This window comes from Asterias rubens, chromosome 18, assembly GCF_902459465.1.
Source record: "Asterias rubens chromosome 18, eAstRub1.3, whole genome shotgun sequence".
Taxonomy (NCBI): Eukaryota; Metazoa; Echinodermata; class Asteroidea; order Forcipulatida; family Asteriidae; genus Asterias; species Asterias rubens.
In genome coordinates this window covers 11,788,450-12,061,307 of record NC_047079.1, presented here as the reverse complement: position 1 = coordinate 12,061,307, position 272,858 = coordinate 11,788,450, and the positions used below count along the sequence as shown (strand labels likewise).

Here is a 272,858-nt window from a genome sequence, read left to right as displayed (position 1 = left end):
CTAGCCGTGAGCGGTAGTCGTCAGTTCGGAGTGGCAGTTCATGGCGTTTGCCCATGGCGTCATTGCCCGCCATCTTTGATGACAACATAGGGTGTGTTCGATTAGCTTCCCTGGGTCGACTCAGCGGTGCTCACTCGGGTGAGCCCCTGACTAGAGCTATAATTGAACGATCACTCAACCTCTGCTTTGCTCTTAGAAAAGTTAGGTGGGGGAGGGGACGGGAACATCACAAAATTGGGTATTGGATCTGTTAGCTGGATACCCCTTATTGCAGAGGATGTTTCGTTTACCATTGAATCCAGCACAATCCTATTGACCCAATTCACCTGAAATCATCATCGAATAATCTTGGATCCGCCATACTGGTGGGCAATGTCACTGCACGTTATTCAGTGTGCATTTTATTTGATGCGGCGTTTACACAGAAACCTATTGACCACCAAAATGGTGAGCGTGGCACAGTCGTAGCGTGTGACGTGCGTGCAAGGGGTCAATAGGGTTATTTTAGTTCAGTGTTCAAACCTATAGACGATGTCACCTGTGACATCACATGTTTACAAAAGAGCCACCAAGGCTGGACTTTCTGCAGGCACGATTTGTACACAGCCTAATGGAAGAAAACATTAAATCTTACATTTTAAGGAGATTGCACTGTCCAATGCTTATCGACTTTTGATTTGATGAAAGGGGGCACATCTCAAAACTTGTCCAGCTTTTTCTTTCATAACTCTCGGGTTTATGTGGAAATTATGACACAAAATGTCAACTTTCCCATATGGTCAGTGTAGTATCTTGCCTGCCAGACTAGCCAAAGAATGTACACGGTCACACTTAATGTAAACAAAAGTCACAAGGTCTATAAGCTCTCACATACAAAGAATGTCTTGTCATTTTGTCAGGTTTTTTCTGTCATCTCTGAGACGTGTCATGGATGATACGAAGCGATCTACAGAACCAATAAGTATCTTGACTGATGCTACAGCTCAGCTTATTACTCTCAAGAAATGGGCCGCGCAGGAATGTAAAACAGAGGTAAGTAGGATTTGAAACTTTGCATGGTGGAAGTACGATATGGAAAGGTTTGCGGTAACACCATGTAATGACTATCTCTAATGAGTTGGGGTGGTTCTGAAAAGAAAGAACCGTTGGTTTCAACTCGACGTTACGATCAGTATGCTCTGATCGTCTTCTGGAGAAAGCTGGACTCTGATGCTGCATGCTGCGGGAAATAGAGGCGGGAAATTGAGCTTGGTGATGGGTGGTGAAACTGGATCCTGCTGTGGAGCCTGGGGTAGTGTGTGGGGGGGGGGGGGGTGTGCTCACTGAACTGTGCCAGTAGGATCAAGCACAGGGAATAGTGAGGGTGTGGGGCCTAGGGGACTTAGGGTATAGAAGACCCAAAGCAGTCTAAATAAATAAGACAGAGGTAATAGATGTGGGTACAGAACACTATTTGGTTAAACCCTTCTGCCAATGTGTGTTAGCGGTGTATACTCAATACTTTCTGCCTCTAGCTACCCGGCAATCTCAGTGGTTCAGTTGGTAAGACATCTGCTCTAGATTGGCAAAGGTCATGGGTTTGAATTCTACACGAGTAACATGCCGGTAATTTTTACTCACATAACTCTGGAAGATATTGTGCTTACACACATCGGTGTAAGCGTAAAACCAAATTTATATATTGCAGATTGTTCTCTAGGAGCAGGTGCTTAACTTTTCATCTAAGCGGCTAAACCTTTTTTGGTTTTTGTTATCCTAACTTTCTCATTGGACATGAACAATTCAGTCGAAAGTCTTGAAATTTTTCTTATGTTTTGACAAACTGCAGTTGGATGCTGTTTGGTAGTTATCTTGCATTGCTCTCGCTTTGCAAAAAATTTACATCATCTTTAAACGATTCTTTTCTTTGATAGATCCATGACATCAAATTGCATCTCTACTCCCTCATCCACTGGGAAGACCTCGCTGACCTCTCAATGACCCCTGACCTCCAGCTGTATGAACCCCAGGTCAGTCGGAAGGGTTCACTGAAGTACAAGGTAGTCGGTAGCTTCTTGGTGGGGCGTAGCCATTGGAAGAGTGGATGGTTCGTCTTACGAAATGAGATGTTTTGTAGATACAGTCAAAAGGAGGATAGACAACCAGATCTAAGTATACAACTAAGGTGAGATATATAGTCTCCTGACGATGACTAGAGCAAGCTAGTCGAAGCGTTGAGACCAATTTAAGAACTGACTCCGCAGTAGTACAGTTAATCACGATCCTATAAGCTGAAGCCTATTTTCTATACCATCCGCCCGGTAATAGTTAAATAGAAGGACAGTTCTTTGCAGAACTGAGCCGTCCCCTGAACCCTTGAAGATCTACTCTGTGGTAGTAGAATAAAGCAAGAGAGTTCTCTAAGAACAAATTCTACCTGGCAAGTAGATACACACATGGTGTTACAGCAAACCAACTTATATATTGATACCTCACCATGCAATGCGTCAATTCCTATATATTACACACCCCTTACTCACATGTGCCTATCCTGGGTGTCACTTTGGGTGTCAAAATCGTAAGCAATCATGCATAAAAGAGAGTTGACACCCAAAATATGCTCATTTGTTCGGGGGCGCGTTCTGTATTGTGTAAGAAATCAATAGCTCCCCTTGCATAACGCAAAACGCTACAGGTACGCCGAGGTCAAGCGCATGTTTTTACATTTTATGTGAAATCTTATTTGAGAGAACAACATTTATGTTCTGTTAAGAAAGAGAACCTTTTTGATAAAGCTACTGTTGTTTCACAGGGCACCACACTTTGGAGGCTGCAGGCGAGTGCGTAACGGAGACCGCCCTCATAGTTTTGAGTTGATACTATCAGACGGAGCATCACTAGAACTGTCATGTGACACAGAGGAGGAGGTTTCTGATTGGCTACAAACGATTTGTCAGGTGGTTGCGCAAGGGGTGAGTGAATAGATGAATAAACCTTTGTGTCCGCGTTAAAGACACTGGACACCTTTGGTAATTGTCAAGACGAGTCTTCTCACTTGGTGTATCCCAACCTATGCACAAATTAACAAACCTGTGAAAATTTGAACTCAATTGGTCGTCGAAGTTGCAAGATAATAATTGAAGAAAAAACACCCTTGTCACACGAAGTTGTGTGCTTTTAGATGTTTGATTTGGAGACCACGAAATCAAATTCAATTGTTTTAGTGGAAAGTTACATCTTTTTGAAAAACTACGTTACTTCAGAGGGAGCCGTCTCTCACAATGTTTTATACTATCAACAGCTCTCCATTGCTCGTTACCAAGTAAAGTTTTTATGGTAACAATTCTTTTGAGTAATTACCAAAAAGTGTTGAGTGCCTTTTAAGACCGTTTGAGTGATAATTGCAACCAATTGCATCTATATAGTTAGCAAGTTTTGCAAACTCTCTGTTATCAATTACACTGTTGAGAATATTGACTGTGTGATAAAAAACACTGTTCTCCAAGCTGTCTGACTCCTGTTTCGAAATTCCACAGGCATGCTTACTACCCGGGTTGGCTTTGAACCTACAACACCCGCATTCAAGAGCAGAAGTCTTACCACTAGACCACCAAGTATGCTCTGTGAAAAGAGGCCGTTTGAAATCAGGAAGTACTGCAACTGTTCTCTCATCACTTGGCATGCATGGAGTGGTTTTATTGGTTAACACACCTGCTCTAGCATTTGGGGGTAGTTGGTTCGAATCTCATAACTTGTGTCCCATCCCAATGGCAGGACTCAGAAATTACTGAGTATACAGTGCCTATCACACGTCAAAGTAAGAGTAAAACTGTAATAATAAACATACATGTTTGCAAATTGGGAAACCCTTTTGTCATTAATTTGCTGAATGATATTGATTTCACTCTGAACCAACCCCGTTCATCAGACATTCGTTATAAGTAAACAAATATTGTCAATGATTTTGGTTTTCAGCAAATAGCAGCAACGACACCCACACACGCTCCATCACCCTGCCAGCCGTGCTGTGTTGTTACTACATCTCATAAACTGTTGATCTGCCATGAAGATTGCCAGACTAATTTCTATCGTCTCTTGGCCAGTGTGGATGTACATGATGTGACTCAACTAACAACGGATCATGAGGATGGAGCTTATATCATTGTGGTAAGTGTTATACTTACAGACACTGGACACTATTGGTAATTGTCAAAGACCAGTCTTCTCACTCGGTGTATCTCAACATATGCATTAAATAACATACCTGTGAGAATTTGAGCTCAAACGGTCGTCGAAGTTGCGAGATAATAATGAAAGAAAAACACCCTTGTCACAGGAAGTTGTGTACTTTCAGATGCTTGATTTCAAGACCTCAAATTCTAAATCTGAGGTCTCGAAATCAAATTACTTTTTTCTTGAAAACTACGTTACTTCAGAGGGAGCCGTTTCTCACAATGTTTTTTACTATCAACCGCTCCCCATTACTCGTTACCAAGTAAGGTTATATGCTAATAATTATTTTGAGTAATTACCAATAGTGTCCACTGTCTTTAAGGTTCATGTCACACGAGGCAATGTACAGGCCACCAGTTCCAGGCAATACAATAACAATATCGAAGTCGGCCCATGTATCTACCGACAAGGTACTCGAGGCGCTTAGTATAAACATTTTTACAGAAAGATAGGCTATTAAAGTTATGAATTCTGAGACCCAATTATGTAGCACCTTGTAAGGGTTTACAAGGTGCTACGGCGCATTCAGCAGCCACAGCCAGGAACACTGGGGCTAACCCCTTCTCTTTTTGATAAGTGCACTGGGTTCTTTTACGTGCGTTAAACACTACACGAAACCAACGGCTTTACGTCCCATCCGAAAAACGAAGCAATGGTTAAGTGTCTTGCTTAAGGACAAAAATGTCACGACTGGGACTCTAACCCACACCCTGCTGATCAGAAACACCAGAGTTTGAATTTGGTGCTCTTAACCGCTTGGCCATGACACTTCCACAGTACAGTACAATACAATACAGAAATGCATTTTTATACCGCTATTACATTTAGATCACAGCTGTTTGATGAAACACATGACTCTAGAAAAATTAAGGAAAGGGAAAACAAATTGGCACAGCACAAGAGGTATCATTGAGTGTATCAATCTCCACGAAGAAATGGCATTGACATTGAATCTTCAATACATTCTTGGGGATCGTAAAGACATTGTTTGACGAATGGGAGACTTTCCAACGCTAGGTGGCTGCAGACTTACCAGGTAAATTGCCATTGTTTACGTAGTTCTGAACATGCGCATCTGAGAACAATGGCTTTAACCGGTAAGTCTGCTGCCCTCTATCGTCCCAGAAAGTCTCCTATTGTCTAGCACTTTACGATACTCCATCATTGTTTTTTTATCAATCTATTAAATATTTTGTTTTTTCAGGAGTTCTTATCCGAGCACCCTCAGAATCCTTGGGTGTTTTATTTCAATAGCGTCAACGAGAAAGTGAAGTTTGTAACATCTTTAACCGCTGTATGGAAGCAGATCATGCAGGTATTTACGAACAGTTTAAAAACTCATCTACATAGAGAAGCATTTTGTAGAGCAGCGCCATGAGCGTTGCAGTGCGAATACCGGCGCTATAAAAGTGTCCATTATTATTATTATTATTATTGTTTACGATCCTTTCATTCATTCATTCATTTATTATTATTCATCATGATATAAAAACATGAAATTCCATATCCTGTTTGTTAACAAAAATGAAAACACAATAAGTGCATGATGTAAGAATGAAGAAGAAATAGACTAAAAGTAATGATAACGATAATTTGAAACGACGACAACAACTTATTGTTTTTGTGTCAGTGTTAAGTAAAATATCACAGGTTGCCAAACCATTCGACGTAGCAACTATCTCTATTGTCCTAGGAATTCAAACTGAAGCGGTAATTTGTACCAGATATTATTCAAATCTTAACTCGCAAATGGCTCATTGACAACCCATTGTTCAGCTGATATGTTTATATACTGTTACCATGGTAATTTTCTGTTTGTTAGGTTGATCTACCCATCATCCCAATCTCTGACAGCCGAGTACAAAAGAGATGTCAGGAGTGCTCCGCTCTCATCCAATCGTCATGGCAACGCAGTGACAGCCTGATGAGAGGTCGTGTCGGAGGTAACATCTGGTAAGGTCATTCCCTAAGGTCAATCTTTAATTATGTATATGTGTATATTGTATGCCTGCTTAGCTCTTTCGTAAGTAAAGGTCATGTCAGATATATTTAGTAATCACAGGTCATATTAGAGGTCATGAAGTGTTGGATTACTGGTCCTCAGAGTAAAGGTTATATCAGAGGTCGCGCTTAAGCTTAAAATACAACGCCCGTAAAGTAAATAAACTGTCTCCTAGTTGGTTATGACGTGACAGAGAAAGAAAAAAAAAAGTAAGTGCATCAAGGACTGCCTAAAGAGCTTTCAGGTGAAATAGCATCAGATCAACAAAATGAAAATGTAGCTTTTGGTAGTTTAGACATAACATGTACAAAAACAAATGTATCAGAAAAAGTACATACAGCAAAGCATATATCAAGTTTCATATCACTGTGGTTCCATATAGATTAAAGGCAGTGGACACTATTTGTAATTACTCAAAATAATTATCATCATAAAACCTTTCTTGATTACGAGTAATGGTTGATAGTATAAAACATTGTGAGAAACAGCTCCCTCTGAAGTAACGCAGTTTACGAGAAAGAAGTAATTTTAGACGAATTTGATTTCGAGACCTCAAGTTTAGAATTTGAGGTCTCGAAATCAAGCATCAGAAAGCACACAACTTCGTGTGACAAGGGTGTTTTTTCTTTCATTATTATCTTGCAAACTCGACGACCGACTGAGCTCAAATTTTCACAGGTTTGTTATTTTATGCATATGTTGAGATACACCAAGTGAGAAGACAATAGTGTCCACTGTCTTTAAACTGGTGTTGCTACATTTGTGTACATAAAATGCATTGTTAAAGGGAACTGCAGATGACTTGTGCAGATCGTGTCAATGTCTCTAATTGAAATTTATGTTCAAGTCCAATACTAGGCAGTTATAGGTTTAAATCCATACAGACCCAATACACATATAAACATAATATGTATACACCAATGGAAATGTGTCTTGTTGTTCAAAATAATTGAATGGGCATAACAAATATCCACCAGAGAACAATGAAATGTTTTGTTCCTGCACTTGGTAATTTGGAGTCTGAACTGACGAGAAAGCCAAACAGTAGATAACTGTTTATAACAATAGTACCTGTAGTACTGTATGTTAAAGCCCCTGGGGCATCACTGAGTGATATGCGAGCTATAGACCGTATTGAATAACCCCATCAATGCTATGAAATACGCCATCTTTTAGGTCAAACCGTATGCGCGTCTAAATGCGTACGTCAATAAAGCATGCAGCACGCAGCATTCCCTGTTTGATTTCTACATCACATGCACCCACACGCACACGCATACAGACGCCATGTTGTAGGGCAGATATTTGAGCGGTGACATCATATTCAATACGGTCTGTACAGACGATGTGACCTATGTTTACATTCAAACCGCCCTCTGTTGACAAAACACTATATACGTCATGTTTCGCCGGGCACTGAGTTGCGTAGTCATAGTAAGATTGCGTACACTTTCTAGCTGGCTGCCAAAACACAAAGGTTTTGCCCGGCGGTATGCGCGCGAATCATGTTATGGTTTTCGTGTGATGTCAGAGGTCACATCGTCTATAAGAAGCCACTATAATTAATATTATAATTATTAGTGTTGTTAGTGAAGTAGTAAGTATAATACAAGTAGCTTGCCCGAGTGTAATCCATGGCTCAATACATGTCAATGTAGAAGTACATATACCTGACAGTTATAGTCAATTGACCTAATTCACCTGACGTCATCATCGAATAATCTTGGACCACCATACTGGTGGGCAATGTAACTGTAAGTTATTCAGTGAAGTGCGCTTTTTAGGCGACGCAGCGTTTACACGCAAACCTATTGACCACTAAAATGGTGAACGTGGCACAATCCCCGCTTGTGACGTGCGTGCAAGGTGTCAGTAGGGTTTTGTGAGACACCAATCTCAATCTAAAATCACATTCAATCAACCACTTGGTTAATAAAAATAATTCACAAACAAGGCGTCTTGAAAAAAATGTTAATTGTGCCCGAAATCAGACCGACGTTGAAATCTGTTTGCGCGTAGCGCCGTTTGTTCTTAACAAAATCTTGTGGTGTAATTATGAAGTGCTTTATCTGAATTGACTTTAAATAGTAAAAAGTTAAAATAAAATATATTGAACCTAATTTCAGTTTGAGTATAGTGCAATAAAATAGGATGTTACTTTAAGAATAAATTCAATTCTATTGAAAAGTTTTTATTAATTTTCGTTTTAATGTTGTTTTTTGCATGATTTATCACAAATTCTTGTTGAGGGTCTCTTTTACCTTCACTGAAATATTAGCTTTGATTCCATATAGAAATGCAACCAAATACAAGTTAACTGGACTTGTTGTTGAAGCAGTCAATGGTAAAAGGTTTCAAAGTTTAATACTTGATGCACTGGATAAATGGTTTGAGGCTTACATTTAAAACTTCATAGGTGCATAGATTGTGCAAGTCTTGCAGTGCTTTTGACGAGGGAATGAAACAAAAATGGGCATTTGGCAGTCTCACAGGCCAAGCCTGATTTCATAGAGGTGCTTATAAAAGTAGCTTAGCACAACACAATTATGCTTACCAGAATAAGGTTACCAGCCGGTGTACCATGATGCATGTACAATGTGTGACTGGTATCCTGCTTATTTCTGCTTAGCAGAGTTATTAAGCATACATGTAGTTCTCTGCTTAAAGGCAGTGGACACTATTGGTAGATACTCAAAATAATTATTAGCATAAAGCCTTGCTTGGTGACGAGTAATGGGGAGAGGTTGATAGTATAAAACGGTGTGAGAAACGGCTATCTCTGAAGTGACATACATTGTAGTTTTGGAGAAAGAAGTAATTTTCCACGAATTTTATTTCAAAACCTCAGATTTACAAAAACTTGAGGTCTCGAAATCAACCATCTAAAAGCACACAAGTTCGTGTGACAAGAGTGTTTTTTTTTTCTTTCATTATAGACTCGCAGCTTCGACTACCAATTGAGTTCAAATTTTCACAGGATTGTTATTTTATGCATATGTTGAGATACAGCAAGTGAGAAGACTGGTCTTTGACAATTACCAATAGTGTCCGGTGTCTTTAAGCAGCTCTATGAAATGGGGCCATGGATTAACACAGAGTAGGTACTGCCTGCAAGACATGGCCCTTGTTGCCCCAAGGTCCCAGTAAAATTCAAGTCCTAGGCCTCAAATTTTGAATGCGTGTAAGACTTGAACGATCTATTGTTCATGTTGATAGATAATCGTCCATTTTTATTGTTCTTTTTTTGCAATTTGTTATGACTTTATCTGTTTATATTGTGTTATTTTTTATATTTTCCAGTATTAAATATTTATCGAGATGTTTTGTTATTCTGACCTAATGAAATAATATATTTTAAAAGAATATTTGCACTTTCACTGGATGTTTTGTTTTAGTTTAAAATTTGTACTAAATTAACGCGGTTGTGTTATGTCTTCCTGTGATTACAGTATTAATCAATGTCTACAACCCGACTCTGGGTACGTGTGTACCAATACCCGCATTGGGAGATTTAATTGTACCTCAATGAGGAGTGTACCCCCTGTTTGGGGTTGTTTCATTTGATCCCTCATCCTAAACCTTTAAAAGGGGTACAGTAGATTTACAAACTGCTCCAGGGCCCTATTTCCTAGAGCTGCCTAAGCAGACATTTTTGCTTAACAATTCTGTGCTAAGCAAAAGGAAACCAGTCAAAAATTGCATATGTGATATGGTAGTTTGGCTGGTAACTGCAGTCTAGTAAGCATAATTTTGTTGTGCTTAGCTACTTTCTGTGCTTAAGCAGCTCGATGAAATTGGGCCCTATTGTGTTTTCACGAATACATGAAATCAAGAAAACCTAAACCGCAATCACCTTACAAACCGCTCACCCAGAGGGCGCTATCACTCCTCGAACCACTATCTGTGATGGCCACAGACCTAGGCCAAATTTCGTAAAGCTTTTAAGCAGAAACAACTGCTTGGCAAATTTCTATGTTAAGAAAAAAAAAATAATGGGGCACCAGTCACAACAACTTAATGGACTTCTAGCTGGTAACAAGTTTCTACTAAGCACTTCCCGTGCTAAGCAAGTTTTTGTGCTTACAGGCTTAATGGAATAATAGGCCCTGTTTGTGGTGATATAGCGGTTCCTGGGTGGTAGTATTCAAAGGAGTGGTAGCGCCCTCTAGCAGCAAGAAAGTTTTCATGACCGACTGCTTGTATTCATGATTACAGAACGCGAGCGACTTGGAACCAAGACTACATCTATGTTGAGTTATAATTTGAGACTATCAGGGACACTAGGTGGCAGCAGACTTACCAAGTAAATCTTTTCAGAAAAGGGCATAAAAGTTGACCTGGGGCCAATTTCATAGGGCAGCTTAAGCACAAAAAAGCTTAGAACAACAAAATAATGCTTACCAGAATAAGAAAAACAGCCAAATTTCCAGTCCACGAGTACGATTTCTGACTGGATTTGCTGCTCATTATGCTAAGTAGAAAATTGTTAAGCAATATGTGCTGCTTAAAGGCACTGGTCACATTGGTACTTGCTCAAAATAATTAAAAACTTACTTGGTTGTGAGCAATGGAGAGCTCCCTCTGAAGTAACATAGTTTTTGAGACAGAAGTAATTGCTCACTAAAATATTTGAATTGAATTGGAGACCTCAGCTGAGGTCTCGAATGCAATCATCTTAAAGCACACTTACTTGTGCGAAAAGGGCGTTTTGTTTTCTTTCATTATTCTCTCTCAACTTCGACGACCAGTTGAGTTAAAATTTACATATGTTTGTTATTTTATGCATATGTTGAGATACACCAAGTGAGAAGACTGGTCTTTGACAATTACCAAAGGTGTCAATTGCCTTTGAAGCAGCTAGCTCTGTGAAAAATAGCCCTGGTATGTCTGCTGCCACCCTGAGTCCCAAAGTTTCCCATTGTAAATTAAAGGAACATGTTGCCTTGGATCGGTCGAGTTGGTCTTGGAAAAGCGTTTGTAACCGTTTGTTATAAACTGCATAATGGTTGGAAAGATGTTTTTAAAGTAAAATACAATGATCCAGACAAATAAGTTTTGAAATTGCGTGGTTTTCCTTCTACCTCGTCGTCGACTAAAACGGTCGCTCATTTATGGGAGTCAAATTTGTTACTCCCATAAGTGGCCGAGAGTGTTAGTTCGCAATGCAAAAGGAAAACCAAGCAATTTTGATGCAAACTTGTGTGGATCAATGTATTCTACTTTTAAAACATCTTTCCAACCATATGCATTTAATAGCAAGCGGTTACAAATGCTTTTTATACTGCAAACTCGTTCGATCCAAGGCAAAATATCCCTTTCAGTTGTGTGCTCATTCTTTTTGTTAAGAGTGCCTACATGGCTGGAAGTGACTTTGAAGAAATTATTAAACAGTTCAATGCTGGAATGTTTACTATAAGATATTCTTGAAGTGACTTCTTTTTTTTAGTTTGTTACTAAACAAAATTCCGGTTTTTTTTTTAGAGATTACTTTAGTTGTTGAGTTTCTTCTTGTTTGATCCATAATTCCTTCATCTAATCTAAAACCCTCATATTTTCTAGTTGTTAAACTTATTCATACACCCCCCCACTTTCATTACATATTGATTAATTTTGTTATTATTTTTTTGAATTTCTTTGATTTATTTATCACTTTCAACCTGTTGCCATAATTCTTTGACTTATCAATGCATGCCCACCCCCTCTCATTATATATCGAATAATTGTTTGATTAATCAATTCCTACTTGTCAGCAACCAAATGACCAATCTGTTGTTTTTACTACGTTAAAAATGGGACATCGATTAATATATTTTGTGATCGAACAAGCTGCAAAAAAATGAAACGCTCCTTAGTGAGAAATATAGAGGGCGCCCTTCGTATCGACTGTCGATAATCCAAGTAGATTCGTAGCCCAGTCTAGTAGGGTGCGTTTTGGCGGTCGTAACCAATGACTGTTTCGGTTGAACTTGCCATCGATAAACCACTGCATGCACTACCCATAGCCCACCTAGTTGAGCTGTTAATGGCACTCTTTTAACATCGGTTTCATCACAGTCATGTAATGAGACCGATGTTAAAAGAGAGCCATTGACAGCTCACAAGGTGGGCTATCTCAGCACTGGCCAGTGACCGACACAGAGATTGGTTACGACCGCCAAAAGGCATCCCCCCCTGATTCGAAGATCAAAATAAAACGAAGAGGGCGCCCTTCACACTGACCGCGATACTCGTGGTGTTGGATGTTTAATGCGGATTCGGGGTAACAATTATATCTCCACTGGACACCCTGTACCCACCCACCCACACCCACCATACGGACATCCCTCACCCCCACCACACCCCTGACAACCCTCACCCTCTACCCACCCCTCCCCACCCGTATAACCTGGAAATCCATAAAATAATGTCGACGGTGGACAAAAAAGAGAAGATTTTGACTAATAATAATATCACTTACCTGTCTGGGAAATTAATTTTTTTAAAACACCACTTGCTAATAAATCATAAATTAATTTAACACGTCCAAGGGTAGGCGGTGTATGCCGTTGCAGATTCCACCAATCCATGTCTGCCTTCAAGGTCCAAGTCAAGCAAGTGCTCCAGCCCCCCCCCCCCCCCCCCCCCCCCTCACTCGTTTGCCACCCTAGTCCGTTTTGGGTTCATGCATGTTTTCTGTCTGTTGTATTTTTAGGGTTTTACCCTCTTGCCATGTGTGTATTTTTATGTTTTGTTTACTTCCTATAATTAATTGTTCATTTTACTGTTTCATAATGTTAAGTACTTTTATCCATCCTGTAAATGGGCGCCTGCGCTGTTTGGATGTTTAATAATAAAAAAATAATACAAAATTAGTCCCCCCCCCCCCTCCCCCCTCACACCCTCTCAATCTTGTATAATGGTGATGCATGACAAGTCCAATCCTAAAACCTGACAAACACTGTTGTTTGTACGCGAATCACTCAGGTGTATTCCTAGGGGGGGGGGGGGGGGCATGTTAAAAGCAAAATGAACATCACACAGAATGAGCGCCATCGCATTACTGAATAATGGGGCCTGTCGGTAAACAGCGGGTCATTCCCTACATGGTATAATCATTAAAGGGACTAGACATCGTTTGTAATTACTCAAAATAACTGATAGCATAAAAACGTACTTGGTAACGAGCAATGGAGAGATGTTGATAGTATAAAACATTGTGAGAAACGGCGGCCTCTGCAGTAACGTAGTTTTTGAGAAAGAGGTTTATTTCTCACCCAAATAATAAATACTTCAACCATGGAGGAATCAGAACCCTTCAGTTGAAGTAATGCAACAAGTGTGATTTTTTTTTCATTACTCTCTTGCAATTTCAATAAGCCCCAAATTTTCACAGGTTTGTTATTTCATGCATATGTTGGGATACAAGTGAGAATACTGGTTCTTTGACAATTGGGTGTCCAGTGCATTTAAAGGCACTGTACACGTTTGGTAATTGTCAAAAGACCAGTCTTCTCACTTGGTGTATCCTATCATAAGCATAACATAACAAATCTGTGAAAACTTTGGCTCGATCGGTCCTCGAAGTTGCGAGAAAATGATGAAAGAAGAACACCCTTGTTGGACGAATTTGTGTGCTTTCACAGATAGGAATAAAAGACTTCTAGCTAGAAGTCTTTTATCTTTTTAGTGAAAAAATACATCTTTCTCAAAAACCACGTTACTTCAGAGGGAGTCGTGTTATACTTTACTATCAACAGCTCTACAATGCTCGTTACCAGCAAGTCAGTTTTCAAGTTAATATTTGTTTTGAGTAACTACCAAACGTGTACCTTCCCTTTAATGTATAAACGAGCATTTCCCTCCCGGTCTATATCGTCAAGGGATATCACGCTACAAATCCAAAGTGTCGTTTGGTAAGAATTTCACTTCCTACGATGTCGAGTGCAATTATTACTTGTACATCAGTCCCTTGACTCGGATATGAAGATTGCATCTTTCTTCTCTTAATGATTCCACCCAGGTTATCTCGCTGTCAGACACAAACCTTTTAGAGTAAATTAAATTCCACGAACCGGTCTATATTAAAGAGCACGTTTTTTTTTCCCGCAGCACTTTTGTTTTCTTAAACAGCCAAAACAACTTTCGGGTTGGAAACATCGTTTGACATGTCGTGAATGAAATTAGCCACGTCCTCAGTGCTTAATCAGTTTTGTAATTATATATTCAAAGTTATTTTTATTCAACACTTAAAGGCATTGGACACCTTTGGTAATTGTCAAAGATCAGTCTTCTCACTTGGTGGATCTTAACATATGCATAAAATAACAAACCTGTGAAAATTTGAGCTCAATTGGTCATCAAAGCTGCGAGATAATAATGAAAGAAAAAACACCCTTGTCACACCATGACACGAAGTTGTGTGCTTTCAGATGCTTGATTTCGGGGCCTCAAATTCAAATCTGAGGTCTCGAAATCAAATCCATGGAAAATTACTTCTTTCTCGAAAACTACTCCACTTCAGAGGGAGCCGTTTCTCACAACGTTTCATACTATCAACCTATCCCCATTACTCTTTACTAAGTAAGGTTTATGCTATTTGAGTATTTACCAATAGTGTCCACTGCCTTTTAAGTCTTCGATTCAAATAATGTTAGTGAGAAATTCTTTCTCAAAACGTAGTACGTTACTTCAGAGCATAGAGGGAGTCATTTCTCACATTGTTTTATACTGTCAACATCTTCATTGCTAGTAATGATCAGTAAGTTTTGAGTAACTATATCTAACGTGTCTTGTGCCTCTCAGCATAGCAATGTGCATAATACAATGATTGATAGCGAGGCGCTTGAACCATTCAAATGTCACTTACCCTCTCGTTCGATTGTCACCCGATTACAGAGTCTCTTATCGTCTACATATATATCAATCTTGTGTATATAAGAGATGTTAAATTTGCATCGGGGATAAAGAATATTAATTTTTTTTTTACCCATACACCGAATGTGTGTTAGCACTGTATACTCAGTACTTTCCCGACTCCTGTTAAAAAAATATCACAGGCATGTTACTCTTGTTTATCATATAATAACGAAATATTATTATTACATGTTCAGTATAATAATATATGGAGCTATCACCTTTTTATAGCTCCATTAGGCTCTTTTCGAAATCGCGGTTTCGGCTCCAGGCACCCGACTTTGAATATTTGTTGGTGTTCGATGTACTTCATTCTATTGTGTTACCATTGATGTTCTTTGAGTCTTAGAAATTCTTTTTAAAATTTGTTTCCCGGGCAGGGAAAAGCGGCCATGTTGGATTTTATAGTGACTTTGGAAATCGAGTTTAGACGCCGGTGCAAATCAGACATTCTTTAGAATGTTACTATCGGGTGAGGCATTGAGCAATAATCTCAATTTAATGCTCCGTGGGTGGGAGTAGTTCTGTACAACAAAAGTGCTATTCATACGACAGAAGTTAACTGGGGGTCCCTTGCTTTATTTTAGCATGGTTGAAAATTTAGCAATAGAACTTGGACAGTAGAAAAAGTTGTTATACTTTCACACGAGGTACATTTTGTAAAATTGTACAACCATTGCTAAATTGCTCTCGTGTGAAAGGGGTCCAACAGGATAAATGTTAGGGGGGGGGGGAACCCTCTGCCCACTTATTTTCCGACGACCTTGTTGTTACGTAGACCGCCCTGCTTGTTTTTTTTATGGCATCAGGCAGTATTTGGGTCAAACGAAAATGAAAAACTGTTCTGAAAAATCTATAAATGTATTTGATTTCCTGTCAAACGTACAAACGCCTGCGATGCACTCAATAAATACCAAAGTGTGCTTCGCTGACTTGACCACTGTGATTCATAGACACAACGCCTGCATTGTGTTTGATCAATCACTTAATGACCAAACACTAACGGCACCACACTGTCTAACTCAACTCACATTTTTCTACATTTTTTTTTAGCTACGTGACATTTACATACTAGTGGTCCAATTAAAGACACCGGGTCAGCACACACACACATACACCGGCCACCCCACTGTGCATATGTCTCCTAGAGTTGCATTAATAGCAAGGAGTCGGGAGTTCCTAAATGGCACTACCCACCTTGCTTAAACACAGAGTGATGATAAGCCTTATTTCAGTGCAGTCTCATTAACTACGTTCAACGCAGACTCATAAGCTGTGCATTTTCTTCAATAATGAACCACTCAGTGTGAGCACTGCACCCATTCTACTGACATGACTTCATTATATTAAAATATTACCTTGCCAGTCTATGGAAGGTATCATATACAACTTGACCGTATGCTGCGTTCAAAACACGGCCGGGGTATAGTGCAGCAAACACACCTGTCGAAGCAGCTTGCACGGTAAGTGTTTCTACTATCTGACTGCCGTGTACTGTGTTTACTATATTTAGAAACTAATATTTGTGACTATAATATGGATTTAGGCAATTTAGTGGGAGTGATGGACAGTCTGGTTTTGCTCAAGATTATTTGTTTATTTTGGATGTTTTGCTCATCACATTTTAGGCGTATTAAGTATCATTTGACATTATATTTTCAGCCGATTCTCCCTCATATAATTATATTTTTACGACAGTTAATTTTAAATTTATCGTATCGACCAGCGGATGAATTGTGTCATTGGGGGAAAACACCACAGCAACGAGCCTTGTTTAAACAAAATACCGTGTACCGAGATGAATGCATAGCTTAGCAACGTAGGCCTAATGTTAATATATTCACTAAGTAAGAATGTTCGTGTTGCATGTTGGATTTAGTATTATTAAAGTCATACACTCAGTGTGACTGTATAGTCCAATTGGGGCAGATGGTACCCCGTGCCCAAATGTTCCCATACTAATATTTAACAACTGTTTCCCTAGATGGTTGTAAAATTGCATCGGGGAAAAAGAATATTCATTTATTTTTGGTTTTACCCATATACACCGATGTGTGTTAGCACTATACTCTGTACTTTCTCGAATTATTATTTTTTTTTTTTGGGGGGGGGGGGGGGTAAGGAAATCACAGGCATATTACGCACAGGTGGGATTCGGACCCACGACATCTGCATGTAGAGCAGTGTAGACTATTTTACTCTTGTACAGTTAGGTTCCCCCTGATAAATCTTCTAAAGAATTCCTGAGATTTCACGTACACAATGCAGACGATACCATGCCACAAATCGACCAAACGTGAAATCGAGTCTAGGTGGTCAATAATAGCCTGCCGTCGATTTCACCAAACTCTTAGGACTTAGGACGAGTCCCAACCATGCACTGTAGCATGCAGACCTTAAGATAAATCCTAACTCGAGATAAAGACGAGTCCTAACTCTTTGTGAAATCGACCCCTGGTGCCAGTATTACACTGATTCTCAATGATAGGGTTATATGACAAACAGGGAATACGACTATCAGCATAATGTCTTGCATTCCCGCATGCTTCACTGCATCATCACAAATGAAGTATGCTGTTCCTGCAACAACGCGTGGCATAGTTACATACGGTTTTAATATCCCACAGCTTTTAAACCGAAGTAAATTATTGTTAGATCAAATAAATAAATAATTGTCGGTTTGATTCAACGCCTGAGCTGCTTTCGTAAGACGTCGATTGCTTTAATTCAGGCGCTGCTAAGCTTACGAGTAAATGCGCTTACGGAGGCCCACAATAAACCGTGGGGAAATAAGTCCGTAAGCACGATGCCGTGAATTTGGGCCCTGGGCCCAACTTTGAGCTGCTTAAGCAGAAAATATTGCCTAACAATTTTCTGCTGAGCCGAAATAAGCAGGAAACCAGTCACTAACTCAAGCAAATTCTAAATGACATGAGATATCATTAAAGGCACTGGACAGTATTTGGTAATTACTCAAAATAATTGTTGGCATTTAAAACATACTTGGTAACGAGCAATGGATGGAGAGCTATTAATAGTATAACACATTGGGAGAAACGACACCCTCTGATGTGAAGTAACGTAGTTTTTAAGAAAGAGGTAATTTCGCACTCAAATAAAATGCTTACAAAAAACGCACAAAATGTGCACTCAAATATTATAATAACATACTGCAGCTAAAGCCGTATGCATCTGAAAGCACACAACGTAATGCAACAAGGGTGTTTATTCTCTTGCAAATTCGATGACCAATATTGAGTCAAACTTTTACAACTTTGTTATTTTATGCATAATATGTTGGGATAAACCAAGTGAGAATATATGCTGGTCTTTGACAATTACCAAAACATGTCCAGTGCCTTTAAAACAAGTAAGTAAATGGGTGACCATTACTATTAACCGTAAATATAGAGCGCCATTTCCAAAGGATACAAAGCGCTAGTAGGGATAATGCAACCAAAAACCTTTAAGGAAAACGTTGCCTTGGATCGGACGAGGGGTTGGTCTATAAAAAGCGTTTGTAAGCGTTTTTTTTAATATAAAATGCATATGGTTGGAAGGGTGTTTTAAAAGTAGAATACATTATTCACACAAATTTGCTTCGAAATTGCGTGGTTTTCTTATTACTGTCAAAATTTTGACTCCCATCTAGGCCGACCGTGTTAGTCGACGAGGTAAAAGGAAAACCGTGCAATAAAATTAGAGGCATGTTTGTGTGGATCATTGTATTCTACTTTTACAACATCTTTCAACCCATATGCATTTTATATCAAACGGCTACAAACGCTTTTCAAGGACCAACTCGACCGATCCAAGGCAACGTGCTCCTTTAATGATAATAGTAATGCAGTGGTGGTTTGTGCTTTCTACCGTAGATAGCAGTGTATTAGGGATTGGACTGCTTCTTGTGTGTGTGGATCTTTGTATTCCACTCCTACAACATATTCCTACCCATATGCATATAACAAACGGCTACAAACGCGTTTCAAGGACCAACTCGACCGATCCAAGGCAACGTGTTCCTTTAATGATAATAGTAATGCAGTGGTGGTTTGTGCTTTCTACCGTAGATATAGCAGTGTAATAGGGATTGGACTGCTCCTTGTTGAAGCATTGGATCTCGCCAACGTGGGACCGTAACTCATCGATCTACCATAGAGGGTCCTATACCTCTTTGGATCTACTAAAGGTAAGACCCCATTTCATCCATTAGTGTGTTGCGTAACAACCACTTTCTCGTGACTCATGTATTAATGTCACTTTGGTGGGTTTGTGTACGTTGGTAGTAATTGATGTTATTGTTATCATTAGAGGGGATGATTGCTTAACAATCGACGGTCGCGGTGTATAAATAACAAATGAATTATACCAAGTCTTAGCAAGATAGAGGACTACCCTTCCAGTCTTTTAGACAGTCGTTTCGTTCTTAGGGCAAAGAGTGTTGGTCCTTCGCATCAGAGGGCATTTGAATTTGATCATTTCAAGGGCACCAAGGCAATATCGGGGACATGGGGGCAGTTGTGTCAGGGTTTTTTCCTGCAAATTGTTGCGTGTTTATGAGAAAACAAATTGTAATACTATTTTCTGCTTAAGCAGCTCTACATGAAATCAGGGCCCTGTGCTCAAGTTCATAAAACATGTTATAAAGTATTAAAACTTGCTGAGCACACAGACATGCTTAAACAGACACTGGTTACAAGCAAAATTTCCATAAAGTTTATATTGATGCATCTGGTGCCTCACTCACTGTTTTGCTTAGCAAAGAACTTTGCTTTAAACAAATTTGTATAAGCTTTATGAAATGGCCCCTTTCTTTCCACGCAGTGAAAGAGGAGTCGATGATTACAAGAGACCCCAACGTTCGTTTCAGATCTATAAAAAAAAAATGAAAAAAAAAAAATCGTAAAACTAAACAAAACAAGATTTACTTCAAACCCCCTCCTCGTAGTCGAAACTTACATAATCGGGAAATAAATCATGTTAAAGTTAGACAAAAAATCAAATTATGACGCTTACCCAACTTAAAAATGAATGAATACATACAATCAATCAAAACTGTTTACCGCCACTTCATCAAGATCAATTGCTGGTTGGTTGTTGGGTGTTTTTATTGTTTGTAAAGCTTGCTCATTACCTATTGTGTGTTTTAACCTGTTCAACCTTTTAGCTACTTTTTAACGAAACTTGCATACTGTATATGCAACCCATCAGTTATCTTACTGTATACCCTACATACCCTTTCAATGTGTTTTTTTAATGAAATAAACCAATAAATATATAATATAAATACAAGATCGCAGAGGTTTCTGATGATACATAGCAAAAGAAACATGGTATCGATTCTACGAATGCGGATTGAAATTGTCTTTTTATACGGAGTTCTAAGGTATTTTGAAAACGCTCAATCAGCCACATGTCCTTCGTGAGTACCAACCAATATCGACGAGTGGATATATTTTATTCACAAAAAGCAAACTGTTTTAAGAGCCGAACGATGTTGTTGAAGTAGTCTTCACTCGGTCGTTGAACCACTCTGAGAATCGTGTCGTCTCTTTAGCTTCAGCACCACTACTTCAAATCAAATATATTCTTTATTCAAATGATCCGGCAGCAAGCGAGCAGTGTGTACTTGGGTATATGTGAGCCTAACAATGCAGACATACGATTTATCTACACGTATACAACAAACTGATCAAAATGCATAAAATGAGCCAAACATTGTATTGTTTTTTGTTTTTACTGCTCAGTGTAGAATAGATATGTCACACTCTGTTCTTAATATCACAAAGCTGTTTAAGCAGAACAAATTTGCGTCACAATTTTCTGTTAAGCAGAAAAAAGCAGGATACCAGTCACATGTGGTACACGACATCCATTTATGTTGGCTGGTAACCCTTCATAGTGTATATTAATGTCACACCCTCTTCTTAATATCTGGTAACCCTTCACAGTGTTTATTAATGTCACACCTGTTCTTAATATCACAATCTGTCTTGTCTGAGCAGAAACATATTGCCTAACAATTTTCTGTTAAGCAAAAATAAGCAGGATGCCAGTCACATGTGGTAGACGACATCCTTTTATGTTGGCTGGGGTGGATTTCACAAAGGTAGTCCTAACTTAGGACTAGTTCTAGGCAATGCTAAGAGATAGGACCAGTCCTAAGTTAGGATGAGTTACTGGTCCTAACTTAGGACCAGTCATATCTCTTAGCATTGCCTAGGACTAGTCCTAAGTTAGGACTACCTTTGTGAAATCCACCCCTGGTAACCTTGCACAGTGTATAATATGTCACACCCTGTTCCTAATATCACAAAGCTGTTTGAGTAGAAAAAAATTGTTGATTATTTTCTGTTAAGCAGAAATAAGCAGGATACCAGTCACGTGTTTCACGACATCCTTTACATGTACGCTGATAACCTTAGTATGGTAAGCACAGTGTATAATAATACGTATAATAATACGTCACACCCCTGTTCTTAATATCACAAAATATTGCCTAACACTTTTCTGTTGAGCAAAAATAAGATACCGGTCACATGTGTCACATGAAATTCATTACGTGTTGGCTGGTAACCTTAGTATGGTAAGCACTGTATACAAATATGTAATACCCTGTTCTTTATGTCACGTTGCTGCTTGAGTACTTATAAGACAACAATTGCTTAACAATTCTCTGTTGTTAAGCAACATTAGGCAGAAACCAGTCACAATGTGGCACATAGGACATTCTATTTCGGCTGGTAACCTTAGTATGGTAAGCACACTTTTGTTTTGGTTTAGCTGTTTCTAATAAATTGGGGCCCAATGGGCAGTCGTAATGTGGCGCATGTGACATTCTATTTTGGCTGGTAACCTTAGTAGGCCTATGGTAAGCACATTTTGGCGGCGTTGTTTTTGTCATGAACGATAAATTCGCACAAATCACGAGGCGTAATGGCGAGTTTCTGTGCCTGTTGCGGCATGCTGCTGTCGCCAGGTCTTCCCTCTAGAGAAAATCAGCCTGTTTACTAAAGTACCTGATCGACCTACCCACAATGTGTAGGCGGTCTATAAATGTCATCATCAATCTATGTTATAACAAAACGAGGAATGATGCGTTTTGCAAACACTTTGATTATCCCAGTACGCCCCCAACATTTATGGACGTAATTTATTTCAAAATGACATTCGTATCAATAATAAATAAGTTTGAATCAACCCGGAGATATAGTACACCCGATATCTGTGGAAGTAATTTATTTTAAAATGATTTCCTATCGATGAAAATATCAGTTGACATGTCAGTCTTCGACTGAACACTCTCCTTCCCAATATTCTGCTAGATTTTAACGCGATACTTCTGCAGATTCGTAGCCATGACATACATGCATGGTTCATGAATGTCTGCTATACTATAAATATTGATTTAGGAGAAGCACATCTTGTATCGCTGAAGGGGGTGGAGACTTGTCAACTCTCCCTGATTCTGCAGAGAGCTCTAAAAAAAAAAAATCTAACAATATTTCCTTGTTCTGATAAACACATTTTAAAGGAACACGTTGCATTGGATCGGTCGAGTTGTTCTTTGAAAAGCGTTTGAAAACGTTTTTTATCAAATGCATATGGGTAGAAATCTGTTGTAAAAGTAGAATACAATTATCCACACAAACATGCCTCGAAATTGCACGGTTTTTCTTTTACCTCGTCGACTAACACGGTCGGCCATGGCCGACCGTGTTAGTTTGGCACAGTAAAAGGAAAACCAAGCAATTTCGAAGCAAACTTGTGTGGATCATTGTATTTTACTTTTAAAACATCTTTCCAACCATATGCATTTTATAAAAACGGTTACAAACGCTTTTTATAGACCAACTCGTCCGATCCAAGGCAACGTGTTCCTTTAAAATTTCCCTAATAATTGCAACGTTGTCCATGTTGAACGTGATTCTAAATAGCTCCCTGATTGTTGTACAAATCTTGCTGATTATGGAAACTTTGTCTTTGTTGAAGGTGATTCTAAATAGCTCCCTGATTGTTGTACAAATCTTGCTAATTATGGAAACTTTGTCTTTGTTGAATGTAGCTACAAATAGCTCCCTGATTGTTGCACAAATCTTGCTGATTATGAAAACTTTGTCTTTGTTGAATGTAGCTACAAATAACTCCCTGACTGTTGTACAAAAACTTGCTGATTATTGAACCTTGTATTTGTTGAAAGTAGCTACAAAATCTCCCTGGTTATGGAAATGTTCTCCCTGTTGACTGTAGCTACAAATATTCCCCTGATTGTTGCACACAATCTCCCTTATTAATATGGAAACGTCCCTGTCGAATGTAAGTTTAAAAATATCCCTGATTGAAAGATGCAAATTTATGGAGGCTTGTACGTGCGTGAATGACCCATGTTCTTAAAGGCACTGGACACTATTGGTAATTATCAAAGACCAGTCTTCTCTCTCGGTGTATCTCAACATATGTACACTAAAAAAACTGTAAAATTTGAACTTAATTGGTCGCCAAAGTTGTGAGAGAATAATGGAAGAAAAATACACCTGTCGCACAAGTTGTTTATGCTTTCAGATGCCTTGAATTCGAGACCTCAGCTGAATTCAATTCAAATATTTGAGTGAGAAATTACTTCTTTCTGAAAAACTACCTTACTTCAGAGGGAGCCGCTTTTCACAATGTGTTATACTACCAACAGCTCTCCTTTAGTACGTTTTATGCTAACAATCGTTTTGAGTAATAACCAATAGAGTCATGGCGAAAACAGTAATCGCTGAGGTTGACTCAATGAGGTCACTTCAAAATATTTTGGATGTTACTATCCTTTACAAGATAACGTCATCTATGTCATCTAGATTAGCGCCAAAAACTTGCCGATAAATTTGGAACTAAATTGTTAAAAGGACCCGCAAACTAATCTTAAAGTGAGCCCCACGTTCATGCCCAACTCAAAATAATTGAACATTCGATTTCCCAGAATCAACTGGCATGCATCATAAATTTCAAAAACGTATTGACCCAAACCTGACCATTATCTACTCTGTCAATATTAATAACTTATTAATGCTCCATTTTTCTGAGGTAGCAATTTATTGCTGGTACACATCAAAGACTTAAGTGTTTTTTCAATGGATAGCAGAGGTCATGCGAACTCGTTTTGTGACATTGAATAAATAAATAACCAAATGGTGTCACACCTCAGAGATCGAGAGTCAGCGGTACTAATAGTGGCTGCAAAAAAGGGAAATTGCAGCCAGGAAAAAAGGAGATTTAATGTAAAAATAATAAGGGATTGTCATACGTTCTCAATGCATGATTTTATTCTGTTAAGGAGAATAAACGAAGAAAGTGTAGATTCGTATATAATGTACGAGTTGAAGGCGAGTACATTGTAGTCACGAATCTACACTTTAGAGCCTATTGTCTTACTTAAACTATTTTACTTTGTCAAACCATGGAGGAAAACGACGTTTGGTCACATTTGATAACTATTTTGCAAAATGTATAAGCAGCAACACTATCGAGTACAATAATGTTGTCACATAATTTTACCTGAGTAAATTGTTTTACTGAGAAAATGTTTTTGGAAATTGAAATATTGCACGTTTTCAGCTGAGTTTTTCACATCATGTTGTACACTAACTGTAGATTCATTACGAATCTACAGATGAGTGTAGATTCGTAACCAAATCTACATTTAAGTGTAGATTCATAAAAATAATCAACACTTTAATCAATAGAGTGACGCCATAGAAATAGTTGAATAAACGAGAGACGCCGTCTACTATAGTTCAACCATGTCTGTATAAACAAACAAGCTCTGATTTGGTCTATTTTGCTGCACTATCATAGCAAAGCATGATATCTAAACGCATCTCAGACACTCTGTCATCTCACACCACTTGTTACCATCTTAGAAGCTGTCATCTTAAATCTCTCAACCACGTCTGACTCCTCACAGTCGATGTGTTGTTTGACATTTCATAACAAGAACCTCTTCCAAGATGTAAACATATATTTTCTGTTCCTTTCAAATCATCTTGTCTGACAAATTGTGTGAAATCATTTTCCTAGCACCTGACAGTAGACACAGGCAATGAGTCTATTTTGATATCATTCGTTTGCATTTGAGTCTGCATTTCCGCAAGCTGCAAACTTCAACCTTTCCGCGCTCTTTTCTGTGCCAGAAATGACGTCATCTCTGCTCTTCTTATCATCCAGGCGTCCTTGTTAAACCGAGAAAAAAGAATGACTGGTTTTATCGCCAGTTAGGACAAGTTACTCGTCCTAACTTATAGGACTTATAACCATACGTTTTTAATATCTCCTAGGACTAGTCATCGACCTCGGGCTTGGTGTCAACATGAGTGTGCGCATGTGTAGATATTTCAAATCCGCTGTGAGTGACGTGAACATGTTAATAACCTCCGGTATTAGCCTGAACATCTGACGTCACACTTAGATGCTCATGAATTAAGCCAGAGATCTGCTGGTCAGTCCACGTACATAATCACCTTTGACCTCGCATCAATTCACACGGCCTTCATGGTTCGGGAGGTTCGCAGTTAAGTCTGACATACAAGTGTATACTCAAAGCCAACACCCGTCCTTATCCTTGCGGATAAGGACAGGGGACCAGCCTACTCTGATATCTAAACCAGAACCGAGTTGTGCTCTATAGGAGTCTAGCAAAGCAATGTCACTACCAGTTTGGGCTCCAGACTTTCGGAACCTTGTGTCAGTTCATGAAAGATCCGTTGAAGTATTCTATCCTACACAATTATTCAGTATACTAATATCTGAATACCATTGTCTTGATTAGTAAAGAGCTTTAATTAAAACTGAATGGCATTTTGATTAAGTAATTATTAACTGATAAAGTCTTGAATGGTAAAACCACCCACGCAGTCGAGTCAATGTGTCAATGTTCATTATATGAAATCAGAGATAAATGTACGAAGGTGAAACCATTGAGCGCTATACGGTATTACTGGTAATGGTACATAGTCAAATACATATCAAGAATAATTACGTATGATTAGTTTTTGTGAATACGCTGAATATGATAAACACTTAACAGTTTCCAGTAATCGCTAACTGTTATCCTTAAATTGATGAATGAAACGGTCAAGATCTCTCAACACTTAAAAACACTGGACACATTTGGTAATTGTCAAAGACCAGTATTCTCACTTGGTGCATCCCAATATATGCGAAAAATAACAGACCTGTGAAAATTTGGGCTCAATTGGTCATCAAAGTTGCAAGAGAATAATGAAAGAACAAAACACCCTTCCTGCACAAATTTGTGTTCTCTCAGACGACTTAAAACACATGCAAAGACTTCAGGCCTGAAGCCTTTATTATTAGTGAGAAATAACCTCTTTCTCAAAAACTACGTTACTTCAGAGGGAGCCGTTTCTAACAATGTTTTGTACTATCAACAGCTCTCAATTGCTTGTTTTATACCAAGTTTTTATGCAAAAAATTATTTTGAGTAATTACCAACAGTGTGCAGAAGGTCTACAATAACACACAATAAATCCTTTATCATAAAGAGATTTCATACCTCCATAAAAAATAGACGAAACACTCAACTGAAGACAAGATAAACAAAGAGACGTCTAGTTGTTATGATATCGAGCTACGTGCGAAAAAGTCCAAGGTCTTCTTGCTATCCATCTCGTTGGACAAATTATTCACGGGGATGGGAGCCGACAAGAAGAAGAACGACATCATGAGATGCTTAGGCCTCCTTAAAGAAACTGGCCACTATAGAAAATTACTCAAAAATAACATCAAAACTTTGGAAGGAGCAACAGCTGGTGCCCTTTATGCATCTTAAAGCACACAATTAAAAAAAATGCAACAATAGTGTTTTTCCTTTCATTATTTTCTTGCTACGATGGGCCCAAATGTTCACATGTTTGTTATCTTGTGCATATGTTTGGATACACCAAGTGAGAAGAGTGGTCTTTGGCAATCACCAAAAGTGTCCAGTGCCTTTAAGCGATAAAAGAGCGTGAATCATTGGGGACACAGGGAGCTGAACAAGGAAGGAATTCGTAGCTGTGTAATCACTCTGTCCTGTTTGGTGATGACGCCTCAAGAGAAATCTATTGCAGTCTCTTTTAGGCGAACGTCTCTACATCTGTCAACATTTTGCCTTTACATAGGCAATATTTCATTACGCTTGTTTTTAATTAAAAGGGATATGTCAAAAAGTCATTGCCTTATAAGGCGTATAGATAAAGGAGTGATCGTGGTTTCTTTTAAAGACGGGACCTGGGTTTAATGTCATTGGGTGCTACTTAATAGGCAAGATGTTCATCGATTTATTAATTAGCCTGAATATCATCAGAGCGTATTGATCGAAACGTCGAGTTGTTACATGGCCGTTAGTTTTGTGCATGTTTTGTTTGATGTAGGGATCCGAATTATGTAATAATGGGTACTGCTTCATAATCTGTATTATAGTCACCGATTTGTTTCTTTATCCTAAAGAGCATCAGAGCTTACTGATCGAAACGTCGGGTTGTTACATCGCCGTTAGATTGGTGCTTGTGTTGTTTGATAAAGGAACCCTGTTTCTTCAACGAGTACTGTTTCATTATCTAGTTTTTCTTTATTCAGCGATTTGTTTCTTTATCCTGAAGACCATCCGAGCTTACTGATCGAAACGTCGGGTTGTTACATCGCCGTTAGCTTTGTACTTTTTAGGTTTGATGTAAATTTGTACTGCTTCATAATCTCTACTATCTAGTGACCGATTTGTTTCTTTATTCCGAGGTGCATCAGAGCGTACTGGTCGAAACGTCGCGTTGTTGCATAGCCAACAATCTGGTGCTTGTTATGTTTGATGTAGGGATCCGAATTATGTAATAATGGGACTGCCTCATAATCTATATTTATCGAGTGACCAATTTGTTTCTTTGTCCTGAAGATCATCAGAGCTTACTGATCGAAACGTCGGGTTTTTACAGTGTCGTTAGTTTGGTACTTGTGTTGTTTGATAAATGGACCCTGTTTCTTCAACGAGTACTGTTTCGTATCTATATTATCTTTATTCAGCGATTGGTTTCTTTATCCTGAAGACCATCAGAGCTTACTGATCGAAACGTTGGGTTGTTATACATCGCCGTTTGCTTTGTGCTAGTTAGGTATGATGTCCATTGGTACTGCTTCATACTATCTATAGTCACCGATTTGTTTCTTTGTCCTTCTGAAGACCATCAGAGCGTACTGATCGAAACGATGGGTTGTTACATCGCCGTTAGCTTTGTGGTTTGTAAGGTATGATTTCCATTGGTACTGCTTCATAGTCACCGATTTGTTTCTTTATCCTGTATGAAGACATACGAAAAGACCGATCGAAACGTCAATTGTTACATCACTGATTTTTGTTTAGAGCACTTTACTCAGAGTCATAAGGGCTGTTTATATGGTCACCGATTTGTTTCTTTATCCTGTTTGAAGACATACGAAAGTACCGATCGAAACGTCAATTGTTACATCACTGATTTTTGTTTAGAGCACTTTACTCAGAGTCATAAGGGGTGTATGAGTTTTCATCCTCTAAAATGTTGTCACCAGTAGCTTTCACTGCATATACTCCCCAGTGAGCTGAGGTGGTTTAAGGAATGAATTAAATGTCCCAGTGACCAGCCGTCGATTTCACCAAACTCATCCTAACTTAGGATTAACCTTAGATGTTGGGACGAGTTAAGTTCCCTATCTGAAGACGTAGGACGCACTGAACCCATCCTAAGTTAGGACGGGATCGTGCTAACTCGAGATAGGATTAATCCTAGCGTGTCGTGAAATCGGCCGCAGGGGTAATAATGCTGGATGCGCTTTGATAAGTGATGAGACGCCCTTCGGGTGTGCAAAGCGCTTCATAAAAAACGAATATTATTCTTATTATTAATTTACAGTTGTGACCTCAGCCTGAACTACATCTCATCGCACCCTCGGTCTCCTTTGTTCATCCAATCCATAGGTCACACACATAAGTGTGTATACGCCTGCAATCGTCGACCTCCTGTCCCTCTTTTGTTTATACCCTAATTTGTTGTGCATCAGCTCCGATTGGTTTTGTACGCACGTTTTCCAATCGTGAACCTTTCCCGAACCTTTCCCGAACCGTGGACTCTATTGTCCTACATTATTACAGGTCCCCGGTTTGAGTTAGTCTTGAAATCAAGTCGGTAATTGTTAAAGCGCGGTGTAGCTACGGGGACGGTACACTCGTCCTCGATCCCAGTATGTGTGTATGAGTCAATGGCAATAGCTATACATACGACCGTTGCATGTGTATAATCGCACTGTGACTGTTGCATGAATGGCAGAATGTGTGTTAGTAACAAATAGGCAGCGCCTAACGACTTGTCATCTAGTCTAGGTTTGAGTGTGTATTATTACTACTCCATGTTCACGTTATAATAATAATAATAACCGTATTTATAACGCGCTGTTTGCCAAAGGATACTAAGCGCCAGGTATTATTACTGCAAGGAGTGGGCGAATTTTGAGATATAAGTCCTAATCCTTAAGCACAATGTAATGGTTTACAAGGTGCTGTGGCGCAATATGCTGCCAATCCAGCCAGGCACAACGGGGCGGACCCCTTATCTTTTCGATAAGTGCACTGGGTTCTTTTACACAACAAATGGGACCAACGGCTTTCCGTCCCATCCGAAGGACGAAGCAATGGTTGTGTGTCTTGCTTACGGACACAACTGTCACGGCTGGGGATTCGAACCCACACTCTGCTGATCAGAAACACCAGAGTTTGAATTCGGTGCTCTCAACCGCTCGGCCCCGACACTCCGACACTCGATGTCTCCTCACTTTATCTATTGGTTTCGTTGTCATTCCTTCTCATCTCATTCACTAATACACCATTCCAAACCGACCTGGATAACCATTCGGGTTGAATGAATTATATTACACCCAATTCTTTCAACAGCAATATTGATTCACATTTAGGGGGCAGTCTCATCCATGCGTTAATATTTAGAGCAAGGACGCAGCGTTGTGTTTGTGTCTGTGTGTTCGATAAAGACCTCCTTGACGAAAGACTAGGCCATATTCCAACTAAGGCTCAGTGAAACATTGTTTTACCCATTAGTTTGTGAGTTTTGCCGATTCCTCCTTGAATAGAGGCAACTCCATATAGGCTACGCTATATTCAAAGCCATTTCAACGTTATTGTATGCCTTTGATTGTCAGACACTCTTGACGAAAGACTACATTATTAAGGCTCAATCTCTGTAACAATAGTGTACAATTCTCTGAATCTCCTTGATTTAAGACTACACTTACAACAAAATCCAGCGATTTGACCGTCATATCCAGGCAGTCTGTAATGCAAAATTAAAACCATGACAAATAAATGTTCGGATGCCATGGTATTCGACATGTAGACTAATCCGTTATAAAAGCCTGTGATGATTACTGGGTATAGACGATGTGACCTGTGACATCACATGTGACATCACATGTTTACAAAAGAGCCACAGAGCCTGGACTTCCCGCAGGCATGATTTATACACACTCAATGGAAGAAACTTTTGATATGGTGAAAGGTCATACATCTCGAAACTTGACCAGCGTTTAATTTCATAACTTTTGGTTTTATGTGGAAATTATGACACAACATGAAAACTTTCCCATAGGACCAGTGTAGTATCTTGCCCGTCAGAATACTGACAGAATGTAAAAGGTCACACTTTTTGTAAACAAGGTTCACATGGTATAGAAAAAAATGTGTAGCCATGTAAAAGCTTTGTGCAGACGTGACATTGTCGCTCCTTTTGTTAACGAACGAGATGTATTGTTGAAGTTCTTTGAGGTGTGATCTGTGCACAGAAACATAAGGAAATGACAGAACGTACTGTAAGCACGGTTTACCTCTGATATATAAAAGTACAGCACAATTTTGTACCTTTTGCGTCTCGATCGGTATGGTACCATATCTCTTGGTATTTCTGTTTTTAAAAAGGTAACAAATGGATGGAAGAATGTCTATGTATGTGTTGCTGGTGTGTGTTTGGTGTTCACTTGATGCAAGCGGACTCCTGATGGTTGTCACTGCTCAACCAACAGTGTCTGCTGAGATCTTAACACCAGAGGCTGATCGTAAGGAAGGTGGGCAGGTTGACATGAGGTGTGTCGCTACCAACCTCCAGCCGGAGCACATCGTGGAGTGGAGTGCCGACGATCAAACACTTAGATGGGCTGACACTACCGTCGCAATCAACCATCGATTTAGGTTTACATCAACAACAGATCCGGGTATAACAATTCAGTATTTGTCAATCACCGATCTACAAGTAGAAGACATGAATGAGTATGCATGCAATGTTAGAGATCTCAGTCTTAATACTGGAATACCCAATATTGTAGCTACATCAGTGGTTTTACTAACTCTAGAGTTGCGATTTTCTACTAGCGAACCCCAGAATTCACCTTCCAACATCTACCCTCCGTCATCATGTTCACAATTAGCCTTTCAAGTTTCCTTAATTCTGTTCCTGGCTTTTGTCATCGTCACTGTAGTCCTAACCCTAACAGTCATAAAACTTATAAAGTTCAATAATCGTCTTCTTAAACATCTTGCCTTGGCGCGGACTGAAACACCCAAAGCTGATCCCTACATGGAGCTGCAACCAACGGAGGACAAGAACAAAGTCTATATGGAACCTACTACGGCTACAACTACCACACAAGATACCTACTACCAACCAGTTGATGTTGAGACTGACAGCCCAGAGTATGACTACGCTCGGCCAGATGATCCCAAGGAGCAAAGAAGGGACCATGAAGCCAGTGTGCACGTTGACCCAACACCAAGCTCAGAAGCAACTGGCACTCAACACACCTACTACCAACCAGAAACAGACAGCCATGAGTATGACTACGCTCGGCCAGAGGGCAGCACCAACACCGACTATGAAGCGGTCAGCAAGCCACAGAGTTCAGCTGAAGGACAATATCAGAATACATGAAGGACACAACTATTATCAACATACACACTCTAAAAACTTAAGAGTTGAATCCAATACTTGCATGAGTTCGGTGAGTTACTACACTTTGAAAGTGTTGGATCCAGCGTTTTGTTTGTTAAATCTAGCATTTTAAATGAGTTATCCAATGCAAAAAGGGTTAATTCAACAATTTAAGTTTTATTTCAACATTTATATAAACAAAAATTTTTGGTTCAGCTTTTTAAACGTTAATGTGGCATGGCACTTAAATTGTTGACCAAATACTGGATTTAACATATAAAATGCTGGATTCCCACTTTCAAAGTGTTGTCACTCACCGAACTCTTGCAAGTCTTGGAACTTGCTCAAGATCTGGGTGAAACTTAATCTATATTAATGTTAATGTTAACGTATGCCTGTACCTATAGTCGCGATTTCAGGTTTTTTTTTTTTTTTTTTGCAAATAGGCGCATGTTTACCGATTAAGAAACATTGAGAAATTGTTTTTGAAACCTGATGTGTATAGAAAGAATTGAGAGAAACAAACGGTAATATCATTAGATTTATAAATGTTTCCAAAACGTAGCCATTCAACAAGCCCCTTTTATGATTTTGGCCTACTGAGATATACTACTCAATACTCATGGTTTGGGTACGGAAAATGAATATTCATCAACATTTTGCATGTCATGACATTGTTCCCTTCACACAGTATTGCACACGTTCTGTGTGGGCCTACTGGTGGTATGAACTTGACTTGACTCAGTTAGAATAGAAAATCTTTATAGTGTAAATCATGGGATCTTGCTGACTGTGATGTGGCTTTTGTGAATCATTGGATTGTAGTTATTGTTGAAGTTCAATACTGTGTAATTCGAACGGCGTACACCTATACACGGACATGACTACACTGTACATATACTACATGTTGTTAACAGAATACTACGTGTGTGTCACCGATTGAAACTTGATTCACTGATCAGGACTTTGTGAAGTTGTAATCAACGAATAGAAGGATGTCTATGTATGTGTTGCTGGTGTGTGTTTGGTGTTCACTTGATGCAGGCGGACTCCTGATGGTTGTCACTGCTCAACCAACAGTGTATGCTGAGATCTTAACACCAGAGGCTGATCGTAAAGTGGGTGGGCAGGTTGATATGAGGTGTACCGCTATGAACCTCCAGTCGGATCACATCGTGGAGTGGAGGTCTTCACGTCATCTCTTAAGATGGGGTACCACCACATTTTCAACCAATCAAAGATTCACTTTTACTACGGTCATTTCTCCCGAGATTACAGTTCAAAACTTTGCCATTACTGATTTACAACTGAACGACACAGGGGTGTATGTGTGTAACATAAAGAACAGTCAGGTCCACATTATTGACACTTCTTCAGTGACAGTAGTTGTGAACCCAAAATTGGATCCAAATGACCCAGCAGTTTCACCACCCTCTACCGCATGGGTTGTGATTTTGGCAGTTTGCTTAGTACTACTCGCTGTCGTGCTATTAGTTATAACTGTGATAGTTGTATTCAAAGTTATGATAGGAGGACAGAATTCGGATCCAGAACCAACCCAGCCGCAAACTGATGATCCTTTGTACACAGATCTTCAAGTACCAGTGAATATTGATATTGATTACATGATACCAACTCGTCCATCGGATACTAACCATCATAATCACGTTGAAGAAGAGATTGAAAACTCGGACTATGAGACCTATGAAGGCAGTACTCGGTTGTGAAACAGTACAGTATCACATCGTGTTAATATGAGACTAATGTCGAATCAGTAACTAGTAACTCAGACTGTAATATATAATAATATCGAAGTCTTTAAGCAGTTCCTTTTTTGGTTTGAAACCTCCATTGAGTTATATCGTAATCACAGAGAAACGATTTGTCTATAAGGAGATAATCTGCAGTTCCTTTTTGGTTTAAAACCTCCATATATCGTTACCAGAGACTGAACTTCAATGGAATACTGAACTACATAACATTGCACAATACTGTAATTACATTTTCTGGTTTATAATCGAACCGTAGCGTGGTTTGAGCTCATGCTGAGAATATGTTCGCCATTTTGAATCCCAAACGATTCAAACCTTTAATAGTGTATCATAAGTTGTTTTTGAACTGCCTATAGTCGTAATGTACAGTGCGCTCTTGTCTAATCATAATGGAGTTTTTTAATCCAAAGAGATAACTCACGGTGTCTAAAATGGCAGTTGGAATCCGTCTATAGCTTTGTCTCAAACCTTGGCTTTGGCTTAGGCTCTGGCTTAACGTTCCGTCTGCTTGTTTGAAGCTCCGCCTTCAAAATAACTGACGGACCATAATGTCCGGCGTGCTTAGTGCGCATTCACTACATGAATATACACACTGAAGCTAGCAATGTACACTAAGAAATATCAATGCAGGGAATTTATGCGCGTTGTTGGTATTCACTTCCCTTTTTACGCATTGCGCACTGCGCAATTTCATAAAGCTTGATGTCCACTTCTGGCTCAATTAGACGGAGCCAAAGCCGTAGCCGTGGTTATGCAAAGGATCTTAGACTTCACTTTCAACCAATGAGATAACACAAATAGAGTCTTAGAACTATGCTGTTTATAATCAAAATGTAATGAAATAGGCTATACATATATATTTTTTTATGCGCTAAGGTTTATAATAAAGCAATTTAAAAAATGGCTTTCTTCCGATTGTTACTTTTATTCTACGCGAAGTATGCTATTCTTTGTATAAACTTGCTGTGGCGTAATGTTTAAATTTCTGCATTTTGATTGGTCTGCTTCGAAGTAACGTAATTGGTCAGCTACAAACACCAACAGTTACTGCACTTCGATAGTCTGCTGCTGCGTACGTGACGACCCTGATACGACGTCACAATGTACTGCTGGTTTAGTACCCTGATCGATTCAACATACAAGGAAGTTCATGTTCACTGTCAGTCATTCATGAATATGTTTAGTAGAAAGACTATTTTGCATAGCTTTACGAAACTATTGAAATCAAAGTTCACCCATTGCAGTAAACAGGTTTTGAGAAGTGAAAGGCCCATTGTGGTGAACGGCAATGCTATTTACACCGAGGAAAATAGTGTGAGGTTTTCACTAAACACAGTCGAGAAGTAAACCTCCATTTCATAAAGTGTCTTCTCCGTCTTTGCTTTTGATTGCAATTGACTTTCCAACAATCATGGGTCGAGGTCGCTGGTTGATTCATCTGTTGCTGATGTGTTCTCTGGGCACGACACGTACAGCAGTCAATGCACAGATTTTGACAATCAGTAGAGAAACACCACCAGAGGGTCATCCTGTTGTAGAGGGTAACGAAGTAGAACTACAGTGTGAAGTTGTTGGTTTATTGGCAGGTTATTTCATTGAATGGACGAGGTTCGTCTTCGTGGACGGTCAGGTGGTCATTGCCCGGAATGAATTGAGTTTGGATTCGAGATACACGCTTGCTGCAACGTTGACTGTGGGCTCAATTAAGACTGAGCTCATTAAATTTACTGCTATCAAAGAGGACTCTGCAGCGACTTACGGTTGTCGACTGAGTAACTCTTCTGGAATGATAATCACTGCAGCAATAGAAAGAAATAGTCTCTCTTTTACAGTGGTTGATTTCCCATCGGCCATCTGCATCCCTAATGGTCCACAAGAAGGAACGACAGTAAATATAAGCTGCACAACTGAGGTCGGGAACCCATCGGGAACGATGCAGATTCTTACGAGTAGTGTCTTCTATGTATGGGATTACGATAAAGAACAAGTGACATCATTACAACTGAGTGTTACTGCAGTTGATGACGGTGGTTCTTATCAATGTAAAATCAACCCAGACTCCACAGGTACGACACTATTCACAGGAATGAACAGGTCATGTACGATCGGACCAATAGATGGTGGTCAAATGACAACTCCACAACAACCGATGTCATCAGTAGAACCAACTTCAATAGACTCTCACCGCACCATGACCGTTCAACCGTCACGCAAACCAACTACTAACCAAGCTAACTTTGATATGTCTTATTGCCAGCTTTGTCAAACCTATCCCACCACGACCAATACATCTAACGTGGTTGGTACACCGTGGCTCGTAGCCTTCCTCACCAGTCTCATCCTCTTCATTGTCTCTCTCATCATCAACATCTTCCTCCTCATCAATCATCGACATCTTAAGATCACCAAGGAGAAGGAAACCAATGTAGCCAAAGCTGATCCCTACATGGAGCTGCAACCGACAGAGGACAAGAATAAAGTCTATATGGAACCTACTACGGCTACATCAACACAACACAGCTATTACCAACCAGGTAAAGTAGAGACAGACAGCCATGAGTATGACTACGCTCGGCCAGATGATCCCAAGGAGCAAAGAAAGAATCACCAAGTCACTGTACACGTTGACCAAACACCAAGCTCAGAAGCAACTGGCACTCAACACACCTACTACCAACCACAAACAGACAGCCATGAGTATGACTACGCTCGGCCAGAGGGCAGCACTAGCACCGACTATGAAGCGGTCAGCAAGCCACATAATTCAGTTGAGCGACCATATCAGAACATCAAATCCTAAACAACTACTCCGATCTCCACCTACCCTCTATGCGTGAATTGTAATAAAACTCTGCGAATCTAGAGTGTTTGGTGATTATGAGCAAAGTGTATTTTATTTGAATAGTCACGGAGAGGAGGATTGGAGACGCTGTTTTTGAAACTCCTTCTTAAATCCCGACATAAACAGTTTGTTGGTTTTTGTGTATATCTGATTTGTGTAGCATAAGACTGTTTGCTTTTCACATTTTTTCCCCATTATTTGTTTTGTGGAATAAGAAATATGTCCCCTCCCTTTCATTCAATTTAATCCTTCTCATTGTTGTATTATAAAAGATTTTACCATCGTAAGGTATTCCAGTATACGGTATAAGGGGTAATTCAGATATAACTTTAAACAAATGATTTTTTTTTGTTTAAAATCTTGTTTTCGTTTTCGTTTTTTAAATGATGAATGGCTCGTATAATACAATCTTTAAAGGCAGTGGACACCATGGTTATTACTCAAAATAATTATTATCATGAAACCTTACTTGATTACAAGTAATGGGGAGAGGTTGATAGTATAAAACGTTGTGAGAGACGGCTCTCTCTGAAGTAATGTAGTCTTCCAGAAAGAAGTAATTTTCAGCGATTTCGATTTCGAGACCTCAGTTTTAGAATTTGAGGTCTCAAAATCAGGCATCTGAAAGCACACAACTTCGTGTGACAAGGGTGTTTTTCTGTCATTTTTGTCAAGCAACTTCGACGACCGATTGAGCTCAAATTTTCGCAGCTTTGTTATTTTATGCATATGATGCGATACACTAACTGTGAAGAGTAGTCTTGACAATACAATAGTGTGTCTTTAAACGTAGAACAAAGACATGTTTCACATGAATAAAGGCCTAGACAGCATACCTTACATCAAAGGTCTCAAATATCTGTATAGTTTTCTATGGATTTTTCTGACTCAAACAAACAAATTCTTTTTGGGAGTTTTAAGAATGACATTCACCATCTTTGCTAGCTGGGTACTTGGTCTTCTTTTGCGTTTGTTAATAAATCTATATATCCTTGCCGAAAAGAGCTTGTTAAGTTGGAGTTTTCCTCACACATCATAAAACTGAAATTCGATTTTATTTTTCTTTTCACCAACCTACCCACAACTTGAATGAAAATTTGAAAACCTTTCAACATTGACACTTTATGTATTGTTTAAAGCTGTATAGTAAAGTTTGAGTGCATTAACTTGATTATGAATAATAATACAATAGCGTGTATAGACAAATAATAGTAAATAATATTATAATAATTATAAATTTGTAACGCGCATATATTATATGTCTCAATATAGAGACACCCAACGCACAAAAAAAACAATGTAACATTTAACACAACTCTTGAAACTTATTTAGTAAGAACGCTTGAATAAGTATGTCTTTAGTCCGGTCTTGAAGCATTGAAGGGAGGTAGCAGTAGAAATATATCTTAGAAGAGTGTTCCAAACTCGTGGAGCAGCCACACAGAATGAGCGGTCTTCCCGCGAGCGTTTTGCTCTGGTCTCAGAGAGCCTGATGAGAGAGCCTGACACAGAAATTAATTTGTTTGAAACCTTTATTTAAACGGAAATACTAAGAACAATCTTAGTTTATTTTATTGACCATTAAAAAGGTAACAAAAAATAAAACGACTAATATAAAACCATGATGATTCCTGATTCATAGAGTAGTTCCAGAAATAAGTACAAGGACATTCCTTGTATGAATTTCATAGCCAGAGCTTTTCCAGTACTTTGCATATCTATGTAGCTATTTCAATCACAGCTTGTTTAAATCTAAACCTGGCTACATTTCCCGTATTGTTTAATCGGTATCGACAGGACATGATTGATAGGCATTTGAGGAAGTCCATTTCAATAATCAGGTACTGTATTATACTGGCACGTTTATACTTGCACGTTATTGGGACTTTATACTGGCACGTTTTCACGCCTTGTGTACAAACTCATATTGGGTTTAGTTTTTTCATTATAAAGTAAGGTCAACAATATAAATATTAAAAATTTGATTTGAATTTTATTCCACCTCCACTAGGTGACAATCTGTTCGTCATTTTGAATCCCAAACGCTTAACAGTTTAGTGTATAACATAAAAGTTGTATTTGAATTGCTTATAGTAGTAGTGTACAGTGCGCTCATTTTGCCGTTTTATATCTTGTCTTGTCATAATTATGGAGTTTTTGTCCAAATGGCGGCCAGATGGCTGTGGCTGCTGCTGAGGGTGGTGCTAGGGCCAGCCTGTGCAACAATTTAAGCAAACGTGGTGATCTAGCCACAGCCGCATGTAGCTGCTTTTTGGAAACTGTATGTAGCTTTGTCTGAAAACCACGGCTTTGGTTTAGGCTCTGGCTTAAGTTTCCGTCTGCTTGTTTGAAACTCCGCCGAAAACACACGTTTTAAAAATAAATGGCGGACAATGTACATTACGCTATCAGAATACATGGAATTTACGCGCGTTATTGTACCTTTCTTTTTAACGCATTACCAAGTCAGAAAGTCAGAAAGAATCATCAAGTCAGTGTTCACGTTGACCCAACACCAAGCTCAGAAGCAACTGACACTCAACACACCTACTGCCGACCAGTTGACGTACAGACAGGCAGGCAGCCCAGAGTATGACTACGCTCGGCCAGAGGGCAGCACAAGCACCGACTATGAAGCGGTCAGCAAGCCACAGAGTTCATTTGAGAGACCATAACCAGATCATCATATCCTAAAACAACTACACTCATTTCCACCTGTTTTGCAAACGAACACTGACATACCCTCTTTGCGTGAACTCTGGGAATCTAGAGTGTTTGGTAATATGAGCAGAGTGTATTTGAGTTGAATAGCCACCGAGAGTAGGATTGGAGACGCTGTTTATGAAGTTCAATCTTCTTTATTCCCGACATTAACAGTTTGTTTGTTATTGTATACATCTGTTTTGTGTATAGCATACGGCTGTCGGGGTTTCACATTTGTTTAATATGGTATAACATGCAAATCTGTTCCCTTCCCTCTCATTCGATTCAATCATATTCATTATTGTATAATACAAGATTTTACCATCGTAAGATATGCCACTGGTTATGTAATTCTCTCTGATTAAATCATACCTGGTTCATTCCGACAAACTCAATGCATTGTTGATTATCATGTCCATATCAAGGCATGTTTCAATGATCCCAATCAGAAACAAAAAGAAAAACATTATCCGGACAAACTGTATGCTAGAAATCTGCATTTATTCAAACTACGTAGCCCACAAGATTCGACATCGAGCGTAATAAACTGCAGAATTAAATAATCGCAAAAACTGTAATCAAGAACTTAATGTTACTAATACATAAACAATTTGTTGTTCGTGTGTAGTAGATGATGTTTTGTGTAGCATACGGCCGTTGGTTTGTTTACATTTTTTCCCCGTTCATATTATTTGTTTGGTGGGATTGATATATCTTCCTTCTTTTAACCAGATTTTATTCAGTTTAATAAATGTCCATTATTGTAGAGTACAATAGTATACTTTCCTGGGATAATACCAGTTTATGGTATTATTAAAAGGGGCCATTCAAATATCAATCGTTCTCCGAAACAGTTGAATTAGAGACATAAAAACTTCACGAATAGGCAGAACCAACGTCAGCTACCAGGTTGCCAGAAGCAACTTTGTAGAGTTTAAGTATTGACATTCAATACAAATGTGGCAGAGATTTTACAGTGACTTTTAAACAGCAATGTTTTTCTCTGGGCGGGGCTTAGGCACACAGGGAGAAAGGACCATGGATGGTCACAGTTAATGTCAGTTACGCCAACACTTAATTTTCTTTAGTGCTGATGGTTTCATTCCCGTTGGATTAACATTTCAACTTGCAGACAATATGAACTGTTTTCAACTATTTCCATTTTGTTTCATTATTCGGATCAGCTGTTTTGTTACTCTGCGGTTACCCTAAAAATTCACCCACAATAAGCCGTTGTTGATCAAATTGTGTCCAATTTCTTCAAACAATTCTACGATCTGTCCTCTCTGTAACAAACCCAGGATATGGCAATCACTGTAAGCAACCATCGAATGGCGCTGTGTTGAAGTTTATTCTGCTACCGGTGTTATTGTTGTTGTAACATTTGTTTATTCGAGTGTAGCACGAAACAAACAAACAAACAAACAAACAACAGTGTTCTTGTTGTACATAAAAGTATGTTATAGGGCTTACATGCATATCTGTTCTATAACTTTTATATAGTATCTTATTGATAAAAGTGTCCAGCAGTTCTTGTATATAGAATTCAAACAAAGTACCATTCACCAGCCTAGAGCATAGTCAATGCGTTTCCCATTCAAAGCAACGTATACCAAACCGAGGCTGTGTGGAATAAAATGTGTTTATTATTAATTCTTGGTTTAAATTTTAGAACAAAAGTTTCACAGCCTTGTAAGGAGGCTAATTGAGTTTCATTTTTACATCATCAAGCGTTTTAACAATATAAATTACAAATACGGTCTGGTCCTTTATAGAGGTCTTGAAAATCTGTGTACTTTTACTTTTAACGTTATTCTTGGAATTTTAGCTGCATCGCGTGATAGATAAATTGCTGTGTAATCGACCTTTTAACACAGCACTGAGAGGGTTCCCATTGTTTGTGGATTGGTTTTTCTACAAGGTCTTATTATGAAAAACAATGTGGACTTGAATTGAAAGTTTGTTTTAAAGAGCGGATATTATAATAAAGCCCGTTTCAAATGACGTCATGTGCATAAAATACCTAAAATGGATACATGAAAATCACCCGTTTCGATTTATCCGGTGGTGTGTGTGTTTTGACACAGGGACGCACAACCAAAGTACCTTGTCAGTCAGGTAGATGTGTACAAATCACACTAACATTCCTACAACAAGCTGTGTGTCAGTTCATGCTATTTCATTCATCCTTACCCTCATCCAACTTTATATCAAACTGCACCTCTTCGCCTTTGCTTTGATTGCAAGTAACTTTTCAACAACAATCATGGGTCGAGGTTGTTGGTTAATTCATATGTTGCTGATGTGTTCTCTGGATACGACACTCGTATCAGTCAATGCACAGCTTGTGACGATCACTAAGGTATCACCAATGGGTGATCCTGTAGAGGGTGAAGTAGTGGAGCTAAGATGTCAAGCTTCTGGCTTAATGGTGGGTTATATCAGTGAGTGGACGAGGATGGAGGAGGCCCAGGAGTCAATAGCCCGGAATGGAATGAGTGTGGATTCGAGATACACGCTTTCTATACTGACGTCTGGGGCTCAAGATAAGTTTGAGACACTTACTTTTGATGCTACCAGGGAGGACACAGGAGTGGTTTACGGTTGTCAAGTGAGGAACTCAAACGTAAAGAATAACCCTGTAGTGGTAACAGCGCAACCTCTCTCTTTGACAGTGCGTTACTTCCCATCTGCCATGTACCCCATCTGCATCCCTAATGGTCCTTCCACTGTACAAGAAGGAGCGACAGTAAACACGAGCTGCACTACTGAGATAGGGAACCCACCGGTATGGCTTGAGATTCTTACGAGTAGTGTCGTCTATGAATGGGTTTACGATAGTGATACTAAAGAACAAATGAGATCATTACAGCTGAGTGTAACTGCAGCTAATAACGGTGGTTCTTATCATTGTAAAATCAGTCCAGACTACACAGGCCCGACACCATTCACAGGAATGGAAAGGTCATGTACGATCGGACCAATAACTGTTGGTCAAATGACAACTCCTCAACACCCAATGACATCACTAGAACCAACTTCAACAGACTCTCACCGCACCATGATCTTTGAAACGTCACTCAAACCAACTACTGACCAATCTAACTTTGATATGTCTTGCCAGCCATGTCAAACCTTTCCCACCACGACCAAGGAATCTAACACGGTTGGTACACCGTGGCTCGTAGCCTTCCTCACCAGTCTCATCCTCTTCATTGTCTCTCTCATCATCAACATCTTCCTCCTCATAAAAAATCGACATCTTAAGATCACCAAGGAGAAGGAAACCAATGTAGCCAAAGCTGATCCCTACATGGACCTGCAACCAACGGAGGACAAGAACGAAGTATACATGGTACCTACTACGGCTACAGCTACCACACAAGATACCTTCTACCAACCAGTTGATGTTGAGACAGACAGCCCAGAGGATGGCTACCTTCGACCAGATGATCCCAAGGAGCAAAGAAGGAATCACCCAACACCAAACTCAGGAGCAACTGGCACTCAACACACCTACTACCAACCAGGAAACGTAGAGACAGACAGCCCTGAGTATGACTACGCTCGTCCAGATGATCACAAGGAGCAAAGAAAGAATCACCAAGTCCGTGTACACGTTGACCCAACACCAAGTTCAGGAACAACTGGCGTTAAACACACCTACTACCAACCAGGTAAAGTGGACAAGGAAAGTCCAGAGTGTAACTAAGCTCAGCCAACAGAGGGCAGCGCCGACACTGGCTACGAAGTACCCAGAAAACCACATAGTTTAGCTAAGAGACAGTATCAGAATATCAAGTCCTAAAGATAAGGAGAGTTCCCCATGCCTTCGTTGCGATCACTGACCACGCAAGTATAGAGAAACATTAGACTGGCCCTGTCCTTATCTGAATGGATCAGGACAGGTTTGTTTTACGTAACCAGTTATATCATTGGATACAACGTTCATGTATTATCGTGAACGAAGTTCATCAGGCTGGTAAAATATCAACTTAATAAATAAATTTTCTGTAAATTTTCACAATCGGCCAAATCACTATATCTAGTGGCCGTAGCAGGAAACAGCGCCACCAACCGACTGGTGGTGCCTCGTTCTGAGGATTACTAGTGAAACTAGTCGAAACGTAAACGGAAATTACGTGAGTATTGGTTGTGTTTTATAGAAAATTCATTTATTAAGTTGATGTATTACATGTACATTCATAAAATAATGTTTATATTTGTATACGTACATTTTGCCTGTGAAATGGACGCGAGAACCATGGTACATCCATACGACGTGTGACCGTCACAATATTGACGTGCGGTTTCTGGCGTAATTCAGGAGCCTCGAAGTGTGACGTCAGATGTTCAGGCTATTTTATAGAAGAATAATGGCCTGAACATCTGACACTTTGAGGCTCGTGAATTACACTAGAAACATGTCTAGACCTGACGTATGTATCCCGATAAATGTACATTTGACCCTCACGTTCATTTTACATGAAAAATAGCAGCCATATCCTATGAAGAATAAAAAAAATTGTACACAAGACAGCATTGCATGAAAGTACATAATATTTTAAAATAATACAAACTTTAGTGCACTCGCATGCAGACGACTGATTAAACTCAGACTGTTTTGTTGTGACACATATTGCTGGCCAATCTGATACTATTGAGCGTCATATGTGAACCTTGTTTACAATAAGTGTGACCTAATACATTCTTTCAGTATTCTGGCAGGCAATATACGACACTGGTCCTATGGGAAAGTTGACATTTTGTGTCATAATTTCCACATAAAACCAAGAGCTATGAAAGTAAAAGCTGGTCAAGATGTGGAATGCGCCCCCTTTCATCATATCAAAAGTTGATAAGAATTAGACAGCGCAATCTCCATGAAATATAAGATTTTTATGTTTTCTTCCACGCGGCTGTGTACAAATCATGCCTGCAGAAAGTACGGGCTCTGTGGTTCTTTTGTAAACATGTGACGTCACAGGTCACATCGTCTATATGCTAAATTGAGATTGAAATGCACATTGTACTGATAGCTTTTTGTGTAGCATTCAGCTGTTTGGGTTTCCAATTTATCTTATGTTTGCTGGTTTGGGGAGTGGTACGCTGCTGTTTATTCTCATTGTAGTCAGCTCTACTTTATAGGCATTTAAGATTACACTTTGACACTTCTTCTGCCAGTGGAATTTCTACTACGCATTACACTTGATGAAACTGAATGGTTGATCAGATCTTGCTGCTGGTTTTTACAAAATTGATTGAGTCTTAAGGCCTAAATGAAATAGAATGATATTAATTGCCCAGTTGATTCTGAAGTTGTGAACTAGTTGAATTACTCCTTTTGACCGTTGAATGCTAATTCAACGGAGCATTCATTTCAAACGAAATCGAATACTGTTAAAAAGAATGGAATTTTGTTGACATTGGCCGGAAAAACCTGAAGTAAACTAATCAATCGAAGAAGTTAGTGATGTTTCACATACTCAGCTTGTTGGTTTATTGTATATAAAATGTGTATTATTTTTTTATGCACGCATGTTTGTCTGTTTTATTGTTTAGTTTTGCAGAGCGTCGTTTTTATACATTTTTATATCGTATTATAAAACTGTAGCCAACTCGAAAGTTTTAGTGAGTTCATAGGGATTCGAAACAAAGTAGTTAACTTAGCACAATTAGTTTAGTCAAATTAAATACTCGTTTAAAGGCTTAAAACTTGAATTTGTCTCATTTGTGGTAAATTTAAAATATTGACTTTGTAACGCCTCCGGTGCACACAAAATGAAGAGTTATGAATAGGAGACTTTCCAACGCTAGGTGGCAGCAGACATACCGGGTAAATTTCCATTGTTTACGTAGTTCTGAACATGCGCATAATTCTGAGAACAATGGATTTACCCGGTAAGTCTGCTGCCCTCTATCGTCCCAGAAAGTCTCCCATTGTAGACCATTTGCAGTAACAGTTTGTAAAAGTTTACAAGACGTCAATAGGAGACTTTTGGGACGCTTGGTGGCAGCAGACTTACCAGGTATATTCCATTGTTCTCGGTAATGTGCGCATTCTCAGAGCTACGTAAACAATGGAAATTTACCTGTAGGTATGCTGCCACCTAGCGTTCCAAAGTCTCCCATTGCTCATCACTAACAGAGTGGATGATAGTCTTCTCACTCGGTGTACCCCAATGTATGCATTGAATAACAAGCCTGTGAAACAGATCTACAAATAACTTAAAGGGTTTACAGACGGTAATGGTGAAAGACTTCCCTTGAAATATTATTCCATGAAAAGCTTTACTTTTTGAGAAAACATTAAAACAACTGCTCGATATCGAGAATAACGGATTTATTTTAAACACATATCATGACACAGCGAAACGTGCGGAAACAAGGGTGGGTTTTCCCGTTATTTTCTCCCGACTCCGTTGACTAATTGAGCCTAAATTTTCACGAAGTGTGGGCCTTTGGACAATACTGTTTACCAATGTTGTGCGATTGCTATAAACATATAACCAAGTTTCAAACAAATTTATTTATATTTTACACGTCGTCAATGTATTATTTTGTTTTATCTGTACAACAACATTTTGTAACGCCACATACAAATCCAGTACCACATGTACATACCAGGGTCAATGCCGACCTATACTTGCACCAGCACCGTTGATGTAATTATATAACAGCCATCAACCATTTTGGAGCCGGTATCCACGGCAAAATAGCCAGATCAACCGGCGTCAAAATGTCATCTAGAAAAATCGAAGAAGAACAAAAATCGATTTTAAATTCCGAGCCCTTTACCCTGGTCATGTACAAGAGTTGCATTTCAATCCCTGGAGTTCGTCGGACGGCTCTTTCGAATTCGGTTTGGACTTTGTCTGTTCCGGTTGAACGTTTTAGTTATAGAATGGAGGCAGTTTGCAAAGAGTCGTCGGGTTTTTTAGTGCGACTATTGCCTGCAGCACGGATGCTGGCGTCTGGGGTGCAAGCGTAATTGACAAATCTTGGTGTAGATTTCAACAATTCCATATTGGGTCATAGTGACGTAAGATTCTGAAAAATGACACCGGCAATTCCTGTAACAACGGGGGAAACAAATAACACTAAAAATAACCAGTGGGTTATTATGCAACCGCTTTATTTTATTCCCACTCATAATAAATGCATTTCGCAGCCTTTTATCCGACTGTCTCTAAAAACTGCTCACAACACATGTCATTCTGCTGCTGGCAGCTAATTGAATAGATTTTTTGAAAGAATGAAACTAGTGTATATCTAGACTGGGCCCCTGTACCAGCTATTCAGATCCAGTGATTTCATTGGGTATAATGATACCATAGGACAAATGCAGTGACTGAAAGCTACCGTAGGTAGGTGGCGGCAAACATCCAGATAAAATAAGTTTCACTGAATTGTGCGCATGCTCACTACGTGAACAATGGCAAACTCTATGTTGATCTACCGCCGCCTACATGTGTCCTTCCGAAGTCTGTTTTTTACGACAACGTTCTATAGTGAAGGAAACCTCACCCGGATATGATCATTCTGTGAAAACACACACTATAAGCTTATTTTGACAATGCCACATCAAATGCTGTTCTCACCCATAGAGTATAAAACACGTCCTTGTTAAAATTAAATGTGGCAATTTAAAATGGTCTCTATAGGCCACCATACTCCCACAGTGACCGGCGTCTACTGTGAATAATTATTGACTAGTGTCTGAGTGTAGGCAGGTGCTTCGTGACGTCATCACGCTGTCTGCCAGTGGGTACTAGAGATGCAATTACGGGAACTCAAGCTACGGTACAATAAGTTTAGTGTCGATAGGGAGCTCTTCAAAAGGCAGAGAATCTAGGGGAAAATGCGCCCTTCAACCGTCTTCTACTTTCCTTACATACAGTAGTACTCGGTGTGCGGGTGTTTTCTGCACGCTATGGTCGCCAGAAGTTTCACAACTATTATAAAAGCTCGAAGGGTGTATCATCGTAACGTTTACTTTTGGTAATCACTCTGATATTTAAATGTTATTATTTTTTTTTTCTAACCTCACTTATTCGAATACGTTCATGTGTTGGTTTAATGTGATGTTATTTGACATGATGTAGTTTATGGCTAATCCAACCCCATTATTAGGTTCCTGACAATAATGGCAATAAAATTTACTTGGTTATGAGTACAGCAGCTTTCGACAAAATATACCATTTTGAAAATAATTACACTTTGAAGTAATGTTACGGGAAAATTATATCAATTTTAACCCCACCCCCAACATTTTAATGAGAGAAGCGTTTACTGACATTAACGTCTCTCAGATTGGGTATTCCCATCATGAATTAAACTTCCTGTGTGGAAATCCCTCGCTCCGGATTTTTGGCGGTATTTCAATAATCTTTATCTACGACATCAATGATAAGCATGTGTACAAAATAATAATAACCGCAACAACCAACATGGCAACAAGAAAACCAAACCACGTGTTGTCATTGACTTGTTAATTACTCACCGGTACTTGAATTGCATATCCGCGAACTTGTTCCCAGGAGGGTTGATGGGAGTCAGCCTGGGGTCGAGGAATCCAACACCTCTTGCTCTGATAACCTGATTGTATATAGAGTATCTCTATATATGTAATGACTCATCTGGCTGTTTGTTGAAGGCAGTGGACACTATTAGTAATTGTCAAAGACTATAGCCTTCATAGTTAGTGTATCTCAACATATGCATAAAATAATCAACCTGTGAAATATTGAGCTCAATCGGTCATCGAACTTGCGAGATAACAGTGAAAGAAAAAACACCTTTGTCACACGAAGTTGTGTGCGTTTAGACGGTTGATTTCGAGACCTCAAATTCTAAATCTGAGGTCTCGAAATCAAGTTCATGGAAAATTACTTCTTTCTCGAAAACTATGGCACTATAGAGGAAGCCGCTTCTCACAATTGTATACCATCAACTTTTCACCATTACTCGTCACCAAGAAAGGTTTTATGCTATTTATTTTGAGTAACTACCAATAGTGTGCACTGCCTTTAAAGACAATTCCGTCAATTTCACCAAACAGATTTAAGACGAGTTAATTTCCGTATACGTAGACGTAAGGACGCATTGAACCCATCCTAAGTTACTCGTCATAACTCGAGACAGGATTAATCCAATCGTTTAGTGAAATCGGCTGCTGAACACGTTTGATTTTTAAAGACCAGTATTCTCACTTGGTGTATTCTATTCCCAACATAAAACAACAAACCTGTGAAAATTTTGATTCAATTGGTCACCGAAGTTACTTGAGAATAATTAAAGAAAAAACAGCTGGTCGCATTACCTTATGTGATTCAGAAAAGGCTTCAGCTGAAGTCGTTGTTACAGTGAGAAACTACCCCTTCTTCAAAACGTGTTACTTCAGAGGGAGCCGTTTCTCACAATGCTTTATACTATCAACAGCTCTCCATTGATCGCTAACAAGTAAGTTTGTATGCTAACAATTATTTTGAGAAATTACCAATAGTAGTGCCTTTAACTCAAGACAAAATGAGATAAAGTCAAGTGCTACTTGACTTTCCTTAGCGAAGAGGTCATTACACTTTGTTCTCTTCTCTTCTCTGTACTGTCGGCAACTCATCAATTCATTTATAACAAATCAGTCTTCCCGGAAGGGACTCCGTGACATTTTGACATTTGAAGTTTGGATTAAGCCACCCGAGAGACAGTTGTTATAATATGATTTCATCTAGGAATGATACTGCGGCCATGCATGGTGCTTTATTAATAATGTTGTTTTATGTGTGTTGATCCTTGGTTGTAGAGGGATGGGCCTTCCAACCCCGAACCCACCATCTTGACACCCCCCCCCCCCCTCCCTTCCCAAAATACAATGCAAGACTACAAAGTATCTGACCAAAAAACACAAGACAATTTTTTTCCCCCCATTATATACCAAGAGGAAGAGATATAAATAGTACAGTTCGTTTCCTGAAGACGAGCATACTGATCGAAACGTCGAGACCACACTGGCTCTTTCCAGAGCCAACACTCCCACAAAAGAGATTTGCACATGGTTGTACCCGCAAGTTTACTATTTATTTTATAGTTTATTCCTATTTATCCGTACCATGCAAATCTTCAAACAAAACTTATTATTTACCAACAACGGATGATTCAACCAGTTTAGATGAGACAGCAATATGGATTGCTGATAATAATGTCCTTGATCATGCTGGGTCATGGTGTTTCCCGTATCCTTAGTTAACAACAGAATACACACGGCACTTTCCATTTGAGTTTCCGTTCCTCGGAATTGAACCGCGTACTTTTGAGGTTATGTTTTTTTACATCACAATCTAGGGTTGGCTAGCCGCAGAAAAAAAAAGTATATCCTTGAGAGCTTTTCAAATGAATAATGTCTATATATAAACATTACCATACTGCAAAAGAGACTGGGTTTAATTTCATAAAGCTGTTTGGCAGAAAATACTGCTTGACAAATTTATTTGCTAAGCAGAAATTGAGTGGGGCACCAGTCACGATGTAAACTGAAAGAATTTTTTGCTGGTTACCTGTTTATGTTATTAAGCAATACTTGTCTGTGCTTAGCAATACGCAACTAGCTGACCATGCGATTCGGTAACTCAATGTAACGTTGTTCGTGTTCTCTTGTAAACAGTCATTGATTATCAAAAATGCAGCGAGTATTAATATACACATATTGACTGACAATGAGGTAACCTCTTCAATAGGAGACTTTCCAACGCTAGGCGGCAGCAGACATACCGGGTAAATTTCCATTGTTGACGTAGTTCTGAACATGCGCATAATTCTGAGAACAATGGATTTACCCGGTAAGTCTGCTGCCCTCTATCGTCCCAGAAAGTCTCCCATTCAATTCAATTCAATTCAATTTTATTTGTCCCACCATGTAGGAAACTCTATTTGAATACATGCAATACAGAAAATAAAAAAAAATAAAAAAAAATAACACACAATCATAAATAAACTACTGGAAATATTAATTAATCAGAAAACTACATTACTAATAAACCACAATTTAATTATACTGAAAACTACATCTAAGCAGAAAGTAAACAAAGAAGTTAAACACGGTTGAGGATACGGACGGAGTATGGGATGAAGGAGTTGAGGTACCTGTTTGTTTTGCACCTAAGTGACTGCCATCTCCTACCACTTCTAAGTTTGATGAAGAATTTGTTTAATGGATGGTTGGTGTTACATACAACTGCCTCTGCTTTAGATAGAACCTTATCTTTGCAAGTTTCATCAAGATCGATGTCTATCCCTAGGATTGTCGATGCTTGTTTCACAACCCGTTTCATTAGCTGTTCCGATCCAGTCGGAACAGCTATTGTTTTCGTCGAGATTTTTATTATTTTTATTATTATTATTATTATTATTATTCTTTGTTTCTCCCTAAATCCCATAGTGTTTGTACACGTTTTTGCGGCAGCCTAATCTCCTAAACCATAATACGAAAGAGTAAGTTTATTATACCAAATTGAAGCTTAGAACATAAGCTTAATTCTTATCGTAAAAAATGTAAAAAAAATTAATTAATAAGCCTTAATTAAGCTTGTGAATATTTAATTAGCAAACCTAGTTAACACCATATCTCAAAAATTAGAAGACCGCCGATCCTGAAACTTTTTTCAGCTATACACTAGTCAGGTCCTGTTGATGTGATTTCCGACATAAAATTCTGGACGACGTCACCATGACGTCATGTAATGCACGTTTTGTGTCTGTGCACAAACACAATGGCTCTTCAAATCTATACTTTAAACTGGTCAAAAACACAATAACTTCTAAATAATTTATTTGTTAGTTTCCTAAATATCATATTATGTGTAGAAAAACACACTGATTCTAATAAGATTTGTTTCAGTCCATAAAAGCAATCAATGTTCGTCTATTAATTAATTAATCAATTAGAATCTTGGCATCATGGGTACAACGTAGTACTTCATAAATTGGGTGCAGTCACTTTCATTGCAATGTGTAAACATCTCTATGATGGGTTGAGGACTCTTGGGGAGAGTCTGAGAAGACGATGTCGTGATGTTTGCATCTTTAATTTGTTTTTGAAAAATGGCAACTAGTAACTAATTAACCACATGACCCTCATTTGCATATTCAATCAGAAAATCTTTGCAGCACCATATCTCAAGAAGTATACAGCCGATTTTAAGACTGTTTGTTGCTAAAGACTCTTTGGGGATTGGAGATTAATTTTGAAAAATCGTGTCCTCAAGTTGACCTCTACTTCCGGGTCAACCGGAAGTGGGACCATATCTCAAGAACTATACAACAGATTATAAAACTTTTTTCAGTTATAAACTCCTTAGGCATAAAATATAACTTTTGACAAACCGTGACCTCAAGTTGACCTCTACTTCCGGGTCAACCGGAAGTGGGACCATATCTCATGAAATATACAACCGATTTTCAAACTTTTTTCAGTTATAGACTCCTTGGACATTCAAGATTAGTTTGAAACACATTTGACCCCATATTGACCTTTACTTCCGGGTCGACCGGAAGTGGGCCAATATCTCAAGAAGTACAAAGCCAATGTTCAAACTTCAGTTATAGACTCTAAGGCAATAAATATTAACTTTGAAAAACTGTGACCCTATGTTGACCTCTACTTCTGGGCAACCGGAAGTGGGACTATATATCAAGATCTTCACAACCGATTGCTTAAACTTTTTCAGTTATAGACTCCTTGGCATTGCAGATTAGTCTTTGGTAGCTGTGGGCCCATTTTGACCTTTACTTGTGGGTCAACCGGGAAGTGTGACCTAATACCAAGAGCTACACAACTTTTTTGAAACTTTTTTTCCAGTTATATATTCCTTGGGCAATGAAGCACATAATCAAAGCAAAACATCACGGAACAGCTTCGTGTTTGTTCACAAACACTTAATGTCTAGTTTTACTAGTATCTTGTTTTCTTGCTCCATTGTACCAAACCACACAATCATGAGTAATAGCACTTTTAATAACAGATGAGTAAAACAGAATCATAATTTCCTCGTCTACATGAAAACAATTCAATTTACGCAAAAAGTACATTATCCGACAGCCCTTTGTGATGAGCGCTGAGCAATGGTTACTCCAATTCAATTAATTGTTGATTATTGTACCCAGGTATTTGTAATTTTGCACAATGTCAATATCCTGTCCAATGAGGGTAATACTATTTGCTGAAGGTTCACCTCTCTTAATATGCCTGAAATCAAACACAATCTCTTTTGTTTTTTGAGGATTCAGTATGAGATAGTTATCATTACACCACTGGCTAAAGTTTTGTATCGCTTTCCTATATTCCCCCTCCTGCTGGTTGTTTATGAGTCCAAGAATCACTGTGTCATCGGCATATTTGAAAATTTTCACTGAACTGAGGTTGGAAGTACATTCATTTGTGTAAATGATAAACAATATGGGTGAAATGACACAGCCCTGAGGTGAACCATTGTTACAAACTATAGGGTCTGAAAGAATGTTGTTGACTTTAACCTTTTGGACTCTTGCTGAGAGAAAGTCCCTTATCCAGAGAATTAAAGATGGTTTTGGTTTTACGCCTTGCTTGTTCTGTACTATGGTTGGCTGAAACATGGTCACGTGGGATGAACTAACAGACATACATACATACATATAGGGCATTTATATAGCGCCACTACGTCATAGTCTAGCGATCGCGCGCGCGTTTTGCGGGAATAGTACCCGGGCGGGCACTATAAGTCTTTGAAAATAGTGCCTGGTTAAAGCGCCCTCTCTTGACTTGAACCGTGAACAGCAAGTACAAAACTTACTTTCTTTTCCAGATTTATGTTTCTTATTTCACATTTAAGACAAAGTTGTGTTATAAAACACATGTTGACTGGCATAATTCGGCGGCCTCGGGAAATAGGTCCCTCTTCTAGTCACTCAACGTCCCTCGGGGGAGTAGACGTACACTAGTGACCTCATTGCCAGTCAATATGTGTATACTATTCTACTTTCTACCAGCCTGCAATATGTATGGGTTCTTTTTCTTGTTGTCCTTGAAATAATCATGGATTTAAAAGCAAAAAATGAAACGAGTATGTACATGTTATAGAGTTTTTTTATAAGGTACTTTATCTTCCACTTGTTTTATAACCAGCTTGAAATTTATATGGGTTCTTTTACATTTTCAAGGGTGTTTTTCTCAAACCGAATCTAGTTCAATTTAGTCAGCTCATATGACGTGTTAAAATGCAGCTTGGGTACTTGGCAGTGAATTTTACATATTCTTGTCAGATTTGTCAAAGACCCTCAAGTGTCTATGTGGGTCATGTTACACTTCGGGTTAAATACCATGGGAATAATATAGTACACTTTTGTGTTATATTATGCCATCAACAAAAACGCCAGCGGTTGTATCTTGTTGAAATGGTTAAAAGGGAACTCACACAACCTTTGACACGTAACCGCAACTAGGGAGATCTAGCTGCACGTTACGCGAGAACTTAAACGTCAGAAATCTGTGTCATTAAAATCTCACGTTGTAAACATACGTGAAGTTGCAAATTTTCACTTCAGGTATGTACGTGTGCGTAGACGTCATACGCGAGCAGGCAATGAGCCCAAAGTGGTGACGTCAGAAACAACACAATATTATTTTGACGTTCACGTTCACGTTCGCGGAACGTGCAGCTAAACCTCACTGATGTTATTTTCGTAAGCGTCTTGCTTACTAAAACAAAATGGAGGAGTTAGGTAGACTTCATGTCTCGCTTTGGTTGCATCACAGTTTGAACGGTGGACAATTTAAGATAACTTATTTAAAATGTCTAATATAATAAAGGGGAAACTTGAAACAGTTATTCGACGCCTAAATGCATATGCAGCAGCAGACGATCGTAAGTGCAGTGACTGTAGGTGTTTGTAGCTGACAAACAACGCCACTTAGAAGAAGTACAATCATAATGCAGAAGTTGAAAAATTACGCCACTGCAAGCTTATAAATATAATATATATTTCACCTGACACCTGAATAACAATCGCATGAAAATCATGTTTAAGTACATAGTTTTGATTTTTTTTTTAATTATACAACAGCTTATAAGAGGCCTATAGTTCGTTTCATGTCACATATTATGATTATAAGCAGCATACTTCCCAAGACTCTATGTTACACGTGATCTCAATGGTTGAAAGTGACGTCCCATATACGGCCCTTTTCATTTTTACAACGGATTCTGCTTTGGCTCCGTCTTACTAACTTATCAAGCCGGAAGTACGTGTCTACCATGAGTTGTGTTCCGTTGCGCAATGCGTAGCAATGGAAGTAAATACCAATAACGCGCATAAATTCCATGCATCCATAATCTTCATGTTAGTGATTGCGCACTACACGCGACGGACTGTGTTTTCGGCGGAGTTTCAAACATGCAGACGGAACCCCAAGCCAGAGCCTAAGCCAAAGCCGTGGTTTCAGTCAAAGCTATAGACAATTTTCAATTAGCAGCTGTATGCGGCTGCGGCTAGGTCATCGTGTATAAGCTTGAGGTTTTACACAGGCTGGCCTTAGCAATACCATCAGCAGCAGCCACAGCCATATAGCCACCGTTTTGGACATATACCTACATTGAGTTTAAACTCTTACTGGACAGAGCCAACTTAAAAACTCCATTATAAAGACATGATGACACGGTAAAATGAGCGCACTGTACACTACGACTAAAAGCAACTTCAACTTATGATACACTAAGAAGGTTAAACGTTTGTGATTCAAAATGGCGAACAGATTACCAGCCGGAGCTGGAATCAAATTCGGGATTTCAAAACCACGCTCGATTCTTACTTGATTATATTACTCGGTTATACTACTTGATTATATTACTCGAATATTAACTCGGATATATTACTTGATTATATTACTTGTCTTATATTACTCGGTTATACTATCGATGATATTACTTGATTATTTACTCGGTTATACGCCTACTACTTGATTATTGGTTATATCAATACATGTAGTTGATTAAACTACTTGATTATTTTACTCGGTTATACTACTTGATTATATAACTCGATTATATTTCTCGGTGATATTACTCAGTTATATAACTCGGTTATAATACTCTGCAATGCTACATTTATAGTTTAGTATTCCATTTAAGTTCAGTCTCAGATTACGATTTAAGATTGCCTACTCTGAACTGCCCCTACACCATAAACTGACACACCCTAGGCCGCTATTATTGTAATATAACACATACGATAAGGAAATGAATGAAAGCTGGTTAGGACGGGAACAAAATATTATGAAAGAAATATGAAAACCCAACAGCCGTATGCTACACAAAACAGATATATACAATAACCAACAAACTGTTTTTTTTTTGGTCGGGATTTAAAAAGAAGGAATTTCATAAACAGCGTCTCCAACCCTCCTCTCGGTTACTATTCATGTACACTCTGCTCATCATAACCAATCACTATAAATGTGCAGACTTGTTTTATTGCAATTTACGCAAAGAGGGTGTGTCAGTGTTCGTAGAAACCGTGGTACTCGTTGGTTTAGGATTTGATGTTTTGATATGGTCTCTCAGCTGAACTCGGTGGCTTGCTGACCACTTCATAGGCGGTGCTACTGCTGCCCTCTGGCCGAGCGTAGTCATACTCATGGCTGTCTGTCTCTACTTCAACTGGTTGGTAGTAGGTATCTTGTGTGGTAGTTGTAGCCATCGTTGGTTCCATATAGACTTTGTTCTTATCATCCGTTGGTTGCAGCTCCATGTAGGGATCAGCTTTGGCTATAACATTGGTTTCCTTCTCCTTGGTGATCTTAAGATGTCGATGTTTGATGAGGAGGAAGATGTTGATGAAGAGAGAGACAATAAAGAGGATGAGAATGATGATGAAGGCTACGAGCCACGGTGTACCAACCACGTTAGATTCATTGGTCGTGGTGGGAATGGTTTGACATGGCTGGCAATAAGACATATTGAAGTTAGATTGGTCAGTAGTTGGTTTGAGTGAGGGTTCAACGGTCATAGTACGATTAGAGTCTATTGAAGTTGGTTCTAGTGATGACATCGGGTGTTGTGAAGTTGCCATTTTACTAACAGTTATTGGTCCGATCGTACATGACCTGTTCATTCCTGTAAATGGTGTCCAGACTGTGGAGTCCGGGTGAATTTGACATTGATACGAACCACCGTCATTAGCTGCAGTAACACTCAGCTGTAATGATCTCATTTTTTCTTTAATAACTCTATCGTAATCCCATACATAGACGACACTACTCGTAAGAATCTCAATCCATACCGGTGGGTTACCTATCTCAGTAGTGCAGCTCATGTTTACTGTCCCCCCTTCTTGTAGAGTGAAAGGACCATTAGGAATGCAGATGGGGTACATGGCAGATGGGGAGTAACGCACTGTAAAAGAGAGAGGTTGCGCTTCAGCCAATACAGTGCTATTCAGTCCAACAGAGTCCCTCACTCGGCAACCGTAAATCACTGCTGTGTTCTGCTTGGTAGCGTTAAAAACAAGTGTCTCAAACTTATTTTGAGCCGCAGACGCCAGTATAGAAAGCGTGTATCTCGAATCCACACTCATTCCATTCTGGGCTATTGATACCTCCTGGGCCTCCTCCATCCTCGTCCACTCAATGATATAACCCACCATTAAGCCAGAAGCTTGACATCGTAGCTCCACTACGTTACCCTCTACAGGATCACCCACAGGTGATACCTTAGTGATTGTCACGCCCAGTGCATTGACTGCTATGGGTGTCGTATCCAGAGAACACATCAGCAACATATGAACTAACCAGCAACCTCGACCCATGATTGTTGGAAAGTTACTTGCAATCAAAAGTAAAGAGGAAGAAGACACTTTAATAAAATGGAGGTTTATTTCCCCACTGTGTTTATTGAAAACCTCAGAACATTTCCCACTCTATGTAAATGGCATTGCCGTTCACCACAATGGGCCTTTCATTTCTCATAACCTGTTTACTGCAATAGGAGTTACTCATGGGTGAAGTTTGTTTTCAATAGTTCCAAAGTTATGCAAATTTAGTCTTTCAACAAAACATATTCTTCAAAGACTAACAGTGCACATGAACTTCCTTGTAGTTGAATTGATCCGGGTACTAAACCAGCAGCTCATTGTGACGTGGTATCAGGCTCGTTAAATACATCAACATTGATTCGTAATTCATGGAGACACTGACAGAACCAAAAATACATAAAAACTTGAAACTTATGCAGAAGTCAACGCAGGCAGTTAAAGAAAACCCACAAACTAATGTAATCCTGTATCTAATTGAGATATACGTTTGTCTCTCCATTGCTCTTAATACTGTGCGGAGATTCTGCTCCATAAAAAGTTATTGTTTGTATAGCAGACCCTTAAAGCCATTATACACTTTCGGTACAGACAAAAACAAAAAAGTTCACAGATTTACAAATAATTTACAGGGTTTACAGAAGGTAATGGTGAAAGACTTCTCTTGAAATATTACTCCATGAAATGCTTTACTTTATAAGAAGAAGTAATTTCATAAACAGCGTCTCTAACCCTCCTCTCGGTGACTATTCATGTACACTCTGCTCATAATTACCAACACTATAAATGTGCAGACTTGTTTTATTGCAATTTACGCAAAGAGGGTGTGTCAGTGTTCGTAGAAACCGTGGTACTCGTTGGTTTAGGATTTGATGTTTTGATATGGTCTCTCAGCTGAACTCGGTGGCTTGCTGACCACTTCATAGGCGGTGCTAGTGCTGCCCTCTGGCCGAGCGTAGTCATACTCATGGCTGTCAGTCTCAACTTCAACTGGTTGGTAGTAGGTATCTTGTGTGGTAGTTGTAGCCGTCGTTGGTTCCATATAGACTTTGTTCTTGTCCTCCGTTGGTTGCAGCTCCATGTAGGGATCAGCTTTGGCTACATTGGTTTCCTTCTCATTGGTGATCTTAAGATGTCGATGTTTGATGAGGAAGAAGATGTTGATGATGAGAGAGACAATGAAGAGGATGAGACTGGTGAGGAAGGCTACGAGCCACGGTGTACCAACCACGTTAGATTCATTGGTCGTGGTGGGAGTGGTTTGACAAAGCTGGCAATAAGACATATTGAAGTTAGATTGGTCAGTAGTTGGTTTGAGTGAGGGTTCAACGGTCATAGTACGATTAGAGTATATTGAAGTTGGTTCTAGTGATGACATCGGGTGTTGTGAAGTTGCCATTTTACTAACAGTTATTGGTCCGATCGTACATGACCTGTTCATTCCTGTAAATGGTGTCCAGACTGTGGAGTCCGGGTGAATTTGACATTGATACGAACCACCGTCATTAGCTGCAGTAACACTCAGCTGTAGTGATCTTATGTGTTCTTCAACAACTCTATCGTAATCCCATACATAGATGAGACCACTAGTAAGAATCTGCATCGTTACCGGTGGGTTTCCTATCTCAGTAGTGCAGCTCATGTTTACTGTCGCTCCTTCTTGTACAGTGAAAGGACCATTAGGGAAGCAGATGGGGTAAATGGCAGATGGGAAGTAAAGCACGGTGAAAGAGAGAGGTTGCGCTTCAACCAATACAGTGCTATTCAGTCCAAGAGAGTCCCTCACTCGGCAACCGAAATCCACTGCTGTGTCCTGCTTAGTAGCGTTAAAAGCAAGCGTCTCAAACCGAAATTGAGCACCAGATGACGTCAAATGAAGCTTGAATCTCGAATCCACAATCATTCCATTCCGGGCTATTGATACCTCCTGGGCCTCCTCCATCCTCGTCCACTCAATGATATAACCCACCATTAAGCCAGAAGCTTGACATCGTAGCTCCACTACGTTACCCTCTACAGGATCACCCACAGGTGATACCTTAGTGATTGTCACGCCCAGTGCATTGACTGCTATGGGTGTCGTATCCAGAGAACACATCAGCAACATATGAACTAACCAACAACCTCGACCCATGATTGTTGGAAAGTTACTTGCAATCAAAAGTAAAGACGAAGAAGACACTTTAATAAAATGGAGGTTTATTTCCCCACTGTATTTATTGAAAACCTCAGAACATTTCCCACTCTATGTAAATGGCATTGCCGTTCACCACAATGGGCTTTTCGTTTCTCATAACCTGTTTACTGCAATAGGAGGTACTCATGGGGGAATTTTGATTTCAATAGTTCCACATTGTTATGCAAATTTAGTCTTTATACAATACATATTCATGAAAGACTGACAGTGAACATGAACTTCCTTGTAGTTGAATTGATCCGGGTACTAAACCAGCAGCTCATTGTGACGTGGTGTCAGGCTCGTTAAATACATCAACATTGATTCGTAACTCCTGGAGACACTGAACCAAAAGTACATAAAAACTTGAAACTCATGCCGAAGTCAACGCAGGCAGTTAAAGGAACCCACAAACTAATTTAATCCTGTATCTAATTGAGATATACGTTTGTCTCTCCATTGCTCTTAATACTGTGCGGAGTTTCCGCTCCATAAAAAGTTATTGTTTGTAGCAGACCCTTTAAGGCACTGTACACGTTTGATAATTGTCAAAGACCAGTTCTCACTTGGTGTATCTCAACATATTAAGCATAAAATAACAAACCTGTGAAAATTTGAGCTCAAATTGGTCGTCGAAGTTGCGAGATAATAATGAGAGAAAAAACACCCTTGTCACACAAAGTTGTGTGCTTTCAGATGCTTGATTTTGAGACTTCAAATTCTAATTCTGAGGTCTCGAAATCAAACTGGTGGAAAATTACTTCCTTCTCAAAAACGTCTTTACTTCAGAGGGAGCCGTTTCTCACAATGTTTTATACTATCAACCTCTCACCATTACTCATTACCAAGTAAGGTTTTATGCTGATCATTATTTTAAATAATTACCAACAGTGTCCACATGCCTTTAAGTTTCCACGTGTACTATATCTCTTTCTCATATAGGGTTGTTAATACATGATATTGGAATATTATGTATTTTTATATCAGATGCAATAAGTCTATACACTGTAGGATACCTCCAAATGGAATATTTTTAACGTACACCCAAATATATCTGTATGCCAAATGATATATCATTCCCAAATAACTGTTGATAGGGGATTTTCTACAGAATGAGATATTTTGAAACAGAAGATGGAATGTGCCAACAGATGTTAGATATAAACAAAAATACACTCGCACCCTATTGCTTAAATGCATACAAAGCCCTACCAATTTTGTATACGTCTATTTAGGTATAAGATTGTCTATACTTTCACCTTTTATAAATACTAATAGACATCAGTTAGGTACAAAATCCCTGGAGATAAGGACGATGATGGTAGCCTCAAAAGGAATCCATTTGTGCTCTTAAAGGCACTGTACACCTTTGGTAATTGTCATAGAATACTAAGGAGGTTGGTTAGGGACTCAAGGATTAAAGACAGTGGACACTATTGGTAATTGTCAAAGACTAGTCTTCACAGTTTGTGTATCTCAGCATATGCACAAAACAACAAACCTGTGTGAACATTTGAACTCAATCGGTCGGCGAAGTTGCAAGATAATAATGGATTAAGAAAAAACACCCTTGACACACGAAGTTGTGTGCTGTTAGATGCTTGATTTCGAAACTTTAAAATCAAACTCTGAGGTCTCGAAATCAAATTCAAATATTTTAATGAGAAATAACTTCTTCCTCGAAAACGACGTTACTTCAGGGGGAGCCGTTTCTCACAATGTTTTATACTATCTACCGCTCTCCGTTGCTCGTTACCAAGAAGTAAGTTTTATGCTAACAATTATTTTAAGCAATTACCAAAAGTATCTATATGCCTTTAAGCTTGTAGATCAAGACAAGGATGGTGTTCTAGAGTGAATGGCGTGCCCGTGCATACACGATCACACCGTTTACCCCGCACACGCTCCAACGGAAACAGGCGATATGAGAAAGTAAACGATGAAAGGTCACTCTGTAGCTATGGTAACGCCATTTTAGTTTTATAGATCATTGTGTTAAGGAGGAAGGCCAATACTGGTGGGGGGGGGGGGGGGTCGGGGTGTAATGGGGCGTTGTGCGCATTAAACTCCTTGCCATTCATCAGCGCAGAGTGACGATGGATTCTTGCTGATAAAGAATGGTACCAGACTACTACATTAATAATCTTGCCGGATTTCAGTATGACAAAATAATATTCAATAATCTGTAACCTTTCAAATGTCTTCAATAATGTCTATTTCGCCCTCCTAATTTTAGATTATACGTTTCAAACTTCATTCGTATCCCAATTCTTATCATTGACTCTTAATTTTGTTTACCATTGGACCATTTAAAGGCAGTGGGCACTATAGGTAATTGTCAAAGACTAGCTTTCACAGTTGGTGTATCTCAACACATGCATAAAATAACAAACCTGTGAAAATTTGAGCTCAATCGGTCATCAAACTTGCGAGACAATAATGAAAGAAAATAAACACGATTGTCACACGAAGTTGTGTGCGTGTAGATGGTTGATTTCGAGACCTCAAGTTCTAAATCCGAGGTCTCGAAATCAAATTTTTTGAAAACTACTTCTTTCATGAAAATTATATGGCACTTCAGAGGGAGCCATTTCTCACAATGTTTTATACCATCAACCTCTCCCCACTTACTTGTCACAAAGAAAGGTTTTATGCTAATAATTATTTTGAGTAATTACCAACAGTGTCCACTGCCTTTAAGTCACCATGGTCTAGTGGTTAGACTGCAGGAATTACAACCATACGATTGTGGGTTCGAATCCTACCAAGGTAACCGATGATTTCACAATGACCAGAACAAGTATTGTCGTGATAGATATTTACTGGGAATTAAACCACAATATCTTGATTTTTGGCAATTCATAATCTTTGACGTTAAACCAATGTTTCCAGGAGAGAAAATGGCTGTTGGCAGTGTGGTGTTTGGGAGTTTGCCGAGTAAAGTTTTTTATTTTTTCCTGTATATAGAATTGCCATCTTCGAAAATTGTCCTTGTTTTTTTTTTGAAGGATTCCCTTTTTTTAATTGACTTTGAAAAAAAAAAACCTTTTACAAAGCACTACGATAGTGGCAATTTTGATGTAATAGACAAACAATTGCTGACGTAAAGATCATCTAAACAAACAAACAAACAAACAAACAAACAAACAAACAAACAAACAAACAAACAAACAAACAAACAAACAAACAAACAAACAAACAAACAAACAAACAAACCAACACTACAATATTAACAAACAAACAGCACAATATTAACAAACAAGCAAATTTGCAAACAAGCACCATGTATGGCTTCCTTCCTCATTCCCGCGTCCTTCACTCCTTCCGCCCACTCCCATCCTCAACACCCATTGAGTTTCATATTAAGCCCCTTTCACACAAGAGCAGTTTAGCAAAGGTCCCTTGCTAAATTGTTTCGAGGTTTTTTAAATTTGACAAAATGTGTGAAAAGACAACAAGTTGGTTGAGAAGATTTCACTTGGGATCCTGGAAGCAAGGGTCCCCTGCTAAAATTGCTCTCGTGTGAAAAGGGTTTTACTAAAGTCGTATCTCAATCATCCTTCTCTTTATTCTAATCTTAAAGTCTCTCAATTGTGTCTGTCACAGTTCCTTATCTAGCACTACCCTAAATTAATATATAAAACCAATTCACAGACGATGTTATTTAACACCCTGTTGAAGTTGGGAATTAGATAGAGCTTTTAGAATTAATGCATAAATCACAACCCCAAATCTTTCCTTTCATTTTTAACACAATTTCAGAAAACAGCATGATTTTTGTTTTGTAACTAAACACCAACAATTGTTATCCATTCGTGTAATCCGAGACTAGATTCATGCACTCTGAGCGAAAAATACTCGACGAGAAACAAAGAACTAAAAGATGAAGTGTTTAGAAGTGTCTTGATGAGAGATCGTGCACATCCTGTCTGTTGAAAACCTGCCTCGAACAGAACTCCCGGCGTTAAAGGCACTGGACACCTTTGGTAGTTGCTCAAAACAATAATTGTTAGCACAACAACTTACTTTGCAATGAGCAATGGAAAGCTGTTGATGGTATAAAACATTGTGAGAAACGGCTCGCTCTGAAGTAGCGTGTTTTTTAAGGTAATTTCTCAGTCAAATAATAAATTAAAGGCTTCAGCTAAAGCCTTTTATTGTGCATCTTAAAGTAAACAAAGTTGTGCAACTAAGATGATTTTTCGTTCATTATTCTCTTGCAACTTCGAAGACCAATTGAACCCAAATTTTCACCGGCTTTTTATGCATAGGCTATGTTGGGAGACACCAGGTGAGGGTTTTGGCCTTTGGCAATTACCAAACAGTTCCAGTGTCTTTAAGATACTAATGTTTAAAGAAACGGTTTAAAAATTGTCAACAACAGCCAATACTAAACCAGACTTATGTTACATAAACGCTATATAATACAATGGTTAAAATTGTATTGAAAACGAGTTTAACAAATCTTAATATTAGGCCTTCTCTCGTTTCATTTCCTCTTTGACGGGTCAAAGTGAAAAGAACGATACATGAAATAGCAGTATATATAATTTCAACAGCAGTCTGAAAGAGCGAAGAGTTGACTTAACCTCTTTTTGTTATGAAGATGTGCAGTGCCCGCCACGAGAGACACAAATATGATCGTCATAAAATTGCTTTTAAGTGCTCAATTTCTAACAAACCGGACGAACTAATAACAGCAGAGCGGCGGGATCACTTATCCCTTGGGGAGTTACGATATGAAACAGTCGTTCATTATCATAATCTACATGCAACAGTCGTCTCATCCAAAATAGTATTTATTGAAAATGACGTAAGACTGATTTAGATTTGGCGAACTACAAGATAATGGCAACATTTTTTGACTGAACTTTTTTTCTAATTTCAAATATCGTATATTTCACATGATGTCACGTAATGTGGCTCATAAGAAGGAGTTTATTTTTGTTACTTTTGAAGGCAGTGGACACTATTGGTAATTACTAAAAAATTCTTATTATATACAAACTTACTTGGTAAAGAGTAATGGGGAGCTGTTGATAGTATATAACCTTGTGAGAAACGGCTCCTTCTAAAGTCACGTAGTTTTTGAGAAAGAAGTAATTTTCAACGAATTTGATTTCGAGACCTCAGAATTTGATTTTGAGTTGTTGAAATCAAGCATCTGAAAGCACACAACTTCGTGTGACAGGGGTGTTTTACTGTCATAGTTGTCTCGCAACTTCGACGGCCGGTTGAGCTGAAATTTTTAAGGTTTGTTAATTTATGCATAATGTTGAGATACACTAAGTGAGAAGACTTGTCTTTGACAGTTACCATTAGTGTCCAGTATCTTTAATGAATAATTGATGATAAGTATAGGTTGCCTTGAAAATGGGTTGTGATGGGAGAGCAGAGAATCTAAAAATGTCACACACAATGCACCGACTGCTGCCCAGCAAAACAACTTAACGACGTACGTAAGAAAAAACCTAATGGATAAATTGTTGCCCACTAGTGCTGTTAATAAAAAACGCACTATATACAACTCAGTGACAGTCGTTTATAGCATATTCAATTGTACCACGCATCCTCCGAGACTAAAAGTGAAAATATAAAAGTCCAGTTTAATTACGTGAAGTTGAACACTATATTTGTTGGTAATGACGAAAGCAATTGCCTCCATATCCCTTGCCATTGTCTTGGCTCCTATGCATGATTGAAAAAAAGTACAATTTCAAAAACCTCCCGTAGAAGAGATATACGGTATACCCTAAGGCAAAAACTACCCTGCCCCAACGAACTATCCAGCCTGTGAGCTACAAACATTATCTATATAAAAAAAATCCTTTCTACAAGAATTATGAAAACATGTACTACCTTAAAATCTAACTCTCAGGTCTTGAAATCAAATTCGTGGAAAATTACTTTTTGATCGAAAACTATCAACAGCTCTCCATTGCTCGTTAAACAAAAGGTTTTATGCTAATAATTTTTTTTTAAGAATTTACCAATAGTGTCCAGTGCTTTTAAAACCATGAAGCAGGAGCTGAAAAGTTTATTTTCATTGAGTCTAAAAAATATCATTGATATCTATAACCCACATCGAGCATCTAGCATTGTTCAATGCGCTGTAGATATGCATACAGATCAAGCATACGTGCAACTAGTGTCAAATATAAGCTTTCATGAAAACACTCAAAATGAACGAGTTTGTTGTGACATTTCGTCCCGATAGGGTTTCATGTTAGACGTTTACAGGTTGCGATAAGTTTCACCTATAGTCGTAAATTAAAAAGAACACACCGCACGATTTGTATGTTATTAGCCTCGTTTTTAGGTTTAGGGGGTACTGACATGAAAGCGAGGCTTGTTTGATCCACTCACGACTATTCAATCCTTTTTAGCCAATCACAGTTTTTGACTGACACACTATTGATTTTAATAATAATTGTGGCTTCTTATATAGCGCACATGTCCGTCACTCAGTGACACTCCTGGCGCTGTAACATACAGTATTTCCAGCAAGGTGTGGGACTACGTTTGAATTATGAGACCTAATCCCTTTTAGCACCAAGCAATGTTTTACAAGGTGCTGTGTTACAATTTACTGCCAATTTTCAACTGTAGGTCTCTGCGATTTTATACTGGATTTTAATTTGTGCTATCTGATGTGTTTTTTGCAGGGATTGGTCTATCCCCCGCCTCCTCTATCCGTTGACATTAGATACAGACTATACTATAGAAGCCACTCATGTGTACCCACCCGATATGACAGAATTCAGTGCTATGACGTCATCATCAGTACCGTGATGTCGACTGCATCCAACGAGACGTGTGGTACGTCTCTCGAGCGAGGTAATGATGGGACGGGAGGTGTATACGAGCATTATGTTTTATTTGAGATGAATCTAAACCACGCTCAAGATGCTGTCTAACATGGGACCTCTTACATCTTATCAAACGTCTTGAGGAGATTGTATACGTGCTATGCTGAGCAGTCAGGTACGTGTGTTTGTTGGAATTTACACTTGAATCACAGCAATTTACACTTGAATCACAGCAAGTATAGATACGAAAGTCTCAAAGTCATGCTCCAAATATATTTAGTGAGAAGAGTACATGTGTTAACATTGGCTTCGGTGAGTAAAACATCAAAATGTTCTCGTTTAAAATTTAAATGTGATTTGCTTGAATATGTTGCACGACGACTGTTTCCGGTGTATAACATGATGTTGGGTTTATAGTTGTTTTACATTGTATTATTAAAGGAACATTACAATGTTGGTAAGAAAGCAACTCGTCTGATAACATAGATTTACATAAAACTTACACGGTTCAAAGATGATGATAGTATAAATATTTCCTTTAAATAGTTCTGTCTGAAACGTCATATTTGATGAGAAATAAGTAAAATTAATTTCCCATTTGGAGTTTATCGCTCAGTGAGAGTTTTATTCATTTTTTTTAATCGATGTCAGGCAAAATGTGTGATCTGTTCTTTACTATTTATCAGATGGCCGATTGAACTTAAACAGTTTTGGCAGTTAATTTCTATAGTGGATTACATCGAAGTGCTTACACTGCCACCAGCTGTTTTCATAAACCTATTCTGTAATGTCCCTTTAAAGCCATTGGACCCTTTCGGTACACAAACAAAAATTAAATTCACAGATTTACAAATAACTTACAGGGTTTGCCGAAGGTAGTGGTGAAAGACTTCTCTTGAAATATCATTCCATGATTTGCTTTACTTTTTGAGAAAACATTAAAGCAATTATCATAATTCTCGATATCTATAATTACGGGTTTATTTTAAACACATGTCATGACACGGCAAAACGTGCGGATACAGGGGTGGGTTTTCCGGTTATTTTCTCCCGACTCCGATGACCGATTGAGCCTAAATTTTCACAGGTTTGTTATTTTATGTATAAGAAGTGATACACGAAGTGTGGGCCTTTGGACAGTATTGTTTACCGAAAGGGTCCAATGGCTTTAATGTTTCTGAGAGACTTACATGCATTGTTTTAATTATGACTTATTAGATCGTGTATTTGAGAGCAAATTAAATGTTTCGTCGTGATATATTACAATGCCCTATAGCTTCAACTACAACATGATATCCCTTAGTTTAACATGACGCCTCTGTAGGCAATTGTTTCGGAGAGACATTCACATTATGAGTATACAAATCTTCATTTTAGTTTTACCCGTGCACCGATTTGTGTCAGCACTTTCTACTCAGTACTTTCCCAAGTTCCGTGGAAAAAAAAAATCACAGACATATTACTCGAGTTGGATTCGAACCCATGACCTTTGCGATCTCAGAGCTGTGTCATACCGACTCCAGAGCCGTGTTGTTGCAGTACCCGCTGCATAGGATTCGAACTGCCTCTAGCTACCGGGCAACCTCGGTAGTCTAGTTGGTAAGACACTGCTCTAGAATTGCAAAGGTCGTGGGTTCGAATCCCACCCGAGTAACATGTCTGTGATTTTTGTTTTCCCACAAACGCGGGAAAGTACTGGTTGTACAATGCTAACACACACTTATCGGTATATACGGGTAAAACCAAAATGAAACCCCGATTCGATCCCCGAAAACATCTATTTCAATCTTCATCTGTAGAGTCGTTTCTCATTATATTCCTACATGTTATTACTTAGGATTAATTATTCAACATCAGTGAATCTTCAGGAAATTGTGTTGTCGAGTGTGATCCATTGATGTGGCTCAACAGCTTTTCTTGGTGGGCGAACAAATTTTGATCTGAGATAATGGTTATGAAAATTATAATTTACAGACCAAATTTAACATGATTTCCTTTTTAAAAACAACGTGTCTGGTGTCGCTTCGAGGGAAAAAAAACTTTTTCAAATATTGTTATCTTTTCTAAATGATGTAAAAAATCAAACTCAATTCAGCCTCCTTAAAGGCACTGGAAATTATTGGGAATTACTCAAAATAATTGTTAGCATAAAAACTTATTTGGCAACTAGCAATGGAGAGCTGTTGATATCAAGCATTGTGAGAAACGGCTCCCTTTGAAGTAACGTAGTTTTTGAGAAAGAAGTAATTTTCCACTAAAATAATAGATTTAGATTTCCAGACCTCAGAATTAGATGTTGAGGTCCTGAAATCAAACATCTGAAAGCACACAACTTCGTGTGACAAGGGTGTTCTTTCTTCCATTATTCTCTCTTAACTTCGTCGACCAATTGAGTTCAAATTTTCACAGGTTTGTTATTTTGTGCATACTATGTTGAGGTACAGCAAGTGAGAAGACTGGTCGTTGACAATTACCAATAGTGTCCACTGTCTTTAAGGGTACACCAAGTAAGAAGACTGGTCTTTGACAATTACCGAAGGTGTCCAGTGCCTTTAAGGCTGTGAAGCTTCTATTTTAAAAATAAACCAATCATTAATAAATAATTATAAATAGTCCCAGCCCTCTATATACATCCATAAACAACCACCATGTTTCACACCATGCTGTAAATCTTGCAGAAATTTAATCATTTTATCCGTCAGAAGCGAAGAGGGTGTCAACCGTCAACCTGAAATTAAAAAACAATTTTTATTTTAATGGATGATTGATGTGGGTTATGAGAAATAAATTAAGAATCCTGATCGGATGAGTGGACTGTCGTCATGCCCTTCACTCTTACCCTTCACCCTTTGAGCATTACTCATCCGTTAGTAGGACTAGAAAAACATTCCATATCACTGCATGGACGACTTGTGTTAAAGGCACTGGACACTATTGGTAATTACTCAAAATAATTATAAACAGAAATCCCTACTTGGTAACGTTTAATGGGGAGCAGTTGGTTGAATAAAAACATTGTGAGAAACGGCCCCCTTTGAAGTAACGTAGTTTTCGAGAAAGAAGTAATTTTTCACGAATTTGATTTCGAGAACTCAGAATTAGAATTTGAAGTCTCGAAATCAAGCATCTGAAAGCACACAACTTGTTCGACAAGGGTGTTTTTCTTCCATTATTTTCACGCAACTTCGACGACCAATTGAGTTCAAATGTTCACAGGTTTGTTATTTTATGCATATTATGTTGAGATACACCGAGTGAAAAGACTTTGAAAAAATACCAATAGTGTCCAGTGCCTTTATGCAACCACATCCCAACCAGATTCGATCTGCAATATTCATCATGTGAAATAAACAATAACATTATTATATGCCCCCAAAAAAGAAATTCCAACTCAAAAATTCCCCGAAGTGAGCGTGTCCACCCCTTTCTTCAGTGACCAAGATTTGCGTCAACGAGCATTATTGACCAATCATTGCTTATGCATTCGACTAAAAGCCACACCTTCAAAAACAACCCAATGGGAGACTTTCTGGGACGATAGAGGGCAGCAAACTTACCGGGTAAATCCATTGTTCTCAGAATTATGCGCATGTTCAGAACTACGTAAACAATGGAAATTTACCCGGTATGTCTGCTGCCGCCTAGCGTTGGAAAGTCTCCTATTGATTTGTGATAGACAGATAATGTTATCCAGAACATGGGACACACAGGGGTCGATTTCACAAAGAGTTAGGACTAGTCCTAACTTAGGACTAGTCCTAAGAGATATACACATTGCATGGATAGTCCTAAGTTAGGACGAGTTTAAACTGGTCCTAACTCGAGATAAGACTAGTCCTAACTCTTTGTTAAATCCACCCCCTGTAGTTCTTTCTGTAATGCTCCACCCTCCATTGCAATCGAATGGCCAGGCTCACAATCGTTGATTCAACTAGGTCACTAGTGGAGTTGGTTGTCCTTTTTGTAATTTGCTGAAATTATTGTATGAATTGCACTGTGTACTAAATTGACTTTTAGTGTTTACTGATTCTGTTAAATTGGCATCGCAATCGGAAGTCACTTATTCAATTGAATTATATGCGCTGCTTTTGTTTATTTTAGGGAACTGTATACAATAGAATGACTGTTTATTTTTCTCTCATAACGAAAATCTATGGTAAAATGTAAAGCACTTATTTATACAGAATGTCCGGTTTGCCTTATTTGGTATCCGGCACAATTTGTTTAATCTTCATTTTCAATTGTATGTTTTCTTGTTGTATGGGCGCCTTGATTAGTTTTTGGAATCGCACTATAAACCCATATTTAAAAAAAAAATACACATGAAGTATTCAAATAGATAATCCTACATAGTATAGTTATAGTATAGAATAGTTATAGTATTATAATAGCACTGTATAAATAACTGCTTTACATTTTGCGTACAATATAGAATAGCAGACAGTTGGTGATTTCCCATGGGTATTGTGAAGAGCACAATGTCATCAGTTGATATTCAAAATTAGCATTCGGTTTGCACAAAACGTAAGGATGAGTGGCTAGATGCAAAATCGCTGGACGAAATCGGATTGAAAAACATCAAAAAGCAGGTCACAATTAATTTCGTTTATTGATTTATTAATTTATTTATTTATTGTTTACCCTGAGGGACCTGTCAGTGAAACACAATTATTATTATTATTTTTTTCAGAGGTACCCAGCCGCTGAAAATGAACATTTACAAAAAAATTCATTTGCTGACCTTTAAAGGAACTGGGCACGTTTGGTAATATTGTCAAATACATTCTCACTTGGTGTACCGCAACATGCATAGAATGGCAAACCTGTGAAATTGTGTACTCAATTGGTCATCGAATTTGCAAGAGAATAATGAAAAAAAAATAAAAAATTAAAAACCGTTGAACTACTTTGTGTGCTTTCAAATTCATAATAAAAGGCTGTGAGAAATAACCTCTTTCTCAAAAACTATTAATTTACAGAGGGAGCCGTTTATCACAATGTTTTAAACTAATCAACAGCTCTCCATTGCTAACAATTAATAGTTTGAGTAATCACCAATAGTGTCCAATGCCTTTAACAACTGGGTTAGATCATTTCTAAATCTGCCCAAGACGACTTTTTTCCTGATTACGATTCATAGCATACTTTAGAATATCGATCGAACGCACTTGGCGTCCTATGACATGGGAGTGGAGAACTCTCTAGCTTACCCCGCACAGATTTCACAACACCTTTAAAGGCACTGGACGCTATTTTTAATTGCTCAAAATTGTTGTAAGCATAACAACATTACCTGGTTGACCTAGGCCTCCCTGAAACATTTTAATAGGCATCTAAAGCGCACTAATATGTGAAACAATTTATATTTTTATTATTTTTTTTTCATTATTCTCTTGTGCAACTTCGATGACCAATTTGGGTCCACTTTTTCACACATTTTTGTATGCATATGTTGGGACACAACAAGTGAGAATACTGGTCGTTGACAATTACCAAAAGGTGTCCATGCCTTTAAATGTACTGCCCACAGCATAATACATGTATTACAATCACGGTGCGAGGTAATTGTCTGTCTTCTTCAATGGTCTTTATTATGGATTGTGTCATAATCACCAGACTAACCCGGGGGATTTAAACCTGTAAATCTGTCAGCTGTCTCAAATACTTGTATTTGAGGCCCATGGGCAAGGCATCTTTGTTCAGTTAGAGAGAAATGGGGACAGTGTTGAGCATGAATTATTAGGCAGTATTAAGGTACGATTGAACTGTGCTGGAGGGTTCTGCATGAGGAATACGGTTGAGTGGTGAGTCTGTAAGGTTGTTCATGTTGGAAACTGTGTGGTTTCATGATTGGTTTGTTTGAAGGCCTACGTGCCTCATTACACATTATTGTGCTTGCATTACCACTGTGTCGTTGTATCACTAATATGTTTCGTATGTCCGTCTGATGTCTATTACGTTTTTAAGAGATGTTAAATTTGCATCGGGGATAAAGAATATTAATTTGTTTTTTTACCCATACACCAAAACAATTAATAATAATAATAACAATAATAATAATATTCTTTATCCCCGATGCAAATTTAACATCTCTTATTATCGTTGCGGTACCCGTCGCAAAACATAGGATTCGAACTGCCTCCAGCTACTGGGCAACCTCGGTAGTCTAGTTGGTGAAAGACACTGCTCTAGAATTGCAAGGGTCGTAGGTTCGAATCCCACCCGAGTAACATGCCTGTGATATTTTTTTTCACAGGACTCAGGAAAGTACTGAGTATACAGTGCTAACACACATCGGTGTATGGGTAAAAAACCATTAATATTATTAAGTTTTTGTCCACTCCGTTTGTTTGTCTGTTTTTGTTTCATTGTTGGTTTGTTTTGTCTTCCTTTTTCAGTATTGTTTATTTAAATGTATTTTTTGTTGTGTTTAAAAATGCTGTGTCAGATTTTTTGCCCCAAACATTAAAAAATCGATTTTTTGAGTGAATGGTATTTCAAAGAGTATCAAACGCTCTAACGAAAAAAGTTTAACTTTTACTTGTAATGGTCAGGAACCATGACAACAATTTAAAACGTTTCTTATAAAACACATAAGAATTGGTCACGTGATATATTGTCGGGACCCCGACAAAAACTAATTTTGAGCACTTTATTTCACTGCTACTAATAATTGGCGGACTTTTTCGAGCAATGGCTCAAATGAAAGCTTGTAATTTTCTCGACCCCCATCTAAGTACCTATTGAATTTTAAATCAAAATTTTGGGGTCAAGTCGGCCAAAAATCTGACATAGCATCTTCAAGGCATTCCGTTGATAAGCCTTGGCTTCTTGTGTAATGCTTCCACAGTAGTTTTCTTGTAAAGTGCTTATCCATGTGGAAATAAATGTTTATGAATAGTAATTCGTTGTACAGCGAAACAGTGAAGGGTATGTGACTATGTAAAATAATAAGCATTTATATTGGAAATGTGTGTGGTACATACGTGTATAATGTCATGTATTGGAAAGTGTTTGGTACATGGATACGACATGACTGCCATGTGTTGGAAAGTATTTTGGAAAATGGATATGTACGGCATGTATTGGAAAACGTTTGGTACATGGATATAACAATAGATATCCATGTACCAAATTCTTTCAATTGCATCGGATACAAATTGATATTTATTTATGTCACGTACTTGCGTAGGATCACTGTCTCGTGTTTATACAAAATTGTGATCGATTCGGACAATCTGTCGCGTTCCTTGTTCACAACTATACAATAGAGTTAAACAAATATAATATGCGCCGTACTATTTGTTGTCACTGCATACTCTGAGTTGTTTTTAATCCCAGCGCTTCACCACAGCCGAAGGTCTTTTAATTGCTTAGTTTCAACCATTCTAAATAAATACTACAGATTGTCAATTAACCTTTCAGGAAATGTTTATTTTGAACTTTCAATACAACAATTTCGTCATGTAAATTGTTTTAATTTGAAAAATAAACATTTTGCTTGCCACCAACATAAGAATACTTTCAGACATCGAAAAGCAAAACACACCCCTAAAAAGCGAATTAATAAACAATAGCTATTTTTTAAATACATCAATTATTTAAGAAATAAGCAAAATGAAAATAATAAAAACGTCTAGTTCTCATGTTATGCCACTGATTTAAACAATACAAAACTAAGTTTCAGTATTTTGATATTAAGAAAACTGAATGAAACTAATCGAAAGAGGTTATTTTTAAGAAACAATTATTAACGAATAAGCTTCTCCTAAATTATTTGAACTTTGTACAAAGAGTCGTATATTCTAGTTAAGATCTACGTCATCAACACGTCATTGGGTCACGTGAATGATTTCTCAGAAGATGTACCGACCTATATATCAAAGTTGGATGCATTTTGTGACGTCCTTGGTCTGCGATTGCAAGAGCTCTCCATGGTTAAAAAAAAAACGTAGCATGTCTGAACCTGCCCACGCGTTCTGCCAAGGATGGTTTAGCCATATTCAATGATTGGGCATGCAGTAAAATGCGACTCGCGATTGTAAATGCTTGACATGATGCACTCGTTCAGTTCTGATCATCGCCGGTAGGCTTTAGTTCAAGCGTGCACTGACTCGCCAATACAGTACTGGATCTTTAATCGTGTCAGCACGTAGACAGTTTCTAAACAAAGTTTAAAGGTGCCAAAACGGGCCACAGTTACTGATACAAGATTACAAAGTGACTCGCCAATACAGCACTAGATCTTTATTCATGCCAGCCCGTAGACAGTTCCTAAACATTACTGGTGCCAAGACGGGCCTCAGTTACTGATACAAGATTACAAAGTGATGATGTATTTTCTGTTTTGTTTTCAGTGATTCGCAAAGAGACCGTGCCTTTCAGCTTGTTGGATCGGATAAAGAGAGTGCCTCAATATGCCTGGTTTAGTAGACCGTCACACCCGGGCACCTCTGCCTCTTCAAGCAACGCGGGTGTCGACCTGCCTCAACGGACTCTCCCTCGGTCTAACCTCCTCCATCACCTACTTCAATGACGAAGATCACGTCGTAGAGGGCGTTTTCTGTCTCGCCTTAGACGAGAACACGTCCGTGACGGGATTTGAGGCGCGTATGTCACAGGGGAGGAATATCAGCGTGCACGTGAAGGATCGGAGCGAGGTAGAACATTACGATGAAATATTAACTGGTTCTCCGTCTACATCCCGCCATAATGGCAGTCAACATACCTACATACCACCGGGGAAGTTTGCCCTTACAGAGTACGACAGCACCCGTGTTTTCTGCGCAAACCTCGGCACCATCAGACCTCATGGTACGGTCACTATCCTAATGTGTATATCCTCACTTCTTCAAACCGGCAAATCAGGAGAGGTTATTGTTAAGCTGCCTAACATATTCACCCCACGTTATGTTAAGGAACTCGTGCCTTCAGAAGGGAAAGATTCCAACTCTTCACGTCAGAAACAGGCTAAGCCTTGCCTAGCCGTAGCCCAACATCAATTCCTGCTTAAATCATTGATATTACTGGCTGAGGAAGTCAGTGAAACCTCCAAAGAATATGACTTTGAATTTCAGCTTGAGGTCAAAGCACCCGCTCTCCTCGCTGGTGTTTCATCATGTACGCATTCTATCCGAGTCGATGCCGATCCGTACGCCGACAATGCTTCGGATGTCTTCGTGACCCTAGCCGAACCCCACCTGATGGATCGTGACCTCGAGGTCATAGTTCACCCACCGAAACCCCACGTCCCCGTCGTTATCCTGGAACATGGCGACATGAGTCCGGCTGAGTACGAAAACTTCGTGAAAGTGGAGCAGGAATACTTCCGGACTGGGGAGTGCACAGAGAGTGATCAACGTCGAGACTTGTTGAATAGAATGCATAAAGATATCATGCATAATGCGGTATCAATGTTGAACTACTGCCCTGATTATGAAAGCCTAACCCGTCAGATGTTACACTATCGTTACGACATCCAAGGTGAATATATCTTCATGATAGATCGTAGCGGTAGCATGAGTGGGGAGTACATCGCTAACGCCAGGGAGACCCTCATGATGTTCTTAAAGAGCCTACCGGTCTGCTGCCATTTCAACATCGTGGGTTTTGGTTCCTCCTTCAAACCGCTATTTGAATGCAGTCGAGCCTACACACAGTCCAATATCCGAGAAGCAAGTGGTTATATTAAGAAGATGCGAGCTGATATGGGTGGTACCAGTCTACTGGCCCCTCTTCTTTGGATCTATCAGCAACCAGTTACACGTGGCTGGCCAAGGCAGTTGTTTGTTCTGACCGATGGGGGCGTTAATAACACCGGGGATATACTGGATCTGGTGAGAAGCCACAACAGACAAACCAGGTATTCAGTCATAGTCTTAAATATGATAAAAACAAATAATCTTCAAGGAAAAGATAGGAAAACACAGTGAGAGGTTTTGGAACGCTAGGTGGCAGCAGACTTACCAGGTATTCCTCATGACTACAATGAGAAATAATGTTTAAGAAGTGAAGGAAATCAAGGAAAAGATAGGAAAACCAAATGAGAGGTTTCGGAACGCTAAGTGGCTTGGCTAACCAGGTATTCCTCACGACTATAATAAGAAATAATGTTTAAGAAGTGAAGGAAATCAAGGCAAAGATGGGGGAAAAAAACCAATAGGAGACTTTTGAACGCTAGGTGGCAGCAGACTTACTAGGTATTCTCTCATTAGTCTTGATCATAATAAGAGCAAAGAAAGGTTAAGAAGTGAAAGAAATAAAATACAGTAAAGCCACAGGCCTACGCGATTATTTTTTTTAATGCAAATTGCCAGACACACAAGGCCTGAAGGCCTTCAAGGTGTGGGCTACAATCTATTTTTTTTTTTTTTTCATGTACTGTTGCAACCCACTCCTAGGGCAAACAAGGTTACCCCCTTTGCAGTCCATACGGATGTAGGTTTAGGTATCATCCATCAGAAGCCTGGCCGTTAGAGCAGAGACCTCTACCTACCCAATTTGGGTTTACCTAAAGATAAAGTTCTTTTTTTTATGGGGAAACATGCTTTCATGGTCTACAAGTTCAAATTGTTGTAACATCATGTTTTGTCCACAGAGTGCATACATTTGGCGTCGGTGAGAATGTCTCTAAACGTTTAGTGAAAGGAATGGCACGTGCCGGTAGAGGGCGGGCTGAATTCATTGCCATAGGGGACCGTATGCAAACAAAGGTAAGTACTGGAGATACCAAATACATATAACACGTAAAGCACTAAACATGTTGTAGGCCTATGGCAGGCATACAAAATTTGTATTATTTAATTTCTGAATTACAGTCACAACATTTTTAAATATATTTAAAACAAAGATGTTTTATCCCCAATGCAATTGTTACGTGCGGTAATATCTGCTAATAACAGGATTCGCACTTGCCTATGTCATAGGGAAATCTGTTCACCAGAGATTATATGTCCCCAATATGAGAAATGTACATGGGCTAGTAGAGGAGGAGGATTCAAAAGAGGGCGCTATCAGAAGAAGTTTGTACACGGTTTGCCATAAGGGGAACAGAATCTCCGGGAAACAGAATCTCCTGCCACTGTGCTCATTTGATGGTCTAGGCATCTGGGCCCAATTTCATGGAGCTAGCTGCTAAACACAACACTTTGCTTTGCATGAAATTTCTTCCTTGATGAAAACATGATTACCAACCAAATTTCCACGTGATTTTCTGGATATGCAAACAACAGCTGAATACCAGTAACACGCAATATGCAACAAATGGAAATTTGGTTGGTAATCCTGTTTTTATCAAGGAAGACATTCCATGCTAAGCAAATTTACGTGCTTAGCAGCTCTATGAAATTGGGCCCATCTCTAACGTGGGTTCGAATCCCACCCAAGTAGCATGCCTGTGGATTTTTTTTATCATAGAGGAATCGGAAAATACAGCGTTTACAGCGAGTATACAGCGTTTATGGCTCGACGGTGTAAGCTAGGCTAAATAAGAAGTATAAATACTATTAGTATACTTGCTGGTACAACCATGTACACTATCTGTTTTGGCTCTGAAAAGAACTGGTCTGGTCTCGACGTTTCGAACAGTATACTCTGTTCGTCTTCAGGAGAAGACAGAGTATATAACTGTTCGAAACACCATGCAAAGCTTCAAGCACAATTTAGGCATAATATTTCAATATTATTTCGTGTACGGTTCAGATGGCTGGGAATGATTGACAGACAAAAAGGTTATATTTTGCTCTTGAGTTGAAATTCATTCCTGTCTCTTATTTATCATGAAAGAATCTGACATTGAGTGATGTTTGGCCGTTTGACATTAATGTCTTTACCAGAGAGTTTTTATATACGTCGATAACTACTGATCGGTGATTGATAACGACACCACACTGGAAACAGTCGTAGATCATTTTAGGGAAACTATCGGCTACCATCGTGACGGCAGTCTCTCAACGACTGTTCGCACTGTCAATCAAAGCTGACATCTGAGCTAGAGAGCGGGTTCATAATTATGATTATCATTTCAGGGATGCATTGTGTACATCAGGGATTCAAGTCATACATAGATTAGAAAATAGACCAATCAGAAGACTAGATTGATTAGGGCGATGCATCGCATTGTCGTCTCATGTTTCATTTTGCAAAACTGAGACTTGGAGCTAAGAGACAATGAGTCGTTGTCGATTGATGTCAAACCTGGGTACATAATCAGCCACCTTTAAAGACACTGGACACTATTGGTAATTGCCAAAGACCAGTCTTGTCTTCTCACTTGGTGTAGCTCAACATATGCATAAAATAACACACCTTTGAAAACTTGAGCTCAATTGGTTGTCGAAGTTGCGAGATAACTATGAAAGAAAAAATACCCTTGTCACACGAAGTTACGTGCTTTGGAGATGCTTGATTTCGAGTTCTCAAAATCTAATTCTGAGGTCTCGAAATCAAATTCGTGGAAAATTACTTCTTTCTCGAAAACTACGTTACTTCAGATGGAGCCATTTCTCACAATGTTTTATACTATCAACCTCTCCCCATTACTCGTTACCAAGTAAGGTTTTCTGCAAATAATTATTTTGAGTAATTACCAATAGTGTCCACTGCCTTTAAGAGAGCAAAACTAACAATATCATTCCCGTGCTTAATAATAACTCCTTGGTCATTCGAGAAAGATTGCCCATGGCTACAGTATTCAATTTTGAATCAAATAAACTATTCTAGATAATTTTTATTTATTTTTTTTGTTTTTTCATTTTTCCTCTGGCTACAACTCTTTTCAGATTGTGCTCTCACGTGCGTCACCGCTAAACAAATATCATATTTTTTATTATCTTTTCTTGTTCTATTAAATAAAGATGTGGCCTATAGTCATGGCTAGGTTATTGTATAAACATAAACCCGAAGAAAAAAAACATCAATGAACACACAACAAAGAAAATATAACTAAGCGTCGCTCAAACAATGTTCTTGACTGTGAGAAGTCTGCACTAAAAAAATACATCCGTACTTCAAGTACAAAGTAAACACTTAACAACAAAACATCATCCCTACAAATAACCTTGGCATTTCAAAGACATCGCCGTGACCTCATACTGACGTCATATATGCTTTACTTCCTTTGTTTTTTTTACGTTGAATTGTTTAAAATGTGCACTTATTTGAATGAAAGGGCGAGATGTTTTAACAGTGAAGTCAGGCGTGGTAACTGAATTGACGATCGCAATTCGGATATAAAAGCTAATTGACTCAACTGCAGAGCTCTTTCTGGCATATACGATAGTGCTTTATTGGGAGGACACAAGCAATTTGTATTAAAGGCACTGCTGTCGATTTCACCAAACTCTTTCTAACTTAAGTATAATCTTAGGACTTAGGACGAGTCCCAACCCTGCACTGTAACATGCAGACCTTAAGATTAATCCTAAGTTAGGATGAGCTACTCGTCCTAACTCGAGATAGGATTAATCCTAGCGTTTCGTGAAATCGGCGCTGGACACGTTTGGTAACTGTGAACGACCAGTATTCTCACTTAGTGCATTCCAACATGCACCAAAAACAAATTTTGTGAAAATGTTGACACAATTGGTTATTGAATTTACAAGTGAAGAACGAAGTAAAAGAAAAACACCCTTGTCGCATCACTTTGTGTGCTTTCAGATGCATAACAAAATGATTCGGCTGAAGTCTTTTATTATTTGAGTGAGAAATTCCCCCTTTCTCAAAAACTAAACGTTACTCATCAGAGGGAGCCGTTTCTCACAATGTTTTATATTATATCAACGGTTCCCCATTGCTCGTCCACCAAGTATGTTTGTGTTGCTTACAGCTATTTTGAATAATTACTAATAGTGTCGAGTGCCTTTAAAGCGACGGACACTATTGGTAATTACTCAAAATAATTGTTAGCAAAAACTTACTTGTTAACGATCAATTGAGAGCTTTTTATAGTAATACAAATAAAAAAAATAAAAAAAATAAAATTAAAAAACATTGTGAGAAACGGCTCCCTCTAAAGTAACATAGTTTTCGAGAGAGAAGTAATTTTCCACTAAAATATTTGAGTTTGATTTCGAGAGCTCAAAATTAAATGTTGAGGTCTCGAAACCAAGCATCTGAAAGCACACAACTTCGTGTGACAAGGGTGTTTTTTTCTTTCATTATTATCTCGCAACTTCGAAGACCAATTGAGTTCAAATTTTCTCAGGTTTGTTAATTGCATAATGTTGAGATACACCAAGTGAGAAGACTGGTCTTTGACAATTACCAAAGGTGTCAAGTCACCATTTCATCCTACCTGCCTGTGATTTGTTTTTTCACAGAGCTCGGGAAAGTAACTTATTAATAATTAATAATTAGCATATATATAGCACCATCTAAAACTAATCCGATGCGATAAAGAGGAAAAGAAACCAAATCAAAAAAGTAGATAACGTTTGACTAATTTATTTGTTCATTTATTTATTTATTTATTTATGTATTATATAATTCAAGACCTCATGAAAATTTAGCAGGGAAGTATAAATCAAAGTCACAAATCGTTTTATACAAATCATTGTCAACCCTCCTACCGCCTCAAGACACGAGGATGAAGCAACGACGTCTTCAATCAGGCGTTGCTTTCTTAGCCTTGTCTCTCTATATATTTCATATATCATTTCAGATCTTATACATGATACAAATATCAGTACAACGGCTGTTTTATAGTTCTTAAAAATGGGAATAAGGACAAAACATTACTTAAAATATATACTTGCAAAAATTTACTAATTTAATCATTATAGGTTGTCCTATGGGTATCACACCTTCTTTGAAACCCAGCACCCGACATCCGCCAAGTAAGTTCTTCAAATCAGCTAAGACATATACAGCGGTCCTGTTTGAAATTATTTTAATAAGATGTTAATTATTGAGATGTTAGAATGGCTCAGAATCCCTGAGAGATTAAGGTGTATTCTATCGAGGGATGTTTCCTCATGAAAATTTAGCAGGGAAGTATAAATCAAAAGTCACAAATCGTTTTATACAAATCATTGTCAACCCTCCTACCGCCTCAGGACACGAGGATGAAGCAAACGACGTCTCCAATCAGGTGTTGCTTTCTTAGCCTTGTCTGTCTAAGGAGGGAAACATCTCCATTAAAGACACTGGATACCTTTGGTAATTTGTCAAAGACCGGTCTACTGACTTGGTTTCTCTCAACTATGCACAAAATAACAAACCTGTGAACATTTGAGCTCAAATGGTGGTCGCAGTTGCGAGATAATGATGGCAGAAAAAAACGCCCTTGTCACACGAAGTGGAAAATTACTTCTTTCTCGAAAACTACAGAGGGAGCCGTTTCTCACATTGTTTTATACTACCAACAGCGCTCTATTGCTTGTTAAGGTTTTATGCTAAAGTAAATATTTTGAGTAATTACCAATAGTGTCCACAGTGCCTTTAAGTTGCCTGGCTAGATAAATGAGGAGGTAAAATGAACTTTCTTTTATTAGGTAGCTATTCTAGATGATAACGTGTGTTTGGATGAACCCATGGGATGTAATGGCAAAGTATGGCGGCTGATTGCTGTCAGATGAAAGCTGGGTTCGGAGTTGATCAGCCCGGATATCCGACCCACAGTCATGTACAGGCCTGTTACCCGGCACCGCACTGTGGTTTTACTTTCTGAAGGCCCTTTTCGAAACCACGGCTACGGCTTTGGATTCAGCTTCAGGCCCCATAGACCTTTATCACGGTGTGGCCATCATGATGTTACTCCATCCTAACTCATTGTAACCAAACTGAGGCTGGACACAATAATAGTCTGGTGTCGTATTAGCGCAATGAATGTTAGCATTCATTACTGTTATTGAAACAGGGGACATGACCAAGATGGTAACAACGTGATAAAGGTCTATACTCGTCTGGGAAGCCCTGAGCATTGTGAATCGTTTTACTTGACATTTTTATTTTATTTCTCAAAGATTGAAGATTAAGATTCACGACTTCTGATCAAATACAACAAAATAAGATGGTTCACTCCGAGAGGCGCATTCATTGAGGTAGATTTGACGAATTCTGTTTTAGAAAAGGATGTAAACAGATAACACAGTAAGTAGGGCTTCACACTTTTAACGTATCTTTTGCACTCACTGTAACATCACATCCAGTTGAAACTCAACAATTATTACTGGAAGGCCAGTCTATAAAAAACATATAACTGTATACATAATAATATGATAATAGTATAAAAAATAATATGCAAATAAAATATATCTGAATACACACAAAAAAAATAAAAAAATTGTTGTTTGCCAACCTGTGCTCAAAAAATAACCTGGAATGCATCCAGAGTGGCAGCGCCAAACTCGTTCATTTATTATACATTGCAATCAGTCTGGCGGTCCCAATGGATTTTCCCTCATGTAACAACATAACCACTTCGTAGTCCGTGTTGAGTGTGATCGAGCTGTACTAGCAATTTAATATCGATAAATCATGCAGAAGTTATCGATATACGGTTGAGTAGATCACTGCTAAATTTTATAGAGCTGCTTTGAACACATAAAGTAGCTAAGCACAACAAATTTACGCTTACCAGAATGAGGTTGTACCAGCTTAACTACCATGTCACATGTACAATTTGTGACTGGTATCCTGCTCACTTCTGCTGAGCATCAATGTTTCAAGCAATATTTTCTGCTTAAAGGCAGTGGACACTATTGGTAATTACTCAACAAAATTATTAGCATAAAACCTTACTTTGTAACGAGTAATGGGAGAGTTTGATATTATAAAACATTGTGACAAACGGCTCCCTCTGAAATGGACTACTTTTCGGGAAAGAAGTATTTTCCACGAATTTGATTTCAAGACTTCAGATTTAGAATTTGAGGTCTCCAAATCAAGCATCAGAAAGCACACAACTTCGCGTGACAAGGGTGTTTCTTCTTTCATTATTATCTCGCAACTTCAACAACCAATTGAGCTCAACTTTCATAGGTTTGTTATTTTACATATATGTTGAAATACACCAAGTGAGAAGACTGGTCTTTGACATTTACCAAACGTGTCCAGTGTCTTAAAGCAGCTCTATGAAATCGGACCCTGATGCGTGATGAATAATTTATAAGTCTGTTTACTTAAGCAGATAATTTTTCATTTTTATGAATTATTTATTTCTCATTTTGTAGACAGGGGACTGGATAAAGATTAAATCCCCCTTTTCGCAGAAATATGAATCAGTTAGAATTTAAATATTTAAATTAGAATCTAAACCTTTTGTGGTTAGGTTTTCTGACAAAAAAAAAATCCAGTTTTAAGTTGGAACGTTGGGGGAAATGTGACTTCTTTTTCCACAAATGAATTGAAAGTGTATCATGTTTATATTGCTTACGTGTAATTATTATTTAAGGTTATGCTTATTATTATTATGAATCATCTTTCTTACAAACAACAAATTAATGTATTCAAATAAATATTCCGGATGCTTGCTGTAGTGTTAAAGACACTGGACACCTTTGGTAATTATCAAAGACCAGTCTTCTCAAATTTAATTAAATTATGCATAAAATAACAAACCTGTGTTAAATTTGCACTCAGTTGGTCGTCAAAGTTGCGAGATATTAATGAAAGAAAAAACACCCTTGTCACACGAAGTAAGTGTGCTTTCAGATTCGAAATCAAATTTGTGTAAAACTACTCCTTTCTCAAAAACTACGATATTTCAGAGGGAGCCGTTTCAGATGCTTTAATAAAAGGCTTCTACTGGAGTCATATTTTTTGAGTGAGAAATTACCCCCTTTTTCATTAACTGCGTTACTTCAGAGGGAGTGGTTTTCTCACAACATCTCTCCATTGTTAGCAAGTAAGATTTTATGCTTGTAATTATTTTGAGTAATTAACAATAGTGTCCACTGCCTTTAAAGGTAGTTTTACCTGCATGAGTTGTGTTGTCCTGGTGTTATAAACTCGACTGAGAAAAACATCAGAAAATAAAATTAGCTGTTGCACTTATAAAAACACTTATACCTGTTCATATCATGTCATTTAGCCTTCGAAAAAGACTCTGCTATGGGTTGGGTCGAAACGTCATACCATTAGCTATGTTTTGTGATAAAAGTGTCGTATGACTCTGTTTATTCTTTACCATGAAACGTGATTACACTGATGTGAGGCGAAAAGGCTTGTGGATTTTAAAGGCAGTGGATACTATTGGTAATTACTTATAATAATGATTAGCATAAAACCTTTCTTGGTGACAATTAATGGGGAGAGGTTGATGGTATAAAACATTGTGAGAAACAGCTCCCTCTGAAGTGACACAGTTTTCGAGAAAGAACTAATTTTCAACGAATTCGATTTCGAGACCTCAGATTTAGAACTTGAGGTCTCGAAATCAACCATCTAAACACACACAACTTCGTGTGACAAGGGTTATTTTTCTTTCATTATTATCTCACAACTTCGATGACCGATTAAGCTAAAATTTTCACAGGTTTGTTATTTTATGCATATGTTGAGATACACCAACTTTGAAGGCTAGTCTTTGACAATTACCAATAGTGTCCACTGCCTTTAAATGAACATTACAGAATTGGTAATAAGAAAAACGTCTAAGATCACAAATTTACATAAAAACTTACACGGTCTAATGATAATGACAGTAGACAACATACCTTTAAATATTTCTGTCTGAATTGTCATATTTGATGAGGAATAAAACTGATTTCCCGTTTGCAGTTTATCTCAGTGTGCGTTTTATTCATTGTTTTTCATCGATGTCACGCAAAATGTGAATCGATTTTTCACTATTTTCTTGTGACCCCGATGGCCGATCAATCTCAAACTTCTACAGGTTTGTCAGTTTATGTATATGGTGGTTTAAATAAAATGCTTACACTGCCAGCAACTGTTTTGTTAGCAAAAACCAAATCTGTAATGTTCCTTTAAGCAAACAGTATTTTTGTATCTTCGGTTGTTTTTCCTTGTAGCCCAGGGTCCCTTGACGGAGCTCTTGCCAGGGTAGCCTTTAGCCTCTGAGGCCGGCTCCACGGTAGAAAAGAGTAGACTCCGTTTAAATTGACATTTTCAAGCTAACGAGATTTTGCTTGAAAGGTCTCCGTAGGAAATGAAGCATGAGTTTGTTTTCAGGATATCTGATGTTTTATATTAATATTTTTTTTCATTGTTGCCTGGACATTTCTTTTATGAATCTTTTATTCGACTCGACTTCTTGTTCAATCGTTTTGATTTGATTTCTAAATGCCTTGGTGGTTTTCATGAAATCTCTGTAGTTCATTGAAAGTAGTTGCTATGGTTACGCCAAGATGTGCAAAATTCCATCCATTAATATTTAATTTCTTATATTTCATGCTGGAATATTTAATGTTCTTTCCCCTTCACAAACTGTTCATAATATCAGATTCAGTGACGTGCCCGCAAGGAGGGGGTTGGGTGCAAGGGACGGACGCCCCTCCCCTTCCGCGCGGATGAGATTGACAAAATGAAGGGTTTTATTTATCAAAAGCCCCTGACCACTCCCTGCTCCCCTCCAAAAAGGGTGTAGTTAAAGTCACCTGGAAATGTAATTTTTTTTTCTTCCAAACATAAGAGTATATGCTTACGAACAATAAAACAATTTTTTTAGTAATTGTTTGTCACGATTTATATGTTTAAAAAATATATAAAGTTGTTTGGGGGGCTGACTCCGCCTACCCCTTTTGTGACGTCAATCGAAGCAGACTTTGCCTGCAATGCGTATAGTAAACACACGTGCAAAGTACATGTACGTCCAAGTCGTGAGTTGATACATTTCAAAAAGTGTTTTTCTGCATTCAGCAGCAATACACCTGGTCGGCACTCTACGCATTACATGCAAAGTCTGCCTCGATTGACGTCACGAACAGCGCCCTCTCGGGTCGGGGTCTACTCTTAAATTTGTAAATAACATAAGAACTGATTTTTAAAAACCTTAGTTAACTGTTTAGTCACATTCCACTCATCAAAACACATATATTAGTGACAAAAGCTTTATTTTAAAAAGAAATACCACTTCCAGTTGACTTTATTTATTTTTGACATTGTAGGTATATCATTAGTACAAACACTTGTCTGTTTTTGGAACAACATTTGTACATCTTTTTCATCTATTGCCGAAGCGCCATAATAATATGATTTAATAATAATTGTTTTTTTTTTTAACTGTCAATGTTTTTTTTTATGAGTGCCACATTTAGAATGAATGCGCCATATTTTAGAAAGTGCGCTTTATAGTTCCGCATACTGTATTATTAATAACAACAATGTATTTCATGGCCTCTAGGTTCTGAACACTCTTAAGTTCGCCCTTCAGCCTTGCATCAGTGACATCCGTCTAGAATGGTGTCTCCCCTTTGGTGTAGAAGTACTTCAAACCCCCTCCGTACATCCTCCGATGTTCCAGGGCGAACCTCTAGTAGTCTACGGTCTACTGTGTGATACGGTCCGTATGCACAGCACCCTGGCCTCAGTGCTCCTTAAGACGGCTCGTCGTAATCCCTTCACGGAGAAGGCTCTATCAAGAGGCTCGAGTAATGAGAAAGCCGAGGAGGATGCATCTTCCCCTACAAGACCCAAGTCACCTGTCAAGATTAATAGTCAAGACACAGGTATTGCAACTTCTTGTCTTAACATAACAAACATGACTGCACCCTTGCCCTGAACAGACCTGTATCACGCTGCCTTCATCTTGGTCATGTTCCTAAGATAACAAACCTGTGAAAATTGAGCTCGATTGGTCGTCGGAATTGCGAGATAACTATGAAGAAAAAAACACCCTTGTCACACGAAGTTGTTTGCTTTCAGATGCTTGATTTAGAGACCTCAAACTCTAAATCTGAGGTCTCGAAATCAAATTCGTGGAAAATAACTTCTTTCTCGAAAACTACGTCACATCAGAAGGAGCTGTTTCTCAAACTATTGTATACCATCAACCTCTCCCTATTGCTCTTTACCAAGTAAGGTTTTATGCTAGTAATTATTTTGAGTAGTTACCAATAGTGTCCAGTGTCTTTAAAGCGGTAGTGAATGTAATACTTTGTTTCAACTGAACCTCTGTACCTCTTAAACACTGTGTAAAATGTTGTTGTATCATTGATTTAGATGACACCATACAGGACACTCATGATTTCCTTCCACCGAAGAGTCAGTCTAACGGATTGACACATTCCACGCCCCCAATGGTTGATGATATTGAGTTACCACCTCCATCTTCAGTTGAGAACAGCCCAAGAAGAAGGAAACTCTCTAATGTTGGTCAAACGGTGAGCACGCCCTCCCCTCGCCCCTCACGCCGCCCCGCCCGCGTATTTTTTCCCAGGACAGATGAGGCCACTTACTATAGATGGGCGTGTTTTACCTACTTTCGGGTCCGTTTCCCACTAAATGGGGCCACTTAGCATGCGCCCCAAGTGGCCTCATCTGTCCTGGGAAAAAAAATACGCTCGCCCTCAACCCGCCCCTCACTCTCACCCTCAACCCTAATGGGACACGTTGCTTTGCATCGGGCGAGTTGGTCTATGAAAAGCGTTTGAAACTTTTTGTTATAAAATGCATGTGGTTAGAATGAAGTTTTAAAAGTAGAATACAATGATGAACACATATCTGCCTCGAAATCGCTTTAGCTCTCCTTTTACTTTGTGAACTAACACGGTCGGGCATTTTGTGGACTCAAAAATTTGAACAAAGAATGGCCCATAAAGCCTTGGGTTTCTTCTAAACTATTCATTGGCGTTAAAGCCCCAAAACGTCTTGCTACTTGACAATACTCTGAAAGTAGGATTTGAGTGTACGCATGGTGGAAATACCATTCAGTAAGGTTTGCGTAAACACCATGTAATGATAATCTCTAAATGAGTTGGGCGATTCAATACTTTGAACGTAAGTTCTCCTTTTTCCCCCTAAAAGGCACAAAAACGGTACCTTGAGCTCGCCGCCAAGCGGAACCGGGCTGTATCAGTCCCTGATAATCGCTTTGGAGGAGTCTCGGACCCAGTTGCTGTTCATACAATCCTAACACGACTTGAAGCAACAACTGAACGTCGACAGTCCGAATCCCAACTTCACCCCTTGTCTGCCAGATCTCGTAAATTCACGCCAGTTTTGAGATCCGAAGGCGGGAGTACAACGAGTTTTGATTTCGAACCGTCTAGCCCGGCGTGGGATAACTTTATGGAGTCTGGCGACAGTGAGGAATTGTTCGATCGAGAGGTTCAAATGTCGTTGAATGACGCTGGGGTACTAGACGATGGTAAACTGGTAAGTTTAATTTTTATTGTGCCAAATGATATTTGTTTTCCGTTTACACGTGTTCAATTTACCCATATCATCCAGTACAATTTGTTTTTCCTAAGATCCGTTGTTAGAAATAAATTTTACTTTTAACTATTGTTAACGAACGATTCAAATTTTGGGGCATAAAATCTGTTTACGTTAACTCATGACTTCGAAGTGCTTTATACTATCGGAAGCTGTTGTAGGCTTAATTTCTCACCAAAGGTTTTGGAATACACTATAGATAAATGTGCAGGAACAACCATGTACGTATAATCTCGTTTGTGGGAGTGTTGGCTCTGAAAAGAGCCGGTGTGGTCACGGTAACTTCTCACTACAATATTTTAATTGAATTCGAGACCTGAATTCAAGCATCTGAAAGCACACAACTTGTGCGCGGCCACAAGGGTGTTTTTTCCTCTCATTGATCTCTCTTGAGGTTTGTTTATGCATATTGCGATACACGAAGTGAGAAGACAGAGGTGTTCAGTGTCTTTACGAAATATGTTAAATGGAGTTGACTTTCTCCCAGGTTGACATGTCGACTCGAACCAGCCAATGTAGCGTCATCGTATCTGGTCTCTTCTGCGGTCGTCCAATAAGTTGCGAGGTTCCATTTGATATCTCAACCTTAGTACGTGGTGAATGGGTCGGACCATGCGGTGAAGAAGACGTCTGGGAAGAGACTATTCACCAAATTGCCGCCAAGAGACTTCTTCAAGACTTTGACTCATATTCAAGACGTCTCAGCTACGAAAATTGTAAGTTTTTCAATCGTAATACGTTTATCCAATAGGGGACTTTCGATATGTTTGGTTGCAGCAGACTTACCAGGTGTAAACTCCATTGTTCTCGGTAATGTGCGCGTGCTCAGAACTATACGTACTAAACAATGGAAATTTACCTGGTAAGTCTGCTGCCACCTAGCGTTCCAAAGTCTCCCGTTGTAGAAATTAAAGTTATTCAAAATGAAGAATACCGAATTATTGTAATTTTTTCAATCATAATACGTGTATTCAATTGTAGAAATTACAGTAATTCAAAACAAATCATCCAAAATACTATACTATAGTCAAGATGATAGTATATCTACTTTTTTATTTATAAAAGTGTTAAAATGAACTTCAAACAAATGGCAACATCTAGGTCCGGGGTAAAGCAACAGCTTTTGTTCCCCAGCCTATGGACGGAGAGATAAAATGACAGACATACATAAAGACAGGACAAAACGGGTGTAAGACATAAATAAGGCCGTTGTTACTCCCATAATACAAAATAACAAGTTTTTTTAGTGAAAAAAGTAAGAGTTTGACAAACACAAAAAACCGAGGCCTCCCCCGCTCTCAGAACTCATCGCCCCACCCCCAAACACAATTGGAAATGTATAGTTCTGTCACTTTTAAAGTTTAAAGTGCATACAGCTTTGTTTAAAGGCAGTGGACACTATTGGTAATTACTCAAAATAATTATTAGCATAAAACCGCCATAAAAGTGCCATAGTTTTTGAGAAAAAAGTAATTTTCCACGAATTTGATTTCGAGACCACAAGTTTAGAACTTGAGGTCTCGAAATCAACCATCTAAACGCACACAACTTCGTGTGACAACGGTGTTTTCTTCTTTCATTATTATCTCGCAACTGTGATGACCGATTGAGCTCAAATTTTCACAGGTTTGTTATTTTATGCATATGTTGAGATACACTAACTGTGAAGGCTAGTCTTTGACAATTACTAATAGTGTCCACTGCCTTTAAGGCACTGGACACTATTGGTAATTACTCAAATCAATTTTTAGCATAAAAAAACTTACTTGGTAACGAGCAACGGAAAGCTGCAACGGACCCCTCTGTAGTAATGTACTCCTTGAGAAAGAGGTAAATTCTCACTCAATTAATAAGCGACTTCAGCTGAAGCCTTCTTCTATGCATCTGAAAGCCCACAACAAGGGTGTTTTGTTTTTTCCATTATTCTCTGGCAAATTCGATGACCAATTGAGCCCAAATTGTCACAGGTTTGTTATTGTATGCTTATGTTTGGATACACCAAGTGAGAATGCTGGTCTTTGGCAATTACCAAAGGTGTCCAATGCCTTTAAGATCAACAATTAAATTAGTTCACCCTTGACTAATAAACGTACAGAGTAATGTCCTTGTATGAAACAGCAATATCCAACTATGATAAATGCACATCGAACGATTGCACCTCGCTGTTATAACAACTCGTCTGATCGGACGTGAATTGTCAATTGCATTTACTTCTTGTAATATAATTTAGAATAACCCCAGAGTACTCTGCACTGCGAATTATTCTTTGAAATTGCATTTTCTCGTCTGAATAAAGACTCATCCAATCCTCGTGCGAGTAGAGGGTATTAATTTGATTTGCTTGGTGAAAGGGTGGTATGACTTCGTCAAAATATTTGTCTGATCTGTTGTGAAGACTCATCGACCAGGGGTCTAAATAAAAACGCCTTTAAAGGCACTGGACACTATTGGTAATTAATCGAAATACTAAGTTAGCATAGAAACTGACTTGGTAACACGCAATGATGGAGAGCTGTTGATAGTATACAACATTGTGAGAAACGGCTCCCTCTGAAGTAACGTATAGTTTTTTAGAAGCGGGTAAAGTCTCACTTAAATAAAAAAAATACCTCATTATATATTAGGCATCTAAAGCACACAAAGTAATGCAGCAAGGGTGTTTTTCTTTCATTGTTCTCTTGCAAAATCGATGACCAATCGAGCCAAATTTTTTACAGATTTGTTATTTTGTGCATATGTTGGGATACACCAAGTGAGAATACTGGTCTTTGACAATAATTACCAAAGGTGTCGAGAACCTTTAGGAGCAGGTCTTTGTTAGTTCTCCATCAATCATTCTCTCTGTTAATCATGAACAAACTTGAAGGCTAGTTCCGGATATTAACAATAGAGGTTCATATAAAGATAACGACTGATCATCGCTTATTATTAACCCATAATCATCATCACATTGTCGTTCTTAATGCTTATGTTGGTTATGCTGTTATGTACTTGAAACTACTCCAATAAATCGCAAAGTCTGATCTTAACTTTAAAGGAACATAACATAGAATTGGTTTTGCTAGCAAAAAAGTTGCTGGCAGTGTAAGCACTTTATGTAATCCACTATATACATAAACTGACAAACCTGTAGAAGTTTGAGATTGATCTCCCATCTGGGTCACGCGAGAACAGTGAAAAAAAAAACGATTACAAATTTTGCATAGCATTGATGCCAAAACAAAAATGAATAAAACGCTCCCTGATCGATAAACTCTAAACGCGAAATTATATTATTTATTTCTCATCAAATATGAAATTTCAGACAGAAATATTTCAAGGGATGTTTTCTACCATTATCATCATTAGACTGTGTAAGTTTTATGTAAATCTATTATCTTCACTATTTTTGTTTCTTACCAATTCTGTAACGTTCCTTTAAAAGGCAGTGGACACTTTTGATAATTACTCAAAATAATTGTAAGCATACAAATTTACTTGGTAACGAGCAATTGAGAGCTGTTGATAGTATAAATCATTGTGAGAAACAGCTCCCTCTGAAGTAATGACGTTTTTGAGAAAGAGGTAACGTGTACCTTCCCTTCAAATCAAAAGTTTGTCAAATATAATTCATAATTTGCTTAATATTTGAGTTCGACACGTACAAATTGAGCGCCGTCTGTATTAATTTATTTCAGCTGACAAGCGGAGTTTTTCTGAGGCAACTTCTGAAGAACTGTTGAAGATTCGTACCCGAATGTTGGAGGTATCCCAGGCAGCTAATGTTATATGTCGACACACAGCCTTTGTATCTGTCGATCAAGAAACTCTGGAACCGCTACCGTCACCAATACAGGTAGATCAAATATTAAGCAGGAAGAGATATATCTTTATTTAAAGGCACTGGGCACTAACAAAAACAAAAAAACATCGGTGTATGGGTAAAAAAAAAAAAAATAATAATAATAATAATAATAATAATAATATGCGCTGGGCACTATTGGTAATTACTCAAAGTGTAAGCATAAAAATGTACTTGGTTACGAGCAATGGAGAGCTTTTGAAAGTGTACAACATTGTGAGAAAAGCTAGCCTGAGCCGAATACATACCAAGCCGTAGTTTCGAAAAGGCCCTAATGTTCACATTTTTAAAGGCAGTGGACACTATTGGTAATTACTAAAAATAGTTATCATCATAAAACCTTTCTTGATTACGAGTAATGGGGAGAGATGGATGGTATAAAACATTGTGGGAAACAGCTCCCTCTGAAGTGACATAGTTTTTGAGAAAGAAGTAATTTTTTCACGAATTTGATTTCGAGACCTCAAGTTTAGAATTTGAGGTCTCGAAATCAAGCATCAGAACGAAAGCACACAACTTCGTGTGACAAGGGTGTTTTATTCTTTCATGATTATCTCGCAAATTCGACGACCGATTGAGCTCAAATTTTCACAGGTTGGTTATTTTGTGCATATGACGAGATACACCAACTGTGAAGACTAAATCTTTGACAATTACCAATAGTGTCCATTGTCTTTAATAGCTACCAATGATTTCTCTATTTCCTTGTGTGTTAAAGGTGATTCAACCAACCCCTCGTATATCCAAGCCTGTTGGTCGACGATCAATTCGCTTTGGTTACAGTAAAGGACTAGGACGAAGAATCTCATCATCATTCACCGACTCTGAAGAAGATGGCTTCTCATCAGGACTTGGTAAGGCCGTGTCCAAAACGGCGACTTCGGCTACAGCTACGGCTAGATCGCCCGCGTCTGCCTATTCTTCAACACTGGAAGACGCGCTGATCTAGACGTAGCTGTAGCCGAAGCCGTCATTTCGGACACGGCCTAAAACTTTCATGAAAATTACTCGCACATTTTTAACTATCTTGAAGTGAGTTGTGTCCCTTTTTTATCAGCTGTAGCTACAGATCCTTTGGTATTTTGTAACGGTTACAATTTGTTGAAAGGGGTTTTGTCAATATTTTAAGTGTGATTAATAGAATTGCATCGGGATAAAGAATTGTTGTTGGTGACAGTGGTGTTTACCTGAAAGGCACTTGACACTATTGGTAATTACTCAAAATTAATTGTTAGCATACAAAATTACTTGGTAACGAGCAATGGAGAACTGTTGGTAGTATAAAACATTATGAAAAACGGCTCCCTCGGAAGTAACATAGTTTTTGTGAAAGAGGTAATTTCTCATTCAAATATTAAAATACTTCAGGCCTGAAGCATTCTATTAGACATCTGAAAGCACACAAATTTGTACAACAAGGGTTTTTTTTCTTTATAGGAACACGTTGCCTTGGATCGGTCGAGTTGGTCTTTAAAAAGCGTATGTAACCGTTTGTTATAAAATGCATATGATTAGAAAGATATTTTAAAAGTAGAATATAATGATCCACACAAGTATCACACGAAATTGCGGGGTTTTCCTTTTTACCTCGTCGACAAACACGGTCGGACATTTAAAGGAGACAAATTTTTGACTCGCATAAATGGCCAAAGGAAAACCACGCAATTTCGAGGCAAATGTGTTTGGATCATTGTATTCTACTTTTAAAACATCTTTCTAACCATTGTGTATTTTATAACAAACGATTACAAACGCTTATTTAAAGACCAACTCGACCGATCCAAGGCAACGTGTTCCGTTAATCCTCTCTTGCAACTTCGATGACCAATTGAGTCCAGATTTTCACAGATGTGTTATGTATATGAAATAATTTACAATAACCAACACATTATTTTATACAATGGAAACAACTGATGAGAAATATTCTACTTACGAGCTTGGCGACGAAAAATACCCTGGGTTGACTGCAGAAAATAAGGTGAACTGAACCAAACGAAACCAGAAACAGAAGTGACTTAATACAAATTCCTGCACCCAGGTACCTAGCGTAATGGTACGTATAGGGGTATAGGTCTGCCACACCCTAAACAAGATTCCTTAAATGCCAGGAGGAGATTGGTCGACGGTAGTGAACTCTGACATTATGCAAATAGATTAACCAATAAACGTAAGAGAAACGTTCAAATAATAATTAGCAACATACATACCATCGGTGGTAAATGGCAGTTGGGATATACCAATTGAGAACTCGGCAATTGAAATTCACGAAACGCTAAGATTCATCCTATTTCGAGTTAGGAAGAGCAACTCGTCCTAGTTTAGGATGGGTTAAATGCGTCCTAGTGTCTATGGATACGGATTTAAACTCGCCCTAAGTCCTAAGATTAATCCTTATTTGGAAGAGTTTTGTGAAATCGACGGTTGGGTCTTACCAAAGATTATAGAGCGCCGCAAGGCGCAACATGTCAGCCCGAGTTCCGCATCTTGCGCCTTGCGGCGCTCTATAATCTTTAGGTCTACAGTTACCAAACGTGTCCAGTGCCTTTTAACCGGCATGTGATCATCGGAACGGTTCCCGAGTGTGGGCAGGGGAAAGTGAGATACCATGTACTAAGCTAGGATTCGATCACACAGTTCTGTAAAAAGCAGATGTCTGCCACTGGGCCACCGAACATGACCGGTGACTAGAGGCAAGCTCAAAACTTGTTAATGGGAACGGGTTCTTCAATCATTTAATTAAAAAATTAAAAAAACTTAAAGGCACTGGACAAGTTTAGTAATCGTCACAAAGACCAGTATTCTCACTTTGGTGTATGCCAACATTATGCATAACATAACACACCTGTTTTTACTCAATTGGTCATCGAAGTTCTAAGAGAATAATGACAGAAAAAACACCCTTGTTGCATTACTTTGTGTGCTTTCAGATACATAAGACAGGCTTCAGCTGAAGTCTTTTTATTTGAGTGAGAAATTACCTCTTTCTCAAAAACTATATTACTTCAGAGGGAGCGGTTTCTCACACTGTGTTATAATATCAACAGCTCTCCATTGCTCTTTACCAAGGAAGGTTTTATGCTAATAATTATTTTAAGTAATGACCATTAGTGTCCAGTGCCTTTAAGTACATCTTGCTATTGTCTTTCAACCAATTTCAAATCCTGTAAAACTTTTCTTTCCTCTGCCCAAATAATGTTCACTTTATTTCTCCTCTATTTAAATCAGGTCGATCAGACTCAATGAGTTCCAGCCAATCACAATCGCAGCCTTACTCAGCCTCGCATTCATTGGATCTTCCACATGCTAATAGCCCTACGTGGACGTCACATGATACACCAGAATGTAAGTCAACTACTATTTCATGTTTGTAATTTAGATATACGGCTGTTTAAGTACCAAAGGTAAAGTGTGCAGGGGTGGATTTCACAAAGGTAGTCCTAACTTAGGACCAGTCCTAGGCAATGCTAAGAGATAGGACCAGTCCTAAGTTAGGATGAGTTACTGGTCCTAACTTAGGACTGGTCCTATCTCTTAGCATTGCCTAGAACTAGTCCTAAGTTAGGACTACCTTTGTGAAATCCACCCCAGTTGACACATAGACAAGTTTATAAAGTCACCCTACTGCTATTTCATTATTGATAGTGCTTTTGAGATACCAAACGGAAATATACTTTACAGAACAAAAATGTAGGTGTTACATTGGCAATTGTTGCCTTTGATCTGTGATAGTTGTTTACAAAGGTATACCTCGATTTGGCAGGATCCATATGGCAGAATATAACCCCAGGGAGTCAATTATAGTTTAAATTTCTTGTTCAGTGACACAGGGTGGAGGAACAAAGATTCAAACCCATGACACGCTAAAGCATGTCTAAGGTCCTGGCAACTTCATAGAGCTGCTTAAGATTTAAATAGCTAAGCACAACATTAAGCTTACCGAGAATGAGGTTACTTTAGCTAGCCCAAACACCATGCCACATGTAACATTTGTGACTGGTATCCTGCTTATTTTTGCTAAGCATATAACGGTTGGGAAAAAAATTCTGCTTAATAAAAACAGCTCTAGGAAATTAGGCTCATAGGTCATTGATTTTACCACCATGATTTATATAATACTTTGATTGCAGACAATTGTCGTATTCACATAAACAGCAATATCACTACCAAAAGAATATTCTCCAAAAGATCTAAGACTTTGTTACAAAACTTGTATTTTATATTTACTTCATCAGGGTCAGTTGCTGGGTCTTTTACCAACCTCAACATCAGTAAGCCGAAACCATGGCAACTAGCTACTCGTCTCATCAAGCTTAGCAACCGTCTAAGCACCATGCCCTCTAAGAAACCACTCTTCAGAGCTATTGATATGATGGAAGGAGGAGGTAGAACCTTGAGTATGGAGACGGTTGAGCTCCACGCTCTAGTGAATGTCCAGCTCTCTAATGGTTCCTGGGAGCTGGATCAGGAACTAGCAGAAGCTCTTGATATCCCGTTAGAGAGACTGAAGAGAGCTTCTCCTCTCTGCATTGCAGTCTGTGATGAAGAAAGTGTCTTCGAAGGCGACACGGATACCAATCCGAAATTATCAAGTCCAAGTAACATTGACACTGATGAAACGTATACCAGTCAGGAGAAGGATAAAGATGAGGATGAGGTGAAAGCAGTCGGGAGCCCACTTGATGGTATTAAAGTCCCTACGACTTTACCACAGTCTGATAGTGGATACCAGACGGTGAGGTCATGTTTTTCATCCCCTGATGAATGTGTTCTAGGTGCTCTGACTATGACTTACTCGACACATGTCGAGTCATCTCAGACTGAGAGTATCGCGGCTAAAAGTGAGGCGTGTAGCAGTCCGGGAAGTAAGCGTCTAGGCTCAGATGATTCTGTTGGGGAGGTCCTGGAGAACAGAATGTGGGCTACAGTGCTTTCCTTGACTTGGTTGGAGCATAATTGTGCCTCTTTCTTCAATGAGTGGGAGTTACTCGCTGCTAAGGCTGATCGTTGGCTTAATGATCAACGCTTACCTCGTGGCTATGATCTGCCTGGTCTGAAAGCTGCATCCTATCAAGTCATTGTCTTATCAAGAAAGTATAGCTCTTAATAAAAATTATAAAAATGAAATATTGAATTCAGCGCTTTTGTCCACCATAAGGTGCTCAATGCGCATGCAAATTATCCCTGGACCCATGTTCGTAAAGCTGCTTCATTCAATGAGAGACTTTGGGACGCTAGGTGGCAGCAGACTTACCAGGTAAATTGTCATTGTTTACGGGGTAGTTCTGAGCGTGCCAGAACATGACAGAGAACAATGGATTTTACCTGGTAAGTCCGCTGCTACCAAGCATCATAAAAGTCTCCCATTCAATTCAATAATGGTTTATTAAAATCAAAACTGGGCAATTAAAAACTGAATTGCACTTGTGAACAGTAGTTCAGCAGGGAACAGTGTTTAAGCAGGAAAGATTGCTTAACAATTTTCTGCTTACAAAAAGAAATGGGATACCAGTTATAAATGGTGTCAAGACATTTTTGGCTGAGCCTTGCTCTAGTAAGCAAAAATATGTTGGTATTGGTTACTTTTTGTGCTTGTAAGCAGCTCTATGAAACTGGGCCCAGATTGTCATTGATAAACTTATAATAACTCAACTCTCTGAGGAGTATACAACATTGCCAGAACCTGTAAGCACTTGGGGGTTAATCAAACACTTCAGCCTTCTCACGTTCCTTTTACTACTCCTGGGTGAAGAGAAGCAAATGATGGTTAAGAGTCTTCAGTAACACAAGTATGGTTAAGAGTCTTCAGGAACACAAGTTTGACAGGTCTGGGATGCGAGCCCATATTCTGATGACTCGGCCTATGCCACCAAAACTTGAGCTAAACAGTACTAGTTTGCCTGTTGAGTTTCTCACAAAATTCCACAAATATCACACTGTATCTTAAAAAGTAAATTAAAATATCAACAAATCTTTCTTGACAGCACTGCTTTTAAAAAAGAGCTGCCCGTTTATGTCCTTTCATTATCTTCACTCTTGTCATTATGGTGCATTACAAGTAATTTTACCAAAGTATTATGTGTATTATCTCCTTTAAGTCTGTTAAATTTAAAATGTATAAAATCCAGATTACAAAAGTTTAAAGCAGCAGACTGGTTATGATAAAAAGTTACTAAGTACTTAATTAAGATTTTAAAGTAGAATGTACATCAAAGGCTTGTGCCTTGTCTACTGTGGGACTTCCTGGACGCTAGGTGGTAGCAAACTTACCAGGGCCTAATTTCATAGAACTGCCTAAGCTGAAAATATTGCTTAACAGTTGTCTGCTAAGCAGAAAAGAGCAGGATACCATTCAGAATTTAAACATGCGACATGGTAGTTTAGCTGGTAGCCTTAGTCTGGTAAGCATAATTTTGAGCTTAAGCAGCTCTATTAAATTGAGCCAAGGTAAATCCGTCTTCTGCCACCTAGCGTTCCAAAGTTTCCCATTGTCTTTCTATACAGGGTGTCAAACAAAAACTATTAACTTTTGAAATGGCTGCCAAATAAAAAGTATATGATTCTGGGGGAAAAGTTTTAGATGTATGGATAGCTTATGAACTCGACTGTCATAATTTCACCCAAAAAAAATCGTAAGTAATTCATGCTTGGGTGAGCACTGCTCACTTTTGTATGACAGTAAGGTCGCACAGGAATTAGCCTTCCAATTTTGTGAGAGGTATTATAAGTCTTTTGAAGCTTACAAAATTCAATCAAAGATGTAGGCTACATATTTTTCAGTGAGCAGTGCTCACTCAAGCATTTGTTTTGGTGTCATATGAAAGTTGAGTCTATAAGCTATCCACACATCTAAACCTTTTCCCCCAGAATCATATATTTTTTACTTGGCAGCCATTTCATTTTTATTTTTTAGACACACGGTATCACTTTATTTTGGTAAGCGACATGTCAATGACATGGAAGGAGAAGATGTATAACCATATTGTTGACTGTCAGCTAAGTTTGAGATTTGGGAACACGTTGCCTTTGATCAGTCGAGTTGGTCTTTGAAAAGCGTTTGAAACCGTTTTTTATGAAATGCAAATGGTTAGATAGATAATTTACATGCCTCGGAATTGCATGGTTTTCCTTTTACGTTGCGAAAAAATACGGTCGGCCATTTTGTGGAGTCAAAATTGTCAAAGACCAACTCGTCCAATCCAAGGCAACGTGTCCCTTTAAGCATTTAGATGTCGTGGAAATAATATACAGAGGCCTTGATTGTTTTCGACTCTTTGGAATGTGCCTACCGGAACGCTTTCCTTGTTTCTTTATTTCGCTAAGTTAAAATTAAAACCAACCCATTTAAAGTTCAGTTTTCAAAATGGTGCAATTTTAAAGCAGAAGAAATTGAATTTATTTTGTTTCATATAAATGTTGTTTAGTCGTCTATTAAGGCATATTTTCAAATGATTTATTTTGTTTTATATCTACTTCCTTTGATTTGCAGCAAATACAATTAATAAAAGCTTTAATTTATCTCATAACGACAGTCTATCTTTGCACTCAAAAATTAAAAATGTGAGGTATTGTAAATAATTATAATCCAAAGTATTTATTGAACAATATATTTATGTATTAATAAATAATAATATGCCTAATTTATATAATATTCCACCATTCTAATTCAATACAAGTAACAGTACGCAGTTTAAATATGGAAGTAAAGTCACTGTGTCAGTCTTTTCCAAACATTAAGTGATTGCCTTTTTATTGATTTGTATGTTTAGATTCTAGTCTCCGTGTTTAGAGATTAAAGTTGTATGTGAAGTAACTTTGTTGAACACTATTTAATCGAAAGGCCTTAACGTTCAGACGTTTATTAAGGCGGTTCCGCCCAGTACTAAAGCCTCAAGTAGAGTTGAATATATTTGGTGGCCACAAATATTAATAACTGTAGAATATAAACTAGATGTAAGACTTATAATAGTATAATGTTTATATTTGTTCTTATCGGAGTTGTTTGTGTGTACTCGTTACAATTTCTCTCTTCGGTAAGCCTACATATAGAATTGATTGTTATGTGTGTTATAACTGTGATAGCTGCATCGAAATTTGTTACACATTAAATTTATTGCGTATACATTTTTTATTTATTTTATTTTTATGATAATCGTCAATAAGACAAATCGGTTAATAAATAAATAAATATGAAAAAACAGAAAACTTACTCTGTTAAAACCGCACTAAGTTTGTTCTAAGTTATATTCGATTCCCCCTTTAAAATTTGTGGTGCTTACTGCATGCATTAGCAGTGTTGTATAATGTCCTTTTGGATTTTTTTTTATAAATTATGTAGGGTACACCACTGGAACACAAACAAATTGGCAGGGGAACCCGGGTGGACATTAATTTTGCCAGTTTGCCTTTTGCGCCCTCAATAGTTTATAATGCGCCAGTCAACAATCTATGGCGGAATATTTAATGTCAACAAAATCTCCTAAACTTCTTCTCGCAATATCTCCTTCAAGAGCCTCATTAAATGGCCCATGAACTGGTCATCAATAGCGGAAGTATCACTCCATGTTTTAAAGGTATGTTTTGTAGATGTCTCGTCCGAAATCATACATTTTAGGGTGGTTTCTTTTCCTTCAACTTTGTTATGACACTTGTCTTCATTGATTGTGTGTGCTACACTTTTAACCATGGAAACCCAGAACGCGAACACAGTCCTGTCAAAAAGTCAGTCCCTATGTCAGTGTCATTTCAACAGGGATAACTTGGTATGCAGAGTTGTTGTATTGTAGATTTGTACATACACTCACTCTCACTAGTCTCAGCCAAGAACTTGCAGAGCTGAGATTGGAGTCCCACATTGATCATATGGTTTGATTCGTGATGAGTTTTGTCTGAGATTGACATTTTGACAAGCCTGACATATTATGTGTTTTACTCCTCCATGAGTAAACACTGCTTATAACTTAGTGAGTGGGTGAAACACAAACAAATTTTTCTTAACCACGGGACCAAATTTAACATCAGGTTTGTTCATTTATAAATTTTGAATTGATCATTAAAACAATTTTCAGCTTTGGGCAGTTTTTTTTTTTTTTTTTTTTAATAAATGTTTTTGGGGGGTTTACAACCAACTCATGAACATTATTTTCCAGAAAATATTGCTGTTGAACACAAGAATATTTGGGAGAGTTACCTCCAAGATGTTCACTGTCCACCCATTTTTCTCAAAGAATGCATTTTTCAGGCATTTGTTAATTTCGTGTTATTTGTGTAATTATAGGTTTTGGTATACCTGGCAATTAAAGGCCATTCATCTTCAGAATATCTTTCATCAATAAATCCTGATACCATGGTAAGTTAAGCACCAATTGTAATAATTAATTAGTTGGTCCAAAACCATAACAAAAAATTACAGATTTGTTTCCTTGGTCCAAGTTTTTGGGTGCAATATGTCACTGTCTTGCAAAGTTTTCTTTCAGTAATTGTGTGTTGATCGATGGTATAATTTTTTTCAGATTGGTTGAATTCTAGGGGAAAGACAAGTTTTGGTGTGCAAATGTTTTATCTTTCAAAGTTTTCTTGTAGAAATATTTTTTTAAAGATGGTGTAAATTCTTTCAGATTGGTTAAATTTATAGGGGAGAAACACGTTTTGTAGTGCAATGTCACTGTCTTGCAAAGTTTTCTTTCAGACATTTCTTTTTGGTCGGTGGTGTCAATTTTTTCAGATTGGTTGAATTCTAGGGGAAAGACAAGTTTTTGCGTGCGAAGTCACTATCATGGCAAGTTTTCTATAGAAATTCTTTTTTAACCGATGATGTAAATTTTTTCAGACTTGATGAGTTTTAGGGGGAAAATAAGTTAAGAGCTGCATCCTACTGTCTTTCAAAACTATCTTTCAGAAATATTTTTTTATCAATGTATTTTTTTTTTCGGATTCTTTGAATTTTAGAGGAAATACAAGTTTTTGGTGCCATGTCACTGTCTTGCAAAGTTTTCTTTCAGAAATATTTTTGTTTTTAATGTTCTCATTTTTTTCCAGATTTGTTGAACTTTAGAGGAGAAACAATTTTTTCTTGATGATGACACATTTTTCTCAGACTGGTTGAATTTTAGGGGAGAAACAAGTTTTTTTTGGGGTGCATTATCACTTTCATGCAAAGTTGTAATTCAGAAAGAAGAAAAATTCTCAGTGGTAAAGTTGGTGTAATTTGTTTCATATTAGTTTACTTTTTTGGGTGCACCTTCTTTATCTTGCAAGGCTGTCTTTCAGTATAAAAACTGTTTCTCAGTGGTGTCAATTTTTTCCAGATTAGTGGAAATTTAAGGGAGAAACAAGTTTTGGGGTGCATTTTTTTTCTAAGCGGTATCAATTTTGTTCAGATGAAGAGGAGTTAGATTTCTGCAATGTTTTTTCTTGGTGTGGTGTCAATATTACCAGTGTGGTTAAATTCAGCAACAGAAACATTTGCCAGGGGGGGGTGCAATGGTCAGAAAAACATAAACTTCTTTTGTCAATTTAATGCTAAGTAAAATTTGATTAATGTTTTGATATCATTTTTGTTGTAGCTATGCTCTCATGATAAAAGATTGGAGTCATCCCAATTGTGGCTCTCTTGAATCCAACAAAGAAAGGAACACTTTGTGGACCCTCAACCATTGGAGCCTACCTCACCTGACATTGTGTACAAGTCTTTGCTGATTTGAGGTTGTAGATTATTGTACAAGAGACACTGCTACAGTTTGTCATCCCTCTTAACTCTTGTGGAGTAGTCTTGGCTCAAGACGCTCATGTTGTTGATTATATTTAAAGATCTCTTGAGTGGTCGATAGGTAAGGGCACCGCTATCAACCACAAATCATGGGATGGAGTATGGGAAGATATTTATAAAGTGAGTCTTGAGCCAAGACTAATGTTGACTCTGAATACTAAAGGATCTTGGCAATCCAGCTTTGAGGGAGTACTCTTTGAATTAGACCTGATTCCTACTGTGACAGTAATATTCTGATTCCTACATGGACAGCGACTTTTGGATTCTTACATGGACAGCAAGATTTGGATTCCCACATGGACAGCAACTGTTGGATTCTGTATACTTTGACATAGCAACATTTGGATTCCTATATGGACAGCAACATCTCATTCCTACGTGGACAGCAACATTTGGATTCATGGGCAGCAAAGTCTGATTCCTAGCAACATCTGATTCTGACATGGACAGCACAACTTGTGTCCCACATGGACAATTTTTAACACATATCTGTGTAAACTAGTAAAGGGAATCTTAGTCGAAAAAAAACCAAAAACAATTTGAGACCAATATGATTCAATTAAAGGCGCTGCAGCTCATTTCACAAACTTAGGATTTCATCCAACTAAAGATGGGTTTAATCCGTCCTACGTCTTTAGATACAAAACTGAACTCATCCCAACTCCTGGGATTAATCCTAAGTTAGATAGAGTTTGGTGAAATTGACCACTGGATGCATAAAATAACAAATCTGTAAAAATTTGGCCTTAATTGGTCGTCAAAGTTTCAAGAAAATAATGACAGAAAAAAACAAATGCCCCTTATTGCATGCTTTAATTTTGTGTGCTTGTGAATGCATAAAAGGCTGCAGTCCTGCTGAAGCCTTTTATTACTTGAGAGAGAAATTACCTCATTTGCAATAACTACTCCATTGCTCGTTCGTAAATACCGAGTCAGTTTTTATGCTATCAATTATTTCCGTTATGTCCAGTGCCCTAAAAAAGCCAGAATGATAATCATACATATCCATTATCCAGGAATGACTGTTATCATGATCAGCTTAATGGATAATTTTAAAGGCAGTGGACACTATTGGTAATTACTCAAAATATTTATCATCATAAAACCTTTCTTGATTACGAGTAATGGGGAGAGGTTGATAGTATAAAACATTGTGAGAAATAGCTCCGTCTGAAGTTACGTAGTTTTCAGGAAAGAAGTAATTTTCCACGAATTTGATTTCGAGACCTCAAGTTTAGAATTTGAGGTCTCGAAATCAAGCATCAGAAAGCACACAACTTCGTGTGACAAGGGTGTTTTTTCTTTCATTATTATCTCGAAACTTCGACCACCAATTGAGCTCAAATTTTCCAGGTTTGTTATTTTATGCATATGTTTAGATACACCAACTGTCTTTGACAATTACCAATAGTGTCCATTGTCTTTAACGAAATATTTTACTCCGCTTTTTAAATAGATAAGTTTTACTTCATCATGTTTTTAAAAGTAAAAAATCAAACTGTTCTTATTTAGTTATCCTTATCAAACTTGCATTTAAAATCAAACTAAATTTTATAGGACTTTGAAATGGTCATCCGAGCAATTTAAATAGTTCAGTGACAGTTTACTTTACATGTATTCATGATCCATGTCATTAGTGTTGGCACAATTATCTCCATATCAGTGTTAATATTATTTTGATGTCAAAATTTACTGGTAAAAGCTGATTACAGATATTCTAGATTTTTGTTAAATGAATAAAAATGGTACACTATGAAGAATCTAAACCTTTTTTGTGTGATTGTCATCATTTGTTAAAACCTGTTTCATTTGTTTAAAAAGATTTATTTGATTCATAAAACGAAACAAACATTTTATGCGCTTAAAAACAATCTAAGCTTTTTCACATTTTATCATATAAAAAAAGAGAAACAAGTTTATTTTTCCTTTTGGCCGAGTATTTCGTTAAATTAATATAAATAGTTACCAACTGAGGGGGCCCTTTTTGGGTTAGTCTTGATTCAAGAATATAATAGTAGTATCGTCACAAGAGGGCGCGCTCCCACGCTCGATTGCTACACCGTATGTTAATACGTACATCACATTTCAGTCTAATATTTACCACATCGAAAATTTTTTCACCAACCCGGAAGACGCCATAGCCTAGCGGATAAGGGGATGGCTTCAGAGGACAACACTAGAGACATCGCGCGGGTTCGAGCCCCGGCAAGGACACCACCAGCATGGACACCAACTCTGGAGATCAACACGGACACCCCAGGACCCACGGCGAGGAGACAACATGGCGGAGATGCACAAGAGGGAGGCGTGGACACGAGGAGAGAGAGAGAGAGAGAGAGAGAGGCGGACCGGGCAGGAAAGTGGAGACGAGATTTTTTTTTTAATAAAATTTTATTTATTTTTAATTAAAAAAAAAAAAAAATTAAAAATTAACGGTGAATGGATTTCCTAAAATCGCCTGAAACGCACGCTCGTTAATTTTTTTCATTTTCCATAAAAAAAAAATTAAAATTGTAAAAATTTACAAAAATCACCACTAATTTTTTCTTTTTTTCATTTCATTTTCTTAAAATCGCCCGAAACGCATGCTCGTTAATTTTTTTGGTAATCAAATTTTTTTCCCCTAAAAAAACACTGAAAATGACTGAAATTGACAGTTAAAACCTTCATAACACCTCCTTAAACAGTGCGGAATACACTCCAGAGTGTCCTATTAACATTCTACATGAAATATGCATTCAGGGGACAATTTTATTCACAGGAAAGTGTCTGATTTTAATATTTAATTGCTCATAATGACTCTAAAACGGCACTTAGCGCAAATAGTTGTGCTAAAAAAATTGAGTTGCACAGATCACACGTTCGTGTAATGACTTCTAACCTTCAAACTTCTTATTTTTAAGTGTTACAGATAGTATGATCTACTTAACTGTGAATTACACAGCTGTTGTATTAAATAAGCTTGTTTAAAAAGGGCCATTTTGCAAATAAAACCTTAATAACTTATCGGCTCAGTAGTGTAAACAAACAAGTGTGTGAAGAAATTAGTCTGGTACCGACATTGAGAATACTATTGTATAATTAATAAGAGACAGGATGCCAGACATCAAAAGTTGTGGCCAAAACTTGTATGGAAGCTTAGAAAGACCATCTGCATTGCCAAGTTTCCAAGTTAAATACATCAAAGAAATATACAAAATTAGACAACTCTGTATTTTGGAGTTCTCATGGATAAGTGGAATCTACTTTTCAAGATAAAATGGTGGAAAGATACAATACTGTGTTTTCAGTACTAAGCATAAAACTTTATAGAAATGCAGATGTTCACTCTAAGTTTCCATATATACGCACTCTGTTTAAAACTAAAGGCCCTGCTTGGTTTGTACAATGTTTTGCAGATAAATATCATCATGTGTCATACAAACACATCAAATTTACACATATAAAAACCAAACTAAGTATTGAAAACGTGTTTTGACTCTGTCTGACCTGTGTTTAATTTTGCATAAACGAGGTTGCATGACTTTTTACTTCATTGCTTTGTATTCATTAAAAAGTGTTTAGTCAAAGCTAGTAGCCCTATGATTTCTGAATTTCATAAACCATGATTCAGGCCTGATGCTTTTAAGGGCAAGGCAGCTTTTCCTCAGTAAAACGCAAGAGTATGAGGGAAATTTGAACTAGAACTGACACAGCATTTTGGGCACTGAGGCAATGACGAAGACCGTGTGCATGGAGGCAATTGCTGCATAATTTGTCTCCGCAAAGTATCAGGCCTGATGATTCAAAGGAATTACAAAAAGTAAACAACAATATTCAGCAAAATTTTTGCTTCTTAACAAAAACAGCCACATAGGGCTGTACATGGTAAAGATCTGTTTACGCAGTACACCTTTGCTTTGAACTCAATTCATAGCTTTTGACATAAACAACAGCTTTGTTTATCAAGTTTTAAACAGTAAAGACTGATGTCTGAGTGGGTTTTTTAAAAGTCAAAGTAAACAGATCTTTTTACAATAACTAAAACTCACTACGTGAGACGTACCTGAACATAGTATTGAATGAATCACAAAGTTGAACTGAATTAGCTTGAGACGCTGAGAAGATGACGTACTTGAGATCATGATGAGGCAGCATCTCACAGGCTCTCGTCTGTCAAGCTGGCTCATATTTCATACCAAGGCTTGTCATCATGTTGAGTGTTCTATAAACAGAAATTAAAAGGACTGCATGAATTACATGTCAAGAGGAAAACAGTTGCATATTGTATACAGATGTTATTCAATTTGTAAAACAGGGGTTGATGATTAGTAGTGGATCCAGATTGGCAGAACAGTGTTGTACATCTCAAAGGGGTGATCATTTTGTGGACAGATCAAGAACATGTCAGGGTGCATAATTGGCATTGATACAGTTTTGAAGTACATGTACAAGGGATTATTACATTGGTGACGGGTCTAACAAAAAAACGTGTTCTACACTCTTGGCATTACCACTTCAAACAAATCTGTTTCCATTTGTCTACTGTTCTTAACCCGTCCAATACTATTACATCTTGCACTCCAAATACAAGGGATGATCATTTTGTGGGGTGTCGTGGCTGTCTGGATAAAAGCACCAAACTCAAGCTCTGATGCCTCTGTTCAGCAGAGTGTGGGTTCGAATCCCGGTCATGACACTTGTGTCCCTCAGCAAGACATTTAACTACAATTTCTTCTCTCCACCCAGGGGAAAATGGGTACCTGTGAGGGCAGAGATGGTTCTGTGATTGATTAAGCCGAGTAGCGAATATAATTGTCGCACAGGCTGTATACTCCCCAGGGAGTTGAGATGGTTTAAGAAATGATATTAGGCCCAGTGACTAGAGGTAATAATGTCGGAAGCACTTTGAGATGCCATTGGGTGTGAAAAGTGCTATATGAAAACTGGTTATTAGTATTATTTTGGGGACAGGTCCAAGAACAGCAGACAATTGGTGTGCATCTCTTCTCGGGTATGGCAGAACATGGTCAGAACAAAACTTTTTAGATATCCAAAGTACTGTGAAGCAGCCGCTCATGACTAGAGGCCTCATCCACTTCCATGAGACCAGGGATAGCCTACCATTTGGTGGTTTAAACAGGGGGCAGGTTGTGATGATCTGTTGTTTGCACCATAATTGCAATGGTACAGATTTAATGTACAGATTTGAAGTATTTGGTGACGGGTCTAGAAAAACAGAGTAAGTGTTTTGCAAGTTGGCATTGACACAGATTTGAAGTACAGTAACAAGATGTAATAATATTGAGAACGGGTATTAAGAACATGGAAAAAAGGGTGCATATCTTTGGCATTGATACATATTTGAAGTTGAACCACAGCCACCCCCCCTATACCCCAGTCAGTGAGAATATAGCCCTGCCCCCTCTTACCACAGTCGATGAGATCATAGCACCCCCCCCACCTCTTACCCCAGTCAATGAGATCATAGCCCCCTAATTGAATAATTCCATAATGTACAGTTTCACTTTGGCAGAGTATGGAGCGTCAGCACAGCAACCCCCATCTGGCTGCAGACTCTTCTCGGGTATGGCAGAACATGGTCAGAACAAAACTTTTTAGATATCCAAAGTACTGTGAAGCAGCCGCTCATGACTAGAGGCCTCATCCACTTCCATGAGACCAAGGATAGCCTACCATTTGGTGGTTTAAACAGGGGGCAGGTTGTGATGATCTGTTGTTTGCACCATAATTGCAATGGTACAGATTTAATGTACAGATTTGAAGTATTTGGTGACGGGTCTAGAAAAACAGAGTAAGTGTTTTGCAAGTTGGCATTGACACAGATTTGAAGTACAGTAACAAGATGTAATAATATTGAGAACGGGTATTAAGAACATGGAAAAAAGGGTGCATATCTTTGGCATTGATACATATTTGAAGTTGACCCACAGCCACCCCCCCTATACCCCAGTCAGTGAGAATATAGCCCTGCCCCCTCTTACCACAGTCGATGAGATCATAGCACCCCCCCCCCACCTCTTACCCCAGTCAATGAGATCATAGCCCCCTAATTGAATAATTCCATAATGTACAGTTTCACTTTGGCAGAGTATGGAGCATCAGCACAGCAACCCCCATCTGGCTGCAGACCCCCCTCCCCCCCCAGCTAACCAATTAGGGGTAACATGTTGGGGTGGGTCCTGATGGCAAAACAAGGGATTAAGTGAGAAGGGTAACATTTTGTAGGTTGGTCTTGAAAGGCAGGAAAGTGGGGTGTAGTACATTTGGGATTGATAGAGGTCTAAATTAAAGGGGCCAATTGTTGAAGTTGTTTAGGAAGTAGAAGGTGTAACAAGGGGTGATGTTTCGGATTGATACAGATTTAAAGTAGATCAATTGTGCTCAATTTTGTGTGCTTTTAGATGCCTGAGAACTGAGAAAGGCTTTCTCAGATTAAAATAATCTAGTGAGAAATTACCTTTCTCAAAAACTACTTCAGAGGGAGTCTTCTCTCACAATGTTTTATACTATACCCTATTAACAGCTCTCTGTTACTCATTGCCTAGTAAGTTGTTATGCCTTATATTTTGAGTAATTACCAGATGTGTCCAGTACCTTCAATAGACACAAGGGCCACATTACAAATAAGTTAAAAAGTTAAAGATGTATAGCTATTGAAAACTTACCAGCATTATTTAGGAGGTTGACTTTCAGGTAAAAGCTGATAATCCTTTATGGAGAACGGTTGATTATGAGTAGCCATACAGTCCCCAGTGTTCATTCCAAGAACTTTTTGTACGAGAACCAAAAGGCATCTGTAGTGAACAAAAAATCAGAATCAGAAACAAAATAAGATAACAAGTAACTTACTAGGTATTACAATGTGCATAAGTTGAACATTTTTTTACAAGTGTACAAAAAACGACCCACTCAAAGAATTGTTATTATATCACACAATTTTTGGGAAAAAAATGCTGGCAACAGTTTGACATTCAAAATTGAGTTTGAGAAGTGGAAGTGGTTTACAAATGACAGACTTGATATAGAAAAGAGGAGAGCATATAGTTATGGGCGGATCTAAAAAAGTGAAAAGTGGGGTGTTTGGTTGATATGGATACAATCAAATGTAGGTTGAAAAGCTAGAGGCGAGCATAAAGGGGTGGATCTAAAAAGTGAAAAGAGGGGTGTTTGGTTAATATGGATTCAAATAAATGAAGGTAGAAAAGAGGAGAGCCATAAAGGAATTGAAATAAATTTTCAGATGATTACATTCTGAACCAAATAAACTTTCTATTGTCAAACTAGACTTGGTTCCAAGTCTGTGATCGTGGCTTTTGGCTTTATAGTCTACCTAATAGCAAATAAATTAATTGTCTGAAATATCGCCCTCTTGTGGATTGTTAAACCTCTGAGTTAGGGCGTTTCATAGCTAAATCTGTGGGAGAGTTTTGCGTGGCTGATGCTGATAAAATAGCTGCTATCTCAGACTTGAAATCAAGTCTAGTACAGTACTGATAAAAACAAAATGGTCTGAGCTGTCATTGTTGATGTTTCAGTAATGAATTCACTTGCGACATGTGATTTAATATTAGTGGTTGTCGTTGGGTCCGTATTAAAGGACATCTCCAAGTACAACTGGATGTGTACTTTGCTGCCTGTGCTAGAGACGATGAATTGTGAACGAAGCTTGGAACTAAGGTCAAGAATTTCTACAGCCGGGGAAAGAGGATGAGCCTGTTCCAGTCAGTCTGACTTCTCATTGCGTACATTTATAAAGTTTATAACATTTTCAGTCAGCCACTGAACTGACTGAATGTCACTGTCAGTCATTGCAGTATATATCCAGAACATACTTCAACAATTGTTGTTTAGTTTTTGTTAGGCTTGTCGTTGAATCATTGTACAGTTCCAGTTTAGTGACAGTGTGACTGTCAGTGACAGTGAAACAAAAAAGGGAAAGCTTAGCTTTTTTTAAATTCAAGTTCATGATCTTTTTTTAGGACTGTGGCACTGTGCAAAAATACTCTAACTTAAGCCTAATCTCTGACCCTGGCTGGACTGGAATTTGGGTTTTTATGTATTCATTACGACATGGACTGTCAAAGTACCAGGGCTAATTTCCAGTAAGACAAAGACATGTTTGACCCGAGTGTTAACCCTTTTTGTAATAGGAAGTCAGTCTCTGTTCCATTCGTCCAGAGTCACAGGGCAGTGGCGGCAGAACAACGGCCCGGGCGAAGCAACTGCCCGGCCCAACAGCCACAGGGCCGCCATCATGGACTCGAGTCGGAGTCAAGAAACAACAAAACTAGTTGCCCCCAAAAACTTCCTTTGAATCATTTTTAAACAACTTGATACTCACCGAAAGATACATTAACTTATTCTATATTGAACGATTTATAAAATGGATGACTAAATGTCTACTTACAAGGATTCTGAGACCATAGAGCAAGGAACAGACGAAGAAACGTTGATACTCCTTAGCAGACGACAATTCACTTTTGTTCACTTTTGTACTTTTGACAGCTACATGACGAGTGCGCATGCGCGGACGGTTAAACCCTGGGGCGCCCTCTGTTGTCAACAGTGTTGAGATTATTTAAGTTGAGGTTAGAGGGGGCGGGGATAACTTATAATAGCCATAAACTATTGGGGGAGATTTATCAGCAAAATACAGCAAATCGAACATTTTGTCTACTTGAATTGGGCCTCTTCTATAAGTGTTCATTCGTAGTGAAAAATCGGCACCCTGGGTTGTGGGGGTATTCTTATAGAATGGGGGGGGGGGCGGGGGGACAAAGAGGCAATTTCTCACCCCTATTTTATTACAATGATAATGAAGCAATGTCATTATATTTATTTGAAAAAACATTCTGCCAAACTGCCTCCCTCTTTACACAAACAACCTCCTGAGTCCTGCCATACCAGAATAGAGGAAATTAACAACAATAAACTTTGAGGCAAAAAAACACACAAAAAAGGTCCTTTTTTCTTCTTCTTCTTTAAATAGCTAAAAGAAAATGTCTAAAGACGCATCACACAAGCTTGTGTGCATTGTGTGGATTGTATGGCTTAATTTTTGAAGTGTTATTGAGAGTGTATTTGAAGATATGTTATGAGTAAATTGTTGGAAATAACACTACAGGGCAAGGCATTCCAGTCCTTGATAGTGGCCGGAAAAAAATGCTGCAATAGATTTTAGTCTGGTAAAATGCTTCCTTTTTTTGTAAAAAGATAAAAAGAAAAAAATAGCCTACCTCTAAAAGGGAAGTGGGCGGGGACAATAAGCATGTTTTTATACTTATCTGGCCTAAAACAAACTCACAATCTTATAACGAATACCAGGGTAGATTGAAGAAGTGGGGTGTTCATTTAAAATATAATTATTCTACAAAACACAACAGTAGATCTCGAAGTGTATTTCCAGGTTATTTTATTATATTTTTCAAAAGCACAAAATAAGCCAATTAAAATGCCCTTTGCATTATACCATGATCCAAAAGAGATGTTTCTATTTAGCCAAGTCACACAGATGTGTATGATTTTTTATGTGGTACAAAGTCAGACTGCTATATATTTTTTTAATCAATTAGCACAAAGATTAATAACATCCACAATTATACAAAAACAATAGTTTTTTTAATATTATTTGTTCGCTTGCATTATCTTTTTAAATGATCATACAAAGCAACACAGTACTAGACTTACAGGGCCCGATTGCAAAAAGCATGTAAGCACAAAGCTTACTAAGCACAGAAAACTCTTGCTTAGCAAAAATAGGTTACCAGCAAAAATAATGTACGTTTACTACTGCTGTCACTGGTACCCCACTAATTTATTGCTTTTGCAGAATTGTATTGCTAAGCAACTTTATGAAAATTTGGCTTGTTTGTCGCAATGATACCAAAATGGCTTTCCCGCAAATCTCAAGATACTGAGCTTACTGCTCTTGAAAAACTGCAGGATCCCACACTACTACATGTAACTTAGTATTTGGGAGCAATTTCATGGCTCTGCTTACCATAGCAAATAATCAGCGCTTACAAAAGCAGGGAATTCCCCGCCTTCGCCAAGCGAACTTCACACTCGCAGGTTAGCAGGGAATGTTTTGCTTGTGCCCCTACATACTCCACTGGCATTCTTCGCTTACACAGCGAGAGCAGAAATTAGGTGCTTGCATAGTAAACAGATAATCGTGATCATAATAAGCGCAGAATTGGACCCAGTTTAATTGCAAATAAAATCATTGTACATACTTTTTTAATAATAACACAAATTTCTGGATCATCCATGCGTGGGACACAAAATTTAATACACTTGATTACAGAAAAAAAAATTGAAGTAAACAAGATATTACATGGACTGTGTTTTATTTAAGTAAAATAGTACTTCGTTTAGTGGAAAGGTTATACAAGATTTTTGTTAAAAGAAAAACTTTGTTTACTGTTTTTTAATAGCACTTGATTTCACTATAAAGTTTATATTAGCATAAGTTTGCACTAGAAATCTTGTAAAAGTAGGTGGTTTGAGTTACCCTTTAAAACAATGCTATTGACCCCTTACACCGAGGTCACACATGGCAAATACCTCCCAATTGTCTGCCATTTTGAGAATTAAATATTTCCCAAAAGATATGTGACATGTACATTAAAATGCCTTCATAAAGCTCCTTAAGTCCCCAAAATTGCTTGAAAAATGTCTTTGCTAAGCAAAAATTGAGTGGGCCACCAGTCACAACAATATAAAGTAATTTGAGCTGGTAACCTGTTTCTGTTAAGCAATACTTTTCTGTGCTTAGCACGTTTTTTGTGCTTACAGGCTTGATGAGATTGGGCCGTGTGCAGTAACACACAGGAAATCCGACTCCAAACATTGCGTTATTACAAAGATGTATCAAAACAGTGTGTCGTTAACCACCGATTCTTTTTAGAACCAACACTACTTAAAAAGAGATATTCACATAGTGTTACCGCAAACCTCTCTTAGTTATATACTTCCAACATGCAAAGTTTCAAATCCTTCAACTAATGGTTGGTGAATAGACCTGATGTGTTGGACGTACCCTTGCTGTCTCTGCGGTTGATTGATTAATTGATTGATCGAGTTGGTCCTTGAAAAGCATTTGTAACCGTTGTTATAAAATGCATACGAGTAGAAATATGTTGTAACTAGAATACAATGATCCACACAAACATCCCTCCTAATTGCATGGTTTTCCTTTTACCTCGTCGACTAACACGCTCGGCCATTTATGGGAGTCAAAAAATTGACTCCCATAAATGGCCGACGGTGTTAGTTCGCAAAGTAAAAGAAAAACCGTGCAGTTTGGAGACAAATTTGTGTGGATCATTGTATTCTACTATTAAACCATCTTTACAACCATATGCATTTTATAACAAACGGTTACAAACGACATTCTATAGACCAACTCGTCCGATCCAAGGCAACGTGTCCCTTTAAAGGAGGCATCGAGCTAAGGACAGTTCGTAAGTCAGACCAAAAAGGTGGGAAGAAAAATAATCTCAAATCTTGTTCATAGTCGATTTTCATTACTGTTAAAATCTTTTTAGAAATCCATGCAACTTTTAACAAATAAAGCCTAGAGCACCAGTTTGTTTACCTGGCAGTTAAAGTTATTTTGTTTTCCAACTATCCTGAGCTAAATCTTCTTTGGTGATTGGACGTTTAAACCACAGAGCTAGGAGAATAAGGGCGTGGCAGACATGGAGGGAGGCGGAGCTTAGAGATGTAGATGGGTAGGTGTTCCAACACAGCTCGATCACGCCCAAAATCAAAATCCTAACATGAAAAAAATATAAAGAACAAAAACATAAATATATAAACATTTGTGGACAAAATTTGAGTAATATTAACACAGTCTAAGGAATATCAATTATTTATACATAAATCAAAGATCTGGTAGTTGTTCAGTGCTCAATATGTGAGAAAAATTTATACCGAAAACTGGGATACAAAAACGATGCATAATAGTTTTGACAGTGAAACATTCTTTTGGAAGCTCCTATCTATTTTGGAAAAAAAAACCACCAATTCCTATACCAATGTCATTTTGTGAAAATGTTGATTATGTTTGAACCAGAAATAGTATGCACCACGCCACTACAAAAATATGCGACAATTGTCTGAGTGAAATTGTGAGAAGGAATAATAATAATAATAAAAACCAATACTGGCTTCATCCTGGCGCATGTCCATCACTCAATGACACTCCTGGGGCTGAACAATTTATACAAATTTGTTGGTTATCTTACCTGAAGACAGATGGCAAGTTCGTCGTCCAGAGAAGGTAAGGTAACGTGTGGAAATACCAGACGTAGAATTGGTAGTGAAGTGATCTACTGAATGCCATGCCAATAAAGTTAGCTGCAAAAAGACTTCCAACAATATGTGTTGAAGGGTTAAGGAAATCATAGTTAAACAATGAAATTAAAACAGAGCAAAGCTACAGTCGAATGAATGATTGGAGTGTTGTAGCCGAGCGGATAAAACCACCAAACTCAAGCTCTGGTGTTCCTGTTGTGACACTTGCGTCCCTGAGCAAGACATGTAACCATAATTGCTTCTCTCCATCCAGGGTGAGGGCAGTGATGGTTCTTTGACTGATTTATAGTAGTGCATATTTGTAGCATAGGCTGTATACTCCCCAGGGAACTGAGACGGTTTAAGAAACTAATTAAATGGCCCAGTGACCAGGGGTCATAATGTTTGAAGTGCCTTGAGAGGCCCTTCTTGTGTGTAAGCGCTATATAAAAACAAGTTATTCTATGCAGGGGTGAGAGTCAATGGTGATGGAAAGGTCTGCAACTATTTAGGATCTAAATTATAAGGCATATTAAATCCAACTCAGTCCAAAGTTGGGTTGGCGTAGTATTATCTTTCCTCACCTTCCACCTCTAGGACCCTGGTTCGAATCCCACTGATTTTCAGTCCCCACCTGATTGTGTGGGTTTTCCTCCCACATCTAGAATTGAAACTAGAATTGAATTGTAACTTCCTTGGTTTTTTTTTAAAACAGGCAGACACAACAAAAATAAATTTCAGATCAAAGTCTCAACGTCAAAGATTGTAAAAGCAATGCAACCTCTCTGTCAAACCATAAGTAAGTATCAAAGGATATAATTATCTCCTATGACGATTGTCCGTTCCTCTTCTTTTGGTTTTGGTAAGAGGGCGAAAATACCTCCTCGCCTCCTGAAGAAAAAGAATAAAGAAAGAATGGATTAAAGGAACATTACAAAATTGGTAAGAAAAAAACTTGTCTGAGATCCAGATTTTCACTAACTTACACTGTCTTATGATGATTGTAGAAAACACCCCTTTGAAATATTTTTGTCTGAAATGTCATATTTGATAAGAAACTATCATGTTTGAAGTTTATAGCTCGGTGAGTGTTTTATTCCTCTTTTTTTTTTGGGGGGGGGATCAATGTCGTGAAATACGTGTAATCGGTTTTTGACTATTTTCTAGTGACCAAAATGGCCGATCAATCTCAAACTTCTACAGGTTTGTCAGTTTATGTATATATGGTGGATAACTTAAAGTGCTTAAACTGCCAGCAACTTCTTTGTTAGCAAGAACCAATTCTGTAATATTCCTTCCACTGGACAAGAATTAAAACGAGCAAAATCAAAATCAAATATAAGTACCTGTTCCAGCGATGTATGACAAATAAAGCTATAAGAATGATGTGTAAAGCAAGCAGCGACAACTGGAAATATCGATTCAAGAAAAATTCTTCCGATACAAATCTCCAGTTGACTGTCCATTTGAAGTAGAATTGTCGGCCAAGGTCAAAAGATCTGATAATGTATCCAGATGGATTAACTTGAAGGAACGGGACAGCAACAACAACCTGTTGAGATCAAGGTTCAAGGTTCAAGGTTCGAGGTTCAATATTAACAATAATATTGAATTCTTATATAGCACACGCATCCACCAAACAAGGTACTCAAGGTGCTGATTATATACAAACTTCCAGAAAGATAGGTTATTACAGTGATGAATTCTGAGATCCAATTATTTAGCACCTTATAAGGGTTTATAAGGTGCTACGGCGCATATAGCAGTGTACTGGGTTCTTTTACATGCGTTACACAACACATGGGACCAACGGTTTTACATCCCATCCGAAGGACGGAGCAATGGTAAGTGTCTTGCTTAAGGACACAAGGTTCAAGGTTCAATCATTTAGATCATAACTAATATTATGGTAATCAGATTAGGGATGATTATTCTCTCTTACAGAAAGAATAAAGAAATGGTTGAAACTTTGCATGATGCGGATAACAAGAAGTTGCAGTTAAACCATGTAAAGAACTTTTGGCTCTGGAATGAGCCATTGGTCTGGACCCAAGTCAAGCACAACAAGGGCATCCCTCCAACAGATTTGAAGCCTAAGCAGCTGCAGCAGTAGCAGCAGCAACAGTAGTAGCTGCAGCAGCAGCAGTAGCAGTAGCAGTAGCAGCAGAAACAGCAGCAAGATACACAGCAGCAACAGGAGCAGCAGCAGTATTACCAACAGCAGCAGCAGTAGTAGTAGTAGCAGCAGCAACAGCAACAACTGTAGCAGAAACAGCAGCAAGATACACAGCAGCAACAGGAGCAGCAGCAGTATTACCAACAGCAGCAGCAGTAGTAGTAGTAGCAGCAGCAACATCAACAACTGTAGCAGCAGCAATATTGGCAACAGCAGCAGCAGCAGTAGTAGTAGTAGTAGTAGCAGCAGCAACAGCAACAACTGTAGCAGCAGCAATATTGGCAACAGCAGCAGCAGCAGTATTAACAACTGCGGCAGCAGCAGTGTTAGCAACAGCAGCAGCAGCAGAATTAGCAACAGCAACAGCAGCAGTAGTAGCAATGGCAGCAGTAGTAGCAATGGCAGCAGTATTAACAATAGCAGTAGTAGTAGCAGCAGCAGTGACAACTGTAGTAGCAGCAGCAGTATTAACAGCAACAGCAGTATTAGCAACAGCAGTATTAGCAACAGCAGTAGTAGTAGCAATAGCAGCAGCAGTAGTAGTAGCAGCAGCAACAACTGTAGCATCAGCAATATTAGCAACAGCAACAGAAGCAGTAGCAGCAGCAACAACTGTAGCAGCAGCAGCATCAGCAACAGCAGCATCAGCAACAGCAGCATCAGCAACAGCAGTCTCAATCATTCAGAATGTTGAAACAATACCGACAGCTCAACAGGTTGCTGATTAGCTTTAGATTTTGCTGAAGTGTTTCACAAAGGGATTTGTACCTGTATGACTGCACAAATGAGTAGCCTTGGAATAGTTGCCCAGAAACCAAACTCAGTCAGTAGCAAGAGGAGTAAAGCAGGAGAGAAGAGCAGAATGTTCATTTTCACTGACACAGCAATACTGAAACAAAAACATGAATGGTATTAAAAAAAGAGTTATCGAAGTAACAAGGCCCAATTTCATAAAGCTGTTAAAGGCACTGGACACTATTTGTAATTTACTCAAAATAATTGTTAGCATAAAAACCTTCTTGGTAACAAGCAATGAAGAGCTGTTGATAGTATAAAACATTATGAGAAACGAAGTAATGTAGTTTTTGAGAAAAAAAGTAATTTCTCACTAAAATATTTAATTGAATTCGAGACCTCAGCTGAGGTCTCGAATTCAAGCATCTGATGAAAGCACACAACTTGTGCGACACGGTTGTTTTTTCTTCCATTATTCTCTCGCAATTTCGACGACCAATTGAGTTCAAATTTTCACAGGTTTGTTATTTTATGCATATGTTAAGATACAGTGACAAGACTGGTCTTTGACAATTACTTAAGGTGTCCAGTGCCTTTAAACAAAAAAATAAAAAATTGCTTAGCAAAAAGTGAGTAGGGAACCAGTCGCAACAATGTCAGCCTCATGAAATTTTGGCTGGTTTAAGCAAGATTTTTCTATGCTTAACAAGTCTTTATGCTTACAAGCTTTATGAAATAATGGCCCAGGTTGGTGCAGGGTGCCGAAAAGTCCTTTACCCAACTTAAATAACTCAGATCCTCCCACAGATACACATTCATTGATGCCTCAAAAGCTTCTCACCGTAACCAATTACCACACTTTCCTATCATTATATTTGTCCGATAGTTGATCCGTGCCACATTGCTGATATTGACCTGGGCCAATTTCATAAGCCTGTTAGCACACAAAATTGCTTAGCACAAACAAATTTTGCTTAGCAAAAATAAATTACCAGCCAAAATACCATACAGTTACCATTGATGTGACTGGTACCCCACTCATTTCTTGCCTAGCACGGTTCTGCGACTTACTATGAGAGCAAACTCACATATTTTCACAACAAATACTGGTGCTCATTATGAGCCTTTGTTGTATTTCCTTTGTCAAGTCAACAAGCTCCAAAAAGTGCAGCACGAATGATACCATGCATGGGCATGAAACATGTTTTTTTAATACCGACCCTAAATGGATAAAGACACTGGACACTATTGGTAATTGTCAAAGACCTGTCTTCTCACTTGGTGTATCTCAGTGTATCTCAACATATGCATAATATAACAAACATGTGAAAGCTTAAAGACACTGGACACTATTGGTAATTGTCAAAGACCTGTCTTCTCACTTGGTGTATCTGAGCTTGATTGGTCGTTGAAGTTGCGTGATAATAATGAAAGAAAAACACCCATGTCACACGAAGTTGTGTGCTTTCAGATGCTTGATTTCGAGACCTCAATCAAATTCAAATCAAATTCAAACTCAAATCAAATTCGTGGGAAATTACTTCTTTCTCGAAAACTACGTTACTTCAGAGGGAGCCGTTTCTCACAATGTTTATACTATCAACAGCTCCCCATTATTTGTTACCAAGTAAGGTTTTCTGCAAATAATTATTTTGAGTAAATACCAATAGTGTCCACTGCCTTTAAAGGCACTGGGTTGGGATTCACAAAGATTTATGACTAGTCTTAACTTAACTCGTCCTAACTGCCATACGTTTTAAATTCCTCCTAGGTTAGGACTAGTCCTAACTCTTTGTGAAATCGACCCCTGGACCCAATTGGTAATTGTCAAAGACCAGTACTCCCACTTGGTGTATCCCAACAAATGCATAAAATAACAAAAAAACAAAAAATTTGGCTCAATTGGTGATCGAAGCTGCTAGAAAATAATCAAAGAAAAGACACCCTTGTTGCACAACTTTGTTGAGTGAGAATTTACCTCATTCTCAAAACTATATGTTACTTCAGAGTGAGTTGTTTCTCACAATGTTTTATACTATCAACAGCTCTCAATTGCACGTTACCATGTCAGTTTTTATGCCAACAATATTTTGAGTAACTACCAAGTGTCCAGTGCTTTTAAGCTACTTTCTTATATTTAAACCAACCATTCTATTTGCCTCACCTGAACCAAAAGCAGCCCCAGTTCCATCTACCATCCATAAAAAGATTTATTGCCAGATAAAGGAAAAGCATCGCCACGGGATCATTGAACAGCCGTAAGATGTAGATGGAGTGGATACGATAAGACGCACAGCACATAAAGAATAAGACGTACGGCGGAACCTACACAACAGGGTATTGAAAAATAAAAAGTAGGTAGTTGTAAACGACAATAAAAAAAAACCTGAGACAATTGGTGGCAGGGTCTTGGCCATGCAATATAGTGCACCAATGACAATGACCAGGAGCACCAAGGCAATGGCCAGGAGCACCATGGCAATGACCAGGAGCACCATGGCAATGACCAGGAGCACCATGGCAATGACCAGGGGCATTATACACAATGACCAGGGTGCCAAGGCAATGGCCAGGAGCACCATGGCAATGACCAGTGGGCATTATACACAATGACCAGGGCACCAAGGCAATGACCAGGGGCACCAAGGGAATGGCCTTGGCCACCAAGGTGACGGCCAGGGGTATGTACGCAATGACTAGGGGCACCAAGGCAATTGCCTTGGCCACCAACTTATGGCCAGGGGTAATGACCAGAGCGCCAAGGAAATGGCCGGAGCATTAAGGCAATAACCAGGGGCACCAAGGCAATGTCCTTGGCCTCCAAGGTGATTGCCAGGGTTATGTACGCAATGACCAGGGGCACCAAGGCAATGGCCAGGGGCACCAAGGCAATTTCCTTGGCCACCAAGGTGATGGCCAGGGGTATATGACACAATGACCAGGGCACCAAGGCAATGACCAGGGGCATTATACGCCATGGCTGGGAGCACCAAGGTAATGGCCAAGGGCACCAAGGCAATCCTCAGAAACACAAAGGCAATGGGCCAGGGGTATGAAGGTCATAACCTCTGACGCTGTACAATGTTTGTTATATTAAACAGATAAATTTGGGACAAGACGGCTGAGATTAGCAGGTCACTGCCTTAGACATTTCAGACATACATGTACTGAGCTGGAAGTGAACAACAGGCTGAAACTATGGGCCCCTACTCAGGGACACTGTTCCCGTGGAAGACCACAATTCACCTATGTGGACACCTTGTGCCAGGACTCTGGCCTGCAGCGGGAGGAGCTGCATACAGCAATGGAAGACCAATGTGTTTGGAGGTCCATCTTTACGCATTGACTGAATGAACCCATGACACCTCCATGAAACACAGACCTCAACATTTTGCACATCACTGAAAATTTTAACCAGAGTAAACCTACCCTTTTTGTTCTGTTGTAGATTCTGAAGACAAGTGGAAGAGTTAACAAATAGAGACCAGCAAAGATGAACTGAGCTAGTCTTACATTCCGCCCTTTGTCCGTCACGTAGTACAACCCCATAAAGATGTACACAAACCCTGCAGGATAACTACAAGGGAAAGAAAATAACAATAAAACAGTAATTATTAGACAAAACTATTGAAAGCTATCATTTAGTTACAAGACTCGTATTATAAAGGGCAAGCCTTGAAATGACCCATGGCAGCCACAGCAATTGGTGGGTGCCATGTGCTTAAATGCCCACATGTAGGTATCCTTTGCAAAGTTCCACAATAAATTTACATAAATTCCTCTTAGAAGTGCCTCTGCCCCATCAAGAGCAAAGTTCAAGGCCCGAATGAGTGATACGAATATATCATTCTATAAACTGGTACCGTTTGCTGTGACCCGCTATGCATAAAACCCGAGTTACAAAGTGCTTTGTTCTAAGCTAAAGCCTGGTTCATACTTCCTGCAAAAGCGAATATGAAGCGAATGTTGACGTCACAAGTTGGCAACAAATAATTTGCAGCAGTTCAACTCTGCTCAACTCACTTACGCATATCGCTGCAAGGGGAGAGTTGTGACGTCAAGTTCACATCAAATTTGAATTGCACTCGCATTCACAGGAGGTATGAACCGGGCTTGAGGCTTAGTGGGTTAATGGCTGGGCGGTCCAGTGACTGATACTGCGAGTCATTGTTTTTGAGAATCAACGAGACCATTTCTTCTTACACTAATGGACCAGTTTCTCCTTTGAGCTTCATGTAGTCAAACGTTCCATTGATAACGCCTTCTACTTCATCCATGTATGCTACCCAATCAATCTCTGTATCTGTAAAATCAAAAATAACGAATACAAAATCAAAAATCCAAAATCTAAAATCAAAATCAAAAATCAAATATCAAAAATCAAAAATCAAAAATCAAAAATCAAATCAAATCAACTAGTTTTGACTAGTAGTGGTTCGGTCAATTACCATCCTGTGGTTTCGAAAATAATTTAAATATTAGTGAACTTATATCGTCAAGTTTAAGAATAAGAACTCAGCTTGGGCTCCATGTAGGCGTGGCTAAATTGACTGGAAACACTATAATGTGACTGACCGTAATGCAATTGACCATGGTTTTGCCATGTATACCTAGAAATTCAAGCGGCTGACCATTTATAAGTATCCTGTAGACTCATGTATAAGAGTTGTGTGTTACATGTAGTTAAACTTTCGCAAGTTTTTTAGTTAGAGGAAACTTTTGGATTGTGACTAGTGTTTTTTTTTACCATGTCCTCTTTTTGAAATGCAACTATTAACTGCTTTTAACAATGTTATAACATCCAGAGGACAAAGCCCACAAAATGTATAATACTAACACTTCAAAAACTTGGGTGTCAAGTACAAACCAGTCTGTAACCTCAGTGGAAAGAATATCTCATATAGAACTACTCGTAAAGAGGGAACAATGGAATGGGATAAAAAAACTACCAAAAAATTAACAAGTAATTTACAAACCTGTGAAGAGAAAAAAAAAGAATTGGTTCATAAAATAGTTATTTACAAACCTGTAGAGAAAACAAAAATCAATAAGTTATTTACAAACTTGTACAGAAAACAAAAATGAATAAGTTATTTACAAACCTGTAGAGAAAACAAAAATAAATAAGTTACTTACAAACCTGTAGAGAAAACAAAAATAAATAAATTATTTACAAACCTGTGAAGAGAAAAAATCAATAAGTTATTTACAAACCTGTAGAGAAAACAAAAATAAATAAGTTATTTACAAACCTGTAGAGAAAACATAAAATCAGAAAGTTACTTACAAACCTGTAAAGAATACAAAATTAAAAAGTTATTAACAGACTTGTGAAGAGAAAAAATCAATAAGTTATTTACAAACCTGTAGAGAAAACAAAAATAAATAAGTTATTTACAAACCTGTAGAGAAACCAAAAATCAATAAATTATTTACAAACCTGTGGAGAAAAAATCAATAAGTTATTTACAAACCTGTAGAGAAAACACAAATTAATAAATTATTTACAAACCTGTAGAGAAAACAAAAATCAGAAAGTTACTTACAACCCTGTAAAGAAAACAAAAATTAAAAAGTTATTAACAAACCTGTAGAGAAAACAAAAACCAATAAGTTATTACAAACCTGTATAGAAAACAAAAACCAATAAGTTATTTACAAACCTATAGAGAAAACAAAAACCAACAAGTTATTTACAAACCTGTGGAGAGTACAAAAATCAATAAGTTATTTACAAACCTGTAGAGAAAACAAAAATCAGAAAGTTATTTACAAACCTGTAGAGAAAACAAAAATTTAAAAGTTATTTACAAACCTGTAGAGAAAACAAAAATCAGAAAGTTACTTACAAACCTGTAAAGAAAATAAAAGTCAATAAGTTATTTACAAACCTGTGAAGAGAAAAGAAATCAAAAAATTATTTACAAACCTGTAGAGAAAAGAAAAATTAATAAATTATTTACAAACCTGTAGAGATAACAAAAGTCAATAAGTTATTTACAAACCTGTAGAAAAAACAAAAATCAATAAGTTATTTACAAACCTTAAGAGAAAACAAAAAATAATAAGTTATTTACAAACCTGAAGAGAAAACAAAAATCAGAAAGTTACTTACAAACCTGTAGAGAAAACAAATGTCAATCAGTTATTGACAAACCTATAGAAAAAACAAAAACTAACAAGTTATTTACAAACCTGTAGACAAAACAAAAGTCAATACGTTATTTACAAACCTGTAGAGAAAACAAAAATCATGGGTTATTTACAAACCTGTATAGGAAACAAAAATTAATAAGTTATTTATAAACCTGTAGAGAAAACAAAACTTAATAAGTTATTTACAAACCTGAAGAGAAAACAAAAATCAGAAAGTTACTTACAAACCTGTAGAGAAAATAAAAGTCAATAAGTTACTTACAAACCTGTAGAGAAAACAAAAGTCAATAAGTTATTTACCAGTTATTTACAAACCTGTAGAGAAAACAAAAGTCAATCAGTTATTTACAAACCTATAGAAAAAAACAAAAATTAACAAGTTATTTACAAACCTGTAGAGAAAACAAAAGTCAATAAGTTATTTACAAACCTGAAGAGAAAAAAAAATCAGAAAGTTACTTACAAACCTGTAGAGAAAACAAAAGTCAATAAGTTATTTACCAGTTATTTACAAACCTGTAGAGAAAACAAAAGTCAATCAGTTATTTACAAACCTATAGAAAAAAACAAAAATTAACAAGTTATTTACAAACCTGTAGAGAAAACAAAAGTCAATACGTTATTTACAAACCTGTAGAGAAAACAAAAATCAGAAAGTTACTTACAAACCTGTAGAGAAAATAAAAGTCAGTAAGTTATTTACAAACCTGTGAAGAGAAAACAAAAATCAGAAAGTTACTTACAAACCTGTAGAGAAAACAAAAGTCAATAACTTATTTACAAGTTATTTACAAACCTGTAGAGAAAACAAATGTCAATCAGTTATTTACAAACCTATAGAAAAAACAAAAACTAACAAGTTATTTACAAACCTGTAGACAAAACAAAAGTCAATACGTTATTTACAAACCTGTAGAGAAAACAAAAATCATGGGTTATTTACAAACCTGTATAGGAAACAAAAATTAATAAGTTATTTACAAAGCTGTAGAGAAAACAAAAATTAATAAGTTATTTACAAACCTGTAGAGAAAACAAAAATTAAAAAGGTATTTACAAACCTGTAGAGAAAACAAAAATCAGAAAGTTACTTACAAACCTGTAGAGAAAATAAAAGTCAGTAAGTTATTTACAAACCTGTGAAGAGAAAAGAAATCAAAAAACTATTTACAAACCTGTAGAGAAAAGAAAAATTTATAAATTATTTACAAACCTGTAGAGATAACAAAAGTCAATAAGTTATTTACAAACCTGTAGAAAAAACAAAAATCATTAAGTTATTTACAAACCTGTAGAGAAAACAAAAATTAATAAGTTATTTACAACCCTGAAGAGAAAACAAAAATCAGAAAGTTACTTACAAACCTGTAGAGAAAACAAAAGTCAATAAGTTATTTACAAGTTATTTACAAACCTGTAGAGAAAACAAAAGTTAATCAGTTATTTACAAACCTATAGAAAAAACAAAACTAACAAGTTATTTACAAACCTGTAGAGAAAACAAAAGTCAATACTTTATTTACAAACCTATAGAGAAAACAAAAACCAACAAGTTATTTACAAACCTGTGGAGAGTACAAAAATCAATAAGTTATTTACAAAGCTGTAGAGAAAACAAAAATTAATAAGTTATTTACAAACCTGTAGAGAAAACAAAATTAATAAGTTATTTACAAACCTGTAGAAAAAAACCAAAAATTAATAAGTTATTTATAAACCTGTAGAGAAAACAAAAATTAATAAGTTATTTACAAACCTGTAGAGAAAACAAAAATTCATAAATTATTTACAAACCTGTAGAGAAAACAAAATTAAAAAGTAATTTACAAACCTGTAGAGAAAACAAAAACCATAAGTTATTTACAAACCTGTAGAGAAAACTAAAACAAGTTATTTACAAACCTGTAGAAAAAACAAAAATCATTAAGTTATTTACAAACCTGTAGAGAAAACAAAAATTAATAAGTTATTTACAACCCTGAAGAGAAAACAAAAATCAGAAAGTTACTTACAAACCTGTAGAGAAAACAAAAGTCAATAAGTTATTTACAAGTTATTTACAAACCTGTAGAGAAAACAAAAGTTAATCAGTTATTTACAAACCTATAGAAAAAACAAAACTAACAAGTTATTTACAAACCTGTAGAGAAAACAAAAGTCAATACTTTATTTACAAACCTATAGAGAAAACAAAAACCAACAAGTTATTTACAAACCTGTGGAGAGTACAAAAATCAATAAGTTATTTACAAAGCTGTAGAGAAAACAAAAATTAATAAGTTATTTACAAACCTGTAGAGAAAACAAAATTAATAAGTTATTTACAAACCTGTAGAGAAAACAAAAACCATAAGTTATTTACAAACCTGTAGAGAAAACTAAAACAAGTTATTTACAAACCTGTAAAGAAAACAAAAACCAATAAGTTATTGACAAACTTGTAGAGAAAACAAAAACCAACAAGTTGTTTACAAACCTGTAGAGAAAACAAAAATCAAAAAGTTATTTACAAACCTGTAGAGAAAACAAAAATAATTAAGTTATTTACAAACCTGTAGAGAAAACAAAAATCAGAAAGTTACTTACAAACCTGTAGAGAAAACAAAAGTCAATAAGTTATTTACAAACCTGTGGAGAGAAAAAAAATCAATAAATTATTTACAAACCTGTAGAGAAAAGAAAAATTTAGAAATTATTTACAAAAGAACACAAACTTGATCCTCAATGTCTAAAGACGCCTTTCATAATGCTTTAAACAAAACGGAGGAAATATTTTGAAAAAAGGACAAAAACTTACCAGAGCCCAGAGCGAAAGAGTCACAAAAGTTGAGATTTTGAACCAAAGTGGAGGGAGCTACGGTAGACTGTGTAGCCCAAATAACGTATTGCCGGATGTCTTATCATCAATCAGACGTAAACACACGTACATGTATGTATTTGGTGCATACTACCTCACAAATGTGCATGTACATGTACATGTGTTTACGGCCGATTGCTAATAAGACATGCGACCTCTCGTTCGGTGAAGTGAGTCCATCCTACAGTGCCTTTCGGCCATTCAGCAAAATTAGTCAGGCGGTAATTGCGATAAACCTAGCCCCATCAATAGTGCCAAACCCTGGACTCCCTTCACTTCTTGGCCCTACCCCATGCCACCTCAGAGAGTTAAACAAAAATTGAATAGAATCCAACAATTTTATGCCTAGATTTTTTCATCAGTTGTCACTTACCTCAGTACATTACTTCATGCACAATATTACGCTAATGTGCGTCCTCCTTTTTTAGATGCAATTTATTAAGAAAATCAGGAGGGGAACAAATAAGAATTTGTACCGACCTGTAGCCTTGATGTTAGCTGTTGCGCATGCGCACTGACATGAGAGACAGTGCTGTGACCTTTGTGGGCGTACTGCTGTAATGACGTCATAGTTCTATCATGCAGTCATGTTTGCTGTCCTGTGTGTGCAACTTAAATACGATAAATATATTGGTGGAGACAAATCCCAGCAAATGCGTCCCTTAATAAAGTACGTCATAAAGTTTATCACAGGCAAATAATATCAAGAGAGGGGGCTGTTGAACCCACACAAAGTACTGTCTATATAGGCCATGCATGCGCAAGTCATGCATGCGCAAGTCGTGCATGGCAACATTCATACACCGTGGTAGTATGCCCCATCCGCCTACCCATAACGCATTGCAGTTCTAAATCACGATAAACCTTATTGTCTGATGAATCTGCTGAGTGAGCCTCAGCATGGAGGTAGAAATATATTTCTAAATTCTACCTCCATGATCTGAGCACAGCTTTACGAGTTGACACTCAGATCAATGCCCAGAGAGACACTGACACTGACAGACACTGACGACAGAGTGAGGAGAGTCGAAACTGAATTAGTTAGGAAGTGTGCAAGTTCTAACTTCTGTGACCATTCACTGAATGAATGTGATCATTTGTGGGGGGAGTCACAAACGACACGTAACTTACATTTGACATTCTGTATAACGAGGATATTTACGACTATTTCAGCCAGCCACAGCAGTCCGGCTGTCATCCAAAGGTAGCTGGGATCAAACAGAATGCCATGCACTAAATTCTTGCATCTTTGCACCAAACTTTCTCGTGCCATTTCGCCAAACAAATTCTCCACCAAATTTCGTGAATAAAGTGTTGACAGACTAGACGTAGACCACCTACAGTAGAAATCACTACGCAGGTTTGAAATTTGCCTGCGCGCAATTTGATAGTTCTTGTGTGTGCAACATCAAGTTTGCGCGAATTCCTACTTTGCGCTCATTAAAACCAACCAATGTACACGGTCTTGCTGGTACTTTGCTCCATAATAGTATAGTCAGTACTATCACTTACGTTTGGAACCAGCGTAATTTCAGCAACAGCTGATAACCCCTGACCTTTGTCCTCAAGAGGTAAACAAAATGGCCGAGTTAAATTGCCGGTGGCTGTCAAAATTGTGCGTGTTTTTCCTTCTATTTGTATCGTACGTGGAGGGGCAAGTCTGCACATATTATGGTAAGGACAGTTTTGTAAACATGTCATGATTGTATATAGGCACAGGTTTTTATGGAAAATATTATGTTCTTCGTGTTTAATTCGTTGAAAAGGGAAAGGGAAGATGAGATGTACATACATATAATATGTTTGTATAAAAATGATGGATAACTTTCCGTATGGCGCCACCACTTTTTCACTCATTTTTACAAAAAGGGATATATCAATCAGGTAAATTAGATACTATATTATTTTATTTCGAATGAAAAAGTGGTGGCGCCATACGGAAACTTTTCCAAAATGATAGTTGCGATAACGTAACCCTCCTCCCGACGGCCGATAGGCCGGAGGGTTACGAAGCTTCCGCAATCTGTGCAGGGCGAAATGGTTAAAAACGTACAATTTCGACAGCTAGTCAGCAGATTTGCTCCATTTTTACCACTTCTGAAAATCATGACACAAATTCTAGGAACACGAAATTGATCCTCCAAATGAATCCTACCATCCTATCACTCAAAACACCATTGAGGAAATAATTTGAAGAAAAAGGACAAAAAACTTACCAGATCCCCGAGCGAAAGAGTAAAAAATTTCCCAGGTTGAGGACCGATTGAGCTAGCCCCACTTTTGTGGCCAAGGATCCTTGGCCACACAAGTGGGGCTACGATTGAGCCTAAATTTTCACAGGTTTGTTATTTTATATATAAGTTGTGATACACCAAGTGTGGGCCTTGGACAATACTGTTTACCGGATTGGCTGAATATATTATTCTAATTCTATTCCAGGTAACTACAGGTACGCAGCTCCAGAATACAACCTGTCCAACTGCACTTGGTATCGTGATATGTCATGCTGCAAGAGAACAGAAGTCTCCTCAGTATTTGGGAGTATGTTCAAGATTTATGACTACACAGAGAGATGTCATTCTCGCCTCAACTACATGATGTGTTATTTCTGCAGTCCTAATCAGATTGATTGGTATGACTCGTAAGTATTAATAAAATAATAATAAAAGTGGCTTCTTATTTAGCGCTCAGGTCCATCACGCAGTGGTGCTCATGGCCATTCAACGATATTACCCCTCTCCACTGGGCGTTAAACCATCTCAGCTACCTGGGGAGTACACAGCCTATGCCGACAAATATGTAGCGCACTTAGCTAATCAATCACAAGAACCAACTCTGCCCTCACAGGTACCCATTTACTCCCGGATGGGGAGAAGCTTATGGTTAAGTGTCTTGCTCAAGGACACAAAGAAAGGCCAAAGACTGGATTATGCTTGTCGAGTAAACCCTTACAAGGACAGGTGCTACCTAGAGTGTGTTTTGGCGACTACAACAAGAAACACTGGTCATCGGTTGAGCGTTTTTGCGTGTTTGGTTAAAGTGCGGTGACAATAATGTTCAGACCAACCGGTAACCGTCTTGTTGAGTCGGTTGGGCTTTGGTTGGGTCGCCAAAACGCACTCATAATAGGGTCTCAGAATTTCATTACTTCAATAACCTATCTTTCTGAAAATTTGTATATACTCGGCGCCTTAAGTACCTTGTTTGGTAGATACATGTGCTATATTTTTTATATGAGACTTCAATATTATTCCCTTTATAGAAAGATCAACTAAAAAAAAAAAAAATGATGTAACATTTCCCATGGGACTAGTGTTCAGTAGTATCTTGCCTGCCAGAAATGACCTGGAATGTACAAGAACACTCCGTAGGTGTACAGTGCTTTAGCCTACATGGTTAAAACCAAGTAAACCTTTTTATCACTTTGGTTCATTTCCCTCCAGAAAAGTTGTGATTTGCTCCGAGTTCTGTGATGAAACCTTTGAAGAATGTAAGGACGCTCAACTCGGAGGTTCCTCGATCGGAGAGAAATACGAATCAGGACGAAACTTCTGTATGGCCAATAATTTTGAGGTAGTCCAAGGAAGAGAGAGATGCTTCAACTTTGACCCGACTGCTTTTGATACGGCTGCCATCAATCGTCATGGCTATTTTGTCACCATATCTGCATTGTTTCTGGCCATTGCACTGGTCAGTTTTTAAATCTGTGACAAGAAACTTACTGTAGTATTTTATCATTTGTAGTTCAAAAAACTTCCTTGACAGGTTGGCCTAATCCATACCGAAAAATAGGGGTGGCATAATTCCAATCAACCTGTCTTATTCTTTCAAGGTAAATAGTAGAACCCAACATGAACACCCCTCTGCTTCACAATGTCTTTACAGTACTTATTTGAAGGAAATAAGCGTTCATTTCAGTATTTCTTAGTTAATTGAAGCCACTTTTTTTATTTCTTGCCAGTTTTGTTTTGTAAAAAAAAGTATAAAATGCACGTTGGGTTATTGCAATGTTTTGTCTATCAAGTATTCAAAAGAAAATTAAAAATAAATCTATTCGGCCAATTCCAAATTTGTAATAAACAGTCAGTTAGAAACAGAAACCTTTCTTTAGTATTTTAATAACTATACAAACACTGCAATATTTGTATCATTAACATTTTGTGTGAGTAAACAATTTTAAAAAGTATTTTTAAGAAATCCATAGTGTATTCAAATGTTGTACTAACAGCTTGTCACTAAAACAGGGTTAAAGCTAACAGTAATTTATTTGTATGTTTGAATAATGTGTAGATATGTTCAACGTATTTATATTTAGGAAAATATTTATCAAAAATTTGCTTAAGTTATTGTGTTTTAATTCAGCCAAACTGAACTACAAATTAAAATATTTAGTTGTAATCGGTGAAGTTTTGATACAGTTTGTGATGACTTTTTACAATGGGCAAGTGACTTATTAGTAATGTGATTAATTAAAATTATTGTAGAGTGTGATGTGATGTAAAGATGTCAGGGCCGAATTTTTTAAAGCATGTAAGCATTCAAACATGCTAAGCAAACTAATATATTGCTTAGCAGAATACCAGCCGAAATACCATACAGTTAGCATTACTCCGACTGGTATCCTCTCCTCACTCAATTCTTGCAAAAAAATATTTTGCCAAGCAATATTTCCTGCTTAACAGTTTTATGAAATTTAGCCCTTTTTACTCTCTTTCTGTATTGTAGGGGCAAGTCAGTTTTACATTGTTTAAAGGCATTGGACACTATTGGTAATTACTCAAAATAATTATTAGCATAAAACCTTACTTGGTGACGAGTAATGGGGAGAGGTTGATAGTATAAAACAATGTGAGACCCCAGATTTGAGACCCCAGATTTAGAATTTGAGGTCTCGAAATCAAGCATCTTGAAGCACACAACTTATTGTGACCATGGTGCGACAATAGTGTTTTTTCTTTCATTAATAGCTCGCAACTTCGACGACCGATTGAGCTCAAATTTTCACAGGTTTGTTATTTCATGCGTATGTTGAGATACACCAACTGTGAAGGCTAGTCTTTGACAATTACCAATAGTGTGCGGTGTCTTTAATCCTCATATCAATGAGGGTAATGTCAAATTGTATTGTATTGGAAGGGGCACCATGTGAACAATGATGGGGCAAGGAGGAAATTGCCTCTGTTAACTATCAGGGATGTGTAGACAGGTGAATCTCGAAGTAAATAACGGCATTGTTTTTTATAGAAGGGCATTATACAAACTTCACACAAAAGTAGATTTTTTGTTGTTGTATTTTTTGTGTGTGTGTGATGCCTGTAGAATTGTGCAATATTATTAATAAACTTTATAAACTAGCTTTGTGGAAGTAGCAAGCAATATGCAAATGACATACAATAACCTTAATGTTAGGAACAAGTTATGAAAACATTTGATAATAAAAATATACGGTATGCTAAGCTTGAAATAGATGTGTGCATGTAAAGTTGAACAGGAGTACACATTCAATTCAAACTTTGAAATCAATGGTATTATAAATATCACAACATTTAATTACCAGTAAAATGTTGTTTTGTCACATGAAGCTCGGCGATTCATATTGTGGAATAACCTTTGAGTGGATTTTCAACTGTATGTTTCAATTTTTGTTTCCGAAGCTTAAAGTAACCCTGAAATATTGATACTTTAAAAAAAAATGTGTTTGACCATGTTTGACATAGTATTTATAAATCTCTTTTTTATGTTCGATGTTTATTACAAATCATGGCCATATAAAAAGCATACTCTCTTTGTACATTAATAATCAATTGTCTCGTGTATTCACACCGCCAAATAATCGTATGTCTCAATGGAGGTGTGAGATTATATTTTAAAAGCTCATATCGGTTCCGTCGTGTAAAACTTGTTGAAGTATGAACTTTTAACCACTCGATAGCTAACAAAATGTACATAACGCCCTCTCGTGAATCAAAATAGGGGAAAACCATAACAAAAGTAATTGGTAATCAAGGTCATTGGCGATAACATACTTTGTGTGTGCAAATAAATGTATGGTCAATCCCTTCAAGGTGATACAATGAAGCAAAAAAGAGAGCGTAACAAAACAAAAGGTATAATTAGTTTTTCTTTGTTAAGCCCTAATCACATGAGTGTGGTGTAAATTTATTAATTTACCCATCCATCGGGAGAAGAAAAAAAAACAATTAACGCTCTATAATATAGAACATCCCTTGTAATTACTCAAAATAATTGTTGGTAACGAGCAATGGAGAGCTGTGGTAGTATAAACATTGTGAGAAACGGCTCCCTCTAGCTGAAAACGTAGGCAACGTAAGTAATTTCTCACTCAAATAATAAAATACTCTAGGTGAAGCCTTTTATTAGGCATCTGAAAGAAAGTACACTAAGTAATGCAACAAGGAACGGTGTTTTTTCTTTTGTTGTTCTCTTGCAAATTCGATGACCAATCGAGCCTCAATTTTCACATGTTTTTTATTTAAAATTTATGCATACACAAGAATACTGGTCGTTATCAAAACGTGTCCAGTGCTTTTAAGAAGCCAATACACAACTGTTACCTCGTTCAATGAAGAGCTACTATTGGCTGGGAGTCGAGCACCAGTGCGTGCACGTTTCCATAATATTAATATCAAACATGGCGGCCATGCCAATGCACGTGGTCTCTAGCCTTTTTCGAATCCACCCCGGCTCCAGATTCGGCTCAAGCTAGCTTGGCCCCGCGGTTGTTTGTACAAAACTGCGCATGCTTTGCGCATGTGTGGCTTAGGACGAGAGAACAGACCTGAAGCCGAATCCAAAGCCGAAGCCGTTGGTTCGAAAAGGCCTTATTAATGATGAATTGCAACCTCCATCCATTATGAATAAGGAGATGCTTTTTTAGCTGCATGGTCGACCGTCAAATAGAGTGATGACTAACATTTTTGCCAGTAACGTGTAAAACAAGCAAGCTATTTTCGTGCTTAACCGCATTTTTTGCTTAAGCAGCTCTATCAAACTGGCCCCTGTTTTCAAGAAAATCCTTCAGAGCATAACTTAAAATATGAAGAAACTAAAAAACAAACTAAAGCATACAGCGGCATGAAAAAGGATTTCCAGCAATATTTTTAATTACAAAATGTTTGAATCCAGCGAAAAAGCATAAACTGCGGCAAATATTGTTGTTTTTGACTTGAGCGAAGCATGGTTGAAGTGTCTACAGATTGATTCGAGACACTTGAGCGTATCTAGGCGCAGTTGCTTGAGATTCAATTTCAAACATACAAAAATGCCCGATAAAAACAATTGCAAAGGTTCATTCCGAACGCATTAGCTTGACTATATAATGTCCCTTTAATAGCGTTCCGAGAAAATTTACCGGTCTTTTTAGGCCGATAAAATAACAAATATTCACAGAATAATAATAATAATAATAATAATGGAGTCTTATATAGCGCCTGTATCCGCCACAAAAAGGCGCTCATGGCGCTCGCTCAGGATACAAAATAAACAGTTCAAAAGAAAGGAGCAGAAAAAGTTTGTAGAGAGTCGCTGGTCATTGTTTAACTGCAAAGAGGTGGGTTTTGAGGACAGTTTTGAAAGAAGATGTTGTATTTGCAGTCCTGATGTGGTAGGGAAGACCTTCCCCGCAGTAATAGTCTAGGTTCCTAGACCATTGGTGTTGCGTGGTTACACACACAACGAACGTTCCGATTATGCACGGCAAAAACTGTACACGCTTGTAATGAACGAACGCTAGCGGGCGCTCTGTTTCTCTGATTTCCGGTGCTCACCAAGGTGAGCACAGGACATGGGGAGATCCGGAAATCAGAGAAACAGAGCGCCCGCTAGCGTTCGTTCATTACAAGCGTGTACAGTTTTTGCCGTGCATAATCGGAACGTTCGTTGTGTGTGACCACGCAACACCAATGGTCTAGGAACCTAGACTACCGCAGTATAACCAAGAAAGAACGTGCTCCCCATGAGTAGCTTCAATAAATAAATTGCTTAATATTTATTCATGAAATAATTATTTATGATGCACGAGGGGAAGGATCTGCGGACAACTCAGCCGCAACATCATTGACCGAGGACACCACTCGAAAAAGAAGAAGCTTCAGGCTACGTTCATAATTCTACCTTAAAGGATTCGGATACTTTTTCAAAATGTCCACAGATTTACATTAAACTTACAGGGTTTAAAGATAATGATAGTGGAAAGCTTCCCTTCAAATATTACTAACTAAGGTTGTGTAGTTTTTGAGAAATGAGTAAAACAAGTCACAAAATAGTTTTGGTCTCATGAGACCAAAACTATTTTAGCATGTAAAATCCCCTTAACCAGTTATGATATTATACCTAAACCATACATAACTGGTTAATACGTTTTTACATGCTAAAACTGAGACGAAAATGATTACTTTTACTCATTTCTCAAAAACTACAGCACCTCAGTAAGTAAAATTTCAGGGGAAGCTTTCTACTATCATAATCTTCCAATTGTGTAAGTTTAATGTTAATCTGTTGACATTGTGTTTTTTGTTAGGAAAAAATACATATACCCTTTAAATGGTGGAAATTTGTATTATACTAATTTTAGCTTTCCTTGTGGTATTTTTCAGTATATAGCTTCAGACAGGAAATACTGGTTTATCATGCATCTTTCCTGTACGTCTTCAGTCTGCCTTTATACATAGTCTGTAGATTAACGGATATGAAAACAATTCGGACAAAAATAACACTGTAATCATTTCGGGTTCACTAAATTAGAGACAAAGGATCACTGAGACAATATGATAATAAAACTCAAGCCCCCACCACCCGGGCCCACCCGTACTTACTCGTGTGTGTGTTAAAGGCACTGGCCACTTGGTAATTGTCAAAGACCAGTATCTTCACTTGATGATACAAAAAAATAAACCTACGAAAATTTGGGCTCAACATTCGTCATCGAGTGTGCAAGAGAAAAAATACACTTGTTGCATTACTTTGTGTGCTTTCAGATGCATAATAAAATGTTTCCGCTGAAGCCCTTTATTAATTTATTTGCGTGAGAATTTATACCTCTTTCTCAAAAACTACGTAACGTCAGAGGGAGCCATTTATCACAATGTTTTATACATCAACAGCACCCCATTGCACGTTACAAAGTAAGTTTTTATGCTGACAATTTTCTTTGAGTAATTACCAATAGTGTCCATAAGTACTGGTACTATTTGGTCTAGCTTTTTCCAGAACAAACTCAATGCTGGTAATCATGGGTATAACTTCATAAAGTAGAAAAATAATGCTGAGCAAGTATCTTTGCTAAGCAAAATGATGATCGGGGCACCAATCACATCAGTTCAAACTTCAGGGTTTTTTAGCTGGTTATTTTTATTTATTTAATTTTTTTTTTTTTTTGGGGGGTGGGTTACGGGCTTTATTGAGCCCGTGTTTGACAAGTTTATACTTTAACATTGATATTATAATATATACAAGTCATCGTCAATAACAATGAGTGCAATTGTTATTTTGTAACGCATCATTTTTTTCTCATCGAATCTCCAGTATACTCGTATGTAATTTTAGTCATAGGCAATTGTGCAATTAACCTATTTAGACAACTGTCGTTCTAGGTCACCCTTCTAATTTGGTGTGCTCTCTGTGAGACTTGTTTCATCCACTGCTATACAGCCAGTTTTTCTGACTGTTTTCTTTTGTGTTTTCTTTAGGGGGTTTTTCCAAAGCAAAATTTAATTGTTATTTTCATTTCATAGACATGGACACAAATAAAAGCGGTTGCCGAGCACTGTTGTCTTTTGTGAATTGAAAAACAACATGGCTGCTATCATTTCGAAGAAGGCAAGCAAGTTTTCCCCAAACAATGCAATATAATTATACAGATTTCTGAAGATTGTACTTTACTTTATATTTTGGTAAAAACATGTTTTATATGCCAAGTACGAGACGCCCGTGGTGAACGCCAAAGGTAACTTTTTTAAGAACATGGGGTGCGTCCTTTTTTAGGGAATAATATTATTATCTGAATAGAATAATATTATTATCTGGCCTTTGAGTAAAATATGTATGTTTTATGTGCCAAGAACGAAGAGCCTTTGGTGAACGTCAAGATAATTTGTTTAGCGGCACGGGGAAGCGTCATTTTTTAAAGGAATAGTTCTGGCAAACAAAAATAAGTTCTCGTTTGCCTTTTTGTCGTGAACAAGATCTTAATCTACATGCAATTACAGGTAGAGACCCATCAGCGGTTTTGTTTTTTAACAAGATTATGTATCAACAAAATGATGAGTGTTAATGTTTAGAGCTTTCCAAGACCCAATTTCAAAGAGCTGCTTATATTAATCAGAAAATATTGCTTATAAATATTTGTATGCTGTAAACGGAAATGAGCAGGATGCAGTTACAATTCTTGTAAGCATAATTTTTCTGCTTCGCTACCGTTTATGCGCAAGCGACTATGTGAAATTGGGTAATGACCGGGTTGCCATGTGAAGATGCAATGACGAATAATGTGAGGCAAGATAATCCACGTATAGGCCCTAACATTTTGTTCTGATAGTCCATAATTATTTAAAAGGTTGGGGACATGCCCCCCCCCCATAAAGAAGCACCTCCCATCACTGCGGCGAGTTAACCATGATAAAATCATAAATCAAAAACCTTCCGTGCCTACAGTGCAGAATCCTAAACACAAAAATTGCAAACAGTTTTGATAATGGAGTTATATATAACAAACAAATTTCTATTATTCATGTTCCATACACTAGTATTGACTGCTTCGGGGTGTTATGGTTCAAACTAGGACTCCCGAGGTGATCTCCGGAGCGTTCTATTTTGGAACGTGGAACGTACCGGGGATCACCGAGGGAGTCGGAGTTTTAACCATAGCATGCGTAAAAGCAGTCACACCCCAACAGACTATTTATCATCCTCGTACACGTAACGTTCGGGGTTGGCAAAAAAGACGTCTGGGTACTGCTCGTGCCATATAATAGTCGACTATTACATGGCCAACGACTATCACACGGCCGCCGGGTTTCGAGTAAAACTAAGACATATCATTTTGACGCGCTCTAAATCAATGAAAAGGCAGGGGTGTTATAATAAAGCAAAATTCACCATGATTTGAGTGCAAACTATAAGCCGACATACTGAGCTGCTGTATAGGAAACGTGTCCACGAAGGCCGCAATTTAATATTAAACATTATCGCGAGGCCCGAGTCAAAGCCCAATGTTCTCTGAAAGTGATTCTGTCTTTCACAAAATGAAAAGAACGCATTTAAAAAATCGATAAACATCTTTTGAACGTTCGTGTGCGGAGAGCGACTGAATGTGTGGTTTAGAGATGCATTTCAGTATTATATCGACTTTTCTTATTGGTTTCCGTTTTTTGCCTGCTGTCCAAGTTCCTCGACGTGTAAATATATTTATTTATAATTTATATTTTTGAATAAATTTTTATAAAATGTTAATATCGTAAATTTATCTAGAGCTAACATTGTTAGAAAGACCCTTGTATAATGAATCACTGGAATATCTGATAACTATATCCATTCACAAATTATATCTATTAGAGAAATAGATACAATACAATATAACACTTTATTTTACCTGCATGGGAAATTCCCTTTACCTTTTTAGATTGATTACTTTAAAACACACCTATAAAGAAAACTAACGTTACGAAGGGATTCTGTGGGTTCTGTGGGTACAATGGTAATTTTGTAATTATCTTTTTTGTTTGCAATACCAATTAAGTTTTAATGCATTTTGAGTAATTACCAATAAGGTCCAGGGCCTAGTGATTATGTATTGTATTATGGAGGAAGTTGCTTGTATCTGGCTTATTGTGGGGAAACAGAGTTAGTAACACATCCGTCGGGCACCAAACATAATATTCATCTTATCTCCCACCTGGAATATTTACCACTGTGCACAGAGGTTAGGGTGACTTGTTACCATGGAAACATGGGTTTAGATTTCCAACGGAAACAGGTAGTCTTGGACAGATTCAAGGTTTGACATGTCCACCTGTTTAATTTTGTTTAATGGACAGAGTAAACTTCGGGATATCTATAGCCCACGTCCTGTACAGGGAGAGAAAGTTGACCCGTGGCAACCCCGGGTGGTAAGCGCCTCATCTTCGCAAACGAATTTTCTCTTCAGAAAATTCTTTCGTGGATTTTTTTTGTTTTTTTTTGTTTTAACCATTTAAACAAAAAATCAGCAGAATAAATCTCGTGTTTTTGTGACGAGTGAAGTTGCCAAAAAAGACACTTTGTGGGATTCAACCATACAACAGTCGTTCACATTTCTGCGATCTCAACAGCATCTCATAAAACAGCCGTTACACGGATGCAGAATAATGTTGAAGAGTGTGGAACGATGGGGATGCAGTATCATCGAAAATGTTTCGAGGTTCCAACCGCGGAAATATAGCAAGACACTTTCCGTTGGTAACAACCCCCCCCCCCCCCCCCCCCCGGGTTCCTTGCTTCTATTTCTTAACATGACTTTGTTCAGTAGACTGAGTCTAGGAAAAGTGGTTCAGCACCGAGTGGTCCTGTTATCTTCTCAACGGAATTGCGCTCAGACGTCACGGCACCAACAACGGTGTGCATCGGTTGCGAAGTCAACGGATATTATGCGCTGATGAGATATTTTGTTAGAGAACTTTAAAACCATCACAGACTTCACTGTGTTCAGATGTTAACTAAGCTTCGTGAAAGTTGTGAATGCAATCTTCAGAGATGATCATCACAGGATTTGAGTGAATTGTATATTGACAAACGAGAACAATGACGACTATAAATGTCTTTGAGGCTGTGCCTTTTTCTACCGCATCGACGGAGAATGTGACTGATCTCTACCCCACACTGGTGACAAACACTGTCACAGAACCCCATATACAACCAATCTCGCAAACAGAGCAAGTCTTCGAAGCTTTGATACTATGTATGATCAATCTTATCGCCTTCGTGGGGAATGTTCTTCTTTGGTGTGTGGTTGTCAGGAATAAAGCATTGAGAACGACTTCAAATGCATTAGTTTTGTGTCTGAGCAGTGCGGATATTCTCGTGTCTGTGGTAAACATGCCGATGACAATTATCGCCATAATCAAAGGTGATAAATTCTTCACTGATAGTATATGTGTTTTTCTTGGATTTGCCAACATGACTTTTTTCATTGGATCTGTCATGTCACTTGCAGCCATAAGTCTTAATCGATATGTACTTATCGTGCATCCTAACAAATTCAAGACGATTTACACAGTTCGAAACACCGTAAAAGTCATTATACGTAAGTATTATAACCTCACAATCTTTATTTATATATTATCATTATAGATTCACGAGCTTTTTCTTTTAAAATCATTAAATATTTCGAGTTCGTACTTTCGAGTGAAAACGCGTTTACGCAAACCAAGAGTGTCAAAACACCATCATCAAAAGTCATCAAAATTTATACTCAATTGTTAACGAAATAGATTGTCGATGTGGTTTTTTTTTTCTTTGAGACATACTATCATAATGTTTATGACTCCAATTTTCGGGGAAAATTAGCTTGTTTATAAAGTACTCTGAAACTGCTAAATACCGGGGTTTTCTTCTTTTAGAAATGTACGGTCCTATTTCAGGAAATATCACATGCAATTAAACAAATCGTTTATCAATGTATTCTGAATATAATGCAACAATGTATCTGCTAACTAAATGTAGGGTTTTTTCTTCCCGGAAACATATACGGTCCTATTTGCATGAAACAAAACTCGTGTTTTTTTTTTTACAAGTATAGATCTTCCAATGAATCCTATACTGTTATGTTAAAGCCATTGGACCCTTTCGGTAAACAGTGTTGTCCAAGGCCCACACTTTGTGTACCACAACTTCTATATCAAATAACAAACCTGTGAAAATTTAGGCTCAATCGGTCATCGGAGTCGGGTGAAAACAACGGAAAAACCCACCCTTGTGTCCGCGCGTTTCGCCGTGTCATGACATGTGTTTCAAATAATTAATCCGTAATTCTCGTTAACGAGAATTTATATTGTTTTGCTGTTTTCTCAAAAAGTAAAGCATTTCATGGAATAATATTTCAAGAGAAGTACAACAGACAGTACAACGGAAGAATGTGTAATAACCAATTAACTAAAAGGAAAACTGGCTGTGTAAATAATTTACCCAGTCGGTTACCTTGTGGTTATAGCTTGATATTTGAAACGAAAAGACCCACGTCCCTCCCCTTTAAGATGGCCTTCGCTTCCTAGCAGGTTGTACCGTAAACTTGGGTGTGCTTCAATGTTATTGACTGCATATAAGACCCCTGATCAATGATATTGACTGATAGGGAGACCACCATTGGAAGCAAGCTAGCTCATTTGTTAAAGCTGGCACGTAATTCCAAACCCAAGTTTTCTTTATTCAACCACACGTTAAATGACAATATAAAAACAATGTTGCTGAATTTTTCCCTTGTAAATTGCGGTATGGGTTATTATCAAAGATGCCTTTAAAGGCACATGGGGTCTGTTTCACAAAGAGATAGGACATAGTCCTAACATAGGACTAGTCCTAGGATGTATTAAAACGTTAGTATTAAATGGTTAGTCCCACGTTAGGACTATTAACCCGTCCTTACTCGAGATAAGACTACTCTTAACTCTTTGTGAAATCCACCCCTGGACACCTTTGGTAAGTGTCAAAGTCCAATCTTCTCACTTGGTGTATCTCAACTGCAAACAATAACAAACCTGTGAAAATTTGAACTCAACTGGTCGTCGAAGTTGCGGGAGAATAATGGAAGAAGAAACACCCTTGTCGCACAAGTTGTGTGCTTTCAGATGACTTAAATTCGAGACCTCAGCTGAGGCCTCGAATTCAAGTAAAATATTTAAGTGAGAAATTACAGGTTTTTCAAAAACTACGTTACTTAAATGGGATCCGTTTCTCACAATGTTTTATAATATCGACAGCTCTCCATTTCTCATAAGGTTTTATGCTAATTTATTTTCAGTAATTATTACCAATAGTGTCCAGTGCCTTTAATGATTTTTTTAAAGGTTATGGCAATTGACAATTATCCAGCAATGCCTATGTTCTTGATTTTTAATTAAACACAATGAACAAATTAATGCTTTGCAGATCAGAATCAGTATACCAGCCAAAATACCACGAAATGGATATCGTTTATGACTGGTTACCTGCTACATTTTCTCAGTACCCGGATTTATGGCTAATTGGTTGCATTACCTTGAGCCCCGGCTAACAATATAAATTCCGCTTAACCTCCACTTTGGCAATGTTTTTAATTGACTAATAACGTTTACAGAAAGGTAATTGTTGCCAAGCACGACTATAGTTGTATTAGTTGGAGGTCAACAATGTAAACACAGATCAAAAGGTCTATAAAGGCACTGGACACGTTTGGTTATTTTCAAAGACCAGTATTCTCACTTGGTGTATCTCAACATAATTTATGCATACAATAACAAACCTGTGAACATTGGGCCCATCATCAATTGGTTATCGAAGTTGCAAGAGAATAATGAAAGAAAAAAAACACCATTGCTGCACAATGTTGTGCTCTCAGATGGCAAATGAAAGGTTTCGGCTCTTTAATAACAATCAACAGATCTCCACTGCTCGTTACCAAGTAAGTTTATTTAACAATTATTTTGAGTAATTACCAATAGTGTTCAGTGCTGATACAACAATTGGATTCATAACATAATAAATAGATTTGAAATTCCATCAGAGATCCTCTGAAAAGTTGTCCACCCCAACCTTCCCGCCACCACATCCACCTAATAAAAATGAAAAATAATATCCAATGTCTGAGTTCTTGGTTTCTGACTGCGTTTTACATGAGTAGCCCACACATTAGTGAACGGCCTTCTTTGCCAAATGTGATTTGCTTCAACACAAAATGACGAGCTTCAAAAGAATTTTTTTTTAACAGAGCGAGTAAAGATGAAGGATTTCCGGGGATGAATCCCGGTTCTTGATTGAGTTGGGGAATTACATGCGAATTGTGTTTACAGAGAGAAGGCTTGCGCTCATGTCTTTAAAGGAAATTAAATTTGAAGGAACTCTGATTCCTGTGTTTTAGAGGCAAAGGGGTATTTCCGGTCAACAAGCAGAGCTTGGAATCAAATTAAGCATTAAAGGAACATTACAGAATTTGTTTTTGCCAACATCAGTTGCTGGCAATTCACTATTTTACATAAACTGACAATAGGAGTTTCAAATCGATCGGCCATCTGGCTTACGAGAAAATAGTGAAAACCGATATATCGATTTAAAAAAATAATGCTTAAAACGATCACTGAGCGATAACATCCAAACGGGAAATTAGTTTTATTTATTTCTCATCGAAGATGACGTTTCATACAGAAATATTTCAAGGGATGTTTTCTATACTATCATCATCATAAGACCGTGTAAGATCTTAGACGAGTGTGTTTTTGCCAAAATGTTCCTTTAAAGGCAGTGGACACTATTGGTAATTGTCAAAGACTAGTCTTCACAGTTGGTGTATCTCAACATAAGCATAAAATAACACACCTGTGAAAATTAATTTTGAGCTCAATCGGTCGTCGAATTTGTGAGACAATAATGAACGAAAAAAACACCATTGTCACACGAATTTGTGTGCTTTCTGATGCTTGATTTCAAGACCTCAAATTCTAAAACGGAGGTCTCGAAATCAAATTCGTGGAAAATTACTTCTTTCTCGAAAACTACGTCACTTCAGAGGGAGCTGTTTCTCACAATGTTTTATACCATCAACCTCTCCCCATTACTCGATAATCAGGAACGGTTTTATGATGATAATTATTTTGAGTAATTACCAATAGTGTCCACTACCTTTAACAGACTTCCATTTTGATAATTCCCTTCGATGTCATTGCTGAACTGACTTCCCGTCGTCTTCATAATGCTAATCTTGAGATGCTGACACGTCAACCCTGAATTAAAAAGTTCCTTTCAATTCCTGATTAAAGCAGTTCACACTATATAAGTGGAACTCAATACCAGTCTGACCGTACAATAGCGTCATTCCGATTTTAATAAATAGCCTGGAAATGGAGTCTATATTTCCTCCTGCATCCTTTAAAAAATGGGGTCAACCTCGGGTAAAATTAATCAAATCTATAGTCATCTCTTTTTCCAGACATTCGTGAATTCACTCGCTCAAGGGTATATCTTTATTGCGTTATTCTATAAGTGACAGCAGTTCTTGCCTTATTTCAAAGGTTTTCTCGGTCAATTTTGGCAAAAGAGCAGCCAATAATAGCTTATTTGACGACCATTAATACAATAATAAAAGACTTCTAGCTAGAAGTCTTTTATTACTATCTGAAAGCACAACAAATCGTCCAAAAGGGGTGTTTTTTCTTTCATCATTTTCTCGCAACTACGATGACCGATTGAGCCCATTTAATGCTTATGTTGGGATACACCAAATGAGAAGACTGGTCTTTGACAACTACCAAACTTGTACCTTCCCTTTAAAGCCATTGGACCCTTTCGGTTCAGAAAAAAAAAAAAATTCACAGATTTACAAATTACTTACAGGGTTTACAGAAGGTAGTGGTGAAAGACTTCTCTTGAAATATTATTCCATGAAATGCTTTACTTTTTGAGAAAACAGTAAAACAATATCAATTCTCGATAGCGAGAATTACAGATTTATTTTAAACACATGTCTTGACACGGCCAAACGCGTGGATACAAGGGTGGGTTTTCCCGTTATTTTCTCCCGACTCCGACGACCGATTGAGCCTAAATTTTCACAGGTTTGTTATTTGATATAGAAGTTGTGATACACGAAGTGTGGACCTTGGACAATACTGTTTACCGAAAGGGTCCAATGGCTTTAAAGGTAAAGTAAAGATTTTGGTTTTTTAACCGTTCGATTGTTTTAATCAAAATGTAGATTATTGTATACAAAAAACTAATATAGCCTGTGATGTGAACATATCATTCCAAAAGGTGGGCGCGTATTTTAGATATCGTCGAATATCCGGAGTGAATTACAATTTGAAAAGAATTTACTAAAACATACTTTATAATAATAATAATAATAGTAACCCGTTTTTATATAGCGCTTTTCGCACCCTGAGGGCGTCCCGAAGCGCTTTACATTATTACCCCTGGTCACTGGGCCTTAAGTGACCTTAAATCACTCCTTAAACCATCTCAACTCCCTGGTGGGGAGTATGCAGCCTGTGCAACATTAATATGCGCTACTCGGCTAAATCAATCACAAGAACCATCTCTGCCCTCACAGGTACCCATTTACCCCTGGGTGGAGAGAAGCAATTATAGTTAAGTGTCTTGCTGAGGGACACAAGTGTCACGACCGGGATTCGAACCCACACTCTGCTGAACAGAAGCACCAGAGCTTGAGTTCGGTGCTCTTATCCGCTCGGCCACGACACCCTTTTATGCAACCACAAGCTGCTCTACAGGCTTCCCCAACCAAAGGGTTTTTATATGTTCCCATTCATATTAAAGACAGTGGACCCTATTGGTATTTGTCAAATACCAGTCTTCTCACTTGGTGTATCTCAACATATGCATAAAATAACAAACCTGTGAAAATTTGAGCTCAATTGGTCGTCGAAGTTGCGAGATAATAATTAAAGAAAAAACACCCTTGTCACACGAAGTTGTCTGCGTTTAGATGGTTGATTTCGAGACCTCAAGTTCTAAACTTGAGGTCTCGAAATCAAATTCGTGGAAAAATTACTTCTTTCTCGAAAACTCCATTTCAGAGGGAGCCGTTTCTCACAATGTTTTATACTACCAACCTCTCCCCATTACTCGTTACCAAGTAAGGTTTCGTGCTAACAATTATTTTGAGTAATTACCAATTATAGTGTCCACTGCCTTTAAGAGTGATTACCAAATGTATACCTTCCCTTCAAAGACACTGGACACCTTTGGTAATTATTGTCAAAGATCACGCGTGAGGTCTCGAAATCAATTCAAATACCTTACGGAGAGAAATTACTTCTTTCTCAAAAACTACGTTACTTCAGAGGGAGCCATTTCTCACACTGTTTTATACTATCAATAGCTCTCCATTGCTCGTTACGAAGGAATTTATGCTAACAAGTATTTTGAGTAATTACTAATAGTCTCCAGTGCCTTTAAAGGATTCGGATACTTTTTCAAAATGTCCACAGATTTACATTAAACTTACAGGGTTTGAAGATAATGATAGTGGAAAGCTTCCCTTCAAATATTACTAGGGTTGTGTAGTTTTTGAGAAATGAGTAAAAAAACAAGTCACAAAATAGTTTTGGTCTCATGAGACCAAAACTATTTTAGCATGTAAAATCCCTTAACCAGTTATGATATTATACCAAAACCATAGCATAACTGGTTAATACGTTTTTACATGCTAAAACTGAGACGAAAATTATTACTTTTACTAATTTCTCAAAAACTACAGCACCTCAGTAAGTAAAATTTCAAGGGAAGCTTTCTACTATCATAATCTTCAAACTGTGTAAGTTTAATGTAAATCTGTTGACATTGTGTTTTTTTGTTAGGAAAAAGTACATATACCCTTTAACAACAACCAGAGCCCTATGGCATTGAATTGAATGGAAGGAATTGCAAAACATCTGGGATATGTTACGCTTTGGCATTCATACATGACTTTTTTAGCCAATGGTGTTAATAAGAAAAACCTCGCGGGTGAACATTCTTGAATTTCAGGTAAGGTAAATCTGAATAATGCAAACATTCCTGATTTAATGCGTTATGGCAAGATACATGTCTGAACATATTGGGTTCAACAAAGAATACTATTCAACATTAAAGACACTGAATTCTATTGGTAATTGTCAAAGACCAGCCTTCACAGTTGGTGTATCTCAACATATGCATACAATAACAAACCTGTGAAAATTTGAGCTCAATCGGTCATCGAACTTGCGAGATAATAATGAAAGAAAAAAACACCCTTGACACACGCAGTTGAGTGCGTTTAGATGGTTGATTTCGAGACCTTAAGTTTTAAATCTTAAGGTCTCGAAATCAAATTCGTGGGAAATTACTTCTTTCTCGAAAACTATGGCACTTCAGAGGAAGCCGTTTCTCACAATGTTTTATACCATCAACCTCTCCCCATTACTCGTCACCAAGAAAGGTTTTATGCTATTTTGAGTAATTACCAATAGTGTCCACTGCCTTTAACACCCACAGTTTGTTTTTGTTTTTGATCTGTTTTATGCTTTGCTTGCTTATCTTTACGGCAAAGGAGAAGTTGCTTTATAGTTAAACTCATTCCAACTAATCAACAAAACATTATGTTGTTTATCAAGTGCGGTGTTTGTTGCTTTCGAGTCGAGGAAGTATTTGTTGTGAATTCACCACGTAGTGGGAGTATATGAGTGGGAGACTGACGGTACCATACCACTTCCCGCCTTCCAGACTGACTCAAATTACACCCACAACACATGACCGTTTATGGTGGTTATTTTAAACACCTGCCTTAAAGGCACTGGACACGATGGCAATTAAACATAATTGTTTGCATAAAAACTTGCTTGGTAACGAGCAATGGAGAGCTTTTGATAGTATAAAACACTGTGGGAAACGCCTCCCTCTGAAGTAAAATAGTTTTTGAGAAGGGGATAATTTTTCACTCAAATAAAGACTTCAGCTGAAGCCTTATATTATGTCTGAAAGCACAACAAGGGTGTTTTTTTCTTTCATTTTTCTCTTGCAAATTGAATGACCAATTGAGCCCAAATTAGCACAGGTTTGTTTAATGCATTTTATGTTGGGATACACCAGGTGGGAAGACTGGTCTTTTACAGTAACCGAGGGTGTACATTGGTCACTGTTTTTGTTTTGGAAACAAACAACTGCCACCACTCATGCAGTTTCATCGTTTCGGTAAAAAACACGCCACTTTCAATATATTTCACCTTTAACTTAATCAAGGTAATGTTCATTTTAAATTAGACTATTGTGTGGATATGACAAGCTCAAAGTTATCGACCCAAATTTCCATAAATGAGTTATTTTCTGTACCCACTGCATCTATTGCGTTGCGAGGTTGCATGCACGGCATCAAAAAGAAGGAAAATAGATACCAAGGCTATGTGTCAAGTCGTTGCAAGGCACGATTACAACCTAATTTCTTCTTCCACGTGCTGATGGTGCGTGCTAAATCGCTGAGTTTGGGTGAACTGGTGTTTTGCGCGCCCTTTCCTCAAAACGTCGGTTACATAAATTGAGATTGCTTAAATTATAGAGGGTCTGTATACGTTTGGTTATGACTCTCAAAATTAATGTCGATAAAAAGTTACGTAGTAGTAAGAAGTACATGTTCATCAGCTTGGGATCGTATGATGAATATTGCAAAATATAAACTTCGAAGTACTGCGGTTATGGATTTTTTTTTTTTTTTTTTTTTTCACTTTTTATAAAAGAAATGTGAAATTACGCTTCTAATAATATTCTAGGCCTATTTTATTATTGTTCCTGCTTAGACATTAAATTCACTTCAGAGTGTTACTTATACATAAACAGGGAGTGGTTGCAACTAACTTGTCAATACAAAATGGCGGGATGTCTTTTTATGCACCGTAAACCTTTCTGGTGTTCATCAACCCACAGCTCGTGGACGTAATGACAGGCACCAGACTACTTTATAACATTTCTACTTCACCGCAATATAAACATCGAGTTGTTTTTTCCATCGTGCTAATTGGTTTCATGTCTACTGTTTACTGAATATCAGCAAACTCTTTCTTGCAAGAACGTTCTCTATTACACTCAAAATAAACACTCCTTCCAATGTAATTGTTTTTCTGTAGTATTCTGTTAAATATAAACAGTAGCGCAGCTCTCTCGACAGACAATTACTTTAATGTGGAGCAAACACCATTACTTTTGAGGAATGACAGGCTATGTTTCCCTGACCATAAATAATTGACCGACTGAATGTTTAGCCACTCCAATATGGAATCATTTTCCCTTTTTGTTTTGTTTACTCTTTTTATGTAAATGTAAACAATTTGGTGTCATGCAGGAAATGGCTGTCAGACTGGATACGTCAAGACAAGTAACATGAATCCACACGAGAATTAATCAATTATCGCGAGTATTCAATATGGCCTGGGCGCAGATCATAGAGCTATATGCGCAGATCAAAACAATGTTATCTGAGGATAATCAGTTTCAATCATATCAATAAATTTAAGTATAGTCTTATCCTGAAGGTATAAAGGCAATGGATTGTTGTTTGTCGACATGATCCTGATTTATTGGCAAAATCATCAAGACAGTCACAATAAATGTCAAGTGTGAAAGTATCAACTGATTATTGTTTTTACTTTTTGAGAAAACAAAGTTGTCTTATAAAGGTGGGATTATACATTGTTGCTTATCAAGATGGTGCTGATTTATGGGACAACCTATCAAGATAGATACAATAAAAGCCACAGTGTACAAGTTTCAGCCGATAAATTGCCTATTAATTTTGTTGAGACAACAGCACATCGAACTGTCAAAGTTTGTTTATTTTCTGCAACTTCAAAAACATCCAAGTTTTGAGCGAGGGGGGGGGGGGCGTGTATACCGCATCTCTGGCCACATCATTCACATACGTATACGGACAGCACGGGACGAGTTTTGAAGAATTAAAATATGTCGACATACTTTTGTTGATTTCTGATCAACGGGGGTGTTTCAGACAAAAAGAATTGGCGGAATGCTTACCACCAGTTTTATGGGTAACAATGATGGATAACGGAGCTTCCAATCTCTCTCATGAAAAACTGAAAATACCACCATCTGTGCACAATCTTGCAACCCACCCTCTTATCTCTCCAGGACGGCAGCAACACTAACATAGGCTAGAACAAGGCTCTCGTCCTTCGGATGGGTGGTAAAGCCGTTGGTCCCGTGCGTTATGAAATACTTAAAAAGATCCAAGTAACACTATAATCGCTAAGAGGAGGGGTTCGCCCTGGTATTCCTGGCAGTGGCTGCTGAATGCGCCGCAGCAACTTTGTAAACCATCATAAGGTGCTACATAATGTCTCAGAATTCATAACTTCAATAACCCATCTTTCTGGGGGGAAAACATGTGCCTTGAGGTATATTGTTGGTAGATACGTGTGCCATACTTATTATTTTTGATAATGCAAGATGCATAGACTTTCTGGTACAAGTTTCAGGGCTATTACCCGCAAAGTATGGCCCTATGAATGGAGCATAAATCGCCATCACATCCCAATGAATTGATTGAAATCAGACAAATTGACTCACTGTCTCAAGGGAAGACGTTGCTCAAAGTTGAAGATAGTTTCAAATTAAATAAGGATCAAACCTAGTTTCGCGTTTTGAGTGCTTGATTTGTATTAATTGTAAACCAATCATAGAGCAATTATCAAAGACCAGGGATGGTAGATAACATCAGATACTTAAATAAATTGATATCGGCAGTTTACATTCAGAGGAATTGGCTAAGGGATTAGGGAGACATTGATCAGCCGTTTTATTGTGAGGCTTTCAATCCTGGAATTGGGAAAAAAAATAAACAGAAAAAATACTGCTTTTATATATTTTTATACAAATAATATAATTACTAATATCGAAGTCTTGTATCGTCCGTATCTACCACACAAGCTCAAGGCGCTGCGGTTACACAAACTTTCAAAAAGATAGGTAATTGCAGTGATGAATTTTGAGACCCAGTTATACAATTTGTAGCCTTGAGTTCGAGTAGAGTCTAGGGCCTAATGTTATCTGCTTACCGACGAATAATTATTCGATCAACGAGCATTCTGCGCTTGCCTGTGAGCGCCGAATTTCAGCGCAAGAATGCCTATTATAACGTGAAGACGCAAGAGCGGAAGCCTAAATTCTCCGCTAACCCTTGATAAAAGCTTGATGTAAGCACACACAATATGATTCCGTAAGCACCGATTTTCTGCTTACGGCAAGCAGAGCCATGAAATTTGGCCTATTAGTTTGGGCTCCAGCTAAGTCTTTCTCTCCGTCTATAGATATATATATATATATATATATATAATATATCAAATAATAAACCACAAGGGAAACTGACTGGGAACATTTGTTTTAAATGATTTTGGATTGAACAAAGAATATATATATATATATATATATTTTTTTTTTTAGCTAAACAGAGTAAGGACTTTTATAACAATGATGAATTTTCATGGTTTAATTCATTCAAGGAACCAAAACACCATGATGACATGTTCATGGTCTTTCATGCTTACAACAACAACGTCAATTGTTAGTAAAAAATATAGTCTGCAATTCTTGGGCATGCCGAAATTGAAAACAACTCAAGGGGATTGGACTATTGTTTATATGAGAAAAAGTCGTCTTTTAAAGTTCTATTTATACCAAACTCATGAAAGATTAAATCCCAATAGCATTTTAGTATAAACACATTTCAAGATTGATTTTTATAAAAAATTTAGTTTATTGATTTTAACATAAATAAACGTATAAACCGTCCGAATGTCGGGACTTGCCGATGTAAACGGGTGGGGATCTTTTAGAGGGGAATAGGATGGAGAGAAACAATGGGGGGGGGGAAGTATCGTTTAATATTTCTAAGCTGGATACCAGATGAAGCTGAAGTTATCTCAAACGTAATCAATAATTCATATCGAATTAATAACTCATAAGTACCGTTTGCAAAACAGAGTGAAAAGGATTACACGGACAGCGGAATGGTTGTTGGGAAGGACACCGAATTATAAGTTCTTTATGAAGCGTTATTTTCATATCTTGTTGAGTAAATAAAAAATGTAGTATTCTTTAAAGGCAGTGGACACTATTGGTAATTACTCAAAATATTTATTAGCATAAAACCTTTCTTTGTGACAAGTAATGGGGAGAGGTTGATGGTATAAAACATTGTGAGAAACGGCTCCCTCTGAAGTGTCATAGTTTTCGAGAAAGAATACATTTTCCACGAATTTGATTTCGAGACCTCAGGTTTAGAACTTGGTCTCTAAACGCACACAACTTCGTGTGACAAGGGTGTTTATTTTTTCATTTCATTTCATTTTATTTGCCAGCAAACAAGAAAAAACACAAACATGTATTAAAAAATTGCACATCAAAGATTTACAAGAAAAAGCAATACAATGGTCATAAAAAGAGAACAGCAAAAAATATGCAAAAACACTAGCAAATTACTGAGAAACCGATAGTCATTATTAAGCTAATGAAGCTAATGATGGTGAAATAATTTAGCTTACCCCAACAAAACGCTCATTAGTAAACACAAAGGAAACTGTACTTATTCATCATTCATGATAATATTGTCGAAAACTCACGCCTTCGCGTTTAATTAGTATAATCATTGAGTCAGATAAAAGCCTTGAAAAGCTATTGTGTCCATTTTATCCTTATACAAACAAATATTCGCCATAAAAATTACCGTAGCCGTTTAACGAGAGACATTTATTGTTCTCATGCGAACTTGAACTTTTATACAAATATCAAGGTTCAAATTTGCATAAAAATTAAGCTTACTAGGATTCCAGTAATTAACTGCAAGAATCTTGAAGTAAACTCGGGCGGTGCAGGGACTAGAGGGTTAAATTTTCACATGTTTGTTATGTTATGCATATGTTGAGATACACCAACTGTGAAGACTAGTCTTTGACAATTACCAATAGTGTCCACTGCCTTAAACCGAAGTATTTTTGACTATGTAAAATGTTTAAAAAGACTGGGTTTTCATAGTGTAAAATAAAAAGCAAAAATATACCATGGCTTTAACGACACTGTACACTATTGGTAATTGTCAAAGACTAGTCTTCTCACTTGGTGTATCCCAACATGCATCAAATAACAAGCCTGTAAAAATTTGTGGCTCCATTTGTCATTGAAGTTGCAAGAAAATGATGAAAGAAAAAACACCCTTTTTGTACAAAATAGTGTGCTTTCAGATAGGAATAAAAGGCTTCTGGCCAGAAGTCTTTTGTTACTTTAGTGAGAAGTTGCCTCTTTCTCAAAAACTATACAGAGGGAGCGGTTTCTCACAATGTGTTATAACAGCTCTTCATTGTTTGTTACTAAGTAAAGATGCTTATATATATATTGAGTATTTACAAAACGTGTACAGTGCCTTTAAATTGAGCGATCTATACTTGCACTAATTACATTGAATCTGAACTATAAAGCATTTTGGTATCTAATCTAACCTTGAAGGTTCGATCGACCAGCAGCTTAGCTTATTGCTGAGACTTCAACCCCCCCCCCCCCCCCCCACTTAAACCCTCCCCCTTAATCCTCTTGTAAATGCACAAAGATTGCGGCAATATATCTTGGGCATGGAGCCACATATTAACCTGGCCAATACTGGTGGGAGCAAAACAAAAGGTAAACAAACTATTGGAAAATTGACGGGGATTTCTTTTGTTTAAAGACTGGTCCGAAATTTACCAACAAACAGGCAAACAAACGAAACAAACAGACAAATACCCCCATCACGACAAAAAAACATACAAAACAAAACACCACAAACGAACAAACCAACCCTGTTAATCGAAAACCGGTCGTATTATGTTGTCGAAAAAGTGGCTTTAAATATTACTTACTGGATAATAATTTGTTATTTCTAGTTTTTCCGAATTTTTAATTTATACCGCCGTTTTGTAAATATTGTATGATATCTACCCCCTTCCTTTGCAATAAAACTACCGGTAACTTGACATTTAAAACCTCCATAAAATATAAATACATATTATTGTGAAAACCCCCATCGAAACAACATTCGCATACTAATTTTATATTTTATCCGGCGTCCTAGTTGATCCAATTATTTATGAATCAGATTGTATTTATAAATTCAATTTTAGTCGAAAACGTGACCTCGGAAAAAAATAGTTGTTTACGAGGCACAATACTCAGTATACCCTCGATCTCTGCTTCATGCACGGGAGCTAAACTAATTTTGTCTTTACAGACTGTATTGCCGTTGGAATATCGTTCACAATCAGTGATTTGGATTGGGCTTTTTATACAGAAGTTACCCGACAATTTGTCCTCTGTACAATTTAGAATCTCTCAGACCTGGAATTACACGGCGACCATTTAATTGTTGTTCTTTGTGTATAAAATTGCTTAACTACATTAACATTGATCACAGAAACCCAAAATTTATTTGATTTATGATTTTTTTTATCTCGATTGTTTTGTCTGCATGGCATTACATAGCCTAGTTTTGTTTTTACTTAATAATAATAATATATATTTGGTATTGCCTTTACAGCAGCATGTACATTGACTTAATTCATTCTCGAATATTTGCTCGTATTTTATTACCCTAATCTGTAATTTTCAACAAAACAAATTGTGTGGTACGGGCGCCTTGAAACATAATTTTATATTCAAGTTTAAATAAATAAATAAACAAATGGATGGCGTTCCTTCCAAACACCTGCCCATGAGGATGTGGTTTAGGAACTCACTCCATGGTTGTAATTGGTTACTCTATGAGGCTTCAATGCCAAATTATTTCATCTTTGCGTTACAATCCCATTAACTCATTAACTCAATTAACTGAACTAATTAAGACAGTGTCACTTTAATTTACTTTAAAACTATACAGAGTGCACAATAGCATTTTGTCCACTCATTTTCAAGGACTTTCCGCACTGTTTAATTGTCAAAAGGATTCCAAATTATACGTTTGTGTGTTTGTGTTGTGTTTGTGTGTTTTTAGCGACATCCCTATAATAAAATACCCCTATATGTATAAACCGGAAACGCTATAGGGACAATGCTTACCAAAACAGGGTTACCAGCGAAGATACCTCGTCACCATGCACACTTTGTGACTGGTTCCCGCTAAATTATACTATAAGCAGAACATTTTAAAGCAATATTTCCTGCTTATAGGCAGCTCTATATAGGAAATTGGACAAGCCCTGGACAAGGATTTGCCTCCTTTTTGGCCTCAATAAGGGTGCTTTTTGGCCTGTGAGGACACTAAGTGTGACGTCATACTGCAAGGGGTGTATAGGGTTTGAAGGCAAAACAATGACATCCTCACTCTATCAAAACCCATTACCTTTGAACAAAAAAATGTTAAAGTACTCGGTTTCAATAGATAGACAGTACAGCCGCCCCCACTATATCCCCCAATACGTAAATTGTTAATTGACTATAAACATGATAAAAATCACAACCTTTCGACTGACGATTGATCGCAGAGGGTTGTTATCAGCAGCAAGAAAACTCAGGACAAACATCTTCAAGCAAGCCCTCTAAATGCAATGACCTATTTTTAATCAGATAAGTATCGATGATGCTCCCAGAGGGGGATCTCGCGTTCCGTCCATATTCCTGGTGGATGGAGAATTATTCTAAATTTAATGACTTGGTAAAACCACCTGCCACTCTCTGCGTATTGAGAGACAAATTATGATGAGTAATTCAAACATGAGTGACAGTTGACCAAAACGCGCTGTCGAGGGGCATTCAAAATATATTGAGGCCTCTACCGAAAGCTTTTTTTAATATTTTCTGGGGAAATACGAAAACAGAAAATGTTCTTGATGACAATCCATTAAACAACAATCCATTTGAAAATTACATCCCAACAAATTTCAGTTATAGACAATTATATCTCTAAAGTGCTGTTTTCAGTTGAAAAACGGCAGCTGCACTCGCAAACTAAGCCGAGCCATCGTGACGTACCGGATTATCCAAAGATAACCAAGCCACTTTGGATTATTAACATGTGATATGATCGCAAAGACCAACTTGAGAGCAGACTATACGTTCTTGATAACAATCCATTTGAATAATGGCAATCCAGTAGAAACGTATACCCAACAATTTCCAATTATTATGTAAAACGGCAGCTGTGCACTCGCATCTAAGCCGAGCCGTCGTGACGTAACATATAACCAAGTCACTTGGATTATTAACAGGTGATGATCGCAAAGAACGACTTGAGAAAAGACTAATAATATTACAATTCTGAACAAGTTGAATGTCCTGCATAGTCTAGAGTTTTAAAAACAATTGCTTTATTTAAGGGTAGAGACACAGGCAGATGAAATAAATCCCGATGAGACTTATACTGTCAGTCAACATAAAACCACAGGATTTGTTTTCATCAATTTAAAATGAAACTTTAACAACTCCAAGTGCAAATGGACATCAGAGTTGCATGCATTGCAAGTGGATTGTAGCCTACATCAGTGTGTAGCCAGGTACCTGAGGGAATCTACAATGATTCTTGTTGAGTTGAGATGGTTTATAGCACTACTGAAATAATGGACCATTTTAATGATTAAGATGGGTACTCCTGGGTACTGTACTTGGCAGCAGGGACTGGGTTTATATGGTTTTTATAGCACTACTGAAATAATGGACCAGTGTCCGGGGTAGTGGTCACTCGCCGTGAGCGTCAAAGTAGGAGACTCTGAAACGCTAGGTGGCAGCAGACTAACCGGTAAATTTTAATTCTAAGAAGAATGGATTTGAGTTGCGTGGCCATAATATCCCAAAAGGTTCCCCATTGGCAGATATTATATACGATCATATTTCCGTTATGATACAATACATATCTGTTTTTACTCAGTTTATCCACTCAGAAATTATCCCGAAAAAAAATTTCCTGCAGGAGAGGGTTTCTTCAACTATAAAATACAAAACCAGTCATCCCTTCTTCAGACATGCACCTTCAAAACATATAACACTCACACACTCACTTGTATTTCTCGGAAAGTCAACAAAGTCCTTCAAAAACTTTCTCAACACTGACCTTTGCATAACGAGTTGGCATTTTGTAACGTGTAAGAGTTTGAGTCTCCATTGTCAAGTCACTTGCATAATATATTATTTAAACTAAACTTGTTTATAAGACTAATCAAACTTTATTGTTGTTATGTCTATTGCAGTTGTGTGGTTACTGTCAATGGCTTTGGCAAGTCCTCCTCTCATAGGCTGGGCGAAGTACGACTTTCTCTCCGGTCAGTCTTTCTGCTTCTGCGATTGGAAGGAAAGCATCAGCTACACGTTCTTTATGGTGATCGTCTGCTTCGGCGGTCCATGCTCCGTCATGTCATTCTGCTACTATAAGATTTTACGCGAAGTACGCAGAAGTAGAAAACGTATAGCAGCCGCTAACAACGCGTCCGGCATTAACAGTGAAAATAGTTCAATTAGTACTATAAGTAATAATAACTCGACTTTAAGGCGGGGAAATGGACACGTAAACGGTGCGTTTATCAGAGGAGAGTCTTTGGAAACAGAGAAGAAAAGCAGATTTTCGTCAATACATGAAGCACTTACGAGACAACTATCAAAAAGACTTGCACGTGTCGAGCCAATTGATCCACCCACGACCAACCCATCAGAGACAGTGAAACAAGGGGTGTCTGGGGCTGGTAACTCATCACCGACTGGTAGCCTGGCTAGCAAGCAAGGCGTGTCTGGTTCCCCGACGCTAAATGGCTCACCAAAACGTGATAGTAAATATCAACAGGCAGTTGGTACCAACAAGGCACCAAGGATACGCATTCAAGAGGCTTGTCTTCGTCGTACCATCTCGTCCGACTCCCGAGGAGGGAGTATCAAGTCATTAATCGGCGGGGAGAAGCAACAGAATGAAAACCCATCTGGGAAATCCTCGCCCAAACGCGGACCTACAGTTCGTAAGCTTTCAAGCTCAATGCTTGCTGTACCTGGGCTGAAATCAGCACTAGGATCCCGCAAGAGGCGTGCCAAGACCGCCAGCGAAAGGCGACGCAAGCAAGAAGAACTCAAACTCACCAAATCATTTTTAGTGGTGATTCTTGTTTTCATTAGCTGTTGGTTTCCATTCTGCATAACAATGTTTTGGAGTGTGTTTTCACCACACCCTGTCATGAGGGCAGTAGACATGACATCCTTACTCCTAGGTTTCTTCAACAGTTGTTGTAACCCTGTCATCTATGGCGTGATGAACACAAGATTCCGCGCCGGATACAAACAGATTTTCTTCACCATCTTCTCGTGTTGTCGATGTGGAAAGCCTGATGACAAGACGAGGCCGCAGAGAAGTCTGGGTTCTATCACTGGAACAATTGGAGCAGGGTACCAGGATGATGCTAGTTTCACCGCATAGCCCTTTTATTTTGTTAAAAGAATGTGTGCAGGGAATTAGACTGGTGCCTAACACAATCAAACATAGCCCAAGTCTACAACAGCGTCTCAATCAAGCGTCTCTGGCTTACTACGGCTACATTGGGTGCAGTCACAATGCCGAAAGACTTGATCGATCTAGTCTTAGCCTCTACCGAAGCCGTTAATGCAGACATGGCCTGAGAATATTAACGGTAAAAAAAGGTCTTCCAAACAATATTGTGTAGAGTTTCACCTCAAACCAAACTCTTAATAATTAAGTTTCCAAAAGTGCCAAGGTTTAAAAACTCCATCAATCAATGTTCATTATAGCGTTACTTTCAAGTAAAGAAGAACAAATTAGACTCCGTTCTCATCAGTCGCTAAATTTCTACGAGACACAGAGAAGGAAACGGCCAACCATTTTGTCGTCACATTCTAAATAAGATGACCAGGTTGTTATGATTATTTTACACAATTCTTAAAGTGTTTCAAGGGGCATGCACAACATTGGTAAGAATGTACCAATTTAAATGTTTACAGACTCAGAAACATTTCTGCCAAAAGTGCCACAAAATAATTATCACGAAATGGGAGTAAAACGATTAATTTGATCCCACGCACTCAAGGTTTATTTTTATGGGTCACAAAAACTGCCGGCGCTGGTCGTTGGCAATTATTAACAATGTGCATTAAAAAACTCTATGTTGTTTTTTTTTATTATATAATTAATTACTAATTCGAACCATTGACTTAAAAAATATGTAACGAAACACATTCATATTCGGATATACTCGGATAAACAAGCATCAACGCCAAAGATAAATATAGCAAAAGAGTGTCCTATAGGAGACTTTGGAACGCTAGGTGGCAGCAGAATTATCATGTAAATTTCAATTGTTTACGTAGTTCTGAGCATGCGCACATTACGAGAACAATGGTTAGTCTGCTGCCATAGTGTCCCGAATGTGATATAAAGTATACTCTAATTTTTTTAAGCCAAAGGAACAACTTGTATAAAGTCTGAATGATCCATTGAAAACACGTCTTGATCATGCATGAAGGAGCTTGTAAACAAGCTAGATATTTGCCTGTCACAAACTATTTATCAAAAGCCAAATCTGGCAAATATTTCCGATCAGTAAAACGCTGTTTGTTTTCTTGTAGGAGTGTGTACTCTTAGATCAAATAGCAGCTATGGAATTACGTACAACCTGATATGTAAATCGCGATGGTTTCAATAACTGGTCGCTAGACACTGCATGTATTATGTTACAGTCTCAAATCAGACTGAGTGCTTGGTTGCATGTTGTTGCCACTTGACTTGACTAGATTGATCTAAACATTCAGAGTGCATGGGTTGCAATGTTAAAGTACGAACATCGAGTCTGTTTGTGAGCGTGTTTGACAACTTACAACTAGATCGCCCTTCATTCCATTACGTGTGCAAAACCAATGGAGAAGTCCATTATCATAAATACAAAGTCTAAATAAGGGAACACCGAAGAGAAATCCCAGGATTTATATGATTATCCGATATGCACAATTTTCCCTGACTTATTTTATAATTAAGCTGAGTATATGCTCTTGTTCGATTCTTTTCAAATTGTGTAAAATGGTATGGGGTTTTGTGACGTCACAGCCGTGAGTTTTTTCAACCCGCTCGTTGGTAAAACTATACTGGCGGTCTTTCTTGCAAACAATACAACCATTTACCAATACAATGCTTTCACATTACCCATATTGGGCCTATAAAATAAAGGAATCAATAGTATACTGCCAGAAATTAATAAAAACATACACCGCACACTTTTGTCCCGCCTCGCATGTTGCCACATACATGAAAAACGCCACTAGCTTTAAAACCGGTCTGGTCAATGGTGCGAGAATGTCCCTAAGCTTAGTTTGCAGTTTGCAGTCATTGTCCCAAATTGGTAATTGTGTTACGGGCCTACTCAAAATTAAATTATTTTTTCTCAAAGGTGTGTTTTTTAACCTTTCGTTTCATCTGGTCTTTTTTTTATTGAGTAAGCTGTCCCTTTCAACCCTTAGCCCCGGTAGCTCAAGCTATTGGATTTAAGTAACAAGCAAACACTATAATTTAATTGTTTATTTACTACTTATTATTGTTTAATCCTCGCTCTGCACACATGCTTCTGAATAATTATAGAATCTTTGTCCATACTGTCTTGTATGCTTCATAAACCAAACAGGGTTTTAGAACACGAATAAAATCCACCTGGTATACACAAAACGCCATCGATTACCATGACAGTTTCTTTTATACATGCGGATGTGCTACCGGTGCTATACCTTTAAAGGCAGTGGACACTATTGGTAATTACTCAAAATAATTATTAGCATAAAACCTTTCTTGGTGACAAGTAATGGGGAGAGGTTGATGGTATAAAACATTGTGAGAAACGGCTCCCTCTGAAGTGCCATAGTTTTCGAGAAAGAAGTAATTTTCCACGAATTTGATTTCGGGACCTCAGATTTAGAACTTGAGGTCTCAAAATCAACCATCTAAACGCACACACCTTCGTGTGACAAGTGTGTTTTTTCTTTCAATAATATCTCGCAAGTTCGAGGACCGTTTGAGCTCAAATTTTCACAGGTTTGTTATTTTATGCTTATGTTGGCGGCTAGTCTTTGACAATTACCAACAGTGTCCACTGCCTTTGGACACTATTGGTAATTGTCAAAGACTAGCCTTCATAGTTGGTGTATATCAACATAAAAATAAAAACAACTGTGAAAATTTGATTTTGTGTGTGATTGTGAATAACTTTAATAACTGTAATATTGAAACAATACGAAACAAAAATGCATTTGCATGCCGCAATTTCATGAAGAAGACAAATACGAAAGAAAAAAAACGTCGGTCGCATCTCAACATGCTACCGTAGTTGAACCACCTTTTATACAGCAATATGCTGTCAAAACTATTATTTATTTTTTTGTAATTTAATAAATCACTTCAAACTAAACCTTGTGTGTGCTCGATTGTAACTATTTTCATTGTAAAATCGCAATTGCATTATCGATTTTCTAGTTTATTTAACGAGCCAATTGTTAAAAATATAGGTCATTCAAACTTAATTGATCATTGCCATGGCAACCAGCCACCGCGGTTCTGTAATTAGCAATAAAGGGTGATATTTTCAAAAAGAAAAGTGAAAATACAACTGGCGGTCGCAAACTAAAGGTTTGATTTTATTCAAAACACTTACAGATTGCTCCAAGAGAACTTCAAAAAAACTTAAATTGGTTCGTAATAAGTAAACATTGGTGACAAATTGGGTTGGAACTAATGTATTGATTTATAGACCCATTGTAGTATGATGTCACAAGCTCAAAAGGGCCACTCACTGAGGCCAACATCAGAGGGGACAAACCATTGCATGGTAGCTATTATTTGTGCCTAAAAACGTGTGCGTGGCTTTAGCGTCATTAGCGTTTCACAGTCTGTGGCTTCGGTTATGATTTGGCTTCATGCTCCGTCCGTTCTCTCGTCTGAAGCCATGAGCACACGCAAAACATGCGTAGTTTTCAACATAACCGCGGGCCAAGCTAGTCTGAGCCGTTTTAGCTCCAAACTTCCACACGTCATTTTGATGGTTGAATATACGGAATAACATGGGATTTCAAAGCAACTGGATCTGACCCATGTTATCCTCTAATAAAAAGAGTATTTTAGATAAAAACCAAGTACACCAACAATTGCCCACAAAAAAATTCTTTACAGGGTGTCATCGACACAAAACATGGCTCTCACGTCATAGGTTACATAAATTGTAAGTTCCTTTAACAATGTTAAAACCGCACTTCTCTCTCTTGATAGAGCCGAAGCCAAGGTTGTTTTGAACAGGGCCGAAGTTTTGGTGATCGTCGAGCGCGTGGTGCGAGAGAGCGTATACCGCGCCTTTGATTGTGACGTCAGTATCCGTTTTGTAATGTTGTCAATGGGGCGGTCGTTTGCTCAAGTCATGACGCAACAAACGCAACGCGCACGCGTCATATCAACAAGACGCTTTAGGAACACAGTGTTTTTGTTACAGGATACATTCTTCATAAAACTAGCGAACTACCCAGTAAAGAGGCTTGTTAATCCTTCTGCAGAGATTCTTTTTGTGAGTATCTAAACGTCCCTTTTTTCAACATGGCTGATAACGAGCTAGCATCACGTCTTCAGAAGAGAGTGGAAGTAGAAGAAGGGAAAGAGGTTCAAAAAAACATGCGCGAATACGTTGATCCACACGAAGAATTCGCACATCCGTACCCAGAGTTCAGCGAATTCACCCGGGAACAATGCGCCATGTATGAAGACATGTTTGCCGAGTAAGTGCTTTTCGTGCTGTTGCACTTTTTTTAGATGATTTATCTCTTTATGGCGTGAGATAATTGATGCCTTCTGCGCCTTACTAACAAACAAGTTTGTTCAGATGAATGCAGTCATTTATTAATAAGGTTAAGGGTATTGTCAAGAGGTGACGGGGAAATTTCATATAAAAGAATACATCAAATTTGTCAACTTTGGAGTGTTCGGTTCAGCCAAAGTGCAAGCATATCTTGTATACTTAAGGATGATTGGTCGCTTTTTATGAATAGTTTTTTGCAAATTAATGAACACCAGCCTCATTTTTACTCATATGTGCCCATGGAAACTGTATATCATTTTTGTATGTGGACAAAAACAAATAATAATACAAAAGTAATTTTTTTCTAAACAAATTCTTAATTTTAAGGGGATTGAATCAACACAGTTAACAAGTTTACTGTACGTGTTCCTATAGTATAACCGTACCTCATAGAGGTAAAATAATTACCTAAATCGACTGCCATGGTATTTTATCAAATATAAAAAGAAACACACACAATATTAAATCACGGCTTCAACGGGGTATACAACATGCCAAAACATCGACCGGAAATTTACAATCAATAATCGTGCGAGGCAGATTTTACTAGATTCGGGATGCAATTTGAAACAATTTAAAGCCATCATACACTTTCGGACAGAAAGGAAAAAAAACACAGATTTACAAATAATTTACAGGGTAATGGTGAAAGACTTATCTTGAAATATTATTCCATGAAATGCTTTACTTTTTAAGAAATTATTAAAACAATATCAATTCTCGATAGCGAAATTACGAATTTATTTTAAACACATGTCATGACACGGCGAAACGTGCGGAAACAAGGGTGGTTTTTCCCGTTATTTTCTCCCGACTCCGATGACCGATTGAGCCTAAATTTTCACAGGTTTGTTATTTTATATATAAGTTGTGGTACGCGAAGTGTGAGCCTTGGACAATAATATTGTTTACCGAAAGTGTCCAATGGCTTTAAAGCCATTGGACCCTTTCGGTACAGAAAAATAAATAAAAGTTCACAGATTTACAAATAACTTACAGGGTTTACAGAAGGTAGTGGTGAAAGATTTCTCTTGAAATATTATTCCATGAAATGCTTAACTTTTTGAGAAAACAGTAAAACAATATAAATTCTCGTTAGCGAGAATTACGGATTTATTTTAAACAAATGTCATGACACGGCGAAAGGGTGGGTTTTCCCGTTATTTTCTCCCGACTCCGATGACCGATTGAGCCTAAATGTTCACAGGTTTGTTATTTGATATAGAAGTTGTGATACACGAAGTGTGGGCCCTGGACAATACTGTTTACCGAAAGGGTCCAATGGCTTTAAGCCTTTTATTTAGAGGACAAAACAAACAAACAGCATCTGCTCAGTTTTGTTAATGCCTTTGCCAACGCCAGATTTGTCAGGTTTTATAATTGTCACGTGTTTTGGACAAAACAAATAAACGACATCTGGTAATAAGTAATGCCGGTTTGTCTACTTCGCTAGACTTGCTCTCAAGTCACGGTTATTTATCAGAATCAGCCACGCAAAACTCTCACACAGATCGGAGGCTAATGACAGAGGTTAGCCCACAAGAGGTCGCTATTTCAGACTATGAACGAAGCACTACGGTTTCGCCTGCCCACTGTCAGGCCATGCGCCAATACGCAAAGCTCACTGAACTAGCCATCCGTCAACAAATTCACATGGATGCTATAAGAATCATGAGGAGATGTGGATGGATTTATTTAATTTTTGAATATTTTTTTTAATAGCAGGTCTAGTGGATTTGTTTTTCTTCCAGATGTGCACATGTGGCAGATGAAAAACCAGTTGGTCAGTGACAGCTGTCACTGTGGTGACCTGTTCGAGGGTTAATACCTACTAGTCATTCGGACCATTTCAAGCCCAGGGCACAATTATATAATAATAATAATAATAATAATAATAATAATAATAATAATAATAATAATAATAATAATATAATAATATAATATAATATATAATAATAATAATAATAATATAATAATAATATAATAATAATAATAATAATAATAATAATAATAATAATATAATAATAATAATAATAATAATAATAATAATAATAAGAATTACTTAATAATCCTACATAATAATAATAATAATCATTAATAATAATAATTAATATAATCATAATCATAATATAATAATAAATAATAATAATAATAATACATAATAATCATAATAATAATACATAATAATAACTACATGAATAATAATAATAATAATAATAATATAATAATTAATAATAATAATAATAATAATAATAATCTCATAATAATAATAATTAATAATAAGTAATAATAATAAGAATATAATTAATAATAATAATAATAATAATAATAATAATAATAATAATAATATCGAAGTCTTATTCAGCGCACGTATCTACCAAACAAGGTACTCAAAGCGCTGAGTATATACAAATTTTCAGAAAGATAGGTTATTGCAGTGATGAATTCTGAGACCCAATTATTTAGCACCTTATAAGGGTTTACAAGGTGCTACGGCGCATTAAGCAGCCACAACCAGGAACACCGCGGCGAACCCCTTCTCTTTTCGATAAGTGCACTGGGTTCTTTTACATGCGTTACACAACACATGGGACCAACGGCTTTACGTCCCATCCGAAAGACGAAGCAATGGTTAAGTGTCTTGCTCAAGGACACAGTGTCACGGCTGGGGATTCGAACCCACACTTAAGCTTCTTAGCAGAAAATTCTTAACAGAAAATGCTGCGTAGCAAATTTATTTGCTGAGCAACAAATAGATGAGGCATCGGTGGAAATTCATGGGTTGTTTGCTGGGGACCCGTTGCCGTAAGCAAGATACTTCTGTGCTCAGCAAGATTAGATTGTATGCTTAGTGCAGGATCAATTAAACTTTTAAGCCCATGTGTTTTTTACCAACAGTGTTTGGCTAGCGGATAATAAATAAAAGGTCAAACTTTGACACATTGACCCAGAAATTGTGTTTTCAATATTCAAATTATATTAAAACTTGAAGGACATTGAAATTTTCACACCACACACCGATCTTCGATGACTTCAACTGGCCCCATTTGTTTTGAGTTTTTCCTGTTTTCACGGCAAACGAGAAAGTATGGTTTCCCGGTGGAGCCATACATGGAAGAAACATCTGTAGTGACTACAAGTGTTCTTTGAGACTCTGTGTATGACTTTATAGCCAGCAGTTGTCTTCATTTTATTCAAAATATTTTTTTATTAAATTTTAAAAATTACCATGGTAATTTGCAAAAAATAATAAAAAATAATAAAAATAATAAAAAGTGTGAATAATTACTGACTTTCAAATCTGATTTTTTTCTTAATTTTTTTCTTCATTTTTTTCTTAATATTTATAATAAAGCGTATAAATAAACAGTGATAATTGAATCAACAAGCTGATGTTTAAATTTTAATATTAATAATAATATTGATATGAGGGTTAAAAAATAAAAATCTCAAAAAATATTAGAAAATGATATAAGGCACATGGCTTCTTTAAACCTCTGTAGTTTTTTTCCAGAATGCTCAGCAATATTTAGTAACATGATTTGATCATCATGAATTGTGAATAGAAATAGTGTTTGATGAAACTTTTTCGGTGGGCAAATATTTTTATATGGCCTCAATATTATGACATATTTTTGTACCTTTTAGAAATGCCTAAACTACCAAACTTTTTGAATTTACAAGTGCAAATAACCAGAGGAGCCATACGTGTTTCCAAGTTTTGGTCAAGGGAGAGGAGACTCTTTGCTTGTCAAATAAAACCACACAATTTGTATCTATGACTGTTAACATCGCGCACAGAGAGGTAAAAGATTTGCCACGATTTTAGGGACACCTCGAAAACAGGACCTCCTACGATACACAAATTTGTTTTTACAATAAAAACAATTTTAAAACAAATTCAGATTCGTATGTATCTCGATAGACCGTTAGCCTTTTATTAAGGTGGTTGTCACCACACATTGTAAAATAGCGCATCAAAACAGATGTTGACAGGAACACGGTTATGCGTGTTTGACATTCCGAAGTTGATTATCAGTCACTCATCAACATCATCATGCTCACTTTCATTGATTGATTGACGTTTTTATGGGGGAAAGAAAATAAGAGAATGGAACAGACGACGACTGTAAAGAAAATGAAAACAAATTCCAAGCATACCATACTTGGCAATTGGTTCACCAAAGAATGCCTAATTCGTTAAATACAATGACAATTTTAACCCCAGACAAAAACAAACAAATATTTTCACGAAATAGATGCAGCATTACGACTACGTTTCGTCAGTCACGTACCGACTTTGTGAAACTACAAACAGAAAACTTAGTTTGTGTCCTAACTTACCGAAATATCATCAAAGCGTGTTGTCCACCATCTTCACTAGTACTACGAGGGCACTGTTGACTGGGTGAGGTCCAGCAAAGAGACATAAATGTGTCCAGTTTTGGTCGTAAACCGACGTTTTTTAAGCACCAAACCGCGAGCTCGAGCAGACGAAAAAAGTTTTGTCATTATGAATGTGACGTCATGTTTCGGCGGCGCGCGCAACTAGTTTCGGCCGCTGAGCTCGAAGCCGATGGGGGCGTTTTGTATTGGGTTTGAAAAGTGGCGATTGGATAGGAACGAAGTCGGTCTTTTCGAAATGAATAAAAAGTAGCAGACACTGCATAATTCTAAATCCTTTTTTTAAATGTCACTGCTCAATACGAACACTACATTATTTTCTGTTGTTGTTGTTGATTTTCTTAAACAGACAGCCAACAGTTTCTAGTCACAACCAAAAAGGACTCGGCGCTATTACAGCAATCTCAATAATAACAAACGAGTTTCGTATTGGGCCTAATTTATCGAAATTTATTTGGAGAGACATTCTTTACCGCTCTTCATAAACAAAAAACATATAACAGGCTAGTTAAAGTTCAATCATCAACATAATAATGAGGTATTTTAGTATTGTCACATGACTAATAACCACCAATGGTAAATTTAAAGTGTCACTGTCACTTAATAATCGTCCAATTAATCGGATTAGATTATTACTGATAGTAGTGAATAGAGTCAATCAATCAAGGGATGCTCTGTACGATGTCACATGTCAACCCATCAACCAATCATTTTCTTTGTATGCAGATACGACGAGAACAAGGATGATTTTATTTGTTATGATGATTTGAAGAACATGATGGAGAAACGAGGGGAGCCTATGACTCACCTCGAGCTCAAAAGTATCATAAGCCACATAGACGAGGACAAGGATGGCAAATTCAATTTCAGAGAGGTAGTTAAGCACGAGAGGGCGCTTTAATGAATTTACTCTGGTAAAAATAAAACAAGTAAGAGAGTAGCATGAAAACAGCACTTTCTTGTTCGAAGCCAAATTCATACTGATTAGCAAAACATTTTGCACTCACAAAATAATAATTTTAAGAAAGAAATGTTTGCATCTGCCGAACAGTAAAAGTCATTTCGCCTAAAACTAGTAGTTATTGTTTTTCTAAATCGATTTTTAAAAAAAACAATAGGAAATCAGGATTTTTTTACGATGGCAATTATTGTGTAATACAAAAAAATGCCGCCCTATGAGAGCTAATTACCATAACGAACTCTCAAATATTTTGATCTGTTTCAGTTTATGTTACTGTGGAGCAAGTGTTTGAAAGGAGAAATGCCAGAGGGGTCAGGATACACGAAGATTGTCAAGAACAATGAGATCGTCTTAGCAGCAACACCTGCAGAGGTCAAAAAGGCAGGAGTGGGTGGAGCTAAGAACTTCTTCGAGACGTCTGTAGGGAACCCATTTTTGTTTCTTCCAAATTTTGTGAATTTTGTCATGATTGTTTTATGAGCACAATGTTTAGAAATGTCTACCGATAGATTAACAAGCTCCAGTGTCGATTCCACAAAGATGGTCCTAACTTAGGACTTGACCTATAACCATGAGGAAGTCCTCCATCTCCAAACTTAGTACTAGTCCTACTGAGTTATTAAAGACTAAACGCTAGTCCTATTTAAGTAAAAGCTAGGACGGAAACTCGTCTTAACTTGAGATAAGACAAGTCTTAAGCTTGTGAAATCGACCACATGGACCCACCCACATCGCGATTTCATTTTACCAATCAAGGTTGTCAAAAAGGATGGAACTCGTAAACGTGTGATGACAACTAACCTCAAATCTCATATTTGGATGACTGAACACTGAACACGAAAAAGAGCCATTTTAATGGTCTTGGCGTTTCGAAAGAACCGTTACATACATCAATAATTAAAGTGAACAAATTGCCACTGAAAACTTCCGCTGATGTTACTGTGCTGTTTCATTCCTATATTAATAATTATTATTTGTTTTTATCTTACAGGGCCGGGCTGATGAAGACACCCAGAATTTGAAAGACGAAATTGTTGCTGAGAAACGGAAGGCTACCGAAGCCAAAAAACAGGCCAAGAGAGATAAGGAGGCTGCTGCAGCCAAGAAGGCAGCCTTTGCAAACCGAGCAAACAAGTTTGTCTAAACTCAACATCCGTTTTGGCTTATTATACTGTTGTAAATAATTATAATCAGATTCTGGACTAATTTAAGCCAAAGCCGAGCGTTATCTCAAAAACAAAATATTATACCCTGCAATGAAATTTCACATTTTTTTTAAAGGCTAAACATTACAAGAAAATCATGTTATAAGCAAAGAAATGCAATACTATACTACTGTTTTATTCAATGTTGATAATGCATTTATAAGTCATGGATTCTAAACAAACTAGAAGAGCATCTTAAATGTTATCAAACATTGCGGCTACTGCATGCATTAACATATCAATAAGCACATCCTAACACATGTTTTTAGCAAAAGCCGCAGATAGTCGATGTCTGATTTCGACACATGGTCTTGGTGGATACATGTGAAGAACCCAAAACCTCCAATTTTCATTAGTTAATTTCATACTGCAATATTGATTAACATGATACTTTGTTTAGCAATCTCCATTTTTTTTTGTATATTAGAAATAAATGTCATCACTCCACCTACGTTTTTAAAGTAAAATTATGAATGAATTCAAATTGTAAATCTCTCGGTTCGATTTTTATGTGGCTTTTTTCTGTGCTTCAAATAATCAAACATTGCGACTTGGTGCTCTATATTTCATTTAAAGCTGTGTTATTTTCTAATCAGACACTATTAGAGGAATAAAATATAAAGAAACCCCATTTAAATTCTAATCTAATAATATGTTCATTTCAACATCTAAAAACTACTTGAAAGCTAATTATAGCTCCAATGGCATCCTTTTACTGTCGACAGTTGCCGATCAAAGTCGATGTTTACCGATTCTTACTTGGGCAGTTTCTTCAAACCGACAACGACTTCCTCATCCAAAGCTGACATGACAGTAACCTGTTTGATGTATCAAACAATAAAATACAAATTATTTATAGCGTTTAGACTTCAAATAATATTTATTAAATAAAGTATCAATATCCACCCGTATCTGTGGGAAGTTGGGCTCAACTGGTCATCAAAGTTCAAAGAAAATAATGGGGGAAAAACACCCTTGTTCCACAAAATTTTGTGTGAGTAAGCCCGATTCAAATAATTCAGTGAGAAATTACCTCTTACTCAAAAACGACGTTACTTCAGAAGGAGTTGTTTCTCAGAATGTTTTAAAATATCAACAGCTAGCTCTCCGTTGCTCGTTACAAGTTTCTTGCTAATTATGTTTTGAGTAATTACCAAGCGTCTCAAGTGCCTTTAAAAGGGACTTCGATTAAGATTGTATTTGCAGGGACAGTGACAGGACTGGTTGAGGGTAAACAAAAACTTTTAGAAAGGAGACACAAACATTGAAAACTTACCATTATACCTTCCTCTGCCTCGAAGCGTGCTTGAATCTCAATCCCGAGCTCCCCTTCTGGCAAAGAGACAAAGTTTTTGACCACGCCCTTGTTGTCCAAAAGATTCATGCTCCCATCCCAAACGCCAATCACCTTTTAGAAAAGGAAAAACAAATACAAATTTAGTCAAAAAAATGCATTAGCAATTATTTGAACGTTGTGTGGACTAAACTTGTATACAGTACACTGGTGTGGTATTAGCACACAGGGCCCATTATTTAATTTAGCAGACAATGTTGCTCGGCAACATTCTTTGCTAAGCAATAAGGTGGGGCACCAGAGTTATAATAATAAACTTAATTGAATTTTGGTTGGTAACCAGTTTCTGTAAAGCAATAATTTTCTGTAACAAGTTTTTACGCTTAAGTGCTGTTCACATGCGACAGCTTAATTTTAGCAAGATAAGTGTTTAAAATGATTTCGCAAGAGAATTTGGACAGTAGTCTTTCACACGAGGTACATTTTAAAAGGTTTTACAGCCATGCTACAATTTAGCAGGGGACCCATGCTAAATGAGATCTAGTGTGCAAGGGGCTTTCCAGGCTTTATGAAACTGGGTGGGGCCAGTGTGTGTGGTAGTCCTGCTGGTAACAATCCACAGAATACTCATGATGGATTCACAAACCCGCATATAGAGGCGACAGAAAACAAGATCCAGCGTGCACTTTTGGACGAATGTCATTCATTGGAAGCACAGCCGCACCAACGCGAACCCAATGCAGCAAAGAGGGACACCGTAAGCCGAAGCTTCAAGCCTCAATTAAAGTAAACCGAAAGTAATCAGTTATAAAGTATTTACTTGGATTGTCCGTTATTTCTTTACCTGATAATCTTCGCGTTTGACATGTGGCACCATCATTGAGTGGCTGGACGGACAGATCACCTCCTGTTTCTTCCCGGAGAAAATACCAATCCCAACCAGGTGAATCTAAAATATCAAAGTGAACAAAATTGTTTGTATTTTGTTTCAAGAAAACACTTAATTTGACGCAAAAAAGTGTGTTAGGATATAGGTCCAGAGTCAAGGGGTTATAACATTATCTCATCTTAAAGGAAGTGATTTGTTACGTTCTGAATTGATTGTGGAAAACATACCCGACATTTCGGGACGCATTATTGTGTGTCTTCCTGAAAGAAAGCTTCTTCTGAATAATTCGCAGCAGTTCAACTCTAGACTACTCACTTGCGAAAGTCGCTGCGAAAGGAAGGTTGTGACGTCAAGTTTGCATCGCATTCGCATGTCGCAGGCAGGAAGTATGAACCGGGCTTTAAAATTATTGACGTACATTTACAAGCCGGTGTCCCGGGGAATTCTGTCCGCCAGAGAATTGGAAAATGGGAAATTAACGTGGGCTCTAGGAGGATGATTCGAAAGAGGGCGCTATCAGAAGAAGTTTGTTTACAGGTTGCCAACTGGGGGACCGAATCTCCGGGGGGGGGGGGCATAATCTCCTGCCACACCGCCATGTTAAAGGTGAACAAAAAGTTGTACGCGCGGCGCACATGACTGGCTAATGAACAACCTTTCTTTTGACATCTAGGAGAGGGCGCCCTTCTCAAATGACGTTATGTGATGTGCATAATTAATTAACATCAATAATGTGTTAAAACTGACTAATAATTATTATAAGTGAATAAGTGATTCAATACATGCATTATTATTTTGACAACTTGTTCGAAATTTGTTTACGCAAATTAATATGAATTTCTCTTCGGTTTTAGGCCTTAGGGCGTCTGTTTACAAGTAAACGTAAAAGAAACCGAACAAAACAATCCCGGGCCCTCAACTATAAATAAATTTCCTCAATAAATTGAATCCATCATCACATTACCGATAATTAAGAACTTAAGGGTTAAGTTGTTTACAAACCTTTGCGTGTCCATGTTTTCCTGGTGCAGACGTGGCCATTTCTACGATCTTACATGGCTGGTCTTTCATCATCACGTACCCCCCTTTACGAAGTGCGGAACACTGCAGAGGGTACGTCTTGGAGGCGCCAGCATTCCCAACTTCAAAATCTTCCGAGATTTGGATCTTCTTCTCCAAACTCATATCCGTCTTGCGACTAGCTTTAGTCTTCCTTGGCATCTTGGAGTAGATTTCTTTATTTATGGGTCAAATTTTTATGAAGTTGTATCCTAGATTGTTTTCAGCCAATTCCACTTGCAGTAACCCTACTCGACATGTACCCGGTTAAGGCATCACACGATGTACAGACTTTTTGAGATATTTTACAACTCGCTGGCATGTAGTTTTTTATTACAATACTTCAAATTTAGAACAAAATCTAGAACATGATGGTGCAGCGATACGAATGCAGGAACTGTTGTGTCGAACAGGTTTTTGAAGTCTTAATTTATAGCTACGCAAATGTATTGCACCACACAGTTATCACTATGCGTAACTGTACAAAGCATTGCACTTGATTGTGCAATGTCCTTGGTGGTGGGATGGTCTGCCTTCGTTTTATGCTGTATGTGTACTGCAGGGGTTTTCCACGCCCATCGGCTGAACTTTGTCTTAGTATAAAGCTTTGCTAATGGGAACGGATGGAGGGTATAATAGGGGGGAGTGCGAGGGTGCATAGGGGCAGAGTTGGTGGTGGTGGGGGGGGGGGGGGGGCAATTTTAGAAGGGAATTTTGAAAAGAAAATGTAGTTCTCAGAACATTATTCAAAATAGGCTACGCAGTCAAACTATTCAGGGAACCATTGAAAACTACTTTCGTTTTATGATGACGTACAAGTGGGCCTGCTTGTCTTCCCTCATTCTTCTTGGGCACTATTGTTTGTTAATTTTAGTTATCCTTTTCGTTTGTTTTTTTTGTTGATTTAGGGGGTCTGGACACGTACTATGACAAGCATGTGCAGTACACTTGTATACTGAGTGTGTAAGGATACAACTTACAAGTGATCTGTATTTAACTTTAACCAAACAAGTTATATATGAGATGTTCAAAATAAGTATTACTAACATTACTAAACCATTTACTGGTATGGCCAGTATACTCTTTCGTTTTAATGCATACAATATTATTTAAAGAACACAATTTGTTTTGTTTTTGGCATTGCATGATCAAGTCAAAAGGTTTTTTTAACATACCATGTAGTTAAAATTCGGAGAGAACTAGCAATCGAACGCGTAATCAGTTTGGAATCATAAAATTGAGGTCATAGTGACGTGGTACGTTTAACATGACGTCATGCATAATTATGGCCATAACAGCACTTCAAGTACGCTCTCATGTGCCCAAACTATTCACTTGTTGAAAACATGTACAATGTACATGTAGTTAGTTTAATGTCTAGTGGAGAACCGACCATAGTATTATATTTGCTGACATGCTTCTTCTCCCATAAACAAGCCTCCAATGACCGGGTAAAGCCAGGCTAGATGGCACTTGAGGGAAATGTATTGCACAGCCAACCACAGAGACACTGAAGTTCCTGGACTGGTCTATCCTGGACGCAATTTTACTACTCTTAATGATGTCATCAATTGGACAATTCCAACCACAAGATTGCAGAAACCATACATACTAGAGGGTGCGTTTTCGCGGCTGTGACCAACAACCGTTTCGGTCATTGGCAAGTGATAACCCATGGCCAACTCAACCGAAACAGTTATTGGTTACGACCGCGAAAACGCATGACATGTAAATCCCCGTTGTTATAACGTAGTTATACAGGCATGAGTTATGGACATGCGCATAATTATTTTTAAGAACATTGGTTTTACATTATCTAGCGAGTCTGCTGCCACCTAGTGTCCCCAAAAGTGTATTTTCCCCATATCTGTATTGCCTTCCGTGATGTTGAGAGTGGTAAAATGGTCCACAAGTGTTTGTTTGTTGTTTTCATTTTACCAACTCTCGACCATTCAATAACAAAGTTTCTCTTAACATTACAATTGTTGGTTATGAAACTATGAACAGCCAGTATAAAAACTGAATCAATTTAACTGTGAAACAACACAAGGCAATCAAATATGTTGCCAACCACTCTTTTAACGGTTTGTTTACTTCGCTATATTTACCAGTGGCCGTCCATACAGAAGATTAATAGTAAATATAAAACTGATCTGATCTTTGTAACTGTGGACTTGACAAACGACCACATGGCAGACTCTGCAATGACGTCATCGCTACCGAACTTTGGTAAATGTTGCATCAAAGACTATTCAAGGTACTATTTGTATATTGTGGCAATGTACAGTATACATTTACAAAAATGTACATGTACCGTTAAAATATGCTACAGCCATTTAGTCTAGTTCCTTTTTTGCAATAATTTCATTTAATACTTTCTGTATCATACAAAAAAGGAACCAGACTCTTATCCCACCAGCCTCCGTTTGGGAACATTAACATGGATGAAAAACAAAATGGCTGCCGCAAGATAGTAGTTTTTACAATGAATAGAGACGCCATACTTCAGCTGTGCAGTGATGCCAATTTAAAACTCGTTGACCCAAAGTGACCACGTATTATTAGTTGATATTAAACTTTTGTAAATAATCTCATGATTTTAGACAGACTACGAAGAAATTAAAAGAGAGTATTCTAGAGTAAATCTATATCGTTTTAAACATGTAAATGACCTACACGTCTCTAAATGCTATGAACAAAATTTGTCGTGAAAATAAATTGAACATTGTCACAATATGAGCAACGAAATATTTTGATGAGAAAAAGAAAATAAAAAAGTATTAGACAAAATAAAAATCCACCACGAGAAAAAATATTGCTTCAAAACTTTGAATTGAGTAATAATTAAATCCAACAGACCATATCCATCTACTTGAATAATAGCAACGACACATGGGCAAGCAACTACACATGGGCAATAAATTCCAGGGCCCCTCTCAAAACTAGACTGGACCTCGCACAACTGTTGCTAGAGATTTTAACTGGTAGTCGGGGAACCAGATAATGGACGAACTATGCAATGGTCTATTGTACAAAAATTATCACACCCTGCTATCATTTTCAAAAACCTGCACATGTCAATAAAATTTATGGTCAACCTTTTTACAAAGGAGTGCTACACCAAGAAACTTGCAAGAGATTCAATTTTTCATTGAAACACTCGCAAATTTTGAAGCATTTAGAAGCATTAACTAATTAGTTCTGAACAAATCTGATTGTTACAGACTTCAAAATTGTACTACAAGTTGGTATAGCGCTCTCTTGTACTCTGACCGAGGCCGTACACATTATTAATTATCGTCAAGAAAGTGGAAATTAAGTTTGGCACAAATTACAATTTTGCCAATATGCTAGTCATTTTTAAAAAGAAAAATCATGAGGTATGATTTATGTCCAGAAATGTGTTCACTCTGGTCAGAACAGATTCATCACTACGACAAAAATATATTTAAAATATCATCATAAAAGCAAAGAATATCATAAGGCAGATAATGTTTTTTTATGCTGTACATAAGTTATGTTCATTTAGCAAACAGCACAGCCAGAACTGATAGCATCTTTTAGGGCAAGATATATCACTCAACCCTAACTGATCAGTTTTATAAGCCGACAGTAAAGTCATCATGTATGAAAAAGTTACTCGCAACAAACACATAGCAAATGAGATCTTAATCCAGATTTTGAGCTGACCGACCAAGCTTTGTACACACAGAATTAAGAAGAACAAAAACTGGTTACCCCAATGTGGGCAAAATTTACACTAATCATTCTACATACATTGCTGAGGCTGGTAAATTCCACACGGCTCACAAGCAATGATGTTACTGGAACTATGGTTGTCGACTTTTTTAAAACCAAGTTGAATTGAAGCAGAGTACACAGGACACATGAGTAGGCCAACATACATGAAACAAGTACATTAGTCCAAAATGTTGAACTATCCTTTTCATACAAAGTGACTTTTTATAGTATGTCCTATAAGAAACCATATAGTACATGCATATCCTATACAAGAAACCATATTCATGTACACAGTTGTGTGTCCTTACAAGAAACCACCATAATAGACAACTACAGAGCTTCGATGTAAAAGTGTATCAAATTAAACAGTTTGAGCTTTCAGCAGTTCTTGATTTATGAATTACAAATACACAAGAAGTCAATAAAACGACAAAAATGTTAGTTGTTAGCCCAAATCCATGCCATTGACAACACAACAGTGCGATGCATAAGTTTTTACTTTTTGCAACATGGGTTTATTTTTTGTTTTAAATCTGCAAACAGATTGATTAGTGTGAAGGGAGTCATTTATTGTGAAGTTAGAAAAAACTCCACAGGGAAAGCACAAAAGAAGTTTTTGTATCCATTTTGAATGATACAAGCCAGGAATTACGCGCGTACCACAATCTCCATTGCCCCTTGCCTTGGTGCCCCTTTAAGGTTTTCAATAGAAAGTGCCCAAAGATGAAATTCCAGGGCTGATGAGATTGAAATGAAATTCCAGGTTGAGAGGCACTTATACTGTACCTTTCTTTAAGGGCTTCTACCCTAATCTTTGCCCCATGCTCAGAGACAGGCAAGTTACACATGTTAGTCAATATTTGCTATCAACAGAGTCAGCACAATAAACAAAAGTTCACCTTTAACTCTGAAAAAAGATTGATAAGTGTGAACATGGGAGTCACTTTCTGTAAAGTAGAAAAACTTCACAGGGAAAGCAGAAAAGAAGTTTTTGTATCCACGTTTCATTTGGGAACTTGCTGAAAAGTCAGCAATTCTTTCAAAACGGAAATGCATGTTGTGAAGCAGTGCTTACATAATACAGAATTAAATTGGTAATAGAAAACTTTGTGGACATGCACCGGCTTGTTTAATACTACATGCATGCTCCTTGTTTCAGATTCTGAATTAACTCCATCTATCGCCAACTTGCACTATACCCTCTGGTAAATCCAAAGCCCCTTCCCTACCCAACCCCACCCTTCCACCCCACTGAAACAGATCCCCAAACAAAAGAAATACAGTACCCCGGCATACCAATGTAAAACCTTATCCCAATTTCACCCAAATTTGTGTTCCCTCCCCCCCCCCCCCACCCGAAAAAGAGAAAAACTAATTGCATGTTAGCTTCAACACTTAAAGACAGACACCCATTTAGTTTAGAGCGTTATTTGCCTATAAAACTAAATGGGTGGCTCCCTGCCCCGCCCCCCCCCCAAAGATAACCCTTATCATATTATAAACACACATCAGTTCACTTTTTAAAAAAAGTTCAGTTTCCAGACGTTTTAATAGCATTTTGTAGTATACATTGTAAAGAACCAACATACAACTTTATTAGGGTCCGATTGATGGTGCAGTCATCATCGTGTAGTGACAATCAAAGATGGGCACAAACCAAAATTAGTCTGGCTTCTCTTTAAACAGTTGGTGACTTCAAAGAGAGCATCACCACATCTCTTGGGTCCCAGACAATCATGGCTGCAGCATGAACAGAACAATGTAATTATACAATGGAAAACCGCAGAGTAGCGCCCTCTATATAAATCCACATAATACACACTAAGTAAGTTTTGAATTTATTTGGAAGTAAGCATTGGGTGAAATAATTACACTTCTTGGTTCAGTAAAGTGTGATGTAAATTGAGTTTTGTTGGAGGGCAAATATCACATGAAACTTGCAAAATCTGGGTTTTAGTCTCGGATGGAAAAACACCATATCATAACCAAAGCTGGCTTTACATGGCAGCATTCTAGTCATATAATTGACACATTCTACGTCTTAAGGTCAAACAATATTCTGTTTAAATGGTCTTTCAATAAAGGGGGAAAAACCTGTGATTGATTATGTTACAACGCTAAGGTTCTTTAGAAGCAGATTCTGAAACGGGCCCTCGGATGTGGCCTTTGTGTGAAGGCGAGAGCGTAACAAAGACTCTTCAAGATCTATAGAGTCATAAAACAATACTAAGGATCTGTTACGGTCAATACATGATTCTGTGATTTATACTTTCACCTTTAAGAGTTTGATATAAAATGCAACTTGGGTAAAATTGACAAAAAAGTTTGTAAGTGATCCCTCCGCATGGCATAGCACTAGGATATTAAAATGGAGTATCACAGTAAGGCAACACAATGTAGGCGCCTACAACGGCATCAACAAATATTGATTAAAAAAAAAAAAAAGTAGAATGATTTTCTGATATTTGTAACCTGCAAGAGGTAACTTAGAGAATCTGCAAATCTAACAACCTTCGCTTTTCATCCGGATACTTTTGAAAGCCAAAATATAAAAGTCACATAGATGTGCAATTTCCTTCAGCTTTGAAAAACCCACAAGACCCTTGACAGAAACCAATAGTCAAACAGATCTCATCTGCTCCACACACTGGTTAAAGAATTCAATACCACAATGACTTTATCTACTTCGACTTGTTTGTTATTACGAATGTGGTTGATGTTTGTTACCACTGTGTAAGTTTCAGGTTGTTAGATTCCCAGATCCTCGACAAGAATGTATATAAATTAAAACCTCCTGCTCATACACAATCAGTGGTCACGTGTAACTGACTGTTCTGCATATGTACCATCTTACCATCATAAAACCAATCAATTAACAAGTGGATGTGCTAAATGACAAGTAGCTATCCATATTGATTTAGAATTGTGATGATACTAACCCACTCGTCCAGCTCATTCCTTTAAACAGTTACGTTCTTGATAGCTATAACAGACTCTTCACCACACGCCTTTAGAACGGTTACCTACATAAAAGACACAGAAATAATAATTAGTGGCTTCTCGTAAAGTGCCAATACAAGACTATTATTATAATATTAACAGTAATAATACTACTGTAACGCGCACATATCCACCCTGCTGGGTGTTCCAAGGCGCAGAAAAATCCTGGCAGCGGTGAAATTAAAACTCAGGCCATCGAAATGACTGGTGCTGTGCCTTAAACCAGCACCTTAGACCGCTCGTTCCTGCTACCCTTAGTCATTGGACTATTAACTAATAACTAAAACAATGACTAATTTTGTTGTGTCTGTTTTTCTTTGTGTTGTGTTTTGTTTTTGTTTTGTTTTTGGTTTTACTGCGCCTTGAACACCCAGCAGGGTGGATATGTGCGCATTACAAGTCTTATTATTATTATTTATTATTAACTTCATTCCTTAAACCATTTCAGCTCCATGGAGAGTAAAAAGCCTGTGCTGCTGAGCAGGGCTCAATTTCGGGAAAGGGGGGGGGGGGAATTCTACAAGACTGCATGGTTTGTAGCCAGTGTTGAAGCCACGGTGGGCCGGGTTACAATTCAGCAATGATGCCCCCATATACAGTCGACTCCCGTTAGTACGAGCTCGCATGTTACGAGGTTCCGGTTGATACGAGGTTTTTTGCCGGTCCCGAACGGCCCCACGCGTGTTTCAATGCATTAAAATACTGATTATACGAGCACGGTAGTAGCGAGAACACGGTTATAACGAGGTAATTTGGGAGACCCATTTCGAGCAAAACATTGTTTAAAACCCTTCTATAGCGAGAACAATTCAAAAACCAACAAAGGAAATACCTGTACAGCTGGTAAAGTCGATATTTGTGGCTTTTAAGACATACAATAGTGGTGTTAAGTGGACGCTACCGCTAGCAACACTAATCCGAAATCGGGAGTCACGAGTCAGCAAGCAAGGTTGTGAATTCCAAACTCCGGACAATGGTGGGATTAGGAGGTTTGCATGGTTCAAACATTAGGAAATCTTAAGAAAAGATACTGATCCACTGAGTTTATAAGCGCATTATAAATTTTCAGAAGAAAAAAACACCCGCAACTTACAATCAAAACTAGTTGCGTGATCAATATTATTGAATGCAAAAGCAAGATTTTACCTGGTGTCCCACATTGGCAATGAACCATCTAACATGACACAGTGTTTACCAATGAAAATCAAGATTCTATTTTGTGTTGCTGCGACGAGTGTATTGCACATGCACACACATGCACAGAACATCTTCCCTGGTATCTCGCGTTAGCAATGAACCTTCTATTGTTACACTAGTGGTTACCAATGAAAATCCAGCTTTTATTTTATTGACTGAAAATTCTCACAGCGTGTGCAGTATGCATTGCAGCAGTAAGATTTCCCCTGGTGTCTCGCAGCAGCAATGAACCATCCAGCGTTAAACAGGTGGTTACCAATGAAAACCAAGACTCTATTTATTGCATTGGCAATAAACTGCCGGCGACCAAAGTTTTGTAAGAGAAACTTCCCAAAACATGAACGCAAGTTAAAATCTTACACTTGTTATCAATCTTGTAAAATGTAAATTGATTTTAAAATTGAATTTAAAACTAAACCAACTTAGTTAAAACAGTTTTATAATCCCCGCGTTGTGCTTGTTTGTGCAGTACATCGCACATACTACTCTATGCACACAGTAGTATAGTCAATTGCAGCTCTGCCATGCATCTGTGTGTACACACGTGCGGCCATTATGTCATGTATATGCAAGTACACGTGTTGTGTGCATGCACAATGATGACGTATGTATCTATATTTAGCGCGCTGCGTTTAAGACGAGATTCGGATAATACGAGGAAAAATGGGCCAGTCCGGCGGACCTCGTTATAACGGGAGTCGACTGTATATAATTATGAAAAATGTTGTTCAACCACTCGCCCTTGGTGGACTATATTGGATTTACAGCCCACCACTAAAGTTGGTCTAGCTACAACACTGCACGTAGCTCAACATTCTTACTGGACCAGCAGTGATCTTACAAGACCACAATTAAAATAAGTCAAACAACACTCAGAGAAGATCTATTTCATTTGTGTTGATGTGCAAGTGTACTTCAAAACTCTTGAGAGAGAATTGGAAGGTAATTATCCCACAAATAAGATTCTCCAAAAAAAACCAGAAGTATTTCAGAAATTTGAAAAAATAAATTCTGGCACCACCAGCTTATTCTGAACTGTGCTGCATTTTGTAAGAAGCCAGCAAAAACACCAGGGGTGGATTTAACAAAGAACTTCGGAACTTAGGACTAGTTCCTAACTTAGGACTAGTCCTGGGAGATATAAAAAACTTAAGGCTAGTCCTAACTTAGGACGAGAAACTCGCCCAAACTCGAGATAAGACTAGTCTAACTCTTTGTGAGTTCTACCCCAAATGAGCTATGTTACTTACATTAAATGTTTCATCCTTCTCCACCTTTGCGATTATCTCTTTTCCAATATCACCTTCTGGAATCTTCAGATCGTCGCGTGTTTCTCCGCTATCAGTCATAAGTGAGAGGAATCCATCTTCTAAACCAATGCACTGGGGCAAGAAAATCAACCACAAGTTTAACTTTCTAGAAATTTAACAGTTTTTCCCAAGAACCAAAAGGGTAAATTTTACCATATTTACAAAATTGTATAACATTGAAAAGTTGTTAACTAGAACAGGGCGGAATTCCATGGCTCTGCTTACCGTAAGCAAAGAATTGGCACTTATGGAAGCAGGGAATTCCGCTCTTACGGCAAGCATATTAACATAACATGAAAATTAAATTTCATAAGGCGCTTCTCCATCAAGATCAAAGCGCACTAGAAAGATATTAACACGAGATATGCAGATTCCCTAATTCCCATAGAACTTTGTTTGCTCAGGGAACATTCAAGCGAGTGGTGTCAAGTGTGGACCAGGAAATCATGGAGGAGTGTAATGCGATAGTTAAGTGGAAACATAACGAGGGTGTAGTTTTGTTCAAGCAATGAAGTTCCCCAAGTGATGGGGTAATATGTTCTCTCAATGGATAGGAACGAGCAGCACTATTTTGTAATCTTTGAGCTCTGTCCAATTCAAATGACGTGGCACTTAATGGCAGTGGAAACTATTGGTAATTAGTCAAAGTAATTATTATCTCGCAACTCCGACGACCAATCGAGCTCAAATTTTCACAGGTTTGTTATTTTATGCATATGTTAATATACACCAAGTGAGAAGACGGGTCTTTGACAATTACCAATAGTGTCCACTGTCTTTAATAAGGGAGATTACCATAGTCAATATGAGAGGACTAAAGCTCTGACAACACAACATGATGAAGAGTATCCTTATCCAGGTACAGTTATCCAAATACCATATTTCATGTGTTAGCTGGGGATATTTACCTGTCTGCGTGCATACTACACGTAACTAGGCATTCTACGCTAACAGAACTAGAAATGTGGTGCTTGCCAGGTAAGCAAAGAATGGTGACTGAAGCGCAGACAATTTTTAAATGCTGACAGACTAGTGAAAATGACAAGTAAACTGCTCCTGCTTGAAGATTCTGTCAACGTTAGTAAGATTGAAAACAACGATTTATTACCTGCAAATCTGTTCGCTTTACATGGGGTACATTCATATTATGGGTTGAAGGGCAGATATCCTCGTACTTCTTCTGATTGAAAATATCTATACCGATCAAATGCACCTGAAACAAGAAGACAGTTATATGTGTTAACATGAAAAACTGCATACCATGAATGGACATTAATACATAGTGCTGCTTAAAGGCACTGGACACGTTTGGTCATAGTCAAAGACCAGTATCCTCTTTTGGTGCATCACAGCAACCAAAATCCCAATACATGTATGCATAAAATGTTCACAGGTTTGTTATTTTATGCATATGTTGAGATACAGCAAGTGTGAAGACTGGTCTGTTACAATTACCAATATTGTCCTGTGTCTTTAAGAAGGGTTCAGTTCCTTTGAGCTTATAAGACTTTACTACTGTATGATCTAAAGGAGAATTGACATTATGTGGGTTTGGGAGCTAAGCTTGGGCGATATCACGATATTATCGAATATCGCGATATTAATTTGGAAACGATTTCGATATCAAATGGATTTGGTTTTAATCGAAATATCGATATATCGCGATAATCGCGATATCGATTAAATATCGCGATGTATTTGCTAGCTGAGACATATCGCACCCCATAGGTTTGGAGTAAAATCAGAAGAATAGGTCATTAGAACACCTCTCTTATGCTATGACAGTCTCTTCTACAACTTTCACTTGGAGTTTGAAGACTGATGATGTCAAATTTAATTAATCGCGATTATATCGAATATCGCGATATATTGTCGGCATTATATATCGTGAATAAAATAAATCGATATCGCCCAAGCTTATTGGGAGCTAGGGTAAACATTAGGCATGTATGCTATGGTTTTGAGATGGCAAGGGCACCATGGCATTTTTCCTTGGTAAAGGGCACCGTATGAGGAAATTGAAATTTCTACTGGAGCATTTCAAGGGCACCAAGGCAATGACCAGGAGGCATGGAACAATCGCCTCCATGAAGTATCAGGCCTGAAACATCCAGCTAAAGAGAACAAAAATTTGCCCAGAACACCCACCTTGGCGTGACCGTGTTTCCCTGTCTTGGATGTGGACATTTCTACCACTTTGCACGGACGTTTTTTCAGCATCACGTAACCATTTTTGCGAAGAGTTGAACACTGAGCGGGATATGTTTCGGAGGCACCAGACTCGCCAGTTGTAAAATCATCATTGTCTTCCATGGTTGATCAAAGCTGTTGACGATTTTGAATACTGGATGCTACGACAACATACAAAAAAAAGCAAAAACTATAGAATTGCAATGATAGAAAGATTATCAAGAAAATGTCAGTGTTTTAGAGCAGAAACAGATTTTAGTAAAGGCTTTACTTTTTACTCAAATGATACCAATTAGGACACCTAGCTAGGGAAGAACCAAAATAGAAGTTTACAACACAATGTAAGATTCTTCTTGACGTGGTTTTGTTTTTAAAATATGTTTTATTGTTTTAGTTGATGTTAATTATGTGAAGTAAAAATACTGTGTTGAAGATATCAGGATCCAGTCACGTGAAAAAGATTGTCATCAAAATTCAAGTGTGTGTTTTCACACCAAAGACATTAAAATGCCAAACGAAGTAAACAAATCAACAATTGTATTCATCTGCTGGCAATGCTGGGTAGGCCTGGGCAAATTATTCGAATATCCGGTTAATGGCGAATAGGTTTTCCTATCCGTAACCGCGAATGCCTTTTTTTTCTTAACCGGATATCCGCATAGGGCGCGAATACCTATTTACAAACCGGATAATTCTGTAATTACAACCGAGTAACCGGATATTCTTTAATATCCGAATATCCGCGGACGTCGGGCGACAACTGATTATGAATGTTTTGTCTGAATCCTTAAGAAACTTCTGTTAAGACAGCATAAAACAGCATAAATTAAGTATTTAACTATGCTCACCTCCGTGAAGAGTTAAAACAATGACATTTCTGACGTAATTTGTTCAAAGATTACAAAAGTTTTCCTTCACGTAGAGTCAATCACGATCAAAAGAAAAAGCAAATCGCCATCTTTAAATTAGATTTGGTCATTTTTATGAATGAACCGAGTGACACCGTCTAAAACTAATATCAATCCGCCCATATGATCTCATTCACAAATGAACAGCGCCCTCTAGCGGCAAAAACAATTTAAAAATTATTTTTTATTTTTTTATTTATTTTTTAAATAGCGCCCTCTAGAGGCGAAAAAACTATTGGCCAGCGGTATCCGAATAACAAAATTTCACTATTCGCCCAGCACTAATGCTGTGAAGACTAATGCTGTAAATCGTTCATTAATCCTGTAAGTACTGTAAGGTAAAGCATTTTAAAGTTGTCTTTGGACTGAGCTTGAGACTTTGTTTTGTAGACGAATTAAATCATCTAAATTCAATTATTGATTTTAGACAAATTTTGTACATTTGTGATGGCAAAGTGGAAAGTATTTTATTAAGTCATAAACATAACAGGACATTCTTTATTAATCATGATGGGATGTCTGTATTGGGAAAGGTTACTGGGAATACTCTATCCTACAGCCACTTCTTCGGATAACTTTCCGTATGGCGCCACCACTTTATCACCCATTTTTACAAAAAGGGATATCTCATTGAGGTAAATTAGATACTATATTATTTCATATCGAATGAAAACACGGCTGTGTGCAAAAAGTGTACATACTGGTACCCTGTGCGAGCGTCGTGGTTATGTGTACACGTTTTGTACACAAATCACGGATCGTACCCGCCCTCTCGTGACGCACTCTCGCAAAACGAGGTCGGGTAATTTTCAAAATTGTTGGCAACGGAGTAACACGTACAGTAGATGGGGAATCCGAAATTACGTTAAGAATTTATCATTTTAAACATATTTTGAGATTGCGGAGTGTATTCTCTGGTCGCCCCCCTCGCACATTGATATATCGAAGGACACATAGAGCTTATTTTGGCGAGATTAAAATAATAAAAAAAAGAGAGATTACTGATTCCCAAATTCATTGAACCATGGGTCGTTAAACACGTGAGAGATGTTCGTCTATGAGGTTACGGGAGACGATAGCCGGACGAAACCGAAATAGTTCTAGGAGTAGTCCATACCATGCCAACTAGGATAATTCTGTAGTGTATGGCGCCACCACTTGGATAACTTTCCGTATGGCGCCACCACTTTTTCACTCATTTTTACAAAAAGGGATATATCAATCAGGTAAATTAGATACTAACTATATTATTTTATTTCGAATGAAAAAGTGGTGGCGCCATACGGAAACTTTTCCCACCACTTTTTCACTCATTTTTACAAAAAGGGTTATCTCATTGAAGGGTTGACGTAAATTAGATACTATATTATTTCATATCAAATGAAAAAGTGGTGGCGCCACACGCATACGGAAACTTTCCCCCCAAACTCATCTGCCAACTTTTTTAGGAACTTTAAAAAAAAGAATTTTTTTTTAACGAGACACATGGATGGTCCACTCCATAATAGACTTGGTTTACTTACAAAACAAATGGGGAAAATGGGCATAGATCGCAAATGCAACAAGGAAAAAAAGGTAAACATAAGAAAAGCAGTTATTAAAATGTTCGTGTGTATTGCGCAATCTCCAGTAAATCCCTATTTTTTTTACCGACAAATTGCCAACAGCAGCGCGCAGGGGCAAGCACGAGGGCCACAAAACGACATCCACACAACACACACACATACACATGACTCAACGAGAACGTTAACTAAAACACGTTGCTTTTGTAAGTCCACGTACTGCGGTGTACGTACACACAAGCACACGAACAAAATATTGAGTTAAGTTGTGAATTTCACTTCAAGAAAAAATAGACCTACATAAAGCTTGTTACAAACTTTTAAAATAAATTGGTACAAACACAGATTGAGTATAACAAGTATTGTAAAATGATATATAAAAATGTAATGTTCTTCGTCAATATCGGGGAATTTTATGATCAAAAGTTGGTGTTTTACTCACATGTGGCGCCTGCGAACGGAAAAGAGAGTCGACGATGCAGGTACAACGCATGCGCATTCCCAGGCCAACTAAGGTTTGTCTCGGGAGGGGCTACTCAAAATGGTTCAATTGCGATACCCCATGAATTGGAATGATCCGAATAAAAGGGGTGTTCTACTGTCTTAACTTTTTTCACTGTAGCAATAGGCGTTGTCTGCGAGTGCAATGTATTTATGATAATATATTTTATGATAATCGCACACTTGCAGAACATTGACATCGCTTAGTGGTCAGATACTCATGAAAGTACAAACTCAATAATATTAATTGTTATTCTCTGTCGAAACAAAAACACGTCGAAATTAGGGACCATAGCAAGCTCTGCTTCTAAAATGGATCCCTACCTATTCATGCAGTGTCATCGTTTGTTTTAGTTCTTCCCTTTTGTCTATGCTGTATCTGTATACTTTACTGACGTACTGCTATGACGTCTTTTTAGTGATTATTTTCATTTAATTTAATTTAATTTGACTATGTCTCTTTTTTGTTTGATATTGTGAAAAATATCTTAACATTGAACCTTGACAAAAAAAAACCTGAACCATTGCACCTTCCTGGCGGGAAGTTTTAGGACAGTTATATACAAACGACAGTTATATTTAATTGTGTTGTTGAGCATCTCTCAAAAGCCATCGGTTTTGCAGTGTTCTCACTCAAAAACCAAGCGCCCTATAACACAGGTTTTTTTTATGAGAAAATATAATTGGCTGTTGCAAACAACTTACCAAAAGGACCAATGGTAAAATTGCAAAACAAAATCGTTAATGGTCTGTCTGACGTTTCGACCTGGCCCTAAGACTAGAGTCTTTCTCGAAGACTTCAAAGAGAATGGCACATGCTATATATAGACCCTATGAAACGTCATTTTTGGAAATGTTTTTTTTCTTAGAAACAATGGATGGGAGATGTTTTTAACATTGTTTCACTTTTTTAAAGGATAATTATGATTGTTAGAGCAATCAAATCAGTAAGAAAACGAAATTTTGATTGAAAGTAAAAGTTTATCGTCACTACTTTAAAACACCCCTGTGAACATTCTTCTTTAACTCAGCCCAAAACGTCACCTTGTTCCCACAATTCATAGCGCGTGTGCCGACATTTTGTCAGCACAAAGAAAGATCGTTGTGCGAAGGGGAGTAAGATCAGCGCCCGGTAAGAACATCTGCCTAAAAAGATGACTGAGGACTCTGAACAACAGCCTGAGGTTGACGAGCAATCGAAAGGGGTATTGCTGGGTAAGATGGTGTAAAAATAAAGATTTCAGGTGCTGGCGTTGCTGAGAAAATGGTAAAAAATGACAACTATTTCATCGTGAAATTGCCTTCAAAAACATGGCAGGTGCGAAGTTGATGTGTGTGTGGTGGGTAGTGGAATGGCGAATTGGTACCCGCCCATAAATTTGGAGCCATGCTTCTTGTTGGTTTACGCATGGTTTACCAGCGTAAATTAATTGTAATGAGCGCACACTCCCATCTTTGGTTAGGATTGATTGCTTACAACATTTGCCTATCTACACATGGCCATGGACTGCCAAATTGCGATTCATTTTTGTAACAAAATATGTTTACAATTATCTTCCTGTCAAGAATTCCCAACTCTGCTCGTAGGTAGAGGACTAGTAGTAAGTAGAGTCCCTACTCGATCTCGTGGTCGACATTTAAATTTGTTACAAATTTAGAAATTTAATTTCAAAGTGCCTTTAATTATTCTGGTTAGGTTCGAAATACCTCATAAAATAGTTATTAAATTTATTTTATTTTTAAACTGTTCGTTGTTAAGGCTATTGTGTATTTGTAAAGAAAGTCCTATTATCTGGTCATGTCATGTGTTTGAAAAACTTGCACGATATTCAAGCTTTTCAACAAATAATTAACTTATTTAGTTGTCAATATTTCGTTACCTATACAATTTTGGAGCGTCAATCGTGGCTCGGGCAGGCCAACCTGTGCTTGCAGTACAGGCAGGGCAACTGTAGAACCACGGATGGTAGAAATCACTAGAAGTGCGGCCTAGCTAGCTAGACTGGCTTGCGCCGAGTATGCTGAGCCAAGCAAATGGGACAGTTTATATTTATTGCTACTGGTCGTCAACTGTCAGACTTAGTGTCCATCACTATCAGTATGATGTGCATTTCACACATGTCATAAGTAACTCAAGATTTCCTAAAAATACCCTTCTTTGCAACTAAAAATGGCCTTGCCCTCTCAAATCAAAGCTGAAACTTCAGGGTTGGTTGGGCAGTTGCCTGCTTTGTTGCTAATCTGAGTGCAAGCATGTTTCCAGAAGCGGTACAGGCACCTACAGAAGCTGATGATGTTTTGTACTGACTAATTGGATAAGCATGGGATGTAACCTCCCTCTAGACCTAATTGAAAGGATGTTTTCAAACAACCCTTTTTTTTAATGAACTTATTTTAAAATTAAGTAAAGAATTTTATTTCTTTTCAATGTTTTTACAGCCAGTGGCGTCACGGGCACAGTCAAGTGGTTTAATGTAAGAAGTGGCTACGGTTTCATCAACCGGTAGGTTTTATTATTTCTTTCTTTTTAAAGTTGTAGATAAAGAATGCAACACAAAATGTCATAACAAGACATACAACTTTCATCTGATCAGCTGACTTCCTCTTTATTAGTAGAAAACTCAAGAACAGTGTGCTTCATAAAGTTGAAGTAGTTTCAGTAATTCAGGCTTGATATTTTTCTAATCGGTGGAAATTGACATTTCGCCGTCTGGTGTTTTTTGGTGCTTTGGGGGGGGGGGGATCAGAAAAACTGTAGGTAAATAGCCTGAAGTCTGCATAAGCCTACACCATAAGTCAGCTATTGTACTCAAAAACATTGTCCTACTTTTCTCCCAAGGACCAAAGATCCTGGTAAAAATCATGTTAAATACTAATGATAATAACCTTACCTATGTACCGCTTTTTACAAAGCGATACAAAGCGCTTACGAAATACAATAGCAACCAAACAAAAAGGTAAACTACATGTCATAGAGCGATAGTAGAAACAAATACATCAATAGTTTTTTTGATATTTTATTTCAAATTCTCTTTTCATTTCATTTGCAGGGACGATACGCAGGACGACATCTTCGTCCATCAGGTAAACATTTTTTTAAATTTCTGACATGTTTTGAAAGCGGTAGAGATCATGAAACTCAAGTTCTGATCTGATGCCTGAGTCATCAGAGTGGGGGTACAAATTCGGGTCCAGACACTTGTGTTCCTGGGCAACAAAGACGCTATAAATGCTTCTCACCACCCAGTGTAAAGGGGTACCAATGAGGGTATAGGTTTATTGATGTGAATTATAAGCAACCTGCACTTGTTTGGCTGTTGGTGCTGCATACTCCTAAGGAGTTGGGATGGTTTCAGAAATACTTGAGGCCCAATAAACAGGGATGGAAACAACATCATGTTATTTTATGCATATGTTGAGATACCCCAGGTGGGAATACTGGTGTTTGACAATTACCAAAAGTGTCCAATACCTTTTAAAATTGTTTACAAAATTCTTATTACTAGTAGAACTAAACCTTTTGCATCTCTGTATTCCTTCTTCATAATAGACCGATCCACTAAGCTCCGCCCCATTGCGTATTGACCAATGTCCGACAAATAAGGTCCGACATGCGTGCGCGTATCTTGGCGCGCGCGGCAGAGTTGTGCAGAAAGGCATTGGAGAGCTCCACGTGTTCTTGCTCACACGTGCATCGTAGGCGGAGCCTACTGGATCGGTGTATTCTTGGTGAACCAGAAACCCTTGGATAGAATGTTTACTGTCAACCATTGATAATACTCGAAGTTCTCCACAATTTTGTGAAGACAAAAAAGAGGGGGGATCACAAACTGGAGATTTTAAAATTTAAAGTGACCAATGCTGATTTGAGTGGATGTTTGTTCTTGTTTTCTAGACTGCCATTTCTAAGAACAATCCCAAGAAGTACCTGCGCAGTCTTGGGGATGGTGAGACAGTTGAATTTGATGTGCTTGCTGGAAGAAAGGTAAATCATTAATCATAGAAAGGGCTAGTTAAGCCATTTTCGATTTGTAGAGAGGGCACTTCCATTAGTAAACTTTTGAAGGGGCACCAAGGCCAAGACCTTGGTATCAGAAGCCAAGACCCCTGTGTAATTCCAGGGCTGCAATTTTAAGAAAGGGATATTTATTATAACTGGCAGGCACCTTTTTGGGGAAGTTCATCTTTTAGAGACAAGGACATTTTCATTTTGCAAAGGGCATTCCTTTGGAAAATCATAAAGTCTATGGGAAACTTTCGAAGGGGCACCAATGCCAAGACCAGGGCAACCGAGGCCGTGGCCTCTGCCGTGAAATTCCAGGCCCCCTCAATCTTGGTTTCTCAGCTTTGCAACTGAACATTGACAACCTGGAAGAATTTTTGTGTGTGTTTGCCACTTTCTTAAAAAAAAAAAATTCTAACTGTAGTTGCATGCATGGTTAAAGAAGTGTTTTACATCTGCATTTGGGTACTGTTTGTTTTAGGGCCAAGAAGCCAGTAATGTGACTGGTCCTGACGGTTCCGCAGTGCAGGGAAGCAAGTATGCCCCAGACAGACGTCGATTCCGTACTCGCCGTAATTACTACAGTCGCCGTAAGGATGGAGAGGACGGTGAGGAGCAGGAAGAGGGTGGTACCTCAGAGGGCGGGGAGAACACAGAGGGGCGTCGCCCTCCGAGATCAGGAAGAGGAAGAGGAGGCGGAAGAGGGAGATACCGTAATCGTGGTTACCGTCGTCCAGCAGGGGACTCTGATGAAGCTGGTGTAAAGGTAAGCTACATTTAATTTAGAATAAGCACTTATGTTATTCAGTGAAGTGCGCATTTTAGGCGACACGGCGTTCACACGTAAACCTAATAACCACCAACATGCTGAGCGTGGCATCAGTTGCGGTGTGTGACGCGCGCGTATCACGTCCACCATACCTCAAAAAGGCTTATGGAGAGCTGTTGTTAATATAAAACATTTTGAGAAACGGCTCCCTCTGAAGTAAAATAGTTTTTGAGAAAGAAGTAATTTTCCACTAAAACATTTGAATTTGATTTCGAGACCTCAGAATTTGATTTTGAGATCTCAAAATCAGGCATCTGAAAGCACACAACTTTGTGTGACAAGGGTGTTTTTTCTTCCATTATTATCTTGCAACTTTGACGACCAGTTGAGTTCAAATTTACACAGGTTTCTTATTTTGTGCATACAAGTAGGTTGAGATACACCAAGTGAGAAGACTGGTCATTTACAATATTACTAATAGTGTCCATGCCTTTAAACTCTTAGAGACAATAGTGGCTGCAAGGGGCTTGTACCAAAATGCCCAGAGTGGCCACAATATTTGAACATCTTTTGCTCAAACAATGGAGGGCAAAGAAAACGTTTGGGATTGATTTGACATTTTTCAAGTTTCTCATGTAAACATAGTGTGTACAACTCAAAAACAAAACCTTGTCTTTCTGTTTCTCATTATTTTTCCAGACATTTACCTGAAAATAGCGATGCAAAACATTAACAAAATTAGCAATGAATGGGCATATGGAGATGATTGTACATAAATGAATGGTCTCTTAAGGCTTTAAGGAGCATAAAATGATTTATGTGGGTTGAGCAAAGATTTGTTATGAGACAATGCAGAAATAGTTAAAATCTAATGTGAACTTTTTGTGAAACTTGTCGCTTTATAACCAATGAATAATCTTTTTAAAACTATTTTTTGCATAATTGTCTATTTTATTCACAGAAAGAGAACGGTGACAAAGAAGATGGCGTGGATTCGGAGAAACCCCGTCGTCGTTACCGTCCACGTTATCGTAACTACAGACAGCAACGTCGCCAGGAAGGAGACGAGGAAGGAGGTGGTGGTGATGAGAATAAGGAGAACGAGGGAGAACAGCGCCCTCAACGAAGACGTTACCGCAGACGCAGACCTCCAGGTGCACGCAACGAAAAGCAAGGCTCTGCTGGAGAGGTAAGTTGTATTTTATTAAAGTCAGCCCTGGATGAGATTTTTCAGACTTTTATCTGAATTCAGACTTTTTATGTCGGCCTGGCGAAGAAAATCAAAGGTTATTTCTTTTTCACTTCTCTTTGGTCTACTTCTCTAGCGCTACTCTTTGGTCTACTTCTCTAATGCTGCAGACACTGTTCCCAAAAGCTCCTTAGAATCTACAACTCCAGGGTTTTCCAAAAATGTGGAAATGCCATCATTTCAATGTACCTATAGAATTGATATACCCGTTTCAGACTTTGTTTGTTAGCAATGACTCTCACCCTGTTAACGTGAACTATATAAACTGTATAAAATCCTCTTCAAGTTGTGTGGTTGTGGAGGATTGAGAACTGTCAGCCCTCACAGTTTATCGCAGGGCAAGCTAAATCAATTTTTATCCAAGTGCAAATATAAAGTGGAGTTATACTGAGATGAAGATAGTGGAGGGATGAGAGTTGACCTGTGGGCTAGTGAACCCAGTGAGAGTAATGGACCCTTTTAGATGTAAATTGCACAAAACCGTGCGCACTAACATTTTGGTTGGCAAAAATGAGGTAACATCGCGCTGTTTAGTACCCTGGAAATGGGTGCTTGACGCAGACGCAATTGTGCGTCTGCTTAGTGCACAACTCTATAGCTTGGTTCACCAAACAGGTACGCGACTGTTTTTGTAGTAATCCTGGCTGCACAATTAATTGAGTAATTGAACACAGTAGTCTCGGCTGGACACAGTAGTGTTGGCTGGTCTAAGCAATAAAAAGTCGCTGCTACGACACTCGTCGCCCAGGCCTAATGACTTGCATGTTTTTTTTGTTTACCTTATAGGGAAGCCCATCTGGTCCTAAAGAGGAGCACGCTGCACCAGAAGCTACCGAAGTCAATGAGTGAATAACACCAAGTTAGGCCAGGCAGACAGACACCCACAAACACGCCCACATAGAACCCAGGACATAGCAACATCATGTGGGATCAAACATCCTGCAAATATTATTTTCAGACACGAGAGATATGGAAGGCAAATGATAACAAACACACTCCCTGTCTGTGGAGACGATTGGTGAAATTAAGGTAGTTGGCATTTGTGATCCATAGTTGCGAAGTTGTACACTTAAGGCCTGTTTTTATATCAGCCGTATGTAGTATTTGGAATGTATTAATACCAGAAACTCAGCACAATCTTTTCAAACCGGTAAAAAAAAAAAAATAGTTAAGAGACTTCCAAGAAACTCCAACCTGTAGAGGATTACAAACTCTGCCTACAATGTGTATGTATACCATGACGTTACATTTAGCTCTGGTATCAATGTACCTACCAATAATTTTGCAGGTGTTTTATGCACCTGTCATGAGACGCCTGGTGTATACTGGCCGTCTGCGGCATGCTAACTAAAAACAGTACTTTATGGCGGATAATTTACCACGAAGGATACAAAAAACCTTTTGCAATATTTGGCAATTTGCAATGATTTTTTATAAAGAAACCAAAGTCATAGATATAAGAACTACTTAATAAATTGAGGCCAAACAATTGGACAGTATTACAAAAAAACGGTTACAGACACTTCCAATAGCTGATATCGTCAAGACCTTGATGCCATGGAAACAATATTGAATACTTTTTGGGGAATAACTTTTACGATCGTAAGTCCTGGCACTTCGTAGAGCAGACGTTAATGTATTTGTAGTTGAGGTATATGTGTCATTTTGGATCGGACCGATTTGGCTGTGGTTTTGTAGTACAAAACCCAGGTATCTGCCAACAAGTTGTATTTCATTTTGTAGGACATTTTTGTACCAAATTTGACGAATTTGACTAAAAAGTTAATTTTGAAAAGTTTCATTTGTATCTGAAATCCGTCTTGAAAAAAAAAAAGAGAGAAGACAAATTGCATTTGCTGCATTAAAAGTTTTGTTTTGGGGATAGTATTTTTTGAATTTTGGGGGATTAGAAATTCTAATCTATAAACAAAAAAATGAAATTATTTAAAGAAAAAAATGAAAACTTAAATAAGTTTGAAAGATTCAAATTTTGTTTTGGCAGGTGCCAGGCCAAAGGTCAATTTTCTTATTTAATTCCCTGCGGCTTTGAGGACTATAGTTCCTAATTTTTGGCACTTTTGTTGTTATTCCTGCATAATTTCTTTCCATTTCATTTTCTACCATCTATAGCAGGAGATCTCATTTGTGATAAATATAAAAAGACTTCTTTGTAAAGACCTTAGAAGCTACAACACAAATCCGAATGAGGCTCAAAAAAATAAACACCATGTTTGAGCAAAGAAACATTTTGTGTGTGTTTTAGTAACATTCTTATTGTGTCCGAATATTTTCTTCTATAAGTATCAATGATCTTAAAGGCAGTGGAAACTATTGGTAATTACTCAAAATAATTATCATCATAAAACCTTTCTTGATTACGAGTAATGGGGAGAGGTTGATGGTATAAAACATTGTGAGAAACAGCTCCCTCTGAAGTGACGTAGTTTTCGAGAAAGAAGTAATTTTCCACGAATTTGATTTCGAGACCTCAAGTTTAGAATTTGAGGTCTCGAAATCAAGCATCAAAAAGCACACAACTTCGTGTGACAAGGTTGTTTTTTCTTTTATTAGTGTCTTGCAACTTCGACGACCGATTGATCTCAAATTTTCACAGGTTTGTTATGCATATGTTGAGATACACCAACTGTGAAGACTAGTCTTTGACAATTACTAATAGTGTCCACTGTCTTTAACTGAAAAAAAAAAGGAAGGTTATAGTAGCACTTAAAAACTAATTACATAATAATACAGAAACACCATGTTTGAGCAAAAAACTGAACTGATTTATTACAAAATAATGTACAAAACATATCCCAGTTAAAAAAACATTAGTTTCATCAGGTTGGCTTAGTGGTTTCCTTGCTTGCCTTTCGACCCCAGTTTGAATCTCACCTTGGACGGGAGGTCGTACATATAGACATTTCTTTTGCAGCTTCACAAACCAAGTTTTTGCCAACCCAAGTTGGGAAAAGTATGGAAAGCCATAATTGCAAAAAAAAAAACAGATCGCTACTGTTAGTAACAATGTTACAAAAATATTCAAACATTGTGTTGATTTTGTTGAAAACAAAACAACTTATGCAGAAATCTTAAATTTGGTTTAAAACATATTTTAATACAATTGAGTGTTTTACAAACATTTGGCTGTCCATGCCAACCAAGGGGGTTTGTTACAACAAAAGAAAGGTCTATAATATGTGATTTGGGTTTTCAGTCCCTACCCGATTGCGAGTGGATTCCCCATTGAGATGTTTCTCCCACATCTAAAACTGAACATTTCTTCCCTGTTATTGGCACTGATTGTTATTTGGTATGTGTAATAAAATAGATAAAGCAGTCTCCACAGAGATGGTTTATTTGTAGAAGCAATAGGGCCTCAGGGTTGCATTTTTAAGAAAATTTAAATGCAGTATTTTTTTCTTTTTTCTTATTTTAGTATGGGTTTGTGGAAAAAACAAAAATCGAAAAAAAACCGTCACCATTGGGCAGATTTAAATACATGTACAGTGTGGATGGAAATATTGGTTGAGAACTTAACACAGGGCACACTCTAGAAGAAATCTGACAAAATAAAGAAACTCAAGAAGTAGGAGACTTTTGCGGCTCTGAGTGTGCGCGCACATGCTCAGTACTGCGCGTAGGTATGAGCATGTGCAATACTGTGAAAGCGGACTGTCTAAAAGTCTCCGTCCCATTGGAAGCAAGATCACATTGTGCCACCATTGTTTGGTTTCCCGGCTACGTAGGTACTATCATAGAACCTAATTTGTTATCAAGAATGGGGCCAGCCTATTTCCTTTTCAGCCTCAGTATGAACCAGCCTCATGAAGGAGCGTCATTTTGAGGAAACGTTCATGGCACGGGCGGTCAAACATTGCCGATAGCGTTAAACAGTGCCCTCTATAGTCCATCACTGACAATACATCTTGTCCGTCCGTCATGGCAATGTAATTGTTACACCACTGAGTTAGTTTAATGTTCACATTTCTCCACACTGTGATATTACAACAGGTAGCTTGGGTTTGTTGTTTGGTCCTGTCGGTACACTCTGAAAAAGAGGGAGAGGTTTAGAGAATGATTAATTATAAAGCTAATTGTCTTTGCCAATTTACATGAAATTATATTGAAATACTTGTATTTGAAACGAGCAAAGCTGTACAAAAGTCCTAATAACACTTAAAAACTATTTCAGTTTCATTTTGTTTATTTTATTACAGGCACTGGAAACCTTCGGTTTATTGTGAAAGACTAGTTTTCTCACTTGATGTATCTCAACATGCATAAAATAACAAACCTGGAATTCTTTTTAGCTCTATTGGTCGTTGAAGTTGCAAGATAATAATGGAAGAAAAAACACCCTTGTTACACGAGCTGTGTGCTTTCAGATGCTTAGTTCGAGACCTCAGCTGAGGTCTTGAAATGAATACAAATATTTTAGTGAGAAACTACTTCTTTCTCAAAAACTACGTTACTTCAGAGGAAGCAGTTTCTCACAATGTTTTATACTATCAACAGCTCTCCATTGCTCGCTACCAAGTAAAATTTTATGCTAACAATTATTTTGAGTAATAACCAACAATGTCCAGTGCCTTTAATATTAAACATAAGCAGGAGTCCTGAAACACACAGTTATCCTTAGTAGTAAATTCAGCAAAATATAAATTTTCTGCATAAAATAAACAAATAAAGTAAAAACTAACCTCAATCTTCCTCAATACAAGAAGTCCATCCGTAACTTTCCCAAACACAACATGTTTTCCATCTAAGAAATCACACTTGGCACATGTGATGAAGAACTGGCATCCATTTGTGCTCGGCCCTGAGTTTGCCTGGATATTCATACAAGTTAAGGAATTATTAAAACAAAATCATTGTTTGCGCATAAACCGATTATTTATCAGATAAACCATTATTTATTTAGCCCATAGCTAAGATTGATCACTACTGCAAATCACTCTCCACGTGATGTCCCAATACACAATATTTGGTTACATGCCTTGAAATCCATTCTTGAAGGGATACAGCTAAGGTAAATCTGGATATGCGAAGGGTATGGTCAAGTTTTAGAGGACGTAGACCACTCAACTACATCAACGTGATCGGTAGAGATACAGAGTCTGAAATTGTGGACCTTCCAAACATGATGATGGATAAACACCTCTGGGCTCAATTTCATAAAACAAAATCCTTGCTTAGTAAAATCAGATTCCCGGCCAAGGCTCCACTCAATTATTATGCAACGTAAACAACAGCTAAATACCACAAGCAATGTATATGGCATGACATTTTGGAGAGTATACATGTGTAAAATAAGCGAGCTATTTTCAGGCTTAAGCAATTTTTGTTGCTTCAGCGGCTCTATGAAATTGGCCCCTGGGGGTGTGCATTGTGAATGGAATCTCGGTTGTGACCGCTAAAGGACGATGATGATCGAGTTCCAGGCCTTGAACTTCACTCTCTTGAAGGGGCGCGGCAATTTTCCTCTGGTAAGGGGCACTTCAATGAGGAACGTCTAAAATTGTTTTGGAACTTTGCAAAGGGCACCACTATAGGGCACCATGGCAATTGCTGTGGGTGCCGTGGGTTATTCCGAGGCCTTTGGTTATTGACAACTCATCTCGTCCTTCGGATGGGACATAAAGCCGTTGGTCCCATGTGTTGTGTAACGCATGTAAAAGAACCCAGTGCACTGGAAGTGTCGTGGCCGAACGGTTAAGAGCACCGAATTCAAACTCTGGTGTTTCTGATCAGCAGAGTGTGGGTTCAAATCCCCAGCCCTGACACCTGTGTCCTTAAGCAAGACACTTAACCATTGCTTCGTCCTTCGGATGGGACGTAAAGCCGTTGGCCCCATGTGTTGCGTAACGGTAACGCATGTAAAAGAACCCAGTGCACTTATCGAAAAGAGAAGCGGTCCCCCCCCGGTGTTCCTGGTTGTGGCTGCTTAATGCGCCGAAGCACCTTGTAAACCCTTATAAGTGCTACATAATTGGGTCTCAGAATCCATCACTGCAATAACCTATCTTTCTGAAAGTTTGTATACATACTCAGCGCCTTGAGTACCTTGTTTGGTAGATACGTGCGCTATATAAGACTTCGATATTTATATATTTATTTATTTTATCTCAAGATGAATCTTAGTGCTTTGGAATTATTGCCCTGGCCTTCAAAATTGGCCTTCAGAAAAAAAATTGTAGAATGATTTACCATAGATAGAAGGCCTGGGGAGTCATGTTTTAACTTAAAATTTTCATCTGGAAAACAGGAACCATTGTATATGCATGCTGATCCCGTACCATCGCCCTAAAAAAATAAAAATAATTACAATAAATGCAGCAAATTAAAAGGGAACTTCAAAAAAAGGAAGGTACTGAATGAAGCACTGGTACTCCAATGGTGATTTGGCGTTGCATTATTATGGCTCTTTGCTGGGAACCAGGACCTAATTTCATAGAGGTGCTGAGCACAAAAATTTGCTTAACATGAAATTTCTTCCTTGATAAAAACAGGATTACAAACCAAATTTCCATTTGATGCATATTGCCTGTTACTGGTATTCAGCTGTTGTTTGCTTATCCTGAAAATCACGTGGAAATTTGGTTTGAAATCCTGTTTTTATGAAGGCCAAAATTTCATGCTAAGCAAATTTTTGTGCTTAGCAGCTCTATGAAATTGGGCCCTGGCCGAGTGCTGCCAAAAACCAAACCAGAAGAGGTTTAAAAACTTAAGGGTGGGCTAGTTTTTCCAATCAAGTTTCAACTAAAAATACTAGGAGGAAACTTAACACGAAATAAACAAGAATAAACAGTCAAATTAATATGAGTGATTTCCTTCAAGTTGATCTTTAAAAATATTTTTAGCCTGGGCTTCAAAAAGACAAAGTATCAGAGCGGAAACTTTGCTCACATCAATGTTAAAATGTCAATGTTGATGTACCTTGATAAAATCACCGCCTTGGATCATGAAATCTTTAATGACACGATGAAAAAGAGCTCCTTTATATCCTATCGGAGTTGACTTCTCATCTCTGCAAAGTAACATCAATAAAATTGATTGGTAAATAAAATGTATAGTTAGTTGAATATAATACAAACAATTTGGTTTGCGGTAACACCATGTGTGTATCTACTTGCCAGGTAGAGTTTGTTCTTTATAGAGAACTGTCTTTCGTATTCTACTACCGCGGAGTAGATTTATTGGATGTTCGGGGGACTTCTCAATTCTCTGAAAAGAACTGCCCTGCTTTTTAACTACTACCCCAGCACAAGGTATAGAAAATTGGCTGGAACTACTACTTTAGCTAATAGGATCGTAATTAACTGCATTACCGCAGAGTCAGTTCTTGAATTGGTCTCAACGTTTCGACTAGCTTTCTCTAGTCATCGTCAGGTATAGTTAGTTGCCTTGAACAAGTCGTAACCCAAATCCTTCCGATGATTGAAACCACTTTCCAAAATGAAAACACCTGTCAAAATTGACACAGATATAATCTCAAGCTATAAATCATCAAGGAGGCTCAAGATATGATTATTTCAACTTGATATTTTAATCTTAACTAGAGTTTTTTATGTTCTCTTCTAAAGTTGGACCAACTTAATAATAGACTTCATTATTCAACCAGATCATCAGATGGGATTTTACCTGTACTCTCCTGTGCAAAACTGCCTAAAATTCTCAGCAGTTTTAGGAACAACGTGGGCAAAAAGTTCCATCTTCATCCTTCCAATGTCCTTTATAAGAAACAAAACATCATAAAAAGCTTTTAAAAAGTGGATATTGGACTACATACATACTTTCAACAATTTTCAAGAATAGTCAAATCATTTTTGACACAATTAAAAATTTTTATAAATTATTAATTGAAAGCCATTGACCCTTTCGGTACAGAACAAAAAAAAAAGTTCACAGATTTACAAATAACTTACAGGGTTACAGAAGGTAGTGGTGAAAGACTTCTCTTGAAATATTATTCCATGAAATGCTTTACTTTTTGAGAAAACAGTAAAACAATATCAATTCTCGTTAACGAGAATTACGGATTTATTTTAAACACATGTCATGACACGGCGAAACGCGCGGATACAAGGGTGGGTTTTCCCGTTATTTTCTCCCGACTCCGCTGACCGATTAAGCCCAAATTTTCACAGGTTTGTTATTTGGTATAGAAGTTGTGATACACGAAGTGTGGGCCTTGGACAATACTGTCTACAGAAAGTGTCCAATGGCTTTAAAACTTTTATTTTATATTTTATACAAATCTAGTTTTATCACCACTACTAGTACTAGTGGCACTAGGCCTACTTACTCAGTACTCTAGTACCCGAGTACTACAAGTACTAGCATAACTTATTTTAATGCGAGTGTGTGGATAAATCAATTGAAATTCTACACTTACTTACTTTAATATTATTACTAATTAGTTTTTATCTGAATATTGAAAGAAGAAATAAATAACCATCAAACATGTCGAAAGAGGGCGCCCTAATGCTTTACTGGTGGTGCTAGTGCGGGGCGCAAGCATGTAAAGCACTACACATAATATCGATTTTCGGTTAAAATCATCAATCAGAAAAAATTATCACACAGACAGTTCGGTCCCCTACGTTGTAATTTACATTTAACATGCCATTGATTGTAATTCCATACCTGTCCTCCGACAGAAACATCGAAGAAAACTGTGGGGTTTTCAGGAGACGACACGTTACCCGCCATCTTTGATATTAAAACTGGTATCCGAACCACAGCTTTTATCTACATTCCATTTTCGTGCATTATTAAGGCCGGATACCATCTAACTTCCTCGTACCCAGAAACATGTTCGTAAACCTCAACGTGTTTAAACCGCTCCACACATTTATGGGTACGAAGTTGAATCAAAATACCGAAACCATTTCTTGGAAGCTAGCTGACAGAAAAAGTAAGTCAAAAATGTATGAATAAATGACCTTAATGTTTGTCGCCAATTGAATTAAATTGGATGCAGTTAAAGAAAACATTTCTATGAGGTAACTGTCGTGCTTTTGTTTAGAAATATTGTATGAATTCAGCTGTAACAGTAATTTAGTGTCACGTCTGTCTGCTGTTTTGCACACGAAACTGCCAATACCAAAACACACACGAATAAAAGAGCATTAAAAAACCAATGACTAGATCGTAGATCAGAAAATTTGCACGCATGATTGGTTTTTAGTAACGATGGACGCGTTATGGTTGTGCAGCGCTGAAGATGATATGGTGGTTCCATGGAGGTAGACATCCATGGTGGTTCTAACTTCTAGATTAAACATTTAACTTTATATGCTAGCTGATGTCATGAGATGATATATTTTGTTTATTTTAAATGATAAATTAAGTTGTTCATCACAACTTGTGACAGTGACGACACAAGTCTGATATTGATAAGCAAGTGTACCAAACAAAGATTTATGTATCTTCATCATTCATCCTGCCAGCACCTTTTCAACCTAGCTAGCTAGCTAGATAAGACAATTAAATTAGTTGGTTACTAATTTTTTTTTTCAGCATTAATTTTGTTTTCTTCTTACCAACAGCAACATACCAGAATTTAGAATCAGATCTGTTCAATTTCAATTAAATTAAATTTACCATTCGAAAGGGCCCGTGCATTTTTTTTAAAATTACCTTCAATTTATTTTTAAAGTAAACCCCTGAAGTGACATTTTGAAAATCAGGGTTAATTACATGTGTCAAAAGCATTCAGAAAACATGCTAAATTGCCAAATGCAATGGTGTATAATTATTTTCAAGAAATACACAGATTTTTGCATTAAATTCCTGAATTAATGTTTCCATATTCCATTTAGTTTTACTTCTCGCTGGGAAAAGAGAAGTATTAGTAGTTTAAATGTTAACTGTCTTGCTCAGGACAAAAGTAGTCAGAGCTGTTTTTAGGTTAAATCTGCTAACTGTCATTTCAAATTTATGTTCTCTTACTCTTTACAGAAAAGGTAACTCAATAAAACCCTTTACAGGAATACAGTACAGGTTTTCAATTAGTTGGAGTCGCAGATTAAGTATGGCGTCTTCTTGAAATGAAGCAGTAATTAGAATTCAGTTGTGAATAAGTTACATGTAGTCAAGAACATCAGTGACTGCACTATGGGATCAAAACGCCAGACTGGGAGCTCCCTCGTTGGATTTGAAGATGATATCAATTCTATTGTTAAAGAGGTGAGTTTTTTAAATCAATTCTTTATTAGAGCACTGGTGATGGCTAGTGAGGGACCTTTTGTATAATTAATAATGAATAATGAGTATTTATAAAGTGCCTTTAACAAGATCAAAGTGCTTCACAATAAACCTAGATTCTAGAACCACACCTAAACCATGTTTTAAGGTTAAAACTCTGATGATTGATTTCCTTACAAATTTTTTGGTTTTACCCATGCAGCGATGTGTGTTAGCACTGTATACTCAGTACTTTCCAGAGCCCTGTGAACAAATATCACAGGCATATGACTCGAGTGGGATTCGAACCCACGACCCTTGCAATTCTAGAGCAGTGTCTTACCAACTAGACTACCGAGGTTGCCCCGTAGCTAGAGGCAGTTTGAATCCTATGTTTTGGCAGCGGGTACCGCAATGATGTAGATGTTAAATTTACATCGGGGATAAAGAATATTAATTTTTACGTTTTACCAATAGACCAATGTGTTTTAGCACTGTATACTCCATGTTAACACACTGTATACGCAGTGCTAAATTCTTACGGTTTTTTTGGTCAATATTTTCTTCTGTCTGATTTTGTGATTCATAGTGTTAATCAGTGCCCTGTATTTAATTCTAGGTGTGATTTGTTACAGCATGCTTAACCTGTTGACTTTGGTTTTCTTTTGTAGTATTTGGAGTTTTGTACCTTCAGAACAACATTGAAGTCTTTCGAGTTAGAAGCAAGAGAAAGAGGTAAACCATTGAAACCGTTGCCACAGCGACCATGGGACATGAAGAAGAAGGATCTTCAGGTATGAAATCTTTTTCGTTGAAAATGTAAAAGTACAACTTGTATGGCTAAACATTTTTTTTAGTTTAAAGATAGACCCCTTTGGTAAATGTCAAAGACCAGTCTTCTCACTTGGTGTATCTCAACATGCATAAAATAACAAACCTGTGAAAATTTGAACTCGATTGGTTGTCAAAGTTGTGAGAAAAAAATGGAAGAAAAACACCCTCGTTGCTGAAGTTGTGTGGTTTCAGATGCTTGAATTCGAGACCTCAGCTGAGGTCTCTATTTCAATTCAAATATTTTAGTGAGAAATTACTTCTTTCTCAAAAGCTACATTACTTCAGAGGGAGCCATTTCTCACAATGTTTTATACCATCAACAGCTCTCGTTTCCAAGTAAGTGTTTATGCTAGCAATTAGTTTGAGTATAAATTACCAATGTGGCCATACTGCCTTTAACCCAGGCAAAATATTATAATTGTTTCATTTTCTTTGACAGTCCGATCTACTCTCCATGTTCAAAGTGGGTTCTCGGAAAGAGTTTTTTCTTCTATGGGACTCAAACATCCCAGAGAGTGTCAAGAGCAACGATCCTGTTTGCAAGAAACTTGAATTCTATCTGAGCATCTACTTTGCCATCTACCCGATCAAGTACCAACTGATGACTGGAAAGAAGGTACGTTCAACCAGGGCCCAATTTCATGACTCTGCTTACCATAAGCAAATATTCGGTGCTTACTGAAGCAGGGAATTCCACGCATATGTCAAGCGTATTCACAGGTTAGCAGGTTCTGCTTGTGTGTGTGCATATACTTCACATAATACTAGGCATTCTACGCTTGCACAGCTAGCGCAGAAATTCGGAGATCAAGAGATTAGTAATCACATTGTCAATTTGCTGGTTTATTTGTTATAGCATTCTTCTATTTTCCTTGATTTAACAGAGTAAAATCAAAGTTGAAGAGTCCATGCTTTCCTTCAAGACATTCCTGGAATCCCGAGGAGCAGTCTTGAGTCAAACGACAGAGTTTCTCCCCTTCTATGCACTTCCTTTTGTTCCAGACCCGACTAAACATCCATCCTATAAAGAACTTTTTCAAGACTCCTGGGTACCAGACCTTCAAGTCAGATTGGAGAAGTTTCTGATGTTAACGTTACCAGCTCATCCACAGCCGAGACTCTTCGAAATTTACGTATCCTTTGAATCACTAAAAAATATATCAAAAAATTGCATCAAATTATGCTTTCCAACTAAACTGACCTGGCCCAACGTCACAGAGAGCTGCTAATAAAGCACACAATATTGCTAAACAAATTTTTGCAGCAGGATACCAGTCAGAATAACTGGTAAAAACAGGCTAACAGCCTGGTCACACAGGCCTCGATAACGAGAACGAAAACAAGAATGTTAACAATGCACGCCCTCGATTGGTTGAAGGAGCGTGGGCGTATTCTGCGGGGAGCAATTCAACCAATAGAATGCGTTCTTTGTGCGTCGTGATCGTTATAGTTTTCACTATCGCTGCTTTGTGACTCGGCCTTAAAGGCAGTGGACACTATTGGTAATTGTCAAAGAATAGCCTTCACAGTTGGTGTATCTCAACATATGCATAAAACAACTAACCTGTGAAAATTTGAGCTCAATCGGTCATCAAAGTTGCGAGATAATAATGAAAGAAGAAAACACCCTTGTCACACGAAGTTGTGTACGTTTAGATGGTTGATTTCGAGCCCTCAAGTTCTAAAACTCGAAAACCACTCCACTTCAGAGGGAGCCATTTCTCACAATGTTTTATACTGCCAACCTCTCCCCATTACTCTTTACCAAGTGAGGTTTAATGCTAATAATTATTTTAAGTAATTACCAATAGTGTCCACTGCCTTTAACTAATAATCCTAGGAAATTTGAGAATCCCTTTCTTGCATAATCACAGAGATACATAGTAATATTTATTCCTTAACTTTAAAAAAAAAACCAAAAAAACAGCAAGACTTAAATGACAGTAAGTATCTTAAATCCTTTCCTTACTGTGAGCAGTTGAATACTATCAGTCCCATTAATCAATGCCATGTATATTTGTTTCCCTCATGTATAAAAACAGTGTATGTGGGACCAACGGAATGCTCCCAACAACTTTCAGTGTGCAAGAGACTTATAATGTCATAAATTCATAACAGCAAAGATCTCAGATGTGTGGATATGATATCATTGTAAATATACACTGTTAATGCTACTTGTTGTTATTTGTGTATATGCTATTAAAAGCTGCTGTTTTGTTTTGTAGGCTGTTCCTTGACAAGCCCCGCTTTTTGGAACGTGCTTCCACATACATATATATTGACTGTACTTTTTTCTTGATGATAATACGTGGAAATAAACGATGCTTTGAGTTTAGTTAATTGAATTGTTAATTTTACATTTATAGAAAACTTGGAGCAGATGAATCAGATACAGCAGAATGTCGTGGAAGCTGAGAGACGCTGTATGACGTACATCAAACGTTATAACAAACTACAATCAGACTATCATAATCTAATCGGAATAACTGCTGAGCTTGTGGACTCCTTAGAAAGCTGTATCAATGGAAGTCCGGTAAGTTATGATGTGGATTCGTCTGCACAATGTCAACTAAGTTTGTTATTAGTTGACTCAACTCAATTCAACTAACCGGCTAGTGGAAGTTGTCTGTTCAATGTCAACTTATTTTCTTCTTAGATGACACAACTAAACAGCTAGCGAATGTTGTCTGCTCAATGTCAACTAAGTTTGTATTAGTTGACTCAACTAACTCAGCTAAGCAGCTAGCGGATGTTGTCTGCTCAATGTCAACTAAGTTTGTATTAGTTGACTCAACTAACTCAGCTAAGCAGATAGCGGATGTTGTCTGCTCAATGTCAACTAAGTTTGTATTAGTTAGTTGACTCACCTCAACTTACCAGCGAGTGGATTTTTTCTGTTCAATGTCAACTTGGTCTCTTATTTATTAAATCAAAACACACTAGCTCGCTAGTGGATGTTTTCTGTTCAATGTCAAGTTAGTCCATTAGTTGACTCACGAGCTACTGGATGTTGTCTATTTGATAGCAATTTAGTTTGACATTAGTTGACTCAACACGACTCAACTCAACTCAACTGACAAACTAGTGGATGCTGTCTGCTGAATAGCAACACTCAAAACAAAATCAGGAAAAAAACTGTTTTACAGTAACCATGGTATTACCTGCCCAACATATCCAAGCCTGGTTTGATAGCAATTTAGTTCTCCATTAGTTGACTCAACACAACTCAACTCAACTCAACTGACAAACTAGTGGATGTTGTCTTCTGAATAGCAACCCACAAAATAAAATCAGGAAAACATCTTTTTTACAGTAACCATGGCATATCCAAGTCTGGTTCACAAAGATGCCTTAATGGCCATGGCTCCATTGCCCTGGTCTTGGCCTTGGTGCTGCTACAAAAGTTTCAAATAGACCAACAAATTTTCCAAAGGAAGTATCCTTTTCAAAATAAAAGTGGTCTTGCCCTCCCAAAGATGAAATTCCAGACCTGTATATCCACTACTAGATTAGTTTTATTTCCTGTGCCAAATTTGTAGATGTTAGTTTTTGTTTTTTTAACTTGACCTAGTGATTTGTTCTCTGCAGGTAACGCCAGAGTACTTACAAACTGTTTGCCAGAGATTGTTTTCAAATCAACTCCGAGAGTCTGTGGATGTCAACAGACCTTCAACTGTAAGTAGATAATTTGTTAAATTCTTGATGATGTAAGAATCATTAAAAAGTAGTTTATAATTTTGATACGTAGACTCTGTGGAATGTCCTTGCAAAATACTCTCACGCTCTAGTTTGCATTTTTGGTGTGTTTGGGTCATACGAAGCATTGATATAGCGCTATACTCCCAGCTCTACGCTGCCCTACCAAGAGTAACTGTTAAGATCAGGGAACGAAGGATGAGGCTTGCTGGCCACTGTGTCCGCCATCCAGAGCTAGCTGTGAGCCCCCTAGTTCTCTGGGAACCCATCAATGGAAACAGGAGCAAGGGCAGGAGGGAGCAAGGGCAGGAGGAGACTAACATTCGTAGATCAGCTGAAGAAGGACTCAACACAACAGGAAACAACTGAGCTTAGGACGCTGATTAGGAGGGGTGCATTTTTTTTCTTTTCTTTAGACATCCTCTCGCTCAACTGATACTTAGAACAGAGCGCTGTACAGGAGACCTGGACAAAAAGAAAAACAAACGAATCAGGGTTGTTTGGGGAACAGAAATGTCTTCAGGAGGCTTTCAAATACAGGCAACGAGATCACCTCTCTCAGACCATGGTCAAGACTTGTCCTTTTCAGATGGATCAACTTGTAATGTTTGCTGAAATAATTTTGATTTATGGAAGAAAGTTATTGTTGTGTTCCTTTTTTTTCTTGAAAGGCTGGAGAGATAATCAGAGCTTCGTTTGCACATCCAAGGTAAGAAGAGTCTGCTTTTCAAACAAATTTAGAACATTTTCTTGTTTCAATTTGAATTTTTTTTTCAGTACTTTTTGTTTCTGTTCTGGTTATGACGACTATGAAAAATCAAATAATAAACTATAAGGAAAATGTGACTGGTTATATTGAGATTGATTTTGAGGTGGCCAATGTAGAATTGACGAGAGCAGGATTTGAACCTACGTCTCCGGATTAAAGACGCTGGACACTATTGGTAATTGTTAAAGACTAGTCTTCACAGTTGGTGTATCTCAACCTATGCGTAAAATAACAAACCTGTGAAAATTTGAGCTCAATCGGTCATCGAAGTTGCGAGATATTAATGAAAGAAGAAAACACCCTTGTCGCACCATGGTCAGATGCTTGATTTCGAGACCTCATAATCTGAGGTCTCGAAATTAAATTTATAGAAAATTACTTCTTTCTCAAAAACTACGTCACTTCAGAGAGAGCTGTTTCTCACAATAAATACTATCAACCTCTCCCCATTACTCACAATCAAGAAAGGTTTTCTGATAACAATTATTTTAAGTAATTACATGTACCAATAATGTCCACTGCCTTTAACTTGCCGGTGATTTCCCAACTTAGCTATTTAGCTCTAATGTTGGCAGTCTCCCTGCATGTAGTTAGCGAATCTTTATTTTGTGAATGCTATAACATCCCTATACTGCACAATCATACTCTAGCCATGGATCACAAAGGGCAATTGAAAAGGATCACCCAGGCATGAAGCTTCTTCTTTTCAATATCAAAAGATAAACCAATGGGGAAAAGATACAAGATTGTTTATTTCAATACTATTTATTGTCATTTGTTTGAATAAGGACTCTTTATTGCAATATTGCACTCGCCTTTATTCATGCAAGCTGTAATTACTGTGATTTTGCACCCGCTGAGGCAACGGTATAATCCAGATGAATGAATGAATGGGTGTATGATTTTGACTTGGTGTTAATTTCTGGAATGGGTGTATGATTTTGACTTTTTGTTAATTTTCTGTTTTTATGTTTATTTGCATGATGATGCTCGATGCATGATGATTATCCCTAATGTGTTTCCCTCACCCATAGTCCAATCCCAGAAGAGAGATTCAGGTAATTTTTATATTTACCTATTTGTGTATTCTGTCTCTTCTTTGTGACCTCAGTTTACTAAGCCTGGAATTCCTTCTTCGGTTTCGAACCAAGACCCTTTTTTCTTCTTCTTTTTATTCTACATTTCATTCATTTAACTCACTAGACACCTTTGGTAGTTGTCAAAGACCAGCTGTCGATTTCACAGAACTCTTCCTAACTTAAGACTCATCTTTCTTAGGACGAGTCCCAACCCTGCACTGTAGCATGCAGACCTTAAGATTAATCCTAAGTTAGGACGAGTTACTCGTCCTAACTCACGATAAGACGAGTCCTAACTCTTTGTGAAATCGACCCCTGTATTCTCACTTGGTGTATCCAAACATATGCATAAAATAATAAACCTGCAGTAAAATTTGGGCTCAATTTGTCATTGAATTTGCAAGAGAATAATGAAGAAGAAAAAAAAAACAATTGTTGCAAAAATGTATGTGCTTTGAGAAAGGCTTCAGGCTGTGTACTGAGGAGTAAAATCTTTAAAAACTACGTCACTTCAGAGGGAGCCATCTCTTACAATGTTTCATACATGTACTATCAACAGCTCTCCGTTGCTAGTTACCGTGTAAGTTTATTATATGATATGTTGTGTAATACAAATTGTGTCCAACTGTTGAGTGCCTTTAAATAATAATGTTATGCTCATGTGCTTTCCAAGTCCTGGGGACGATTTCCCAAGTTGTTCTAAACTGCAAATCAATCGTAGTTGCTTAGTAAAGTGTGATGTCTTAATGCAAATCACTATGGTAATACTGACAATTTGTCTTGCGAGGAACTTTTTTGCTTTGTGAAGTTGTGCCCTGAGCATATATTTTATAAACATCTCAAGAGAATTCACACCAACGACCTTTCTTCCCTCTATTCATTCTAATACTCAATCCTCATTTAATAATATCTGGACCCCAGTTTCATGGCTCTGCTTCCCGCCAAGCTCTGCGCTTACAATCACCATTCTGCACTGAATTTCTGCGCTAGCTGTGTTTACAAGCGAAGAACGCCCATTTAACATCTATTAACTGGAAGTGTCGTGGCCGAGCGGTTAAGAGCAACGAATTCAAACTCTGGTGTTTCTGATCAGCAGAGTGTTTGAATCCCCCAGCCCTGACACCTGTGTCCTTAAGCAAGACACTTAACCATTGCTTCGTCCTTCGGATGGGACGTAAAGCCGTTGGCCCCATGTGTTGCGTAACGCATGTAAAAGAACCCAGTGCACTTATCGAAAAGAGAAGGGGTCCCCCCCGGTGTTCCTGGCTGTGGCTGCTGTATGTACCGTAGCACCTTGGAAACCCTTACAAGGTGCTAAATAATTGGGTCTCAGAATTCATCACTTCAATAACCTATCTTTCTGAAAGTTTGTATATACTCAGCGCCTTGAGTACCTTGTTTGGTAGATACATGCGCTATATAAGACTTCGATATTATTATTACTATTATTAATTAATGTTTGATTGAATTGAATTGAATTACAGTAAAGATGAGGTTCCATTACTTCCATCTCTTGATTATGATCAAGTGAAGTTTGATATGATCAACGCTCCAAAACGAAGACGAGAATTACTCCTACAAGCTCTGAGATGGGTAAGAGATTCAGGATTGTATATTTGATTCTAGTGAACTCTGTATAAACTCTGTGTCTGCAACTGCTTGAATTTTGAATACAGAATTTTGAATTGTTATACTGTCCTAAAAAAAACACATTGCTGCTGTTCTGAAGAGGGTGGGTTTCCGCTAAATCCATTTTTGCTGTCAATATTGTGCTAATCAGTTTCTGCTGAGAGAGATTGGAAGCTCCATCCCTCTTAATGCTGGTAGTGCTTCTCTCTGACAGTCAATTAGGAGTTGTTTTATTGTTTCTTTGTTGGTTTTTGTTTGCAGCGCTTGACTCGCAGTGAACCAGGTGAACAGCGAGATACTGTACTATCGGCCTATATACAACATGACCTACTAGGATGTGCAGAAATGAATGAACACAGGGTGAGTTGGTTCTATCCCCCACCCTTTTACCACTAGTAGCCCATTAACCACCCATCCCCAACCCTCTAGCCTACAAGTAACCCATCAACTACCCGACCCTTGCCCCTCTATCATATAATTAACCCATCAACCACCCAGCCCCACCCCTCTATCATACAAGTAGCCCATCAACCACCAGCCCCACCCCTCTATCCTACAAGTAGCCCATCAACCACCAGCCCCACCCCTCTATCCTACAAGTAGCCCATCAACCATCCAGGCCTCACTCCTCTATCCTACAAGTAGCCCATCAACCACCCAGCCCCACCCCTCTATCCTACAAGTAGCCCATCAACCACCCAGCCCCACCCCTCTATCCTACAAGTAGCCCATCAACCATCCAGGCCTCACTCCTCTATCCTACAAGTAGCCCATCAACCACCAGCCCCACCCCTCTATCCTACAAGTAGCCCATCAACCATCCAGGCCTCACTCCTCTATCCTACAAGTAGCCCATCAACCACCAGCCCCACCCCTCTATCCTACAAGTAGCCCATCAACCATCCAGGCCTCACTCCTCTATCCTACAAGTAGCCCATCAACCACCAGCCCCACCCCTCTATCCTACAATTAACCCATCAACCACCAGCCCCACCCCTCTATCCTACAAGTAGCCCATCAACCACCAGCCCCACCCCTCTATCCTACAAGTAGCCCATCAACCACCAGCCCCAACCCTCTAGCCTACAGGTAACCCACCAACCACCCAACCTTCTAGCCTACAAGTAACCCATCAACCACCAGCCCCACCCCTCTATCCTACAAGTAGCCCATCAACCACCCAGCCCCACCCCTCTATCCTACAAGTAGCCCATCAACTACCCGACCCTCGGCCCTCTATCCTACAAGTAGCCCATCAACCACCAGCCCCACCCCTCTATCATACAAGTAACCCATCAACCACCCAGCCCCACCCCTCTATCCTACAAGTAGCCCATCAACTACCCGACCCTCGGCCCTCTATCCTACAAGTAGCCCATCAACCACCAGCCCCACCCCTCTATCATACAAGTAACCCATCAACCACCCATCCCTTGCCCCTCTATCCTACAAGTAACCCATCAACCACCCGACCCTTGCCCCTCTATCCTACAAGTAGCCCATCAACCACCAGCCCCACCCCTCTATCCTACAAGTAGCCCATCAACCACCAGCCCCACCCCTCTATCCTACAGTTAACCCATCAACCACCCAACCCTCTAGCCTACAGGTAACCCACCAACCACCCAACCCTCTAGCCTACAAGTAACCCATCAACCACCCTTCCCCAACCCTCTAGTCTACAAGTTACTCATCAACCACCCAACCCTCTAGCCTACAAGTAACCCCTCAACCACCCAGCCCTTGCCCCTCTATCCTACCAATAACCCATCAACCACCCGACCCTTGCCCCTCTATCATACAAGTAACCCATCAACCACCCATCCCTTGCCCCTCTATCATACAAGTAACCCATCAACCACCCGACCCTTGCCCCTCTATCATACAAGTAACCCATCAACCACCCGACCCTTGCCCCTCTATCCTACCAGTAACCCATCAACCACCCGACCCTTGCCCCTCTATCCTACCAGTAACCCATCAACCACCCGACCCTTGCCCCTCTATCCTACCAGTAACCCATCAACCACCCATCCCTTGCCCCTCTATCATACAAGTAACCCATCATCCACCCGACCCTTGCCCCTCTATCCTACCAGTAACCCATCAACCACCCGACCCTTGCCCCTCTATCCTACCAGTAACCCATCAACCACCCGACCCTTGCCCCTCTATCATACAAGTAACCCATCAACCACCCGACCCTTGCCCCTCTATCATACAAGTAACCCATCAACCACCCGACCCTTGCCCCTCTATCATACAAGTAACCCATCAACCACCCGACCCTTGCCCCTCTATCCTACCAGTAACCCATCAACCACCCGACCCTCGCCCCTCTATCATACAAGTGACCCATCAACCACCCAATCAATCAAAGTCTTTATTATATACTGATACAGAAAGCAGTAATGGATGCCCTCATAGCTGGAGATGACGTAACTCAACAATACATGGCCAGGTTATTCAATGCATTTGCATCTCTTGCTGCAGGTACAGTAATCCTTTATAAAGAATCCATCCCAGATCAGTAGAAAAGAACACTGTATCACAGGCCTGGGGTTCATTTTTGAGAGGGCAAGGCCATTTTTATTTTGCAAAGGGCACTTCCATTACCCTTTTTGAGGTATGGGAGACGCAATAGGAGTGGACAGTGTTAAGTTTGGGTGTATACACACAAATTTACCCAAACCCAATAGTGTTGTAGCATTGCGTCCACCATATCTCAAAAAGTCTTATTGGAATCTCTTAAAGTCAATGGGAAACTTTTGAAGGGGCACCAAAGCCAAGACTAGGGGCAACAGAGGCCATGGCTTGCATGTAATACTATAAATATAAAAATAATAGATTGTATCGAGTATGACGTTACCACTCAAACACCTGCTAACAATTTGGCGTCTGTGAATGTGTGCGTGCTTGTGCCCTACAAATCAAACCGGGAACGCTGCGTGCTTCATTGATGTATGCTTTTAGACCCGCATACGGCCTGCCCTACAATATGGCTGCTTTCATAGCAACAAAAGGGGTTATTCAATACCGTCTATTGATTAATGAATTCCATCTTCATCTTTGTTGCTTTCAGGGAGGACATATCTTGGTAAGAATGAGAAGATAATTGAGGTACTTGAAGCAACTCTGCAATCTGAGGAGAAAGATCCCATCACAAGAGAAAATGTCCTCGGAGCATTACAGAAACTCAGCCTCAAGTAAGTCAACAAAAACTCCACCTTCCAACCCCCCCCCCCCTCAAAAAACGATCCCATACTTCAAAAACGTAGTCCCACATAACTTGGAGGAAAATACTGAATGTTGAAGGGCCTTCAGCTTCACTGAATGAAGGATAAGTAACTAAAGGGATATTATTGGCCCAAGGGGGGGGGGGATTTCACAAAGAATTAAGACTATCTCGAGTTTAACTTAGGACTTGCTTTAATTTGTTATTTTTGTGAAATCCATCCCAGGGCACTACTGTAAAGTGCATTGAGACGAATATTCTGGAATGCGCTATATAATAATTTGTTAATAGAATTATTGTGATTATGACCGCTAGATAAGAAGCCACAATTATTACTACTATTATGTGATCAGTGAGAACACATTACAAAGGTGTCACAAAATATAATGCAAATATTGCTTTATTTGTCCACAGACGTCATCTGCAGACTTCAATGATAAACACTGGGATCATCAGCTGGCTCATTGGAGTGCTAGAGGATAGCGATTCCTTGTCCGATTATACATTAGAATACTCCGTTGCTTTGTTGATGAACTTGTGTCTTCGAACAGCAGGTACAAACAAAAAAACATCCATAGTTTTAAAACTGTCAATATCTTATCACTGAGCTTTATTACATTACCTTGCTGAAGTAGAAATGAAGTGCCAGCCTAAACCCTATGGCCTGTGCCCGATTTCATAAAGCACTTAGCTGTCTCTTCTGTCAGACACAATCTATCTCGTGTGCATGATAACAATTATGAACTGTTTTCCTCTGTATAGACAAATAGCAAAAAATTGTTAATAGCCTGAAGTTTTGACCATAGCAGAGTCTTTCTCGAAGGTAAAGGATTATAAAATCCTTTTTCCTTAAAAGGAAAAAAGATTTATTATTCAGAAGTTTAGTGAATTTTTGAAGTCTTATGTGCATTTTGACAAAGATTTTCTTCTTTTTCTTCTTGACAGGGAAGACAAAATGTATCAAAGACAAAACCAAGATGCTGAAGGTGTTGAGCGATCTCCTGGGTCATGAAGACCAAGAGGTAGGAATAATATATCCAGGGTTCTCTCCAGAATGACAATGTTTTATGTGGTCACCTTAAAGGCAGTGGACACTATTGGTAATTACTCAAAATAATTTTTAGCATAAAAACTGACTTGGTTACAAGTAATGGAGAGCTGTTGATAGTATAAAACTTTGTGAGAAACGGCTCCCTCTGAAGTAATGTAGTTTTTGAGAAAGAAGTAGTTTTCCACTTAAATATTTGAATTTGATTTCGAGACCTCAGAATTAGATTTTGAGGTCTCAAAATCAAGCATCTGAAAGCACACAACTTTGTGTGACAGGAGTGTTTTTACACCAAGTGAGAAGACTGGTCTTTGACAATTACCAGTAGTGTTCAGTGTCTTTAAACTGTAAAAAATAGAATGAAAGGGCTTCCTTTGCGGACTACAATATTTAACTGTGTGTGTAGATTGGATCAACCACATGCCTAATTAAACTTTGCCATATATTTACACATTTTAACACATTTCCATTCATTTTCTTAACTCAAGTAAAATTCACATGGCGAGATCATACACCAATGGGAATGAGGTTGCACCAACATGACCAACCCGCCTTCCATGAACTGGAAGATATACAATTTATGCTAATTTATTCATGTATTTATTTCGCAGATCCGCCCATATGTAAATGGCACCCTGTACAGCATCCTTTGTGTTCCAGAGATAAGAGAAGAAGCTAAAGCTATGGTAAGTCACACCCAAAATTTTAAAGTTTTACTTAAATCTAAATTTGATGCCTCTCGGTGAATTTCCATTTTTGAAGATTGCAACAGCTGACGATGACTAGAGCAAGCTAATCGAAACGTTGAGACCAATTCAAGAACTGACTCCGCGGTAGTGCAGTTAGTTCTGATACTATAAGCTAAAGTAATAGTCCCAGCCAATTTGTCTATACCTTCCACCCAGTGTAGTAGTTAAAAAGCAGGACAAATCTTTTCAGAACTGAGAAGTCTCCTGAACATCCGGTAAATCTTCTCCAGAAAGACAGTTCTCTAAGAACAAACTCTACCTAGTATTAGTAGGTACACACATGGTGTTACTGCAAACCAAATAAATATAGCATTTTTCAATGAAAGGAATTTTTATTTTGACTTGCAGGGAATGGAAGAGATTCTTAAATGTTTCATCAAAGATGACAGCCCAGAAATGAATCGGCAAATTCATTTCATAATCAAACAACTTAATACAGGTATGTTTGGGGTGGCTCCTGGGTCATTAGGGGTAAGGGTAAGAGGGTTAACCCAACACTTGGTCTTTTAGAATGTAGAATACTGGTGTCTAGTTGACCCAGCGGGGGTCCAGTGCTGTCCAGTGGCAGATAATGAATGTTCATCACGAATCACTTGTTTCTCATTAAGAAAACCAGAGTCCTACTTAAGAACACGCAGAGGAATTAAGAAATGACACAACTCATATTTTGAAGCAGTTACCATAAGTCATGAATTATTCATATTCTGCTGCCAATCCATGACCCAGGTTCACTTAACTCCAATCACATCCACATTCCTTTTATGAATGATTCATGAGCTGTGTACTGCTGTTGACCAATCAGCTGCTGAGGTTTAAATGGCCACACCCACTTTCCCACTTAATATTAATTTATGCATTATTCATAATACGGTAAATTTTTGGTGTACTTGTTCAGATGTTGTGACTGATGATGTGGAGTCTGATGATGAAGAAGATGAAGAGCCAGAGGTAAGGAATTTGAGTAAATGGAAGAAATAAAAAATACTTAACCATAATTGCTTTTTCCATCTGATGGGTGAGTCGTAGTCCCATGTAGTAAGATAGGTAAAAGAACCCAGAACACGTACTGTGGAAGAGTCGGGGGTTAAGGCCGCGTGACACTGCAGCAGCGGAAACGATAACGATCACGACGCAAAGAGAACGCTCTCTATTGGTTGAATGTGCGTGTGCGTATTTTTTGTGGAGCAATCGACCAATAGCATGCATTCTCTTTGCGTCGTGATCGTTATCGTTTTCATTATCGCTGCAGTGTGACTTGGCCTTTAACCTTGGTGTTTCTGGTTCAATGCTAGCACCCTTGTCTGCAGGTTCTTATGGGCTTCTAAATTACAGTCTTTAAGTTGGCTGTTGAGGCATCCTTGGGTTTTATTACCAGAAATTCATTATAATAATTTTGCATGAATAGTGTTTTTATCAAGATTTCTGTGAATGAATCTTCTGTGTTTATAGGAGGACCAAGACCAAGACGCCATGGAGGCTGACTTGGACAAAGCTGAAGCTGTTAAAGCTAAGCCAGGAGAACTAGCTGGAGAGAAGCTTCTCAGTACAGAGTACCTAGGGGTAAGGATACAAACAACATATCCCACTCCTGCCCCCATTCCCTAACTGTAACCCTAACCGAGCTGACTTAGACAAAGCTGAAGCTGTTAAAGCTAAGCCAGGAGAACTAGCTGGAGAGAAGCTTCTCAGTACAGAGTACCTAGGGGTAAGGATACAAACAACATATCCCACTCCTGCCCCCATTCCCTAACTGTAACCCTAACCGAGCTGACTTAGACAAAGCTGAAGCTGTTGAAGCTAAGCCAGGAGAACTAGCTGGAGAGAAGCTTCTCAGTACAGAGTACCTAGGGGTAAGGTCAACCAATCCCACTCCTGCCCCCATTCCCAAGCCAGGGATTGAGGTTTCCCATATGAATCAACTTCCAAGATGCCATTATCATCTTGGATCAATATGAAACTGGGAGTGTGGCCCTTCTGATTCAGACACATAAATCTTGAGAAAGGTCGTGGGTTCGAATCCCACCCAAGTAATATGCCTGTGATTATGTTCACAGAGCTCAAGAAAGTACTGAGTATACAGTGCTAACACACACTGTTGTATGTAAAAAGTAAAAGCAAAATTAATATTCTTTATTCCCGATGCAAATGTCCATCTATTGAATCTTGAGAAGATTATCTCATGTAATCTGTTTAAAACCAGTTGGATGATCCATCCAACTTAACTAATGTTAATCTGTTTAATTTCATTAGTATTTCTTTAATTTTTATAATTGTGCTTATTTTAAAGATTCAGATTTTTTACAAATAGATTTTTACAAAAGACACGTCCATGTTTACTGCACGACCAAGGAAGTGGTCATTTTAAAGATAACTGTTCTGATGGAATCCTGTCTTATTATTGATAAATGATTTATTCCCAGATGCTGACAAACACACCATTCCCAAATCTTTCTGATGATAAGGTAGCAATTACCATAAGTCATGAATTATTCATATCCTGCCTGCCAATTCAAGACACAGGTTCACTCAACCGCCAATCACACCCCTATCCTTTTATGAATGATTCATAAGTCATGTACTGCTGTTAACCAATCAGCTGCTGAGGTTTAATTTGCCACACCCACTTTCTCACTTAATATTAATTTATGCATTATTCATATCCTGCATCTCCAATGGCTGAAGTGGATTGTTTAACCCCTCACATCCAATCTTATTATGCATGTATTATAATGTATTCGTTCCTTGCATTAACATATAATGCTACCAATCAGCTTCCCTTCCCAACACCTTTCATTAATAGGTTATTCATAACATCAGAAAATGTCTGCACTTGTCAAATATTGTTATGTATTGCATGAATAATTCATTTTAGTTTATCCAATCAGTGGTCCTTTGGTTGTCAGGTTTGCATAATTTCATATAAGGTCATTAGCATAAAATTTAAAAATTGTATTAAGCAATTTAAGCTGTTATAAAGTGATGCCTCCCCAATGCTCTACCCCCACCCACTAACCCCTCTTCCATTTGATGTTCCTTTCTCTATTTATAACCTGTATGATAAATCTTGTTTGTATAATTTTGGGAGTCGAATCTCCCAGTGTTAATGTGCAATTCTCATTTTAGGTGATAACTGGGCCCAATTTCATAGCCCTGTCTATAGCTTTTAGCGCAAGGCAAATGTTCGCGCTAAGCGTAAGCATTTCTTAAGCATAAGCATATTTCACAAGTTAGCAACGACATTAGACATTAGACGCGTACACCATGGATTTGCATTGTAACATCATTCATTTTCATACAGTAAGCACCGGAAGGTTAGCATGCCTTTTTCGTGTGCTTACCGTTAGCATCACTATGAAATAGAAACTCGCGCAGTAAGCACAAAATCGGCCATTAAGTAGATCTACGAAATTAGGCCCTGTGCTGTTAGACTCGCACCATATCTTTGCATGAAATCTGCTTCCCAAAATGGCAGACCATGAGCAGACAGTGGTGACATTGGTGCAGGGTGGCTCCCTCTGAAGTAACATAGTTTTCAAGAAAGAAGTAATTTTGAGTTCAAATTTCCACAGGTTTGTTGTTTTGTGCATATGTTGAGATGCACCAAGTGAGAAGACTAGTATTTGACAATTACCAAAGGTGTCCAGTGTCTTTAAACAAAGATTGATATGGGAAAAGTGCTCTACCAAGAAATGATCTTATATAGAAAAAAAATCAAAATGAGCTTGGCTGTTTTGCCATGGAATAGAAGGGTTGTTGGGGTCTATACAGGTTTCCTCAGAGCTAGGGATGTTTGTGCGTTGAAGTTAAACATAAAATTGTTGGATAGATTGTCAGCCCAGTGTTCTTATTTCTTGTCAGGGATCTGCAATGAATGAGAAGCCGTTCTCAAGACCTGATACTGGGAGCAGTGCCATGGTGGACATCTCTCAAGAGTAAGGATTTACAACGACTTGTGTTTTATTTAGTTATTTTATTTTCCACAAACACAAAACAATCGCAAAAGACATCAACAACAGAGAAGCATTGCCTCACTGCTTAACAAAAAAGCAAGCTAAACAGGTTGACCAAAGCTCTACAAGGTCAGCTTTACAAATTGTTAACAGTTCATCATTTTTCACACTGCAAACCAGGCAATTCTGGCCTACCTGTAGAGGGCGCTCTATCATGTTGTGGACCAGAGCCGTATATTGGGAGGGTTTTGACTAAGGGACAGTTACAAAGCCTTTTTGTGACCCCCCAAAAAATGCAAGGGCAAACACAGGGTGCCAGACTAAGTGACCAAAGAAAACGTGTCCCTCTGGTCCACTCTCTCAATACACATCTTTGTTGTGGATAATGCAGTGTTTTTTTGTTTCTGTTTTTACATGGATCTTTACAAAGTTGAATCAAGTCATTCTTACTGATTTTTCCCTTCCCCCTTTCTTTTCAGTGTGTCGTTGGCGGGCAATGCACCACCAGTTAATGGACAGGTAAGACCATTCGCATTCTTTAAAGGCAGTGGACACTATTGGTAATTGTCAAAGACTAGCCTTCACAGTTGGTGTATATCAACATATGCATAAAATAACAAACCTGTGAAAATTTGAGCTCAATCAGTCATCGAACTTGCAAGATAATAATGAAAGAAAAAAACACCCTTGTCACACGAAGTTGTGCGCGTTTAGATGGTTGATTTCGAGACCTCAAGTTCTAAATCTGAGGTCTCAAAATCAAATTCGTGGAAAATTACTTCTTTCTTGAAAACTATGGCACTTCAGAGGGAGCCGTTTCTCACAATGTTATATACCATGAACCTCTCCCCATTACTCGTCACCAAGAAAGGTTTTATGTTAATAATTATTTTGAGTAATTACCAATAGTGTCCACTGCCTTTAACAATAAAAAACATTTGTGGGACTGGTTTTTCAGTTTGTAAATTAAGGTACAAACTGGGAGACATTTAGGAACACTCAGTGGTAGCAGACTTACCGGGTAAATCCATAGTTCTAGGTAATGTGTGCATGCTCAGAACAATATAAAAAAATGAAATTTAATAATAGTATCACAGACAGTGAAACATTCACAGACGCCGGTCTGAGAGGAAAGAAAAACCCAAGTTCATGGAGTTCATTTACATGGTACATGTAAGTCTGCTGTCACATAGCCCTGGCGGCTTTACACTTTCGTATTAATCTGTGTACAGCACAGAGACAGAGTGCTATATAGGGCTAGCTGTCACCTACAATTAGTGTTCAAAAGTCTCCCAATAATCTAACTGTGGATGCGTTTGTTGATATTTGCAGGTGTATCGACCTCCTACAAGAAGTGGTAGTCGTAGTAGTCATCATTCTGAAGCAGCTGCCGCTGAAGGTGACTCGTATGAGAAACCCCCGAGTGGTGAGTAGTTTCATAGACAAGTCCCATTTTGGAGTAGTTGAAGTTGAGTGTGAGATAGACTATATAGACCTTTCTTTTGCAACGTCTCAGCCCAAATTTTTGACAACCCAGGTTGGAAAACTATGGACAGTCATAAATACAAATAAAAAACAGATCGCTACTGTTTGTGACAATGTTAATAAAATATTCAACCATTGTGTTGATTTGGTTGAAAACAAAACAACTAATTATGGGAGGTAATTTAATTAATTGTAAGTTTGCAGCAATCTTGAATTTGTTTGAAACGCCTGTTAATACGATTGAGTGTTTTACAAATATTCGGCCTTCCATGCCAACCAAGGCGGTTTGTTTATCAACAAAAGAAAGGTCTATTGATCCATTTCACGTGACGTCATCATCAGAAAAATCTTGAATGCGCCATACTGGTGGGCAATTTCACTGTGCGTTTTTATATATAACTCTATGCTGTGCGTTATGCAGTGAAGTGCGCATTTTAGGCGACGCGGCGTTTATACACGTTAACCTAACTTGCCCACCAACATGGTGAGCGTGGCATCAGTCGTGACGCACGTGAAAGGGGTCAATTGGTGTTTTTGACATCACAGTAGACTCTAATCAGTCATTCAGAGATTTACATTCCTTCACTTCAACCCTTACCATCAGGGCCCAATTTTATAAATCCTGTAAGCGCAAACACTTGCTTATTCAACAAACCTTTTGCTAAGCAAAAAAAAGATTATCAGCCAGAACACCAGACAGATACCATTGGTGTGAATGGTACCCCGGTTCATTTCATGCTTAGCAAAGAAATTTGCCAAGCAGAATGTTTTGCTCAACAGGTTCATGAAGTTTGGCCCTGCACTTCCTTATCATGGTGTGGCCATCTTGATACTTCTTGAATCTAAACCAAACTGGAGCTGGAAGAAAAAAAACAGTCTGGTTTCTTTTCTGTGCAATGAATATTAGCTATTATCTCTGCTATTGGATACAGGGGAAAGACCAAGATGTACTAGCTGCATAATAAAAGTCTACATGAAAAGATCATTAATAGTTTTTTTCGCAAATGAATCTTCATTCATAAATACCTCAGACAATTTCGCTATTCCTATTGGTGGAGAGCGCGTCACGTGGGTGTGCATAAACCTTTGTTTATGACCGGTAAAAAGTGTTGAAACATGGGAGTGACACGCGAGCTTGCACCTGTGCTTATAAGACAGTTTCTTCATTACTATTGGTCGAGAATAACGGCCGGGACAGTTGTGCCACATCACGCGATACGCGCGACGCCCACAGCATTCCCTTATAAGGAGTTGTTTACCCGAGGGCGGCGGAGGGCCTTACCATTTCATAGCTGGAGGGGTGTTGTGTTGAAAGAAATCATTGAACAATTATAATTTCTGCATTTATTTTACTTTTTGACCAAAAGTGTTGATGTTTTTCGTACTTATGAATGGTACTTATGAATGGGAATCAAAGTGTGTTGAATGGGTTTTCAACTAGTGGTTTAAACCCGCCGAGGCCTGGTTTTCTTCTTGGTAAAATTATCAAGAACCAGGCCTCGGCAGGTTTAAACCACTAGTTAAAAACCTCTTCACCACACATTTATTCCCTTATTTATTTTTCTTCTTTTGATAGAATTTGACATAGAAAGAAGCAAGACATTTTCTCGATCTGCAGGGGTGAGTTAACCTTTAAATTTCTCAAAAGGAAAAAATGTATTTCAACTTTATTTGTTATTCCTGGTAAGTGACAGCTTTATAAATCAGTTCTTTTTCATATCAATTTTTCTGTGAATCAACAGGATCCCAAGCCTGAAGTGACGTCTGCTTCCAAACCTACAAATGAAGCCAAAAACCCTTTCCCAAAGTAAGTGCCAAATCTTTATTTTGTTGATTCAATCTAGATGGATAAGAATTTTGTTTCCTCTTTTAAAAACTTTGTTTGAAGACACCAAAACAAAGTTGCAGACGGTTTATCTCAGTTAAAATGTTATTTATTGTATTTGAATAAAAAATCACTCAACACAAGGCCAGAGGGCCACTGGAACTTAGGTGCTTCTTTAGAGCTAATTTAAAGTCAGGGAAGATTGTTGTTGACGATTCTCTTGAACTGGAACAGATTGTAAGATGTTAGAAAGCAGGATACAGAGTTCCAAAGTGCAACAGTACTATCAGAAAAAGCTTGAAGAATATCTCACACTACTGGCCTTTGGAATAGATACAGTGAATGGAGGAAGGATGCAGTAAAGCATGTGTTGCAAGTGAATGTGCGCGTAACAGAAGGATACGCAAGGGCCCTTCTGAGAACATACCATGAAATATTTGACAATATCTTTTCATAATTTTTGCTTGCAGGAGTGTGGACTATGATAAAGCATTCAGTAGCAGACCTCGACTCACTCGGACACCTGACTCCACAAAAGGGCGACCTTTGACCCGGGGTATGACCCCACCACCTGCTCCAAAGGTCTCCGGGTCACCCCCTCGGATCAGGCCAAGTACAGGAGGCAGTAGACAAAGTAAGAAAACCTTTACTAATTTTTACTAATTTTTTTCAGCTGATTCTGTGATGGCGATTTTTTCTTGCAGATCTGAATCAGTTTGAAGATGACTGAAAAAGTAGGACCTCCCTCTTCTCAGGAATGGCAGACCTTGCTGTATTTGAATTTACATTGAAACTGCATCAAGCTTTCATATAAATTGGACACTTTGTGACACTAGGTGGCAGCAGACACTGTGTAAAATCTGAGTATGGTTTAATCTCACTGAGTGTAATCTCCAAGAATGATGGATTGATGTGGTTATGAGTCTGCTGCCACCTAGTGTCCTGAAAGTCTCCCAATCTGTTTAATTTTTTCGTCATATCTTTCATCAATTAACACTTTGGAAATGTTCTGTTTCAGAGGGACTCTCGGTGCTGCATAAACCATGACATGGTTGTCAGTTGATGGGGATCTTGTTTAGACATTATGGCTGGGCTTATTGAGTCACACAAGCCAATTTATAGGCAACCAATTCCAGGCAATGTCCATTGATAAAATGCATTAACATTTTAGTTTATTATTTTTTAGGGTACAGTGAGTTACCACCACAGAGGGTATGTTTCTTGTGCTGCCGAAGTGTTCCTTGTGCATGCAGTGCAAGTGATTGCTTCCAAGTTGCCTGAAAAATTGCTCTGTGTGACCTGGGCCCAATTCCATAGAACTGCTCTAGCAGAAAATATTGCTTAACAATTTTCTGCTTTATAGCAGAAATGAGCAGGATACAAGTCATACATTTTACATGTGACATGGTAGTTTAACTGGTAACCCTGGTTTGGTAAGCATAATTTTGTTGTGCTTAGCTATTTTTTGTGCTTAAGCAGTTCTATGAAACAGGGCCATGGTCTGTAGGCCAAATGGAAATTAGCCAATTCAGCTCCGGCTCCCACTGTTGCTTAGCATGCCTATACTTCAATGCATTATGATGGAGCCATTCTAGCAACAGCCATAGCCGTAGCCGCCATTTTAGGGCCCTTTTCGAAACCACAGCTTCAGCTCCAGATTTGGCTCAGGCTAGCTTTGCCCCGCGTTTGTTTTGACTCTTGCGCAGTGCTTTGCGTACGTGCTCAGGGGTTCAGACAAGAGGACGGAGCCTAAAGCCGATTTCAAAGCCAAAGCCATGGATTCGAAATGGGCCTGTAACAAATCTGCCACACTCCCAGTAGTCCGGTGCTTTGCTCCATCCATCATTTCTCTCACCTGTATATTTTTATTATCCTCTTACTAAAGTGAAACAGGTTACCAGAGCCGGTGCATCAAACGGCACCCTTCCACCAGTAGAGAATGTAGAACTAGATGATCGGGTCATAGGTCGACCTGGTAGCTCCTCTAGTAAGTGTTTTCATCTGTTGATCGGGGTGTGGAAATCTAACCAACTCCAGACCCACGTTGCTTTGCATTGCTTATTCAGTTTGTTCTTGTTGATTAAACGTTAAACCATTTTTAAGCGCATAACTCATCCCCCAAATCAAAAAAAATAAAATTGGGGGGGGGGGGGGCAGTCTGTCAGAGAGGCAAATCCCTAAGTAATTCAAGTTTCGTTATTGAAAGGGCATATAAGTTAAGGGGCACTTCTATAAGGGCAAAATTAAAATTTGTTTTGGAACTTTGTGGGCATCTCCGTGAAGTATCAGTCCTGTATTTCAATTTAATTTCCGCGTCACAACAGACTTGTTATGAATCCCCAACTCAGTATTCACACTCTGTGATTCAAAACTTTTATTGCAATGGTTCCTTCATTTGAATCTAAAAGTAACAAAGAATGATCTTGAAGAAGTCACTTGCTTATTTATTTGCAGAGCACATGTTGAATTTGTAGGATTATTTTTGATTCATGATTCTGGTTTTTTTTTTTTTTTTGCTTAGCTAGTTTTTGAAATTGGGCCCTGGAGAGTTTTTATCAGCCATCTTAGGAATCAGTTCAAATACTTTTTTAGACGCTCTCTGACACGAATACAGAACTTATTGTCTAGAGAGAGGTTGGGATAAAAAATTCAAACAGAAAATAAATGACTCTGGGTTTTTGTTAAAAAAATGTTATAGAAATGTTTGTTTTGTTGGTGGTTTTGGTTTGGATGACTAATGCTACTGTTATGACCTCATTAATTACATCATTACTTTTTATAGCACAGGGTTGTGGGCAAGCAAGGTTGTGTTTGAAATAATGCCACTAACCCAAACAATCTTAGATTTATTTGGAACTTTCTTCGCTTTCATTCCTAAATCTTTTTGGGTTTTAATTTGTTGTTGACGGTGGAAATTTGGGCTATGACACTATCCTAAACCATAAGCTGAAAACCCGGTATATGTTTTCCCATGAAATAGTTATCATCCACTTCAGAATACTAACCATATAACGGATAAATTTTTTCGCTGTTCCATAGCTCTTTGATACTTAACCCAGACATTAATTTCCAACAGGCAAAGTTTCCGCTATGAGTTCTGTCTCGCTTCCATTTGCCAGCGATTCCTACGATCATCCATCCAGGCAGCATAGTGGATTGAAATCGGTTAAAAGTAGGCTGTGTTCTCAACTCGACATCCTTCTGCCCTGCACCTCGGTCCCTTCGCTCCCCCTTCGACCTTCCCCACCTGTCACCCCTGCCCCCCCCCCCCCACAAAAAACTTCCCTCCTAACTCTGCACAATCTCCACCCTCCAATGCACACCCACCTTTCACCTTCAATCCCCGTCACCCATCCCACCCCTTCACCTTCTGCACCTTTCCCCACCTGTCCCACCAAATTTTCCCTCCTAACACTGCGCCTTCTGTACCCCATTAATTCATCTACATTTCAACTTATTTCCTCGTCACCCATCCCACCCATTTCACCTTCGCCACCTTCCCCACCTGTCATCTTCCCAAATTCTTCCCTCCTAACCCTGCTCCTTTTCCACCCATTCAATTCCCCACCTTTCACACCTTCTAAACCCTCTTTACTCCTAACCCTGCTCCTTTTCCACCCATTCAATTCCCCACCTTTCACACCTTCTAAACCCTCTTCCCCACCCTTTCCCCACCCTTTCCCTTCAAGCAAGCTTCACCAGTCACCTCTTCAATTATACCCTTTTATACCTCCTTCACCCCACCTCCCCCTACCTTCATGACCTTCTCACCCCTTTACCTATCCCACCCCTACACCCCTTTACCTATCCCACCCCTAGACTTCCCCCCATCCTTCTCACCGTTTTTACCCCGCCAACCCCTGTACCCCTGTACCCCACCCCTGTAGCTTCAAAACTTTCTAAACTCTTCACATTTCCATCCTTTTATCTCCCCACCCTTCTCACCTCTTCACTGCACCCCACAAGTTGTTTTTTGGTTTGCAACTCATTGAATTACTGTAATGTTAATGAAATTGCGATTCATTCATTCTGTTAATTTAAAGTAATGGATATATTATGCCCTATTAAAAACTAGATCAAAATAGAGACATTACCAGAAAAAAATGTTGCAATTCTTTCAGCTTGGAATCTGTTCAGTTGTCATTTATTTGCTTATTGTGGTTTTAATATAGCAATTCATCATTAACACAGGAAATGACCTGGTTGTAAACTACTGGAAAAACCACAGGTTTCTGTAAAAATGTGTTGCTTTCACTTTGAAGGTGGATGTAACAAAGGAAACGCGTAGCAGGATGCTGGTGTCAATTTACACTATTGATGCTGGTGTCAATTTGCACTATTTGCATGAACAAGTGACTAACCTGGGATCTAAGTGTTTTAAATAGGTTAACCATAAATACTGATTTGGTTGTTCATCTTTCCAAAACAGTTGGGGATTGTTTTAATACAAGGTAGACCTTATGCTTGTGACCTCTGACCTCACTGGAAAAGGGCGCCCTCAGGGATGGTGTGTCGTGGCTAAACAGTCTGACCACAAATACTGATTTGGTTGTTCATCTTTCCAAAACGGTTGGGGATTTGTTAATACAAGGTAGACCTTATGCTGGTGACCTCTGACCTCACTGGAAAAGGGCGCCCTCATGGATGGCGTGTCGTGGCTAAACAGTCAATGGCACCAGACTCAAGTTCTAGTGGCTAAGTCATTTGCGGTGGGTTCAAAACCCAGTCTTGACACCTGTGTCCTCGAGCAAGATACTTACCTATAATGGCTTCTCTTCACCCAGGGGGTAAATGGTTACCTTTGAGGGTAGATGTTGTTCTTGTGGTAGAGTTGGCTTGGTGGTCAACAAATTTGGCTGCCCTAACTATATACTCCTGAGGGAGCTGAGATAGTTTTAGCAATGGACAAAAATGGCCGAGTGACTGATCAGAATGCAAATACCGACTTGATATAAAAGTCCATTGTTTGATATTGCTCATTGACCCATCCTTTGCTTCTGAACTGCCATTTTTGCCGTCATGGTTTTACCTCAAAGATGCAGCCGGATGATGAGGTCACTGCACAAGGTCTATTCCAAGAAATTTAATTTCTTAACTTTCTAATCAAGTTATTTATTTACTGCAGAATTTAGCCCCTTTACACTACTTTTTTTCCATTGACATTCATCAATAATCACTGATTGACTTTATTTATCTTAGGTGATCGCTCCGTGATTAGTGCTGGCTCGGTTGACGCAAACCTTAAGTAGTTACCATGGCAATGTAAACATCAAACCTTTCATGATCTTATCGTGACTACAAACCTTGCACCGATTGAAGTGACACACACTTTGTAATAACTTTTTTGTGTGTTATAGTATGACTGAGTCATTATAGAATGTGTGTTCGAATCCCGGTTGGAAATTTTTTATATGACTGAGTCATCAGAATGGGGTTTAAACCCTGGTTGTGACACTTGTTGTTTTGGGCAGGGCACTTAACTATAATTGCTTCTCATCACCCATAAGTAAGTGGGTACATGCGAGGGTAGAGATTGTTGATGTGAATGAATAGCAGCCTGCGTGTAAATTTGTCAGTTGGTGCCGTATTTTCCAAAGGAGTTGAGGATATTGTAGGAACGCTTAATGCTCAAACAGGAGCAGCACCGGTGTAAAGGTGCTTTGGTACAATGTTTAAAAGCACCCGACAACGCCTATAGACCTTTATCACCCTGTCACCATCTTGGTCATGTTCCCTGTTTCCATAACAGTAATGAATGCTAACATTCATTGCGCAAACATGGCACCTGACTATTATTTCGTCCAGCCTTAGTTTGGTCTATTGTTTTGGAAAAGTCATTTTGACATTTGTACTTGATATGTTGCCATCCATTCACTGCATTCCACAGGAGTCATTGAATATTATTTATGTGTCGTAGTTCAATTTTGTTTTCCTTTATCTTGACCCTAACTGATTGAAGTGTTGAAGTTTTTTTATGTGGTGAACATTTTAACCATGATATTTTATTAACAGCGTTTAAGTGAATCACTGGTTTTTGAACTGCACTTGAGAGTTGATGTGGTTTCACCTTTAATATCTTTAACATTTGAGTGAGTTTTTACTGCAGGAGTTCGTTTTCTTGGATGCCTGTGTGCCAGGAGATTCTGTCCCTCTGGAGAATCTGTCCCCCCATATGGCAAACTGTGTCTAAACTTCTTCTGATAGCGCCCTCTTTTGAATAATCCTTAAAGACACTGGACACTTTTGGAAATTGTCAAAGACCAGTCTTCTCACTTGGTATATCTCAACATATGCATACAATTATAAACCTGTGAAAATTTGAGCTCAATTGGTCGTTGAAGTTGTGAGATAATAATGGAACAAAAAAACACCCTTGTCACACAAAGTTGTGTGCTTTCAGATGCTTGATTTCGAGACCTCAAAATCTAACTCTGAGGTCTCAAAATCAAATTCATGGAAAATTACTTCTTTCTCAAAAACGTTGTCACTTCAGAGGGAGCCGTTTCTCACAATGTATACTATCAACCTCTCCCCATTACTCGTTACCAAGTAAGGTTTTATGCTAATAATTATTTTGAGTAATTACCAATAGTGTCCACTGCCTATAAAGGGTCTATGTAACTTTTGTAGGACAAAAAAACACAATGTCCACAGATTTACACTAAACTTACACAGTTTGAAGATAATTATAGTAGAAAGCTTCCCTGAAAATACTACGTGCTGAGGTCATGAAAATTATTTTAATAATTTACACACGGATTTTCATGACATTGTCTTACTCATTTCTCAAAAACTACAGCACCTCAGTAAGTAAGATTTGAAGGGAAACTTTCCACTATCATTATCTTCAAACCCTGTAAGTTTCATGTAAATCTCCCTGGTACAAATGATGTGAAATGAAATCATTTATAGAGAAATAGATTTTCTATGAAGGCGAATTTAATAAACAAAATGGTTGTTTTTGTTCCAGGCGTGTCTTCGTGGAAACAATCCGGTTCTGGTCGCAACTGAGTCGAGTCAACAGAATACCAGATAAAAAGAACCAAAGGTGATGAGGGTGGAGACACAACATTTTCCCAGGGAAATGTTTTTCCGGAGAAATTTTCCCAGGCTGTTAAAATGACATGATGGCGACGCAAAACATTTCCTTTTAACCTAGTTCTTGGAAGTCATTCACCTCAGAAGGAACACAATGTATACAGGTACCTTTAATTTTGCTGGGGTGTAAAAATACTAGCTTCAGAATTGTTTCACCTGTTAATACAGACTTGAATTTTTTTATTTTTTTGGGGGGTGGGGGGGGGCGGGGGGAGTTGTACAACAAGTTATGCAAACGTATTCCCACATACCTTGCAGGAAAATATATGTTAAAGTGATTGAGCGTCACTGAGTGACGGATATGCACGCTATATAAGAAGCCACTGTTATTATTATTTGTTTTTCTGAGGGTTACTGATTGCAGAAAACAAAGCGCAAACAAAATCAAAAAATTTGCAAATAAAAATTATTATGAAATAATGTAGCGTTTATCAAAGTATGTATTTATGTAAATGATATTTATATTTGGAAGAAATGTGCTTCTTTCACTGATTGTTGTATAGGTGTGTAAAAAGATTTAGTTTTCGTTGAACAAAATTGAAAATTTATGAAAAAGAAATGTGACTTTCAGTACCAAAACCAGGCACTTCCTTCAAAAACTCATAACTTGGTTTATTGGCTCATCAAATAGATGAGAACAGGTTTCAAATAACACCTATTGAATATTTCTCAATATTTAAGACTTCACATCACGTTGGTATTAAGCCTGATATTTAACACCCGTTTCAGACAGGTGCTCCAGAGTCGCACCGAACCAAATTCTGATTTCAGGACGTGGAAAGTTTGACTTCTGGAAGATCGACTGTTGCAGACGTTCGGACGGACTCTGGAGCGACTTGGTTTCAGACGTCGATCTTGTCATGAGCCGAACCTAATGTTGTATTAATATCACCTGTCTGAAACCAACATATATTTCGGTCAAACTGGAGTCGCTTCAAATCTATTTGGTTCGGCGCGACTCTGGTGGACTTGTCTGAAACAGTTAGTTGTCCTTACCTTTTATTACACTTAACTTATCCTGAGACTAGTGCCTGGTTTTGGTGCATGGGCCTCACAAATAGTTTGTACATGTTTTTACTTTGTGACCACCTTGATCAACAAATGGCTCTAATTTTGAAGTCGGCCATTTTAGTATTCAGTTTTTAATGTTACTCATAGTGAGGCTTGGTTCTTAGAAATAACTGACTTTCACAAACTGGATTCACCTTGTACTTAAAACTTTGTCTCACCAAGCTTCACCTGCAGACATTGGTTTTTTTTTAACCTTTGACCTGTATATGTGTAAACAATGAAGCAAGAAGCTGGACAAGTACGTACAGTACTTATTTATTTCTCTTTTACCGAGCTATGCAGATAGTTTGTTGGGTTTAAGGAAGAATTTGGCGCAGTGAATTACTCTGTTAAAGCCTTATGAGATTTGAATTACTCATGTCTTTCTACAGTATACAAGTACTATTTAAGTGTGAATATAAACTAGATATGTACTAATATAGAGTCCATTAAGTAGTCTTTAGTACTCCCTGCTAAAGCACAGCTTTAAAGCCACTAGACACCTTTGGTAATTGTCAAAGGTCAGTCTTCTCACTTGGTGTATCTCAACATATGCATAAAATAACAAACCTTTGAAAATTTGAACTCAATTGTTAGTTTAAGTTGAGAAAGAATATGGAAGAAAAAACACCCTTGTCGCACAAGTTAAAACACCCTTGTCGCATAAGTTGTGTGCTTTCAGATGCTTGAATTTGAGACCTCAGCTGAGGTCTCGAATTCAATTCAAATATTTTAGTGAGAAATTACTTCTTTCTCAAAGACTATAACACTTTAGAGGAAGCCGTTTCTCAAAATGTTTTATACTATCAACAGCTCTCCATTGCTCGTTACCAAGTAAGTTTTTATGCTAACAATTATTTTGAGTAATTACCAATAATGTCCGGTGCCTTTAAAACAAAGAACTGCTGTTCAGTATACCTTTTATTGACTGTCATTGTATGTGTTTACTTCCAGGTAATTTGAAGGAAACGGCATTGAAAATAACTTTGATTTTGTGACCATTTAAATGTGTTTTTAGTCAAAGTTGTTTCATTGGATACCTGTGGGAACATTTTAAATCCAATTGTCAACTCCTAGTTTCCTGTAGTCATTTACCTTTCACTTCATTCTTCCTGCTGCCATTTTCTCTTTGTATTTTTTTGTCTGCTTGTTTTGTGGCATTTGTCTATCACTATCCTATGTTTGTTGGTTTTAGATTCTCTTAGTAGTGTGTGTCAGTTTGTAAACTCCCAAAGGTGATCATTTTCAACATCTCTGGCCCTTTTCGAAACCACGGCTTCTGCTTTGGATTCGGCTTGAGGCTCCATTCTCTCGTCTGAAGCCCTGAGCGCGTATACGCAAAGCACGCGTAAATTGTCAAAACAACCGGCGGGACCAAGCTAACATGAGCCAAATCCAAAGTCGAAGTTTCGACAAAGGGCCTATGACATCTTCTGTAGGCCTTAAGATCAAACTTTGCACCAGTCTTGAAATTGGCTTTGGGTATAAGGAGTACGTCCAGTGGAAATCTTAAAATCTATTGGAAACTTTTCAAAGGCCAGGGCCAATTTCACAGAGCTGCTGAAGCAGAAAGTGTTTCTTACCAATATGAGCGGGATAACTTTCACAGATGGTAGTTTTGTTGGTAACCATGTTCTATTAAGCATAAATTGTTTGTGCTAAGCTCTTTTGTTTGCATTTGCTTCTTAAAGCACAAAAGTAGCCGCTAAGCACATCTCAATCATGCTTACTATGGTCCCAGCTAAAATATCATGCCACATATTTAGAATCTGTGACTGGTGACAAGCTCATTTATGCTTAGCAGAATATTGTAAAGCAATATTTTGTGTCTCAGCAGCTCGATGATATTTGGGCCCTGTTGTTCTGCAAGAATACTCAATCAAATGTTTTGTTAATTACAGCTTTTTTTATTAAAATTATCAAAGCATGATTCAAAACCACAAGTTTTTAATAAAAACAATTAAGACTAATAATGTCATGTTATGTGTTATTATAACTAATGCAACTTTACATCAGTGCTAATTCCATTGAGCTTGTTAAGCAGACAAATTTCCTTAGCAGTTTTCATTGTCTAAAGATAAGCGAGGAACCAGCTGAACATTTTGTGGCTGGTTCTTCTTCCGATTAAAAAACTTTGCTAAGCACAGTAAATTTGATTGCTTATCAGCTCTGAAATTTGCCCAATTTGTATCACAAACACTTTTTAAAATCAAGGCCACCTCTTTAGAACATAATGAAATTAGTTGTCAAATTAAAGCATCATTCGAAATAATCAAAACATTGAGTTTTCCTTTAAAGGTTTACAAAAAGAAACTTGATCGCATTGCAAGATCATTTCCTTCCGGTTTCCAAAATACGGTTGGGTTTTTTACTCCGTAAACATTGAGTTTTCCTTTACAGGTTTACAAAAAGAAACTTGATCACATTGCAAGATCGTTTCCTTCCGGTTTCCAAAATCCGGTTGGGTTTTGTACTCCGTAAAGTAACACCTGGATGTGCTTTGTACTTATTCTGTCAACAATTATAATTTAATGTTGAAGGATGAGAAAGTTTCAACATGATTTAGGGTTGCTTCTCTTTAAAATCTCGGCTTTTGGGCTTTTTGGCTCCGGAATCAGTGAACGGGTACACGTACCCTGGAGGCGTTTTCCAAACCCAGGCTTAGACGCGCCAGCCTGGAGATTCGTCATAGGGTGCGTTCGTTTAGCTTCCCTGGGTCGACCCCGGTGTGTGGTGGGGTTTTTCCCAGGACGAACGTGGGTAATTATCTGCACACGTCCGTCCTGGGGAAAAAAACCGCCACACACTGGGGTCGACCCAGGGAAGCTAACCGAACGCACCCATAATTGATTGTTATAGTATGTTTATTTTTAAACGGTTCTTTAACTTCAAACAGAGCCTGAAGCCTAAACCGAAGTTTGGAAAAGACCTTTTCTGCCTCCATTGTAATCCTAAAACAAAGAAATATTATTGTATCAGCAGAGTATGACTGAGAAATATTATGCTCAACAAGGGGTCTTTTTTACAGTTGTATAAATTTCAGGTTTAGTATCCTATTATTTGAAGCACAATAAACTGAGATTATCTGTAATTCTTTACACAAACCGTTGTTTGGCATAAATAAAACAGATCCTTACCTTTTTTATGAAAATATTTTATGTAGTTTTGTTTTTTACTTTGATCCATATTATACTAATCTTAAATTAAGCCCCTTTTTGATTATGACAAAGGTTGTTGACGGCTATTTTGATGAGAAGGTGGAGGGACAATCACTTTTAAATAGGATTATTTAGAAAAGGACAAAACCTAACTTTTAAATTTTAAATCGCACCCTGCCCCGCCCCACCCATTCCATCACACCAATAAACACAATCAACCCTGAATTTGATTGTTACATGAGCTATAAAATATAATATGCAAATAATAGTTGTATCGCTTGATCAGCGGCAAAATTATTGCTTGCAAAAAACATGTTTAAATATTCGGCAGATAATAATTATTTAAAAGAAACTACAAACTTTCATTTGATATCATAACGATCTGTCGATGCTTTCTTATACTACTATTAAAGTTATTTTCAAAATAAGAACACAATGGGTCCCTAATTCGAACAATCAAACTTTCCTTTTTTTAATTTTTTTATGCAATGCAAGAGTTCAACTTTGTAGGCCCAAAGGTGTGTTTAATTTTAGTATTTCAGCCAATAATCTTGCGATGCAACTTACAAAAACAATAGTGAATCCATTTACACGATAAATGTCCCTGGTTGACGCATCACATCAATGTCTTACCAATTAAGTGAACAATTTTAAAGGCCTATTTATTTTTTTCGGGCAAATTATAAAATTGAAGAGTTAAACATGCTTCCTATACACATTAACAATCGACATACAAATCCAAATATTTATACATCTCTTTCAAAAATATTTAAAAAAAACACATACATACAAAAAGCAGAACAGTAGGCCTCCTGTACATTCAATTTCTTTGTCATTGTTTTTGATAAAGATTATTGTTATTCCAAAAAGTTCTTTTTTTAATTCTTTTTTTCTTTCCCCCTTCTTATTATTCAAAGATTTTGTTTTATTATATTTTATGCCATTTTTATTTTCGTATAAATGTTTAGCAGCGCAAATAATTATAGCTTTTATGCTCCACAATTTTGTTTCACAAACAGTCTTTGATTTGTTCTACTTTTTATTTTTAATAATCTGACTAATCATGCTCATGAAAGTCGAATTATTTGTATACCAATAAACCCTTTAAAAAATACAATTTCTAAATTGTTTCACTGCGAAAATCAAAAAAAAGGAAGTAAAACTTATTATTTACAGATCATACTTTTGTTATCTTAGATCCGATTGTCACAAAAGGTTCATAATGTCAAAATCCAGCATTGTGCAAGTACTTTACACTTTATTATGCGCCGTCAATTAATCCTTCGCAAAACTAATGAGGGCGCTTTATTCTCTACTCTAATACGCTTTACTCGTTAATTAAATCAATTTTATTTTTGCACAAAATACCTTTAAACTTTTAATTACATGTTTGATAAAATCTGCTTTAAAAAAATATATAAGCACAAAATATGAAGTTAATTATTAATTGATTTAACGCTAAACTGTTTTTAAAGAATTAAAATGCTTAATTAAAACAACAACACACTGGTTGAGCCTACAAAATGTTTTTGTCACATTTTGTGGGAAGTTTTGAAAATAATGTCGTCTGCCAAAATCACCAACTAAAGATTGTCGATGTAGAGACATTTTGTGATTGACATGGAATTGACATTTCTACTCCATGCTCATATTCTCATTCTACAGAGTGGACGGAACGGAATGTACATAGTCTTTGGAATGTTTGTGAGTACAATAAGTAGTTTTACTTTTAGTTTTAGTTTAGCAAAACGAGCAAGCCAAGGAAGAGGCCGTGTTGTTGGCATACGTGGCCATGCGGTGTAGTGAGTGTTCACGGTGTGACCACTGACACAAACTAAATTGTTGGGAGTGTTATTGTGGTGATTTATATCAACTCTATGGTGATCTACTTTGGTACTGCCTAACTAAAGCGACATGTGGACATTATTAACTTTCACTGTTCCTGGTATTTATTGTTAAGATAAGTGTACGAATCAGGTGTCTTGTGTGTGTGTTTTTTGTTAAACTTTAAAGCGAACATTTCAATTTTCCCTCAACTCTGTTGTGGCTATATGTTCTTTCTGCCTAATACCGTTGTAGTACTATATTAAAGGCAGTGGACACTATTGGTAGTTACTCAAAATAGTTATTGTCATAAATAAAACCTTTCATGATGATTACGAGTAATGGGGAGAGGTTGATAGTATAAAACATTGTGAGAAACGGCTCCCTCTGAAGTAACGTAGTTTTCGAGAAAGAAGTAATTTTCCACGAATTTGATTTCGATACCTCAGATTTAGAATTTGAGGTCTCGAAATCAAGCATAAGAAAGCACACAACTTCGTGTGACAAGGGTGTTATTTTCTTTCATTAATATCTCGCAACTTCGACGACCGATTGAGCTCAAATTTTCACAGGTTTGTTACTTTATGCATTATGTTGAGATACAGCAAGTGAGAAGACTGGTCTTTGACAATTACCAATAGTGTCCAGTGTCTTAAACTCACTGCACAATGACTTGCTGGTGAGATCTTTTAACCATTTTCATTTTTGCATAGGCAAAGGGCACTTGTACTTCCATTTGAAAATAGTTATTAGAAACTTTCAAAGGGGTACCAATGGCAAGACTGGGCTGGGCCTTAGTGGGGCAACAGCAGACTGAGAGGCCATCAACCCCACTCCATGGCCTCTAACTCCATGTCAATTAATTGTTTACTAACTAATATTGTTACGAGGAAATAAATTTGAGTACATTTTGAAGTGACTTTCCTCTCACGGAAGATTTTTTCTACTACAAGTTCAATGTGTACATGTTTACAGCAGAGAAAAACTTAAAGGCATATTAAATACATGACCCGCGAAAATGGCCAACAATAATAATATAACACGAAGATTTTGCTTGCATATTTAATTGCCTGATTTTTTCCCCGCGATGCACTAGAATTATAACTTTGTAATTGTTCATGTTATAAGTTTGTGTATACTGTTTCGCCCCAAACTTTACCCCCGAAACGACACTAGTATTAATGTAATAAACGAGTTTTTAATTATAGAAGAGTCTCTAAAGATTGGTCATTTGAGCGTAAAGCGTTTGGTCTTCTTTGGGCAAAGGTAATGTGGCCGATGTACACGGTGATAGATCAAGGTCAGCGTACGTAGTACACGCAGACGAGACTTGAGGTACACCCTGTTGGATTGACACCTCATCAGAGTATACAATCTCACCTGTAGGAGGCTTTGTCTTGTGAGGCTCATCTGGACGGAGAACCTCTCCATGGGCTTCCTTAGATTCATCTTTGTCTACTGGAGTCAGTTCGGGCTGAGATGTGAACGTATTGATGATGTTCTTATCAACATCGGCTGGAGACGGACTGGTGCCGCTTTTGATGCTCTTAGATTGGTTGCCCTCAGGCTCATTAGTTGGAGAAGGTGATACCATGAATTGTGACATGAACTCAGGTGTGGGTTTTTGATCAGCACAAAATCCCTCTGATGAATCATCCTTCTCAGTCATGTCATCTTTGTCCAGATTTGTAGACTCTTTACGAATGATATGGTGAATTCCTTGCGGCTCGAAAACCAAATCCGTAGTCGGTTGAAACAGTGGTAGGTTGATATGTGGTTGTCTGGGTTTCTGCTTCTTCTTGTAATAACAGCAACATAATACAATTATCAGTAGTATCAGTAACGAGATCAAGCCTCCTGCGATTAGTGCTTTAAGTACGATCGGGAGACCAATTGTTGGTAGGTTTGGAGTTTCCTGACTAGCGGTTGGAGGTTTTGAAGTTTCCTGCCTGCTGGGTGTTGATGGGGTTGGGGTCGGCTGACTGGGTGTTGATGTGTTTACAGTTTCTTGTATAGTAGGCGTTGATGGGTTTGAAGTTCGGCTGCTGGGTGCTGATGGGGTTGGAGTTTCTTGAATGGGTGTTGATGTGTTTACAGATTCTTCAGGGGTTGTTTGGTTTATAATTTGCCGACTACTGCCTGTCGTAGATTCCGTCCACATTGGATAACCTGTGTCCGAACTCTCGCTTGTTGCATCGGTTTGAGGGGTGGTGCTATTTCCCAGGGTTGGTTGTTGCTGAGAATCTTGATCTCGCATTGTCACAGTGATTGGTCCGAATGTGCAATTTCTTTGGAAATACGGGACAGAGATGATTTTACATTTAACAGATGTACCATTGTCATCTCCAGTAAATGTGAAGGTGTGGGACTTTGTAAAAGTTGTAGCATTTCCCAACAATGACTCTGTGGGAATAACTAAACCGTTCTTGAGTATAAGCATGCTTACTAACGGAGCTCTTTCAGTTATACAATTGAATTGTTGAGTTGTTCCTTCTTGTACAGTTAAAGGACCATTAGGATAGCACAAGGGGTACTCGGCTGATGGTGGGTAACGCACCGTTACATAGATACTTGCTGTTTCCTCTACGGTCCCGTCAGAATTCTTCACCGTGCAGTAGTAAAGTCCCGTGTCAATTCTTGTCAAAATGTTAATTTTGAACCTCTGAACCAAAGATTGTTCTGAAGATGTCTCTGTATATTGAGTGTACTTTGTGGTTGCAAAACTTGGACGTATAATAACTTCAGCATTCATGTTTAATCTTGACCATTCAATGAAGTCACCTGGTGTCAGGTTGGTGGCATTACACCGCAGGTCCACAGAGCCACCCTCTGCGGGATCATCAATTGGTTGTACTTTTGAGATGGTGACATTCTGCGCATTGGCACCTTTGAACTTTGTATCAATACACCACACACAAAGCAGCAGTAAATGCACAAACATACGTCTTTGAGCCATCATGACAGGATGCTCGAACAACTTTCTAAATCAGACACCAAGAGGGCACTAAAAGACTGTGACAGTTAACTACGATATTTATCAGTTTCTCTAGTTCCGTTTTATGCTGCTGACAGCTTTGTGCTCATGCGCGTTTTACTCTTCGACAGGAAATTTGAAATTTAAGCCCATCAGAACCTTTTTTCTCAAAACTTTGCTTCGCATATTAAATACGCAATTATACCAACAGCCATTATTGCGTGTCACCGATCCATACAAAAACACCGCAGCGTGACACTAGGACTTTAATTTTATTAAAACTTCTTCACTCCTTTCGACTAATAATTCCTTACACCTTTTACGGCCAAGCATACACCAAAATATAAACCAATGTTAAATGGATGGTTTTAGTCTCAGTTTATGTTGAATCAAAACTGTGAGCTCGTTAGTCTGGCTGGTCAAAACGTGTCTCATATTCAATATTAATTTACGGACATTGATAAAAGGTGACTGCATTCCGACATTGACATGTTCCAATAACACCTCGTATACATTCTGTAAAGTATGGTTATCTATGGGTGCGTTCGTTTAGCTTCCCTGGGTCGACCCCGATGTGGCGTATTTTATTTTTTTTCAAGGACGAACGTGGGCACACAATTACCCCACGCTCGTCCTCTAACCTGGAAAAAAACCCAGACACATCATCACGTGAGCCTTCCCTTGGTGACGTCGGTGCACCTCGGGTCAGCCCCAAGTGACCCAATCCACATCGTCTATAGGGTTAGGGTTAAGAATAGGAACACACGTGCTGGAACATGACGTGCCGAAACATTAGCTGTTTCTGAACATAGGTGTGTAACGGTACCATTAAAAACGACGACGTGCTTGTGCGGATGTTGGTTCATTGGGTGTGACCCAAAATCGACCGTATCCCATATACAATGGCATTGCACCAGTAATCGAGTCTCTGACTGGAATCCAGGTAGACTTGTGGACAAGTCGTTAAATCGGCCCCACGCGCTGAGATAGTGCTCTCGCGAGATCACTGCTCTCGCGCGAACTGATGGCTCCCCGATTTCGACTCCTCATTAACAAATCACAGCATTCTTGTTAATGAGGAGTCGAAATCGGGGAGCCATCAGTTCGCGCGAGAGCAGTGATCTCGCGAGAGCACTATCTCAGCGCGTGGGGCCGATTTAACGACTTGTCCACAAGTCTAGAATCCAGGTGGCAATAACATTAAACCACTGAAAGAGATTTCCCTTCTTACAAAGTCAACATTACCTTTTCCACCACAATAGGAGACTTTCCAATGCTAGGTGGCAGCAGACATACCGGGTAAATTTCCATTGTTTACGCAGTTCTGAACATGCGCATAATTCTGAGAACAATAGATTTACCCGGTAAGTCTGCTGCCCTCTATCGTCCCAGAAAGTCTCCCATTATGAGAAATTGTTTGTCGAGAGACTAAAGGACACTCGTACTGTCTACTTGGAATTATTTATTCTCACAAATTGTTTGGTAACGAAGAGCATTTCTCAGATTGTGAAACAATTTTATCGAAGTACTTTAAGCCGAACGATCGTAAGCATTCGTTATACTATATTTTATTATTCAATATTGGCATGGTTACGGTTCATGTTTTATGACATGAATTGGAAATAGCAATGATTTTAGCTTTAGAGGTTTTGTTTAACAACTGATAACTTTGAATAAGAATTTGCTTTACTCACAACGACATTTCTGCTTTCACATTTAGTTAGAGTCAAATTGTTGATGATTCAACTATATGGGCCTAAAGCTGTTGTTTTATCAAAGAGTTTTAAATGCGCACATGGAATTTATTGTGGCGTAACTGAGAGACATATTCAATTTTTTTTTTAGGTCAAGCGGGGGCAAATACATAATCTGGGGGTTTCAAACCATTCACTGTAATTCCACAAGCTCATGGGGCAAGAGAGGGGCAAGAGAGGAGCAAGAGAGGGGCAAGGGATCTAAGTGCGGGCGGGGTATCGCCCATTCCCTCTGACTACCGTCCCCGCCCCGAACAGTTTTGATACATGTCCATTTTGGACTAACAAGCGACTGCAGGGGAATACCCTTCAAAACTATATATACGCCTTGTAACGTAGTCATGTAGAACACTTTACTGAAGCGAAACTCGGCTAGTATACAATGATCAGAAGTGCAATATTAACGTTTTAAGGAAATCAAGTTACAAGCTCCTATGAAAAGAAAATAGTCTCTGTGGGCTCCATAGTTTCGGATTGGGTGATTAGAGTGTTGTTAAATTCTGTCAATAGTTTCTGGAATTTGTGTAGTATCTAATATCAGGAAATTGATCACGCAAACAGTTGTGATTCTAGAAGACGAAACATATGTAAAATATTATACTGTACATAAAATAAAAAATATGAACAAATAGAATTGGCTGATTAATAATACGGGTTAAAAGCATCTATTGTATAAATAAATGTAACAATTTTTCACCATCACACAAGCTGTACCACCTATATGCATATTTGCTTAGATATAATAATTACTGCTGTTAATAATGGATTATAATAACCTACGCTCTACATTCTTAAAACACCCGGGTCAGGTCAGAGTCACCCGGATCCAGTGTGTCAGAAGGGACTGACTCTTTTATGGTTCAGGTTGACAAAAAACTGGGTTTTATAAAAATGAGATGGATTCAGGGTAATTTTTTTACACACAGATTCCGGATACAATGTACACTGACTTCAAAATGAGTCGGGTCCCTATTTTAATTCGGAACGGGTAGATTTTGTGTATTAAATTGTAATCATCAGAGCGTACCAAAAATCCACCCACGCATATAACCTTAGTGAACTATTGTGAACGAGGGTTTTCAGGGAAATACCCTTGATATGAATCAACCATTCAAAACCCAGACACGTATAGAAAGCTGTTGAATTGTTAACAGCATTTGGCTTGCTGTACTTTGATACACAATGGCGAAAGGTTTGGTTCCCACAGCGGTGGTTGGTCGCATATATATATTGCAGTTTCTATGTCATCTTGCAAAAGAGAGGTGATACTGCATATTATTTGAAAGAAAAACAATATTTCAAGCTTTGGGTATTGTGTTTTAACTGTTTATGCCTGTGGGATTACTTTCACTTGTGTGGCTGTACATGGTTAACCCTTACCCCGTCAAACCCACCCCAGGCACAGGTCAGCTTTGATCATGACGACACAGCCCCTTTAAAGAACAAATCACAGCATTCTTGTTAGTTTAAAACAATAACTTGCAAAACAAACAAATCCCATATTAATTTTGGTTTTACCCATACACTGATGTGTGTTAGCACTGTATACTCAGTACTTTCCCGAGTCCTGTGAAAAATATTAAACAGTTTTTCAAGTTTCAAACCTCATTTTGTGAAAATATATCTGAAATACTTTCGGGGGGGGGGGGGTTATTTGAAAAAAAATAAATCACAATTTTGCTCTTTTTGATGTAGCAACCCGCTTTTCATGTGTGCATTGTCGCTTTAGTATAACTAGTTCAGTACACTAAACAGTCATTACAAAGACACTTTCTGTACATTTACTTTCTCTTACATAGTCCTTACAATTGAAATAACACCATTATTATTAGTCATAGTTTAGCGAAAAGCATGAGCTACTGTTGAGCCAACCCAAACAGTCAGTTTTACCTTACGTCCATTGTGTTTAGTTTAGTTAACACTATTGTCTTTTTTTTAATTTCTTTTTTTAAATATGGTTTAAGGCTTTCATGATACAATATGCAGCAGGCAAACACAATTAAAAACTACTACTGTTCGTTCCAAATCCCATGAGATATGTCACGTTAATTTACAAAATTAACAAAACAAAACGGGTGTTTTATAAAAATGTAATTTCAGAATATGTAGAAATAAAGTCGATAGGTCGGCTCACTTAAACATCAAATGTCATAACCTTCTTAGTCACTATACTCTAAAAAGTCCCGGCTAACAATGGACACTGATACCTAGTTTCCTGGGGCTTGACCCATTTCTTGGTCAGGCTGACCCGAAAAGTGGCTGAATATTTTTTTAACTCGGATTATAATGCATTATTTTGCCATATTTATTAATTACAGCTTTCGGGTCACACTCAGAAATGGGTCGGGCTTCACAGGCACCGGATCCGGGTTAATGTCAGACCCGCAATATTTTACAGTGTATACAAACAAATTTCTCTTCATTTTTACTTTTTCTATTCTTTTGACCATCACCACAATTAATTATTTAACTCACAAATAATTGTACAAGTCGGCCACTTGCTTTGTACATTACCTATTGATAGGTCAGCCTATTTACATCAGCTGTTCTTTTCGATTAAGCCAGTATGAGTAGGTCTATACGAGTTCTATTTCAATTATTTCACTTTACTTATTTCCTTTGATCATCACTATAACCACGACAGGCGGTTAATTAAAATATAATTAAAATACTTAAAATATAATGGTTGACAATTCAGTCATTTTATACGTTACCTAATCCATGACTATGCTAGCGTACAAGGTCTGATCTTCCTTGGGTTGAGGCATCGCGTCTGATGTCGGTGGGTTTAAATCAAGCTCAGCGTACGTAGTGTCATGATGATCATCTGGTGTTGTAGCCTCATGAGGTTGCGCGTAATTGTGTGATACCTCGGCATAGCTCGCTTCCTCATTGGGATCAGCTTGAGGTGTGTGTCCATGTTGCTCGATAGGAGGCGACCAGTCATCAGTTGATTGTGGTTGCTCGGCCGAGGAAGTTGCTCTGGTTGGATTGGAACCACCTCTTGGTGGCTGACTCTCGGACCGATCCTTAGGTTGAAACTTCTTGACACTTGGCTTATCCCCAACACTGGGGGAAACTCCATCGTTGCTGTGGGATGATGATTGAATATCGTCTTCAGGTTTAGAGACGGTTGGGTGCACGACTGGCTTGACCACTGCTGTTGGTTTTAAACCCGGATCAATGGCAGTCATGTTAGGTATCTCCGTGTAATTGTTTTCAATGTGTCCTGGTGGGTCGGTGCTTTGCCATACCTCAGCATTATCATCTTTAGACATTCTGTCTTCTTTGGGTTGTGGTTTGTTTTTGGTCTTCTGTACTTTACCGTACACGAGTGGGCTCTCACCGCCACCAGTTTCATCTACCTTTGCTCCTGCATCCTCGGCATCAACGCATGTTGCGCCAGTTCCTTGAGGACGACCAATTTCGTCTTTATTCTGTTCTTTGGAAATTGACTTCTTCCGTGGTTGGGCGTACACTATATCTGCCCCAGTGGTATCCATCTCCTTCATCTCTAGTGCATCCTCCGTCTCAGGTTCTTGAATGAAACCCGGAGTGGGGTTTAATTCTCTCATTTCCTCCACGTCTTGACCGATGGACCCTGAGTGTTTTCCCCACGACTCGTTGTGATCATTTGACTCAGTAAGTGGTACATTAGTTTGCCATAATGTTGGATCTTGTTTGCCTTCCTTGAAACATCCACATTTGCATAGGTAGAGTAGCAATAAGATGATAAGTAAGACGATTAAGAGGCCACCTCCTCCTGCTGCTCCTGCTATAATGGCAATAGGGAATGAAGTTGTCGGTGGATTCACGGTTGTAGCTTCATCAGGTCGGGCTGTAGCTTCATCAGGGTCGGGTGTAGTAGATTGTGGCACAGTTGAAGGAGTATTTGATGCGTCTGGTGTGGTCGGCGTATTATAGGTGTTGGGTATGTTATCGGTTGCCATGTTACTAATAGTTATTGGTCCGATCGTGCATGACCTTTCCATTCCTGTGAATGGTGTCGAGACTGTGGAGTCCGGGGTGATTTTACATTCATATGAACCACCGTCATTAGCTGCAGTGACATTCAGCGACAATGAACTCTTTGGTTCTTTGATGTCACTGTCGTAAATCCATTGATAGATGACACTGCTCGTAAGAATCTGCATCGTTACCGGTGGGTTTCCCATCTCAGTAGTGCAGCTCATATTTACCGTCGTTCCTTCTTGTACAATGAAAGTACCATTAGGGATGCAGATGGGATACATGACAGATGGGAAGTAAAGCACTGTTAAAGAGAGAGGTTGCGCTTTTACCACTACAGGGTTATTCTGTACGTTTGAGTTCCTCACTTGACAACCGTAAACCACTCCTGTGTCCTCCCTGGTAGCATCAAAAGTAAGTGTCTCAAACTTATCTTGAGCCCCAGACGCCAGTATAGAAAGCGTGTATCTCGAATCCACACTCATACCATTCCGGGCTATTGATACCTCCTGGGCCTCCTCCTCCATCCTCGTCCACTCAATTATATAACCCGCCATCAAGCCAGAATCTTGACAGCGAAGCTCCACTACGTTACCCTCTACAGGATTACCAGCTGGTGATACCTTAGTGATTGTAACCATCTGTGCATTGACACATACAAGTCGTTCCAGTGAGCACCACACCATGAGTAGATGCAACAACCAATACCCTCGAGACATGGTCATAATTACATCAGCTAAAAATCACTCAACTCAGATTCGTATCAAACATTGGTACAAGTGTCTTACTGCTAGCAAATGTTTTCTCAATTTATTCCCAACCATTGCGTGTATACCCTTGTATATGTTGTTCTCATTTCCGTGTTTATTCGCCTGTCATGCAGTGATTTGTGTCGACAGGACTCACTCAACTTGGAGTTAGTCTCGAGCTCGGCAGGTCAGGTCGCAGGTCAATATGTTGTTCTCGCGTCGATACTTTGGTCTCGCGTCGATAGTTTGGTCTCGCTATTCAACCCAGTTATTTACCAACAGTTCCGTTTTGAATATGGATTTAATGTTACAGTTTTCTCTTCGTGTTGAAGTATATGTGTTGTGAGATTAATACTATACCACTAGGGAGGATTCTCACAGGTTTCTCTCAATAATGGGATTCTCTCGCTTTTAGTTTAAATCGACTTTTTTTCACAAATAAATTAAATTCTTGACATAGTGAGCATACTACATATCAAATTTTGGATTTTTTGTTTATGTTGACATTATTTCTGGTGTAAAAAAAATATGTGTTGGGCCGATAAATGTGTGGGCATGTCCAGCCCCCCCCCCCCCCCCCCATAAAAGGTTTCCATGTCAATATTGTGATTATTGTGAATCAGATATTGAATGTATTTCTTTCGTGCCTTGCGCTGAATACAATCACCGGTGAAATGTGGCTGTACCATTTTTCTATTTCGCCTCCTTAATGGAATAGTCCAGAGTTAACCTTGTGCGAATACACAGTCATGCATCTAGGCCTAATACAATATGTGTATGGATCGGCAGTTATAAAGACAAGTACAACCAATAATTTTCTTTAAAATAAACTTAGCAAACCGCAAGTATCTTTCACTTTTTTGCTGCCTGATTTTGGGTAAGACATCATTTGCAGAGAACTTGAGGTACACCATTAAGTGAGATAAATCTTGATCAATAAGAAGCCAATTAAAATCTGAAGAAGCTCAATTCAAGATTATTACATCACTACAAAGACATTTATGTACACATAAGTCACACTTTAAACTTGATCGAAATCTATTATTTAATAAGTTAGCTTCGGTCGGCAAATTGTTAATTATTATATTCATTTTAATACAAAACAATATTAATCGGCGTACACGCAGTTAGCTAAAATGTAAACACTCTTTCATTCGAATCTCATTATAGAATTACTCTTAAAATAAATACATTATCTCAAAACCAAAATACTATCACAAAGATCTTCAAAAATATACAGTTCAAGTAAAAACACCGCACTGTATATTGACTTGGTGTTGAAGTAAACGGATTGCTATTTTCTAATGACGAGTGAAACGATTTTAACAAAATCGTTGCTGTTGTAATCCACAATAAATTTATAAGTTAAATAATTAAAAGTGGTATAATGTATGCAATATTTCATAGCTCCTTATTATTTTTAGGTGATAGGAGAAATATATATTGAGAAATCAAAAACATTACTATTATGACTAAGTCGGAGAAACCACTATTCTTAAAGATATTTGTAAATATACATTTCGAATCGAATTTCGAACACACGGGCTCTTTATATATCATGAAATGTCCACTGGGTTTGATTGTATTAACTACCTGGAACTGAAATGATTCACTCCTCCGGATGGTACTAAAACAACAAATCAACTTCCGCAGTCGGAAACATTCCCAGGGAGTTTTTACTTTGTATCAGGGTGTTTTGGCGGCTGGTGATTTAGCAAGAGCTTAGACTTGATTTCAAGTCTGAGATCGCGGTTTATTCCTCTGCATCAGCCACGAAAAACGCCCCCACAGATTAGCTATAACGTGCTAAGCTATGATGACTGAGGTTAATCTAACAAGAGGGTGCTACTTCAGGCAATAATGTATTGGCTATCGGGTAGACTAAAAGCTACGATTGCAGACTTGTAACCAAGTCTAGCAAGAGCTGGGTTTAGGTTCTGCTTTCAACGCAAATGCCGATTGGCTACCAACTCAAACTATGACATCTAAAATATTTTAAAGGTTAGTTTTACTATTTCCTTTCACTTGTTGACCAATGGTTTACCATCTGTATTAATGAAGGAAATTAACAATTTTGCATCTTATAATGTTTTTTTGGTAAGAAATGAGACAATAGCACCGCCCTCTGTTGACAAACAGTAAACAGCTGCGTGTTGTTTTACATTCGGGGCTTTTCCCCTTCCGCTTGCAACTGATTGATACGTCCACAATAAACAATGGATTGTAGCTGACTGTGCAAGCATTCACATCATCTAAGCATAATACGTAAACAATGTTTTTTTTATTAAAACAAAACTTTATTCGTAAAATGCCTTAATAATTTATCGAAATTTATCGAAATTGAAAGTCAACTTAAACATTGATAAGTTTTTAACGTAGCATCTTTGAAATAATCTTCAAAGGACTTTCAGACGTATGTTTCAAGTCATTGTATGGCGTGGTTATCGTACTGTACGGGGATAGTTAATTATAACAATTTATTCATTTATTATGCGCCAGTTTCATAAAATATGTACAGATGCGCATTACAACAATATACAAATATTAACAATAATTTAAAAAGATTTAAAAATGGAAATTACACTGAAAATCACGAGAACAATAGTATTGCAGTTACATTCATATAAATAAATAAATGATGTTTCGAAAAGTACGCGTGCACAAGGGCCCGGCCCTGTCATAATTATTCTTATTTTATTACAATTTGGTGGGTTTTTCCAACAAAAAATGAACACCTGCATTTTTTCAGGTATTTTGTGTGTGTGTGCACTATTAAAAAGTTGAGATGCAAATTAATTCACTGTTTAAAAACCAGTAATGCAACTTTAGAAACATTTAAGGGTTAGTGTTTGGTAGGATTGAAAACAACACCAAGCCGTCTTTTTGTATTATTATTTTTAACATTCTGATGTGGTTTCTCAGCAAAATTCTCTGGCTTTCTGGCCGCTTGACTGATGTTGGTGATACCCTCTGACCCAAAGTCAAAAACTGGCCTGACAACCACGCCTACACGCCTTCTTTTCTCATTGTTGTTATTGTTGTTGTTGTTATTGTTACTATTGTTAATATTCTGATGTGGTCTCTCAGCTTGACACTGCTGTCTGGCAGCTTCGTAGCTGGTGCTAGTGCTGCCCTCTGCTGGCAGAGCGTAGTCATACTCTGGGCTGTCTGTCTCTCCTGGTTGGTAGTAGGTGTGTTGAGTGCCAGTTGCTTCTGAGCTTGGTGTTGGTTCAACGTGCACACTGACTTGGTGATTCTTTCTTTGCTCCTTGGGATCATCTGGCCGAGCGTAGCCATCCTCTTGGATTTCCTTATCTACTTCAACTGGCTGGTAGTAGGTGTCTTGAGTGTTAGTTGTTCGTGAGTTTGGTGTTGGGTCAACGTGCACTCTGACTTGGTGGTTCTGTCTTTGCTCCTTGAGATCATGTGGCCGTGGTCGAAGGTAGTCATCATCTGGGCTGCCAGTCTCTTCTTCAACTGTTTGGTAGTGGGTATCTTGTGTGGTAGTTGCTTCTGAGCTTGGTGTTGTGTCAACCTGCACAGCGACTTGGTGGTTCCTTATTTGCACCTTGGGATGTTGCAGTGGACGAAGGTAACCATCCTCTTGGCTTTCCTTCTCTGCTTCTTGTGTGACAGGTGTAGTCGTTGGTTCTATGTATACAGTGTTCTCATCATCCGTTGGTTGCAGCTCCGTGTAGTGATCAGCTTTTGCTACTTTGGTTTCCTTCTTTTTGGTGATCTTACAATGTCTAATAAGAAAGAAGGTGACGAGGATGCAAGAAACGCCGACAAGAACGGAGACTAGAATCCATATGGAAGTTGTCTGAAAAACAGTCATCTCAGAAGTAGGCGGTACTGCAGTGGTGGCCAGTATTTTGTTTTCTTCGTGTTCAGTTGTCATATAAAGTACAGTTATTGGTCCAAAGATGCAGGAATTTTCAGAATTATTGAGTTTCGTTGCCGTAGAAACGATTCTACATTCAAACGAACTACCATCGTCTGATGCGTTTAATGTTAGCTCTATAACAGACCTTGTGGGCTCACCTTTAAGATCTGCAGTTGGTATCCGTATCACATTATTAGTGGAACTTGAAGATATAAGTACCTGTACTGGTGGGTTCCCTCTCTCAGTAGTGCAGCTCATGTTTACTGTCGCTCCCTCTTGTACTGTTAAAGGACCATTAGGGAAGCAGATGGGGTATATGGCAGATGGGAAGTAAAGCACTGGTAACAGCAAAGAGTCTGTAGCTATTATTACACCTAGTAGCCTCAGACGGCAAGTGAAAAATGATGTGTCGTTTCTATTCGCAGTAAATGTCAGGGTCTGTACCTCATCCGTGAACAGCGAATGAGTCTCACTGACATTTCGATTAAGCGTGTATTTGTTTAAGCTTTGTCCATTGGGAGCCACTATCTCCTCATTAAACTGCGTTTCAGAGGAGGCATGTCTCGACCACTCAACAATAAAGGCATTCTGGTGAATGGCTGTTCATTGAAGTACCACCCTATCGCCCTCTACGATATCTTGCTCCCCAGTTGGCTCAACTCTAGAAATATGCACACTGTTCGGATTCAAACACTGACCAGCATCAAGATGGCTCAAAACACAGAGCAGGAACACACACACCAACCTACACATTCGATCCATGATGGTCACACTTTGACTTTGGTATAAAATGTCATCAATTTAAAGCAAAAACACAGGAAATTGTTTCGGTTGAAACAACACAACAATGTGTGGCCATCGCGTGTTAAACGGTTAGAGAACTGTCCCGTTTCCTGCGTACTGGGGATTACGTCAGATTTTCTTTGAAACAAACCACCCGAATTCTTCATAACGGAAAGGAGTGATGTTGTTGAAAATAATATTTTCTCTGAAACGAATTTTGACAGATGATTTTGCTGTTTTTAAAAGGAATAGTTTGAAACAAACGTCGGTAACTGTTTTTTGTATTATTCATTATCTATGTTAATTGCATTCCTAAAGGGCTACGATGAATGTTTGCCAAACGATTGTACATAACACTGGATTTTTTTATATTATTTTATTTTATTTTATCAGGCATCACCAATAAATAGATTTTGATCCAGATTGTGTCTATTTCAAAGCGCTTTAAGTTCATTATTGTATCATCTTGTACAATCACGCTTCAACGCTGAGAGTTTAAGTCAATACCGTACCCGACCTGTTTTATATTAGTGTCATTGTGGTTTTTCTGACAACCGTTCCTCCTTACTTGGCAAAAAAAAAAACAACAAAAAGGAAATGCACTGGTTGGCCTATGACGTACTTTACATATCGTCATAGGTTACAATGACATAGACCTTATCGCAAATACCGGGGCGCGCGCGTAAAGCTTGGAATTAGGTGCATTGTGGTATTGCTGGTATCAAAATTTGATCCATATAAAAAAAAAATATCCCACAATGCACCTCATTCAACAGTCTGCGCTTGCGCATTGGTATTTGCGATAAGGTCTATGATGTTCATGTAAGAGCTGTAGACCTTGAAGCACACGGAGGTCACAGAGCATTGCCCCTGGTCTTAGCCTTGGTGCTCCTTCCAACGGTTCCCCATTGAAAGTACCCCTTTGCAAAATGAAAACGGCCTTGCCCTCTAAAAGATGAAATACCAGTCGTGCTCTGTCGTCAGAGGAGAAGGTTACAAGGAGTCATTGGGAAGTTTAACCTGTGTGTACTTTTCTTTCCAATAACTGAACATTGAACTTCCTCCTATAATGACATCATGCCGTTTGTGATGTATTCTACTTAAACGTGTGGGAACCAAAACTATCAGGGCAAAATTTCACAGAGCTGCTTAAAAATATTGCTTAAAAATCCCTGCTTAGCAACAATGAGCAGGATACCAGTCACAACTTATACACGTGGCATTGGTAACCTTATTAAAGTAAGCAAACATTAAAATTGATGTGCTTAGCTACTTGGGCCAAAGTGGCACAGCAGTATTGTCCTCCGGGCCCCATTTCACAGAGCTGTTTAAGCACAAAAGCTAAGCAAAAACACAATTATGCTAACCATAATAATGCCATATCATATGTACAATTTGTAACTAGTATCCAGCTCATTTCTGCTCAGCAGAAAATTCTTAAGCAAGTGGGCCCATTTTAGAGGCACTTCCATATAACGGCAAACTGTGGTACAAATTTCTTGTGATAGCGCCCTCTTTTGAACCACCCTTCTTCAGCCCATCCAATGGGTGACAGAACTTCCGCCGACAGACAGATTTCTCTGGGACACCGGCAGGGAGCCTGTATGGTTGTGCGGGCGGGGGGGGGGGGGAGTCCCGAGTTAAAGTAAAACGCGAGAACGTGTTGATTATTAACGCAAATAATAATTCCTGTGGCGATCCAACGTTTAAACTGATATTGTATCAAAATACCCACTGTAAACAAATTGGGTAAAAAAATTCCCAACTTTTTACCCAATTAAGGGCGAATAGTGAACTCCTCCAACTTTTGGGCAAAATATTACCCATCAAAGTTAGGCACTCTGGTTGCCAAATAATTGGGTAATATTTCCTCATCAATAGTTGGGTATATTTTGGTAACCGCTTTTAAAAAAAAAAATTGGCAAACAAAAATTATATTTGTCCAACACCAATTATTGGTTTTGTTGGGCAATTATCGACCAATAATTGTTGAAGTTACTTTGCCCAACAAATTATTTGACCAACGTTTTTGCAGTGTACCAGGTTCATGATATTACAGGATTGTTATGTGATTGGGGGGGGGGGGGATATAAGTTTGTTGAAAGTTCGCTGTAATTTTGTTAAACTTGACATCACAATTTCAAACACTAAAAAGTATGTTAAACCGACTTCAAATAAAAGCATTTTAAATCTCTTTAGAGGCAAAGTATGAATTTAGCGAAATTAATAAATTAGCGAGAATTATTTAACAGTAACACAGTCATGCACATGCTCAGAACCCTTCAATAACATAAGAATAATATTCGTTGTGTTTATCAAAACTAAATAAGACTATCAACCTTTTGTTTGTTGTTTTCATGAAGTATGGAAATTAATGTGAGACTGAACTGAATTGAATTGTCTTGTTATTTATCAACAGTGACACCTATATCTTTAGTTCCTGCCACTGTTGCTATTGTTAACATAAAATGCCTTGACGTCAGAGCCCATTGTTGCTTTCCCACAAACTCACACGTAAAACCAGACAACCTATTGAAATTGATTGGAATGTTATAAAAAGGAGAATGCTGGTTTAGTTGTAGCTTTACAAATCTGTATAATGCAATAACGGTGAGTAAACACGGAAGTTAGAAATACGCAGCATTTATTGGGTTTATACACAGTTATATGGAAATTACATGTGAAGTACCATATGGTCAGACTACAAAAATTAAATAAGCTCATGTGTTTCACTAATTATATTATAACTGATTAGCAACATCATTCAACAGTGAAAACCAATTTTTAACGTCAAATTTCACTGATTTAAAGGGTCTATGTACTTTTTGGGGGGCAACAGACACAATGTCCACAAATTTACATTAAACTTACACAGTTTGAAGTTAATGATAGTAGAAAGCTTCCCTGAAAATATTACTTGCTGAGGTGTTGTAGTTTTTGAGAAATGAGTAAAACAATGTCATGAAAATAATTTTCGTCTCACTGATCATGAGACGAATATTATTTTAGCATGTAAGATTGTCTTTTCTTGACATTGTTTTACTCATTTCTCCAAAACTACAGCACCCCAGCAACTAATATTTTCAGGGAAGCTTTCTACTATCATTTTCTTCAAACGGTATAGGTTTAATGTAAATCTAAGGACATTGTGTTTTGTGTACCAAAAAGTACCATAATCATTTAAGAATTCATTACCAGGAGCCTATATAAACGAAACCAGTTTCAATTATCATTATTAAAATATGGTTTACCAACGACCCTCAGCTGTTTCTAAGCAACACCAAACTACTTTCAACTTGCAAAAAGCAATATGTTACAGGCAATGTAAAGTTTTGTAGTGCATACTGGCTTAAACAAGAACTTCTAAAGCGATTACATCTTCACTTTTCCATGTTTGTTTTTCGATAAAAACTTTTTTTCAATATGAAAAGTTTTAGTTGGTGTGATATGACCCTACAAGCTACATAACCTGCAAATTATTCAAAACTTCGGCATTTTTGGACCAGAGTCCAATTTCATAGAGCTGGTTATTAGTACCATAATCGCACATGCTTACTGGAAAGTTACAGTTGGTGGAACGTGAAGCTACTGCAATTCAGATCTGGGCCCAAATTCTGCTTAAGCATAAACGTACATGCACGAATAAATAATCCTGGGACAAAATTAGCTAAAATGCCATTCCGCATTTACCGGATGACTGGGGTTCCTGCTATTTTGTTTGCTTAGCCAAACATTGTTTAAGCAACATGTTGTCCATCGGGCCTTATTGGACAGAACATTGTGCAAGGAACCAGTCTTGGCTGGTAACCAATCTCCGCTAATGATATTTTTTGTGCTTAGCTAATTTTTGTGGTGGGAAGTTTGACAAAAATTATTGCCATGACCCAGTTTAATAAAAACAAACATCTATCCGAAAAGGTAACCAGCCCAATTACCGTTATCGTGTATTGCTTGTGTCCCTTTGCTTAGTCCTTTAAGCGATATTTGGTTACTTTTAAATTGGGCACAATAGTTAGTTTAATCCGTGACAACATTTTGATCGCATGCAAGATAAAAATACATATTCTTCTGATTAACATTTACAAGAAGAAGACAACAAAATTGAGTTTTTAATCTTATAAATTAGGGCTACATCAAAACGTTAAAAACACAATCTTGAGTGACTGTTATAGTTCTTCCTTTCCACATGTGTTTTGATTATTAACCTTTTTCATTCTAAATAATGTTTATGCACACGTTTTCTAAGCTCCATTTTCGTTATTTCTATTCTAAACTAAGTTTGCATTTTTGTGGATTTGCCAATTTATACGTTGTTTTGTATTGTAACAATATTAATGTACAACACCAATAGAAAAGCAAAATGATTGAGCAGCTTGAATAATTTCACATATTAACATAAAAATAGAATGAAGAAATAGCTCTTTTAAAGATCAATTTGAGTTTCCATCATTTCATTGAAGACGTATTTTCTGCATTCGATCCAATAACACCCCAAACCCTGATAATAAGAGCAAGGAAGTTTGTCCCTAAAAAGGGGCTGTTCGATCAGGAAAATTCACATTTCAAAGGGCACAAAGGCAATGACCACGGGGGGGGGGCATGGAGAGACATGCCCCCGTTGCCCCAGTTTTAGTTTCTTCAGATATAAAATATAACCATTTAAAAACATGAAAAAAAATAGCGGAGCAAAATATTCACAGTCAAAATTTAAAAAGGGAGAGAATAATAACCATGAAAAGTCCATAAAAACTCAAAGAAGTTAGTAATCACTTTTTATGAGAAACTCCAACCCCTTCAACAGAGTCGATGTCATAAAATGCAACCTTCTTCAGTGAGGAACATGTCTTTCTCCTTAAGAACCCCCCCCCCCAGTAGCTCGCCATTATGTCTTTACATTCATAAAATAATCACTAGAACCCTGTTTGTATACTTGATGAGAGCACCTTCTTTATAGTACAGATTGCACCAATAACTTCATGAATTTGTTTCCTCTTTCATCAAAAAAAGAAATTTTACAAAATTTACAGAATACTTTAGTGGGGGTGAAGGTGGTATAGTGCCACCACGTACTACCGCCTTTTAATTTAATTCCTCTCAATTCTCTAAATGTTATATTTACTGTTATTTTTTTCAGAGGTTACCACCGCTGTCTTCTAAATGAAAGTAAGTGCATTATTTCTTTAATTATACTTAAACTGTAGGCTACGCTGAATATTTCAGACTGTAAGCAATATGAAGTGTACATTAAATTGAACGTTAATCGGTAGTTAGCCTCCTTCTTTTTCTACAGGTATGTCTACATTAAGATTACATGCAACATATTATACATTTTGGCTCTTCTTATTTAATACAAAAACCATTCCAATAATCTTTCACTCATTCGTAATTTAAAACAAAGTTGATAAAATAAAACAAAAATATGCTCATCTGTAAGATGACACCTTTCTTTCTTCGATTCTAAGACATATTGAAATATTTACAGCTGCTCGTGCCATCTTGTGTATAATCAATTATTAAGCTCGTAAATATCGTGCATACATTTTGCTCTTTTAAAATCTGAGTAAATATTGGCATATTATTTGTTACTTCTCTTAAATCATAGAGATTAATTGTGCAAAGCAAGCTTGTACGAAGTCAAACAATCAATACAATTTGATATGGGTCCGCATTTTTGGGAAATGTATTTGTTGTTTTTAGCATGCAGCAAAAGATTGTATAATTGTATGTGATTTCTACATGCTTTTTTACAACACCCACATGCTTCTACTTACTCGTGATACTGGCATACACTGTCTGCTCTTCTTGTGGTTCAGGCATTGCGTCAGATGTTGCAGATTGAAACTCAAGCTCAGCGTACGTTACGTCATGATCATCTGGTGCATGAGCCTCATGAGGTACCTGGGTATCCGATGGTGCCTCACGAGGTACCTGGGTTTCCGATGGTACCTCATGGCCTCCTTCCTCGCCGTATTCCTCCACTGATGCATTCTCCTCATGGTCAACGAGAGGCGATGCCGGTGGTGGAGGTTGTGGGTGTACACCCGGTGCTACGGGTGTAGGCAGAGGTGCCTCATCTCGCTTCCCAACCTCATCTCCTAATGGATTTCTCTGACTGGGTGTAAACTTCTTGACGGGCTTTTTGTCTACACTTGGTGGGGCTTGATTAGTGTTTGTACGTCGTGATGATTGGCGGTCTGTGACAGGTTTAGGGTGAACTGGTGGTTTAGGGGTGTGGGACACAGGTTTAACCATAGCCGTTGGCTTCCCTCTTAGGCCTTGGTCAGCAGATAAGGATGACACCTCTGCATACTCACTCTCTGTGGATGCTGGGTTCATGTTCTCATGCTGATCGAGGGAAGCATTAGCCCAGGGATCTGGAACATCTGACGCAACCTCCGGTGGTTTCTTCTTAATTTCCTTTGAGACGCGATTCGGTTTCTTCACCACTCCATACATAGGAGCATCTCCTTCATCTGGCTCTACTGCTCCAAGATGCTCCCCATCTTCCTTGTCAGTGATGCGATCATCTGACCTGGTTAATTTAAAGCTTGAGACACCTGGAGATTTGGGACCGTGTTCATTGTTTTCAGAGTGAGTTGAGAATTTTCTTTGAGAAATGAAGTCTTCTGCCTCGTCGTCGTGTGGGTCAAGGTGGGGTGATTCTGGGGCAGATTGTGGTGGCATTCTTGGATCAACTTTATTTTCTTGCATATCAGTCACATTCTGGTAGACGCTCGTGGACATCTTGGGTTCGCTGTGATCGAAGTCAGGGTTGGTGTGTTGTGGGTCTTGGGTTGGTTCATCTAACGGTAAGTCAGTCAGCCATAATGATGATGGTCTGCCTGGTTTATCATTGAAGCAGCAGCATTTACAAACGTAGAGTACAACCAGTGTTAACACTATGAGGAGTATGAGGCCACCAGCACCACCGGCTCCTGCTATGATGGCAATCGGAAGACCAGTATTCGATTCTGGCTGGCGTGTGGAGGAATCTGTACTTGGGTCTATGATTGGACTGTTTGTGATTTCTGTAGCTGCTGATGTACTCTGATGTAGGGTTGTTGATGTCGAACTTTCACTTGGCTCAGACGTATTTGATATTGGACCCATTGTGCATGATCGTTCCATACCTGGGAATCTTGTCGATGTGATTTTACATTCATATGAAAAACCTTGATTAGTTGCATTTACACTCAGATTCAAAGACCCAATCCGTTCGTTACCAACTGTGATATAAGTCCATTCATATATGGTACTGTTCGTAAGAATATGTATCAGTACTGGTGGGTTTCCTATCTCAGTAGTGCAGCTCATGTTTACTGTCGCTCCTTCTTGTACAGAGAAACGTCCATCAGGGATGCAGATGGGATACATGGTAGATGGGAAGTAAAAAGCTATGTGCAAACTTATGTTATGTGATAACAACAGAACACTGCTGTCCATCATTTCGCTTTCAGGGTCAAAAATACGACAAGTGAATAATGTATCTATTTTACTGATGTTTTTGATGATAAGACTCTCATCAATTGAAGTAGACATATGTCTCCGTGATGTAAGTTCATATCTCTGGTCTAGACTTGTCCCATTCCTTGCTATTATCACTCCTTCGTCCATGTAGATTCGAACCCATTCTATGAAATGACTTGGTGCATTGACACTGGCATTACATTGTAGCTTCACTTCGTCACCTTCACCAATAGCAACCGCATTTGGAACTCGTTGTACTTGTACACGTTGTGAATCGACCCAAAAGAGTTGAGTTGTATCCAGAGAACACAGAGTGAAAACCACGATGAGCGAACGATTGAACCAAGATGTTAAATCCATGTTGGAGAGTATTCTAAAAGTCAGGATGAAATCACATTGGTGTCACAATTAGTGTACATAGACCTTACACACTGCTCAGTGCTCACATTGAATTATTGAAGGAAATACTTCAATTTATTGAGTCTATATATACCTGGATTTCAATACTATGTGTTAAATATACATCACGCTTCGTCGGTTTTGAACTTTCAGATTGAACTTTGACTCTGGAGATTTTCCATAGACGAGCAGTACATTGCATATATGAAACCCCATTCTATGTATAAATTTATGTATATATATTTTTTAATGCGTTTCCTGCCGGTGAAGGCGCCAGAACAATTTGATTGGCTGAGTGACGAATGAGGGGGAAAGATGTTCAGATTCGATTTCTAAAATGTATCTAAGCGGTTTTTTTTTCACCCAAGACTTGTGAAGACAATAACCAATGGCAGCGTGGAAAGTGTTTTGTCTGACGTTGATATCGATGAATATTAATGGTCTGTTTTGGACAGAGAACAAACTGCACTCTACTTACACTTCTATACCGCAATGCTTATACATAGCTACTAGGTGTGTATGTGTTATGGGGGAATTGATTGGGGGCGATGGAAACCTAGTTGGGGGAAATACACCTGTGTCACCTCGAGACCTCAAATTCTAAATCTGAGATCTCGTGAATTCGTGAAAAATTAGTTCTTTCTCGAAAACTACGTCACTTCAGAGGGGAGCCATTAATCATAATGTTTAATACTATCAACCTCTCCCCATTACTCGTTACCATGTGAGGTTGTGTGCTAATAATTGTTTTAGCTCAGTTGGTAGAGCGCCGGCACGTTAATCCGGAGGTCGTTGGTTCGAATCCCACTCTAGTCAATTCTTTGTTCAACCCCAAAAATCAAGAATTATTTTAAGTAACTACCAATAGTGTCCACTGCCTTTAAAGTTCAGTTAAGAGTCTGACACCCTGATTGTACACATGCGGTTTTTGTGACCGAAAATGACCTTTTCATTGTAAGTTGTCGCAAGTCTCTCAATACACAGCCCTGCTGCTCCCTTCTCCCCTCCACGTAAAGCACCATCATTATGTGAAGGGATTGTTCAATGCGAGGTTTTGATCGGGTGATTTACTCAGTGTTAGAATATTAACCATGTTTTCTCTTCATGTGAAACGTAATCATTCAAGACCTGTGTACAGGTGATATTACAAGACATATCACATGAAGAAATGAATATCACGAAACAGTATGTCAGAGCTACACTCTCGCCTTTTAATGCCCTCTAATTATGTTTTAGTGTAAAAACTGAAAACTGAATAATGAATCATTTAATGTCTACACCAATAACTGTGAAATTAGGGGGTCGAGGATATTTATACCCCACGCCCTCGAGAAAATATATAATTATGGTATGTCTATTAAAGACATGGGCACTATTGGTAATTACTCAAAATAATTATCAGCATAAAACCTCACTTGGTAACGAGTAATGGGGAGAGGTTGATAGTATAAAACATTGTGAGAAACGGCTCCCTCTGAAGTGACGAAGTTTTTTGGAAAGAAGTTATTTCCCACGAATTTTATTTTAAGACCTCAAGTTTAGACGTTGAGGTCTCGAAATCAAGCATCTGAAAGCACATACTTCGTGTGACAAAGGTGGTTTTTTCTTTCAAAGCTATCTCGCAACTCCGACGACCAATCGAGCTCAAATTTTGTCAGAGCTGTAATTTTATGCATATGTTGAGGTACACCAAGTGAGGAGACTGGTCTTTGACAATTACCAATAGTGTCCAGTGTCTTTAAACGTAAATGTAAAACATTGATTGGCCTACTGTTTGATTATTTTTTATGTTTCCATGTACATTACGATTACATAGCTTTTATATACATTTTAACACGCACAAGGGTTCATTGCTGGAACTATATTGATGTTTCAATTAATGATGTATGTCATATACCCTATGTCTATTCCGAGCAATATGTACAGAAATTTATTGACGAGTGTTCATGGTTATCCAAAGTGTTTAATAATGTCCGGAGTTCAAGTCAGCATGACAGTTCTTTCGTCATCCTCCTAAGTATTTTCACACATTTTCCAGGAGTTAATTGTTAGTATTCTTATATGGTTTCTCAGCTGAACTCTGTGGCTTGCTGACCGCTTCATAGTCGGTGTTGGTGCTGCCCTCTGGCCGAGCGTAGTCATCCTCTGGGCTGTCAGTCTCTACTTCAACTGGTTGGTAGTAGGTATCTTGTGTGGTAGTTGTAGCCGTAGTAGGTTCCATATAGACTTTGTTCTTGTCCTCCGTTGGTTGCAGCTCCATGTAGGGATCAGCTTTGGCTACATTGGTTTCCTTCTCCTTGGTGATCTTAAGATGTCGATGTTTGATGAGGAGGAAGATGTTGATGATGAGAGAGACAATGAAGAGGATGAGACTGGTGAGGAAGGCTGCCAGCAATGGGGTGTTCAGGGAGCAGTCTTTACACGGAGGTATCTCTGTTGACTGTCTACTGATGATGGTTTCCAAGGGTGTTGTTGATTCTGGGATTCGAGCTAGTGTTGTTTCACTGTGTAGAGTTGTTGGCTGAGTTGTGAATGATTGTGTCGTTGTTGTGATTGGACCAATTGTGCATGATCCTTCCATACCTGGGAATCTTGTCGATGTGATTTTACATTCATATGAAAAACCTTGATTAGTTGCGTTTACACTCAGATTTAAAGACCCAATCTGTTCGTTACCAACTGTGATATAAGTCCATTCATATAATGGTACTGTTTGTAAGAATCTCAATCTGTACTGGTGGGTTTCCTATCTCAGTAGTGCAGCTCATGTTTACTGTCGCTCCTTCTTGTACAGAGAAAGGTCCATCAGGGATGCAGATGGGATACATGGTAGATGGGAAGTAAAAAGCTATGTGCAAACTTATGTTATGTGATACAAACAGAACACTGCTGTCCATCATTTCGCTTTCAGGGTCAAAAATACGACAAGTGAATAATGTATCTATTTTACTGATGTTTTTGATGATAAGACTCTCATCAATTGATGTAGACATTTGTCTCCGTGATGTAAGTTCATATCTCTGGTCTAGACTTGTCCCATTCCTTGCTATTATCACTCCTTCGTCCATGTAGATTCTAACCCATTCTATGACATGACTTGGTGCAATGAAACTGGCAATACATTGTAGCTTCACTTCGTCACCTTCACCAATAGCAACCCCATTTGGAACTCGTTGTACTTGTACACGTTGTGAATCGACCCTAAAGAGTTGAGTTGTATCCAGAGAACACAGAGTGAAAACCACGAGGAGCGAACGATTGAACCAAGATGTTAAATCCATGTTGGAGAGTATTCTAAAAGTCAGGATGAAATCACATTGGTGTCAAAATTAGTGTACATAGACCTTACACACTGCTCAGTGCTCACATTGAATTATTGAAGGAAATACTTCAATTATTGAGTCTATATATACCTGGATTTCAATACTATGTGTTAAATATACATCACGCTTCGTCGGTTTTGAACTTACAGATTGAACTTTGACTCTGGAGATTTTCCATAGACGTGCAGTACATTGTATATATGAAACCCCATTCTATGTATAAATTTATATATATATTTTTTAATGCGTTTCCTGCCGGTGATGGCGCCAGAACAATTTGATTGGCTGAGTGACGAATGAGGGGAAAAGATGTTCAGTTCTCAAATGTATCGAAGCGGGTTTTTTTTTCACCCAAGACTTGTGAAGACAATAACCAATGGCAGCGTGGAAAGTGTTTTGTCTGACGTTGATATCGATGAATATTAATGGTCTGTTTTGGACAGAGAACAAACTGCACTCTACTTACACTTCTATACCGCCATGCTTATACAAAGCTACTAGGTGTGTATGTGTTATGGGGGAATTGATTTGGGGCGATGGAAACCTATTTGGGGGAAATACACCTGTGTCACCTCGAGACCTCAAATTCTAAATCTGAGATCTCGTGAATTCGTGAAAAATTAGTTCTTTCTCGAAAACTACGTCACTTCAGAGGGGAGCCATTAATCATAACGTTAATACTATCAACCTCTCCCCATTACTCGTTACCATGTGAGGTTGTGTGCTAATAATTATTTTAAGTAATTACCAATAGTGTCCGCTGCCTTTAAAGTTCAGTTAAGAGTCTGACACCCTGATTGTACACATGCGGTTTTTGTGACCGAAAATGACCTTTTCATTGTAAGTTGTCGCAAGTCTCTCAATACACAGCCCTGCTGCCCCCTTCCCCCCTCCACGTAAAGCACCATCATTATGTGAAGGGATTGTTCAATGCGAGGTTTTGATCGGGTGATTTACTCAGTGTTAGAATATTAACCATGTTTTCTCTTCATGTGAAACGTAATCATTCAAGACCTGTGTACAGGTGATATTACAAGACATATCACATGAAGAAATAAATATCACGAAACAGTATGTCAGAGCTCCTTCTCGCCTTTTAATGCCCTCTAAATATGTTTTAGTGTAAAAACTGAAAACTGAATTATAAATCATTTAATGTCTACACCAATAACTGTGAAATTAGGGGGTCACGGATATTTATACCCCACGCCCTCGAGAAAATATATAATTATGATATGTCTATTAAAGACAGTGGGCACTATTGGTAATTACTCAAAATAATTATCAGCATAAAACCTCACTTGGTAACGAGTAATGGGGAGAGGTTGATAGTATAAAACATTGTGAGAAACGGCTCCCTCTGAAGTGACGAAGTTTTTTGGAAAGAAGTTATTTCCCACGAATTTTATTTCAAGACCTCAAGTTTAGACGTTGAAGTCTCGAAATCAAGCATCTGAAAGCACATACTTCGTGTGACAAGGAGTTTTTTTTTCATAGTTATCTCGCAACTCCGAAGACCAATCGAGCTCAAATTTTGTCAGGTCTGTTATTTTATGCATATGTTGAGGTACACCAAGTGAGGAGACTGGTCGTTGACAATTACCAATAGTGTCCAGTGTCTTTAAACGTAAATGTAAAACATTGATTGGCCTACTGTTTGATTATTTTTTATGTTTCCATGTACATTACGATTACATAGCTTTTATATACATTTTAACACGCACAAGGGTTCATTGCTGGAACTATATTGATGTTTCAATTAATGATGTATGTCATATACCCTATGTCTATTCCGAGCACTATGTACAGAAATTTATTGACGAGTGTTCATGGTTATCCAAAGTGTTAATGTCCGGAGTTCAAGTCAGCATGACAGTTCTTTCGTCATCCTCCGAAGTATTTTCACACATTTTCCAGGAGTTAATTGTTAATATTCTTATATGGTTTCTCAGCTGAACTCTGTGGCTTGCTGACCGCTTCATAGTCGGTGTTGGTGCTGCCCTCTGGCCGAGCGTAGTCATACTCTTGGCTGTCTGTCTCTACTTCAACTGGTTGGTAGTAGGTATCTTGTGTGGTAGTTGTAGCCGTAGTCGGTTCCATATAGACTTTGTTCTTGTCCTCCGTTGGTTGCAGCTCCATGTAGGGATCAGCTTTGGCTACATTGGTTTCCTTCTCCTTGGTGATCTTAAGATGTCGATGTTTGGTGAGGAGGAAGATGTTGATGATGAGAGAGACAATGAAGAGGATGAGAATGATGATGAAGGCTGCCAGCAATGGGGTGTTCAGTGAGCAGTCTTTACACGGAGGTATCTCTGTTGACTGTCTACTGATGATGGTTTCCAAAAGGGTGTTGTTGATTCTGGGATTCGAGCTAGTGTTGTTTCACTGTGTAGAGTTTTTGGCTGAGTTGTGAATGATTGTGTCGTTGTTGTGATTGGACCAATTGTGCATGATCCTTCCATACCTGGGAATCTTGTCGATGTGATTTTACATTCATATGAAAAACCTTGATTAGTTGCATTTACACTCAGATTCAAAGACCCAATCCGTTCGTTACCAACTGTGATATAAGTCCATTCATATATGGTACTGTTCGTAAGAGTCTCAATCCGTACTGGTGGGTTTCCTATCTCAGTAGTGCAGCTCATGTTTACTGTCGCTCCTTCTTGTACAGAGAAAGGTCCATCAGGGATGCAGATGGGATACATGGTAGATGGGAAGTAAAAAACTATGTATAAACTTATGTTATGTGATAACAGAACACTGCTGTCCATCATTTCGCTTTCAGGGACAAAAATACGACAAGTGAATAATGTATCTATTTTACTGATGTTTTTGATGATAAGACTCTCATCAATTGAAGTAGACATTTGTCTCCGTGATGTAAGTTCATATCTCTGGTCTAGACTTGTCCCATTCCTTGCTATTATCACTCCTTCGTCCATGTAGATTCGAACCCATTCTATGACATGACTTGGTGCAATGACACTGGCAATACATTGTAGCTTCACTTCGTCACCTTCACCAATAGCAACCCCATTTTGAACTCGTTGTACTTGTACACTTTGTGAATCGACCCCAAAGAGTTGAGTTGTATCCAGAGAACACAGAGTGAAAACCACGAGGAGCGAACGATTGAACCAAGATGTTAAATCCATGTTGGAGAGTATTCTTAAAGTCAGGATGAAATCACATTGGTGTCAAAATTAGTGTACATAGACCTTACACACTGCTCAGTGGCCACATTGAATTATTGAAGGAAATACTTCAATTTATTGAGTCTATATATACCTGGATTTCAATACTATGTGTTAAATATACATCACGCTTCGTCGGTTTTGAACTTTCAGATTGAACTTTGACTATGGAGATTTTCCATAGACGTGCAGTACATTTATGAAACCCCATTCTATGTATAAATTTATATATATTTTTTTTAATGCATTTCCTGCCGATGATGGCGCCAGAACAATTTGATTGGTTAAGTGACGAATGAGGGGAAAAGATGTTCAGTTCTAAAATGTATCGAAGCGGTTTTTTTTTTCACCCAAGACTTGTGAAGACAATTACCAATGGCAGCGTGGAAAGTGTTTTGTCTGACGTAGATATCGATGAATATTAATGGTCTGTTTTGGACAGAGAACAAACTGCACTCTACTTATATACACTTCTATACCGCCATGCTTATACAAAGCTACTAGGTGTGTACGTGTTATGGGGGAATTGATTGGGGGCGATGGAAACCTATTTGGGGGAAATACACCTGTGTCACCTCGAGACCTCAAATTCTAAATCTGAGATCTCGTGAATTCGTGAAAAATTAGTTCTTTCTCGAAAACTACGTCACTTCAGAGGGGAGCCATTAATCATAACGTTAATACTATCAACCTCTCCCCATTACTCGTTACCATGTGAGGTTGTGTGCTAATAATTATTTTAAGTAATTACCAATAGTGTCCACTGCCTTTAAAGTTTAGTTAAGAGTCTGACACCCTGATTGTACACATGCGGTTTTTGTGACCGAAAATGACCTTTTCATTGTAAGTTGTCGCAAGTCTCTCAATACACAGCCCTGCTGCCCCCTTCCCCCTCAACGTAAAGCACAATCATTATGTGAAGGGATTGTTCAATGCGAGGTTTTGATCGGGTGATTTACTCAGTGTTAGAATATTAACCATGTTTTCTCTTCATGTGAAACGTAATCATTCAAGACCTGTGTACAGGTGATATTACAAGACATATCACATGAAGAAATGAATATCACGAAATAGTATGTCAGAGCTACACTCTCGCCTTTTAATGCCCTCTAATTATGTTTTAGTGTAAAAACTGAAAACTGAATTATGAATCATTTAATGTCTACACCAATAACTGTGAAATTAGGGGGTCACGGATATTTATACCCCACGCGCTCGAGAAAATATATAATTATGATATGTCTATTAAAGACAGTGGGCACTATTGGTAATTACTCAAAATAATTATCAGCATAAAACCTCACTTGGTAACGAGTAATGGGGCGAGGTTGACAGTATAAAACATTGTGAGAAACGGCTCCCTCTGAAGTGACGAAGTTTTTTAGAAAGAAGTTATTTCCCACGAATTTTATTTCAAGACCTCAAGTTTAGACATTGAGGTCTCGAAATCAAGCATCTGAAAGCACATACTTCGTGTGACAAGGGTGTTTTTTTTATAGTTATCTCGCAACTCCGACGACCAATCGAGCTCAAATTTTGTCAGGTCTGTTATTTTATGCATATTATGTTGAGGTATACCAAGTGAGGAGACTGGTCTTTGACAATTACCAATAGTGTCCAGTGTCTTTAAACGAATGTAAAACATTGATTGGCCTACTGTTTGATTATTTTTTATGTTTCCATGTACATTACGATTACATAGCTTTTATATACATTTTAACACGCACAAGGGTTCATTGCTGGAACTATATTGATGTTTCAATTAATGATGTATGTCATACAGGCCTTCATTTTAATAAATCCGAGGAGAGCTGTAAATTGCTCTCCTTAATTCAAGAAAATGAATTAAGGAGAGCGTTTTGCTCTCGCTAACAAAACCCAAGTTTAATGAACACGTACTCAAGAAAATGAACACAAAGTTCACCAGTTGTTTAACTTTTTCTTACTCAATTTAATGAGTTTACTTTAATCATGAAACAACTTTTTTGCAATCAAAATGAATGTTTCGATAAATTAAATAGACCCCACAATTATGTATATCCCCAGGCACCCCCCCCCCCCTAAAATAAAAAGTTTGGTTATCCGCTGTTAATGTTGCCACCCTTTGAGAAAAAAAAGAATAGGCCTAAGTACAAAATATGGCAGAGAATGAAATTGTCTTAACTTTATAGTAATTATCTTTTGTGAATTTGCCTAAAGATAACAGAAAAACTGTCAAAAAAAAAATTGTGTCCGCTATTTTTCAATTATTTTGTTATTTCTTGGGGCTTGTTTAATACTGTAGTTGTCTGTAGCTCTCTCCAGAGCAAAGAAACATTCTTGTCTGTGGCTGTGCACATCGGCACCGTAGTGTGTACATGTACGTCAGCGTAATCCGTATTGGTATTATGAAGCAGTGTGGGGAACCACCGACTGCTGCCGATCGTCGATCGCGCCACAAAACGACCGCGACTGATTAGCCTGCCTTGGTACGGCCAGCTTCACATACTGCACACAGGGCCGACCACGGGCCATACTTTTGTACACTTGTACTGGACATGCAGTACATAATTATTATACACAGTGCAAACTTATCCATATGCATGAGCTACAACACCATGTGTGCTTGTGATTGGTCTGGAATAATATCTGCATACAATGGGTAGTACAGGGATCTTCCATATGCATCAGTACGCGATTATGTGACTTGTGATTGGACCGGCGTTGCAAGCGCCAAGAATGAAGGACGCGCGCTGGCAGTAGTTGTTGCAACGGCGCTATTTAAAATGTACGAGGGGTTTGAGGGCTGGGCTCGAGAGCTGGGCGGGCGGGACTTGAATTGGAGCCAAAAATATCCTTTGGGTTGGGGGGGGGGGGCATACAATTACTTGCGGGTGCGTTCGATTAGATTTCCCGGGTCGACCCAGATCTGACCATCCACAGTGCGTATGATTAGCTTTGACGTCAAAGCTGTGTGGGCCCGAGTGAGACCCAAGTTCATGACGTAACGGCGAAAACTTTCTCAATGGCCACCATTTTGTGTGTAATTCAGCGGGACATTTTTTATGAAGTTTGACACACATTTTCGCCATTAAAACAGCGTTTTTGTGAGCAACAAGTATTTATTATTCGAATCAGTGTACCTTTTTATCACTGTGGGGTTGTAAAAGTGTTTAAAGTTGCAGGTATATCTTGAGAATAATTATTTGACGATGTTTTCATGAATCCACGAAAAGTATCGGACGAAATGCACAAAATGGGAGTAGTTCCGGTCGGCTGTCCCTTGGCGTTCTATCTAGCTCATGTCTTGGGCTTGTCCACGAATTCTTTTATCCTGCTTGATTTTGTCGATATATGTCCGACAAACCTTACACCAAATTTTGGTTACCATGACCCTGTCATTTATTGGTGCCGTCTCGTAACCATAACTTTCCAAATTCCACCTCAAGAATGTTGATAATTGAACACTTGACATCTTGATGTCATAATCCAGCATAAGCAAACAAAATTTTCACGTCGAGCAGCATGGGGCTCTTACTGTAGTTTACTGTGCATGATCCCAGTTCCTTTCAATTGTTTTTACTCCAAAATGCGTTTGTCCAGCCAGGTGGCCGGAGATCCCCCCCCCCCCCCCTTTACGGCATACTTTTATCATGACAAAATACTTAACCAATCATGAGCGTGTATTTGCGGTACCACTCTTTAGTGTAAGAGCCCGCCCACCAGTGTGGAATTCTATAGGCCCCACACAGATACGTCTGTGTGACCGGCTGCGGTAAACATCAAGCACGTGCGCGCAAAATCACAACCAGTGTGGAATCGCTCACATTCGTCTGTGTGACCGGCTGCGGTAATCATCAAGCACGCGCGCACGCAAACACAGTCAGAGCAGACTATAATAGGACTCGTTTGCCACTGCCAACTCGCAACATTCAAGTGGCAGCAGGCTTATAAACTCCGAGATTCAAGCGGCTTATTTTAATCAACAATTAGGGTATTGAAAAAACATGCTCTTGTTAAATTTGTAAGGAGCGCTTTTTTTTGCTCTCCTTGGAAAACATTAAGGAGCGCGGAGGAGCGCGAGCGCGATCGCGCTCCTTTAAAATTATGGTCTGGTCAGTTCAAGTCAGCTTGACAGTTCTTTCGTCATCCTCCGAAGTATTTTCGCACATTTTCCAGGAGTTAATTGTTAATATTCTTATATGGTTTCTCAGCTGAACTCTGTGGCTTGCTGACCGCTTCATAGTCAGTGTTGGTGCTGCCCTCTGGCCGAGCGTAGCCATCCTCTGGGCTGTCTGTCTCTACTTCAACTGGTTGGTAGTAGGTATCTTGTGTGGTAGTTGTAGCCGTAGTAGGTTCCATATAGACTTTATTCTTGTCCTCCGTTGGTTGCAGCTCCATGTAGGGATCAGCTTTGGCTACATTGGTTTCCTTCTCCTTGGTGATCTTAAGATGTCGATGTTTGATGAGGAAGAAGATATTGATGATGAGAGAGACAATGAAAAGGATGAGAAAGATGATGAAGGCTACGAGCAACGGGGTAGGAGATGTATTGATGGATTCTTCATTGGATTCGCATAATTCACAGCAATGGCAGTTAGGGATATCAGTTGAGGGTATGGGTGAGGTTTGATCGGTCATCATGGCAGTAGGGTTATCTGTTCTGGATCCCATCTCTGTATTAGCGTCTTCGATAGATTCAGTTGTCATATTGGTCACTGTGATTGGTCCGATGGTACAGGATCCACTTCGTCCTGGGAAATAGTCACTGATGATTATACATTGGAATTGATAGCCATTATAAGTCTCATCCAACGTGAGAATGATAAATCGTCTGGCTTCGTTGTTGATATCCGAAAACATCCACAGATAAATAGCAGTTGACGGAGTTGGCAACAATTCAACATTTACTGCCGGGTTCCCTTTTTCAGAAGTGCAGCTCAAATGTTGTAGCGTTCCTTCTTGTACAGTGAAAGGACCATTAGGGAAGCAGATAGGGTACATTGGTGATGGGAAGTAATGAACATTTAAATTAATGTTACTTGATAACAGAGGATTGTTGCTCATCATTTCGCTTCCAGTGTCATCAATACGACAGGTGAATGATGTATCTGTTTTACTGATGTTTTTGATGACAAGATTTTCATCAATTGATATCCCAGACGTAGACGCTGGTGGTCTGGATGTTTGAAGTTCATATCTCTGGTCTAGACTTGTCCCATTCCTTGCTATTATCACTCCTACGTCCATGTAGACTCTAACCCATTCTATGACATGAGTTGCTGCAAGTCTATCGACATAACATTGTAGCTTCACTTCGACACCTTCAACGATAACACCCCCTGGTGAAAGTCTCATTAAGTTTATACTTTGTGAATCGACCCCAAAGAGTTTAGTTGTATCCAGAGAACACAAAATGAAAACCACGAGGAGCGAACGATTGAACCAAGATGTAAAATCCATATTGGAGAGTATTCTAAAAGTCAGGGTAAAATCACATTGGTTGTCAGTTACTGTAGGCCATACGCACTGCTCATCAGTGCTCACATTGAGTTATGGGTGAAAATACTTCAATTCATTGTAAGCTATACCATGGATTCCAATACTGCGTGTTAAATATACATCACGCTTCATCAGTTTTGAACTTCAGATTGAACTTGGACTCTTTGGAGATTTTCTATAAGACAGCATGCAGTGTATGAAACCCCTGCTAATGTATAAAATTACATTTAAAAAAACTGCGTTTCCTGCCGATGATGGCGCCAGAACAATTTGATTGGCTGAGAAACGAATGAGGGGAAAGGATGTTCAGATTCGATTTCTAAAATGTATCGAAGCGTTTTCAAATATCAAACTGCAGTCAACCTTACACTTCTTCCCCATTCTTATACACAGAGTACTGAGTTCGGGTGTGTATGTGTTACGGGAATTGTTTGGGACAAAGGAAACATATTTGGAGGAAATACCACTTTGCCCCCCCCCCCCCCGACCTGGATCAAACAAACAAGGTCAATAGACTTGCCAATCCCTCGGAGTCAGCCTCCAAAACAGTCGATATTGCGCCCTCTACGGCTATTATTAAAACAGCGACGCCACTTAAAGACTGCACTGAGAGAGTTGTGACATGTAGTAAGTTTTCTTTAGGCATGTTTTGCTGGATGCCATTTTCAGTTCAAGTGCACCACAGCTTAAAGCGCAGTATAATAGTCTGGCATCCTCATTGTACACATGCGTTTTGTTGTGACCGAAAATGGCCTTCTCATTCTAAGTTGTCGCAACTCTCTGTACACATCCCTGCTGCACCCCCCCCCCCCCCCAAAAAAAAAAAAAAAAATATGTAAAGCACTACCATTTGTGAAGGGATTGTTTATTAATAAGAGGTTTTGATCAAATGATTTACTCATTGATTTAAAATGAGCACTGCTAGAATTTTCAATAAGTCTTTCTCTTCATGTGAAACATAATTGTTCAAGACATTAATGGGTAGAAATACAGGCCATTACATATAGAAATTAATGTCACGAAACATGTCATGGCTAGACTCTTGCACTTTAATGCACTGTTATGAACGTCTGGTATAAAATCACTGGAAACTGAGTATGTATCAATTATTTTCGACACCATTAACTGCAAAAGGGGGTATTTCAGAGATATCATACCCTCGAGAAAAAAATATGATTATGATGTACTAAAACGTAAATGTTATATATTGATTATACTTTGTTCTTGATTACTTGTTATGTATTCTATGTACATCACGATTACAAAAGCTTTTATATACATTTTAATATACACACAAGGGTTCATTGCTGGAACTATATTGATGCCTCAGTTAATATACACATAATGAATGTTTATGAGTGCAATGGTGCGAATATGTTCATGAGTTGAAAGATGGAATGTTCTATTCATCAAGGCGGAGCCGAGTTGAATGGAACATTCCAGCTTTCAACGAATGAACATATTCGCACCATTGCACGAATGAAAAACATTCATTATTTGTTTTATATAACATCCAAGTAGAACTTTGTCATTTTGATTGAAAGAAACAACTTTCAAAACAAACAATTTCAACTGTAGAAGCCGAATGCTAGTAATTTTACTATGCCTTCTTGCAGTAACACCTGATGCGTTACCAAAGACACGCGCACGCAGTGATGTTTTTACTCAGCTTTTTCGTTCCATCCGAAAAGTACCATTGCACGCTGGCAGCGTGCCAGCGTGCAATGGTACTTTTCGGATGGAACGAAAAAGCACGGCGAGTGACTCAGCGTGCAATGGTACTTTTATTTGCTGTCACGTGACGGACAATCCTCCAATCAAATGGCAAGGATCTGCTTGGGTGTTATATAAAGATGTATACCCTATGTCTATTCCGAGCAATATGTACAGCAAATTATTGACGTGTGTTCATGGTTATCCAAAGTGTTTAGTGTCCGGTGTTCAAGTCAGCTTGACAGTTCTTTCATTATCTGCGAAAGTACTTTTACACATTTTCCCGAAATTAATTGTTAAGATTCTGATACGGTTTCTCAGTTGAACTCTGTGGCTTGCTG

At 38.2% G+C, this 272,858-nt stretch overlaps 15 protein-coding genes and 2 long non-coding RNA genes across 20 annotated transcripts in view; 9 read left to right on the top strand and 8 right to left on the bottom strand.

Annotated features, from left to right (window-relative positions):
* The window catches only part of LOC117302533 (pleckstrin homology domain-containing family M member 2-like), an 18,431-nt gene extending 11,764 nt beyond the window's left edge, over positions 1-6,667 (top strand). Inside the window, exons 10-15 of the mRNA XM_033786510.1 lie at positions 900-1,032; positions 1,914-2,164; positions 2,792-2,951; positions 3,955-4,146; positions 5,417-5,527; positions 6,035-6,667. Coding sequence (XP_033642401.1) covers positions 900-1,032; positions 1,914-2,164; positions 2,792-2,951; positions 3,955-4,146; positions 5,417-5,527; positions 6,035-6,169 — 982 coding nt within the window. The 3' untranslated portion in view covers positions 6,170-6,667. The remainder of the gene's footprint in view (positions 1-899; positions 1,033-1,913; positions 2,165-2,791; positions 2,952-3,954; positions 4,147-5,416; positions 5,528-6,034) is intronic.
* Positions 6,668-35,016: 28,349 nt separating this feature from the next.
* LOC117302374 lies at positions 35,017-37,197 on the top strand. The gene is made up of 2 exons (XM_033786300.1): positions 35,017-36,456; positions 36,595-37,197. Exons 1-2 carry the CDS (start codon positions 35,287-35,289, stop codon positions 36,673-36,675), a joined length of 1,251 nt encoding a protein of 416 aa, XP_033642191.1. The 5' UTR covers positions 35,017-35,286; the 3' UTR covers positions 36,676-37,197.
* A 28,903-nt stretch (positions 37,198-66,100) lies between these two features.
* Positions 66,101-97,708, top strand: LOC117302298 (von Willebrand factor A domain-containing protein 5B1-like). 3 transcript variants are annotated; one of them, XM_033786178.1, is made up of 12 exons: positions 66,101-66,415; positions 72,497-72,545; positions 74,598-76,102; positions 76,838-76,952; positions 86,543-86,867; positions 87,361-87,521; positions 88,165-88,515; positions 89,063-89,291; positions 92,253-92,410; positions 93,135-93,270; positions 95,642-95,758; positions 96,649-97,708. In XM_033786178.1, the coding sequence occupies exons 3-12, from the start codon at positions 74,658-74,660 to the stop codon at positions 97,518-97,520; spliced, it is 3,909 nt and encodes a 1,302-aa protein (XP_033642069.1). In that variant the 5' UTR covers positions 66,101-66,415; positions 72,497-72,545; positions 74,598-74,657; the 3' UTR covers positions 97,521-97,708. The 3 variants fall into 3 exon arrangements, with proteins under 3 accessions (XP_033642069.1, XP_033642070.1, XP_033642067.1); XM_033786179.1 differs by lacking the exon at positions 72,497-72,545 and having other exon boundaries at positions 66,101-66,268; XM_033786176.1 differs by lacking the exon at positions 72,497-72,545.
* A 1,854-nt stretch (positions 97,709-99,562) lies between these two features.
* On the top strand, positions 99,563-104,297 carry LOC117302780. Its single transcript, XR_004520457.1, has 3 exons — positions 99,563-100,986; positions 101,691-101,762; positions 102,979-104,297. It is a non-coding gene; the product is annotated as an uncharacterized LOC117302780 (long non-coding RNA).
* Positions 104,298-105,721: 1,424 nt separating this feature from the next.
* On the bottom strand, positions 105,722-111,679 carry LOC117302472. The gene is made up of 3 exons (XR_004520435.1): positions 111,592-111,679; positions 109,850-109,978; positions 105,722-107,385 (listed from the first exon to the last, which is right to left on the bottom strand). It is a non-coding gene; the product is annotated as an uncharacterized LOC117302472 (long non-coding RNA).
* A 2,875-nt stretch (positions 111,680-114,554) lies between these two features.
* Positions 114,555-128,751, bottom strand: LOC117302375 (dol-P-Man:Man(5)GlcNAc(2)-PP-Dol alpha-1,3-mannosyltransferase-like). Its single transcript, XM_033786301.1, has 9 exons — positions 128,540-128,751; positions 122,599-122,698; positions 121,825-121,972; positions 120,560-120,720; positions 118,429-118,549; positions 116,831-117,036; positions 116,302-116,375; positions 115,436-115,571; positions 114,555-114,962 (listed from the first exon to the last, which is right to left on the bottom strand). Exons 1-9 carry the CDS (start codon positions 128,679-128,681, stop codon positions 114,797-114,799), a joined length of 1,254 nt encoding a protein of 417 aa, XP_033642192.1. The 5' UTR covers positions 128,682-128,751; the 3' UTR covers positions 114,555-114,796.
* A 237-nt stretch (positions 128,752-128,988) lies between these two features.
* LOC117302372 (riboflavin-binding protein-like) lies at positions 128,989-131,934 on the top strand. Its single transcript, XM_033786296.1, has 3 exons — positions 128,989-129,082; positions 129,848-130,049; positions 130,852-131,934. The coding sequence occupies exons 1-3, from the start codon at positions 128,989-128,991 to the stop codon at positions 131,108-131,110; spliced, it is 555 nt and encodes a 184-aa protein (XP_033642187.1). The 3' UTR covers positions 131,111-131,934.
* Positions 131,935-140,040: 8,106 nt separating this feature from the next.
* Positions 140,041-160,898, top strand: LOC117302144 (alpha-2A adrenergic receptor-like). Its single transcript, XM_033785945.1, has 2 exons — positions 140,041-140,705; positions 157,339-160,898. The coding sequence occupies exons 1-2, from the start codon at positions 140,204-140,206 to the stop codon at positions 158,544-158,546; spliced, it is 1,710 nt and encodes a 569-aa protein (XP_033641836.1). The 5' UTR covers positions 140,041-140,203; the 3' UTR covers positions 158,547-160,898.
* Positions 160,899-162,704: 1,806 nt separating this feature from the next.
* Positions 162,705-169,559, top strand: LOC117302731 (EF-hand domain-containing protein D2-like). Its single transcript, XM_033786736.1, has 4 exons — positions 162,705-162,883; positions 168,094-168,241; positions 168,593-168,748; positions 169,320-169,559. The coding sequence occupies exons 1-4, from the start codon at positions 162,705-162,707 to the stop codon at positions 169,470-169,472; spliced, it is 636 nt and encodes a 211-aa protein (XP_033642627.1). The 3' UTR covers positions 169,473-169,559.
* Positions 169,560-169,648: 89 nt separating this feature from the next.
* On the bottom strand, positions 169,649-177,960 carry LOC117302732 (eukaryotic translation initiation factor 5A-1-like). Its single transcript, XM_033786737.1, has 4 exons — positions 172,719-177,960; positions 171,672-171,776; positions 170,810-170,941; positions 169,649-170,351 (listed from the first exon to the last, which is right to left on the bottom strand). Exons 1-4 carry the CDS (start codon positions 172,935-172,937, stop codon positions 170,289-170,291), a joined length of 519 nt encoding a protein of 172 aa, XP_033642628.1. The 5' UTR covers positions 172,938-177,960; the 3' UTR covers positions 169,649-170,288.
* An 86-nt stretch (positions 177,961-178,046) lies between these two features.
* Positions 178,047-187,220, bottom strand: LOC117302733 (eukaryotic translation initiation factor 5A-2-like). 2 transcript variants are annotated; one of them, XM_033786739.1, is made up of 6 exons: positions 187,126-187,220; positions 184,172-184,374; positions 183,132-183,236; positions 181,964-182,095; positions 179,456-179,539; positions 178,047-178,256 (listed from the first exon to the last, which is right to left on the bottom strand). In XM_033786739.1, the coding sequence occupies exons 2-5, from the start codon at positions 184,334-184,336 to the stop codon at positions 179,477-179,479; spliced, it is 465 nt and encodes a 154-aa protein (XP_033642630.1). In that variant the 5' UTR covers positions 184,337-184,374; positions 187,126-187,220; the 3' UTR covers positions 178,047-178,256; positions 179,456-179,476. The 2 variants fall into 2 exon arrangements, with proteins under 2 accessions (XP_033642630.1, XP_033642629.1); XM_033786738.1 differs by having other exon boundaries at positions 178,047-179,539.
* Positions 187,221-188,256: 1,036 nt separating this feature from the next.
* On the top strand, positions 188,257-195,449 carry LOC117302465 (Y-box-binding protein 1-like). Its single transcript, XM_033786420.1, has 7 exons — positions 188,257-188,399; positions 189,624-189,687; positions 190,235-190,268; positions 191,080-191,169; positions 191,669-191,953; positions 192,918-193,145; positions 193,992-195,449. The coding sequence occupies exons 1-7, from the start codon at positions 188,339-188,341 to the stop codon at positions 194,052-194,054; spliced, it is 825 nt and encodes a 274-aa protein (XP_033642311.1). The 5' UTR covers positions 188,257-188,338; the 3' UTR covers positions 194,055-195,449.
* Positions 195,450-195,849: 400 nt separating this feature from the next.
* On the bottom strand, positions 195,850-201,950 carry LOC117302222 (peptidyl-prolyl cis-trans isomerase H-like). Its single transcript, XM_033786053.1, has 6 exons — positions 201,852-201,950; positions 200,847-200,935; positions 200,142-200,232; positions 199,413-199,508; positions 197,906-198,034; positions 195,850-197,253 (listed from the first exon to the last, which is right to left on the bottom strand). The coding sequence occupies exons 1-6, from the start codon at positions 201,915-201,917 to the stop codon at positions 197,185-197,187; spliced, it is 540 nt and encodes a 179-aa protein (XP_033641944.1). The 5' UTR covers positions 201,918-201,950; the 3' UTR covers positions 195,850-197,184.
* Positions 201,951-202,042: 92 nt separating this feature from the next.
* LOC117302223 (lisH domain-containing protein ARMC9-like) lies at positions 202,043-230,997 on the top strand. The gene is made up of 30 exons (XM_033786054.1): positions 202,043-202,122; positions 203,169-203,396; positions 204,065-204,187; positions 204,667-204,843; positions 205,112-205,360; positions 206,155-206,170; positions 206,594-206,760; positions 207,816-207,902; positions 208,595-208,632; positions 209,727-209,750; positions 211,256-211,364; positions 211,662-211,760; positions 213,803-213,893; positions 214,483-214,606; positions 215,050-215,189; positions 215,581-215,657; positions 216,295-216,369; positions 216,781-216,871; positions 217,328-217,380; positions 217,882-217,992; positions 218,853-218,894; positions 220,291-220,364; positions 220,862-220,901; positions 221,715-221,808; positions 223,444-223,487; positions 223,610-223,674; positions 224,163-224,326; positions 225,578-225,679; positions 226,769-226,864; positions 230,663-230,997. Exons 2-30 carry the CDS (start codon positions 203,325-203,327, stop codon positions 230,701-230,703), a joined length of 2,685 nt encoding a protein of 894 aa, XP_033641945.1. The 5' UTR covers positions 202,043-202,122; positions 203,169-203,324; the 3' UTR covers positions 230,704-230,997.
* A 6,407-nt stretch (positions 230,998-237,404) lies between these two features.
* On the bottom strand, positions 237,405-240,370 carry LOC117302712 (uncharacterized protein PB18E9.04c-like). Its single transcript, XM_033786713.1, has one exon. It carries the CDS (start codon positions 239,779-239,781, stop codon positions 238,039-238,041), a length of 1,743 nt encoding a protein of 580 aa, XP_033642604.1. The 5' UTR covers positions 239,782-240,370; the 3' UTR covers positions 237,405-238,038.
* Positions 240,371-247,459: 7,089 nt separating this feature from the next.
* Positions 247,460-258,311, bottom strand: LOC117302677. Its single transcript, XM_033786666.1, has 2 exons — positions 256,709-258,311; positions 247,460-250,753 (listed from the first exon to the last, which is right to left on the bottom strand). The coding sequence occupies exons 1-2, from the start codon at positions 258,309-258,311 to the stop codon at positions 249,111-249,113; spliced, it is 3,246 nt and encodes a 1,081-aa protein (XP_033642557.1). The 3' UTR covers positions 247,460-249,110.
* Positions 258,312-263,702: 5,391 nt separating this feature from the next.
* Positions 263,703-270,838, bottom strand: LOC117302524. Its single transcript, XM_033786496.1, has 2 exons — positions 269,423-270,838; positions 263,703-263,984 (listed from the first exon to the last, which is right to left on the bottom strand). The coding sequence occupies exon 1, from the start codon at positions 270,763-270,765 to the stop codon at positions 269,485-269,487; it is 1,281 nt and encodes a 426-aa protein (XP_033642387.1). The 5' UTR covers positions 270,766-270,838; the 3' UTR covers positions 263,703-263,984; positions 269,423-269,484.
* Between the last annotated feature and the right edge of the window lie 2,020 nt (positions 270,839-272,858).

What these genes read in the sequence shown, in the direction of transcription:
- LOC117302374 (XM_033786300.1), top strand. Translation starts at nt 35,287, where the DNA reads ATGGGTCGAGGTCGCTGGTTGATTCATCTGTTGCTGATGTGTTCTCTG. An exon ending in ATGACTACGCTCGGCCAGAT is followed by an intron (nt 36,457 to 36,594) that starts GATCCCAAGGAG and finishes GCTCGGCCAGAG; the next exon opens with GGCAGCACTAGCACCGACTA.
- LOC117302298 (XM_033786179.1), top strand. Translation starts at nt 74,658, where the DNA reads ATGCCTGGTTTAGTAGACCGTCACACCCGGGCACCTCTGCCTCTTCAA. An exon ending in AGCCACAACAGACAAACCAG is followed by an intron (nt 76,103 to 76,837) that starts GTATTCAGTCAT and finishes TTTTGTCCACAG; the next exon opens with AGTGCATACATTTGGCGTCG. An exon ending in TCTCTAATGTTGGTCAAACG is followed by an intron (nt 87,522 to 88,164) that starts GTGAGCACGCCC and finishes TCCCCCTAAAAG; the next exon opens with GCACAAAAACGGTACCTTGA.
- LOC117302375 (XM_033786301.1), bottom strand. Translation starts at nt 128,681, where the DNA reads ATGGCACGAGAAAGTTTGGTGCAAAGATGCAAGAATTTAGTGCATGGC. An exon ending in TCTACAACAGAACAAAAAGG is followed by an intron (nt 120,721 to 121,824) that starts GTAGGTTTACTC and finishes CCTGTTGTGTAG; the next exon opens with GTTCCGCCGTACGTCTTATT. An exon ending in AACTTGCCATCTGTCTTCAG is followed by an intron (nt 114,963 to 115,435) that starts GTAAGATAACCA and finishes TTTTCATGTTAG; the next exon opens with GATTTTGATTTTGGGCGTGA.
- LOC117302372 (XM_033786296.1), top strand. Translation starts at nt 128,989, where the DNA reads ATGGCCGAGTTAAATTGCCGGTGGCTGTCAAAATTGTGCGTGTTTTTC. An exon ending in GCAAGTCTGCACATATTATG is followed by an intron (nt 129,083 to 129,847) that starts GTAAGGACAGTT and finishes ATTCTATTCCAG; the next exon opens with GTAACTACAGGTACGCAGCT. An exon ending in CAGATTGATTGGTATGACTC is followed by an intron (nt 130,050 to 130,851) that starts GTAAGTATTAAT and finishes ATTTCCCTCCAG; the next exon opens with AAAAGTTGTGATTTGCTCCG.
- LOC117302144 (XM_033785945.1), top strand. Translation starts at nt 140,204, where the DNA reads ATGACGACTATAAATGTCTTTGAGGCTGTGCCTTTTTCTACCGCATCG. An exon ending in CACCGTAAAAGTCATTATAC is followed by an intron (nt 140,706 to 157,338) that starts GTAAGTATTATA and finishes TGTCTATTGCAG; the next exon opens with TTGTGTGGTTACTGTCAATG.
- LOC117302731 (XM_033786736.1), top strand. Translation starts at nt 162,705, where the DNA reads ATGGCTGATAACGAGCTAGCATCACGTCTTCAGAAGAGAGTGGAAGTA. An exon ending in TATGAAGACATGTTTGCCGA is followed by an intron (nt 162,884 to 168,093) that starts GTAAGTGCTTTT and finishes CTTTGTATGCAG; the next exon opens with ATACGACGAGAACAAGGATG. An exon ending in AGAACTTCTTCGAGACGTCT is followed by an intron (nt 168,749 to 169,319) that starts GTAGGGAACCCA and finishes TTTATCTTACAG; the next exon opens with GGCCGGGCTGATGAAGACAC.
- LOC117302732 (XM_033786737.1), bottom strand. Translation starts at nt 172,937, where the DNA reads ATGCCAAGGAAGACTAAAGCTAGTCGCAAGACGGATATGAGTTTGGAG. An exon ending in GAAAACATGGACACGCAAAG is followed by an intron (nt 171,777 to 172,718) that starts GTTTGTAAACAA and finishes TTGATATTTTAG; the next exon opens with ATTCACCTGGTTGGGATTGG. An exon ending in AGGCAGAGGAAGGTATAATG is followed by an intron (nt 170,352 to 170,809) that starts GTAAGTTTTCAA and finishes TACATCAAACAG; the next exon opens with GTTACTGTCATGTCAGCTTT.
- LOC117302733 (XM_033786738.1), bottom strand. Translation starts at nt 184,336, where the DNA reads ATGGAAGACAATGATGATTTTACAACTGGCGAGTCTGGTGCCTCCGAA. An exon ending in TAAAGCGAACAGATTTGCAG is followed by an intron (nt 182,096 to 183,131) that starts GTAATAAATCGT and finishes TTCTTGCCCCAG; the next exon opens with TGCATTGGTTTAGAAGATGG. An exon ending in AGAAGGATGAAACATTTAAT is followed by an intron (nt 179,540 to 181,963) that starts GTAAGTAACATA and finishes TCTTTTATGTAG; the next exon opens with GTAACCGTTCTAAAGGCGTG.
- LOC117302465 (XM_033786420.1), top strand. Translation starts at nt 188,339, where the DNA reads ATGACTGAGGACTCTGAACAACAGCCTGAGGTTGACGAGCAATCGAAA. An exon ending in GGCTACGGTTTCATCAACCG is followed by an intron (nt 189,688 to 190,234) that starts GTAGGTTTTATT and finishes TTTCATTTGCAG; the next exon opens with GGACGATACGCAGGACGACA. An exon ending in AGCAAGGCTCTGCTGGAGAG is followed by an intron (nt 193,146 to 193,991) that starts GTAAGTTGTATT and finishes TTTACCTTATAG; the next exon opens with GGAAGCCCATCTGGTCCTAA.
- LOC117302222 (XM_033786053.1), bottom strand. Translation starts at nt 201,917, where the DNA reads ATGGCGGGTAACGTGTCGTCTCCTGAAAACCCCACAGTTTTCTTCGAT. An exon ending in TTTTGCACAGGAGAGTACAG is followed by an intron (nt 200,233 to 200,846) that starts GTAAAATCCCAT and finishes GTTACTTTGCAG; the next exon opens with AGATGAGAAGTCAACTCCGA. An exon ending in TTGTATTGAGGAAGATTGAG is followed by an intron (nt 197,254 to 197,905) that starts GTTAGTTTTTAC and finishes CCTCTTTTTCAG; the next exon opens with AGTGTACCGACAGGACCAAA.
- LOC117302223 (XM_033786054.1), top strand. Translation starts at nt 203,325, where the DNA reads ATGGGATCAAAACGCCAGACTGGGAGCTCCCTCGTTGGATTTGAAGAT. An exon ending in ATCCCAGAAGAGAGATTCAG is followed by an intron (nt 209,751 to 211,255) that starts GTAATTTTTATA and finishes ATTGAATTACAG; the next exon opens with TAAAGATGAGGTTCCATTAC. An exon ending in GTATGAGAAACCCCCGAGTG is followed by an intron (nt 221,809 to 223,443) that starts GTGAGTAGTTTC and finishes TTCTTTTGATAG; the next exon opens with AATTTGACATAGAAAGAAGC.
- LOC117302712 (XM_033786713.1), bottom strand. Translation starts at nt 239,781, where the DNA reads ATGATGGCTCAAAGACGTATGTTTGTGCATTTACTGCTGCTTTGTGTG.
- LOC117302677 (XM_033786666.1), bottom strand. Translation starts at nt 258,311, where the DNA reads ATGTATCCCATCTGCATCCCTGATGGACGTTTCTCTGTACAAGAAGGA. An exon ending in AGTGTATGCCAGTATCACGA is followed by an intron (nt 250,754 to 256,708) that starts GTAAGTAGAAGC and finishes TTCAATGAACAG; the next exon opens with CCATTCACCAGAATGCCTTT.
- LOC117302524 (XM_033786496.1), bottom strand. Translation starts at nt 270,765, where the DNA reads ATGGATTTTACATCTTGGTTCAATCGTTCGCTCCTCGTGGTTTTCATT.